This window comes from Melospiza melodia, chromosome 21 (genome assembly GCF_035770615.1).
Source record: "Melospiza melodia melodia isolate bMelMel2 chromosome 21, bMelMel2.pri, whole genome shotgun sequence".
In the NCBI taxonomy this organism is placed as follows: Eukaryota; Metazoa; Chordata; class Aves; order Passeriformes; family Passerellidae; genus Melospiza; species Melospiza melodia.
This window is the reverse complement of record NC_086214.1, coordinates 13,475,828-13,694,972: the sequence shown is the minus strand read 5'-3', so window position 1 is coordinate 13,694,972 and position 219,145 is coordinate 13,475,828. Positions and strand designations below refer to the sequence as shown.

At 49.8% G+C, this 219,145-nt stretch overlaps 1 protein-coding gene across 12 annotated transcripts; it reads left to right on the top strand.

The window, feature by feature from the left end:
- Positions 1-11,846: 11,846 nt before the first annotated feature.
- Positions 11,847-209,658, top strand: MSI2 (musashi RNA binding protein 2). Of its 12 annotated transcripts, none has more exons than XR_010030231.1 (16): positions 11,848-11,938; positions 12,110-12,150; positions 12,278-12,359; positions 12,724-12,808; positions 16,955-16,996; positions 81,835-81,927; positions 130,499-130,547; positions 159,778-159,860; positions 163,867-163,981; positions 170,621-170,695; positions 183,836-183,898; positions 185,232-185,258; positions 187,506-187,597; positions 200,635-200,789; positions 202,672-202,749; positions 204,804-209,658. XR_010030231.1 is itself a non-coding variant. In XM_063173862.1 (15 exons), exons 1-14 carry the CDS (start codon positions 11,877-11,879, stop codon positions 202,711-202,713), a joined length of 1,014 nt encoding a protein of 337 aa, XP_063029932.1. In that variant the 5' UTR covers positions 11,848-11,876; the 3' UTR covers positions 202,714-202,749; positions 204,804-209,658. The 12 variants fall into 12 exon arrangements, 10 of the variants coding, with proteins under 10 accessions (XP_063029926.1, XP_063029932.1, XP_063029928.1 ...); XR_010030230.1 differs by having other exon boundaries at positions 187,458-187,597; XM_063173862.1 differs by lacking the exon at positions 187,506-187,597.
- Positions 209,659-219,145: the final 9,487 nt, after the last annotated feature.

The window sequence follows — 219,145 nt, the reverse complement described above, 5'->3', positions numbered from 1 at the left end:
CCACCTGAGGTGGCACAAGCCCCCAGAGGTGCCTGTGTCAGGCTCTGTTTGCCCAGGTTTTGCCCTTGAACAGGGCAGGATGCTCAGGGTGGGTTTGCACAGGAACGGGGAGGAAGCGCTTCCCCCTGCATCTGCTGAGCACCCCAGCCCCAGGCTGAGTGTGCTGGACCCCCACTATTGAAAATGGGGGGGAAAAGCACTTGTGAGCCCCCAGCTCTCCCGTGTGTGAGGAGCCATACAAATCCAGGGGCTTTGTCAGCAGCTTGACCTCTCGGGCAGCGTTCTGGCTCTGCAGTGAAGAGGTGCCCTCGTTCTTCCCCTTGCCTGACTCCTCTGTAATGGAAGGGCTAAATGCTCATTACTTCTTCTGTAGCCTTTTCCACTTGCCAATCAAACGTGTCTGCTTGGGGTTTGTTTTGTTTCCATGTTGCTGGGGCTGTGCAGGACGCTCCATCTCGCTGTAATTATGGTTCCATCATTGTCTTGGCACAGAAACATCTGCTGTCTCCCTGCGATCTCCACTTCCCTGTTTCTTTGGAGAATTTCGCGGATCCCGATGACCTTCTATTTTCCACGGCATCTCAGTGTACGCAGCTGTTCCTCTTGCGTTCCCCTGTCTCCCCATCTACCTCTTTTTTTTCCTATCAGCATCTCCAATGCATTTGGAATTTCAGCTCATCTGCTTATCAAATCAATATCTCGCTGTCGCCTCTGCGCCACAGCCGCTGGGAATGCAGTGCTGGCCCCCCACTGCTGGGCTCCTTCCCTCTGAGCACAGACATGCCCAGCTCAATTCCCCTCATTTCCCCATTCCCCAGCTTAATGTCCATTTTCTCAGGCTTTTTATTTTGATTGTGTTGTGCCCTTTGACTGTCTGGGTCTGAGGCCCATCCATGCTGCAGCGACATGCTGTGGGATGGATGGATGGATGGATGGATGGATGGATGGATGGATGGATGGATGGATGGATGGATGGATGGATGGATGGTGTTGCCACTCAAGGTGATGTCACTGCTGGTTTCTAATGACAAACTGAGCAAAGCTGGAGTGTGTGAGGAGAGGAGCTGTGCTGGGGCAGTGAAGAGACTGGAAAATACAGGCTCAGCTGCTGATTTTGTGTGACCTTGTTGAAAGAGCGTGGGGTCCATGAGAGTGATGAACAGAGATACTTCAGTTTTTATTCTGTTCTAGCACCTTTTATTATTAGGACTTTATTCATATACCTATTCTCTTAAAAATATTAATTAAAAAATCAGTCCTATAGCTGCTGCAAAATGACTAATAAAACACTGGGATATGACAGGACCTTAAATCTCTGCTTTGCTCTCTGCCTGAAAAGTATGTATCCTAATTCTCCACCTTCCTCTTCTGTCTCACCTGCCTGCATGGCAGGACCCCAGCCTGGCACAGGGCACTCCATGAGACTGCAGCAAAATCAATCCTGAAAATATTAAAGGCACATGGATTTTTTTGTTATTTTAGTCCCCTTCAACCTATGGTCTGTGTACATCTGAGCTAAGAATATCCCATTCCTGAAAGGTTTTACAGAAGTTGGGCACCCGGGAGGTGTGACAGAGGAGTGGGGAGCAGGTAGGGAACTGGTGGAGGTAAGGAATAACCTCATAGATGGATGGAAATAACACCATGTTTGCATCACAGCTTTTCCTCTTTCAGGGCTGTGTTTATGCAGAGCTGGGTTTTATACAGATCTGCATTTCATGTGGGTGCTTGTACCTAAGTAGGGCTGTGAAATCATGGATTAAGGGTTCTAGTCATCCAAAAGGAGGGATGTGGCAGTTGGAGTGGATAATGACTCCCTGATTGGGGAGGAGAAATGCTCCCATGGAGATGGGAAGCAGCAGGTTTGGTGAGGACTCAGCTCTGTATCCTCACCCAGGCAGAGCTGTCGGAGCATCACCAACAGCAATTCCTGTTCCCTGGGGGCAAGGCCAGGGCACCTTTCCCTGGGCTTTTGCCCCTGTACAGGGACAGGTGCCCAGGAAGGCACAGCAGCAGCCTGGCTCCAACACAGGGCTCAGGTGTTGGGCCAAATGGGGATCTGGAATGGGCCAAATCAGAGCAAACAGAGTGGGAATTGCATAGGGAATAAGTGTTAGGGGGAATAATCTGCATCACTTAACGCTCCAACAACTTTGAAATAATTGGCTGTTTCCTGGGCATATCCAGAAGAGCTAAAGTGTTCTCCCTGTTGCCTTTTGCCTGGTGATCTTCCAGAGACCTGATTGTCTGCCTCTCCCTCACCCTCTACCTCCTGGGCCCCCCTCCCTCAAATTTCTCCCTGAGTTTGTATTTTTCCCCCAACAATGTCTCTAAAGAATCTCAAATGTGTAACGTGTGTCCCAATGCCTGGATTTTAATAACGTGCAGCAACCCCCATCAGCACAGGCAATTTCACATTCAACACATTATTGCTATTTAAAGCGCCGAGGTATAAAAATGATTGGCAATCCAGCTCTGCCAGCCTGCGCCGCCGCTGCCAGATTGTGATTTTTAATATTGGCTGCTCTGCGCAGTCGTTCCCTCACCTTTGACTTGCAGATTTCCCAGCGTCAAAATAGCAAAATCATTTTGGGTTGTACCAGGCACATTGCTTGCTGCTGAAAAGAAGCAATTATCATTAAATATCCCCCTGGCTGGATGTACACAGACACACCCACACGGGCTGGGGCTGCTCCGTGTTTCCAGCCGAGCCTTGCTCCAGCTTTGCAAATATCCCTTACCTGAGCTGCTGGATTTTGTAGGGTGGGCTGTGCGCTGTGACATTAAACAGGGGCCTTCCTCTCTTCTGAAAATACCTTTTCCCTCTTGCTCCCCACAGCAGTGGAGGAGATGTTATGCCAAATACATCTGCTCCAGGCAGCTTTTGGGACAGGAAAGAGGAGATCTTGGGGAAATCCTGATGCCCTGTGCAGATGTGGAGTGAGCAAAGCCCTGGGAAAAGGCGGCCCCTGGAGCCAGGGAGCAGTGGCAGCACTTTGTCACCATATTTACACTTCCACTTGCCCAACACGAGGCGTTTGGCTCTCCTCCACTGGCGGAAGGGATTAGCTACTTCATAACATCTAGACAAGATAATCTCTCCAATTTTGCTTGGAAGAAGTCCCTGACAAAGAGCAGCAAAGCAACAATAATGCCAGATGAAATAGTAATTGAGTTTGCCTTCTTATTACTTTCTCAGCTAAGTTTGTGTTGGTTTGAATTTTATTTTGTTGTTGTTGTTGGTACAGAACAGCAAAACACTGTCCCTGAGCTGATTCAGACCAGCAGAGTCCCATCTGTGGTGAGCTGCAGCCACACACGGAGGTGAGCAAAGAGGGGAGGGGGAATGACTGCAAGAAGTTCTGTGCACTGTAAGTAATGCTACACACTCCATCCTCACTGGACCAGGGCTGCTCTGATGGTGCATCACAGTAATGCCCCGTGAGAGCCACAGAGCTTTAGTGCTGCATCAATCCAAAATGGCCTCAGCCAGGAAGAACACATCCGGGAGCCTCTGCCCACTCCAGCTAGGTATTTTTCAGTTTCCCCAAGGTTTTCCTTCCCTTGAAAGAGCACCCTAGTATGAAATAGAAGGAAGAATAGCTGCTGGGCTCCTGAGGGCCTGCCGGCGTGGTTCCCCAATGATGCAGAGAGTTCCATTTGCAAAGGTGAAGCTGAGGTGCTCCCAAGTGCCCGCGAGGCAAATGTCACCTCCTGGAGCGCTGCTGGACCATGGGCTGGGCACGGCTGCTGGCTCAGCCCAGACAGCCCCAGCTCAGCACCTGCTCCTGCAAAATTGGGCAAGCAATGGTGCATGCAGGAGGCGTTTGCTGGCACTGTGTTATCCCACTAATATTTCAAGGATAATGTGAGAGGCTGCTGTCAATCCTGGCCTCAAAGCAAAACACATCATCCTTGTTTCCTGTCTCTGCTCACTAAATGATAGCCATGTATATTTTTAAGGGGGTTGTCCTTTGGATTCTTTTTATTTGTCACCCAGTATCAAAGCTCTAAAGGTCACATTTTTCAAGTTCTTTCCTTGGAGCTTCAAAGACTATACATTTACTTTAAACAAAAACTAAAAACCTGGCAATTTTAGAAAACCACTCCACACCCAGGGACTCGGGAAAGCTCTAAATATCACTGCCAAAGCCCAGGGCTCTCAGCTCAGCTTAAGAGCAGTTTGCTTTTGCTTCATTATAACCAGTCTGTAAGTGTATTTGCAATTAGAAATTGCACGTTTGTAATTGTGCCCATTTGTAAGCAAGCTATGAGTGCCCAGTTCTTATTTCAGGCAGTTAAATGTTTGGTCCTGCTCACCCCATCTCCAGGCTCTGACCGACTCTGGGAGCACAAAGGCTCCAGGTGGAACAGGGATGTCACTCAGGGCTGTGGCAGTCACACAGAGCACATACAGGCACCGGTGCCAGTCTGACCTGGCTGGGTGCCACCTCCAGGACAACATGTGGTGCCCAATCTGGCACTGAGCAGAGGGGAGGGAGTTGGTGCCTGACCCAGCTGAGAGCCTTCAGTGCAAAATTAACCCATCAATGTAATTTGGGTAAGTCTGAAGTGGCAGAGTGACTTCATTACAAGGCAGAGCTCCATGCGGGATCCCAGCCTTTCTTCCTTCCGTGTCTGGAGCCTGGAAGCCACTTCTGCTGGGCTGTCAGCTGGGCCTCACACAGGCTTTCATACAATTCTCAGTGTGAGCCTTAGGCAGATGGATGAGCCTGGAAGGGAAATGATGGACCTAAAGATCTGGGTCCAGCTCAGAAGGAAGGAGGGGAGCATTGTTACAGACCTGTCACCCAAAATCTCTTTTGGATCTTACTCTCCTGACAAAGCTTGTTCTAATTATTTGCATTGCTTGATCTTGACATCAATGGAAATTCCAGCTGAATTTTGGCCAAGAAAGGACGGGTATGTCAGGGCCAGTTGCTTAATTATGTTTGCAACTAAATTGCTGCAGTACATCTTCACTTCCTCGAAAGTCATTTTCCTCTGCTCTTTAATTTCATAGAACAATATGAAAGACATGAATCTTCATGAAACTCCTCTCCTAATGCAGCAGAGACTACACAGTGTTTGCAGGCTTTGCTTTTCATCACAAGAGGTCCCAGGGGAGGTTCAAGGTAGGATCCTTGCCATCCCGGCTCAGCAGTCACAGAAAGCCAAATAAATAAAGCAGGAAGTTGGCAAAGCCCTGATTCAGCAAAGGCAGATGCACAAGTTCAGCATTAACCTCTGCTTAAAATTATTTGGAACAGAAGAGTTAATCTCATGGCTGCCCAAAAGTCAGACCAGGGATCCAGGGCCTTGACAGTCAGTATATCAGTGCTTTAAATCTAGTGGGAGAGGGTGCTTAAAGCTGAGGAATCTCTTAAATATGGGAAAAGCACTTTCCCTGGTAGGAGGTTGTAACTCAAAGAATGGTTTCCAGTCCGTGGTGAGATGTAGTAGTTGGGTGTGACTGTGGCAAGGCACTGATGCCCTGAGCATGGTGATGTTGGATAGCAGGGGAGGCTGCCATGGCCCCAGCAGCTCCTCCTCACCCTCATCCCTCTCATGGGGAGGTCAGAGATCCCTGGGCAGTGGGGAAGGCTGGGGACTGGAGGGGTGTCAGGGCAGCAGCTCAGCCAGGGGCTGCAGTGCTCCCCCTGCTCACCAGCACCGCCCTGGTGAAGCCTCTTGGGTGCAGAAGGATGGTGTAGGATCGGGGTAAGGGCCCGTGTGGATCCGAACACCCTCCCGAAGAGGGATGCAGGCTCTGCCTCTGGGCTGCAGGGGTGCCACTGGGTCGGAGCAGAGGCAGGGAGTGCAGGACGCCGCCTGCACAGGTGAGTTTGCGGTATAAACGTGTGGGGCATCCCTGGAGGAGGGAGCGCGACGCTCGCCAAGCCCGCCCGAGCGGCGGGACGCTGCTCCCGCAGCCCGCACAGCCCGGCTCCCTCCTCTCCGTGCTTATCTGATCTGCACCTCCGTAATGATGTGGTTAGAATTGAATTATGGTGCTTTAATGTAGTTACAGCTACATTTCCCAGGCACATTTCTTCCTGACGTACAATGCTGGAATTTAGGATGTGGCCAGAGGCTGTGTGTGACTCCTTGTCTCCCGGGCTCGCTGCAGCCTTGCCACGGGCTGTGCCAGGCCCTGGCCGGAAAGGCAAACCCAGGAGCTCGAGCTGAAAATCAGCGAATGACATGGAAAGCCAGGGAATTGCATTAAAGGTGAGCCCAGGGTGAGAGCCCTGTGTGCAGGGAGTGAGGCTCCTGCCTGCACATGGCCGGGCACGGCTGGACAACAGCTCCTGACAAGGACAGCATCCCACAGCTGGGTCTGTTTTGTCCTTGTTTTCCAGCTGCAGGAAAATACCTTCAGATATCCATGGAGGAAGGGGTGATCTTTAGCCAATACACATGGTAGTGTGACTGTGCCCATTGAAGATCTGGGCCGAGATAGTCTAAAGACCCATGGAAACTTTCTTGCGCCATGTGTCCTTTGATGCAAACTTAATGGCCATGGAATTTGCTGTATCAGCAATAAGAATCATTTGATTAACTGGAAAGGAGCAAACAAAGTAGTTAACTCTAAAGTCAGACAGGAAATGATGGGTTTGCCATTTCCATCATGCCAGAGGTGCAGGAAAGCCCAAACTCCAAAATGTGAGGGATCCCCACAATCTCCAGAGTGGGAGCTTTGCTTATCAACCTCTCAGGGTGTTTTCATCAATTCTGATCTGCCTGTTGTTAATTTAGAGCGATGGTGTCCTCTGGGGAGTGACTTGTTTTTCCTACCCCTGATTCAGCTCCACACTTGTGAATTTTAAATGCATGTGCATATATAAATGAGTGTCTGTATTTATCCAGATCCTGCCAGCACGTGTTTTGCAATAATTCTCCTTGGATGCTCTTGCTTTCTCCCACAGTCGATTTTTTTGAATGACATGGAACTGATAATGGATGTGGTTTCAGTGTGATCGGGCTGACTCGTCTCATTCCACCTCTCCTGCTTTTGAGCAAGAATCTGAGGACTTGCTGTGTCTATTTTAGATTCCGTCATGAAAGGAATAATTGAGATTGAGATTCTTAGTCACTCAATGCGGAAGGTCAGGGAATTAATGCTGTGTTACACCAGACCATTCATTTACTGGGCCTCCTTTTTTTTTTCCCCTTAACTGTCTGTAGAGGAAAACAAATGTGGCTCAGAGAAGGTAACGCATCTTCAACACCGTACACAGCCCCAGCCTCTGATAATACACACTGTTTATCTTTATTTTGGGGGTGTTCCAGGGTAGTTTTATCATCGTAATTGATTAGTGGCGACAGGGAGAAAAAAATCCAAGAGTAGCAGGAAGAAATGATTCCAGTGAATCCATTGACTCAGTGGTAGCATTGATCTACTTCTGGGAATTATTTATAGGAGAAGATTCATAGTTAATAATATTAGTTTGGACTTTGGGAGCAGTTTATCAGAGGCTCTTAAAGGCCTTTGGTAAAAATTAATCAGGGAGAGAAATAAGGTAGACAGCCTGGTTTCAGGAGAGGGAAGGAAATGGGATTTCTGGCATAACTCAGTCCACCCCAGGATGAGAGACAACACAAGGGGTAACTTGGGGTGCTTGGATCTGTCCAAGCACAGGAGTGAGAGGCTGGGTTTCCAGCTGCTCTATCAGACAGCAGAGCTGGGGAAGTCTTTGGCAAATTCCCCACCAACACCCTCCTTCAGGTGAAGCCAAGGTGCCCACAGGACATGACCCCCCAGATCCAGCAGGGAGAGCTGCCCAGGGACAGCACAAACCCTGCTCTTCCCCTTTCTCTCCTCCCTGCTTTGTTTTTGGCTTTAACTTAATTGATCTGTATCCTGCAATCCTACCCGCAGGAGGAATGACACATCTGAAAAAAGCAGGAGGATTTGTTTAAAGATAGCTGCTTGGGTTTTTCGCTGTGTGTATATATAGAATTGCCTGGAAGTAGTAAATAGAATTAAACACTGTGGTTCTGAAAAACAGAATTCTCAGGGCTGTCTGTTGATTTCAAAGCTGACGAAAACAAAGCAGGCTTTGAAATCTTTCCTTGCAGAGCTTCCCCCTCCTCCCTTATCATATGAAAGATGGGCCTGATAATATTTGGGTTTTATTCTTCTTTTGAAACAGTTGAAAAAAAACGCTTTTTTTTCAGTTAAGATGAAAATCACGATGTTTTTAATAAGGTCAGTGTAATGTCTTCATTAGCAAATGCTGAAATAATTTGATGCAGATCTGGAACTTGACAGGGAAAAACTCCAGTGTCTACCCAAAATATAGAGCCACGTTTGCACCAGGTGTGAACCAGTAGTGCTTCTCTAAAATTACTAGTTCTGGGATAACCTATTCCTGTTTAGCGACTGGCTGCTGTGTTTTTAGGTCACTCCCTCCCGCGCAGCCAGGCTCAGTGGTTTTTGTTTGTTTTCCTGCCTGGCCCTGGGCTGCTGAGAGCCCCAGGGCTGGGCAGTGCTCATGGGCGTTGGGTTTGGTGGTTTCCTTTCAGCTGATGCAGCAGGTGGAAACAGAGGGGCAGGCAACATGGGAAGAGGAGTAGAGCTCACACGAGGAAACGCAGGTGACATTAATGGATGGGCAGCCTAAAATGAAATACAAAATATCCAACGCCCTAAGTCTGCACTCTGCTGAAATTCTGTCTACAGATATCACAACCAAAGCTGCTGAGTGCTGTGCAGCTAAAAGCCTGTCCTCTGTTGTGAATCCCAGGGTCACACAGGAAGTCTTTGCCCCGCTCTTTGGAGATGTGGATGGTAACCCAGACAGCCCTGACCAGTCTGACACCCCAGAGCCTGAAGACATCTCTTCCATGCCTTGTGCTGTGTCTCCTCCCTCCGAGGCAGGGCTGGCACAGCCCCTCACCTGGTGCGGCTCTGTGGGTAACACCCGAGGCAGAGATGCACCAAGAACACCAATTGCTTGCAATAACATATTCTGCATTTTAAACGATCTCTGACTTCCTGGCAGCTCCCCAGCATATCACCCCCTGGAATTCTGTCTAAATAATGTTTGTCAGGTGAAGGCACAGCTGGGCAGCAGGCAGGGCCCTGCTCCTCGCTGGGGACCTCGAAACCCACCGGCCGATCAATCTCCACAACCTGCTAAATGATAGATGGAATGTAATATAGGTCATTATTCCTTCCCTACGCGTGAAAATGAATTATTCAGTAAAGATTTAGATCCTTTTTATTATGACACTGAATTTATAGAGCATACAACACATAAATGCAGATTCCTGCAGCCCCAGATAGATGAACTCATTCCCCAGGCAGCATGAGGTGGATGCAGCCCCTTGGCATTGCACAGCAAAGACAGGATGTCCAAGGAACACACTGCAGCCTGGGAGATTGGCACCTGCCACCTTCCCTACCTGGAACAGCATTCCCAATCCATGCCCAGCTGGTTTAGGAGCCTAAGATCTCTTCGTTTCAGAAATCAGGCTCTCAGGGCCCATGTTACCTCCAAGGAGATTTGGGGTTTCATGTCACTTTGGCCTTATAAATGCTGATCTTAACAAACTCTGCATCTCAGTCTCTGATATGAAACAGGAGTTGTAAAAATTGAAAGGAAATTGTTGAGGCTAAAACCTGCTAATGAGAGTGGGGCTACGTGAGTATGTGGACAGGTGTGATTGTCCCAAATTCCTGTGTCCTGCAGAGCCACCATGGAGGATCTGGGCTGGTTTGAATCAATAGCAGTAACTTTCCTTGTTATTGGACTAAATGCTTCAACTTTTAATTGTGCAGCTAGGGAGAATGTTATCCCTGGCCGGCAGTTACAGATGTCAGCTTTGCAGTTCATTAGCTACTTCCCAAATTCCACTGGGACTTTGGAGTTTTAGCATGAACATTAGAGGCTGGAGAGGAGGAGAGCAGAGGGCAAGCCTGCAAACTCTCAGTGGGCTGGAGAAAAATCCGGGATTGGGGCTGGAACAGCACCTTTGGGGCTGGGTGCTGTCGATTGCTGCCAAAGGAGCAGGACAGCAGCTCCTGGTTTGTCACCCCTGGGCTTCAGGTGCCCAGCGTGTCCCCAGAGCACCCCTGGTGCCATGGGTTTGGCTTCTGCTGTGACAGCAGAGTGCTCAGAAAGAGCAAAACCAACTGAACAGATTGAAACCGGTCACATCCCTGAACCCAGCCTCAGCTCTGAGGGAGGTGGAGAGAGAATGTACTGATAAAGTCTTCCCAAAGCCGTTTGACCTGCAACGTTCACTGATGGAAGGGATAGCAGTGGAGATTTCCTTTTAATATATAGCAATCAAAATTTCTTTCTGAGCTATAAGCAGCTGCACTGAAGTTCCTTCTGTCCATCAGCACAATCTGTCTTGTGCTTGTTCATTCTGGAACCCCTTTAAAATTCTGCACCGCTGCCAGAGAGATTAAAGGGGTAATATAACCCCAGGAACCGCTCTCCTGACTAGTAATTTCCCGGTGATTATTACAAGAAATAGCTAAGATCTAAAGGAAGCTCAAAGCGGGAGAAAAAGACTGTTCTTTAATCCCCCCCATCCATTTCCTTTGCACCTTGGTGCTGCTCACCCTGCTGGGGCAGGGTCGGGTCAGCCCCTCTTCCCTGCCCACTCTGGAGGAGCAGAGCCTGCCCCACTGCTGGGCCAGAGTTCAGCACTTCATGGCAAAACAAACCAAATAAAGGGAATTATATCCTGTTTTACAGTGGTCAGCATCACAGCATGAAGAGAGGTGTTTCTCCAGTGGGCCTGACCTCCCAGCCCTGCACACATCCATTTATTCCCACCTTGTTCATTAGTCCCTGCTGGAAAGTACATCCACGTACTGCCCCCAGCCCTAGTGAAAATATTATAATCCCTGAGCTGGAAATAGTTGGCAATCCCAAAACAGCTCTTGCAGGCTTGGCTGCTGAGCTGGGAGGTCTTTGGGTGGAAGGCACTAGGTGCTGGACAGGTGGAGGAACTCAAAACCCACTGATGTCTCTGAAAATTTCCCGAGTCCCTAAAATTTAATTTTCCTCCCCTGTACATCCAGCAGGCACTTCCCAGCCCCTGGAATTGTCCCCTGACACCCGTCTGGGCTGTGTGGGGTGAGGATCAGAGCAGCGGGTCGGCAGGAACAGCCAGTTTCAGCCAAAGGCCTCCCCTCGTGAGGGTCGGGGGGCCCGGGCAGGGTGTAAGGGGCCCGGGGGTACAGTCCCATGAGGGGGGAACAGTCCCATGCGGACAGTCTCGGGGTACAGTCCCATGAGGGGGGAACAGTCCCATGAGGACAGTCCCGGGGGTACAGTCCCATGAGGACAGTCCCGGGGTACAATTCCGGGGTGCAGTCCCGTGAGGACAGTCCCGGGGTACAGTCCCGTGAGGACAGTCCCGTGAGGACAGTCCCGGGGTACAATTCCGGGCTACAGTCCCGTGAGGACAGTCCCGGGGTACAGTCCCGTGAGGACAGTCCCGGGTGTCGCGGACACGCGTGAGGGACGGACGCGCGCGGGGGGGGCGGGAGCTGCGCGGGGAGGGCGCGGTGACGTCACGGTGACGTCACAGAGGGCCACGCGCCGGCGGAGGCCCCGCCCCCGCGAGGGAGGGCGGGATGGAGGGAGGGGAGGATGGCGGCGGGGGGAGGGAGCGCCGGCGCGGCGCTGAGCTAAGCCGATCCCACGTGTGACGGATCTGGCTGCTGCCCCAGCGCCTCTCCAGTGAGATCCTCCGGTAGCGGAGGGAGGAGGAGGAGGAGGAGGAGGAGGAGGAGGGGGGAAGGGAAAAAGGGGCAAAGCAAGCGGAGCGAACCGAGCCGGAGCCGGGCCGGGGGGGGCGGGTTGGGCGGGCGGGGGGGGTTCTCTAAGGGGCTCTCGCTCGGCGCGGCCATGGAGGCGGACGGGAGCCAGGCTACCTCGGGGAGCCCCGGAGAGGCGCAGCACGACCCCGGGTAAGTCGGCGGGGCGGCGGGGGCGCGGAGCGCGGCGGCGAGGGGCGGTCAGGCGGGCCCGCCCCGCTCCGCGCCGCTCCGCTCCGCGCCCCTCCGCCCCGCCGGGAGCTGCCCCGTCAAAATGGCCGATCCCGCACCGGCGCTCAACTCCGCTCTGCTCTCTCCCTCCAGCAAGATGTTCATCGGCGGCCTCAGCTGGCAAACCTCACCAGGTAACCCCCGCCCGCCGCCCCCTCCCCACGCGTGTCCCGCCCCGCGTGGGCCGCGTCCCGCCGGCCGGGCCCTGCCCGCGCCCCCCCATCCCTGACCCTCCTCTCCCTCTCTGCTCTCTCTCCGCAGACAGCCTTAGAGACTATTTTAGCAAATTCGGAGAAATTAGGGAGTGTATGGTCATGCGGGACCCCACCACCAAGCGCTCCAGGTAAAACCGCCGCCCACCCCGCTCGGGCTGACAAACTTCGCGAGTTGCGGTCGGGGCGGGTGGACCCGCAGCCCCCGGTGCCGGCCCAGCAGCCCGGCCCGCATCCCCCCGCACGCGTGGGGCGCTGCGGGAGGGCTCTCCCCGCCCGCATCCCTCCAGCCCGGATCAGGAAACAAAGCGGCCGGCGGAGCCGGAGAGGGGCTGGGGGTCCGAGCCGGCCGCCCCTGCTCCCGGAGGCTTCGGGGGAGGGCGGAGGAAGGAGGGGGACCCAGCGGTTTATTTTTATGACTTCTCCCTTTGGCTCTAATTCTCATCACCACCCCCCCCACCCCCCCGCCATCCCCTCGCTCTTTGTCTCTCGCAGAGGCTTCGGGTTCGTTACGTTCGCGGATCCGGCGAGTGTAGACAAAGTCCTGGCCCAGCCGCACCACGAGCTGGACTCCAAGACGGTAGGTGCTGCTGCGGGGGCTGCCCGCCGCCCTTCCCGCACCCGCGGCCGCGACCCGGCCGCTCCGAGCCCCGCTCGGGCCGGTGCCGCGGGCGGTGCCAGGCTGTCATTGAACCGGGACCTTGCGTGCCTCGGCTTTGCCTTTATATTTTTTATAGACTCTGCCTTTTAACTTGCCAAAAGCGGTAACTTCTTTTTTTTTTTTTTGAAATCGGAATTCACCCATACCGACCGCTGGCTCCTCCCCCGGCCTTATATTTTATTGAGCGGTGACATTGAAAAAGCTGTGGAGTAAAATCCAACTTTTTTTGGTGTTGGGCTGCGGCATGCTTTCTGCAGGGAACTTTGCGATTCTTTTGACTGATTATTTATGTATTGTTGAGCGCGTTTCAAGGTGGGAGTGACTTACTGTCAAACCGAGAAAGCTGCTGCTCGTGTCATTTCCCAAAGTCATTTTTTGGAGAGGTCCCCTCACCTGTGATGGCAGGGCCCCGGCGAAACGCACGCGGTAATTTATGGGAAGCTCTGCCAGAGCTGGAGAGTGGATGTGGTAGAGAAACACAAGTCCTAATGTGTTGTTGTTTCTCCAGAGCTTTTTGCTGCGCTCGGTCTCCAGTGCATAATGTAAGGAAAAAAATGCTTGTGAGATACAGCTGATTTTTTTTTTTTTTTTTTTTAAATAAACATTACATTTTTGGGGTTTTTTTTAAACAAAAATTCCACACCCGAGTTTGCCCTCTGCCCCAATGTGGTGCTTTCAGTGTTGGGTCAAACAAAAGGTGTCGGGCAAGTGCAGCTCTGGGCCCTGTGTTCTCCCTGTGACCCAGGCCAAGCAAAAAGATGAAGTTTTGTGCCTCCTACTTGGTTGTAGTTTTGAGCCTGGGCAGAGCTGGGAGGGGAGGGGGGAAGGACACTGCTAGAGGTCATCAGTGCTCTGGTGCTGCTGGCTCGGAGGGGGCTGTGTTTGGGAAGGGAGCTGTCTGCAGAGACATGCTGCTGGGCACATCGAGCGTGCTCCTTGCTGTCACTGGGGTTTGCAGGCGGTGTTCTGGGGCTCAAGGGGTTTACTTTAACCTGAGCCTGGTGTTAGGAGCAAGCCTGTCTCGGTGCTGCAACATCTCACGGGTGCCTGTGTGTGCGAGATTATAGTTCAATGAAGAAAGGGAGAAGCAGGGAGCAAACGTGAGGATATGTTTTTTTTTAAATGTAATTTATACGGAAACAAAAAGCTTAAAGCTCTTGTAGAAGCAGGTGGAATCTAGTGTTTTAATTCGACCTACAGATTCTGCTGGGCTTGCCTGAACACGAAGCCCATGCTTTCACATGCCTTAATAATTTGATTTTAGGTTTAATCAGATATGGTAAGATAACTGATTCAACCGTGCTCCTGAAATTAAACTCACCAGACTTTTCATGTACAGCTATATTCTCTATGTGTTTTTAAAGATAAATTTAGATAAGAAGAACAAAGGCAAGCAGTATCTTGAACGAGAGTTTAAAAAAAAAAAAATCATGGGAGGACACCCTGTCATATTTCTGACTATAATTAGGTCCTCCCCCAGCTTTTTTCTTGTATCACAGTCTAGTCCCTGCAATGTATTAATTTGCTCTTCTCTGGGGGAGGGGTGAAGAGCTTCACCGGGGCAAATCTGCCTCGGTGTTGGTTGTGTGATAATGATTGAATCAATCCAAATACAAAACTGACCTTAGAATCAGTAATTCAGCCTAAAAGTGAAGCCCAGAGCCCGGCAGGTCCTTTCAGGCGTGTATTTGTAGAGTATTGTAGTAACTGTTGTGCAGTATAACAAGGCATTTGACTCTGTTTCAACGTTCAGCACAGGAGGCAGATCGGTTGGGTATTGGCATGGAAACGTCGCTCTTGTTTACAGTTACGTTAAAAGCTTTGTTTAGGTAATGGCCATTCATATCAGAAATAGTATTATAGTCATTTCCTAGAGGACTTGTAGATACAGTAAGTAGAATTGTACCTAACTAACTAATTTTTTTTTTTTGGTAGAACTTTGGTTTTTTTGTTTTTTTTTTTTTTTTTTTTTTTTTTTTGTTTCCTTTTTGGTTGTTGTTTAAATAGTTGACAGGGTTATGCAAAAGGTATGGATTTGCCACATTCGTTGCTAGTGTTTGTTTTCAAAGGCTGGTGATGTTTATGCAAAAGGTTGTGGGAAGGAAAATTCAGTTCTTTTAGAAAATCTGTTGCTGTGGTGCAAGGGACTCCATGCTCTTTGAACTGACCTTCAAAAATGAATGTGTTGCTTTGGAGTTTAATGGCTCTCCCAGCTTTTTACCAGCAGGACTTTGCAGTGATGTCCCTCTGGTGGGCCTGGTGTTCTTTGGTGGGAAAACCTGTAGTTTTGGAGCAAACATAGAAAAGTGCATATTTTTCCACCTTTGGGTATTGCTGTGGAAAATCCGTACCTGTTGTATTTCCCCAGTAGACAAATGCCTAGTCAGTGCTGAATATATTTGTAGATAATGTTAATCTCTATGAAAAGGTTAGCTCTCTAGATAAATAATTTTTATGCTTTTTGAACAATAAAATGGCATGTAATCGCTCATTTCTCAGGTGTGTCCTAAAAAAGGTACAATATTTGTATCTGATAGAGGCAAATCAGTTTATCAGTTGCGCATCAAATGTCTGCGGTATTTCCCATTTTGACAAATTAATTGAGTAAAACTGCTTTTTAGGAGAGACCCGTGGTTATTTAGCAGTGACAGGAATATTTATCACCGCAGGAATAACAATACCAAATGCAAACATCTCTTTTTCCTCAGGGTTTGCTTGAGGGGGGAGAAACACAACAAAAGCCAGTCCCAAAGTCTACAAAAGCCCGTCCTTCTGAATGTGCTTAATGCTGCCGGCGTCAGTGGCATCACTTGGTGGCACAGGCAAGGACAGCACTGAGAGCAGCTGCAGGTTGCACAGTCCAGGCAGGATCCAGTACTTCAGAACATCCTTTTCCAGGCCCTTTTTGTGGAAGATGTCTGCGTGCAGGTGCTGCTGAGAGCCAGCAGTGAGGGCAGCAGCGCACGGGCACTGTGTTGCGATTTAGGGGAGCTGCTGTTGGCAGGGCTGGTGGTTTTGTTTACATCCAGCCTCCAAACACCACCGGGTGCCATTCCTTTGTGCCTGCGGTGGCGCCTTTTTGGTTTCATGTAATTTTTGAATGGGAGAGAGGAGTCCCTTTTTAGAGATGACCCCGTGGAAGTTGTGTGAGGTTGCAGAATTAGCATTTTGGAATGCAGAGGGGACGTGCTAATTCATGCAGCGCAAGGGGAGCCAACGCTGCATCTTAAAACAGGCCAGGGGGGTAAAGCAAGGATTTTTTCCCCCCCTTTCTTTTTGTCTGTGGTGACGTGTATGAACATGGATAGTTTGAGTAAGTCCTTAATGGAAAACCTTGTTTAGGAAGTTGTTTACTTTTGAGTTCAGTGCGTGTATATTTCACACACATGAAACTCGTTTGTAACTTACTCCCCTCCCTTCCTGCCCCATCCCAGAAATGCCCCTTTGGAGTTTTGCATTGCTCACTTATTTTCTTTGAGAGTGAGTAAATCACATCAGTTGGGTATATTATTATGGAGGAGACTCTAGTCCTTCAAATGTTTCAGTTTTAATAATTGAAATGTGAATAATTTGACTTTGCTTTCCTTTTTTGTATGGTGTTGCTTGTCAGTTAGCAAAACAAAGCAGAAAAAAAGAAGTAACCCCAAACCCAAGTGCAGGAAGGGGCAGGTGTCAAAGCCACCAAGTTAAGACGTTGGTCAGGAGTGCTGGCCCTCTTTCTGTGCAACCTCTAGGGCATGTGGATAGTCCTCAACATGCAGTTTAGTGGTACAGGCAGCACCCAGAGATCGATCCAAAGCTCCCTGAGCACCCATGGGGGTTGCTTCCCAGAGGATGATGGAGGAGAAGTGCAGGAGAGATGTTTTCATCCTGTCTTCCCATCTCCCCACCCCTGCCAAACTCCCCAGACTGTGACCTATCATTTCCAGAGTAGCTCTGGATGACCCGGTGTGCTGAATTGCAAGCCTGAGAAATGAGGGATTAATAATTCAGTGATTTAAAATCAAAATAATGTGAAATGACAACCAAAGCTACCCTGTTGATTTCCCCTTTCTTTTTCCTCAGATTGACCCTAAAGTTGCGTTTCCCCGACGAGCACAGCCCAAGGTAAGTAGGAGGATCGATAATAGGATTTCAGGCACACAGAGAATCGTTGTTGCCAGGCAGTTCGAGTTTCAGCCGGGGAATTGGCAATGAAAGCTTTTAAAGCTGCTGCTGCTGGGGGGGTCAGCGTGTGCCTGGGGCCCAGGAGCTGCTCTGTGTCCGTGCAGGGCTGCTGGGCCGGGCTGGGCAGCGGGAGCGGGGCCGGCGCTGCCTCAGCCTCAGCCTCAGCCTCAGCCCCGCGCCCGGGCGGCTGCTCTGGGCTCCGGGCTGGCTTCATGGGCAGCGCTTGGATTGAGTGCAGCCTTCAGGCTTGGTTTGAGCTGAGCTTTCAGTTCTGTGCTTGTGATGGATGGGGATCTATCTCTGCCTTCATTGTTTGCAAATTTCCTTTTGTGTAACTCAAGAGATGTGTGCGGAGCTGTGTGTAAGGCTCGCGTGGGGAGTTCCTGGTGAGGCTCTGGGGGCTGCTGGCTCTTCTGTAGGAGCAGGGGAACACAGAGCTGGGAGTGTCCAGCTGGTCAGGCTGGCCGGAGCAGTGGCCTGGCCACCAGTCCTGGCCGTGGCACGGGGACCTGCAGGAACAGAGGCTCTTGTGCCCCTGCACTCTGTCCAAATGCCACTGGTGCCATTTCTCCTGCAGAAGCTGCCCGTGGAATACGAGTGATTGTTGCTCTTTAGGTTGCGCCTAATGAAAACAAATCAGTTTCAAAGCCAGACTTGCAGCGTGTGAATTTTGAAAGCCAGAGGCTGAAAGAAAACTTTTGCAATTGACTTTTTTTTTTTAATTTGTTTTTGAGAGTCTATTGGAAAAAACTTAATTTAACTGATGTATGGCACTTGTGTACACACTTGTCATGTTGGGTAACTTCAGTCTTCTGGTAAAAATGGGAGAAAAAGGCTGCAAAGTTGTACATGCAAGTCAATAAGGAAGAGAGGTTTAAAGTTGGTGGTGGGAAACTACCCGACCTGCAGCCTGAACTGTTATTGCATACAGCTCCTCACGAAAGCAAGCAGTGTAACTGGGTGTGTTGAACCATGATGTTAAGTATTGCACAAAATAGGCATCTAGGAAAAACCCTGTGTCATTTCAAACCCCCAGGCATGGCACAGGAGAGGTGCTGGGGAGCTCTTAAAAAAAAAAGAGAACAAACCCCAACAGCCTACTCGCAGAATTTTAAACCAGACTAATGTAGGCAAATGTTTAGAGGTTCTTCTCTTCCTAGGACATATCTAATTACTAATTGGTGAATAATAGTGTGCCTGGCTTGCTTCTGCACTGAGCAAAGAGTTTATACTGTGTGGGGCTTGTGGCTTCTGGATTATGTTGTTGGATTGATGCCATCTGTAATATACAATTTAAAGTTAACAGAATTTTGATCATGAGCTTGATGGGCCTATCCTCCTTCCCAATACCTTTTAAAGGTTAATTTACATTTTAAACTGTCTTCAGTGCCAGTTATCTGTTTCTACAGTGTTATTTGGAGAAGTTTGTAATGGGCACAACAGAGCTGTTAAGCTGTCCCATGTGATTTCTTCTCTAACAATTAAAAAAATGAGGACATGTTTTGTGTCGAGCATATTAGTGAGTTAAATTTTTGTGTTAAAGAATGCAAAATCAGGCTGTATTGACAAAGGGGATTTTGTTTTTCTACACGTAGGGGGTTTTTTCCCTTGGTTTTTGGTAACAGACATCTTTCAAGCGTGGGGCAAATGCTGGAATGGACATCAAATTCCACTCTTAGCAGGAGCTCGCTCTCTCTGGAGAGGTCAGCAGTGTCTGTTGCTGCTTTTTACACAGTTGTCCTTTCTAAAGTGTTGGGATTTCTACGGGGCACTTGAAAAAAATCTGAAGATTGAAAACAGCCTGATTTGGAGACTGGAGAAAATCAGAAATGCAATAAAGAGCAGATTTTACATCAATTATGATGTATTATTCTGGCAAGCATTTCATAATCTGAATATTTTGTTTTCTGTTTTTTTAATTAGATACTGAATTAAGGTTTTGGACTTTAGTTGTTCATTTATCCCAGTTGAATAGCGAATGCTCAGCGTTAAAATGTGACTGTACTTTAGTCTAATTAACTAGCTAATGCTTGGGTCTGTGGAGATTAATGGCATTTAATGAAATGTCTCTGTCTCTCTAGGTGCAAGGGGAGAATTTGTTTTTTGTTTTTGTTTTGTGGTTTTTTTTTTTTTCCCCTGAGTAATCTTGCTTCCTGGTACGTTTAGTAAAATGGGGATTTGTTTGGGGTTTTTTCCTTTTCCTGTGCTTTTCCTGGCAGTGATGGGGGCTGGGGTGAAGCAAGGCTGGGGGTGCATTCCCCCATCTCATCCATCCCTCCATGCCTGTCCTTACAGCTGATCTTCGCCCCTGCCTTTTCCAGCCCACGCTCACTTGTTCCTCCCCTCCCGATCCACTGGAGCTGCCCAGCCCTGAGGCCCTTTCCAACCCCAGCCCAGTGAAACGCTTTATTTTGGGTTTTTGAACCGCATCTCCGCGGTTTGACGCCTCTCTGGTGATGCAGATTGGCTCCGGAGCCGGCAGTGGCAGGTTGTAACAGCCCAGCGTGACCCTGCAGAAATCCTCCCGAGTGCCTCCCCTGGGTTACTGGATGTGGAATCCTGCCCTCCTTGGGAGGGCCAGCACCACTTGAAGCTGTTGTTTCAGGAATTCTGCTGCAGGGTTTAACTCCTTGGGCTGCTGGGGAATATATGTCTCCTTCCTCTGTTCCGTGATAAAAATCTGCCTTGCTCCCTGTGCTGGAAGGCACTGTGTAACAGGAGATCATTTGTAACTCTGCTGACTTAACAAGTCCTTCAAACGCAGCGCTGATGGGGTGCCAGTAGTTTTGTGCCCCCTTTTGAATATTGGAGACTACAATAATTGAGTTACTGTTACACACAGCCTGCCATTTCTGATGTTCCCTGCTCTGTTAGGTTGGAGAATATTTATCACAGGGGTTGGTGCAGGACTGTCCTGGCCCCTGTGCCCGTGGCCAGCTGGGTTTCCTGTCTGCCTGGGCACGGGGGCTCTGAGCACTTGGGCGCATCTGGTACCCCCTGGGCAGGGGGCAGTGCCAGCAGCTCTCCTTTGGCGTGGGGCTGTGGAGCTGCCTGCTCCAGAGCAGCCAGTGGAGGGCATGGCCTTTGGGGATAACACCCAGGCTAACCTGGGATTGTGTTTTAAAGCTAACCAGTGGATTTGGATGTCTGATTCCAATTAAGTTAGCTGTGGGTGGGGTGTCTGCGTCCCTTGGCTGTCTGATAAGCCTCAGCCAGAGTAGCAGGGAGAGATTTCATTCCAAAGCAAATGATGGACCTTGAAAATCAAGAGTTCTGTTTGTTTTCTCCCCTGCTTCTGCCTGTAAACTCCTTCAGGTTAGTCCTGCTACTTCACATCTGATTTTAGGTGTTTACTTTGAAGTTTCTTTTTTTTTTTTTTTCTCGAAAGAGTGACCTGGACACAGTAGCAGAACTCAGGATTCTTCCTTTCCTGCCCACCCTTCCTTCCCCACCAGGCTGTAAAGAGCAGCAAGGTCAGACCTTTACCCAATGATTTTTAAACATTCCTTTTAGATTCCCCTGCATTTGCAGGTCTGAGTGGAGTAAGGGAGGAAGTATTTCCTGATCTTGACATCAGGCATGGATGAGTAGCTCAGTGATAATCATGGTACCATCTGTGTGCAGAGTAGTGTGAAGTCCTTCCCAGATGGACTGGGGGGTTTCTTTGGGTGGTCCATGGCCACTGTTTGGGTGTCTTGTTCAGCCACCCTCGATGTGGATGCCTGGTCCAGGGTAAGCTCCTGGAACCTGCTTCCCTCTGGCAGTGGATGGGGCTGTGGAAAAGTTCCAGAGTCCGAGTGAGCCCAGCGGCAGGCAGTGGAGTATCAGGATTTAGGAGCCCTGTGGGTTTGTGCTCTGTGCCGTGGCTGAGGCAGAGGCTGAGCTCTCTCCTTGGGTGTCGCAGCCAGAGGAGGAGGGGCTGTGCAGGGCCTTCTATCAGGAACAGGAGCTGAGCTGGATTTCTGTGACTGCTGTATTTTGGAGATGTAAACATGTATTTCTTCTCCCCAATCACTCAGGTAGATTGTTCATGTTGTCCTGAATCCCCACAGACTGTCTTGTGCTTGTTAAAATGTCTGTATTTCCATTCTCATTGCCTAAGGATGTCTTTCATGTTAGGAATAGTCCTAATGTACTTTCCTTCCCTTTGACATGCTGCTAACTAAAAATTAAAATTGAACACTGTCTGACCTGGGATTTTTTTAAAAAGGAGGTTCTACATTGCCTGTGTTTTCCTGAATTGTTGGATTATTTTTAATGGCATCTACCAGGTGACTTCTGTGCACTTGTAACTGCCAGGAAAGGTTCTGAGGTAGGGAGGTCAGGGAAATGGAAGGAGAGCAGCATGCTAACACCCCTGTGCATCCCCTCTGCTTCCAGATTGAGTACATCTCCTCTGCAAAGTGCTGAGCCTTTATCAGCCCGGGGGTAGGTCTACTAATGACTGATCTAAAACCATCAAATTCATTTATTTGTCACTGCCAGTGACAGGCCAGTTAATGCTAATGGATTCTTTTTTTAGCCTGTTGACTCTGGTGATAGTCTCATAAATGTTGTGAAATCCAGAGCATTAAAGGCAACTTGGAACTTATTTTTAGAGGAGAGCCACTGAAGCAGAGCAAGGTGGGGTGTGTGCATCAAGATGTATGTTGTGCTGAGAAGGAGCCAAGAACAATTCTGGTTCATTAAGCTCTACCTTGGGTCTTGCTGTTCCTGATAGTTATTTGACTTTTCAGTTGTACTTAAGTGTTCTCTTCAAATGCATTTTGGGTCATGCTATAAAATGAGGAGAAGCTGTAAATAGTCAGTGATCTTAGGGAAAAACAGCTTGTTTCAGAAAATGGTTCATCTCAGGGCCTGAGTCTTCTCTGCCCCTATTGTGTGAAAGCACTTAAGCATATACTTAAGTTGGCATAAGCATGTGGGTAAGTGCTTTGCTGAATCAGCATGGGCTCAAAGCACATTATTAAATGCTTTGTTGAACTGTGAAGCCCGTAGCAGAAAAGATTAAAAGATTACTTTGTGTATTTGACAGTACTTTGTATATGGTCAGTTCCATCACTTCTCCTTCAGACAGGCAGTTCTATCTCTCTCATATTCCCCCCTCCACTGGAGGATCTCACTCACAAGAAAATACAATTCTGCTGTTTCCTCAAAAAACTGATTACAGGTCAGCGTGGCATCAGACTTAAAAAAAAAAAAAGGTCATTATTGAAGCTTAATTTAGGCTCTAGCCCTGAAATCACACGTTCTGTTTGCCTTAGTCACTGGAATAATTCTGTAAACTATGTGAGCAGTGTTCAACGTGGCCTATGATTTTTACGATTACTGCTGCAGAAATTGTGGTTTGCTGAGTAATTTGAAAGTTACTGTGAAACTTTGTAGCCAGATCAGCATGGGGTATTAATAAGTTACTTCTAAGCTTTGGCATTTTACTGCTCTCCTGTTGGAAGTATTTCTTCTCTTTTTTGAGTGCAGAGAAAATCTGAGGAATGTTGGGAAGTTGTTCTGCCCTGCTCAGTCATTCCCTGTGCTGGGACATCTGCAGCTGGGTGTATTGTTGTGACTGAGTAGGCTTAAATGAGGACTGGGAACTTTTATAAAGAAGGACCCTGCTAAGGCTTATGCAATTCTGCACGTGAGGAATGGTCCCAGAGACCTCAGTGAGCACAGTGAGATGCAGACAAGGCTCCTTAATATGTTGGTGAAGTGTAGGTGGCAGGAAGGGTGAAGGAAAAGAGGTATTGACAGCAGCAGAAAGTGCCTCTGCCCTGCCCTCCCCAGCAAAGACTTGCATTAATTTCCCATTGACTCTGATGTACAATAGGGAAGAGGTTTCAAGCTGACTGAAGGGGCAAAGGTCCAAGAAAACTGCTGTAGCAAGAACTGATGCAGAGTGACAGTAATGAGGTGGCCTGGCAGGTGGGAGGGAAAAATGGTGGGGTGGGGGAAAGAAACTAATATCTGGTGAATTAAGTAGTTCCCAGGGTTGGAAGTTAAGTCCCCCTGGTTTTGTTTTCCTTCGTGTGTGCCACACAACTGTGGGATGGGGCTGGGCAGGGCTCCTTGGGTCCTGGTGCAGCTCCAGCCCTCCTGGCTCAGGGCTGGGTCCCAGAGGGTACAGAATTCCTCTGCAGTGCTCCCAAACCTGTGCTGTGCTCTTTTAATCAGTGTTTTGGTATTCCTGACTCAGAGCTCATCTTTACGTTGTTCTGTGGGTCAGTTTTGCCTCAAAGAGAAGGTGAGGAGCACAGGGTAAAGAAGTGTTTTGAAGTTTGGATTTATTTAAAATAGGGACTGTGAAGTGCAGACAAGACTTTCAGCTTCTTGAATGCTGGTATAAAGAGAATGATTGCTGGATAGAGAGTCTGGGGAGGCTTTAACCAGTTGCTGGATGAAAACTGCTCAGGAATCTTCCCAAAGGGCAGCGTGGTGTGAAAGGAGCTTGCAAGGAGCTGGGTGTTTGTGCTAAGTCTCCGTGAATCCCACTGGACTGGGAGATGATGCTCAAGTCAGGGTTTATGGCAGAAGCTTGCCAGCTGCAAGGCCTCAGCACTGGCAGGTTTGGTGGTTGTTGCACTGCTGGGAGAAGGTGTTGATGAAGGGGATGTTGCCAGGGATTGCTCTGCAGTGCTTGCTGAACGAGTGAAGCTCTTGTTTTGTTATCCTTTTGGCTGTGTTATCAGTCAGGTCTGTTCAGAGCTGTGTTGGTGTGATTCCCTGCTCCAGCCCAAGCTGTGTGCAGGGCTCCATATGTACATGGAGCATTTATCCTTTTGCCAAAGGTTTGCAAAGTGCTGTGAATGAGTGTAAAGATGTTTCTTTGCTGGTGAAATTCTCCTACTTCTGCTGTTGTATTTGGCAGACCTGCAGAGCCTATAGAGCATCGTGTGTTCAGTGAATTGTGGGAGGGAACAGAAAACATTGAAAAGAAATCCAAAGGTGATGCTGAGATGGGAAATACGATAGGAGTTTTCTGAAGATGTGGGGTATTGCCTCACCTTTCGGGACTGCTCTCAGGCACTGTGTTGGGTGGTGTCAGGTCTTGTTCCCTGCCATGTCCTCAGGATCCTGAGAGATCTCTCGTGTGAGTACTGAGCGACCCCTGAGACCACTACAGCAAAAACTCGTGGCTTCTTGCAGGAGTTTCCTGTCCTCACAAAGTCTGTACTGTAAAGTGCTTGGGGTTGTTTTGATTGATTTGCACCATCTCATCTTCCTCCCCAGCCACCTTCTGTAGGTCAGCTCTGACACTCCAGCCCTGGACGGCTGGCCTGCTGAACACACACCAGACATTTAACTGTACCGTCTTCAAACACTGCCTGGTGAAAAAGCCCTCCTAAACCTGCTGTGGAAATGTCCCGGGCCCACTGTTGGCTGGGATTGTCCTGCTGTTGGCTGGGGCTGAGAGCTGAGGAAGCAGAGTCGCTGTTGTTCAGACTCTGGTGGTCCTGGCACAGCGTGTGGGACCCCAAGCAAGGCCCTGGTGGGCCTGGTACTGGTGCTGCCATTGAGCTGGAGATGAGGGGTCAGAGGAAGGAGGGCAGCAGGGGATTGTGCAGAGATGTCAGCGTGGCACAGAGCTTCCTGCCCCCGGTTTGGTGCGGCGCTGAACGGCTGCTCTGTCTGAGGGGATGTTGGCAGCATCCCTGGGCTGGGGAGGAAGTGTGGGAGGCACGGCAGCACTGTGCGCTGCCAGCTCTTTGTGCCACTGGTCTTGGAGGGGTTAACCTGGGCTTTTTGTTGTTTTTAACGGCTTTTGACTGTGACGTTGGTGAGGGAGGCCCTGCCTGGAGTGGCAGTGCTCTGCTTCAGGCAGGGGCTGTAACTGCTGAGGTTCCTGCCTGCGCCGGCACTTCCGAGCTGCAGAGAGGGGAAGCAAGATAAGGATGCACAGCCATGGCATGTGAGAGGGAGCTGTGAGTTATGGCTCATGCTGCTCTCGTGGCTGCAGAGCAGCCTGGGGGCCGGGGCACAGTGCTGGGGCCAGGGGGGAGCCTGCCAGAGGGCTGTGGTGGGCTCAGAGGGCTGCCCTCAGTGACAGAGGAGAGGGGGAGCGTGCTGAACTGCAGCTGTCCTGGGGGCCTCTGCCTCCTGGTAAGCCTTGGCTGCTCTTCCCCACAGCCATGCCAGAGGCTCCTCTGGGAGCTGCCCGGCTCCTTTGTGCCGCAGGCTGTGCCCGCTCCCCTCTGGGTGCCCGTGGGAGGGATGGTGCTGTGGTGTCCCAGTCCTGTGCAGATGGGGATCCTGGCCTGATGTGTTTGCAGAGCTCTGGGGACAGGCTGCCCCAGCATCCTGAGCCTCTGTCCCCCCCCTGCCTGCCTGGGGACATTTCCAGCCCACATGGGACCCCAGGGGTGGGTGGCAGTGGGGATCTCCTGCCACAGCGCCTTTTGTGCTCCAAACTCCTGCCTCACCTAATCCCAGGAACTGGGATAGAGCAGCAGGCTCTGTGTGACATGCCTGGCAATTTATGTATGAGAAGGGAGTTGTGATCATCCTGTGCTTTATTTTTTCCCCTCTCTTTTTCATCTGGTCACAGCCACTATGTCATTAATCTTCCCGATCAAATACAATGATTATTGAAAGTCTTCCACAGTTATGATTCCCCCAAAGTTTTGTGAGCGTGGCTTTGATTTTGTGGCAGTCATAAGAAGTCAGTTTAGATTTGTGGACCTCTTTTTGTAGGTATTTCCAGTGGATATTTTAATAGAGGCATTTGTCTTCTCTCTCGATTAAGCATGTGTATGCAGTAGGAAAAGAATAAAATAGGGAATAGAAAAAAATATTAAAACAATTCAGTTACCAGTCCAAAAGCCTTAGTGCTAAAGAGCCATGAAGAAGCTTTATTGGAACTATAATTGCAGACATAAGCAGTGATTATCTGTCTTGGTGCCTTTATAGTCCCCATCACTGTCATCTGAACGCATGAAGCTGAGGATAGTGTGAGCAGAGCATTATTCAGCTGGTGCTGTGTAATCCTGATCTCTTGCAGTGTGTGGAAAGTAACAGAAAGAGTCAATTCACTTGAAAGTGGTGGGGAAAGAAGCAGGTAGGAGAGGACAAGTATTGTTGCAGAGCACCTTACTCATGAATCTTATTTCAGCCTGGTTGCAGCTGAAGGAATGCAGGGGCAGGGTAAACTTCTTACATGGACATGGTCAGACAAATTTTGCTGCTTCTTAAATGTTCTTATAGGTCTTGGGCAGGTGCAGCCCTTGGTCCCTGAGGAGTGCCTTGGTGTGTTTCCTTGAAATGCTCTGAATTGGCTCCAGCTGAGAGAAGGGCAGCAGCACCTGCTTGTCTCTCATTCCTGAGAACTGGAGAGTGTTGGATCAAGGCAGACAAACGAAGCTGCCAAGCACTTCTTGAGGTGGAACAGAGATCAGAGAGCAAGTCCTGAATTTCTTGGCTGATTATTGGTGCTGGTTATGCAGGTGAAAATGTGCTCTGGGCTGTGGAGAGGTGATTGGGTGGCTGGGCAGCTGGAGCAGGGGCAGCAGCAGCAGCGTGTGCAGTCTGGGTTTCTTGGGTGAGCCCAGATGGGGCACAGGTGATTTGAGTTAACCTGTCCGTTGCTCCCCTGCTGTGCTGCTGATTAGGCAGGTGTGTCCCTCACCTGAAACCAATTATCAGCCCCAGGTTTGATTGCAGTCACGTGCTGTGGCGAGGGTATTTACTGGAGGAGGTGGTGGGAGCCAGAGCTGCTGTGGTCTCCTCGTGGACAGTCCACCGTGGTCTGGAGCTGCTTTGAGCCATAAGAAGGTAATGCTTTGGGGGGAATTTGTGGGGTGGGGGAGGCATTTGTTTCAATGGGAGACTGGTGTTATGCTTTTTTTCCTTTTTTCTTGAAGTTTTGAGGTAAAAGAGCTGTTTTAAAGGAGGACAGTAGATGCAGGGGAATCCAAAACTTGTAAGCCTGCTTTTTTATTTACTCTTGCACTGCATTAGGACCAGGTGAAAAACAGACCTGGTCATGCATGTTTTTGATGGACTTTTCTTCATTTCTTAGTGATGATTGTGTTTGTGTTGGAGTTAGCAGGACATATTCCCCTAACTTCTGTCAGAGCAGCTCAAAGCAAAGCTTCTAAGTTGCTTAGTATGCTCCAAGGGCATTTCAAAAACAAAACCAGAAATCTGCTAGCAAAGTGCCTAGGTAGACAGAGAATAGGGAGTGCAGGTTTTGGGAGTATGTGCCTGCCTGTCCACTATGTGAAAATAAAGTGAGATAGTGATGGTTTGAAAGTTTCTGGTCTTGAGCTGAGTGAGCTGTGAGTGAAAAACTGATTCTTGGAAAAGTTTTATTCAAAGGGTAGTTGATAGTCTGTGGTATGTACATTGCTGGAGACATCCCCATCCTACTTTCACGAAAGACTTGTGTGCTGAAATGACTTAAACTAGTTTAAGTGTGGCCCTTGTTCTTACCACACAGAGATGAGGTAAGTGATTGTGATTGTCATCACCCTTGTTTCATGGATGTGCTAAACAGAAGTGCTGCTCACGTGTTCTGCAGTACTCGAAACAGGGAATTGCTGGTGCCTTAGAGGAGGGTTATTCCAAACCTGAGCTGTGCTGGGGCTGCACCTGCTTGCTGTGTGTTCCCAGGTGCAGGGGAGGAGGGGACAGGCAGGGTTTGGGGGCTGAGGCGTCCTGGCTGTGCTGTGGGCAGTGCTGGGTGAGGAGCTGCAGTCCCCACGAGTGGATGAGGCCGTGTGTGGAAATGGACTGGGTGTTGCATCATTGGAGGTGGGAGTGAGTCAGTCATGAAACCTTCTGCAAAAGGCTTTTGTAACTGGTACTGACTGACTAGAAACAGGTGTTGGGGATGGGCCTGGCTTCACTGGGTAGGTGAAGCCTCTTAAGACTGGTGCAAGTGGTGCTCTGAGTGAATGGGGCACAGGCAGACACAGGGAAGGCTGTGAAGTCCTGGTTCCATCCCACAGTGCCCGGGCAGCAGGGACAGTCCTGGTTCCATCCCACAGTGCCCGGGCAGCAGGGACAGTCCTGGTTCCATCCATCCCCACAGTGCCAGGGCAGCAGGGACAGTCCTGGTTCCATCCATCCCCACAGTGCCCGGGCAGCAGGGACAGTCCTGGTTCCATCCATCCCCACAGTGCCAGGGCAGCAGGGACAGTCCTGGTTCCATCCATCCCCACAGTGCCCAGCAGCAGGGACAGTCCTGGTTCCATCCCCTCAGTGCCAGGGCATCAGGACAGTCCTGGTTCCATCCCCACAGTGCCCGGGCAGCAGGGACAGTCCTGGTTCCATCCCCACAGTGCCAGGGCAGCAGGGACAGTCCTGGTTCCATCCATCCCCACAGTGCCAGGGCAGCAGGGACAGTCCTGGTTCCATCCCACAGTGCCAGGGCAGCAGGGACAGACCTGGTTCCATCCCACAGTGCCCGGGCAGCAGGGACAGTCCTGGTTCCATCCCCACAGTGCCAGGGCAGCAGGGACAGTCCTGGTTCCATCCCACAGTGCCCGGGCAGCAGGGACAGTCCTGGTTCCATCCCACAGTGCCAGGGCAGCAGGGACAGTCCTGGTTCCATCCATCCCCACAGTGCCAGGGCAGCAGGGACAGACCTGGTTCCATCCATCCCCACAGTGCCCGGGCAGCAGGGACAGTCCTGGCTCCATCCCACAGTGCCCAGCAGCAGGGACAGTCCTGGTGCCATCCCACAGTGCCAGGGCAGCAGGGACAGTCCTGGTTCCATCCATCCCCACAGTGCCCGGGCAGCAGGGACAGTCCTGGTTCCATCCCACAGTGCCCGGGCAGCAGGGACAGTCCTGGTTCCATCCCCACAGTGCCCGGGCAGCAGGGACAGTCCCGGTTCCATCCCCGCAGGGACAGTCCTGGTTCCATCCATCCCCACAGTGCCCGGGCAGCAGGGACAGTCCCGGTTCCATCCCCACAGTGCCCGGGCAGCAGGGACAGTCCCGGTTCCATCCCCGCAGGGACAGTCCTGGTTCCATCCATCCCCACAGTGCCCGGGCAGCAGGGACAGTCCCAGTTCCATCCCCACAGTGCCAGGGCAGCAGGGACAGCCCCAGCCAGGCTCTGGTGCCCGCAGTGGCTCTGCTGGATGCTCCCAGGCTTTGGGCTCCTCTGACAGCAGCAATGCTGCAGAAATGAGGAGTATCATTGTGTTTTATTGTGGCTTCTAAGAAACGCAGCGTGTTTGTGCTTCGGGGAGCCCCAGGGGCTTTGTTTTTCACCAGGCCTGAGCTATTCTTCAGCAGAGCCTTCCTGGAGCGTGAGCCAGCTCTGCCCATTAGGACCGAGAGACGGGCCTGACTGATTTCTGCTCCCTGCTGCATAATAAATCTGATACTAAAATTAGTGTTGGTCTCCCTAGGCCATAATTCTTGCTGAGATTATAGGGAATCGTGTGTGCAGAGAGGAACTGTGGTTATGTGTGTTTGGGTTTTTTTTTATAACCTTGAGTGTCCAATTTCCAGGTTTTTTACTTAACCCCCCCATCTCTTTCCCCTTTTCCTCTCTTTTGGGAAGTGCTTAGCCTTTCTGTGTATTTTGGCTATTTAAGCCTCTGTCACTGCAGGCAGATGAGTTCCTTGGGAGCTCTTCTGAAGGTTTTGTAATTGAGTCTTTTACCACGGCGACAGGATATTATTAACCTTCAGTAAAGCAATTTATTTCATACTCCTTTGTGGGGATAAGCCTTTTTTCCCCCAGGAAAATATGTACGTGGAAAGGGTTTTGCGTACAGAGGTAGCTCGACTTGCAGCAGTGATTATGATTTTAGGAAAATTAATAATTTACGCGAAAAACAGGCAGTTCTGTTTGCATCAATTTAAAAAAGAACCTTTGGTCCTGAATGGTCACACTCCTGACCAGTGTTTTATTTTCAAGAACAGACTTTTTGCCTGTTGGTGCCTTTGAAAAGAGGTTGTATTTCATGTTAGAGCTCTTGATATTTAGCCTGTGTGAGCAGTAAACCATTTTGTTGAGGTCTTTCAGATGGCCTTAGGAACGACCTGAGAGCTGCAGGGAGGAGTTCCTCACGGGGGCTCCCTCTGGGCATGGCCTTTGCCCTGAAATCAAATGCAGACTAGTCCAGAAGTCGTTAAAGATTGGGTACTGCCAGAATAGCAATTTCCAGCCGGGGGGAATGCTGGATAAGTGGGCAGCCTGGCTGAATCCCTTATGCTCTCTGTTGAGCATGGTGACAAAGGCACTGCTCTGGGGTTTGTGGGATCCAGGCTTGGGTGTCACTGCAGCTCACTGCACCCCGGCTTTTATTTTAAATAGAGGATCAGAATATTTCTTTCTGCATGTCTAGTTGGACTTTTTACTTCAGTATTCTGTTAACTTTAAAAAATTAAATTTACAATGCACTTGGCCTGTTGTTCAAGATGCTTGAAAACTCTGTGCCGTTACAGCGCTGCTTTCGAGGGAGTTCAGCACACCTTGCAGGAAAGCAATGTGTTATTTTGGCAATTATATTGGATGAAGTAGGGGTATTATTCCCACATTACACAACGGAGCTTGGATGAGAGGCAGAGTGCTTTGTCCAGAGCTTTAGGTTTATTAACACACTCGAATCTCTTGGTGCCGTATGGAGGCTCTAATTGCAGAGTCATCATTTCCCCACTCTGCACTGGATGCTGCTGCCTTGGAGTGAGATGGGCATCCTGGGCAGGGATGTGGCCTTGGGTAGGGCTGCCCAGCCATCTATCTGCTGCTGCTCCTCCTGTGCTCAGCCAGGTGCTGCTTTTCTGCGTGTGCTCTGTGGTACACACTCCCCGTGCCTCCTTGGTGCTTCCAGTCCCTTCCCGTGAGATCAGCGTTTCCATCTGGGGCAGAGGGGTTCCTGTGGAGCTGGGCAGTGCAGGCTGCCCGTGGCGGGGGCTGCAGCTCTGCTGGGGGATGTCTGGGGCTCAGGGGAAAGGATGGGCTCACCTGGGCACTCTGGGGTGTCCTGGCTGGGAGCAGGTCCTGCTGGGGGTTCGTGGAATGGGCCTGTCCCTTCCTGGCAGCTCATGGATATTGCTGTGTTTTGTTGGTAGCAGTGAATGGAGACTTCTAAGACACAGATGAGCACCACGGCTTTGCTTTTGTCCTGCAGCTCCCCGTGCCTGGCTGTGCTGCAGGGGGACACGGGGGCTTCTCCAGAGCCCCGTGGGTGCCTGGCTGTGCTCAGCCCATGGGAAAGGACCCTTTGCTGGGTGGTCCTTCAGCCTCTCCTAAAATTCCAGAGACCCGTTACATGCAACAAAATGTTTTTGTTACAGAAAGACTTCCTGGCCCCTTCACACGCTGCTTTTGTAAAACTTTGCAGCTGGTAGATTTATTCTTAAATCTTCAACCAGAGAATCTTTCTATTTTAAAAATGCTTAAAACACACGTCCCCCCCTTTTTTGCTCTGTTGTTGTAAATGAGCCCCACAATCCGAATTTTTTTTTTTCCTTTAAATCTTCCCCACCAGAGATTTAATTAAAATATTGTGAAAGGCAGTCATTGAAAATGAGAAACCTTTTGAGTGGAAGGCACCCTGATTTCCCTCTGCAGAGCTTTTTGTCACCATAGAGATGAAAAGAGAAGCTCCAAATTGCACTTTCCCCTTGTGTGTTGCTACTGAGGGGCCGTGGCTGCAGGTAGCAGCTGCACTAAGATCAGCAGGGCTGGCTGGGGCTGAGGTTTAACTCTTTGCAGGGCACGAGCTCTGGGTCAGGATTTCCTTCCCTGCTGCAGGCGTTTTTCTTAGTCTATTATTCTGTTTTAATTTCCTGTGCTTCGGGGCTGGAGTTTATCTGGGTTCGTGGAGGGAAGGCACGCAGGGGCCCATCCCTTTGTCTCCAGAAAAGCAGAGCTCAGCACCTCTGAGCACAGCAGGGCCCAGTGGGTCTGCTCCGAGCACTGCCAGTGTCCTGAGGTGTTTGTGCACTGGGGAAATGTGTTGGAATCCCACTCGGCCTTTTTAATTTTCTTTCTTCAAATTTTTTAAATGTAAAAATCATAATTCTTCTATAGGCTTCAAGTCTATCTGATTCTCCCTTAAAATAGCTAAATGTTGGGCTTTTTTGTTGGTTTTCTTTTTAAAATCAACGGGTTAATGGTATCCTTTTTTCCTTCCAGTAACCCCTCTGGAAGTGTAGGGATTACTAAATGAAAAATACATGCTGTGAGTGGTAAAACTGCTCTGCTGCAGTTTCAAAGACAGTCCCACAAATTGAAGATTATTGGAGGGGACATGACACTGGGCAGTGTTATGCTTTTAATCATTTTAAAAACAAATTTTTCTCCCTAATCGAGTGAAGAGCAGGCTCAAGTGGATTCTTGGCACAAACATCTCAGACAAATGAAAGTAAAATGTATATTGAAGCTGTCTGCTGTTGTATATTTTATACCATACCTGTTGTGGTGACTGATCTCAAATGGGAACAGTGGTTTAATTTTAAGCTGTTTGAGGGAGACCTGTTGTGGTTAAACTTTCAGATGGAAAGTGAACATAACCCATGCAATGGCATTATTAACGGGGAGTGTTACTAAATTGTAAGTTGCAAATTAATGGTTTAACTCTGAGCCTAAATATACAGCTGTGCTCTTGTGTAATGTTACAGGACAAAATTAGATCAAGTATTTAAAAGCAGAAGGGCCTCATCCAAACCCCGTGGGTGTCTTCCCAAGGACTTCACTGGGCTTTTCCACCTGCACTCGGGGTGCAGACCTGTAACCCCAGCACAGTCACTGAAATGAGTGTGTGCCTCTACAGTGGGCTGCTAACATCTGATTACCCAAGGTACCCATGTATTTGGAGCAAAATAATGACATTGCTTGTTTCCTTGGTGGTGGGGACTTGGTTGGGTTCAGCATGTACCTCATGGAAGTGAGGCTGTTGTCTGTGTGTATCTTGAGTTCCTGCAGGATTATATATTAATTTTGAAATGAAACAATGTTTGGGAGCTAGGCTTGGCTCTGATGCAATTTGCCCTTGTGTTTCCTTGACTGTTGCTAATAAGAAGTGCTGGCCTAAATCAGCGTCTTGAAGAATCATCGATTTGCTAATTGCAGATAATCAAGTCCCTGCTCCCTGCTCACGCTGAGACCACTTTTGTTTGCTGCCATTCTGGCAGGATTCAGGCAGCATCTCCCGGCCTCTGACGTAACCAGCAGAGTGGGTTTGGAGCACCCACGTGGCTCATTCTCAGAGGTGACAAAGTTATTGGTGTTCAGGCTTGATGAATGAGGGGCTGTGCTAGCACTGACCTTTCTGGCCAGAATGAGCTGTGGAGGTCACAGCTGGGGAAGGGGATGTTCACGGAGCTGTGCTGGCCCAGCTTTGCAGTGCTCACCTTGGTTAGTGCAGCCCTGGGCGGTGTGTGTCGGCATCAGCCTCCTGAAATTGTTCTGAATGTCTGTGCTAATTGCTTATTTTATTTTTTTTGTAAATGTGCTTCCTCCTCCTCTGTGTTCAGCTAGGGGGTGTTCCTGTGAGCTGTAGACTTTGCAGAGTGTTAAAATGAGGCAGGGCTGATGAAAATTTGTGTCCCATGGTTAGCACTGTCAGGAGAGTTGAGGACAGGAGGTGATGCTCTGTGGCTTCTCCCAGGTGTCCTGGCCTGTGGGCACAGCAGGTTCTGTGGGTGCTCTGTGTTCTCTGCTGTCCCCCTGAGCCTGTCACCCTGTGCCCATCAGGCCAGGACTTGATCCTTCTGGCTGAATCAAGTCTCACTGAAGGCTGGTGAGCTTTTCTGATGACTTCATGTAGAGTAGCAGTTTGTCTCAGACCATGAGGAAACAGGAGGGAAGTGAGAGCCTTTCTGAGGAAGATGCTGTTAGCTGATGGGCATTGTCCTTCCATGGGTGTTGGTCCTCTGGAGAGCAGGGCAAACCCCCTGTTTGGCAGGTCAGGAGCTGCAGCATGTTGCCTTGGCTGAAGTGTTTTGATGCAGTAAGGAGGGTTTTTCCTGCAGTCCATCTGTCTGTGAGCTGCTGCTGTGTGTGAGTGTGTGCGGGGCAGTCTGTGCCCAGAGCTGGGCACACAGCTCTGCTGTGCCAGTGCTGGTGCAGGATGGGCAGCAGGGGTGTGCTCAGCTGGCAGAGCCCAGCTCCCGGGGCCTGCCCTGCTCTGGGCTGTGCTGGTGGCACTCGGGGTGGCAGTGCCCTGTCAGGGGTCACAGGGACAGCAGGGAGGGGTCCCTGGGGTGGCTGGCCGGCTGCTGGAGCCGGTGCCAGCCCCGCTGCCGCTTTAACGCCGCACCAGGGGAACAGATGAGCACTGGACAGCTTAGGTTACATAATCTCTTTTGGGTTTAATGTCAGGCCTCCCTGAGCCCCATCCAGTGCCAGCTCCCAATCTGGCTCGTAATACTCCTGAATGTCCTTTTAATTTTTATTAATAGTTCTCTTACTGTAGTGCTGCCTCTGCCTGGCTTTGTGTGCCGTGCATGCCTCGGGGTTCAGTGCTCTGCCCTCTGAGGCATCCGCTGCCTGGGCTTCCTGCTCCTGCACCAGCCTGGAGCCATTCCCACGGGCTTCTTTGCTGCTTCAGAGGCTTTTCCCAGAGCTGTTGTGGGGAGGGAGGCAGGAGGATTGTCCAGGGTCACAGCCTGTGTGGATTTGGCTCCTCTTCTTTGTGAGCAGAGCCTGGTCAGAGCACACCAGGGCAGTGGTGATGAAGGTGATGGGGAAGATGAGACAGCACAGACCACAAGCTCTGGCTCCACCTGGATGGGCTCTTACTCTTTGCAAGCACAGATTTGTCACCTGGACTAACTTTTTTTCAAGTTTAGTTTGCTCATGTCTAAATGAGCTGGTTTGTTTCTGTATTGAGTTTTTATCTTCTGTTAACAAAGTTGAAGCTCCTCACTGTTCTTGTCTCTGATCACTTGGATGTGGTAAAGATCAGCAGCGATTTTGAGTGCTGAAGAGTTGTGTGTTTCAGAATACCAGTCCTTTTTGCTCATCCCTAATTCCCTAAGTAAGTGCCTCTGTGGGTATTCTCCACTCCTGCTAGGATTGGTGCTAATTCTGTGTGCGTCCCCTGATGGCTGGTGGTTCTCTGAAAGCCACTGAGTGTTTGTTTAGTATTTAAAAGAATAACATAATTAAAATATAGGCAGAGGGGAGAAGGAACTGAGATGTTGTTTCAGACCTGAGTCTAGGAACAAAGTAGAAATCACAGAATAGGTGTGGTTCAAGAGGATATGGTTGAGCAGCCACATCAAGCCTTGGATTACTTCTGCATTCCCTGGGACAGTTTCCCTTGCATTAGCTCCTGCATGACTTTCTGTGCCAGTTAAATAGCTGAAAAACATTGCAGAGAGGATCTTCAATGCATTGTGAGCATCAGTGTGCTGTAGCAGCTGTTTGAAAAATGAATACTGAAGCCCCAAAGAGCAGAGTGCAGTGCCCAGCCTGCTCTGTGTGGCTGCTTTGGGAGCATGCTGGACCAAGGCAGGGCTCTGAGCTCCTGGGGTGTTTTACTCCCTCCTTTGGTTTTATTTTACCAATTTAAATGATTTCTTTGCTGGGAGGGAGACAGGGGTAGCTGAGGGAGGAAGGATGGATCTGTTTAATTTCTTTGGAAGCCTCACACACCAGTAGCTGGTGCTTCCTAAACTCTTCCTGTGAGTAAACCATGGAGCAGAGCTGATAATGCCATCATGGTCTTGACTGTGAGCCAAACTGTGCAAAATCCAGGAGTGTGTCTGAATGGCTAAAAAAGCCCAAAATAAATCACAAAGTGCTGGTAATACAGTCACTGCTGCTGCTTGCCACTGGGGTGGATTGCAGTCTGTGATCCCTGGGTGAGTAAGTCCCTAAATTGTATTCAGAGGTGGTGTGTGGCATAGCTGGAGTACCACAGCATCACTGCTCTAGCATCAAGGAGCAAGAATCCAGCACTATTGTTTTATTTTGTTTGTTTAATTTTATTTATTTATTTTTATTTATGTGCTTTTTGGGCTGTGTCATTTTGCTAGTAGATCTGTGCAAATGAAAGTCAAGACCAAGATGTGTGGGGAACATTAATTTTATTTTATCTATAAATATATGTATGAACACACACATAATGGCTGCCAGAATCTCTTACATATTTGTGTTTGTTCAAGTGTACAAGAAATGTGATTGACACCACTGAAAAGGGAGAGGGAAAATGAAATGAGTTATAGCTTTTGGTCCCTAAACTGCCATTTCTTAGTGTATCCTAGAAAAGCCTTCACCCTAATGGTGCTGAGCAATAAATAACACAGGGAAGAGTAATAGCTGCCTATGGTAGCAAATTATAGTTGATTTATTGCACATAATATATACAGGTGCAGCTAATTTAATTAAACACAAGACCTTTTAAATGCTGTAAAGCCATCCCTCTCTAAAGCCAATCAGCCCTGTGGTGCTGTAATAAGGCTTTAAGTGAAATAAGCAGCATTACAAGCGCAGTTCTATTGGTCTGATCAGCCTTGCATGTGTTTGAGGGGGGGGAGTATTTTTCCATAACCATTAAAGCCACTTTAAGTCAACTTATGCCATGACAAAGTCCAATTTAATGTACTGATGGAAGTTATCCCATTTGTGCCTCATCATGGAGCAGCAGCTCCCATGAACCAGCATGTGCAGCTTGTTATGTTCTTGGCCAGCTGAGGGGTGCTGTGCAGGGTGGAGGCTTGGATGGTGTGGGATCTCACCCTGGGGATGGGAGCAAACAGCAAACAGAAGTTGTGGCTCCCTGGAGCCTCTCTGCTTGCTAGGGGGTTGTCTCCTATTCATCTCCCATGTGAGGTGGGAAAAGGGGGCTGTGAGTACTCCTGTGCAAGAGCTTGTACATCACAGATCCTGAAAAGGCTTGGGGTGGAAGGGACGTTAATAAAGATGACCCACCCTTCTGCCTCCACTCCCTACATCGGGGTATCACAACCCTGTCCAGCCTGGCCTGGAGCGTTTCCAGGGATGGGGCAGCCGCAGCTTCTGTGGGCAGCCTGTGCCAGGGTGTCCCACCCTCACAGGGAGGAATTTCCTTCCAGTATCCCATCCAAGCCTGCCTTCTGCCCCACGTCTGTCACGTGTAAAACTCCCTCACACAGGTGAGCGCAGGCAGCGCTCTGGGATTGTTATCCCTCTACTCCTTTTCCCAAATCAGAAGTGGCAGTGGGTGTATGTGTGGGTGTGTTTGCATAGAAATACACCTCCAGCCTGGCTGGGAGCTGCTCCCCTGCTCCCTGCTGCTGGAATTTCCCCAGCAGGGCTGTGCCTGCCCTGCGGTGCCCTCAGCTCATCACCATGCTGAGGATAATGGGGGAGATGCTCCACGATACTTTGCCACCATCACTTGATTATTTGTGAAAGCCTAAAAGGCTCAAGTAGCTGATTGATTAATTTTTCTCTAAGTTTTTCTTCCCTCTGTTGCCTTCATTTGGAACATGTAATCAGGGAAGGAAGAGGCATTAAGAATAGATGGGTATGCATATGAATGCTTAATTTTTTCTAATTCAGGCATTCATGTGGGCACATGTATCCTGCTGCACGCTGTGCTAAACAAACCTCTGCCAGCAATGCTGGGGGCAGATGAGTGAGCTTGGTGTGGTTTTCTGAACCTGCAGTGCTGGAACTCTGTGCTCTGGAGCAGCTGCTGTTCCAGCACTTGGGGAGTGTGAGGACAATCCCTGGGCATGGCTGGGGTGGGTGAGTGCTGGGCCTGGTGTCTGGGAGCACAAATCAAACTTCTGCTTGGCCTTTTTATCCCTCACTGCTGGGAGGATGGCCAGCAGCTCTGCTGGAAATCTGTCTGGCCCCTTTGCTCTGGTCCAGCGCTCCTGTCCGTGGCGCTTGGGGCTTCCAGGTGTAGTTTGGAAAGGTGTTTGTTGTCAGGAGCTGCTGGAAGTGTGCAGCCAGGCAGGAGCATCCTGGGCTCAGGAAGGGAACAGGACCTGGGGCAGTAGCTGCAGGTAGAGGGTTTGGTGTGGAGGCAATTGCTGTGCTCAGTGTTGGTGGACAGTGAATTGTTTGTGAATTAAGGGGTAGTAGGAAGAAAAGCCCCAGATAGCTGCTTTGCAGTTTATAATAATTATTTTTCCAAAATAAGTAGAATTCCCAAGCATAAGAAAACTGAAATGAAAGCAGCTTCTCTGTTGGTTGATGTGGTGGCTCCATCAAAAGAAAATCTTGGGTTTCTTTTATTCCTTCTTCTAAAATTCTTTTTCTGAGTAGTCCTGGCTCTGTCTGTGGATACTTTCTGGACGAGGATCTCCATGCCTCAGTTTCTTATCTGGTTAATGGATAGAGTAACAATTAATCTCACTTCTCAAGGATTCTGTTGTGAAGTGCTTTTGAGAAATCTGGCCTGAAATGTCACATTTGATAAGGCTGCTTGAGAGCTTCCATAAAGACTGCTTTTAATCCCAATTATGTTTGATGATAAAATATTGTGAAATAGATTGCTCCTTCTCAGGGCTCACTTTCTGTGTTAGGATGTAGAAGGGAACTGAAACCTTGGAACCAAAACTGGAGCATTGTTTGAAACCTGTAGTTTATTTAATGGTTGGGGCAGAGAGGGGAAAATTGTCTGAACATTGCCCAGAGTGTGAGAATACTAACTTCATGTTTTAATTTCTCTTGGAAAAAAAAAAAAATAACGCTGTGTTCTAAGTAGGTCCAGTATTTGCCCTTCTGTGCTGTGCTAATTCTCTTCTTGTACTCGTAGTTCTGATTATGTTCCCTCAGCTGGTACTTGAGGAAACGTGTTTGTCTTTGAGCATGTCTGGTGACTCAGACACGTCTCCATAGCATCTGGTGAGCGTAATTGTCATTATTAATCTGCCCCATGCCAATCTGTCCTCAGCAGCAGCAGTGGGAGGAAGGAAGGTGCTGCATGGCTGGGAGTGCTCTGCAGAGAGAGGGCAGAGGGAGCTTGGCTCAGGTCCTTGTGCTTCCACCAGAACCATCAGAAATGGCAGCAGCTCCCATCCCATCAGGGCTCTGCCCAGCCGGGGCTGCCTCGGGTGGGCTCCTGCAAGGGGTGTCCTGCCTGTCCCAGCATCCTTGGCCCGTGTGCCCTGCTCCAGTTATGTAATGCTGCTATTTCCGAGGGCTGGGTGAGTGTGTGTAAGGCAATACCTGACTGTAGGGCTCAGAGATTCATTGGAACCAGATACAACTTGGCATTATCTCCGGAGCTTTGTCCATTTTCCATTTTAAACGCAGCTGAATGAAGTCTCCCACAGTAAGGTCCCTTCTTCCTTCTCTGGCTTGTGTCAGAGCCCTGCTGCCCTGTGGCCTAACCACAAGGTGAGCCATACATTAGTTTTAAAATGATTTTTTTCCCTGGCCCAGATGCTGTCTGTCCTTATGGGAAGGCTCTAAGTGCTGTCTTCACTACTGGACCTCTCTCTTCCCAATTCAGATAATCACAGGCTTTTCCTTCATTCCTGCTATTAATCAAACTTGACTGCCTGCTTAATGCCTGTCTTCCTTTTTTTTTTCCTGACACGGTGATTTTGGTTGTTGCTTCTATAACAGGATTTTGTTGTCTTTGGCTTCACAATAAATTGGGGAAATTAATAGTGTATGATTGAGAGCGCATACTTTAAAATAAGTTAAACAAGAAATAGATATTTTTATTACTATTAAAAATACCTTTTTAGTCAGTCCTTTTGTTTTGAGCAAAGGGCACATTCTGCTTTAACTATTTTATCATATGTGTGCTATTGTAATTTACATAAATGAATTTTAAATACAGTTATAAGCTGTGGGAAGATGTTATTGTCTCTGCACAATGAATGTGGAGATTTATGCTGTGCATACATCTTGTGTTAGATTAACATTTGTTCCCTCGTCTCTGTTGGATAGTGTCATGATGGAGCCTTGAAATCTTTACACAGGTACTTCTCATGCTTATTTAAAACAGCATTTGAATTCTGCTTTTTCCAGTCCATTCATTTCATGTAAATATGCCTTTGGATATTTGACTCAAATCTGATGACATTGACAGAAATAATAAAACTTCTGTTAGGAGTGAGATGGGAGCTGCTGTTATTATGCCCTCCCACCCCCTAAATACCAAACAATTCCCATTTTTCCAGGGTTTGTGTGTGCAGAATTCAAGCTCTCGAGCTGTTCCAGTGACGTTGGTCCAGCCGTGTGGTTAAAGCTGTCAGTGAGGAAGGTCCCAGCCCGCTTTCTGCAGGGTCTGTGTTGTGTCCAGGGCTGAGCTCCTGCCGGGATTATGGCAGCCCTGAGCTGCAGTGCTGTGACCCAGAGGGTGCTGGATGCTCATCCCTCTCTGGAGGAGACCCGTGGGTGTGCTCTGTGTGTCCTGGGCAGGTGATGGCAGGGCTGGGAGCACAATTACAGCATTTGGGCTTGAGGAGCTGCTCCCTTCCCACCCTTGCCACCTCTTGCTTTTCCTCCGTGGGGAAAACAACCTGAAAAAAGGCACTTGGTAAATTGTGCAAATCCTTTTCCAGGCGATGTGCTGGTGAAGTTAGGGTGGGGAAGGACACTGTGGAAGAGGGTTTTTTTCTGCTGGAGCTCTGGCTTGGGCAGGAGGGCTGTGTGTGCCAGGATGAGTAAGAGAACCTTTGGAACACGTCTGCAGAGTGAAGCTGTCGAGCTGGAGCAGGGCTGCTTGCTGCCTTGCCAAATGCAAGGCTCTGGTAAATGCTCTTGTGGGGGCACTTAGCCTGCGTGTTGTGGGGGAGGAGAATAACAATTTGACTTGGGGCTGGTGATTATGCTGTGGCTGTGGTTGAATTTCTCTCAGCTGTAGTGGTGTTTTGAGTTCTGGGGACAATTACCAGCTCTTCTAGATGTCTCTTTATTTCCACATCTTGAAAACGGCCGTTTGGGGCAGATCACCTCCATGAGAGGCTGCCTATTGAATCCTGTCTGTCAGGAGTCAGGGTTTGCTGCTTCCCTGTCAGGTGAGGGCCTGTGAAAAGCTATACAAATAATCTGCATATTTTTTTGTTCTTGCTGTTTTTCTGTTTAAAAAGGAGTTTGTTACAGGTCTGAGTAATGACTGGTTATCTGTAAAGCAGTAAGTTTTTAGGAGATTGTGGAAAATAGAAAATGTCTGGTTTCAATGGATAGATTGTTCTTTTTTTTAAATCTTGGCTGAATGAATTCTGCTTCTAAAATGTATGTCCATGTTCAATGAGGTTTGGTGCTTTTTGTAATATCCAGTTGCTACAGTGAGAGTTTTCGATGCTTTAAGCTTGCATCGTTGCTGTGTCTCTCTGCTATTGGGGTTGCCTCTGATGTCCAAGGAATGGTCCACTCTTAATTTCTTGCTTTTGGGCCGTTATTAGCTTCCATGGGAAAGGTATGAATAATGCTTATTGTTAGGTAAATACAGGTGCTGTGTTGTTTTCCATAGCAACACGCTCACCTGGAGGCGTTTCAGACCTCTGGGGACTCCCTGGAGGATTTGGTTAATTAACCCACTGGGAGATGTCCTGCTGGGCAGGTGTGGTCAGTCCTTGTGGTGTCCCTGTAGCCTGGCTGCTGTCACCTCAGCCATTGACAGTAGTTACCTGGTGCTGTGTGAGCTGCTGTGTTTCCCTTCAGGTGGCTGTGGCTCTGTAGAGGCTGGCTCTGTGTGGTGCAGGGTGTCTGTTCCAGCTGTTTCTCACATTGAGCCCCATGGAGGAGGGCAGCTCTGACAGGCAGTCTCCAGGCCACAGCTGCAGCCAGTTACATGTGCCAGTGATGATTAAACTGCTGCAGAGTGAGTGCCAGAGAGCAGAGCAATGCTGGTGCTCTCATGGTCCTGCCTCGACCTCCTGGAGCCATTACAGAACACAAGGAATTGAATGTTTGGAGTCAGAAGCTTTATCTTGGGAGACAAGGGCTGCTGAGCCTTGCCACAGAAGCACAGCACAGACAGGGAAGCCAGAGTTGGGATCACTCATGGAGCAGTCCCAATCCCTGCCATGGGAACGTGGATATTGCTGAGGTGGGCGCTGTGAGCACCAGGATAATCAGAAGCCAGAGTTGGGATCACTCATGGAGCAGTCCCAAACCCCGCCATGGGAACGTGGATATTGCTGAGGTGGGCACTGTGAGCACCAGGATAATCACAAGTCCCAATCCCTGCTATGGGCAGGTGGACATTGCTGAGGTGGGTGCTGGGAGCACACCAATAATTAGAGAGGTCAAATTAAGAGATGGAGCTGCACGTGTAGTGCCTTGAATTCCCAAAGCAGTGTGCAGCCACCGAGCCCTCCATGGGAAATGTCCCTGCCTGACCCATGGGTGGAGGAAAGCAAGGCACAGAGCTGGGCAGGTGGGTGGCACAGCCCGGCAGTTGATGCTGGAGCTGTGTTGAAAGGAGTGCCTGGTTCTGAAATCCAAGCTGAGTTAAATAGACTTCATCATGATGGCTTGGGCTAATCAAAGCTGTGGTGGGCCTGCTGCAAAGCATCCAGTGGTCTCTTGTTTCCTTTTCAGCTCTGTTACTGACTGTGACAGCAGCACAGTGCTGTGAAGTTCAGGAATAGTCAAATTGAAACCAAAAAGCTGCTTTCTGCTCTGAGAGGGACCAGCTGGAAGTCACTGCTGCTGAGGCTTGAGACCAGTGCTGTGGCTGGATTCAAACAAACCACCTTCTCTCCCTCCCCCTCACCTATAAATTCATGTTCCATAACATTATTCACTAAAATTCCAGCATGGATAGTTGAAGCTGAAATGTTCTAACACACAGCAGAATAGCTTGGGCATCCCCAGGCTGACCTTACTTCCCTGTCTGATAGCTGAGGGAATGGCTGAGCCTTGAAACTGATGCAGAAATCACATTTTGCAAGCTGTTTTGTCTTTGCTGTCTTTGAAGGATCCAGCTGGTGTTTCTGGCCAGCCTCACCCATCTCTTGGGAGAAAACACGAGGTCATTCAGCCTCCATTTGCAAGGGCACTGAGCAGGGCAGAAGGCTGGGGTTATTTTAGGCTTCTACTGACCAGTGCAGGATTTTAGACAATAAAAAATACTGGTGTCCTGCTGCTTCTACCTCCAGCTGCCCATATTCAGGAGTTTACATCGTCTGTGTGCAAGTTGCCGTGCAGGAGGAAGCAATTCAGCATGGGAGTAAGTTTGTGCAGCTCTGTATTTTTGGTAGGTGTTTTTATATCCTTGGGAAGGCTTGGCTGTGACAGCCGTGCAGGGTAGTGCAGTGCAGTGACAGCTTTGGGCTGTGCTGAGGAGCTGCAGCGTGCTCTCTCCTCACTCAGAGCGCTGCTCTGGGCTTTGGTGTGTGTTTGTTTGTGGAGCTGGCTCAGCCTGGAGATGAGGAATCGCTCCCCCAGAGCAGAGCGTGCTGGCACTGCCCAGGCTGCCCAGGGAACGGGCACAGCCCGAGGCTGCCTGAGCTCCAGAGCGTTTGGGTGGCACTCCAGGGGTGCCCAGGCTGGGGTTGGTGCTGCTTTGACCCAGCAGAGAGGGCTGCGGTAGCAGAGGTGGGCTGGGCACCGAAAGGCAGCTGGAGGCAGTGGTCAGCCTGCTGTGCTGGGCACTAAAAGGCAGTGGTCAGGTCAGCCTGGCTGTGCTGGGCACTAAAAGGCAGTGGTCAGGTCAGCCTGGCTGTGCTGGGCACTAAAGGCAGCTGGAGGCAGTGGTCAGCCTGGCTGTGCTGGGCACTAAAAGGCAGTGGTCAGGTCAGCCTGGCTGTGCTGGGCATTAAAGGCAGCTGGAGGCAGTGGTCATTCTGTGCTGGGCACTAAGGAGCAGTGGTCATTCTGTGCTGGGCACTAAGGAGCAGTGGTCGTTCTGTGCTGGGCACTAAGGAGCAGTGGTCGTTCTGTGCTTGGCACTAAGGAGCAGTGGTCATCCTGTGCTGGGCACTAAGGAGCAGTGGTCATCCTGTGCTGGGCACTAAGGAGCAGTGGTCATCCTGTGCTGGGCACTAAGGAGCAGTGGTCATTCTGTGCTGGGCACTAAGGAGCAGTGGTCATCCTGTGCTGGGCACTAAGGAGCAGTGGTCAATCTGTGCTGGGCACTAAGGAGCAGTGGTCATTCTGTGCTGGGCACTAAGGAGCAGTGGTCATCCTGTGCTGGGCACTCAGGAGCAGTGGTCATCCTGTGCTGGGCACCAGGCTGTGCTCAGCCCCTCCTCCTGCAGGAGCCGTGCTTGGCGTGTGTCCCCTGCGTGACTCCGGCGCTTTCCTGTCTCTGTTTATCTTGTCTGCCCTCCCCCGAGCCTCCCGAGCGGAGAGGAGGGACTCCTGCTCTGCCTCCCTGCCCCTCTCCGGGTGCTGCTCTGACTCAAGGGGAATCACACTGCTCATGGGAGTGTCCTCAGATGCCATTTGACACGCACACAGCTCACATCCCCTGTGCCCCAGAGGGAAATATTGTAGGCATTTTAATCCATAATGCAGGAAAATGGTGGGGAGTTCTAGAATATTGCAGTAAAGAGCTGCTGGTGTATGGACATGTTGGGATTGAGAGAAGTTGTGTGTCCTTTGATTCACATCTCTTTTGTTTGTTTGCTTCGGGGGGTTGTTTAGGACATCTCCTGATGTCATTTTGGGTTTTAGCAGAGCCTTGTTGATCCAGGAGTGGAAGTTAAGGGTAGAGAGGAGAATGTTTGCAATTAGCTACTTCCATGATAAACATATATATCATAGTGACTGATCTATCTATCATAATATGATTTCCATCACTTTGATGTATTTGGGTGATACTGAGGGGAGAGGGAAGCTTGCTTTCCCTGAAAAATGAATCTGAAGTGCATGTTGATGTTGTTTTCTGTCCTTCCAGTCTCCTCCCTGACAGAGTGTAAAGTTTGTGAGGCAATGTAGCTCTAATGCCATCACTGTCACTCCTTTGCCTCTTGAAACGTTTCTTGCAGCTGCCACCCCGCAGATAAAAACTTTCTTCCTAAGCCAGCAGGATTACTGCTGGAAAACATGATGCATTCCCTTTTCCAGGCATTGAGGAGTCCTCTTGCCCTGTGCCTGTGGGTCCCTTGGGGTGGTGCTTGTGGTTCCAAGTGCTTGTGGGTGCTTTTGGCACAAACAGATATTCTATTGAGAGAGTCCCTCTGTGAGTGGGATAATGGATTTTGGCTTCCTGGAGGAGTTCCATGGAGGAGCACTGGTGATGCAGGTGAGGGGCCCTGCCTGGATGTTGCTGGGGGTGATTGGGGACCCTCATTTCAGAGCTGCTGAGACTGGCAGCAGATGTAACCGAGAGCTGGATTGTGGAAGCCCAGAAAGCTGGGAAATGTCAGATGTGCCCTGATGTTGAGGAAGTTCAGAGACTGAGCTGCATCTCCTGGGGGAACGTGGCTGGGCAGCGCTGTGGCAGGCAGCCCTGCAGCGTCACAGAGCTGCTCCTTCTCTGGGTGATGTTAAGCAAATAACTTCTTCTCTGCTTGCTGTTTTTTATGGCTTTTCCCTTGTTTGAGAATGGATGCTTGAACTACATGTTTACTGAAATCCTGTTTTGCTGGGAGATCTGAATGTTTGCCAACATCTAAACATGAGTGACCTTGGGATTTTGGAGCCCTTATGCAAGGATCCAGGAAGGACAAGGTCTCTGCTGAGATGTTGCCAGAGCTCTGTGTCCCACGAGCTGTGGGATCCTGCTCAGCTCCTTAAGGATGTGCCTTGGTGCGTGAGCCCGTGTCGTCCAAAGCAGGGAAGTTTGCCTCCTGGATCAGGAGGGTAATATTGTTGAACAAGTTGCAGCCTAAAGGACGTCTCTTGTTAATGAAATTTGAAGGGAGGTTCTTACTGGAAGGAATCTCTTGATCTTGTTTTAATGAAAAGTGAGGAGCGATGGAGTGTGGTCCTCAGCAGGGAGAGCTGGGTGGCAGGCCCAGAGAGAACACACTGAGGCCTTGGTGCAGGGTCCTGCCTGGTGTTCCTGCCCGTCCCCAGCAGTGTGATTGCACTGTTACTGCTCCAGCACAGCTCCAGTCTCACCAGCTGCTCTGCCAGAGCAGGGCTCCTGTCTGTGAGACCCGGAGATCCAGCCCTGCCCAGCGGGAGGTGGAGGAGACTGAATCAAATCTTCCTCCCTGCCCCATAAAACGAGTGTTTTCCTTTCTGCCAGGAGAACCTGGGTGATGTTTCTCTTGTGTTGCCTTGTGTAAATCAGGTCTGCACAAGCAGTGCTCTCCTCCTCTGCCATAGAGGAGCCTTTGATCGTTGCCTTTGCCTCTCAGCAAAGTGCCTCCATGGCAGCAGGAGGGCGGCTGGCAGCGAGGGCTGATCGATACCGACTTTTTTAAAACATTTTCTACTTTCAAAGATTAAATATTGTACTAGACTGTATGATTTGAGGTCATTTTAACCTCCTACCTCTGGGCTAAGACAGCTCATCTGCCTCTCATTTTTCAGGCTTTGTTACATATGTATTTGAAGCCATATGTAGAATAGTAAAAGCTTGTAGCTCTCCTCTGGTAGCAGTTAAAAAAGGGAGGGAGAGTGTGAGAGGCACGGGCTGTGTGACAGCTAATACTCCCCCAGCTTCTGATTGGAATTCAAAGTGGGTTTGCACCATTTGCCTTCTGTCTTATTTCCCTGCATTAGTGGTTAACCTCAGCAGGACACTCCCATATTATTATTATTTTCTTGCAGGAAAATTGCTCAAAGAAAATGAAGTTCAAGTCATATCAGGCAGGTTTTTTTTCTAAGCCTGTAAGGGGAATTCCTTCTGAATGGGGCACTTGTGGGGAAGGAGACAGGCAGAAGCCTTATTTGAGAGAAGTCAGTCAGGAGATCTGTCTCCTCCCACAGCCTGCCAAGGCTGGGAGATGTGATGGGGAAAGAGGTTGGTACTTGTCCTCCTTTCCCTTTTGCACATCTCCTGGTGACATTAGCCAGAGGAGATAAGTGGGGAATATTAATTCTGGCGCCACTGAAGTGTGAGCCTAAGATGTGAGGGGACCCTGGCACTGCAAACTCAGGCTGCCTCTCTTCCTCTCTTTACTTTCTCAGTAGAATAATCTGCCTCCTTGAAATTCTTCCTCTGTGTCTTTTCTTTCTGGTTGTTTGGTTTCTCATTAAAGCAGTGCTGTGTTTTGCTTTGGGGGTGATTGTGTAGCTCTGATCATGCTGCCTCCGATACGTTTATTCACTTTGGAAAGCAAGTGGGATCCTTTAGGATTAAAAGCCTGCATGAATGAATGGGATTTTCTGGTTTTGTGCATGTGTGTATGCTTGTGTGTGTAATCTGGTCTATTTTTGTACTTGGGTTTTTTAGCACGCATGCAGGATGGTTTCAGGGTTTTTTGAGGGGTGTTTTGGAGAGCAAGGCTGATGCTGGGGGTGCCCTGCAGGTCTGTGCCCTGCTCCTTCCTTCCCCAGGGGTGTTTAGCATTCCAGCAGCAGGCTGTTGTGGCTGGGTGCTACCAGCCAAGCCTGGAATGCTGCTCAGAGGTGCAGGTGGTTTGTATTGATAGGTATTTCCATTACTCTTAAGCTGGATTCTGATTTCAGCAGTCGGGTTTCCATGTCCCGAATTGGTTTTGGTGATGGAAATGCTTACTAGAAAAAGTGATTTGCTGTGCACTTCTCTGCACCCTAAAGGAACATTGTCGAGAATTGCAGGGGAAGATTAAACACTTAGTCTTGCTCTCCTAATCTGAATTGTTCTGTGAAAGCTTAATTTAAAGAGTATGCTCCTGATCCAAATTTGCTGCTCCCCACTGGCACTGAGCTCTGAGAGCGTATCTATAACACACAGCATGGTGAGGGGGAGGCATCTTAACCTCTGCCAAGAGGAAAACACAACAGTTGGGAGAGGCACAATGTAATGGTAAATATTTTATTGACATGTTCCAAACATATTGGATGTAAATTTAAACACTCTCTGAGCTTTGCAAAGTTTCCTCGTTGGAGTTTTTTACGTTCCCGTAAATCCCGGTTCATTAATTGGCTGTAAAGTGACGAACATCTGAGCAGTGCTTTGGCAGCAGGGAGCTGAGGTGGGTGGTGGGAGCCCCTCGGGGCTGCTCTGCTGGGGCTCGGTCTCACCTTGGCATGGGCACCCCATGCTTGGAACCCTCTTGGCTCCATTGCTCTCCAAAGGGCAGGAGATAAACCCACACTGGTGTGAGGGATGGCTCAGGAGGTGTACAATGGGATTTTCTGGCTGCTAAAGAGGGTACTGGGTCTCCAGAGAAATGGCAAGTTCTGTGTAGTCCTAATAAAGATAATAAAACCTTTAAAACTGTAACCTTCAGGTGGTGGCACCATCTTGTTTCCCTCAGCAGTTAGCCCTGATGTGGCTGCTGGTCCATACCTTGTGAGGAATGACTGAATTTGGGGCTAGGCTCAGTTCTTCACTGTGAAGAAGAGGAGCAGGCATGGGTCCCTCTGCCCCTGTTCCCAGGCTTGTGGAATTATTCCCCCTGTGTTTCCTTGTGCAGGACAAGAGCAGAAAACCTGGGGGCAGGAGGAGATGAAAACCCCAATGTTCCCAGTTCCATGGGCTCTGCAGAGGGTGAGGAGACCTTGGCTGGTGGAACAGTTCCTGGGAAATCTTATCTTCCAACACCACACCCTTGATAAGGACAGGAGATGGAATTGTCCCTCTGTGGCTCTAGCACCTGAGTGTTTGTCCAAAAAGCAAAGAGTAGGAAAAATACGATCGGGTCTGCAGCTTGCTGTGAGTGTTGCACTGAAATGGGATTTTATAGAGATGCATCCCACTGACTTTACCAGCACCCTCATAAATTGAAGGTTCTTCATTAGATGTGCAGTAAAAGATTTTACTCTCATAACATTCTGAAAATGTTTCTGTTACCTACGCTTGGACATTGGCTTTCTAATGGGCGATCAGTAAAAAGGAAAATAAATCCGGTTTTGGATATGCAGTTTGGCTGCAAAAGGTTATAGAGCATTTATTTCAGTGCAGTTCTAAAATTCCTCTGCTGGATTATTTTGATTTTTTTTTATTTTTTTATTTTTAGTCTAGCTAATTAGATTTCTGGGGCTCAGAGGACTTGGCTGGCTCTTTGATGCTGTGAGGAGTCCAGAGACAATGATGATGTGTGTATTTCAGATGCTAGCTCAGTGCTTACAGGAACCAGTGACTCAGAAGCTTTGGCTTTCCATCCAGAGGTGGCCTGGTTGTAGCTGCTGCTCTCCTAAGTTCATTGTAATGTTGGGGTGGGATGTGTGTTTGCTCCTTTCATAGACTTTCCAGGAGTCAAACCTTCCCTTCAGAGCCAAGGTTGAGAAAGCAGCTTTTTGAGAATAAACAGAATGGGCTTATCTGCTGTAGTGGGTCTCCCTTTTTGGAGCCTTAAAACAACTGAATTACTGAATCTTTTTGAAAGATGTGTCCTCAGAAATGAGGGGCTTGGTCATGTGAATAAATTAGTGGCAGTGGAGGTGCAGCACATCCCCATTGTGGTGAGCACACAGGGCTGTGGTTGTTAAACCAACCCCTGCTGCAGCCACACCTTCCCCATAGCGAATCCACAGACTTGTCTGTCACCTCCAGAGCAAGACCTGAGGGATGAGGACTCGAGCAAGGCTTCTGAGAGGGTGTTTGCAGGCTGGAACACCTGTTCTGGTTCAGATTTGGGTGCTGGCTTGTGAAACATGAATTTTCTGATGTTTATTGAATTGTCAGGGAAGCAGGCAGGGAACGTGTGTGAACGTGTCTCTCACCCTTCATTTAGTAGCATCTCATGCATAGAGGTGCTTACTGCTACCCATTTGCTCAGAGTTTACTCTGGAGCTTCTTTTGAGCAAATGTTTTGGAGACTTGCCCTCCCCTGTGCTGTTGCTCTTTACCTGCCCTCCCCGGGTTCATTTTGCCCATTATCTCTCATTAGATGGCTGCTGGATTAGATGTTAATGATTACAGGCTCCAGCTCTGCCTGCTGCAAGGAGGACTTGTGGGTAATCCCAGGAGAACAAAGCTGTTAAACTTGCCAACAGCCATAGGAAACATTGCTTGAAGGAAGCAGGAAACAAGGCATCTATTATTATTATTCTTTTACCTACAACCTTGATGAGAAATCTGTGTATCCTACAGAGTCCTTCTCCTCTGTACCCACCTGGGATCTTACAGCGTCCTGTTGAGGGCACGGGTCCATGCGCTGACATCTAGGAATGTGGATCACAGCCAGGTCTGTGGCTCACCAAAGAAAAGCTACTTGCAAAATTCTGTTAGGAGGATGAAGGGAAGGATCAAAAGGAGCCAACCTTTTGTCATGTTCTAACGAGCAAAGCACTCTTGTCAGACGTTAGTTATGGAAATGTCCCTTTCACAGAGAGGAGAGTGGTCCTCCCAGCATTGTGTGTTCAATCTGTGCTTGACCTCAACGCAGCAAGTCTTCTTACATGTGGACTTTTTTCCACATGCATCTGCTTTTATCTTGCCTTAGCTCCCCTGGCTAAGTGGTGTGTGCAGATGTGCCAGTGCAGATGTGATGGGACTTGAAGAGAGTTGCCCGATTAGCTGAGCAATGCTTTTTTTTTTTTCATTTTGCCATTTTAATCTTGGTTAAACCTCTTAGTCAGAGGGTGATTTCCATTTCATCTTGAGTTATGTTGGGCTTCCATGCTCATTTCAAGCTATAGCTTGCCTCCTGAAGTTTCTGATGTAACCTCTGTTAGTGCATTGCCCATGGCTGCAAGGAGCCGTACCTACTCCTGGGTATATAAATATTTTCTATTTTTTGTCTTTGTTTGTCAGACATTTGGGTTTGGTATGAGCAGGAATGGAAAAGTTTATGCTTGTTTCAGGGGAAAGGCAACAAATGTTTATCTGAATGATCAAAGCAGAATTTATGAGGAAATACAATGGAAACTATTCCTGGCTGTTTAGAAGCTGATGTATAGGGGTAGCCAAGAGGAACAGAAATGAGAGGAAAAAGTGAACTGAGTACACTCAAGTCAGACTTTTCCTGGTCCTGAACTGCAGTGTGTTCTCATTAAGAATTAAGCATTAAAAATGTTTTTTCTTCACGTGCATTTAATACTCACTATGGATTTGTGATGTGTAACAAAGGACTGGGAAGAGCAATGGCTCTGCTCGTTGTGAAGCCACAGAAAACGGTATTTTTATTCTGAAATATTTCTGAAGCACCTAGTGTTGAGTGCTTTCCACCTCCCTCCTTAGCTGGCCTGGCCACTGACCAGCGTGGTGAGAGCAGCCCTGGCTCTGCTGGGCAGGCCAGGTCTGGTGCCATGGTTGCCCTGCTGCATTCCAGGCTAATGAGCCTCAACTCAGGCCTCCATTTTGTGTCTCATCCCAAGGCTGCTCTTCCTGGGATGAGGACAGCGTGCTGAGTGGCCACTGCAGCCCGGCTGCTGATCTCGTTAGGGTGACCCTGATGAGCTGTGACAGCCCGGCGGGTTCAGCAGCGGCTGCTGAAGGGAGCCGGGGCAGCGCCGAGCAGGGGCTCCGGCGTTTGTGTTACCTGGCCTTGGCAGGGGGATTCCAGCACTTCAGAGCACGACAGCCAGGCCAGGGAACTGCTGGGAGACACGCTGGACAGGAGGTTGGAGCAAGCCTGCTGATAGAGCAGTGACTAAGCCTGGTTCATTCAGGTGGGTGAGTTGTATCCTGTGTGCTGCTGCCCTGCTGGCATGCACAGGTGCCAGGGAGCTGCAGAGGTGCTCCTGTGCAGCCTCACACACAGTGGGCTGTGTCCCTTCCCCCACCACTCACTTTATAATGAATTTCCATCTGCAGAGGGTTATCTGTGCAGGTCCTGGTGGCCTCATTCCTTGGCTTTGGCAGTCCCTGGCCCCTCCTTCAGAGGATGGTGATGCCTCTTGAGTTATTCCTGAGAACTGGCTCTGTGTGTCTGTGGCTCACTGGTAACAAACCCTGTGACATCTCACTGCTGTTTGTTTCCCTGAGAATTACAGTCTGTCCCTTGAGGCAGCTTTCTGCTGTCTTCTTGCTGCTGTGCCTTTGGGGCCCGAGGTGGGACAGCTTGGGGGCTTTAATGTGCATTTCAGTACATTGTACCTGTCTCTGCTGTCTCTAATAGTCTTCCTGCAGGTTCTTAATTTTGTTCATTAATCCTGTGGATACAGATTCTCCCCTGCTTGCCCTAGGCAGGATCACTCAGGGAATAGTTTCTCTCTTGTTCCTTGCAATGGCAGCTCTAGGCTGCTGCTGAACCTTCATTCTTTAGATGGAAATCAATGCAGTTAATGTCATGTCAGCTAAAGCTATGCTGATACCAGAGGACTGTATGCTTGAAATTTGAAAGTCTTTTTGGAGTTCAAAGACTTCTGTTGCTTTCTTCAAATTCTGGCTTGGTTTAGGCACTTGGTGAACAAAATGGGTGGTGTTATCTATCCATATTGCTTGTGTCTCAGAAAAACCAGGTTCCAGCTGTTGCATCTGTGGTGAGGCTGCTCTGAGTTGGTGACTCTGGAGCAGTTGTCTGCCTTGTCTCTTTTCTGCTCTCAGAGGTGACAGGAGAGGATTGTCCTGATTTAGAAGTGCTTGCAGGAGCCTTGAGAAGGTGCTGGTTCAGCTCCTCAGATGGGTAAACTGAGCTGTGGCACTTGGGCAGAGCTGCTGGGGCCATCCAGGGATCTCCTCTGAGACTCAAATAGGCTGCTGTGTTTATATTAACATATATTTAGAATACCTCCCTTTAAGAGGGTTCTCCAGGCTGTCTGCTGTGGATTTTTACTGCAGGTCATGAATGTGAGCTGGGTGACTCCTCTTTGGAATTTTTTAGTTCCTTTTGGAGTTTTATGATGCATCTTGGTAACTAAGCCTGAAGTTCCTTCTTTGCTAGTAACCAAGTAGTAAACAACCATCTCTTGCTACAAGGGAATGAGCCTCATCTCTGCTGTGTGCCTTCTTTGGGGCTGGACTCTGTGTAACATTAAAGTCAGGTTGCACATGACATGGTGTTGAGTATTTAACAACTCTAGTTGCCACAGGTTGTGTTTTAAAAGGAACCCTCTGTTGCCTGCTCACAGCAGTAATATTAATTAAAGCCTTTTCCTTCCATTTCAAGCATGGGTTTAGGCAAGGCTGTGAAACTGGTGAGGCTTTGTCTTGTCTGCTTGTCATGCCAGTGTTGAGAGCATCTCCTGGAGCCCAGCTGTCCTTGTGCTCTTGGCAGCATGGGGGCAGAGCTCCCACCAAGGGGAACCAGTGAAACAGTGGCCACTGGGAGAGGGAAAAGGGATAAAACTTGCCAGCTGTGTTATGGTGCTGGTCTGCCCTCCACCTCCTCTGGAGGAGTTGTTTGTTAACAAAGGTACTCACAGCTTGGGGAGTGCACCATAATCCTTACAAGTCATTTAAAGCAGTGTAGGCAGTTAAAGATTAATTTTGCATGCAGTGACCTCTTTATTTTTAACTGCTTTGCCTCCTGCATCTTCAGAAATAACAAACAAACGCTCCAAACATACCAGCCCCCTTGGAAGACAATGATTTCATTGTGGCTGTGAACATGACATACATTACATAAATATTGGTGCTTACATGCCTGCTGATTCTTTGTCCTTGGACGTGAGGCTCCCAGCCCCGCTGGTCATGTTTCGTAAGAGCTTGGGAGGAAGCACAGCAGTGCAAGACACTGACGTTAGTGCTTATCCAGGCTGCTCTTGTAGCCCAGCTGCTCTGCAAGGTGGATGTTTTGCTGTTAATGTGGTGAGGCTGCTTTATCTGTCACTGCTGTCGAGCAGGCCGCAGCTGCCGTGGCACTCGTGTGCGTTTATCTCGAGCTTTGAGGTGTCTTTGTGCCGGTTATTGCGGGATGCAGAGGAGCTTTACGCGCACAGTTTGAGCCCTGCGCCGTCCCTGGAAGGGGAGCAGCAAGGCCTGACCCCTGTGAAGGCACAGCAGTGATGCACAGGGCTCTTGTCCTTGCAGCACCCTGTGAGGTGTGGTGGGTTCTGCCCTTCTCCCACGTTGGGGCTGCTCAGGGCAGCACCGTCCTCCCACAGCCACGCTGCTCTTTTAGCTCCATGGTGGGGATTTGTGCTAAGGAGCTGCGAGTCCCACTTTTCAAACCCTCCTGGTGACTGGTGCTAGAAGTGGTTTTAATTTCCTGAGGGCTACATATAACTCCAGTGGAGCTACGAGTTGCTCTCTGCTTGTTTCTGTAGCTACGCCACACGCGCTTGCAGAGAATGAAATCTAAATCTCTACATGATCTAACAGTAGTTTCCTAAAATATGAGCAAAATCAAAGAATGAAGAATGTGTGTTGTTCAGAGCAGCTTGAGAAGCTGAAATACCGACTGAAGTAGCTGAGAGAAAACAAAGTAGGGGGTTTATGGGGTTTTTCTCGACTGTTTAATGCGTTAAATGAATCTTTGTAGCAAAGCCTTTTAAATTAAGTCAAAGTAATTGTGTATATGTGCTCCTGTAATTGTGAGGTCACTGCCTGGGTGCAGGCGGCAGAGAGAGGATGATTCTGGTTCAGTATCTCAGTGCTTGGATCAAAGGTAGTTTATCAGGCTGAGGTGGTTCTGTGAGAGAGCCCTGCCGTGTAACCTGTGAGGAGCCTGGGTGGGAGCAGAGCGTGGTCAGCTTGTTTAACCTTTGAGTGCCTCTCGGCTCAATGGCCCTTGGATGCTGCTACTTCATGGAAAAAGTTCTAAATATAGTGCTCGTTTGTTGTTGAGTAATGGCTCTAGAGGGTGGATGCTGGGGTTTCCAGCTCCTTGCAGGGCCTGGGCTGTGCAAGAGGAGATACTGGAAATGAGACCATTAATGAGGACTTGCTCTGGTAGTGCTGCTGAGCACTGATGCAACTTGTTGATTTATTGTAGAATAGTCTGTTGATAGTCTGTTTGTCAAAAAAGGCTCCCTGAGATTAAACCCGAGGATTGCTTTTAACCCATTTTGTTGACTTTTCATGCCCTTCTTTACCTGGTGTGGTCAGCTGCCAGGCATAGGTTCTGTTCATAGGTCAGCTTGTAAGGGGGAAAAGATTTTGAAGGTGAATAGAATGGGCAGGAAATGTTTTGGGGATAGAGATCAGCAAGACCATCTTTCTTTGGAAGAGGGAGAGGAAATCCAGGGGAAGGTGAAGCAATTTGCCTGGGGACCCCCAGGAGGTCAGTGATGAAGCTGGGTTCTGAAACTTTATCAGTCTTTTAACTAAGACATCATCCTTTGCTGGATGTCCCGAAACCCTCTTGGTTTTAACCACCACTGAGTTAATCTGCTTCCTCTGTGGCTCTGTTTTCCCAGAGCTTTTACCTCAGAAGACCCTAACATCTTGAACAATTTCCCCGTGCAATGCTTGCTTCATTGCTGTTTCATTTCACTAACTTTCACTTGAAAATCAGATGCTTCCCTATCTTTTCTTTTTACTTCCTTGTACAGCTTTTCCCTGTTGCTGCAGCTCATTAAATCCTGCAGCTGTGTGTTATTTAACATCATAAAGTGGTTAGAGATATCATTCGTATAAAAGGATACAAAATGAATGTGCATTGTAATTCTAGTCTCGAGGTAGCAAACTTCTCTCTGGAGTTGTGACTTAACTTATGGCTTTGTAAGAGCTTTTACTTGCCTTTATTTAGCTCTTTTCTGATTCCTAATGATTGGTGTGCAGGTAAATATATCTATAATGCAGTTATTAAGTAATCTGTATAATTATGTACATTAGTCTAGGTGTGAAGGTTGCTGGAACCCGAGCTGGGCACGGGCAGGTGCTGCCCATGGCACCGTGCCACGTGTGCGCCCTGACCGGGGCACAGCACTCTGTTCTGCTGAGAGCCCATGCAAATACAGCCTGCACCAACCCCTCTGGGGAGGCAGGGCTGCCAGTGCCAGGGGCCAGCCTCCCAGGCACAGGAGAAGTGGCACAGCTTTGCTTTTCAGTTATTTGGTAATGAGAATCTGGCTGGCGTTTGGCACAGGGGTTTGTCGCGGCCGTGGCAGCTCTGATGGATTGGATTGGTGTTCATGGCTCGTGGGTGGAATGGAGCTGGCTCTCACCTCTGCTTTCTTCTTCTTTGTTTCTTCAAAGCAGTTTGCCTAGCATTTCTTTGCCTGCTTTTTTTAATTCTGGAGGTCATGTATTTCCTCTCCAGGAACATGGTGAGACTTGACCGGTGTCAATCACAGAGGAAGCCAGGGCTGATAGGATCTGCTCTGCCTCTATCTGATTTTCTGGAAGGTTTTTTGAGCGTGCGTGTGGTTTGTTGTTGTGTGGGCTTTTCTGTCTGTTTGTTGTTTTTAAATCCAAGTGCTCATTTTGGGGCCTAATTGCCATTGTTTCTGCGTGTGTTCTGGATCCGTGTCAGGGAGTTTGGTAGCTCTGCAGAGCCTCTCTGAGCAGCACGGGGGGCACAGGGATAGCAGTGTGCCCTGCTTGGGGAGCTGCAGCTTTGCTGGCTCCTGGCAGAGCCTGGCTGCCTCCTGCACTGCTTGCCCCAGGTGCTGGCCGTGCGTGTATGAGCGCATCTCGGGGCAGGGGAGCTGGGGATGCAGCATGAGTCCCACGGGGCACAGCTCTGCTCCCTGGCACTGCCATGGAACATAACGTGTGCCTGCCTGTGCCTCCACGAGGCTGCCTTGCAGCTCCTGGCCTGGCATCCTGAGCTGTGGGGTGTGGGACGAGGCTCTCCCTCCCCAGCTCCACCTGTGCCTTGCACAGGATGCCCTCAGCACTGTCCTTGTGCCTTGCACAACGTCTACCAGTGCCTTTTCACACACTCCTTGGATAATCATTAAAAGCATTTTCTCCTTTTTTTTTTTTTTTTCCCCTCTCTCTTTTTTTAATCATCCTGGCCAAAGCAAATGGGATAAGGAATTAGAGCAAGCTGAGGCTGGTGTAATATACTAAACTATGACTCTAACAGCAATTAACGCAAAGGAATGAACATTTACAGTGCCCTGCAGTTATCCTCAGTGGTAAACTGGAATCAACCTGGTGTCTATGGGCTCGCTAGCCTAACTGCCATTTTTATTGCATTGAATGGATTATTGCTCATTTTTCCTTCCATTTCCAGGCTTCTCTCAGTCTACCCTCCTTCCCCTCAGCAGTGACCCCGAAACACGAGTGCTGTACTTAGTGCAGCTGGTGTGTGACACAGCGAGGGTGTGGAGGCTCCCTCACTGGAGGCACTCCAGAGCTGGCTGGCTGCAATCCTGTGCTCTGGCGTGGCCCTGGCTGGGCAGGGAGGTGGCACCAGGTGAGCCCCTGTGCTCCCTGTTGTGGGATCCCGCAGCTCTGTCCCTTTGGAAAGGGGCTGTTGTACCCTGCTGCTCCCACACCTGTGCCCTGGGCTCCTGAACTTGTACAAGTCTGGGGCAGAAACTGGGCAAGGAAGAGCTTGCTGGGAGGTTGGTGTGGTGTGGACACAGGACACAGCCACGAGCTGTTAGTGCTTCCCAATGAGGTTACCATGGCCTCGCCACTTGGTGTGAGGAGAGGAGAGACCCTGAGCTACAGCAACTCACTGCACGTGTATAGTATTGGTGTATGAAGAACATCTGTGTGAAACACACGCTTTGGGCAAGGAAAAGAATGTGTAATGTAAGAAAATACTGTTACTTAATACAGTTTTTGCTTGGAGGCTGCAGTCAACACATGCTGTAATACTTCTCGCTCGTGTGATACAGTAGCAGCATGACACTTCAGATTTATTACTTTTGGTTTCTCTTTAAAGAAATCCTGAATCTGGAATCAGAAGAATGCTTTTTTCCCTCTTGAGCTGCAGAAGGGAAAATGTTTCAAAATGTCATAAATCAAAAATATATTAAAGGCCAACAAACCAGATGAAAACTTTTTTGGAAGATTGTATATAATGTTTGGCAGAAGAGACTAATGCGCTGTGGTTTTTGGCTGAATTTAGAAATGTGAAATACTCTAGGGTCCATCTCCTTGAAATGAGCTATTTTTATGTATTTTATCTGTCTATATATTAAAACAAGACCAGAGGTGTGTATAATGTAAGTATTAGCGTGTGTGTGATTTATGTTAAGTATAATTAATGCATTATATAAATTGAATTACACTTTGATATAGAACATTCAATTACAAAATGATTTCTGTAGTGCAAGCACTCAGATACCTTGATCATAGCCAACAATTGTGTGTACTTGTTGACTGCAGGGCTGGCAATATGTCATTTTTTATGTCGGCTCGTTTCTCACAGACCCATATATCTGCGGTTTCCCAACAGGTGTGTTCCTATGTGTGTGTGTGTGCTCTCTTTTCCTGGTAGCTCAGAGGTGCGCTGGGGACTCCAGGGAGGTTTTTCCTGTGTGTGTGTGTGCTCTGTTTTCCTGGTAGCTCAGAGGCGTTTCGGTGTCTTGTGGTGGAGAATTCCCTGTAAGCCCCGTGTGGGTACCAGCAGGCTGCTCTAAGGTCTCCCTGCAAATAGCAGAGGCTTCTCCTAAACCCCTTAGGGTCAGGTGCAGCCAGCGAGGGTGATACAGGGCTGAGCCCACACCTGAGCCCTCCCCAGGTGCTCAGGAGGTACAAAAAGCCACACAAACCCTCGAGCATCCCCTTCCTTCCTTCCCTTCCTGCTGAACCCTTCCCTCCGTGCAGTGATGCTCATAATGCTCCCGAGTTTTGCTGTTTGCAGTGGGGACGTAACAACTCAAAGCTACATGTAAACAGCTTTGTTGGCTACTTTTCCTTTCCTTGCTTATATTGTACACCTTAAATGTGCTATTTCTTTTGGCATAATGGCAAAATCACTGCTTATGGGAACCGCGGTAGATAATACAAAAAGCTCTTTGAAAAGAGCTTTATCAGAGTACAAAGTACTTGGAATTGAAAGCCCCTAGAGGGTTGCTTTATTTTCCCCCTTCATTCAAACTTGTAGTGGTGCAGGATCGAGATACATCATGCCCTATTTTCAGCTGATTTGCATGTTAGAGAGAACGGAGTAATTGGTGTTTAACCAGAACAAAAGAGGATCTGTTTGCTAAAAGAAAAAGAATTCTTGAAGTAGACCCTAATACATATACTGCCTTTGTCTCTCCTCTCATTAAGAATTGAATAGGATGGCCTAGTAATTAGAATGTGGAAGGCATTGCTTTGGTGTTGATGCTTTTTGAGCTAATTGGTTTGAAAATTATATTTGATGTTGCTCTAAGGGATGTTGGCACAACACCTTCTTGGGACAGGGACATCCTGTACTCCCATTTTGCTGCAGAAGTGGGTGCATTGAGGCAGGGTTTTGTCCTCTGTTTTGGTTTTTATAAATTTTATTTATTAAACCCATATTTGCCTTCCCAACTGAATACACAGGATGCACTGTCACATGTAAAGAATTCTTCTCTCGCTGGTATGAAAACCTTGAAGTGACCTTGGAAAGAGCTTAGTCCTCTTTTCCCAAATAAGTGCGTACTTCAGCCTTTGGTAAAGTAGAGTTTTGAGCTAAACTAGGTTTGGATTTCTGCCCTCGTGCATTCTTGGAACGGTTTTGTTGTTGTTGCTTGTTTGGTTGGCTTTTTGTTTCATTTTTGTTTTGACAAAAAGATTAAAACAAATGTTGTTCTTGAGCAGACGGAGAGAGGACAGGTCTGGAATTGTGCAGGAGGCTTTGGTCAGTGTTTGTGCTTGTCTTCAGCCCCATTCCTGGTGGGGAGGACATCGATTGTTGCCTCCACGGATCCTTCCTTGGATCCTGAAATTGAGTTGCTTTAATATGAAACTTGTTAACTTAGGAACAATTTTTGTATCTCTTGATTTGCAGGAGGGATTTTTGTATCTCTTCATTTGCTTTGGACCAGCCTTTGGGGCGGTGTCCCCTGTGCAGGCAGTGGGATTTAGGTGGGTTGGAGGTACCAGGGAATTCGGAGGGGGAAAGTGCATTTCCTAGGCTGAGAGATACATTTCACAGTAAAGATTCAGCCAAAGAGAACTTCAGGGTGTTTTATTTGCTAATGCTGTTGTTCTGTGGAACAAATTGGAGTCTCAAGCCTGTTGTTGGTTCTCTGCAGAGCCCTATGCAATCATCTTAATAAAGTATTGCACTGTGGAGGAGTCATTGTGTTACGAGGATGAAATGAGCTTCCAAAATTTCCCCCAAGGTTTCAGTGATAAAAAGAACAGTTTTAAAAACGACTTTAGGTTCTGTGGAGTTTGTATTTAGCAGAGTATTTGTAATTTAAATGGATTCAGTCTCTCAATGGCCTACAGCTTGTTTTCTTTGCTTTCCAGGGGTGTCTTTTCTCCCTTCTCGTGGTGGGTGGGCACGTGCCTGCCCTTCCTCGCTGGTTTGGTTTGGCTGCTCACCAGGGTGTGCGAATCAGAGTGGAGTTTGGTCCTGCTCTGACATCTGTGTGCTTGTTGTGCTGCAGCGTCAGCGCCCTTCTGAATGTCTCAGATCTCTTATCTGTGGATATCAGCAGTGGCGCTGAGCAGTGTAAAACCTGCTGGCCACGGTGTGCCCAGGGCTGGGGCTGAGCTCTTAGGATGGATTTCCTAACCCAGACTCAGAAATGCTGGGTGCTGCTGAGCACCCACCTCTGCTCCCTCCCACCTGTGCATTGAGATCCTCACCAAACTTCCTTTGTTTTCCCCTTCCTGCACTCTGTAAGTTTAAAAGTGGCCCTGAGAGGCAAAAGGTTTAAAAGGGGTTAAATAAACTGAAAAACCTGCAGTGTATTTCCGCTCAGAGTTGAAACAAGATGTGGACTGACTCAAAATGAAATTTTTCTTTTTTTTTTTCTTTCCCCTTTCCTTTTAAGTTTTGCCAAAATGAAAACATGTTTGTTTAATCATAGGCAAATTCGTCCTTCTGGTTTTTTGGTTCTGTTTTGTTTTCAGTTTAGCCAGCAAATTGAGAAATGAAACTGTTCTGCCAGCACTGCTTCCAGTTCAGATTGCTCTGAGGATGAATCTCCCCCTTGCACACTTTATCTAGGAACCATCAGAATTTCACTGATTAATACCTTGGAAATTATAAATTAACCATATGGAACTGCTTCGGTTTAAGTAACTTGTATGTTCTGGTGCAGGCTAATCCCCTTAAAGCGTGGTTTTAATGACCAGTTTGTTTTCACCTGAGGTCATTAATGCTCTAAAACCAGCTGTTAACTGCACCAGAGAGGTTTTCCCTGCCCAGGGAGGAGTGCTGCTGGGCACCCCGTTTAATGCTCTAATAATGCTTTATTTCTGCCCTACCTCCGGGACATGCTGGCTGTTTTTAATGGCTCTGTTGGAAAAAACCTGTCTATTTTCTGTCTGCCTGGACCTGATCTTGCAGGCAGCTGGGGGATGCAGGGCACTGGGGCAGGAGTGTGAGCACGTCAGAAATGCAAGGATGGGCCTGCACAGCCACTGCTTTGGGCATTGAGCAGGGCAGGGAAGGGTGCACAGCCCTCTGCCAGGCTGGGAACCAGAGCCATGAGGAATATTAAAATGTCAGACAATGTAATTCTCCCGCTCCTTCTGCTTAATTTTTGTGCTAATTTATTGTTCCTCTCTGTTCCTACTTCTGTCACCTAAATGCAAATGCCCTGGCAGCCTGCTTTATGGATAACACTTAAAAAATAATGGTGCAATAATGAGTGGTGAATTGCAGCAGAGATCTGCTGAAGTGCCTGCAATATTCGCATTAATTCCAAATGAATTAATTGCAGTTAATACTATTGTATTTAAAACCTGTCAGAAGCCATAACAATGATTAGGGTGTAAGAGTAAAATGCTGTTTCAGAGCAGCATCAACATGTTTTAAAATAGCAATAGCTGGTGTTAAAGTGTGTCTGACCTAATGGCCATCAGCAGCAGCAGCTTTTGTGTGAAGCCAGTCAGGACAGATGCATCAGAGGCATCTGAGGAATGAGGGGCCCTAAACCCATTCATTTTTCCCCTTGACTGGGAGCAAATGGGTTCTTTGCCCCAGTGCTGGAGGCAGGAGCAGAGGCAGGGTGAAGGAAGGGTTTTATCTGGCAGGGCTGAGGATCCCATTGATCTCTGCTGCTGAACCTCATCTGTCACCAGGGCTGCTTCCAGGGGAAGGTGTGAGAGAAACCTTGCTTTAATGTTTATTTCCAGTCCTTCAGAACAACTTGGTGATGTGGCAAATAGGTTTATTATTCAGGAGTTAATACTCATGAAGTGAAAGCATTCCAGGGCCTTTCACTTGAGTCCATGGTGAGGCAGGAACTTCTTTCAGTTTAAGCACTTGTATTTGTATTTTAGTTCTTAGTGTCTGGCCCTGAGGAGCTCTACACCTGCAGTTTGTGTGCTGATAGTGGAAAGCACAGAATATAATCTGGCAGATGAAGACAGCTGCATTCTGTTCATCTCAACCACGAGTTCTGCTTGATGCTTTCTCAGTACAGTTTCCATCTGACACAAAGGCAGGGACTAATTCTGGCATGTGTGGGACTGATAAGATTTCAGACCAGATCTTTCTTCAAAAAAACCAAAAAAAAAAAAAAAAAAAAAAAACCAAAAACAAAACAAAACAAAAAAAAAAACCAAAAAAAAAAAAAAAAAAACAAAAAAAAAACCAAAAAAAAACACAAAAAAAGGAAGAAAAACCCCTTGATGTGTTCCATAGTGCAGTAATCAGTTTCCAGGTTCTTTAATTAGATCTGTACTTTAGCTGATTTAGCTGCATGTCTCAATACACGAATGATTTATGGAGGGAAGAAAAAGTATGTGTTAATCCTGACTAAGTGATACTCTCTGCACTGTTTGTATTGCATATCCTACAGCATTCAATCTTTTCCTTCAACATGGAGTTGGACTTAATTTCTTAAAAGAAATTACAGAGCTTTACAGTTATATTGTTAACAGCTTTTTATTGATGTAGGTTTGTATGTGTGTTTACATTTATATGTAAATGTAATTATTTAGTGAGGATTAGCAGTCAGCGAGGCCCACTCTTTCCATTTCGTGTGTTACTAGTCATTTGCAAATTCATTTCACTGTAGGTCAGAAATTATGGTTACTATTACATTAAAGCATGAGGTATCCTGGATTCACCATTTCTTTGGACAGCCCTTCTGCTCCAAGTCTTACCTGAATTCTTGCAAAAGCAGAGGGGGTTCAGCAGAGTCTCTGCTGTTGTTGATTCCCCCTCCCTGGCATTTTGGGAGCCCACAGCTGTCTGTGTGTGTGTGTGATGGGTGAGCTGGTGGCTGCTGCCTGGCTCTGTGCTCTGAGCCCTCTCTGTGCAGTGTCCCCTGCCCTTGGGTCTCCAGGAACAGTTCTGCTTCCTGCCTTCTCCCTTCTCTGTAGTTAGAATAGAATCTGGGGCCTGAGGGTATCCTGGCTCTCTAGCAATTGCATCATTCCCACTATTAACTAAAGAGAGCAGATTCTTTTTTTAATAGAAGCTTCCTCACATATTCTCGAGTGTTGTTTTAGTTTGCAGCTACTCTCGTTGGAATGCATCCAGACACCAAGTCCTTATGTTTCCTGCACGTCCCCAAACTCTCTGCTGGGTAATTTGCATTTCAGCACTGCTCAGTTGTACTTTGCTCAGTTTGAGGGAGGGAAGGGCTGGGCGGTAGCATATGCTGATTTGCATATGCTAATTGTAACATGGACCCTTTGCTTCCTTCTGGCAACCAGAGCAGGATATTTTTTGTTGTAATATCCTGTTTGTTTAAGGTGAGGGGTAAATCAGAGCTTGTTCTGCTTGATTTACAGCTCGAATCTTGATTTGAGGTTTGGTGGTAAAGGCCTGAGATGCTTGGAGGGCGTGATCAAAAATCAGGGAGCTGAAGGGTGGGACTTGAGTTGTTGCAAAAAGTTGGGAAACAAACTTGGTGGTGGACTAACAGGGAGTGATAAAGGAAGGGGAGAAGCACTGCAGGGCTCTGCTGGGTAGCAGCATATGTCATTGATGCTTCAGCAAACACTGCATCTGCAGCACTGGTTTGGTTTGGTGAAGAGGTGCAAGTTCCCAGGTACCAGATCATGCTCTGTCATCTTCTGTGGTTTTTAACAAAATCAAGATGGGAGGGAAAAGGATTTTGGGAGGGGAGACGAATAAAGCCTCCCCTGAAATAGTGTTCCCTGATTAGCTTTGCATTTGGGGGTTCCTTTCCAGAGCTCATGGGGTGTCAGGGAGAGCTGGCAGTTGCCTCAGAACATAGCAGAAATACACACCAAAAATGGCAGAAAAGGCTGTGCATGTCACTGATAATTGCACTGTTACTCAACAAACAAACTGGCTGCAGTGCTGGCTGGATTTACGTTCAGGATCCTCAGAGCAGCAAAAAGGTTTTGTGCGCTCTGACTCACGAAGCTGATTTTAAAGAAAATGGGCATTTTTAAAATCCTATTTTCCTTCCATTTTCAACCTCCTTTGATGAAGACACTTGAAACACCTTTTTAACTCTACATTTTAAATGCTTTTTTATAGCCATGAAATACACCCTTGTGTGGTTTTCAGGTCTTTTTAATTTTTAAAAGCCCTCCTTATTGCTGCTGCATAAGGAGAAATTTTTAGATTATGGGGAGAAGCAAATGTGACATTCTGTTCCATATTAAAAGTTAATTTAGGGCAGAACTGCAGACCAAGAAGTGTCTTTTCTTCTGCTGTACCTCCTTGTAATGTAATTGACCCCTAATACCTCTGCAGGATCTGGCACTCAGACAGAGGGAGCCAGCTGCCCAGGGGCACGGTGTGAGCACAGCAGGAGGAATTTGCCTGGCTGGAATCAGACTTGCGATATTTGAGGGTTTTAAAGCCTGTTAGAGCGTGTTTCTGTCTAAAGCAGGGCTCTGGTGGCAGGTCTGGGCAGCGTGAGGTGATGTGGGGAGGGCAGAGCAGGAAGGTGTCAGCTCCAGAGGGGAGAGCTCGGCTCCAGCCCAGGGGAGATTCCAGGTCTGGACCAAGGGCAGAGCTCAGAGCCCAGAGTGAGCCCTGAGCTGATGTGTGTGCAGGAATGCCTCAGTCCCATGCTGACTCTGGGCGCGCCAGGTTATTAAAAGTGACGAGTTAATTCAGATTGTGGTCCTGGAAACAAGGTTTTCCTTTCCCCAGGTCAGCTCCTGTCATGGCTGTGATTGATAAAAGCTTTGATGCATTCTCCTCCTGAGAGAGCAGGTTTGTGTGAAGGTCCAGGTGGGGCCCAGCTTTGTGTGGAGCAGGAGCTCTGTCCAGGCTGGGGCAGGCACAGCACCCTCCATCCCTGTGGGCCTGGGGCTGCAGGGGCAGCACTGGAGGCTTGCTGCTGAGCCTTAATTGTGCAGCTGTAATTTTCTGTAAAATGCATCATAAAACCTGTTCATGCCTTATATCAGCATGGCAGAGTTGCTCCAGCCCCACAGTAGAATGCCCACTTTAGGAAATTGTCTGAATCTGTATTTTCCTTGGAGCAGTGCTGGTCAGCCCCACAGGTTGCTAATAAATATTTCATAACCTTCTATGAAGAATTATGAAAATAATTTGAATATCTAAATGACTGGGTCTCCTTGGCCTAGGTAGAGCCCAGAAGCAGGCTCTTGTTCATTTCTCTGACCCCTCTTGGCATGCCATCAGATTGCCCAAAATTGCAGCCCCTACATAAACACTCTTCTGTTCTTACTGCCTTTGAGTTTCTTTTGCCACGAAATCTGGTTTATTTTTTTTTTTACCTCTAGTGGGTAAAATACATTATTTTTATACTTTGACACCACTTAGAGTGAAGGATTTAAAAATACCTCACACACATTGATTTAGCACAAACTACTTAATCTGGGTTGAGGAACCTCTTTCTGCTATTTCACAGTCACAGGGGTGGGAGGAGAACCCGTTCCCACCTGCCTCAATCCTTGCAGCTTTTATCTGTCCCATACAACAGAAAAGAAGGGGAAGAGAGAGAGAGGCTGGCACAGCACTGTAGCTGAGATAGTGGCATACACAGCACAGGTTTGCTGCAATTTTGAATTCATTTTGGTGAACCTTCACCAAGCAAATCCGTGCAAATGCCATTTTAGTACTGAGGAGTGCCTGACCCTGCTGTGGCAGGGCAGGGCTGCCTGGAATGGCAGGAGTGTGGTGTGTGTCCCCGGGCTGGAGCAGAGGCTGGGAAGGAGGAGAGCATTTGAACATTTGGGATGGGCACGCCAGGGTCTCCTGGGAGCTCTGGCCCAACGTGGGTCGGGTACTCGGGGGGATCTGGCAGCCTGGCTCCTCTTCACACCGAGGTTACTCACAGCAGCAGCTTGGATGCTTGATGATATTTGTAGGCTTTTAGGGCTCTTCACTCTGCTAATTTGACATTATTGAAGTTCTATTTCCCCAACTGTGCTGTGGGCTAAAGCGAGAATGACAGCTTGCTTGTTATTTGCGTGTGCAATATTTATGTATGTAAATGAGTGGTGTGTTTGCCTTTATCCCTCCATATAAATACAAGAGATGTATACAAATATAATGAGGAGGTACAGGAAGCTCGTTTTGTTTAAGCAAAACGTGGAGCATTAAGCCATCATGGCCTGACACTTGTTCTGTGCTGGAAGACAAAAAGGGAAGCGTCTGGCTTTTGTTGGGAGACGTGAAAGTTGCTGCTGCTGCTTTCCACGTTGGGTATTACGGCTTCAGCACGCCAGAATCATTGGGGTTTTTATTACTATTATTTTTCCTTGTGGTGAAGACTGAGAAAAGACAAAGACTAAAAATAAAACCCATAATTTTTGATACAACTGTGGAAACATGGTTAGTTCTAACACAGCAGGTGGCTAAGGGACTCGATTGGCAGAAACCAGCAGTGCTTCAGTGCAATCAAAGTTAAGTGCAGAAATTTAATTAAATGGTAGCAAGGCTGGCAGAAACTTTGTAAAGCAGCAGTGCATTGTCAAATCTAACAATTATTCCAAGGAACACAATCCACAGATGGCGTCTAATTGATAAATTAAGGTTCTGGTGCCTGATTCCGCTTACACTTAAAGGTTCTCTTTTCTTAAACAAAACCTTAAAATTTTAAGGCTGCATCACTGTTCTGAAAACATAACAAGCTGGGCTGGGTTTTTTGACTTGAGAAATGCACGCTTTGTGTTAAAGGAGAAGGCATTTTCTATTTTCCGTGTCTGACTTTCATTCCAGGGAGGATGTGGGGTGTTGCTGGGAAGGTGCTTACCTGGAATCTCAGGTATTCAGACCTCCTGTAGCTGCTGGGGCAGGTCGTCACATAATCTCTCCCAGCTTTTACAAGCCTTTCCCCTTGCCTGTCTGCCCCCTGAAGCTGGCTGTGGATTTTTGGGCATCATTACCAGCAAATGCAAACCCTTCAGAGCTCTGTGCCCTGCGTGACAGATCCTTTCCAACACTGGGCTGGTGGCCCTGGATGGAAGTGGCTCACATCTCACAGCTAGGGTCACATCCTTTTGGAAGGAGTTCTACTGCTTTTCTGTTCCCTGTCACCTGGGTGTTGGTGTGAGGGGACCCAGAGTGTATTTGCATATAAAGAACAGCTCCAGGTGACATCCTGTATGCTTGTGGGGTTCAGTAAAACAAACAGGCAGGCTTTATTTTCCCTCCTTCTGAACTCCAGATATATCAGGGATATTTTGTCTGTGTGTGTTTTTGATTTCCATGTGTAAATACTGCTCACTTCCCAGGCTTCAGCACAGCACTTCAGAGAAGGGGCAGGAAAGATTGAATCCAGCTCTTCAAACACACTTGGCATGTTGTCCTCTAACGCTGGAGAGGGTCTTTTCCCCATAGCTAGTGGCACTTTCCCTCCCAGAGTAGTGTTTTGAACAAGGATGGGAGTTGAAAGGGCACGAGAGCACATAATAGCTGTGTGGAGTATGGAGATACACACGCACACCTGTGTGCACAATGAGTGTTTGTCCCTTGCTGGAAAAGGAAGAAAATTGTTTGCCTTGCAATTCAGTCTTTTCTTCTTTATTTAAGCAATTTTAGAAGATGGATGCAAAGGGAAATGATAGTTTCATTGTGTTTGTTGTAAACCCAGGGCACAGATGCCCTAATTGCTCTTGTGAGTTTTTTGTGTGTGTTTTTTGGCATTGCCCGTGCGGTAGTAAATTCTCCATTAGCTGGATTCCCTGTGATGGAGCTGAATCAGTGCTTGTTATTTTTGGTTACTAACAGTATACTTGGATTCAGGAACTCGCCTGCTCCCTCCCCCCTTTCCCCTCCTGTGCCTAAATATATCCCACCAGTCAATCAGCACTGGCAGGCATCAGTGCTATGGCTGTCAGATCGAGTTAGCTCTGGAGAGCCAGAGCACTGGCTTGGGTTTTTGGGCTTGGAAATGTATTCAAATAGTGGCATTGTCATTTGACTTGCAAATAAGTGTAGTCTGGTAATGGGGCCCTTGTATGGAAAGAATGATGCAGCACTTCAGACAAATCTATGTCGTCTTCTCATGGAGCAGATTAGAAATAATACAATCCACACTGGTGTTTATGGCTGCACGCTCAGTGAGCACAGACATTTCTGAATTTTCATTAATGGTGGATTTGTAGTTTTTAATGGAACAAAGAAGAAACACTGGAAATCAAAGAAATGCTAATGCCTTCCTGAGAAACTTAGACAACATTTGGTTTAGAGGCAAATCTGCTCTGGTTGGCATTTTCCCTCTTAATTCTTCTCCCCTTATCTGGGCTCGTTGGGTGGTTGGTTGCTGGAGAGCAGCACTTAAGTGAGCAGATTATCTTTGCTGCTGCTCCTTCCCAAAGGAAGGGACTGGCCTTTGGTGACGGCATAGCCATTGCCACAGCAACCAGGCAGGATGTCACAGATTCACAAGTGTGATTTTACATTCAGAGCAGCAGCAGGAGCAGATGGATATTGGAAACCAAGTCCCCACCCCCTCCCAAAGCAGTGGCAGCCCTTCCCAGCAGGGCTCTTTGTGCCTTCAGTGGGAGCAGGGAGTGCTGGGGCAGCTCTGCCCTGGCAGTGTCACTGTGCCCCTTCGTGACTTTGGGACTCATGGAGAGAGGAAGAGCTCACTCAGACCTTGGGCTCAGCCTAAGCTTGGATCTTTCATTAACTTTGCAGGGTGCTGGCGGCAGCTCTGCCCTGGCAGTGTCACTGTGCCCCTTTGTGACTTTGGGACTCATGGAGAGAGGAAAAGCTCACTCAGACCTTGGGCTCAGCCTAAGCTGGGATCTTTCATTAACTTTGCAGGGTGCTGGCGGCAGCTCTGTCCTGGCAGTGTCACTGTGCTCATCCCTAACTTTGGGACTCATGGAGAGAGAATGAGCTCACTCAGACCTTGTGCTCAGCCTTAGTTTGGGTGTTGTTTCATTAACTTTGGTGGTGGATTCATTCCTTTGCTCCTGAGCCGAGCAGGAGGGGCAGGCCAGCCCTGCCGTGGGTAGTCAGCCACGCTGGGAGCCTGGTGCACAGCAGTTGATTGTAACACCCACCCACCGTGTGGGCAGCAGCCTCGGGAACATATGCTCGGTCTGTTTGCCCAAAAGAGACAATATTGGAAGCAGATGCAGGAAGGGGGTTGCGCTCAGTAAAATGTGAGCTCAGGGGCTCTGGTTTGAAGCACAGGATCTTGCTCAGCATCCCAGCTGAGGGATGGGGAGGCCGCAGAGTCGCACAGGGGGAGCAGGAGAGCCCCCAGATCACTGTCACAGCCACAGTAAGCCTGTCCCTGCTCTGTGGGCCTGGTTGCTGTCCTGGTGCTGCAGCTGAGGTGCCTGGGTTGTGCCAGGGGTGCCCAGGGTGTGCCCTGAGCTGCCTCCTGTGCTCCCTGCAGAGCCCTGAGCAGAGCCTGCTGCCAGACCCTACTGATCAAACACTTGGGACTCCTGTGTGTTACGGCCACTTTGGTGCTGATCTGAGAAAAGAAACAAAACTTGAGAGCCCTGGAGCTCAGGTGACTTGCCCAGGTCTCCTCAGAGACTCTTTATTCTGCTGAAAATTGCAGGCTCCGGTCTAGTGGGCTGAGGCACTGTGAAATTATGCTCAAGTTTAAAGTTTCAAAGGAGTTAGGTATCAAATTTGCACTGACTTGGATTTCACTAAGAGCAAAGTGTCTATTTTTGTCTTGCAGCAGTAGGGTTGCAGACCAAGATCCCCTTGTATTTTTATTTTATTTGAATTTGAAAACACCAGCTGTGATCCTGTACACAGTTACTGGTATGAAGCACATGAAATTTTAATTAGCTTGGGTGAAGAGAAGGGAAGTTCTGGTAATTGATTTAATACATAAATACCCCTCTGCTTTCTTTAGTTTATGTGCTGGAATGATTGTATTAGAAATTTTCCTATAACAGGGGAGATTTAAATGCACTTTTAGGACTGCCTTGAAATCAAAAAGTGAAGTGCCTCTAAACTATTGAGATGAAAGGTACTATTGATATTTCACTATTTCAGATAAAAGTAGATTATATCATCATTATTATAATTTCTGTTATTTTTACTATTAGTATCTTAATGGAGCCAGTGAGTGAGTGCTGAAAAGTGAACAAAGGAGCATTAGTGCTGTATATCCAGACTGATCAGACTGTGGTGGTGGGACATCACAGGAATTTCCTTTGGTGGGGCTCCCACCTTTGCTTTCTCCTGACCTGCTGCCCATGTGCTCAGGTCCCACCTGTGTGCTCAGCTCTCACCTGTCTCTTCATCTCCCAAGAGCCTGCAGGCAGATTCCTGCTGCTTCAGAGGGAAGCCCCCAGGCACAGCTGTTGTGTGGCTGCAGGTGACTTTTCCCAAAGGCCAGACTCACTCCCTTGCTCACCTGTGCAGAGCTCTTTCCTTCTACCTCTGTCCCTGCACAGAGTTTCTGGTTCCCTTCTCTGCGTTCTTCTGCGCTCCTTAACGCAGCAGTGAAAGAGAGAATCCCTCTGAACTCTCCAGGTGGCTCTGTAAGGAATACAGTGACACTGGCATGAATACCTGCCCGGCCTGGGGGAGGCTCTTGGTGCTGGGAGTGATCTCGGCGCTCCCCAGGATTTTACAGACACGCACTGAAAGCCTCTTTATTCAGTTTGACTGTTGCTATTATGTGGCGAGGCATTCAATAAAAGTTGTGATTTATGAGATGTGTGTGGCCGTTGTTGTTTTTTGCTCTGTCATCTATCAGGGAGAGAAAAGCCAGGCCTGATAATTCTTGGCACTTGGTTTTTTCAGTTAAGAATGTCAGCTGTCAGGCTGTCAAGAGAAGTTATTTCTCTGGGTTTTTTTTTTTTTAATAGGCAGAGATCCTGCTTCATACTGTGCTGGGTTGATAAGGGAGTGCTTTCTGTGCTGCTGAAAAGTGTGTCCCATGGTAAGGCCCTTGGTGTGTGCCCACTTAAACTTCAGTGCTTTGTGTTTTCAGTGTGTGACAGCACTTGATTGCTTAATATACAAATGCATTCACTTTCTTTTTTTGCAGCTTTTATGTGGTTTTTTTTCCCCTCCTCTCCCTTTCTCTCCTCCTGAATGGAATGGGGTTTTTTTCCCCTTCTCTGTGACTAGGTATTTAAAAAGTGCTCTTTTGCAAAATATGTGCACATTAGATAATCTGGTGTTGCATAAAAGCTCTTTCATATTTTGGGGGCTTCATGCATGCATAAAACAGACCTAATTGAAGATGGAGGCTGTTTGTCACGAATGTGAAAATAAGGATAGGGGACAGAGGGGAAGAATTATGTTAAATACCAGGGTGATGCGGTTTTTTCTCTTTTCCTTATTAGTTATTTGCAAAAATGTATCAAAAAGTCATTTTGATGCAGTGCACAATAGTATCACAAACTTGTGCTCTGCATCCTAAGTGCCTGGTTAGAGCACAGTTAGAGGCTGAAATCATCCCTCGATTAGTCCCTGGGGTCCTGTAGAAGTCTTTAACTCCCAGCACGTGGTCTGTGATTTAACAGTGGATGAAGGATTGCTGAGCTGCAGCTGTGTGGAGAACCTCAAATTCCCCAATCTGCACAGGGCCCACCAGAGCCTCCCCAGAGCTGGCAGCAGCTTTGGGGCAGAGCTCTGGGGCTGCAGGCTCTGTTGGGTGGGTGCAGATCCCTGTCAGGAGGAGCCAGGGAAGGTCTCTGGTGGCCCTGCAGCTCCTGGGGACATGGGCCTGGCTTGCAGCTGTCATGGCGTGGCTGCAGGTACAGCCTGTGGAGCCCTTGTGTTGGTGAGTCAGCCTCCATGGAAAAGGCAAACGTCTCCTGTGTGTAACTCAGCCTGCACAGCTCACTTACACACTGTACAGCACATTGGAGGTGGGATGAAAGGTTGGGTTGTTAACCTCTGTGAGCTGCTCTGATGTACAGCAGCACTGTGTGTGTGGTTTATAGGTGGTTCACAGGTCCTTACAGATGTTTGAGTCCTGTGTCTGTCTGTCCAACTCAAGGCACAGGGCTGCTGCACTTAAATTAAAACTCCCAATGTAGGTACAGGTCCTGCAGCTCTCAGGAGGAACAAAAAGGAACAAAATCTCCAGGTGGGCAGCAGTGGAGTGCAGTGTGGGTGCAGTTGGGATTCAGGCTGGGCTGGGTGGGTTCCTGCAGTGCCCAGCACCCCTGGCCCTGGCAGGAGCCCTGCATTGGTTACACTGAGGGTCAGGCTGGGCTGGGTGGGTTCCCTTAGTGCCCCTGGCCCTGGCACAGCCCTGTTGGCAGAGGTGCCGCTGCCTGCAGCACCGCTCCGAGCTCAGCCCTGCAGCAGGCAGATGTTAACAGTGCTCGCTCTTGGCTGGAGTCACTCTGCACAAGTGCCTGTTCATGGGAAGTTGTCCCAGCTTTTCATGTCCTGCCAGACCTGGAAATCCAGTCATCTCAGTGCCTTGGCCTTTTTGTGTGACATTTTTGGCAGTGTTGTAATGATCTAGGTACTTGAAAGTGTGGGAGTGTATTGAGCTGTGATAGGCTTTGATACTGGCAGGGTTCTTGTGTTGGGGAAGATGGGGAAGGAGTGAACATCCAGCCAAGTGTTTATTCTCACTAACATCATTATTATTGGAGACCTGTTGGTATTGTAGATCAGGTAAGAGAGTCCCTCCACTGTAGCTGGTGTTGCTCTGTGAGCCAGCCCAGCGCCTGCAGGGCAGTTCTGAGCTGCTCCCTTGGACAGGGAGCTGTGCTGGGGCGTGCTGAGGATCAGCTGCTGGTGTTCACAGCTTGGTTGGTAGCACAGAGCTTGGCACTCTGTGCTGGGGCTGGGCTCCCAACGTGTGCCTCAGGCTGGCATGGGCTTATTCCCCCCTGTCTGGGGAAGTCCAAGCCTGTGGTGACAATGCTGGCTGTCCTGGCACAGTTTCCTATGGGAAAGGAGCAGAGAGGTGCCTGCTGAGGTGGGCAGGCAAACCTGCACCCATCCAGGTGCTGCTCGGAGCTGGTTTCCTTCCCCTGGCTGCTGAGCGTGTCCTGCCCCAAAAACCAGGCACAACCACATCCCTTCTGCTGAACCTCCTGCCAAGTGCTCGGGGTTACACTGTTAACAGCTTTAAATGAATTCTTCCTGGAGATAACTGATTTATTAGGCTCCTACCCTTCTGGGGGCAAAGCCAGTCACAATTAGCAAACAAAGCAGCGTGGGGCAGTTATCACTGTGGGCAATAAATCTTTTGATGTTGGGTATGACTGGCTGTGATGGGCTTGGGGAGCAGAACTGCAGACGGAGTGTGACTTCAGCACGGGCTGGTGGCAGGGGCTGACGTGACACAGGAGTGATTGTTTGTGTACCCGGGTGTGTGCTGGAGGGGGACCGTGGGTGGTGTTGGGCAGGAGGCACCTGTGCCAGTGGCCCTGCTGTGCCAGTGGCCCTGCTGTCCCTGCTGTGCCAGTGTCCCTCTGTGCCAGTGTCCTTGCTGTCCCTGCTGTCCCTGCTGTGCCAGTGTCCCTCTGTGCCAGTGTCCTTGCTGTCCCTGCTGTCCCTGCTGTGCCAGTGTCCTTGCTGTCCTTGCTGTCCCTGCTGTGCCAGTGTCCTGCTGTGGTGGCACCATGGGCAGCACCTTTGCTGCTGGTTTCCCAGTGTGCCTGCCCTCATCCCCAGCAGGGCATGCAGGGGCAGGAGCAGGGATGTGCCAGCTTTAGGCAGCAGCAGAAGGGCCCCTGTGTGGGGACCAGCTCCTCTTCCCATCCCTGCCTGGCTCCCCGTGCTGGTGGCACATGAGGAATGAGCCCTCCAAGCCCTGGTGGGGAAGATGCTGTTGCTCCCTGGTGGCATCTCTGTTTGAATAAACAATTGCTCCCAGACCTGTGGCGTGGTTTCCAGCGCTGGGGAGAGATTTCTTGCTGGGTTTGTAGAAATGATCTAAATGGATCCGACATTGTGGCCATAAAACATCTGTAACATTACACATTTAGTTATGTTACTAGAGACTTGAGTTCATTTTGATGGGCAGTATTTTATCTGCTACTTTTCCCCTTCTGAAAGCAAAGCTTTCTGTAGAGGAGGATTTATAGAAATATATTTCTAGTACAAAAAAAGTCATGCACATTAAGATGTTGGAGTAAAGGAGAAATAATGTCTTTTTTTGGAGACCTTGGCTGATTTATCTCTTGCTTGGTAGTTTGATATGGCCTTCCTAGCTAGGAACAATATTTTTTTATTCTTCCTTTAATAACAATAATGTCAGTAACAATGTCTTGCGCCATTCCAGCGTCTTCAAATCAGACTTTCAGCGGGTTAGGCATTTAATGAGTGAAACCTCACAGGCTCCATTGAGCTGTGGGGATATATTTCTGTTCTTTTTGTGGAAATCAAGGCACATAGCACTCGATTGTGCAACGCACTCGACCTAATGAGGCTTCCCCAAATGCTGTGAGTTCAAATGTGTGCTCAGATGCTGAGCCCTGCAGTCTCCAGCTGAGCTTCTCCCCAGACTCTTTGATAGTCAGTGCTGTGCAGGCTGAAATGACTCGCCCTGTGGTCACTGAGTGAGTAAACATCACACAGGGAGACAAGCTCTCGGAGCTGAGAGATGCTGCCTTCCTTTGGAAAAACTATGGATGTTTTCTCTTGCCTTGCTTCCCCTCTTGGCTTGTGGAGCAGCTCCTCAAGGGCCCTTTTATTCCCAGTCAAGGGTTGTTTGATCTGCTTTGGAGTGACAAGGATGTTGGTTCAGTAGAGGCTGGTGGGCTCCCTCCCTGGCGAGGGTAGCATCTCCCCTTGGGGAGCTGGATGTGGAGTGCTGCAGTTCCTGTAATTCACCATTTGTGTGTGTGTGTGGGGAAGGATAAAAGCAAACACAGCATTTCATAAAGCTGTGAAAGTATTTCAGCAGCAGTAACGGGCAAATCTGGGCATTGTGCAACCTTTAGTGGCCTCACCTCAGAGGGAAGGCTCAGCCTTGTGCAGAGCCTTGCAGCTCCCTGGGCTTGGCTCAGCAGATGAAGCCAAACCTGCTCATCAGTAACTGATTGCCATGTGCAGCTAGAGCATGTAGATGAAATTAATCAAGGCTAAGGGTTAAAGTTTCCATTTGTTCTTTTCAGAGAAATCATCTGGAGTGTGTTGGGAAGGAGGTAAATTGCTTCGCACATTTCTTATTCCTTCCTGCGAGTTTTTCTTGTTTTAGCAGATTATCTAGAATCTTGACAGAGAGCTCCCATCACTGATTTTAGAGGGTTATCATGAAAAATTAGTTGATACTAACTTAGAAGCATTTAAATTGTCATGCTCTCTGCACTGTAGAGGCAATAAATTTCTTTGGACTGGCCTCAGTGTTTGGAGCTGGAAGAATTTACCAACTCTGGCAGAATCCTTTTCCTCTGCAGTTCAGGCTGGGTTCTAGTTGGGTTTTGGTGAGCACTGGGTTACAGGGCTTGGCCTGAGCCTCCCAGGAGCCCTTTGTCCTTGACGCTGGGGATGTCAGCACGTCTGTGCTGGCCCAGGTTCCTGCCCCTCACACCCTCCTGGGTTTGTGAGAGCAGGGACAGCCAGGGCCCTGCTCCTTCCATTGATCCAGGGGAAAAGAGCAGGGCTGGGGCTGTGCTTTGGGAAGGTGAGCAGTTGGTTCCCTACCCAGTCCATCCTGCTCCACCCTTAGAGCTGTGCTGCAGATGGACCTTGGGCGTGCCCTTGGGAGCATTGTCCTCCAACAGGACACGAAACTGTGGCAGCCAGAGGTGTTGTGGTTGTGTTTTGGCCATGGCACAGGACATTTCCTTTGGGAAGGTGGTGTAACATGGGTGAGGAACTGGGAATGGTCAGTTAATCTGTGCTGCTGGCCCAGCTTCCAAAGGAGGTCCCTGGGCACAATGCCATCTGCCCCTCTATCCCCTCCCTCCCTCTGCCTGCACAAGGTGAAGCTTTGCCAGTAGCCTGTAGATTGAGGACCAGAGCCTTAATTGCTTCCCACTGGGGCCTTTGTCCCTCATTACGTGGGCATTGCAGAAATCCCCCTCCCAGTCACGTTGGGCAGCGCTCTCCATTTGTGGCCCCGAGATGTATTAATTTAAAAATAATTATCTTCATTTAAGGTTATTAATGCAGTTTTTAAGCACTGCTGAACAGTAATCAGGCAGGCAGGTTGGATGAGTTGTCTGCACTCAGTGAATATTTAGAGTTACCTTCCTACCATGCCATGCAGGAGGAGCTGAAGCAGCCAGGGGGATTTAAATAGGTTTGCTCTGCTCCCTGCTCTTGGTGTGCTTCTGTAACCTGTAAAAGAGTTAACTGGAGCACAGGAGGTGCGAGCAGCCCTCAGGGATGTGATATAACTGGTTATAGTAAGGCTGTGGGGCCAGGAGCTATTCCTGGGCTCTGGTGAATTTTACTGCATCTTTTGATATGGAGCTTGCAGGCAGATTTTGCTCCAAAGACCTGCTGAGCTCTCACAGCTGGGGCCAATTTTCAGGCTTGGATCTCCCATGCAGAGAGCTCTGTGTGGTGGTGCAGGTAAAGGTGTTCTGTGTGTATGGGACACCAAAGCTGCACAGCAAACCCTTCTTTTGGGAGCTGTGCCCAGGGCAGGCTGCCATCACCTGTGGGTGTGTGAGTGAGGGGCTGGGAGCTAACCCTGGCAGTTTAACCCTGCAGCAGCTGGGGAGATGGACCAGGAGGGGCTTTGCTTGGCCCCTGGCCAGGTTTGCTCGTGGAACTCCAAGGATGGTTTTGGCAATTGCTGCCAGTCCAATCTGTCTTGGAAAAATCGGTTTGTGTGTTCTGCCTCCTGCTGATGCCACAGCACCAAAACCCTCCCAGCAGGAACAGCAGAACCCGAGGCAGCCAAAATCCAGGAACAGAGCAGGGACCAGGTCTGGTTTCTGAATGGGTTGGGAGAATCAAGCCCATGTGTATTTTCCCAGAAATCAGGGGAGCTGATTTACCCCTGGGAATGTGTTTGGATTAAAGGGCTCTTTCATTCCCTGGTCCCTTCCATGGCCTGAGCAGTTCTCACAGGACGACAGGGCTTACACAGGGTCAGGCACAAGGTATTTGCTCCGTTTAAGTCTTGCAGAAATCCTATTTTGAGTCCTTGAGCGTGCTGTACGTGGCACCCAAAGCCAGCTGCCCTAGGGGATTGCTCTCCCTGCTCGATGCAGGGATGGAGCCCAGCCCAGCTCAGCTCCTCCGCTCTGTGCAGAGCACCTGGAGCAGGATGGTTCTGGCTGTTCCAGCTGCCCTGGGGGATTGCTGTCCCTGCTCGGTGCAGGGATGGAGCCCAGCCCAGCTCAGCTCCTCCGCTCTGTGCAGAGCACCTGGAGCAGGATGGTTCTGGCTGTTCCAGCTGCCCTGGGGGATTGCTGTCCCTGCTCAGTGCAGGGATGGAGCCCAGCCCAGCTCAGCTCCTCCACTCTGTGCAGAGCACCTGGAGCAGGATGGTTCTGGCTGTTCCCTGGGAGCACGCACAGCCTGGCAGCTCTCACTGAACGCCGCCTTTCTCCTCCTGTCTTTGCATCACATTTCAGTTGGGTTTTTAATAGCTTTTTGGAACTTCCTAGGGGGATCCCAGAGGCAAAAAACTAAAAAACAAAACTGGAGTATTCTTATGGTGTGTGCTCTGCCAAAGAAGCCTGGCAGTTCTGTTAACAAGATCACTTCCCCTGTTACATGAATTATTGTTGGTTTTAATTAGAAGTAATGCTGTAGTTTGAATGTACAGCACAATGGGGTATAAAATGCAGTTCAGCACAGATACCAAAGCTGTTTTTTCCAATTATAAACCTATTTAGAAGGTGGATACACTAGAAATGATGGAATGCCAAACTGCAGATGAGGTGAGCAGGCTGGGATACACGTGCACCCCTGCCCACGCTGTTGTAGGAGAGAGGAGAGTGCTCTGGAAAACAGTTACATATGCATAATTAGCTTAATCTGAAATTAATGCTAATTTCAGCTATTTGTGATGCAGATTCACTATTAGTGCCATAGTCCACTTCCACTACACTGAGAAGTTGAGGATGCAAAGCCTCAAAATGATGAACTCCACACTAAAGGTGCCAGAGCTGGGTTCAGCACAGGTTCCCAGGGTGTTCCTGAGCCCCATGTGCTGTGTGTGTGTCTCTGTGTCCTGCTTTGGGATTTTACCTGGATTTTACTGCCAGCGTGGCCTGCCAGTGGCACACTGGGGCTCCTGTCTGTGCCAGCTGGGTGTCAGCACACCTTTCCTCCTTCCCACCCTCACCATCCTGAGCCAGGAGCTCTGCACTGAAGCTGGAGGCAGGGCACAGCTGAGAGGCTCCGTAAGGAATGGTTGGGGAATGATGCTGAAAGCCATTGCCCTGAAGTTACATATTTAACCTCTTTGTTGAGTGTAGACAGGGCCTTGACTCATGTAGAAGGAATGGTGGGTGCTTACTGCTTGAGTTTTTGAAATTCTGGGAATCCTGCGAAATATTTAATGAGCTTAAAATCTTTGTTCATTTTTACTAGTCAGGATAATAAGAGAATTTTGGTGGGGAAGGAAGAGCCACAGAGGATGATGAGCAGTGTTACTGTGTGAGTGTGAGGGATGTTCAGGGGTTTGGAGCTGGAGCCCCCAGCTCTGCAAACCTCATTTCTTCATTTCATTGGCTAGGCTGGGTTTAGCTCACGTTTGTATTGACGTGTTTGAGTGGGACCAGACTTTCCTTCCCAGAGGCTGCACCTTCAGCCTGTTGTTCAGAGGAGATTTACCTGATACGCCCCAAACTGATCTAATTACAGCCACAGCCTTGCACCAAAAGGCACAAACTGAGCAGACTGGCCTGGCTGAAGCAGGGAAGGTTTCCTCCCTGCTCCTGCACCTCCTGAAGTGTTTGCTCAGTTTCAGAGCACAAAGGCGATTATATTTTTCAAAAGCCAAGGCAGTAAAGAGAATGTAACCTTGAATGCCTCCTGGCAGGAGGAGTCACATGTGTTTTGATTAACTCAGCACCAGCACCATACACAAACAGAGCAGTTCTGTGATGCTCACAGTTAAAGGGCTCAGCCCAGCTCGGATCTGCCTCTCCTGGGTCCTTCTGCAGCGGGAGAGAGACACCTTCAGTGCACACACCCTCCCGAGCCTCGGGTGCACGGAGCCTGCAGCAGCCAGGTGGATATGTTACACTGCACGTGGGATCCAGAGACACAGAGCTGCAAGTGTTGTGGTTTCAGAGTGACCCAGACCTCTTGGAGCCCTTAATAAAACATGGGCTTGTGATCGATTCACAGAAATCGCTTCCATTGCCCCCAGCCCACTGCTGCAGCCAGGAGAGGGCAGGTGGGGCTGCTGGCACAGGGTCCAAACCCACCAGGGCTCTGTGCCACCGTTGCTGTGGGGTGTCCCTGTTGCGAGCAACCTCCAGAAAGAGACTGTGAATTTACTCACAGGAGGAGGCAGAGATCCTCAGTGACTGTCACTGGAGGAATTCAGAGTGGCAGGGTGTGCCCAGGTGTGCCCGTGTGCTACCTGCTGCCCATGTCCCTCCTGCTCTATGTCCCTGCTGCCCGTGTCCCTGTGCCCATGTCCCACCTGCCCATATCCCACCTGCCCATGTCCCTCCGTGTCCCACCTGCCCATATCCCACCTGCCCACGTCCCCCCGCCCGTGCTCCTCACCTTGCCCAGGTGAGGCCGTGCTGCCTCGTGCCACACGTGGAGGGCAGGCAGCAGACCCTGCTGTAGGGGCCCGTCAGGGTGTGCATTCTCTGCTCTGGTGCCGGGGGGAAGGTGGGAACAAAGCAATTGAGGAGTCTCTTCAGGGAAATGTGGATTGTAAAAGCAGACTTAATTTTGTGCCTCGCTTTGGTACCACAGAGCTGATTTCTGAAACCATTTCCCAGCTCGCAACGCATCTCTAGGCATTAAAATGTTGTGAATTTGCTTGTCATTACCAATATTTTCTTTGACTGAAGCTATTGAAACAAAGTGGTCTTTTTTTTTTTTTTCCTATAACCTTCAATCTTGCTTCTAAAAGCAATAGCTCTCTTTTTCTTTCTTTCTTGGTCAAATATAAAAATGATGATAATTTCAAATACTGCTTTAGAATAATTGCTTTCCTCCCTCTTTTGTATGACAACAGAAGCTTGGCCTGATCTTAAATCAGATGCTGGCAGGCAGAGGGCTCTTGACAGCCCTGCAAAATCCTTTAGTTACAAGTTGGCTTTAGCCAATTCTTTATTTGTAAATGACAATTTTCTACAGAAAAATATATGCTTGGGCTTCAATTTTGGAGCCCTAGATTGCAGCCAGGAAAAAAATAATTGAATTTTTACACTTTTTTTTCCCCCTCCTCTCTTTTTCTTCCTAACTTTAAAAAAAAAACCCAAACAGAAAAAGTGAGGCTGTGCAAGGTGTGATTGGAGCTGATTGAGGGGAGTGTCTGCCCTGGTTGATGTGCAGGCTGTGGGAGAGGAGTGATGGTTAATTTGTTCTGGGAAGGGTTGGGGCTGCTCTGAGCTTTGTGTCCATGCCCCAGCCCCATGGAGGCTTTACCTGTGTGTGTGACAGGTGGGGAGCAGGTCTGGGCTGAGCTCAGGAGCCCCTCAGTGGGGCTGGGGGCACACACAGGTTCCTGGGGGGCTGGTCTGCCCTGGGCATGGTGACTGCACAGGTTTTAATCTTTCCTAATGGACACTCCTCTGTGGGGTTAACAAGATATTTAATACTGTGCTTGTTTGATTTGTTCGTATATTGGTGATTTCTTAACAATGTGTGGATGTAAGCTTGTGTCGTAGAGGGAGGACCCTGGTTACTCATTCTAGCATTAATTCTCCTATTTGAATCTAGGTTAGCCTGTTAATGGGGAGGGAGTCATAAAGTTCTTATATTTTTGTAGTGCAGAGCTTTAACGCACTCTTTGTTGGTGGCTGCTTGAGGGCCCACAATGTAATTGAGAAATCAGTATTTATCTGCTTGTAGAGATTATAATATTCTTTAAAGGAGCTGTACCCCCTTTAAATATCCCCTAATTCGCTTCATTAGGGTTTGTAGGTTTTCCTTGAAGAAGAATTAAGAGTGAACTTAGATTCATTTCATGGGCCACCAGCTATCACCCAGCTGATTCACCCAGTTCCTGGGGGGGCTGGTGTGCCCCAGGGATGGTGATTCCATGGGCACAGGGATGGTGATTCCATGGGCACAGGCTGGGGGCACACGCAGGTTCCTGTAGGGGCTGGTGATTCCGTGGGCACAGGCTGTGATGGCTGGAGGATGCAGCTCTGGCTGTCTTTCATCATTTGATTACTTTAAAAGTAACTGTGCAAGTTCCTTTTAAACTGACCCGTGGAAACTTAATAACACATCACTTGGGTTTGATGTAATTGCCTCTCCCTGCCAAGGAGCGTTCGTTCTGTGTGTAGGAAAAGGAGGGGCAGAGGCACCTCTGCTCTGAGACAGTACGAAGATACAGTGCTTGGGCTCCTTTTTCACTTTTATTTGCATTGAGAAGCACAATAAAAATCATTTATTAAAAAAAAATATCCGGGGGCTAGAGTTGTTATTGAGAGCCTTTACTCAGCCATCTCTCAAATAAAAACAAAACAAGACAGAGAAGTATCTAATCAAATCGAATTGAAATTGCTTTTGTAAAGAAGTATTCTCATTATCTGGGTTAGGGATGGGATCTGAAAAATATTTCTTTTTTCCACATATTGTTTGAAATAATCTGGTTAAACCATATGCTTGTCTTGTAATTTCTTACAGATGGTCACAAGAACAAAGAAAATATTTGTAGGTGGATTATCGGCTAATACAGTAGTGGAGGACGTGAAGCAATACTTTGAACAGTTTGGCAAGGTAAGTTCTGCCCAAGTGAGCACTACATAGTTGTTCTTTCTTCCCATTCTGTTTGAAGTATTTTGAAAAACAAAAGTGCATTGAGGACTGAGCTCAAAGGAGGGCCAAGTTTTTGCCTTTCCGTGTCATTTCTTGAAGCCTCTGGGATTCCTGTTCTGTTTGTTGCCTGTGTGTGTACAACATTGCCAGCACTGTTTACTTCCACTGAAGAAAAAAGCATCACTGGGAGGTGAATCTGTGTCTGTTCAGGAAGAATCTGACCCTTAGCTGAATGATTACACAGTTGTCTTCTCCATAAAATCAGCCTTCTGTTAGCCCCGATTCCAGTGGCAAAAAGGGCAGGGAGACGTATTGGAGAGCTCATTAATTTGTGAAAATGCCTGGAGGAACCACGTGAAAAGCAAGAGCAATGTGGAAGTCACTAGAATATCCACTTAATTTCTTACTAGAGAATCCTTCTGCAAGGATGTGTAGAATGCTGGCATCATTGAAAAATTTAAAAAAAAAAAAATTAAAAAAAAAAAACAAAAAAAAACACAACAAAAGAACCCCTTACCAAAACCCCAAACCAAACAAGTTTGTGCAAAGAAGGAGATCTGAACCTTGCCAGAGTAGCCTTTGCTGTGATGTAGCAGCTCCAGCCCCACTGTGCAGGCTGTGGCTGCTGCTTGGTGGCCCTGATTTCCATGGGGCTGCCTGGGTGCCCACGGCCTCTGGACAATTGTTCAGGAGGGCCGTGGGTGAGGAGCTGCCTGCTCTGAGAGCACTTTGTGGCACCACCTCGTGCCTCAGGGCTCCGTGGGTTCCAGCTCCAGGGATTCCAGCCCAGCAGCTCCGTTCCTGGTGCTTTAGATGCAGCATTGCCTGAGGACACAGCAGGGTACCCCAGAGCAGAGCAGCTCCCATTCCTTGCAGTTAGTTTGTGTTTCCTTTATCTGCCCTGGAAAGCCTGAGCCGGGCAGGATTTCGTGGAGGGCTGAGGAGGCGAGTTTATAAATGGTTCCTGTGCTGGATTGATAGTTGTTTTGCAAACCAGTCATTTTATTTTCAATAATAATCTTCGATTCCGGCAGGATGTTTACAGCCTGCTGAGCCTTTTATTAAAGGATTACATGAGCTTTTGGATGTTTCTTCTGTAGTTACTTCTAATTGCAGAACTCCACTAACCTGTATTTTTCAAGTTAATAATAGTTTCAATATAAGTGCTTTGCATATTGTCTGGATGTTGTCTTAATATAGTCTTTTTAATTTCACCATCTGGTGGTTTCATGCTTGCAGTTTTACAGTCCCTGGGAATGCAGCAGCCAGGCTGTGGCTGGGGAGTGACTGGGGACTCGGGACACTTTGGTTCTGCCTTCATGCTCTGCCATTCTTGAGACAGCTTAGCAGAGGTTTGCCTTCCCAAAGGCAGCACTTTGGGAAAATCAAGTGGGTTTTTCCTTCGAGTGTCTTAATTTTGCAGGATGAAAAATTTAAGGAGCTGGAAATTGCCCAAGTTGGGGTGAAGGTAGGAGCCCATTGCCAGGTCAGGGCTGTCCCTGTGAGGCTGAGCCCCTGCAGGAGCCAGGCTGGCAGGGCTTGGTCCCTGTCACTGCAGCTGACCTGGGTCACAGTCCCTGCTTGTTCAGGGTGAGTGAAACTGGGGCTGCTGGGAGCAGAGGCTGCTTGGCTGTGTGACTGTGACCTGACCTTGCTGCAGGTGTGGGCTTCTCCCCACGGTGCTGCTCCTTATCAGCTGGGACTGTTTGTTTTTGGGGTGTTTTGGGGTGATCCTCCTCAGGCCCTGGTTGCCAGCATGTGGTCAGTGACCCTTAGAAATGGGGAGTTTGCTTCAGCTGAGTTAGAAGACTTGTTAACCTGCTGTGGGCAATGGGATGGTGCATTCAGACACAGCACCCAGGGCTGGTGCTGCAGGACCCTGCAGGAGTCAATCCTTGTCCATTCCCCTTCCTCTCTGGGATCCAGCCCTGTGGGGCAGGGCTGTGCTCAGCACACAGCCTGGCTCTCCATCAGTGACCCACATCCACTGGCCAGCTTTGCCTTTGCTCAGGGCTTCCTTAAAATAAGGCAAATTGCATTAGACAATTAAAGTGTGAGGAGCCGCCCCTGTTTGATAAGAGCATCTCAGGTGATTTGCTCTTTGAAATGCTGAGCTTATTTATCAGCCTGGAAAAAATTGCAGTTCCTGCAATCCTGTCTGTGCTTGCTGTGCAGAGCAGCTCTGGGGCCAGGGGAGGTGTTCTGGGGACTGGAGGTGGCTGCAGTTCCTGCAGTCCTGTCTGTATTCACTATAGAGAGCAGCTTTGCAGCCAGGGGAGGTGTTCTGGGGGCTGGAGGTGGCTGCAGTTCCTGCAATCAGGATCAATCCTGTCTGTATTCACTATAGAGCAGCTCTGGGGCCAGGGGAGGTGTTCTGGGGGCTGGAGGTGGCTCTCAGCACACAGGATGTGGGGACAGCAGCCACCACCAGCTCTGGGGCCAGATGGGCTCGCTCGTGGAACTGGAGTTGGCAGGAAGGGGTAAAGTGTTGAATTTTAAACTGCAGCTTTTTGAAAAGTCAGTGCCAAACCTTTGTCTCAAAGAAAAGGAAAAGCTGTAGTAAACCCACCTGTTAATAGTAATAATATAATATTTAATTAGTAAACCCACCAGTGAAAGTGCCTGACGATACAGCACCAAAGTGTGTGGCAGTGATAATTCCTGAAATTTAGTTCATAAGATTTCTGATAGTGATTGTCCTGGCCCTGGGGGCTGCAGCAGTGCCCAGGTGTGCCCAGGTGCTGCTCCCTGCACAGAGCTCCTGCAGAGCAGCCCAGCCTGGCTTGTGCAATTCCACTTCACATGGCCAACTGTGTAATTAGTTTGGAAGACTTATGCCTAGTCATTGGTTTATCCTAATCGGCTTTGGCTTTTCCCAACAACAAAGTGAGCTTATTTTCCTAAGCTGAAACAACTCTGCTCCCTTTGTTCCTCTCTTTTATTGTCTCATTCCTTTCATTCTGTTTTACTGCCAAAGTTTTGTTTCATTAGGCCTACAAGTCATTTCCAATCCAGTGGGCTGCTACAATAAGGCCTTTATAACTCAGCTGCCCTGGTTCCCATGTCCCTTCTGGTCCAGAGCCAGGACTTGTGTTTGACATGGGATTTTAACCCTTTGGTTGCCCTTGGTGGGGCTGAGCCAGGCTCAGGGATCCCAGAGATTGCGTGCAGGCGTTAATTGATGGGGTAATGGGCTCCAGGTAACTGTTCAGGCCAGTCATGGGAACAGAGCTCTGAGTGAAAACCTTGTTGCTGTGATGGGTCATGGTGGGAACAGTGCTGGCAATGAAAAGGCCACTGTGTCCTTCCAGCAGGGTGGGAACAGTGCTGCTGAAGGTATGTTCCACTTGTCCTGAGCTGTTAGATTGCCCATCTTGGACTGTTCTTGCAGAAAAATTACATTTTCTTGGGTAGGAGAGAGGACAAATTTAAATTTATCCTTTTTGGAACCAGATTGGTGGTGTTTGAAGGAGATGTGTGAAGTAGTTTTGTGGACAAACAATATTTTCCATATTGCTGTTTCAGGCTGCTGGAGGAGCAGCCAGTGCTGGTGGTGGTGGCCCCAGATGTTTTACTTTCCATCTGAGAGCATTGGCTCTTCAATTTCCCTTTCACAGTAATCCTGAAGTGACTTTCAGGGAAGGGGCTCTGGCACTTGTTTTTTATTTTAAATTTCCAGATGAAATTGGACCAGACCAGCATGAATTTTGTGTTCTGCCCTGGCTTGCTACGAGGTCCCTCAGACCTATCATAGTCATGTTTCAGCTTCACTTGGAATATGTTGTTTCCTCAGGAATGGCTTTTAAGGCTTGGAAATTTTGAGACAAGACAGGATTTCTGAATTACCTCTGTGGATTTGAAATGTTTTGTACACTCACTTGTTATTTCCTGTGAGACGCAGAACGGACCAGTGGAATAATAATAATAATAATATCTGAATTCTGAGATGGGTTTTTTTTTCTGTTGAGCTTTTGAAAATGTGTAGTTTTCTCATCTCTTCCTTCTGTAGCCTTAGTGTCTATTGTCAGCTGAGGGAGAGGAGGTGCCACTCTCACCTGTCCTGCCCCAGGTGCTGCCTCACCAGGAGCTGAGACAATGAGAATTTCCTCCTTTGGTTGTACCCTGCCCTGCATTACAACACGGACCCTGGTGCAAATAACAACCGGTTTAACCTTTGGAACAACAACCTTGGCAGCGAAGTGCCTCTGCTTTCAGTGTCAGTGTGTCAGGAGGGAAGGAGGTGGGATCCACACTGAGGATTTCAGCCTAATCTCGTGGTTTACATAAATCACTCCGTGCTCTCCTCCCTGACAGCTGTGAAAATATAAATCGGGAAAAGAGGGGAGGAAACTCCTCCTCGTTTGGCCAGGCTGTCTGGGTGTGAATGGGTTAATGCACTGCCGTGGCATTAAGCACTCCAGTGGTTTACTTTTCCCTGGGACCTCGAGTACGGCCTCTGAAGATGTTTTTACAATGAAGTTGTTAGCATGAGAAAAGGTGGTTTTCTCGCCGTGGGTTCATTTTGGGGGGATTTGGAAGCCTGTGTGGAGCTGGGGCTGAGGCCAGAGTCAGGAGGTGCAAGGAATTGTGCTTGTGTGAAAGTGAAAGCTTAGTTAATTTGGCCTTGGCAGAGAGCTGGGATTGTATTGTCACCTCGGCTGGACATTGATATGTAGATTTAACGGTCAATAGGAGACATGGATGGGCTGTCCTTAAAGCATTTGCTTTGCAGAAAAGTCATCTTTCTGTGTGACACATTGCTAGCCTTTCACATTTCTCAGCACTGTATTTCCCAGTACTTGGGGATCGGTTATGTTTTATGAAATGAAGGGATAAATTTGGACTCTTATTTACATTGTGGTCTGTAATAGCCGGAGTTCCCTAAACATTTGTAATGTTTAGTAAAACAGAGAATGTGGTGGGGCTTTTACCAACTGCTGCCCTCAGTGTTCCCTTCCAGAGCCTCTCCAAGCTCTGGGCCTGTTGTGGGACAGCCCAGAGCTCATCCTGTTCTTGTTTCTGAGTTATCTGCAGGCACCTTGGCAGAAGCTGCTTGATTTGGATCCCTCATCTCCTTAAAGCAGAGCCAGCAATAAACAAGCACGTCGTTGTTTGCAGCTTTGATAGCTTTGGAGCAAGGAAAAGCAGAGTTTGAGGGCTGTTCTGTGGCAGGAGCAGCACTGCCTCCTCCACGCCTCTGCCCTGTGCTCGTGCTTTAACATTCCATATATCCCTGTTTCCGTGTTGTGTCCGTGATGTGCCACAGTGTAATGAATGTTCCTTTAAATTTTACCTTTGGCATGTGACGAGGGATCTGGGATATAGGGGTCCCTCATGGCCTAAAGCACTTCTTATTATTTCTTCTCCCTCCCACGCATGCTTTTCTTTTTTTCTTTTTTTAAACAAACTGAGAAACTTGCTCGTTGCTGAAAAAGCAGCCCCTGTTTTGTTTGCATGCTGCCAGTGAGGAGCTGCACGCAGGAAGTCGGTTTGGAGGTGGTCTGCAGTAAGCCACATGCTTTGTGGAAGTGGTTTTGTTATAAATTAGATGTTGGTTTCTCCCTGGGTTTTGTGAAAAGAGGAAATGTTAAGGCAGGATTTGTGGGCACGAGGGCAGTATCAGAGCCCAGCAGAAGTTTGAAGTTCAGTTTTATTTCCTTTCCTCCTCTGGTTGATGAAGTGCTGAGGAGGCTTTGTGCTGTAGCACCACAGCCTGTGGGAGATGAGTGAAATCAATCATTATTCAGGGGAGAGAAAAGTTACGTGAAAATACTCAGGTTTCCTCCTCCAACATCTGTGTGAATTTTTTGTGTGTGTGTCTTTGTCAGTTTTACAACTGAGCCAAACCCATGGAAATTATCTATATCCTTTCTGAGACCCCAAGGAAGTCAATTTTGTTTTCACCCCTGCTTGTATTTTGTACAAATGCAATAGGCTGTATAAAATCCCTGCCAAATTGAGTTAATCCTATTTGGTTTTTATCCCTGGAGCATTCCTGGGTTCAGCCTGGTCAGGGGGGTTGTAGATGTAGGAGTTCCCTGGAAGAGGGATGGTTTGGGTTTGCTGGGTGGCATCTCTGAGCCCCTTTGGGCCCATGGGTCTGGCTGGAGCTCTGGGCTGCAGGCAGGAGATGGTGGTGTTCATCCCCAGCACAGGCACCAGGTGAAATATCTGATGGACATTTTCAATATCTGCTGTGAAATTGCATCAGATTCCACTTTGGCACTTGTCTGGAAGCCTCCCAGGGTTATTCTGGTGCAGGTGCTGCTCCTGCCATCCCTGCAGGGCACTGCTGCGCTTTGAGGAGCTGCTCTGAGGGGCCCAGAGCTGGGCTGTGGGAAAAGAAAACCCTGTTTTAGCACTGTTCTCTGATGAGAAAACAGCAGCAGTTATTTAAACCTGGTGTGCTGTAATTGAAACCTGCACCCTCCTTCCTGCTCACAGGTTTGGGGAGCTCACAGCCCAGGTGAGCTGGTTAAATAAATCATAATTGATCATAACTGGGGAGTCAGCATTTGGTCAGTGCCATCATCCCCCACTGTGGACACCTGAGTGATGGGAGGGAAACCTGAGCGTGTTCCAAATGCAGCTGAGTCTGGGCCACAAAGAAAAGGGCTTTTAAAGTGCCCAGGAGGAACTTCACAGACACTGTTCCAAATGTGGAAAACAGCACTGGGAGCAGGTGTAATAATGCTTTTTCCACGTGGAAATGAATGGTCATATTTATCAGTCCTAGAGATTAAATACCTGAGTTTTGCTGACATGTGGAACATCAAGATGAAACCACTTTATTTAAAACTTAAGTTAATTCTGCAGGTGTAGAATATGAAATTCATTTGATGTCCATCATACACATGTCTCTTTCTGTTAGGAACACCTTATAATTATTTTGTTAGGGGGAAAAGAAGTGCCTGCTCATGTTTGGGTAGAAATGGGGTGGTGGCCAAGCATGAATCACATCAGTCCTATCAATAATTTCCAGTCCTGGTGATACCTGCCAGCCCAGAGAGGGAGACAGTGGTACAGTATATGCATTTATAAATATAACTGCAGAAACCAGGACAAGGGCAAAGTAGCTCAAATGAAGAGCCAATTAAGATAATCTAAGCAGAATGAGGATTAACTGCCTCTTAATCTGAAGGGCACCCAAAATGCATGTGGCCAGTTGAGATCAAACAAGTGCTGTCTGTGTTTGGGGCATGCACCAGGGGTTTGGGGTGAGCAGGAATGAGCACAGTGGTGTTGGAATGGTTCTGGATGGCACAGAATGAGCCTCTGGCTGTGGTGTCACCTCGGTGCCAGCCTGGAGAGTATTGGAGATGTCATAAAGAAGTGATTGCAGTATAAGGGGAGATAACATCTTGTAGTTTTTCTTTCCCAGAAAGAGGAAAGCACTCAGAACTATGTCAGGGAAGAAGCTGCTCTGTGTTTTCTTTTTAAAAAACACTTTAAAACCCATTTTATTTAACCATTTTAGGCTGCTTACTCTACTCCTGGCCTGACAGGGTGTGGTGGCTGTGTGCACCTGAACTGGGGGGGCTGGCAGCAGCTTATGGGGACCAGTGTGGGGACCAGGGGGTGCCCAGACCCTATGGTGGGTACAGGGGGTGCCCAGACCCCATGATGGGAACTGGGGGTGCCCAGACCCTGTGCTGGATGTTGGGGGTGCCCAGACCCCACTGGCTGGGTACAGGGGGTGCCCAGACCCCGTGCTGGGTACAGGGGGTGCCCAGACCCCGTTCTGGCGGTGCCCAGACCCCACTGGCTGGGTACAGGCGGTGCCCAGACCCTGTGGTGGGTACAGGGGGTGCCCAGACCCCGTGCTGGGTACAGGGGGTGCCCAGACCCCCCTGGCTGGGTACAGGGGGTGCGCAGACCGTGTGGTGGGTACAGGAGATGCCCAGACCCTGTGGTGGGTACAGGGGGTGCCCAGACCCCACTGGCTGGGTACAGGGGGTGCCCAGACCCCGTGGTGGGTACAGGGGGTGCCCAGACCCCCCCGGCTGTGCCCCTTTTGTGGGCAGTCAGTGTGAGCTCCGTGCTGGCTCTGCAGGTGAAGGTGCCTGTGCTGGATCTCTCACTCTGCTGAGTGCTTTAGCGAGTTCAGATCCGTGCCGTGTTAATTGTCAGGACTGGGAGGGTGGGAGCAGATTTCACCGGGGGCGATGGAAGGGATCCAATGAATTTCCACTCTGTTTCACCGCTTGGCAAACCGGCACTTACTGTCACTTTGCATAAATAGGTTTATTTCAGAGGGTCAGCCGGCACCGCTCCCCCCTTCCCCTGCCGGCCCACCCTCCCCTGGAGGAGAGGAGGCCGACGAGCATTTAATTTCCCCAGCAGCAGGTGCTTGTCATCCATCTGAAGAAAGCTGCCAACATCTGGTGCAATTGCCTCGGCAAACGCAGTAACAAGGCGCCTGCAGTTCAAACGCAGAGAGAGCATTGCCTCTTTAATGATAACAAGCTGTTGGCTTCCCCTCTGAGATGAATTCATCTCACAGATGTTTGTCTAGTTTTGGCAATCTTATCACTATAGCTTTGGTGATTATGCTCAACTGGAGACTATTACTATAAAAGAAGTTTGAACTTGTTCCATTTTTGCATTATTTATTTATTTAGCCATTTATTTCTCTGCTTTCTGGGTATAATTTGTATCAACAACTGTACTATTGGTCCCATTACCCGAGCACCCTCAGATTTTTATTGCATGTGCTGAACAGTAGCTCGCTACTTGACTCCCACCGCTGGCAAATGTCTTTCAGCCACGCTGACGTTTTTAACATTCCCCATCAGCAGCTTTGTGGTTTGAACCCTCTATTTAACACTACATTTTCTGGGATTACTTGGCGCTGGCTCTGTCTGTTCTCTCTAATAACTGCAATGTACTCCCTGGTTCTGCAAGGCGTGAGGGGCCAGGAATATTCTGGATATTCTGGTGACCTTGGCAGGGCTCTGTGATGACAGCCATGGCCATCTTCATTGGTGGATCCTGAACATTTCCAGCCTCAGCCTGATCCCAGGGAGCGTGGGGACCTGCAGGCTGAGGGCTCCAGTGCCTGTTTGCTCTTGTTTGCTTTTCTAACATGCCTGGCTTTTTCTTAAGGAGACAATTTCTCCCCGAACGTGTGGAATTTAATTCTGGTAAATAGGATTTATTTTTGGAAACGTGCTTGTGAATAGGTGACTCATGCCTGAATGAAGATGTGTCACTGTTGGTGGGGACACCACGTATATAATTTCTTGGGCTATAAATAGATGCCAGTCCAAGTGCTGGTGACATGGTGATGCTTCACACCGACTCGTTAGCTCAGCCTGGCTGCTGAGGAGAGTGTTTGGAGTGTCAGTCTCTCCTGCTGGAGCAACAATTTCTGCTGATGCTTATGGAATAACATCAATAGATTGGTGGAATCCTGGGAGCACTTTAATTGGCACAGGCAGGTTCCCGTGCTGCTGCCATGGGGTGTACTCGTGTTTCTTCTCTCGTTGCAGGGGTGGAGAAACTTGAGTTTTGGGGTGTTGGTGTGCTTGTCAGAAGCCAGGGGTGCTGCCTGCAGGGTCCTGAGACTCAGAAACTGGGTCTGCTTATTTGTTCCTGTTGCTGAGGAGCTTTGAGCTGAACACACAGGATCAGAGCTCGCTCCCGTTTTCAGCTCCTGCAAGGAGCAATCCCTTTTCCCCGTTGTTGATGCTAAACTGTGGCTCCATGTTGTTGTTTGCTCAACACCACTTACCCACCAACACAGCACATATGGTTTAATGGCTGTCCTTTTTTGTGCTTCTGCTGTAGTTACAGTATTATTAAAAATCCATTAAATTTTGATGTACATCATAAAGTATGTGCTCCTGTGAATGCGAGCGCAGATAATTATTTCTGATGAATAAACCAAAAGGACAAGTATGTAAGAAGTTCATCCTGCAGCTTTCAATTTTCATTATATACATCTCCTGCAGGGGCAATCGTTGGTGATGTTGCAGCTGGTTATTTCTGTGGCCTGGCTCTCCCTGGAGATGGATGATGACAGTGCAAACTTGAACTTGCACGAGTGCCAGTGTTTCTGTGGGCACATTTGTGGATACATGGTTAATCAGGAGAGGTAACCCTTGGGAAGGCAGAGGGTGTGAAGAGGCTGCCACACAGCAGCGCACCCTCTGTGTGTGCTGGGCCTTGTGGAATCTGGGAAAGTAACCCAATTATTTCTCATTAAAGTAACCCAGAAATGCAGCAACAAGCAAGGTGTCATTGCTAACACAACACCAGGAGGCCAGGCAAGCTCTTCTTGGTGTCCAGGGCCTGAAGCAGGCAGGGGAATCATTAAAAATAATGCATTATAGTGTCCATAAAGTTTCCTGCAGTATATAATGGCCCACAGGGGCCTCACCTAGTTTTCCATCTATGATATGGTTACAGCATCTCATTAACTTTCCCATAACACCAAATACACTTCTCTTGAACACCCCCTTCAGGCTTCACAGGTTTTGCCAAGTATTTCCTAATAAGCAGGAACTTCAATATTTATCATGCTTGCCTTTTATCCCCACTGGGCTGAGGGAGTGGTTGGCCTCTCTCCTGCCCCTCTAATTTCCTATTCCTGAATGCCCTGGGCAAACCCAGCTCTGGCAGGGCCTGCTCCTCTCACTGAGAAGATTTCCCTCATTTCCCAACTCTAGTTTTAAGAGTTCCCTCTGCTATTTCTTCTGCTTAAGAGCATGCCTGCACCCAGGATTAGTCCTGGTATAGCACATAAACTCTCACAGAGACCTTGGTCTTGGAAGCAGTGCACAGCCCAAATGAGAAAGCCAGATAAGTCCTAGGGAGATCCCACCAAACGCTCTGTACCTGTGGTTTCTTTGCACCTGGATGTTGGTGCTAGGGCTGCCCTGATGGGCTGTGTGGCTCCTTCAGGGCTGGGCCCTGCTGCAGGTTCAGGCAGGTGGGTCCTGGGGGAAGGGGATATTTGGGTTCAGGTGGGCTGCTCCTAGGGGAAGGTGATGTTTTGGGTTCAGGTGGGCTGCTCCTAGGGGAAGGTGATGTTTTGGGTTCAGGTGGGCTGCTCCTAGGGGAAGGTGATGTTTTGGGTGATGTTTTGGGTTCAGGTGGGCTGCTCCTAGGGGAAGGTGATGTTTTGGGTGATGTTTTGGGTTCAGGTGGGCTGGTCCTAGGGGAAGGTGATGTTTTGGGTGATGTTTTGGGTTCAGGTGGGCTGCTCCTGGGGGAAGGTGATGTTTTAGCTGGCGTGGCTGTGATGAGCTCAGGGATAGAGGGAAGGATGGAGTTGTGCCTGTGCTGGGCTGAGGAGCTCAGCTCTGCAGACGTGGCACTGATTTGCTGTGTTATTTTGGTCTTATTCAGGTCTCTGTCCAAAATCTGGGACTGGCAGTGTGGCTTTCCCCTTGCTGCTGTGACTGCAGGCTGCGTGCAGCACCTTGCTGCGACCTTGATCAAAGTCACAGTGCTGCTGTGAGAGCAAATGATGACAAATAAATTCACCTTCACACAGTTTAGTCTAGCTGGCTTTGTTCCTCCATCCCTGATCCTCCCTGCAAAGGGCTCTGTTTACTTTCCCTGAAATGGAAGAGGCCCTGCTACACAGTCCTCTTTCAAAAATAAACCTCTGAGAAGGAAAACAAAAGAGAGGGAACAAAAATCAGACATTGTCCGATTATACAGAGCAGATCCTGATCCTGAGTTCCAGGCAGCTGGAGCCAGGTTTGTTTAAGTGTAACACAAATTCTACCATTTTTGGATGGTTTGGAACTCTCTGCCTCTCCCTCCCGTACTTTCAGAAAACAATCAAAAGAGAGAACTGCCCATCCTGTCAGAAAGAAGAGCTGCAGAGCTTCAATACCCAGGATGGTAAAAGCAAATGAAGGGACAAAACCACATCCCACCTTTGTGCTCTGTGGGGTCTTTGTGCCAGCCAGGCTTGAACTCCTTGCTGGCATCAGCAGATGCATCTTTAGCAGTTTGCAGTCATGTTTCTGAGGTAAATGAGCACTAAATGTTGGTGATTGGCACCCTCAGAAGGGCTGAGAGGGATAACTGGGAACCTCTGTAATGGCAGAGCTGCACTGTGTTCATCAATAATTAGGATGCAGGTTCCTGGTGGGATGTAAGTTTTGGTTGACTCGCAGGTCGTGTTTTCCATTTCCTTGCAGTTTAAGTGCAGAGGTTTATATACTTACTATTCCTTGACCTAAAAACTTGCTGTGTAAAAGGTACAGAAGGTGCAGGCTGAGATAATGCATCCTTTGGGGCTGGAGCTTGCTCTGACCTGTGTGTACATGGTGTAAATCAAACTGGGCTAGAGCTGTGCAAACAGGCCAGGGCAGCTCGTGCATCAGGGGCTGTTCAGCCCTGTCAGGGTGCTAATGCTGGCTGAAAATGCTGCTGCCCAGGGCAGTTGTGGAGCCTTTTGGGGGTCAGGGAAGGGCTCTAGAAATAAAGAATTGGAGGTAACTGGAGTTGGTTTGCACACAGAGCTTGTGAGTGAATGTGGTGCAGGTGTCAGCAGCACTGGGGCTGGGCTTATCTACACAAGCTGTGAGTTGGACTCCTGGTTTTGAACAGTGTGGGCTGGGAGAAGCATTTTTAGGAAGAAATTCTTCCCTGGCAGAGTGGGCAGGCCCTGGCACTGGTGCCCAGAGCAGCTGTGGCTGCCCCTGGATCCCTGGCAGTGCCCAGGGCTGGGTTGGACAGAGCTTGGAGCAGCCTGGGACAGTGGAAGGTGTCCCTGCCATGGCAGGGAGTGGAACAGGATCTTCAGGGTCCTTCCAGCCCGAAGCATTCCCTGGTTCTGCCAGAGCTGGGTGAAGGGGCTGTGTGTGCTCCTGGGCTGTTGGTGCTGGCAGCCCCCGTTTCACCAGTGTGTGCAGCTGCTGTGAGCCACAGCCCGGGCAGGATCCCTTCCCTTGCTCAGAGTGCTGCTGAAATATTCATGCAGAACAAATCATCCCGTTTGAACCCAGCAGCAGGCGGAGGAGGGAGCAGTGGGGTATGATGCTGAGGTTTGTGCAGGGAAATGTGCCTGCTCTGCTGCTGGATCCCCTGGCACTGGGCACGAGCAGGATCTGTGCTGACCTGGTCCTGTTAACTGCTGGAATTTGGGGTCCCAAATCCTCCCCAGCTCCTGGGAACTGAGATGAAATGAGAAAAGGAGCGTTGCTGTTTTGCATCATCTCTGCCTGATGGGGAGGGTGCTTGGAAAAACTTAACTGCTCCTGGGATTTTCCCACACTGACTGCTTAAATCAGTTATTTTTCCCAGATGGTAAATTCAGGAGACTTCCTCAGCAGCCTGGTGGTAATAATAATACTTATATAGCACTTTACATATTCCAAGTGCTGTCCAAAAAGCTGATCTGTCTTGTCTTCTGCAGAAATGTGTAGTAAAACTTGAAGGATATTGGCCTGAATTTGTAGTCGTTTATCAGCCATCTATCTGTGGGCGAATTTACTTTTCTGATGGCTTGTACCATGTGAGTAAACTCATTTCTCCTGTGGATCTTGACATTAATTCCAGTCTTTCATCTTGGTAGTGGAGATGATCTTTAAGCAGAGCGGAGAAGAAAGATGTCTTTGTGGCTATTGCACTGCAAAAAGGATGAGCACAGCTTTGGAGAAATGTTTCAGCCTGTATAATGTATAAATGAGTGAAAAGTGGTTTCCCTGGGAGTGACCTGGCTGCCACGTGGCACGGGAATGGCCATTGCCTCTCTGCCCTGCGAGGCTTTGCTGTTCTTTAAAGGTGTTTCAGGGAGTGTTAGTTACGGGCAGAGGGAACAGCTTTGCACACCCGCCTGCAATTAAGGAGTTTGTTTTCATTGCCCCTGGTGGTTTATGGCAGTGCCAGGGACAGTGAGTGCTGCACACCCAGCCCTGTGTCCCCTCCTGGTGTCACCTGGGCACGGGAAGCAGCAGAGCCCAGGGCAGGGTGTGGGGTGTGAGGCTCAGGGGCTGGCGAGGGCTCTGGGAGACTGCAGGAAGCAAAACAGGCTCAGTGAAAGGGGCCAGGGAGAGAGCCAAGTTCCTCGAAAGAGGACCTTGCAAGGAAGGCGCAGATGACATGAAAAAGTAATTAAAAGGAAAGCCCTAATGGGACGTTAGGGGGAGATGCAGCTGGAACTTGAATAAGCAAATGTAAAGAGGGAATTAAGTTTGTAAGCTTTCCTCCCAGGAACTGCTGGGGAAAACAGGGCAGCAGCTTCTGGTGATGTAAATCAGCACCGAGCCTGCCGCCGAAGGGAGTGCGGCTCATTTGATATTTGCTGCTCCTAAACCTGGAAACACACAGGGAAAAGAGGCTGTGGCGTTCTGCAGAGGTGACATGAAGGACATTTGATTCCAAAGTGAAGGATATTGACTGCAAAAACAAAGGGAAACTGTCGGTAATGTAGTTTGCCTGGGGCAAATTGGTAGTTTGCGATAAGTAATAATAATTTAAGTGTATAATACTTTAAATTATCTGGGTAATTTAATCTATGTGATTTTTAAAAAGTGATTTATCAGCTTTGATCTTGAATAAAAATAAAACAAACCAAATGAAACAAAACCCTTCAATTAATATTAGCACTTTCACTCTGGAGAGTAATACACAGCAGAGACGTTTATTTTTAGCTGTGAAGAATTTGCATGTGTGTTTCCAGATGTGTTCTCAGACTTGGTGCTGCTTAAAATTCAGCTACCACAGTACGTAGATGCCAATTTTCTTTTCCATAGCATTTTGTCTCTGCCACCGTGGATGTAATTTTTTTTTTCTTTTTTTTTCTTCTTTCTTTTTTTCTCTTTTTTCTCTTTTCTCCCAGCAGAGGTGGTGGAGGGGGGTGTGATGATTAAGGCAGCCGGTAAGTCTCTTAGTCCCTCTGAACTTTACTCCCTGTGCCAGGAGTGACCTATTTAGAGGAGGCCCTTTGATGCGGTTTGGGGAGGTCGGGCGAGGTCGGGGCTGTGGCCGTGCCAGCAGTGCCAGGGCTGCAGGGAGCCAGGGGCTGTGGAGGATGAGGGCTGAGCAGGCAGTTGTTTCAGCGCCTCCCCTCCCTGCCTGCGCGTTTGTTCTCCCTCGGCATCCCTGGCACAGGGAGGGACAGGATGCAGAGCAGCGAGAGGCTGGAACGCCCCTGGGCTGGGCTGGATTCCCCCTGCCCTGCTCAGGGATCTCTCAGCAGATGCAGATGGCAGCCCTGCCTCCCCTGCTCCTCCTTCCCAGCATCCCGGCAGCCTCCCGACACGGGGCTGCACAGATGGGTGAGCTCCTCCAGCCTCTCTAATTCCTCTAATTGCCCTGTGCGAGAAAGGGAAGGAGGAAGGCCGCTCCTCTCACTCAGCTCGGCTGTCCCAAAGTGCAATCCCAGCTGAGCAGCTTAAAATAGACGATGGTCAGCTGGTTGTGAGGCCGGAACTAGCCCGGGGAGCATGGCATCTGTCTCCCAGGAATGCTGCCTGCTCATCAGGCTGGGTAAATCAGGACTGGGAGTGTTTCTGTGTGAGACAGGCTGCAGTGGGCATGGGGAGCAGCCTGGGGTGTCAGCAGTGCTGCTGTCCTGTGGTGTGTGCCAGGCAAGGATAACACAGACACCACAGCATAGTGCTGCTGTCCTGTGGCACATGCCAGGCAAGGATAACACAGACACCACAGCATAGTGCTGCTGTCCTGTGGCACATGCCAGGCAAGGATAACCCAGTGCTCATGGGCACCACAGCATAGTGCTGCTGTCCTGTGGCACATGCCAGGCAAGGATAACCCAGTGCTCATGGATGTCACGGGTCACTGTGCTGCTGCTCCTGCCCAGGGCTGCCCTGCCAGGCCACTCACAGTGCCACATCCAATAACTGATCCAGCTTAAAAAGAGAAGGAGAAAAAGATTATCCCAGTGATAGCAGCACGATGACCAAGTCTGTTTTACCTGTGTGCTTCCCTCAGCGCTGCTGCCTCCCTCCCGTGGCCAGGCTGGCTCCAGTGGCAGTGCTGCTCCTCCTCGGGTGCAGCACAAAACAGATTTTTCTAGTGGCTGAATTTAATCACTTAGATGCAGAACACTGATAGACTGAATCAATTTAATTCCTATTGCTCATGACTGGGAGGGGAGAGAGAGGAGGAGGAAGGTCATAACAATTTAGCAAACAACTTGGCTTTAAAACATAACCAATAGGTCGTCAGTGTTGGTTTTCTTTGGGTTGGGGTGGTTTTGGGTTTTTCCTAAACCTGCCCAGGCCAAGACACATGGCAGCTTGGGATGGGCTGTGCAAGGTGGGAGAGGTCATTTTTATTGGTGTGTGGGGTCTGGAGTGCTGGGGCTGCCACAGAGCTGTGGGACCAGCTCCATCAGGGAGGAATTTGATGCTCCCCCCTCTTTTTTTCTTGAGGGAGCTGCTGGAAAAGGCATCTCGTAGTTGGGCTGTGAATGTCTGGAATGGCACGTGGTGTCTGAGCATTTGTTTGCTTCAGAGCATCTCAGTGCTGAGCTGCAGGGTGCCTGGGTGCTGCCAGAGCTCCTTGGGAGGCTCCAGTTACCTGCTGAGGCACAGTCCTGCTCCAGAGCAGGAGGATTTAATTGGAAACGAGTCTCCTTGCACTGCAGGGCCCTGCTGCTCCTCGGGTCTGTTGCACTTAGGGCTGTAGCCTTTCCATGTGAAGCCCGAGGGGTTGGCAGTGCTCTTGTAGTGCCTTTTCCAAGGGGCAGAGCACAGGCTGTGCAGGTTCTGTATTGCCCCTCCCTGGTGCTTTGGGGCTCTGTTGCAATTTCAGTGGTCCCAGGAGATAGATAAAGGTGAAGAGGTCTCCAGCACTGGCCTGGGTAAGCTGTCGATGTCACATCGATCTTTAGCGAGCATCCAGCATCCCAAGAGGAGTCAATCCCAGGCCCATCAGGCCCTTTTCTCTGGCAGCTCTTGCCCTGCTGGGCGCTGCAGGACGTGGGTGACACTGTCACTCCTGGGGGACCTCGTGCCATCCTTTTTAGGCTCCACCTCAGTGCCAGGGCCTCCCGAGGTGCCCTCCAGCTGGACAGCAGAGCAGCACAGCCCTCAGCCATGCTGAGCAGACACAGCAGGTCTGCAGGCGTGAGAGCAGACTTGGCCAGCCTGACAGCAAACTTGGTTGCCTGCCACAGCCATTGGCCCATATGCACAGTGGTAAATAAAAGCTGGAGTTGAATTCCTTTCAAGTTTTATATAATATTCGCTACAATATGGAGCGGAGGGGGGAGTCCCTCTTAGGAGCAGTTTTACCAAAATGCAAACCTGACCTTCTCTTGTGTCAGGGGTTGTGCAGCAGCGTTGTTCCAGAGGAGGGAATTCTGGAGTTGATCACAGCTGTGTGAGGCTGTGGGACCTCAGCAAGAGCCCCAGCCCTGCCCCGAGCTGTGCTGGGCTGTGCTGGTGATGAGTGGGGCTGGTGGCAGCAGCAGGAGGCTCCCGAGGGGGAGAGCAGCCCTGGTACCCGGGCAGCTGCAGGAGGTGTTTGCTGCCTGCTCTGCTCTGCTCTGCTCTGTCTGGAGCCTGGCACTGCTGTGCAGCTGGGCAAGGACGTGAACCACAGCAATGGCAGAGGGAGCACAAGGGGAGGAAGTTCAGCTGTGCTGAGCGATGGTCAACTTAAAAATAGACCCATCTATTTATAGTGCTGGCAGCCCAGTGCCCCCCCGAGTGCTCCAGCCTGTCTGCATCTCATCTCATCTCAGACAGATGCAGATGTATTTATACACACTCACACACACACGGTGGGCAGAGACCCTGCCCTGGGGCTGGCACTGTGGACCCTCAGGCTGTCAAGGAGCCTGGCACCAGTTTGCTGCCTTCTCCCTTCCTGCCTCTGCTGGGAAATGCCCAGCTCGTGGGTGGGTGGCCTTGTGCCACCACTTCCCTTCCTAGCTGAAACTTAATCAAATTAAATCTTAATTATATGGGGCCCCAGGACAAAGTTACGATCTTTTCATATATATTTAAAAACAAAAGGGAAGGAAGTGTGTCTAGGGACTGTTTCCTGTGAGCTTGTCTGTCCAGCACTGAGGACTGTTCTGGTTGTTATCTGCATGCCTATATTCAGTTTAATTCCATGACCTATCAGGCAGGGTTGATATTTCTGGTTTTTTCTTGTACAGTCCCTTGCATGTTCAAGCCTGACCTATAGCTGGTGCTTCTGCAGTGGAAATAATCAGCAGAATAGATAAGGTTTGATGGATGGCACTGCCGGCCAGCAGAGCCAGCACCCCTGGGAACAGCAGTGGCTTTAGAAGGCTCCTGTGGCTGTTGTGGGGCTGGGATGTCAGAGAGGCACAGCTCCAGCCTTCCAGCAGATCCTGACTCCTCCTCAATGCATTTGTACCTTAGGGCCCCTTTGCCTGAATTAGACATGAAGTTCAGCAAGACTTTGTGAGGGAGTTTCTTGTACTTGAAATGAAACCAGCTGGTTTTATTCCAGGGAGCACACTGAGGGGAGATTAATGTCTCACATACAATGCCTGTAAGGGCAGTTGTGGGTTCTTTTCAGGCTTGCTTTTACTTTAGTGGAAGACTGATTCTATTTTAATGTTTCAACTTTGGGCTTCCAGTTCAGACTTGAAAGCCAAAGCTGCTCTTCCCCTCAGTAGTACACACTTAAGGGTGGAATTTCTCCTTTAGTTTTCAATCTCTTGTGCTTTTGTAATTTTTTTTTTTTATCACAACCTTATGTGTTCTTTAAACAGTTTTTTATTTAATGATTTATTCTTTTAAGTGGGTTTAATTGTATAAAGATTATCATGCATAGAGAGACGTCTATAATTAGAAGGGGGGATTGGTGCTGTTAGACAGTGTTTTAGTGAAGAAAATTACAGTGTTCATAAACTGTTTGGAGAATGGAGGTAGCATATATTAACACTCAACAGGTTTTATGTAATCCTAAGAGAGGATTGACTCTTGCTCACTTGGATGAGTTTTAAGCTCTTCTCCAAGCTTAGTGTTCCCCTCTCTTCCTCCTCTTTCTCCTGGTGCAGAAGTGGAAACAGCCCTGTAATCTGCTTTTCCTTTTTCCTTGAGAGCAGGAATTACTGATAATAATTGTCAGTTTTGTGTTGGTTGGGCTGTAAAGAGGTTTGCCTTTGGTGCTGCACTGCCCTGCCTCTCCTGCCCCTCACTTGTGCCTGCTGGGGCCCTGGCACCGTTGGGATGGACGTGCCCCTGGGACAGTCCAGGGGATCTCCAGCTGTGGGATCCAGCTGTGGGATGCCCTCAGGGTGGTTTAGAGCATCCTGGGGCTCCTCCACACTGAGTTCTGGCCAGCTCTCCTGGAAAGAGCACATCACCACTGCTCCTCTTCTTCCTGCCTGCTGGTGCAGTGTGTGTGCGTGGAACCACGGATAAACACACAGGGCTGTTTGGTGCTCCATTCCAGGTAGGGATTGATTGGGAAGAATTCCTCTGCACATCATTTGGGAGCTGGAACAAGCAGGAGAGGCTGGTGTGCCATGGCTTGGCAGCCTGCCTGCAGTCCCTGGACTGTCAGAATTTCTTTTCCCTTCATCTCCTCCCCTTCCCCATTGAAATGACACGGCCACAGGGGACCATTGATTTCTGCTCTCCACGTTGCTAATGAAAAATTCCTTGTTGGCTCCTCATTCTCTAAATCCTTCGAGACAGCTGCACAGTTCAGATACTTGAGGAGCAAACATGCCAGGCTGGGTGATGTATGACTTGGTGAACTTTAAAGGGACAAAAGGGTCTGCTTTGGTTGGCCATAAACCCGAGCGGGGCTCTTATCCAGGGATTATTGCATTTTCTGTAGGCAGTTTGCTGAGCATATTCTGCAAACTCAGTACACAGTTTCCATCTCTGATGGCACACGAGATTTATCGTGGTTTTTAATGCTTAATAATTGTATTTTGAAGTTCAGTGTCAGCCAAACAAGAGCCATGAGTCTCAGGGATGCTAAATAAAGCCTCTCCCGCTTTCCCAGGACTCCACATGCGGTCTCGTTTGCTTTGCTTTGCCAAGTCCAGGCCATTCATTTTGAGGGAAGGGAAGTATTGCTTTTAGATCACCTTGTGATGCTTTGTTGCCACATTTTATGTTCCTGGACAGCACGGTAGTGGAACGCTGTCCCTTTATGAAGTGCAGGGTGCAGATGGCAACTCATTAAAACTTTAGTGATAATCACCCTTCCTATGGAATTACCACTTAAATCTGGTTAGTCGAGGAGGAGGAGCAGTGTCACAGAAACCTGCTGCTTCTGGGTGATTTAAAAGCATATGGGATTGAGTGTTTTATGTGTGCCCCTTGTCAGGAGCCCTCAGAGCAGATTGCCAGAATTGTTGAGCAGTTACAGTTTAATGGAGGTACAGGAGCTTTTGCTCTTGATCCCTTTGACAGTTAAGCTGTCGTCTCCAAGTGCATTTGGAAAAAAAAAGTCTTTTGAATACAGCTTTTTTTGCAGAATAAATGGAGGCAAGAACAAGTGTGTGAGGCAGCTGGTGAGGAGCTTTTTGGTCATTTCAAGGTTGGGAAGCATTCTTTGGGGAGCGATGCATCATTGTTACACGGCCTCAAAGCAAAAAAGGTACTTGCTTGTTTGTCCTCACTTGTGCAGATGGTAAGAGGAATGGTCCCAGGGGCCAGCTGAAAGCTTGGAAGTGCCTGGCAGCTAGAAAAAATATTTGGATTCAAGTCTCAACACTGTCACAGGTTTTACTTTGGGACTTGGAGCAAGTCACTTGTCTTTGTCTCGGTTTCCCACCTGTGGAATCTGACTGGAGTGTCACTGCCTCCACTGGAGGAAAGCATTGGAAATCATGGAGTATTTGAGTGTGAGCAGGACTGAATATTAGCTGTGAGTGCACAGAGGGTCTTGGTGTGTGTTTTGAGACACAGAGCTGTTGAGTGTGACTGGGGAGGTCCTGATTTCCAGAGGCAGGTACTGATGCCTCCTTTTCCAGGGAGCTGCATCCAGGTAAAGGGTGCCAACATGTTTAGAGGGGTCTAAAAAGCTCCCCAGATAAATCACCTTGCCTGGGTAGCTCAGGTGCAGGAAAGGGTTGTTTTTCATGTTCCAAGGGCTCATGCTGCAGTGTCCCCATGTCCCCTGTCTGTGCCTGCCTTTCCATGAATTTCCCTGGAGGGCAGCCAGTGCCTGGGCTGTGTTCAGCACTCCTGGCTGCAGGTCTGCTGGCTCTGTGAGCCACCAGCCAGATTTGGCCACTCTTTGCTCTGAGTCACATCTGTCTGGCCTTCCTAAAGCAAACAGAAAGCTTTCCTGCTCTGTCAGTGCTGCCGAGCCCAGCCCTGTGCCCGGGTCTGTGCCAAGCCCTGTGCCCAGGTCTGTGCCCTGCTTGGCTCCCAGCACGCTGGCCTGGCTGTCCTCGGGCTGGCCAAAGGCTCACACCTCCTGTGCCAGGAAGGTGGGATGCTTGGGAGAGAAACCCAAAATACACCCAACATCTCCTGCCCTCAGTCAGCTGTCAGTGGGAAAACCTTGATGTGGGCTGGGACACAGCAAGATGGCCTAAAAATGGGCCTTCCTCCTCATTGCAGCTGTATTTGAGTTGATAATTGTCTGTTCAGTGCATTTAAATGAATTCCTGATGCTGTCCTTGCATCCAGGAGAGCCTGGCTGTGGCTCAGTCCCTGCCTGGCACTCAGCCCCTTGCTGGGGAGTGGATTTTGGTGCCTTTAGGTGATTTTTGCTTGTCCCTGGTTCATGTTTGCCTCCTTGTCAGCAGTCACACCCTGGCAGCCTGAGCTGTGGGGACAGCAGAGGTGACCAGGGCAGCCACCCTGGAGTCACCCTCCCATCACTGGCAGCAGTGATGCTCCTTCTGGCATCACTGCAGGGATGTACTGAGGGTCTGAGAGCAGCTTTGGCCTGCCCAGACCTCTCCTGGCCATGGGATGGAGCCGGGGCTGGGTGCTGCCCACGAGGGACGGGCTCCCCTTGCTCTGGGATCAGCCTCTTTTGCTCTGCGCTCTGCCTTCCTCCTTTAATTCTACAGCTGCCTTTTCAAAAGCAGACCAAGGCCTTTTTTCCTCTCTCATGTCCTCTCTAACAGCCACTTGAGCTGTGGGGGACACTGGGCACATGTTTAGTGGTAAAGTGTTTCCCACTGCAAATTGCAGGAGAGTTACTTGGAAGTACTTGAAAATAACTGACTGTAGCTTCATCTCATCTCCCCTCTGCCCCTCATCCCTCACACAGTGTTGCAAATTTTACATTCAGCACCCTAAAATTCAAATGCACATCCTATATCTGTGAGTTCTTGAGGGAGCCCTGATGGATGTTGAGTGCTCAGCACCGTACAAACCTGGGCAAACCAAATGGGCACAAGGGGTTTCTGATCTGTGTATTCATATGCAGGACAGTGAAGAAGTGAAGAACCCACCCTCCTGGAAGGGTTTCACCTTTTGATCAAGGCATGTTAGCAAAAAAAAAAACCCACCCAAATGTTTGTGTGCATTTGTTCCAGTACAAACACAGGAGCTGTGCTGGGCTGCTGTGTGCATGCTGGAAGTACTTAATTCTGCTTTATTACTGCCCATACCCCAAAAAACAGCAACAGGAAAAAAATAGAGAAAGGAACATCTGCTAATGCATAGCTCAGAAGCAAAGCTGCAGAGGAAGGGCCCCTGGCTTGGCTGCTGAACTGGGTGAGGAGTTCAGGGCAGGCACGACTCACTCACCACAGTGTGCTCGGGCAGTGTTTGTTGGGGGTTATACCTGGGGATGGTTTCTGTGCAGTAATAGCATATGCAGATTAATTTTTAATAGAAGTCTGCAACAGCTCGTGGTGCTCTGTTGACAATTGCTATTTTTGGTGGAAGCAGACCCTGAGGCCTTTGCTGTGTGTTTAGCCACTGCTGTCTGCACAGGGCAAATGGGGTTTGCAGCTTTCCATGGGGAAAGGGATTCTTCTCTCTGATGTAAAGGAAAATCTCAAAGGGGTTTGGACCAGTGATTGCAGTACTTGGCTATTAACTTCCTTTTGGGCTCCTCATCTCTTTAAGTGCATTTAGCTCCCAATGCACAGATGGGTGGAGTGGGAATGATTTAAACAGAGACCCCTCTGCTTTTGGGTGCTTGCTCCAGCGAAGGTTTCACTGTGAAATGCTGGTCTCAGAATGTGTCCAGGAATGCACTGGGGATTGTAAGCACAGCGTTTTGTTTGGTTTTGCAAAGGAAGCTCGGTTTACCTTTAATTGTTTTGTGCATATTTCCAGCAGATGCAGTTTATTTTCTTGTCAGTGGCTGCCTGTGCTGGGAATGCAGGAAGCTGGGAATGTGGCAGGCTGGGTGCTTCCATGTCCTGGGCCAGAGCAAGACCTTCCTCCTCTGCCTCCCCCCAACACCTTGCACATGGCTGTTCAATGCCTGCCTGCTAATTGCTTTAGAAATCATCACTTTCAAGCTCTTGGTGGGAGACTTTTGATTTTTATGAGGCTTTTTTGTGGAGAGCAAGAAACTTTGATGTAATTTGAGTGTGGTGGTGCCAGGTGCTGGGCAGTGCCTTGTGCTCCTGTTTGCTCCCAGGTGCCCAGAGCTGCCTTTTTAAGGTTCCCATTGCCCGGTTGTGTTTGTAGCATTTTTCTCAGTGGTCTTTGTGGATTCAGCTGGCCAGGGGTGGGTGGGAGCAGGCTCCATGGAGGGCTCCCACATTGCTGTTCTTGTCCCCAGGTGACCAGGGTAAATAGACACACAACATGTTATTTATGCATTCAGTAATTGCCTGTTCCTTTGCATTCCCATGTTCCAGCTCTTGCTGTGTTTCAGGGATTTGTTCTCTTTGCCTGGAAATGAAAATTCCTCTTAGCTGTTTTTCTAGGAATTGTTTTCTCCCTGTTCCTGATGACAGAGCAGGAGCTGCTGGAGGCTGATACCTCTAGAGAATGTGTGGCTGTTTCCAGATGCTTCAGCCCCTGTGGCAGTGGCTGCAGGGAGCTCTTTGGTTTCTGTGGGGCTGTGCAGGCCCAGCTTTTGTTTTTGCCCTGACACAATTCTGCGGGACCCTTCCCAAGTGCTGGGAGCCGGTGCCAGCAGCCACAGCTCTGCTGCCTTTCTGTGTGGAAGGGTTTGGATCTGAGTTCCACTGACTCCTTGCTCCTGCTCAGCACTGCTGGAGAGGAGGGCTGGCACAGGAATAATGGATATTGTGAAGGTGAAGTTTGCAAGTACCCCGTGTGCGTGTAGCTGCGGCTGTCATTTATTTGTCTATCAAGAGGGTTTGTTTTCCCAAATAACCCTCTGAATTATTCTGTGTAATTAACTCATGAACTTATTTGAAATGATAAGGGGGTAGGCAGGAGGAGAGGAAGCGTTTGGAGCTTAGCAGGCCGATAGGATTGCATCACTTTTCCCCACTGATGGCAAGGTCGTCTCCAACAGCTGTTCCAGCGTAATTACCCAGCCCGGGCTCCATGCTCGGAACAATTGAAAAATTACAGGGGTCACTGGCTCAGTGTCTTAAATTTTAATAAGTACATAAAAACAAAGTGCTGAGTTATTAAAAATTAATCCTGCTAAGCGGTTGTTTAGGCTTTTTGGGGATGGGAAGCCTTGAGGGTGTCCATTTGTCCACGGGGGCCGGAGCGCTGCGGGCGGTTATCTCTGCGGCAGCGCTTTAGCGGGAATGCTGAGTTTGATTATTAATTTAATCAAGGTCATATTTTGTTTCTGCAGAAGCAGAATGAACTGTGGCCCTGAGTAATCCTTTCTCTCCTCGCTAGCTCAGCCTTTGTAATGCCTGTAAGCTGCTCAGGGCTGGGATATTCACACAGCCCAGTGGATCCTGTGCTGCGGGTGTTGATTATCGCGGCTGCGGCTCCTCCTGAGCACAGACATGTTCTGGTAGCACGCAGCCTAAAGCTGCCTGCATTAACATCATAAGCCTAATTTTCCCCCCGCTTTTGGGGCTTTGAGTCGTGGTTATAGAACTTGGATGAGAGCTGAGAGCAGGGTGAGTGCATTCTCCAAAGAGCACTTGGCCATGGCGCTGCTATGAGTGCATTCAGGAGCTCCTGCTCGGGCTCTGCAGCTCCGTGTGGGTGCACAGCCATCAGAAATTGCCACAAAAGAAAGCTGAAACCCTTCCCTGGCCCACCTGGCATTGTTTTCCGAGGCAGTCCAATATAAAGGGCATGCCAAGCAGGGAGGATAGGCTGAGCCTGGGGGTGGGCTTTGGAATGAGACGTTTATTTCCTTAAGTTGTGTGCAGGAATTTGTTATGGAATCCAGGAGGAATATTTAGTTTATTTAAACATAAATAAAGAAGATGCAGGCTATCTGGTGCCCCAGGGATAGCTGGAGAAAATCATGAGGGGCATTAGACATATAATCTGAATTTTCAGATAGTTGTAGAATAGGATATTAGGTCTTTTTCCTCCATCCTGAGCACAGGCCTTTGAGTTAGCCAAGGTTATTGCTGGCCAGCTTTCCAGCCTGCATAATGGGACATTTTTTATATAGCAGGTCTAAAACTTTCCTGAAAAACAGAGAAAACTTTGGGGACCTTTTGGCCAAGCTGCCCCTTGGAGGAGGAGAGCTCTGGAGAGAGGGGCATCCTCAGGCTGGAGCTGACTTCCCAGCCCCACTCTGCTCCCTCCCAGCGTGACCTTGAGCTGCCGAAATCCACAGCCAGGAATATTAAGATTAAACTGATGCTGGTTTTGGTTTTCACTGTAATTCACTGGGCTGTAATTGATGGCTGTAACTCGCAGCTGGGCAGTGGCCATGTGAGTCTGCTGGGAGCCCACAGGCAGCCCCTGTGCCCCAAGAAGCAGTGGTGAGGTTTTTCCCCTCCTTGGGCAGGGCTGTGCAGGGAAGGCTGTGGATTTCTCCATGCTCTGGCTGCTGTCCTTGGGGTGATGGAGAGGTGATTGCATCCCCTGGAGCTGCATGGGTCACCCACAGCAGTGCTGCTCCCCTCAGAGCTGCCTTTCACTGCCTCCCCTTTGTGAAAGAATAGCAGGAGCCTTATTAAGATGTTTTTAGGTAACGTTTGCTCAGCTGCGAGATGGCAAAAGATTTTTTCAGAGTCTATTAGGCAGCCACTGCTATGGAATCTTAAGGCTGATTTGAAAAATTGGCACCTAATGGTTTACAACTGGAATAAATTTCCAGAAATTGGACCGGGGAGAGAGACTTGTGCCTGTGCGTGTGTGGGGAGCCCCTGCAGCAGCGAGGGGCCGCCGCTCCCTCCCAGCTCTGCCCGGGAATTTTCCCCTCTAATTAGGGGATGTGAGGAGTTCAGATCAGCTTCTGTTCGTTTCTCTGCTGTGACAGAGTTGTTTGATGAGGAGAGGGCTGCTGGGCAGAGCCTCTCCTCCTGCCTGGAGTCTCTTTCTCCTCTTTCCTCCTCCTGCCGCGTTTTGTAAAGGCCAAAGCCCGAGAATCCCTGAAAAATTAATGGGGCCTCAATAGGTGCTGCTCCCCCCTCTGGCACCCACTGCTGGTCCCTGCTGAACAATCTGCAGGAAATAAAAAATCTTCTGTGTGCAGAGCTGCCCCGGAGCAGTGAGGGGTGCCCGGGTCACCCCGACCGCGCTGTGCGCTCGGAGCCGCTGCACGGGGATGCTGCAAATGTCAGGGCAGCTGTGTCCCCACCCTGGGTGCCACCATCCGCCTCCAAACCCCATCAGCCAGCTGCTGAATAATTGAGAGAGCTGCCTCACAGGAGCTGGGCACAGGGGAAAGGTCTCTGCCTTTAGAAAACATGAAAAAGTCTCTCATTTTGGTCTTTGAAATATTCAGAAGGATCCTGGAGGGTTCTGAACCCATAAGCACCTGCTTTTTTGTCATTATTGAAAAGCCCTCTGCGTGTTTCATCATTGTTATGCAATTTCCAGTTAGCTGGGGCTTGTTTTCCAGCCTGGATTTAGAAAGAGAGGTATTGGAAGGGTTAATTTTTCGGTATAAGTCATCTCTTCCCCTTCTGTCTCCTGAGGTGTCAGGCTCTGCCTCTTGCACCAGCACAGAGGGACGCTTGCTGCCCTGTCCAGGTTAGGTGCCTGGCTGGGGGTGGTTAAATCTTTTCCACGGAAACTCCAGGCACTCCTGGTTTGCTGTGGCAGTGATTCGTCTGCAGCAGGAGCCAAGGCTGAGTGCTGGGCCGTGTTCATTCACCTTCCCGTGCTGTGCTCCTGCATCTCCCGGGTTTCCCTGCCCTCCAGGGTTCCCAGAGAAGGTCAGAGGCCTCCCTTTTTCCCTAAGTAGGTTGGGGTTGTTTTTATTCCCTTTGTTAATGGAACACTCCCCCCTCAAAGAAAAAACACAATAAAGTGAGAAGTCTTCTCCATTTGGCGGTGTGTAAAGGCTTTTTAAAGCTAAACAAGAAAACCAATTATTTTTCTAACTGCTTTACTCCTTCAAATCTTTCACTGTAATGGAGATTTAGAATCCATCACTGTTTAGCTATTATTTCTGTGTAAAGAGTCATGCCCTATTGCACCAAGCAAACAGTCAATTTTTTCCATTATACTTTGCTGCAAATAACAAGGGTATGGAATAAGTGACCCATTTTGGAGCAGATCTCTCTCGGTGAGGTGCCTGTGTCCCTGGAGGAGGGCAGGGAAGGGTTAAGGCATCCCTGGGAGCACAGGCAGGGCAAGGCCAGCACTAAGCCATGTCCCCAGTGCCGCATGCACACGTTGTGCCAATGCCGGAGAGCCCTCTTGGTGAGAAGCTTTTGCTGAAACCCAAACCCAGCCCTGCCCTGGCACTGCCAGGCTCAGAACCTTCCCTGGAGGCAGCAGGGTCCCTTGGGAGCACCAGGGACCAGGAGGGTGATCCCTCCATCTCCTGCTGCTTGTCTGACTCTTATTTAAATGCAGGGGACTCGCAGAGGCGGGTGTGTGTTGTGTGAAAGTGTGCTGCACAAATATGTAGCCAGCAGCTGTTTTTTTTTTTTTAATTAAACAGACACTTGAGGTTAAAAATCCCCAAGTTCAATGTAAACTTCCTTCTGTGCTATTAAGTTTGGATCCCATCCAAAAACTCGATAATTTTATTTTATGTCATTGAGCGTGTTTGTTTACATTTTGCATTTCATTCACATTTCGCTGTTGGGTTTTGCTTCCCAGCTCAGAGCCAGGGAGCAGATCCTGCCTTGGAGCTTTCCCAGGGGGAGGGCACGGTGTGAGCACAAACCCTGGGGTTTATTTAGTGCCTTTTGCTGTGTTTGGGGGCGTTGCAGTGGCAGCAGTGCCGGGGCAGCTCTGCAGGGCTGGGCAGTGGCTCCTGTGCCAGCGGCTCTGGGGATGCTGAGCAGAGGAGGATCCAGCTGTCTCCCAGGAGCAGCTGGAAATGACAGCGAAGGCTGAAACAGGAAAGTGTGATAAATTAATGGACTAAAACACCGTGAGGGACTCGTTAAAGGAAATAGCTTTAGGAGAAGCTGCGAGGAGGATTGGAGTGTGAAGGGGAGCAGGCTCTGCCAAGGGCCCCCGTGTTTCTGGGAGAGAAGGGAAGGGCTGGTGCCTCTACACCATCTGATCATTAGCAGAAATTGATCCTAATGGGGAAGTTACAGCTTCTAATGTGGTTGAGGGAGAAGGGAGGAAGCTGGAAGAGTTAATTTAGGCTGGCAGGAGAGGGGTGATGCCTCCCCAAGTGTCTTGGGGTTCAGCACCTGCAGAGGATTATTTGACTGAGGAGCAGAATCAACAAGGGAACCAGAGGAAGTAAGATTAATAGATTTAGCCTGGAGGTTGAAATTAAGTTTAAGACTATCAGTAAGTGAAAGGAATAGCAGAGACTGTTGCTTAAGACATTGAAGGTCTGTGAGACAGAGAATGTCCCTTCGTGTGCCGTGTTCCCAGGATTTTCACACTCATATTTCATTCTTCTTCCGCAGTGTTTGACTTGCATGACTAAGTAAAGACTTTTTTTCTTTCTCCTTTCCCCCTTCCTTTCTTTTTAAACTATTTTTTATATAGCCTGTTCCCAATTGAGGCTTTTATTGAGAAACAAATGCTTTTGGTTAGCTTCTGTGTGGAATCTGTCCAGCTTTAAACCGTTGCCACGAGCAAAATTCATTGACAGGAAAAAAAAAAAACAAAACAAACACTCACCAAGATGGGGCACTTCTTGAAAGGGAAGGAATTTTTATATCTTTGGGGCTGTGTATAACAGCGTGGCACACAGAGACATTCCCTGGGGGATGTGGGGAGGTTGCATAAAGCCCAGCTGGCTGCAGGGAGATGGGCACAGGTGTGTTGGGTCAGGGGGATTTGCAGTTCAGCAGGGGCAGGGCTGGATGGGGCTGGTTTGCTCAGGGGCTCAGAGGGGCTGGGAAGAGCTTTGGGGCTTTTTGGGGATGTGGGGTTGGTTTGTTTATTTGTTTGTTTGTTGTTTGTGTGTCTGTTCCTCAGCTGCCTCCGCTCAAGGGAGCACAGTTTGAGTCTCCTGGGCAGTTGTGTCCCTCTCATGCAAGCCTGTGTTTGTTTCTCTCTTTCCCCTTCCCTTTGGGCAGGAGCTGTTCCAGCTTCCCTTCCACGCTGAGCCTGCACCCTCTGCTCACAGCATCCTGTCCCAGAGAGATCTCTGTTTCACCTGCCAGATGTTGTTCTGTGCTCTCACTGACCTTGGCCAAGGTGCTCTGGAGGCAGAGCCCAGCCCAGCTCTGTCCCCTGCAGTGCTGTGGGCTCTGCCCCACCTGGCCCTGCAGCTCTGCCCCTGTGGCTGCCCAGGGGTGCCAGGAGCTGAGGGAAGGCTGAGGAGAATCTCCTGTGCTTTGTGGGCTCCACATCTGGCACAGCTCAGTGCTGGACAGCTGCTTGCTGCCTCTGCTCTCCTCTCTCCCACCTTTTATAAATTCCAGAGCAACATATTGAGGGGCTTGATTTCTTCTTGTTCCTGCCTTTTGTTTTTCCAAGGCACTGAACGTGTTTTAGACAAACATAATGAAACAATTTAGAAAAATAAAAGGAATGGAAATAACCCTGTATAAAATGGCAGAGGAAAACCATTCCTGGCATCATCAGCTGTGCTCACGGTGAGGCACAGACCATCTCAGCGTGTCAAAGACACTTAAATCTGCTCCATGTGAGAAGCCTTTGTGGAGGCAGTGCCTCTGCTGCTGGTGGGGTGCGGAGGGGCTCTGGTGGCTCCTGCCTTTGCTTTGCTTTGGTTTCTCACAGCATTGCTCTGGCCAGAATTTTATTGTTGTTTCAGATCTGTCGGACTTTCTGATCCATCCTCTTAAACAGTGCAGCGTGTAAAGGAGCAACAATTAAAACTCAAAGCCCACACCAAGCTGCACCTCACTGTTGAGTCCCTCCACTGAACAGTTTGAAGAACCGGGCTCTGTGGGTGGCTCTGTCTTGCTTTGGTTTCAGAGCAGTGGCACCTCCAGACCTTGTTTGCTTGCAGTGTGGGTGTGGGGGCTTTGGAAGGAGGATCCTTTTCTCATCTGCCTAGAGAAACAACTGTCTTTTATCATGGTTATTGCTGGGGAGTCCTAATGAACAAAAAGTCCTCCTGTCACAAGAGTCCTTAGCAAGATGTTTGTATTTTTTTTTAAAGGGAAGAAAATTGTTTCTCCCCCTTTTTATTAAACAGTAATGCGGGTTCAGACTGTGTTCTGGTGAGTCTTTAATTGGCACAAAAGGGCAGTTTAGCTTCATCTTAAGGAAGAGTTGTCAAACAAGCTGGAATTGTTTGGCACTCAGAAACATGCTGAGCAATAGGCCGTGATTTGCATCTTCTTCTCAAACATCACATAGTGCTGGAAGTGACTTCATTGGCATGAAATGAGCTTCTAATGAAGACACTTCCCCAGCGATGATGCTGCCCCTGCAAGCAATAGATTTCTTGTCAGAAATGGAATTTCTGGCTGGAGAGGGCAGGTTTAACCCCCTGTGTGCTGTGGCAGTGTGAGGGGCCGCTGAAGGAGTTCCTGGAGCAGGGCCAGACTGGAAATGTGCTCTGTGCTAAGGCAGCCCAGGCTGTGGCATGTCCCTCCTTTCCCCGTGCCCTGCATCTCTGGAGATTACAAACCCCAGATCTTGTTTTGATCAGCCTGCGGATGTTCTGGAGCATCTTGAATTGAATCAAAGCAGCAAGAAATTGGTTTTTGCAAAGAAGCTTCTTAAATGAAAGAATTCCATTATGTAATTTATTTTTTTTTTTAAATCCATGTAGTAATTCCTTTAAATTCTGCTGTGTGTCTCTTGTATAACATAGTGGTTTGGGCCATTACTGGAGCATATTTCGTTAACAATGTTTTTTACTTCCTGAGTGTTTTCTGGGGTTCCAGGCCGGGAGCCTGTGCTGTGCTGCAGAGCCTGGTGTGGGTCAGTGATGCTCAGGAGGGCCAGGTGTGCCGTGGGATGGTGAAGGATGCACACAGTTGTGCTGCAGGTGTGGTCAGTGTCAGTGATGCTCAGGAGGGCCAGGTGTGCCGTGGGATGGTGAAGGATGCACACAGTTGTGCTGCAGGTGTGGTCAGTGTCAGTGATGCTCAGGAGGGCCAGGTGTGCCGTGGGATGGTGAAGGATGCACACAGATGTGCTGCAGGTGTGGTCAGTGATGCTCAGGAGGGCCAGGTGTGCTGTGGGATGGTGAAGGATGCACACAGATGTGCTGCAGGTGTGGTCAGTGATGCTCAGGAGGGCCAGGTGTGCCGTGGGATGTGAAGGGTGAGGGCAGAGCCTGGCAGGGCCACGGTCAAGTGACACTGGGTGGCATCCAGCTCTCCTTCTTCCCTCATGGCAGCCAGCTCTCCTGCATTCATGGCAGCCACTCTCTTTCACACTGCTGTGCCCACGAGGCCTCTCTGCAGTAATTGCAGAGGCTGCTCCATGTTCCTGGGGATTCCTTTTCCCCGTGCTGAGGGAGCTCATTAGAGCAGCCCTGCCAGCATGGGCCCTGGGTAATTGGCACCAGAGAGCTTGGGCAGCCCCTGCTGCAGCCCCCAGCCCTGCCCAGCCCGGCCTTGGGCTCTGCCAGGGATGCAGGGGCAGCCCCAGCCCCTCTGGGCACCCTGTGCCAGCCTGCCCACCCTGCCAGGGAGGGATTCCTGCTCCGTGCTGGCTCTGCCCTGCCCTGCTGGTTGTGCTGTGCTCACAGGTGTCTGTGGTGTTTGCCCTGCTGCCATCATGCCAGGCAGTGCTGAGGCTGGCTCTGGGCTGGCACTGGGGTGTCTCACCACCTGAGCCCTGCCTCCCATGCCAGGATTGCCTGGTGCCCGCCCTGTGATCCCGGGGGATTGCAGCTTTAGTGTGATGGAGACAGCTTTTAGGTCTCAGGTTTCATTGTGTTGTTGTTATTGTTGTTTTCCAAATTCCCTTCCAATCCATCTGCTCTCCTGACATCCTTTTTATGTTGTTCAGAAGACGGGGAAGGAGCTGCATTGTGAGCACGGTCAGGTCAAACTCCTCACTTTTATCTCTGCTCTCTGGTAGGTGATGGGCATTTGGGGAATAAAACACTAAGAACAGGGTTTAACCAGCCTTTGTTTGCTATTGTCCAGCTGGGCTTGAGACAGCAACAGAGATGGGAACAATAAACAGGGAGAGGAAGGAGAGATTTTAAACAGAACTGTTCTTTTTCCTCCTGTTCCGGTGTTCCTGGAATCTGACACATTTTGGTTTTTAGTCCCAACTGTATTAGTAAAAATAACACACAAGCGAGGTATGTTCAGTGCAGCTCAGCACAGTTCTGGTTTTTTGCTTTTTTATGCATTTAACTCATAACATTTTTATGCAAATGCCAAAGTCTCCCCTTTTTTCTCCTTGCCCCTGGTTACATCTGTGTTCACCACGGTGTGAGAGGTGTGCAGCTTGGCTTAATGGTTTCATGTTATTTGTAGGGATGTTTGCAGAGGGCTTTGCTGTCTCAGGTCACCATTGGGAGTTTTTCCTACTTGGCTGTTTCCATTTGGCCATCTGTGTTTTTGGGGGGCTGGTTTCTCAGTCCCTGCTCCTGTTCTTTCCTTACAGCAGGTCACTGATTTCCACAGCCGATCAAAAATGAGGGAGTCTGGCAGAGAGCAGTTGTTGGGCCAGTTTTGTTATGCTAAACAGCCTTTAGTCTTTGACATATTGCATTCTCCTGTTTTGGTGCTCTGGAGCATCCCTGGGGATCACAGTGTGACTGGCCCGGGATTGGGTCCTGCCCCCCTGGCTCACCTTATAAATCCTGTGCAATGAAAGAGAATTTCCTCCCTGGCTTTGTTCAGATCATAAGTACCAAGTACCAAATAACTAATACTGTGCCATCCCCTTCTTTCATCTTTTTATTTTTAAATCCAATCTCCGAGTGATTTGCCTGTTGGATGCCTGGGACGTTGTTTGTGCTGGTACCGCACCGCGTGCCCTGCAGTGCTGCCAGGCACCTGGGAGGAGGTTGGGAGGTGCAGGTGAGGCCAGGGAGGAGTTTGGGAGGTGCAGGTGAGGCCAGGCTCCCAGGCAGGGTTTGCCTCCCCCTCCTCTCCTCTCCTCTCTGGGTTTCATACCCACCCGCCCCATGGGAAGTTATCTTTGAAAATCTCCACCTCCTTCCAAAGGCTGGTTTAATAGCTGCACTGCTCTTAATTTCTAAACCTCAGGAGTAGCTCTCCAGTAGGAATAGAGGCTGGAAAACAAAGCAATCAAAGGAAAGCTGTGCTGCTCTCTGGGCATGTTTGCTTAGCAGGGTCTCAGGGGACGCTCAGTGGAGCTCTCTCAGCAGTGTGGAGGGTGGGGAGCTGCACCCACAGCATCTCCAGCTCCTGGGCTGTGTGAGGTGTCCCCAGAGGAGAGACCCATCCTGCTGCACGTCACAGCAGCAGCCCAGCCTGTCCCACCCTAGTAAATAACTCTGGGAGTACATCTCTTGTCATGCTGCCTTTATAAATACCTTTTAAATGAGAGGCAAGACACACTGGAGTCACTGGAAGGGCATCTCTGAGAGGTGGGGGAGCCTTTCAGATCTGCTTTGCACCTGGTTGTCATTGCAGCCAGAGGAACTGAGCTGCCCTTCACTGGCTGCTGGTCTTGAAAATCCCAGCTGGGAGAGTGAGGATGGAGATTGAGGATGCGGATTGAGAATTGAGATTGGGGATGGGGATTGAGGGTGGGGATTGGGGATTGAGGATTGAGGATGGGGATACTTCTGCATCTCCTTGGAGCTCCCTCAATGGGCCTGGATCCCTGGGAAGGAGGAGAGGAAAGGGATGCTGGCACTGCCCAGTGCAGGGACCAGGGCACAGCCCACAGGGAACACAGGGGCTGGCACACCAGGGCACACGAGGCTGCACACCCTCGCCCCAGAGCACGGAATCTGGATGTGCTTATTAGATTTTCAAATGTTATTTAGCTTGATTGCAGCCTTTTTACAAAAGGAGTTAAGACATGGATATGAAAGATAATAGAAGTATAAATTGCAAGTCAGGTTCTTATGAAATCAGTAAATTATTCATTTAGCAGTTGTGTGTGTGCTAATTTCGTGTTGCTATGGCAGCTCGGGGTGCAGCAGGGAGGTCAGCCTGCTTTGGGGGGACAGTGTGGCACACAGCCTTCAGCTGGATGATGAATTGCCTCTTTATCTGCTGCTGTCCAGGGAGAGCCAGAACAAGCCACTGAAAGAGGTGTTTCACACCAGGTAGCGGGTTTTGGAATTAGACCAAAAATCACACATTTCAGTCTTGGAATTAGTTTAAGTGTGCTTTGTCTTTGTGACATCTCTGCTCGGCCTCTCCCTGGAGACAGACACATCCCAGCATCCCAGCCCAGCTGCAGGGGAAGGTGGAAGTAAGGTGATCTTCCACCCCAAACCACTCTGTGGTTCCATGATCCCATGATCCCTGCTTTGGTGCTCCTGCCTCTGCCATTGCAGAGGCTGCCTGTGGAAAATGGGTTTTTATCCACCTCCTGCTTTCAAGGAGGGGACATTGCTTTCTCTTGGCACCTGCAGTGATGGCTGGCCAGGCAGGTACTGACCAGTCTGTGAAGGACAAAGTGAAATACTTTAAAGTGTGGCCAAGACTCTTTGATTCCAGACCCAATATTTTTGGGAAATGTGAGTCTCGTGAGCTATCTCAGGTACAGCAGTTGAAGACAGGATTTGTAAAGTGTGTCTTAACTGAGTGTTTCCCAGAGAGATGGGAGGAAGGAGAGCAGAGCCCCCAGAGCCATCCAACCCAGTGTGTCCAGGCAGGGAGTGAGGGCTCCAGGCTGCCACTGTCCCCTGCCTGCTCCAGATGAGCTCCAGGCGTCCCTGCCCCACTGAAACTCACCTGGCACACTTGGCACAAACTCACCTGGCACGCTTGGTACAAACTCACCTGGCACACTTGGCACAAACTCACCTGGCACACTTGGTACAAACTCACCTGGCACACTTGGCACAAACTCACCTGGCACACTTGGCACAAACTCATCTGGCACACTTGGCACAAACTCACCTGGCACACTTTGGTACAAACTCACCTGGCACACTTCGGTACAAACTCATCTGGCACACTTGGTGCAAACTCACCTGGCACACTTGGTACAAACTCATCTGGCACACTTGGTGCAAACTCATCTGGCACACTTGGTACAAACTCACCTGGCACACTTCGGTACAAACTCATCTGGCACACTTGGCACAAACTTATCTGGCACACTTGGTACAAATGCCCTGTGAGGCTGCATTTCCCAGAGGGAGCAGCAGCTCTTCCTCAGCAGCAGTGCCTGTTCTGCTGTGCCTGCTTAATTGAGCCCACTGTGGATGCTCAGGAGCGTGGGTAGATAATTTTAATTTTTTTTTTCCTGGGGACACCAGCTGCACAGAATGTGCATATGGGGCAGTGTTTGTGCTCCTTTGCACTGGGCAGTCCTCAGCCTTCCCACGTGCCAAGTGCTGCTGCACTCAGGTAAGCAGATAATGATCACATCATTAAGACACTACTAAGGCTGGCATTACTTGTTAGGTCAACATATCGATCTTGACATTACGCTGCAAGATTTTTGTTAGATAATGCCTGTCTGTCCTGCCTCTTGCTCCAGGAGGAGGGGAGAAGAGGGGGAGAGGAAATGCACAACTCCAAGTGTCTTGACACAGATCTTTTTCCCCAGAATAAAAGCGCCTTGCTCCTTAAAAGATTTGTTGTGCTGTGGAGACTGCAGCCTTGTTGCTGCTGATGGGATTACTGGCAGATTTCCTCTAAGTCCATAGAAATCCCGAGGTGGTTGCTGGGCTCTGGGCAGGGGAGTTGGTCATTCTAAAATAAGAACCTGCTTTGGCCTCGTGTGTTTGGGTGCCCAGAGCCTTGGAGGGAGGCTGGGCTGCCCTGGGCCTGGCCCCAGTTCCCATTTCCAATAAATGCCCCCCCGATTCACTCTGCAGGTTTCCTCCCTGTGATGGTACAGCTCTCCTTTCCAGCTCAGCAGATATTTGCATTGTACCCATCCTAGGAGCATATTAGAAATCTTGGAAATGCCTTTCCTGTCTCCCTGCAGGATAAAACACCTCTCACTTTTTAATAAATTCTTGTCTCGTTATCTTTTCTGTATTGAAGCTGTCCAAGCCAGCTTTTCTCATTTCATTGGGCTCTTTATATTGTGCTACTTAAAGGCAATTTGTAAAAATAGCAGCAATTTTACTTTATATATGTATGCGTGTGTGTGTTTGCTATCACTAAAGCTTTATTTGGTATTTTAATCTGGGCTTACTGACTGCACTTTTAAGGACTTATAAATCAAAAGTGATAGTTCCAAAAACACATGATGTTTTTTAGTCCCTGACTTGCAGAGAGGCAGCACTTACACCAGTGCTGAGCTGGTTCACTATCCCTCTAAATATATTTCATTAAGAACAGTCCATATGGTGTGTTAGGGAGAAGGGGAGTACAGAGCAGAACCTGTGTCTGCCAAAGAAAACTGTTTTGATCTAATGTTGAGCATAGTACAACTTTGGGGGGAAAAAAAATAAACATTGTCAGATGGGTCCTGCCAAATTTCATGATTTATCAAGAGTTTCAGGCTGTTCTGTGGGTATTTTTTTTTTCTTCTGAATACTCCAGTTTGTGGAGTCTTGTGATTTACACAAGACTGTTCATTTTCATTTTTTAAACATGTTGTAGGAAACACCTTCAAAACACGGAGCCTGGAAGCTGCAGGGTCAGCAGGTTAATGAATACTTTGCTGTATTATATTGAAGATTTGGTGGGGTTTTAGTGCCTCTTGTGATGTGGCAGTGGTGAGCTGTGGAGCTTCAGGGTTTGAGTGGAAGAGGAGCTGGGAGAAGGTGACATATTAGGGTGTTTGGTGTATGGTATTTTTCGAGGTAAATCCATCAGACTTGTTCTCCCATTCCCCTGGAGCTTCACTGCTGTCACATGCTGCTTCTGTTCACTGGGTGAACACTGCACTGAAGTAAATTTTACAGGAATAAGGTGGGAGGATTGCAGTAGGAAAGAGCAGAGGATGAGGAGGAGTCCACAGGGCTGTGTCCTCCAGCCGAACAGCAAGGTTGAGATCTGGCTGCTCCAGCCTGCCGTGGATCTGGGTGTGAGATCAGCGCTGTGCCTTTACTTATGGGAGGGGATAAATCTAATTTCTAGTGCACTTAAAACTGGGTTAGCAAAAGCACAAGCAAAATACTGTGGAGAACATTTGCCTCAGCCTTGTCGGGTGCGCCAGAGCCTTCCACTTTTCCTTAAATCCATTTCCCACCTTGCAGCCACCACTTGGAAATGCCCAATTATAAATTTGTGAGTCTTTTCATTGCTTGTTTCCAGGTTATTTTTCTTTCTTTCCTTTTCTTTCCCCCCTTTCTTTTCCCTTTGCCTATTTTAAGCCTTGGCTCCAGAACGAACGCTCCGCTTCCCACAGTCCTTCATCACGCAATGTTTTCAGCAGACACTCAAGAATTAAACATGTACAATTTCCATAATACTGATTATCCCTGTTTAAGTGCTATTTTAGAGGGTATTAATTTCTGTTGCAGTAGCAGCAGCACTTAGCACCACCAGCCCAGCTTTCCCTCAGTGCCTTAGGCTGAGCTTGGCGTGAGCTGGGATTTGGCTGGAATTGCTCCCCGCTGCTTTGAGCCCCTGTTTGAGTGGGAAGGGAGGGAGGCAGAGCTGCTGCTGGACTGGAGGAAGGCTGCCTCTGCCACTTGTGATATTTTCTGATTTTTGTATGCAGAAACACAAAGCACAATTAGAATAACAGTTATATATCCTCGTCGTTATTAAAGCTTGGATTAACATGACATAAAGTTTTGTCTAGGGAGCCTTTTGCTATGGCTCAGGGAGCATTTTTGTGTGACAGTAATAGGCTACAGTTAATATACTTGAATGATACCAGAATCTGTGTAATAAGACAGAACAAAGGGGGTTTATTTGAAGCTGAATTACAAAGGTGGAATTATCATTGTGAACAATCCACCAAGATCGCAGCTTAATTATTGTATCTGGCGTTATTTCTGTGAAATAATGTGGAGTCAGGGAAGCAGAGTTAAAAAATATCCCTCGATCTTGGAAGGACATCTTGTCAGTCAGGAGGGATTGATGTGTGGACCTGTCACCTCGTTCTTAACACCCAAATCCTCTCTTTGCCCGTTTCTGCCGTTTGTTTGATTTACCGAGCCTGTTTGCCGTGATTCAAGAGGCTCTTGTCACGTTTCTAGGAGAGATTCATCACTGGGACATAATCCATTCAAATAGCTTTTGGGCAAGAAATAAAAAGTGTTTGAAGCCAAGAGGTTTCAAACAAACCCTTCAAAGGCAGCTGTTGGGCCCTGCGGAGAGGGAGGGCAGGCAGAAAAAGGAGTGGAAAGGTGGGAGCAGTTTGGGGAGTCTGCAGCAGACAGGAGAAAAGACACATGTCCCCTGCATGTGGCACCAGAGGTTCAGCACGCATGGAAATGGCACCTTTGGAAAACTCTGGGCCATTTTCACGTGCAAAGCGTTATTCAACCTTCTTGTGTTTGTGTGGACAGTGCCGTGAGTCCTCGTTACACAGATAATAAGAGTGGGAGAGGAGGATTCTTTTTTGAATTTTCATTTATAAACTAAAGAAAATTGCTTTTTTCTCACAGAAAGCACTTTGGTGATGCTGGGAGCAGGAGGCTGAATTGACTTCAACAACAAAAAAGCCCTCTCAGAGCAGCAGCCCTTGTTTTTCCTTCAGCAGGCTTTAAGAGAGGAGTGCTGTGGTTCCAGGATCCCAGCTCTGGTGATTACCCTGTAATCCCCATGCCGTGCAGGGGTAATTAAACATTGCAGCTGAACCTTGCTTTCAGATGCCTGGGTGAGGCTGTCAGGCTGATGAGATTTGGCGTTGCTGACACGTGTGAAAACTCAATTTAGCCAGTGTTAGCCGTGGTTCCTGGGCACTGAGCCCCTCTCCAAGCAGGCTGACCTGGGCAGAGCAGGATGCACACAGCTCCGAGGGCAGGGGGACAGGAGCTGTGCCCAGCACTGCAGCGCCACTAATTGCTTTCCTTTCAATATTATATTCAGCCTTAATAGCCTGCTCTCCTGGAGGATGGCATTTCCCAGCATTTGCTGTGGCTTGCTCTGGAGTGGGAAGGGGAGGAGCTGCAGGGAAGGGAATCAAGGTGGCACCTGAAAATCCCAGCCCAGACTGGTGTTTCTGAGTGCCCTGATTGAGCTGGGCTGGAAGGGCCAGGCTGCAGTGTGTCCCCAGGTGCTGAGTGGTGGCAATGCCATTTCATGTCCCCCGCTCCCCGTTCTGTGCAGCCACACAGTGCTGATTTAACATAATGGTGATTTCTGCCCTGAGCAGGCTTAAGAGAATCGTTCCCTCAAGTGCTTTGGGCCCTTGCCCTCTCATCAAGACTAACTGGGGTATTTTAAGAGGTACGGCAGGGTCCAAAGCCCTGAGCAGCAGAAATCAGAGCAAGTGCTTCGTGTTGGTTATTTCTGCTCTCCAACTTGAGGTGTGGGTGGTGCAGGGATGTGCTGGGGCTCTGAGCTCAGGAAAATCCACCTCCCAGGCTCTGGTCTGTCCGAGCAGGTTCTGAAGGCAAAGCCAGGGACTTGTCTTCTCCTGTTCTTGTCATTAATTTGTGGCAGTGGAGAATCACTTGTGCTTCCTGTGCGTGGGCGCTGCCCGAGCAGCCTGTCTGCGTGGGGGGACTGCTCCTGCAGCCTCAAAGTCATTTCTAAAAGGTGTTGTGTCATCAGGGTGATGAGTTTGGTCAGAGTACAGTTCTCTGACCCCTCGCCCTGTCTGCAGCTGCACAGGGGGAGGATTTGGAGAGTTCTGCACAGGCAGAGCTGCTGCAGCCCCACCATCCTCCCTGCACCTGCTGCAAAGCCAGGCTTGGAGGGTGGGCTTGGACCCCAGGCCAAAAAATGGCACCTTCTTGAGTGCCTCAACATTTATCACAGCAAAGGTCTGGTTTGCAAATGGTTTTTCCATAAATTAAAAAAATCCCTAAATGTAGAGAGATAAGCTGTGTTTGATTTGGGGTGGAAAAACAAGGGAGGACAGTTCTGTTTAGAACAAACAGCCCTGGAAAAATATTCCTTAATATGCAAGTCAGTATATGAAAAGAACAATAAAAGGGAAAAGGATCCAGCAGGAAATAAAATGAAACTTTTTTTCATTACAGTCAAAGAGAACTTAGATGAGTTTTCCTTTGCTAATAAACTGAAGTTTGATTCTGCAGCTGAGCCTTTAGCTGGAGCCGGCTGTGGCAATTGTTCATCCTCTTTTTTTTCAAATCTGGGCAATAAAAAAGCCCTTCATGCATCAGGAAGCCTCGTAATGCAATCCTTGTCTTATCTTCACACTTATTCAGCAGGTATTTACGGAAGGGCAGCAGGAAGCTCTTTAAACCCGATCCTGTTACTTTGCTCAGGATGTCTCTTAATCAGATCTGTGTCCCTGAGCCCGGCCTGCCCTGGGACTGCTGCAAAGGCATCTGTGAAAACACCCTGGCTTTGCTGGGAATGGAGATTTTCTCGGTGTTCTCAGCAGCAGGGAAGGCTCCGCGCTGGGTTCTGTGTGGCTTCAGGGTGCTCAGGGAAAGCCACAGGTTATTCGTGGAATCCAGGATGGTGTGAGTGGGGAGGGACATTGCAGCCCACCCAGTGCCACCCCTGCCATGGCAGGGACAGCTCCCACTGTCCTGCGTGCTCCCAGCCCTGCCCAGCCTGGCCTGGGCACTGCCAGGGATCAGGGGCACCACAGCATCTCTGGGCACCTGTGCCAGGGCCTGCCCACCCTCAGGGAGGAACTTCTGCCTGACGTCCCTTCTAAACCTGCTCTGGTCACCCTGGTGGCTCGAGTGCTGTGGCTGCAGCCCACCCAGGACAGTGGCTGGTGCTGAGCTGGTGCTGTGTTAGTGAAATGGCAATGTCCCTGTTGCTGCACCAGGAGGGAGGGCCCGTGTTTAAGTCTGGCTTTGCAGGCAGTGGTGCTGGCAAAGCCCATCAGGAGAGGAGGCTGCCCCTGCTCTGGCACCTCCATGACCAGCTCCAGCCAGGCCTGGTGGGCAGCACCTCTGAGCAGCGTTTGGAAAAGCAAACAGATTGCAACTTCCCAGCGCTGATATGCAGAGGAGCCCTGTGAAGGGAGGAAGAATTATTCCTGCTGACGGTGCCTAATGTTCCGTGAAAGTAAAATCACCAACGCCTCGCACCTGGCTGGCTGGAATGCTGAGGGAGCAATGTTCCAGCATGGCATTGCTGGGCTGCCAGCCCAGGGGGGAGGAGAGGGTCCTGCCCTGCCCCACGGCACCCTGGCACTGCCCTGGACGTGCCCGCCTGGCCTGAGGGCACCTGAGCGAGGGAAGGAGCTCCTTGGAGCCTTGGTGCTGGCGACTCTTGTGGTGTTTGGTCTGTTCAAGCTTCAGCTGAGGGATGGGTTTGCATGGAGCTCTCAGCCTTTCAGCATCAGAAGTTAAACCTGTAAACCTAACAGCTCCAGCGTGAGCCCCAAAAGAATAGTTAAAATTATTGTGTGTGCGTTTAGAAAGTCGCCCTTGTGTGGGTTTGCCTCGGGTTTTTGTTTGGAGATGGCTCCCTCAGGCAGGTGGGGAGGGCACAGGGAGCAGGATGATGAGCTTGGGTTTTTCATTCAGTTCTGAATCCCACAGAAAACACTTGCCAGAAGTTGTTCTGTTGTTGGGGAAGTTTGCAGGAAACAATGCAGGGTCTGTGCACGTGTGCAGGGAGAGGGGGCTCAGCACAGAGCTGCAGAAGGGTGAGTGTGGGAGGGGATCCCCAGTGCCAGCAGGGAATGAAGGCAGAGCTCCAGCATGGTGCTTGGCCCTGGGGCCACGTGCAGGTCACAAAGCGTCTGTAGCTCAATTTCCCTTCCAGTCCCACCCTCTTCCTTGTCTGTTCGGTGGGTAAAACACAAGGATGTTTTGAGGCAGGGTGAATTCAGTGTTTGTGAGGGAGGCTGGATGCTCTCCAGCAGATGTTTGGAACAGGATTCTGTTCCTGCCTCTCTGGGGACGGGCGGCAGCAGCAGCTCCATGGTTTAACCCCAGTTTCAACCATCCTGCTGCTGGGGAGGCGATTGCCTGATGCCACTGCCTTCTCTCCCTTGCTCTTGTCACCACCCTCCTTTTCTGCTGCAGCCCCAGAGGCTGAGGAAAGGGCTGTTTTGTTCATTCTGGGGTTTTCTGCCAGAGCCTGTGTACCCTGTGGGTGTTGTTAGCTAACAGAGAGATCTGGAGAGAGATCTGGGGGCACAAGGGAAGCTTCTCAGTCAAGACAGCAGGTAAAGGAGCACTCCAAGAGTCCTCAATAGTTTATGACTTGATGGGAGCTTTGCTTTCATCAATACTCCCCGTTATTAATGCCAGAGAAGGAATTAATGAGAAATAGTCCATGAAGTCATGTTTAATTTGTCCTGCTGTGGAAAGCTGTTTTTTCTGGAGAGCATTAGTCATTCTTACATCCCCCTTGGTAGAGTGAGCGTTGAGTAACGCGTTCGTGTTTTGCAGGAGCATTTTGAAGCCCACCAGTAGCCCCAGTGCATTTTGGCAAGCACTGGGGATGCTCTTTGCCATGGCACGGCTGGTGAGCAAGCCCTGAGATTAACGTGATTGAATGACTGTTTTAATTTCAGCCCTGATGGAGCAAAATTAGTTACAATGATATGTGTGTGTTGAATAAAATTGTAGTTTTATTAGCTATAATTGCTGAAGAAGACTTTTTAAAGCCTTGACTGCTGGGGGGAAAAATTGCCAGCGCTGGATTTTGTGCTTGCACAGTATGGCACTGATTGTTAGCGTGGTGCACAATCCATCACCAGGGCACTCTGGGGAGCCCACCCTGTGCCCCAGCAGCCCAGGGAGCACAGGGGAGGCGAATCCCTCCCCAGGGAGCTGGGAACCAGCGCTGCCTTGGGAAGATGGAGCAGAAATCCCAGCCTGGAGGTGCCCGGAGCACTGGGCAGGATGGGGTCAGCATGGAGGGGTGGTGGCAGAGGGACCAGCCACGCTCAGGGCTGGGTCTGGTGGGGTCACCCATGCTGGGACAGTGCTGAAGGAACCTGGGGGTGATGGGTGTGATGGTCAGGGGGCCTGGGGAGCCCCTGGGCAGGAGACAGAGCTGTGCTGGGAGGAAAGGACGCGTGTGACAGAAAGAAGGGGGATAATTTGTTTCTTTGTTTAATTCTGTTGTAATCAAGCCCAGAGGCCTGGTGTGGGGGAGCCATTTCAAATTGTCTGCCGTGCAATAGGCATTTGTCTTAATTTATGTGAGGGGAGGTTGTAAATCTGCAGGAGCTCAGATTCCACATGCGCATTTCAAATAACAGCACCTGACAGTTCGCTGGCAGCTCAGAGCTTTTTCTGCTTCAGAAAACAAAATATTGGAGGAGTTGTGCGGTGTGGGTAAATAATTTGAGGAATTAGGCCAGAATATCCAGCACACTTTTCTTGGAGGAGCAGAGGAGGTAAAAGAGCTGTAAAGTTCAGGAGTCGGGGATGGAGGGAGGAGAGGCACAGCTGAATTGTGTGAAAGTTTTCCTTCAGTGATTCCTTCCCTCCCCAGCTGGAATTGCCACCATGATCCATTCCAGGTGTAAATCCATTGGTCTGCCCTAATTCTTGTTTACCTTGAAGGGATGGAGAGCACAGTGCCAGCTCTGCTGGGCAATGTGGCAAACACCCCCTGCACCCAGGGGAGCACAGGAACAGCTCAGCCTGCTCTGGATGTGCTGGGAACTCGGGGTTTGCATCAGGAAAAGATCAGGAAAAGCCTTCCTGGGCTGGGTGGGGAGGCACAGAGGCTGCTGTGTGCCCTCCAGTGTAGCTGTGGTGGTTTCATTGTGGGAGTTTTACTCAGTGAGTAAACTCGACCCAAATGGAAGAAGCAGAACACGGAGGTGTGGAGGGGTGGTGGGAGATGCTCCTGTGCACACAGGCACCCTGTACAGGAAGGTTGGCTTCACAGGGAGGCTCCATGGGCACCTCTCGGGTCTGTGTCCTGCTGGCATCATGCACTTGGACAGATACAGGATGAGGCTTAAAGTTTCCCAGAAAAAAAAAAATTAGGTTTGGTCCTTGTGCTTTCATGGCAGCACAGTGCTCCAGTTTCTGCAGCACCACCCTGGAGATTTTCTGGAACCATTGCTGGCTCTTGCAGGGCACTCAGCCTGTTGGTGACACTGTGAGTGACCAGGGGCTGTGCTGGATCTGAGCAGCTCCTCCTGGAAAAGAGGAGCTGAAAATCCCAAAGAGGAAAGTAGGAGGAATGACTGGAGAATACTGAATGTTCTTGTGCTGGATCACTTGCATTAAATTCAGAGACTTTCTGAGTACAATTAATAGTCATTTTATTTAGGTCACCCTGGTTTTGTTGCTTTAAATGTATGCCTCCATTAAAGTGGAAGAAAATCAAATACATTTATCTCCGTGGAGCCTTTTGTGAACTGGCTGGGCATATTTTAAATAACCCTGGGAACTGTTAGGATTATTAAAGCCTTTGGCTCCTCCAGGTTTTTTTTCTTTCCTCCTATTCTCCCCTATTCCTCCTTCCAGGCAGTGAGTAATGAAGTGGTAGAGCCCTTCCTTTTCTCAGAGCCCCAAGTGGATTGGAAAAAAAAAAAGAAGTTAAATAAACTGAAGCCCATTAGTTAGGCTTTATGTAAGAAACTGGGTCTACATTGGCTGTATGGATGGGCTGTGCTGGGACAGAGGAGTCTGGGGGCCTGAAGTGTCCATTTGTAACCAGTGTTCACTGGCAAGCCTTTGTTTTCTTCTTTTTATTAGTTACCCCGAGTCCTGAGGCTGTTCATTTTGTACCTCTGGCTCGGTGCTGGGAATGAGTCTGCATTAATCAGCTCCTTTGGGCTCCACGTGAGGAGGCTGGGGTCTGGGTGCCCTGGGTGGGATGGCTCAGCCTCCCCTCCGTGCGGGGGCATCCAGGGCCTCGCTGGGGCTGGGGTCCAGCTGGCACCGTGTGATGGGTGACGGCCAGGCCTTGCAGGCGGCAATCCACCTTCCAGTGCTGCTGCTAGCCCAGGAGAAGCCTTCCTTGCCTCTTGTGTGCAGAGCGAGAGCTGCCAGGAAAAGCCTTCCTTGCCTCTTGTGTGCAGAGCGAGAGCTGCGTGTTCCGAGCTGCGACCTGGGGAAGCTGCAGCTGAGCGTCTCTGGGGCTGGCGGAGGGGTTAATGGGGCGCTCACAGCCCTGGCTGTGCTCGAGTTTCGGCCGCGGGCTGGTTTCCTTCCCCTCCCCTGACACGGGGATGGGTTTGCTCAGAGCGGGGTTTACTGGCGGTTACCTTGGCCGTGTCCCTTCTCTCTCCTTGCTGAGAGCTCGAACAAGCCGCTTGTGTTTGCCTCGCAGAGCACCGTGAGAAACGGGCTGTGTGTGTGAGGCGCTGTGGTTTGCTCATTCTATTCAGCCCTTTGTATATTCAAATTCTTCTAGTTTGAGTTCTTGCTGTTCTGCCAGATTTCCATACCATTGATGGGTTTTCTGCATTAATAAGTTTCTCTCCTCCCTCCCTCCCATACCCTCGCCACCTTTTTGCGACTGGTGAAAAGTTTTTCTGCCCTCTCCACATTGATTTTCCTCTCCCGCTTGTCTCACCAGCTCTCAGATGTTTTATTTTGCAAAGCGTTAATAGAATTTTCCTTTTGCCACCGCACTTTATCTATTCAGGGGGTTTCAAGAAGTCTCATTGTGTCACTGGGCTATGGAGGAGAGAGGCTATTCTTCTGCCACAATGGCTGCCCTAAAAAATAACGCAGGGTGGGGTAAGCACAGAAAGGGCAGAGACGGAGATAAAATGTTCTGACCTTAGGAAAGAGAAAAGATAACCAATTAGACATTGTTGAAAGGGCACCAGCTGGCTCAAAGAACATCCCACTGATCATTTTTTCTTCCAGGCATACTTGGGCCACGACTGAACTCAGCTGCAGAGGCGCTGCCCCTGTGCAGGTTTCATGTGTGCAGTGTCGGGGCTGAGCCTTTTGCAGGGGCTGCTGCCCAGCCCTGGTGCCAGCAGTTGGTGCTGCTGGAGGGGGCAGTGCCCGCTGCAGGGTGCCTGTGCCCCCGGGGGCCCAGGAACCTCCCTCCAGGATTAGCCCTGCAGCCCCTGCTTGGTACGGCTAATAGGGATTTATTTGCATGAAAATGCGCCTGCCAAGATCATCATTGCAGCTTGGCACACGTGGCACAGAGCCCTGCTTGCCCAGGGGATGGCGGTGTGTTGGGCAGGTGGGAGAAGGGGAGGGAGCTGCAGAGCCCAGGGGAGGTGTCATTTATCAGGACAGCCTGCACTCAGGCTGGGGGACAGGGCACATCCCTGTGCTCCTGCACATCCAAGGAGCTGGATGTGCATCCTGCCATCTCTGGCATGGGGATGGAGAGGGAAAATCCCACATTGAACCTTTTGCAGCAGGGGCTGGGTGGGGACAGAGGGTGGCACTGGGTGCTGTGATGCCCCAGGAAGCAGCAGCAGGTGCAATCTGTAATTTTTGGTTCCAGTGAGGCCAAGACCTGCGAGAATGAAAAATAAAGATTGCTGAGCAAACATAACCCTAGGGCAGAGATAAGCAGGGTGAAGGGCAGCCTGGTCCTTATCTGCCTCCTGGTGTTGCTCATCCTGGTGAGTTTTCCCCCTTGGAGGGCAGACAGACAGCAGGACACAGGGCTCTGTGCTTAATGCACTTTGGGTTTTTCAGTGCATCAGCATCTTTGGATATCAGGAGAGCTGCATTTCTGCACCCTCTCAGGCCACTGCTGGCACTTTCTGCAAACCACTTGGACTAAAAAAGTTAAGAAGAACTTAAGCAGAGACAGATTTTCAGATGAATTTGAGGCACCATGTAAGGTTTTGCTGCACTGTATTTTTGTACAATCTCCTGGAACTTATTACAGCCCTTCAGAACCTCAGGGAGGTTCACCTTGTGTTTTCAGCACCTTCCCAAGCCCTTTCTCCCCAGCCAAGGCTGGGAAATTTTTCAGAGACAGAGGCTGCATGTCTGTCTGTTGCCTGAGAGGACACTTGGAGGGACAGGTGGACCCTTCAGTGGCACTGTGTGGGATGAGGAGAGCATGGAACTGCATTGTAAATCACTTAGCTGAGATAAATGATTTATAGAAAGCCAGAGTACAAGCCCCAAGGAAATACAGAAAAATTACTGGTGGGAAAAAACCCCAAAAACCTCAAACAAACAAAAAATCTCAAAGCCATACCGCAGACAAGCAGTGGAGTCCTTTAGAGGATGAAACCTTGTCTTTAAAGTTCTTCTTCCTTCCTGCAACACCTCGTGTAATTCAGTGTTAGAGGTTTCATCATCCCTGAGTTTGCAGCAGAGGATTGCAAGTGTAATTTCATCTCAGAGCTTGCCCAGGCCATGTCCAGGGGTACATGGGCCCACCTGCCCCAGCCCTGCAGCCTCAGAGCAGCAGCTCGGGGTGTGATAATCAACCCCAGCACCACAGCCTTGTGCCATAAGTGCAGAATTTTAGGTGTGGCTGCACAGATTAAATGGAGGTGGAATAAATCATGCAAATCCTAATGAAAGTTGAAAGCAATTTGGTTGCACTTCAATACGTTTCATCAGTCATCTCTCTGTGAAGTGGAAATGCCGAGCCTGATGCGAATTAAAGTTTCTCCCTCCTCCCTCTCCCCTCTCTCCTGCAGCTTTTCAAAAGCCCTTTTGAAAACCTCTGAATACCTTTCTTGGCTGACCAGATTTTACCCTGCTCATACCTCTTTTAACCCAATTCTCAACCAAGACAGTGACTCTAAATTTGGAGGAGTCATGGGCTCGATTTGCATGCACACTTCCTCCCTGCTTGGTCTCCCTGCAGAAGGGAGATGAGGCACAGCCGGGGATTGATGTGCACTGGGAAAGCTGATGAGATATTGGGCTGTTCAGGGCCAACATTTCAGTGGTCACTGCTTTGCTTCAGGATCAACAGGATCAACATTTCAGTGGTCACTGCTGTGCTTCAGGATCAGCATTTCAGTGGTCACTGCTCTGCTGCAGGATCAGCTGCCAGCCAGGGCAGGGAGGGGAAAGCAGCAGGTTTCCAGCAGGAGGAGCTGCCCCTGGCCAGAACCAAGGAGTTGTGCTCCTGCCTGTGCCCTCCCTGGTGTGTGTGTGCTGTGTCTGAGTCGGTGCCAGCTGTGTTAAAGCACAACTCTCCCTCTTTGTCTTGCAGGTAGAGGATGCCATGCTAATGTTTGACAAGACGACCAACAGGCATAGAGGTAAGAGGGGCTGGGGGCTCTGAGCTCACAGTGTGTGGCAGCTTCTGCATGGGGGAGCAAAAACCAGATCCAGTGAGATCTGAATTTAGCCAGTGGCTAAATCATGGCACTGAAGCCTCTGTCCTGCAGGTAGCACAGGAGTGGTGTTGGCATGGAATGCCCCAGGCACGTGGATTTTCTTGTTAGGAGTGGCTTTCCTGCTCAGTCTAATGGCCAAAGTCAGGGATTGTAGTGGAAAGTTCAGCAGCACTGAGCAAAAGCCTTGCTCAGGAAGATGAGCCCCCCCAGCCAGGGAGGCTCTGTGAGCAGCCAGTGCCCTTCCATTTGTAGCAGGGACCTCTTCAGAGCTCTTGCTCAGGTTGAAAAGTTCAACCCGTGGCAACTTCCTTTTATATCCAGGGAATTTTCCACCCTTCCCCATGAAATCCCCCTTAAATGGGCCATAAATACTGCTCTCCATTCAGGGTCTCAGCAATATGTTTGTGGCATTTAGAAGCTGCTTTGGTGCCGGGACAGGGGCCCCATGGTCTGGGGACAGCTGGGGGCCTCTGACACAGGCGCAGGTGTCTCCGTTTGCTGAAATGTCCCCAACCCGGGGCTGGGTTCCTCCCTGGCTGTGAGCTCTGCTCAGATCCCAGGCTGGGCTCCCCCTGTCTCTCTGTGAGCTCTCTGTGCCCACCCTGGAGGCTCTGCAGGGACAGGGCAGCAGGGCAGGGCTGTGTGAGCCCTCCTGTGCAGGATCCTGCCGCTGTGCCCAAGGTGACCCTGCCCTGTCCCTGGCTCTGTGCTGCTGTAAGCACTTCCAGGCAGGAGGGCACGGTGAGTGTTGGTGTCTGAGCTCTGGGATGCTGAGCTCTGCTCCAGCAGCCCTGCCTCAGCCCTGCTTCAGCATTTCTGGGCTCTTTGGGGAGCCTGCAGGCTGCAGCCTGGGTAATGAGCCCCGCAGGATGCATTCCTTGTCCACAAACATCTTTGCACTGACTTTCCAGCAGCAGAGGCCTGCTGAAGATCAGGGCTGCACGTCTGGGGGGCGCCTTAGGTGCTGTGAAACCTTTTGGGTTTTCCACAAAGGGCTTTTATCCTACTACGTGTGTTGAAGATGAGAGGCAACAGGTCATCCTTTCTTATTTCCCCTGAGAATTCTGTGAATTGATTTCATTGACTAATTTTTTTATAGCTTGTTTTTCCTACATGCAAGCCATGACATTTTGCTCTGCATTAGCATCCCTGTGTGAGCTCCTGGATGAGGTCTAAGTGGGGAGGAACTAGAAGCCCCCGAGGACCAAGAGCAGGCTCCAGATGCCCCTGGGTGCAGGTGATGTTACCCCACAAGCTCCTGTGCCCCAGAGGCAGACTGAGCACCCAGGTCTGTCCCTCTGGGGCAGGTTGGGCTGGAGTCCCTCTCCTGGTGAAGGAAGGATTCTCTGGCACTCAGGAGAATCAGCTCTGCTCGGGAGGTGCATCCCAGGGAGCAGCCTTACTCACCCACTGCTGGGAGAGGGGCAGTGCTGCCTGTTTGTGGGGTTAGCCAGAGTTCTGTGAGCAGGGAAGAGGAGCTGCACAGCTCCCAGGGACAGAGAGGGCTGAGCTCTGAGCCCTTACCCTGCCAGCCGCAGGTGGGAGGAAAACTCAAGTACAAAAGGCAGAGTAAGAGTCCTCTTCATCTTCACACTTGAATCTCTCCAGCCTTTTGTGGCATTTCTGCCTGCTCTGCACAGGTAGCTGGTGCTAATCAGCCTAATGAACTGGCCCGGGGCTGTGGTGATGAATGAAGTGAGTTCTGCCTCTTCCACCGCCGATAAAATCACCACAGACTTTACAAATTGTGGCACTCTGATTGTGGTGGGAGCGTGTTTAAAATGCACTAGTGTGCAGCAACAGTGTTAATGGCAATTCTCAAAACCACTTGTGGGCTGCAATCTGTATCTTCAAATTAGCCAGGGGAAGGAGGAATGGCAGATAAAATATCCGCTGTGGTTTGCTGCCCTGGTCTCTGCCTGCAGTAATCACCGTGGGCACGGGAAGGGAGAAGGATTAAAATTCACTCCCACTGCTAGAAGGTGAGATAAATTCCCTCGCAAAAAAACGGAGAGGGTTTGTTGGCATAATGCTGGCACGTGTGGGTTTGGGGAGTGTGGGACTCACCTGCCCCAGCATTGTTCCGTGGAAATGCAGGATTGAACCAGGCAGAGGAGAAGGGGCTTTCAAAACTGCTCACCCTGCCTGGAAAACCCCACACAGGATAAAACTTCATGCCTGGCATGGAGCACTTTGTGTCTGCACTTGGTCTTGGAGGTCTTTTCCAGCCTTAATGATTCTCTGATTCTATAACCTTAGAAATGCCATCAGGCCAGTCCTGCTGTGTCTCTGCCAGGGGTATTTTAATGTCCAGCTATTCCTGGATGTTCTCGAAGGAAAATAAGACTCAGCTCCTGCATTTCATGCTGATCTGTTTAGCCATATTGAAGGCAGGCTGCAAAATCTGTGTTTAATTGGAGTGGTTATGTTTTGGTGTATTGTAGGCAAGACAATCCCTAGAATCACTGGGATGCCTCCTTCCAGGGGTTCTTCTGGCTGTGGGCACACAAAAAAAACAGCATTTGATAAGTAAATATCCCTGGGTCAGCTTGTTTAGGTGCCTTTTTTTTGGAAAGAAAGTGTTGGTGATCCTCCATTTCTGAACTACTGTATTCCTGCAGTCTTCTAAAAACCACACACAAAAGTTCTCCCAGCATTCTGGCAGATCACTTCTGTCACTTTTCTTCACTGCTTAAAATTTCATAGAGCTGAAAATTACTGGGTCAATCTTGAAAGGATTCAGTAATTGGAAAGAAAGGGGAAAAAAAGAGGGTGGTGTTATTTTGTTACCCTTGCAAAGTGCAGATAAAATCTGGAGTTCAGCATTAGTTATTGATCTCTGGGGGTGGAGGGAGCCTGGCAGGATGATGATGTCCTTCTAACTTCATTATGGAGAGGAGCTCCAGGAAGCATTTCAATGTGCTGGGCCGTGCCCTTGGGCTGCGTGAGGGTTTGTGTTCCCAGCAAAGCTGAGCAGGAGCTGCAGCCCCAGCAGAGGAGGAGCAGGGAGGGAGGAAGGCACGGTCAGATCAGTGCAGGTGCCAGAGTGGCTGTCCTGAGCTGATCCCAGCCTGAGGGCAGCCAGGACAGGGGCTTCAGTGGTTCCTCACCTTGGTCCCAGCCCTGTGATCCCTGCCCAGCCTGTGCCCATTCCCTGGGTGCCCACAGCCTTGAGCCACCCCAGGAGCTGCCCAGGACCCTCAGCACAGCAGCCCCGTGTCCTGGGCTCACAGAAAGCCCCAGATTTTGAGTGAGTGACCCCCCCAAGCTGTAATTGCAGCACTGAGTGTAATACTATATGTTTTTCAAAGCCGTCCAGCCCCCAGAGTTGTTTTCACATCAATTAACCCTCTTGCACAGTTAAGGGTGGCAGTGGAGAGAGGAGGGAAGTGACAACGTGTGATTTGGACTCCTTTAATCTTGAAACTAAACAAAATTAATGCCAGGCAGGCTGTCTGCAGGGTACAGACAGCATCATGTGTTTTGGGGGCTCAGACGTGCCCAGGGGTGGGCGCTGAGCTCTGTGCTCACTCACTGGGGCCTTTGCAGGGTTCTTTTGTTCCCTGGGCTTGTGAGGACTGCCCAGGCAGGGCTGGAGGGTGGCTGGGCATCCCTTGGGCTGCCAGGCCCTTGCAGGGGGCACCAGGACATTGCTGGTACCCTCGTGTGGCATCATGGTGTGCCCAGGTGAGGTTTATGTGAACCCACAGAGCTCAGGCTGAAAGGTTGGTGCCCCCATCCCACCAAAACCACAGCACAGGGGCTCTCTCAGGGAGGAAGGGGAGGGCTGAGCTCCATGGCTGTGCTGTGCCCATCCAGCAGATTTCAGGCATGGCTGTAATTGTGCAGGTGGGAGCAGTTGGCACAGTGGTTGTGATTCTTGGGAGAGTCAGGAGCGATGCTGTTAGGGAGATATTGGCTGTGCCTTGGCCAAGGAGGAGGCTTTTCTGAGGAGAAAAATAGCCTTTTGTGTTCTGTCCAGCTGCCAAAATCTCAGTTCTGGAGCTGATCTCTGAAGTTGTAATTGACATTTTTATAGATGAGATATAAATATAATTAAGTCACTGCAATTATTTGTTTATCGCCATCTCCCTCAAGTCAAGCAAGGTCATGTGCATTTAAAAACTCATCCCCAGGCAGTTTTGAGAAAAGAGTAGTTAAAATATATAGAAATAATTGCCTAATTTGGTCATTTAGAGTGTAGCTTTTCTTGGCAGCAGCCTGGCTGTAGCACTGAGCATCCTTAGAAGTGCTTGGAGGGCGATTGTGCTTTTGGGAGGACAGGGCTGAGGCAGAGCTGCTCCAGCAGGTTTGACCCACAGCTCTGGGGAGAGCATCCACAGTGATGCTTTTTTAAAATACCAGTGCTTTAAGGGCTCTGGATGAGGAGTGTGCCACGAGCTCTAAATGGAGGCAGTCTTGTTGTTATTGTTATTGCTTCCCGAGGTGAGCTGGGCTGATATTCCCCTGCCAGCTGCATCACCTCTCAAATGGGGCTCCAGAGAGTGCCAGGGCTGTGCTGGGCTCCCTCCCTGAAACCCATCCCAGGGACTGGGGCTGGAATAGAGAGTTTAACCCTTGGTGATCTCCTCCAGGGGATCAGGGGAGCAGCAGCTGCCCACAGGGCGTTTGGAGAGATTTTTAAGCAAATATTTGCTTCTGAACTTCACGTGAGGGCTGCAGAGATTCATTAGTTAATATTATTTACCATTTACACACCTATCAGTGAGCACCATCAGTCACACCTGTCTGTTTGGATTGCAGCAGTGACATGTGCCATGTTAATATTTTATATGTGTGTGTTTTTAATATTACATCCAGCTTATAAATATTCATTTCTTAAACACATTAACGGCTGCAAGGCTGCAGAGCAGCAATGACACCTCTGCTCCGTGTCACCAGTTCTCCTCTAGCTGGGGATCCAGACTGGGAGCTGGGGTGGCAGCAGCACGAGGGAGCTGCTCTGCTTTCGGCGATGGGGGACACTTCCCAGTATTCCCATTTGGCACCAGTTTGTCCCCCTTGGGCTCTCACCAGGTGTGGGGGCTGTGAGTGTCTCACATTGCCTGTGTCTCACCCAGCTCTTGTGCTAGTAAACACAAAACAAAAAGGAAAAGCTGCCAATTCTTGGATCCTTCTCCTCTGTCATTTAATTTCCTGGCCGTGCTTGTGGCTGCTGCTGGGGGCACCTGACATGAGGTGTAAAAATAACCAGAGCCAGGCCAGTGTGAGCCCCCATCCCAGCTCAGAAGGGCGCACCAGGCTCCGGCCACGCTCCTCCAGGAGCTGATGGAACCTCTCAGGTGGTTACAGCCATCCCAGCCCTGGCCTCACGCTGCATAATGCCACCTGAGGCTGGCAGTAATTGCCCACTCTGTGCTGTCTGTCAGCCCTTATTGCTTCATTTTGTGCCCATAATGAAAATTCCATCCAGGGGAGGAGATGAGCGAGCAGCTGCCCCAAGGAGGAGATGTCTGAAGGAGGGGAGAGGCTCCACCTGAGCAGCACTCAGGAGGGTCTGATCTCTTCAGGAAACGTAAAGTGAGGGCTGTGCCAGTATTTCTCAAGTTTCCTAGATGATGCTCATGGTTCTGTCACACTTGCAGGGGGTGAGCCTGTGTTAGAGACACCACGTCGTGTGCCCAGCTGAGGCTGCCTTGAGCAGTGAGGTCATTCAGTACGAGCTCAGTTTGCCTTCTCACTGTCTCTGTCACTGCCAGCTTGAGTGACAGGGAAATTAGCACAAATCCTGGAGATCTCTGAGCAGAAAGAAATCCTGAAAGCCACGGATGAGTTCTTGCTTGTGAATCTACCCAGCCCCTTTTGCTTCCCGAATGCAGGAGCCAAGTGATTAGCAGGGAGCACTCTGAGCCTTGTGGGACTGTTTGGAAATGTTAATTGAGGAAAGGCCAGAAACAGGAGGAGAACAAAATGCAGCATTTCCATAGACGGGCAGTGTGCATACAACAGGCAGAATTAAAATCAGCCTGGTGACCTTGAGGAGAGAGACAGCTCTCACAGCGTGCCCAAAAATGTGATATGGAAACAGGGAGAGACTCTGCCTCTCTCCCTCCCTGGTGTGTTGGCTCCTTCTCCCGTGGATCACAGACTGGGCAGGGGGAGCTTTTGTTCTTCACACCCCTGTGCTTTCTGTCGGTGGGTTTGGTAATGAGTCTTTGGGGTTTTTGTAGGGAAGGTGAGGAGGGTGCTGCAGAAAGGGGCTGCTTTGTCACCCCACAGTTTGTGTTCTCTGCCAGCTGCGCCCAGTGCTGCTGGAGCCTTCAATTGTACAAGGTCATTGCCATGTGTAAAAGCCTCCTGGTGATCTGTTCAAACAGATAACACATCCCCTATCCCAAAATCTTGAGATTCAGCAGAAACAGAGGTTACACAGATAATGCTGGCAACGAAGCTTTGCCCCTGAGCCTCTGTCAGAGCAGGCTCCACCTCTTGCTCTCCCCATCCTCACATCCCTGGTGTGGTTTCAGTGTTGGGAGTGTGGGGAGATGCTGATCCAAGCTGTGGGTGCACCTGGGCAGGTACCTGAGCTCAGGTGGGTGCTATTGCTCCCAGGGTTGTCTGTGCAAGGCAGAAGCTCCAAGTGACTCTGCTGCCAAAGAGGACTTGTCAGGGGGTGGAAGTGGAAGATTTCTTTAATTAGTTTGATTAAATGTCCTGGCACGGAGTGATTTTTGCTTATCCTGTATGTTTTTTGTATATATAAGCTAAGTAAGAACATCTGGCACTTTTTTCACTGGAATAAGTTGAAAAACTGCTTCTTTCAGAAAACTGCAGGTCGGCACATTTGGGCTGTGGGTTTTATCTTTTTAATTTATTGAGTGTTTTCTGGACCAGAAAACCACCTTCAGCCAGGGTGGTAATTCACAGATTGCTCCCCATTTTCAAACACCTTCCCAGGTCTGAGAGCTTGCTGAGTTCTGTGCTGTGGGAGGAATCAGGAGTGAGCAGATCCAGGGCCATCAACCCCCCTCAGCCCTCCTGGGTGACTCCAGACCCCTGTGGGAACGGAGCCCTGTGTTATCCCAGTGAATCCCAGGTCAGATGTGGAGTGGGAACGCTGGCTGTGGATCCAGGCTGTGTCTGTGGCTCACACTGTGACCACAGAACCGTCTCTCCATGTTCACTCTCACTGGGACCAGTGCCAGCCCCAGTCATCAGGTGGGGTTGAGAGGTGGCTTCGGTCACAGCAGTGCCCTGGTGGGGAAATGTCCCTCCCTGCCCCTTGCAGGAGTCACACATGAACACACGTGTGCTCCACACGTGTCCACAGAGCCCTGGAAATCAGGGCAGGAGAATTCGCTTCCTTGTGGCGACAGATATTCCCCTGCCAGCTCACGGGGAGCTCAGATGGGCTAAAATCACTTTAAGTCTTGGTGGGGGCTTGGCTTTTGCCATTTCTGTTCCTGTTCTAGCAGCTCTGTTCCTCCTCACCCTAAACCCAAACTGGTAAAGAGGTAAAGGTATTTGCTTTTGTGCTGCCTGCATGCAATCATGGGAAAAGGAAAAAGTCAGATTACGGAAGTGTGGGGTTTGTTTGCCATTCCCCCACTCCTGGTGGTGTTCCACAGGATTTCCCTGGCCCCTTGTCCCATGCAGGGCAGGAGCCAGAGGGTGATCCAGAGCTGCCCCTGTGGCTCAGCAGGTTTGGGAGCAGCAGGAGGCTGTGGGAGCTGGGGATGGGCTGCAAACCTGCCCGGGGAAGGAGCAGCTGCAGAGGGAAGATGGGAGCAGCTGTGGGCATGAAATTAGTCATTCTATGAAGAAATGGATTTGATAAATAATAAAACAGTGGTATTAACAACAGATGCTTTCCAGGTCAGATGACTTTGATAAAAGCACCCAACAGCCGTGGGTAATGGTATGAAAAATATGTATCTATATTTATAGATCTATTTATATGAAAAGGCATATAAATAAGTGTGTGTGTATATGCTCTCTGTAAATGTACCTGACATTTTATTTCTGGTTTAAAATGACAGTGGAAGTGTTGCTGCTCCCGTTCTTCACAGGCTTTTGAGACTTGTCAAGAAAACCTGAAATTTGATCAATTCCCCAAACCCAGAGCTCCCTCCCCTCCTCTCCACAGCACAGGCTCCATTTGTTTTTATATTCATACCTTTTCATTTTGATAACTGTTTTGATTTGTAAAATACTATGCCTTATACAATGTTTCCTCTATGATGATGTAGTGTGCTCTTCTTATCTTTCACCTTAAATCTTTGATAAGAGCATTTTAAAAATGAAATTGCTACCTGGCACCATTACACACTCCTGGCTGCCTGCCAGCAAAGAGGGAGCTGCTGGAGGGGAGAGGAGAGGAGAGGAGAGAGGCTCGGGAGAGGCTTCCGAGGGTGCAGGAGCTGGGTTGGGATGGGGGAGGATGAGGAGGGGGAGGAAGCAGGGCAGGAGTGACCCTGCCCAGCGCAGGTTTGCGGGGTGCAGGTGCTGCCAGGGTCGGTGCCAGCATCTCTGGCCTTCCCCTCTCATCCCCTCCGGGTTCTGCATTGCTCCGGGGGCTGCGCTCACAGGGAGCCTGCAGGGTCACTTCATTTTCCCCCGGAGCTCTCAGGCTGAGCTTTGGCCATGGGATGTTGGGGTAGGGCAGCCCAGCACTGCTGGAGCTTCCTGCACGTCCAGGCAGTTGAAATGGTTTTGGATAACTGCTGGAATGTGATTTATCAGGGGGGACATCAGCAGTGGGAATGTCAGTAAATAGAGGTGTCTGACGTGGCAGGTCATTTTTATTTTAATGTGCTGGATTTAATGAACTCTGGTTGTTGTAATTCATGCAGTGGTGGAATGCATCCATCCCCCTCCTGATGACGCTGGTTGCAGCTCTGTCCTTAGTTAGTGCTGTTCTCATGGCAGGAGAACTCTCCCCCTTGCACTCCCAAAGTGCCAGGGCTTGGCTGATAAATTGTTAACATTTAACATTCAATACTATTAGCCATAAACGCAGCTCAACACTTCCCCAGGTCGTTCAGGCATTATAAATTATTATTATTGTTATTTATGGGATCTCTTGGGAGGGTGTTTGCAGAGGCTGGAGGTGTCCCCAGGTGCTGGGGACGTGGCTGTGGCCATTCCTGCCCTGGCACCTTTGTGGGGTTGGAGAGCAGCGAGGTCAGAGCCCCACATCTGCTGCCAGGTGATTTAACAGCATTTGTGTCCAGCCTAACCCAATCTATCTCACCTCACTGAGAAGAAAAAAAAAAAAATAATCCTGCATCAAAATTACTGCTTTTGGAACTGTCTTGTCTCTTTTGAGTGGGAACTGGAGACAACTAGACAAGCTTCAATGGAAGCGAATAAAGAAACGTTACTTTGTGAACACAATCTGCTGGTACCAGTCACTTCTCAACAGCCATTCAATCAAAATGCTAATGGCAAAGGCAACAAGGGAGCGAGGTTATTGTAATCCTAATTGATAGGCTGCAGGGATGGGGTTTGATAAGTGCTGTTGAAGAGATGTTTTTGAAATATGATTCCCTTTAATTACAATGATACTAATAAAAACTGAACAAATGATTTAATGATAGTTTTCTAGGTAGCAGCCCAAAGATTTTTGTTCCAGTTATTTTGGGAGTTGTTTTTTTCTTTTTTGAACCAGAAATTATGGAAATCACCTTAAAAATAAAGCCGTAGTGGCAGGTAGTGACTTTATCTCGACTTGCGTGGCTACTTTGCATCAGAATTAATACTGTCACATCTGAAGCTCTTGAATAAGAAATCCAGTCATTTATTTATACAATAGACTTTGCTGAAAGCCCACAGTTGAAGCCACATTGCATGTAGGAATGCATTTAATATCCAATGCTTATAATAATTAGGATCAATTATGCCAGCCAGGATTTGAAAGTACATTTTGAGGGAGGGGCTGCAGGGCATTCAGGGGTTTTACAGCAGGGCTTGGGTGGTGTGAGTGGAGATCACTGGCACTCAGCAGCAGAAAGCTCCAAACTCTGCCAGGGCAGCAGCATGTCCCGTGGCCCTGCAGGGTGGGAGAGCTGTGCCAGTGCTCCCTGTCCTGTGGCTTGCCTTTGCCTCTGCCAACAGGAGCACAAGCAGGAAGGGCAGGTCTGTCACTGACAGGCAGCCTCTGCCTCAGCTCATTTTTGATGATTTAATTGATAGCAAAACAAATAATTTTTTTGGGGGGGTGTGTGTTTTGCTGTTGTTGGCGTGGGCAGGGGCTCCTGGGACGGGGAGGATGCTCTCTGCTGCCTTTCAATTTGTCAAGCTCTCTCTCAAAGATCTGCCAGAGAAGAAAGGGTAATTAATAGGCTTGAAGTCATTTCCGATGTGTCAGTATTTCTGCCTTGCTTCCAAGTGATAATGTTGGCTGGCTCCAGGCCCCCGGGGAGCCTTCCATCTTATTAACTTGTCTAGGAGAAACAGAGAGTGGGGACAGCTTGGGCCACTGGGTGACATGAAATAAGGATTTGTGCTGCAGCGAGCTGTAAACACGGGGGCCAGCTGAGTAAAAAGTGGAAAGGAAAAAAAATAAAGGAAGAAAAAGATATTAAAAAGGCCACTGGTCACAAGTGCAGCTGATGGAGGGGGGATGTGCTTTATTTAGGGCAGCCTGTCCTCAGTGCATAGAGCTGGAGCTGATATTGTGCTGTGTCACCCATGGCCAACTTCAGCGGGACCTAAGCTGGGTCCGGGCTCTGTCTGGGTCCCTCTGAGTCCCCTGTGGTGCAGCATGGGGCTCTGCTGCTGGAAAAGCTCGTGTCAGACGGGCTGTGGGCGTTTGTGTGAACCAGAGGTGAAGATGGGAACCTGGGGCTGTCCCGTGCCTTGGGTCCCATCCTGCTGGAAAACCTCGTGTCAGATGGGCTGTGGGTGTAGTAGCGTTGTGTGCTTTATACAGGTTTTGCTGTAAAGTTGGTTATACGAGGCTACACGTGGGGGTGTTTGTTTGAACCAGAGGTGAAGATGGGAACTGTCCCGTGCCTTGGTCCCATCCTGCCCTGCATGCCCAGGGCACACAGAGCCAGCACCCCGAGCAGCTCAGAGCACCAGGGGCTGTGGGGGCCCAGGCTGGGGCGCTGGAAGGGGGCCGGAGCCACGGGCGGGTGCGTGTGCTCGTGGCTCTGCTCCTTGCCAAGGCTCCTTTGGCAGCTCCGTGGCGTTTCCCAATCGCGTTTGGGAACTTCGGTGTCAGCCTGGGGACGCTGGGGGTGCGGGTGCCTTTGTGGTCAGGAGAGCCTCAGGGACGGGGCAGTCCTGATCGCCTGCAGAGCCTGGGGCACTCTGGCACTTGCACAACGCCCCAGTGGAGCTGGGCAGCAGTGATGAGGTCCCTGGTAGGGAGCAGTGCTGTGCCATGGGGTCAGAGAGCAGGGAAAGCTCCCCCGGATGTTGGTGGAGTTCAAAACCTGCTCTTGGAGCCCCTCGAGTTGTCCCTGACCTGGGGAGCTGTGCTTGTGTCTGGGGAGGGGGCTGCAGGAGGGGCTCAGAGCCCTCAGGGGGGCACTGCCCCAGCAGGGTCCCTCAGGCTGCACACTCTGTCATGGGGAAAGCAGCTCTGCTGGGGTGTGGTTGGAGGTGCTGGGCTCCAGCTGCCTTTGGTGTTGGTAACAGCTGGCACACAGGCTGGAAAGGGGCACAGGGGCGAGGGCAGAGTGAGGAGGGGCTGTCTGGGGGCTCTGGGAGCAGCTGAGCCCAGCCCAGCCGAGCACTGCAGCCACCAGAGCTCCGACCTTCATGGTATGTGTGCCCTCCATCAGGGCTGTGCACCCACCTGTGCCCTCACACCAGGGCAGTGCATCCTCAGTTGCTCCTTCTGTGCCTTTCCTGGCTCAGGTTTATTTTCTCCCCCACTGCACCAGAGTGAGAGTGGCTTCAGGAGCCGTCCAGGGGGACCCAGTGGGGACAGTGCTGGCCCCCGTGGACAAACTGTTCCTTTGAGATGGTTTGAAGTGGCAAACCTTGGTGTTTTGGGTCACTGGGAAAGAACAGGATGTCTTTCACGTATTGACAGGTTTTTTGTTCCTTCTCTGTTCTCTGCTGATCTCTCTGCTGTTTGTCAAGCTCACCTCTCCTGTTCCAGAGGAGTTTTTATTGCTGAGCATCCCTGACTGCCTCTTGGCCAGGTGTGAGGTGGCCACGGTGAGGAAAGCAAGGAAGGCCCCTCAAAGCTCTTCAGGGATTGAGCCACTTCACTGGCAGGTTCTTCTCTTCCACTGCAGAGCATGTCTCTGCCCAGTGGAGTTCCCCTTGCAAGCACTTATTAGGGAAGCTCTGGTATAATCTAATTAAAATTTGGTTTAATATTCTGTGAAAATGAAAACTGAATCCTCCCTGCTTGAAAGAATGACCGTGCATGTATTAGTCCTCTGTTTTGTTGTTGTTGTTGGCTTATTCAAATATTAACACTGCCTGCACGCTCAAAATGATGGTTTGTGTCCATTAGCGGGGCTTAATTCCCAAATTTAATGATGAGTGATACACAGGAGTTGGTGAAAGCTGCTTGCTGGGTATTTTTTATTATGTTTTTTATGCTGATGTTCCTTCCTGGAGGTAAATAAGAGGAGGGATTGCTGGGCAATATTATTACTGTGAAATTAAAATAAAGTCTCATTATTTGAGGATGGAATTTAGTGGCTGAAGGTTTACTCTTCATCTGCAGCTTCATTCTGAGTTCTTCCAGCTAATTACCTGCTGATTAGTTGAGGACAGGCATTGCTCACCTTGGCCTTGAGCATCACATTATCTCCTGGGCAGGGTGTTGGGGTGGATGTATTTGGTGCATATGGAGGTACTGACCTCCTAAAATAGGCAACAGCAACTTCCCTGCATTTTCTGGAGAGAGTTAACTCTTCTTTAGGGAAAAGCTTTCTTGAGAGGAAAAAAAATATTTAAAGCTGGATTTTAGTTAAAAAACACCCATTGAAGATGGGAGAATTACCAGAAAGTCAGAAAACCTCCAGCTATCTGAATGATTTCTTCCCTTTCCCCACCTGTCTTTCTGAACTTGATTTTAAATGTGGAAATATCTCAGCTGCTGATCTGCTGAAGGTTCCCTTCAGTGCCCGGCAGAGAGGCTGCTCTCTGTGTGTCTCCTGTGGGCAGAAGATAACTTTAAACAGCACAATGTTTATCTGGAGAGAGCAATGGGATGGATCACCCAAAGCTTCCTCTGCACGGGGAGCAGGGATGGGAGGATCTGCCAGGAAAATGTGTTGGGAACCCCCCTGGGAGCAGATGTGGGGATTGCAGAGTCTCTGGGCGGTGTCCAGGCGCTCTCCCAGGCTGGGCAGAGCCAGCACACCCTGCTCCCTCCTCCTTTGGGGGGGACAGGGCACCGTGGGGCTGTGCCCGGTGCTCTCTTGGGGTGGCAGCTCCAACAGGGCTGTGTGCAGGGTCTGGAAGGAGAGCCTTGTTCTGGAGAGTTCAAAGGGAATGCTGAAATAATCAAAACAGCCAACAGCTGTTCCGTACCAGTTTCCAGCTCACACAGCTGACCACAGATGGTTTTGGCACTTGCCACGAGCGTGCCCAGCCAGAGCAGTGGCCATGCAGGCACCTCTGGGGCTGTGTTATTTCCCAGTCCCTTTGCACTCCAGGGATGGGAAATACTGCAGCCCCCAGAGCTGCAAATCTCCCAGCCTAGGATGGATGGGTGGGTGGTGCCAGCCCCACCAGGCTGAAAGCACAATCCCATCATGAAGCAGATCAGGACGTGAAGCCTTTAAAGGCCTGTGCTGGATGTGTCATATCACAAGGGCTTGCTGTGCCTGCTGATAAGGATCAGCCACACGTTATCTGTGCTTCCTCCTGTACATTTCTTACAAGCTGATAAACTTTGAGCTGGATGGAAACCAAGTGTGCCACGTCTGGAGCAGGGCTGGAATGGCTGCCCGGGGGCTGATAATGGGGTGATAACAGCACCTGCTGTTCCAGAGCATCCTCAGCCCCTCTGTCCAGGGCTGGTGGGCTCCAGGTGCGGCAGTGACCTGCCAGCCCAGCCCTGCTCCACAGCCAGGTAGCCACAGTGAGCAGCAGAACAGGTAAATCCCAGAGAGGGTCAGTGTTTCAGCAGGGGGATGCCTCGCTTCACTTGGCATTTCAATCTCCTCCAGCACCAGCTTGGAATAAGCACTTTTTTAGTGTGTGGTGATTTATTTTGTTAAAAACCAAAGCATTATTCATAATTATGGAGTTTTATGAGAGTATCCATAGCAGTGTTCTCCCTGTGGTTGGCTGTGGGAGCTGGGATAATATTTGAGCAAGGGCCCTGGGGAAAGGACGCGCTCACATTCGGCGCGGGCTCAGCCTATTGAGCTGGGGTATAATTACCTCTATTCAGCACCACTGCTCCAGTTATCAGCCAGCGTCAGGGGCAAGGCCAGAGCCTCAGAGTGACACAGATTGTTAGAGAACATCAAACTTTTTTAATGCAGTTAATGATCCTCAGCTATAAATAGCCTGTTCCTGGTGACTGGCACTCAGGGTTTGTGCTGAGCTGCACGGTGCTGTGGTTTGTGGGGGTTTCTTTTCTCCTTCCACTCATACTGCAGGTCCTTCCACCCAAATGCTTTACAAACAGGGTAAATAGACCTTTTCTGGGTCAAGAGGCGAAGTCCTGCCAGGCAGGAATGTGAGGTGGGAGGCTGGCAGCTTCATCCTCTGGTCCTTTTGATTTTGTCCCCCCAGAATGGGGATGCTTCCTCTGGGGCTCCCCACCTCTGCCATGCCACTGAGTAATCCTCTGGGAATGGTGAGACAGGCAGCTTTCTTGTATGCTGTGCCCCAAAATTTCCTTTGCCCTCTCTCCAGTTAGATAGGACTGCAGCTTCATGGAGGAGAGTTTGGAGATGGGACTCTCTGCCTTCGAAACAAGGAGGGCTTGGTCCAGATGAGCCCTTGTGCTCGCAGTGCCCTGCTCTGACCCAGTAAATCCTGAGCAAGTGTCAATCTGCTGGGGGAGTTGTCTGCAGGAGGCCTGGCCAGAGCATTTCTCTGTGCTCAGGCTGCATCACGAGCAGTTGCTGCTCCCTGGGAGTGCACAGATCCCTGTGGTTGCTTTACCCTTTCCAGAACGGGATTTGAACAGCCAGGCAGTCTGAGAGCGGCACTTGAGAGCTCGGAGTGCACAGACACGCTGAGCCTGTGGCTGGAGGCAGGGTGTGGGGCTGGGATGGGGCATCAGGCCCAGCTCTAGAGGGTTCCTAGCCAGCAGCACTGCTCACTGTCCCAGCAGAACAAAGCCAAAGCCCCAAACCCTGCCCTGGCTCCCGAGCCGGAGCGCAGCGAAGGAGCGGCCGCGTTTCGCGCTGCCCGGAGCCGCGGTGAGATCTGCCACAGCTTTGTTCTGCACAGCCTGCAGGGACCAGGGAAAGGTCATCTCACACACACTGCTCCTCCACAGAGAGCTCTTTGTCTGCTCTGAAAGCAGCCAGCAAGGGGGATTCTCATGGAATGCCTCCCCCTGCCCCCCGTGTTCCCAGCCCAGGTCAGGATCCATGCTGGATCCGCAAGCTTTGGCTGCTCTTTGGGGTCTGGCTTTGCTCTGGCACCTGGGGACGAGCCCAGGCATGGAGCTGGAGGGCTGGGCACTGTGAGAACACCCCGGGGAAGGCTCAGGGTGTGTAATTAGTTCCCTGTTTCCCCTGCTGTGGCTGCTGCTCCCGGCGCTTTTGTTTTTAAGGATAAAGATTTCAGCGTTTTCCCCGATGGTTTGAACAAAGGTTGAGCGCGGGGGGAAATCCATAAAACAATGTCACCAAAACACAGGGAGGAGAGGGAAGCTTTAATAAAGCTTTGCTGGGCCTGTGCACCTGGGACTGGAGCGGGAAGGAGGCGCTGCAGAAGGTCACCTCTGAAGGTGGAGGATGACAGAGCAGCGTGGCTGCGCTCCGGGGAGCTTGGGCAGGAGCCCGTCCATCCCTGGGGTTTGCTCAGCCCATCCTGCAGCTCTGATCCCCTGGCATCCTGGGCTGGGCACAGCTGGGGAAGGTGCTTGTGCCTTGGTGGGACAGGGATGGATGGATGGATGGATGGATGGATGGATGGATGGATGGATGGATGGATGGATGGATGGATGGATGGATGGATGGATGGATGGATGGATGGATGGATGGATGGATGGATGGATGGATGGATGGATGGATGGATGGGAGACAATTCCAAAGGAGCCCTTCACAGCAGGGAGGGCTGTGGCTGTCACAGGGAGTCAGAAGAGAAGGGTGAGGCACTCAGTGATGGCACATCATGGATTTTGGATGGCTCAGCAGAGAAAATCCCTCTCTTCTTATCTCATCTGTCTGTGCATGGTCTTGAAAAGTGGCTGCAGAGGAAGGGAAGCACCTGCTGTACCTGAGGGTCATTGGGAAGCCTATTTTAGATGTCATACTTTAAAATTTAGATATCATTATTAGCAAAGGGCTCTGGGTTTTGTGCTTGTCTTAGCCTTGTTTTGCTTCTCCTTTCCTAGCAGATCCCTTTTACAGAGCTGCTCTGCTCTGTGTGGTCCCTATTAAAAGTTTCCTTTCCCAGGGTGATTCTGCTCCTTTGTTGCATCTGGTTCTTGAACACTTTATACTATCAAACAGCAAAACTGCTTTTATTGATGCAGCAAAGAACAATGGGATTTCTCCAGCAGTGCTCCCAAAATACACTTGTGGCTTTTTTTTTTCCTTTTTTTTTTTTTTTTTTATTGCTGGCTTCCAACAGTGGAAAAAATGATGAAGATCTGTTAGGTTTACTCTGGTCACTTCAATGGGAGGTTGGTAATATCCACAGAGGGCTCCATAAATGGATTCTGTCCCGTGCTGTGGCAGGGCTGTCCAGACAGGCACTGGGAGAGCACAAACATCCTCAGTTTTGTGGAGAGCTGTGTGTGCTGGGCTCGTGGGGGTCACAGGAGGGTGGTGGGCAGGTTGGACAAGGACTGATGGGCAGCTTGGGCAGGGGCTGCTCACAGAGGGGCTGTGCCTGCCTGGCCCCAAGCCCTGCACAGCTCCTTGGGGTCCCCTCCTCAGCACTGCACACACAGGGACACGCTCCCCAGAATGACTGGATTCAGGTTTTCCATGAGAACAGGTGTCAGGCTAAGTGTGTCTGCCGTATAAAACAAAATCATGCACGTTTAAAATGTGATGTGTGCGTTTTAATGGCCGCTGTCAGCCTTTGCCCCTGGACATGTGTAAAATGTGATCACTCCTGACTGTCTGGAGCGGTTACTGTGAGGCAGGTCTGTTTGCCCTGTTTCAGGGGAGGAGTGTGGAGCTGGGGGTGGCTGCTGGGGCCAGGAGCACCTCTGGAGGTGATGAGGAGCCCCCGTGACAGCTGCAGGCAGTGCCCAGGGCTCTGAGCAGCCTGCTCTGGCGAGGGTGTCCTGCCCTTGGCTGCAGCTTGGATGGGACGAGCTTCAAGGTCCCTGCCAACCCAGCCCAATCACAAATCTGTGAGTCTGTGTCACCTCGCTTCACCTGTGCTCCTGGACTAAAATCAGGCTTACATTAAAAGGTGTTTTCCCCCACCTCATGTACTTCTGCCAGAGCTTTCCTGGGAACACACACCCGAGCAGTTTGAACTTTTTTCTTGTTCTCAGCCCCTGCTCGGGGGAGAGCTGGGTCAGCATTTGCAGGGGTGTTTGAAGCTGTATCCCACACCGTCCATGGTGCTGGGAGCTGGTGTCCTGGAATAGCTGAGCAAATGCTTTGCTCTTTACATGTGTGTCCAGAGGAACGAGCAGTGTGTGCATTCAGAGCATCTGTCCTGGCCAGGCTCTCTCCCTGCCAGCAGTGTGCATTGTTTGCTCAGGCAAATGCTGATGTGGTGTGTGAGCAGCAGGGATATTAATAATGCCCAGGAATGCTGTGTGCTGCTGAAGTTCCAGCCCAGAGGGTCATACTGCACAGCTCAGAGGGATTAGCTTAACCTGAGGCTAAGCTGCTCATTTTTGCTGGTATTTCCCTTGACCCCAGTCAATTATTTCAATTCCTTGAATAGTTTTTTGTTGTTTGGAGCCTGGTTTGCTGTTCCTTTGCACTGTGATGTATGGAGTGAGCAGGGCAATGGGGCGTCCGTGCTCTCCTACCCAGGCAGGGCTGGCAGAGCCTGGGGATGCACCCAGGGAGGGTGGGATCCATGCAGAGCTGCAGGACAGCGTGTCAGGGGGTGTGGGGACTGCAGCTGCAGCATTTCACCTGGGCAGGGATGCAAACCAGCAGTAAAGCACAGAGAGGAGAAGCACTGGTGAGGATGGGGGGCTTGCTGCACGCCGTGGGGGTACAGCTGCAGGATGGGCCCCCCTGGTTCACCGAGTGGATTTGAGCTGATGCCTCCCCAGAGTGATGGCAGGGGGTGTCCCTGCTGGCTGGGGGCTGTGCCTGGGGACTCAGTGACAGCTCCAGCAGCCCGTGCAGGAGCCCCTGCTCACCTGCCCGTTCATCTCGTGGCGCTGTGTGCTGCTGAGGGAAGGACACCTGGCTGCTCCCAGCACGGTGCCCTTCACTGTGCAGCGTGCAGGAGGGCTCTGTCAGCCCTGCTGGCAGCCCAGGGCTCTCTCTGGGTGTGTGTGAGTGTTCTGGGGGCTCTGTGCCCAGCCCTGAGCTGCTTCTGCAGGAGCCAGGTGGGCAGGAGTCACCTTGAGCCAGCGGCTGGAACATTCCCCTGCAGAGTCACTCTGGAGATGCCTCATTTCTCTGGGGCACCCCAGAATCCACCATGGCAGGGTAAATTCCAGCAGCACAGGCACGGGGAGGGTTCTGGGCTTGGCAGGTGCCTGGAGAGGAGCAGCAGCAGTGGCAGGTTTTAGCCTTGTTCCTCCATCATTTAGCTGCCTTGTGCTTCTCATCCACTTGCTGAAATCAAGCAGAATTTTTTAAAAATTATTTTTAATTGAAATATGAATTTTTATAATAATGTTATTTTTTATAATTAAATATTATTTAATAATTTTATAATAATTCTAATTAACGTTTCAGTTTGGGGAGAGTGGTCAGCTCCAGGGACACAGAGGCTCAGGAGGTGAAGCATGGCCCTGTCACCAACCAGGGGACACACTGATTGCTGGTGCCTTTTGATGCCTTTGAGTCTGAAACTGGAGCACTGCTGGGATGTGGCACAGATGGGCATAGATGGGGGCAGGCTGGGGGTCTGTCCCTCCCAGCCTCCCCATATCTGGCACCCACAAATGCCCCTTGCAGCTGGGCACATACTGTCCCCCCTCTTTGTCACAGAAAAGGCAGCTCTGGGCTCTTGATTGCAGAACAGACAACTCTGGGAAAGAATGCTTGCACTTTTTTAATAACCTATTTCTATAATTGAAGGATTTCAGATTTCTTTTGTAAGAGCAAGCGCCTGCTTAAACATGGAGAAAAATACAACCAATAATATGTACTTGAAATTTAATGCAGGCTAATTCATTTTGGCACAGTCCCAGATATGCTGATTAAATGGCCTGTGAAGTGCTACAATATCTTGATAATGTACATTCCACATTTGATTATATAATCAATTATGTTGCACCTAATAACATTTAAAATTAGTGGAAAAGCTGTGAGCAGATTGTATCAGGTGCAGAGTGGGTCTTGGGCAGCTTTAAAAAAACTTCTGCCAGGAGGAGCAGGCGTAGATGGATCTTCAAATACTGTTCTTCAGGAAGCCAGAGACTTGATAAAACTCCTAAATTTTATCAAGTTAATTTAGTGACTTTAAATTTTGTTAATTTAGTGACTTGATTTAGAATAAAATAAGCTGTCTGCTGCTCCCCTGGTTTGCTGCTGGCAAAGGGACTCATATTTTCTATCTAGAGCTGACCTTGCACCCCGTGTTCAGAGCAGCCCTGGTGGTGTTGGCAGTAATTCTGTGGTCAGACCCAGGGCTCAGCTCTGCCTGTGGGGCTTTTCCTGCAGAAAAGGGGAACCAGAGCTCCCCTTCCCTGGCTCTTCCCTGCCTGGGGATCCTCAGTGTTTGCCCATTGTTGGGGACAGCCAGTTCGTCCATCACGTGTGACGTTTTGCTGATTCCAGCTGTGGCACTCCTGCTCCAGAGGACCCTCAGCTGGGTGATCACTGTCATGGGCAGCCTGAGCTGGAGCCTGGAGCAGCCAGGATCATTGGCAAATGATTGTCATTCCTTTGGGGGAGAGTGAGTGCTTTTTGGGTGACTGGCAATGGCAGGTTAGGGGAATTTGGCCTGGCTTTTATGGCCCTCCAGTAGGAGAGCGTTGATGGGAAACAAATGTGTTATGGCCCCAGACAAGCTGTTGCTCCATTTTTTGTTCTGTTTAAAGCAGCACTATCAACCAGTTGGAATATAGGCTTGGAGTATCGCAGGGAGTAATCTAATTAGTATGAAGTCAATTCACTAGTTCCTTTTGTATCTCGTGATTAAATAAGTGGGAAAATGGCTTGAAAATTAGGTGCTAGAACAACCCAATTACATTTCTGTAGCTTTTTGTATTCAATTTCATAAACAATTTTGCTCTTCGCTGGTTAATCAGTGAATGCCTTTTTCCAGTTTGAAAAGCACTTTTGAAATTATAATGCAATTAAATTGTGTGTGGATGTTCTGGCATAGCGAGCGCGGGGCTGGGGGCCTGGCAGCCAGCCACGCTCTACCTTGACAGTAATGAGTTCCTGAGCTGGCAGCTTGCTGGTGTCATTCATGACATTGTCCATCCATAATATTGGGATGTGAGAGGCTCTGCTGCCTGCCCTGCCTCTCCTGGGCAGGGCTGGTGTGCTGGCAGGGGCTCAGAGAGCTCATCCCCTGTGCCAGCAGCACCCACAGGGGTTCCTCACTGGGCTCCAGAGCAGCTGCCTCTGTGCTTTTGCCTCTTTTTACCCTCTTTTTTATTCTCTTCATTCTATGAGCCTTTGCAGGACTGGGGGTTGGAGAGGGATGTGGGGGATCAAGTGTTGTTTTCCTAGGGATGAGAAGGAGAACACCTCAGTGTGCTGTTAGCAGAGAATCACAGGATGGTTTGGGGTGGAAGGACCTTAAAGCTCACCCAGTGAGAGTTTCAGTGCTTGCTGTTTGTGCTGTTATTTGTCTCGTGCCCAGTTCAGGCCCTGGGGAAGGGTGACCAAGCCTGCCTGATCCCAGGATTTACAGCCCAGCAGCACAAGGGGAGAGGCAGAGAGCTGTGTTAAGAGAAAAAGAAATAGTGCTGGAAATAATGACTTGCTTGGCAGGTTTTAACAAGTTCAGTAATGGTATTAGGTGCCCTTGGCTCAAGATAGTAACCTCCTCTTAAATGATCATTACCTGGCTAATAAAGAGCTCGGAGCGGGTCATTACAGCTTAATTTAGACGTAGCATCCTGTTTGCTTTGCACAGCGTGCCCATCGCTCAGGCTGTTGGATCTATTGCCTGGGTACGTGGGATTGCTTGGGTTTCACACGTGGGGGTCTCCCCAGCCATCCCAGGTGTGCCCTGCCACCCTCACCTGGGGAACAGGAGCAGGTCTGAGCTCTGAGTGAGCACAGCCAGGCAGGAGGGGGCTCCAGCCTGTGCCCCCCACACTGTCCCAGCCCCTGCTCCCCCCAATGAGCCCTTGTGCTTCTCTCACCCCATTAGCAGCAAGTTTCATGTGCAAATAATTGCAATAACCAACCCCCACGCGTTATTAATATTTTGAAGGCATCTCTTTGATAAGCCCATCTTTTCAGCCAATTTCCTATTTCTTGGGAAAGCAAAGCATCTTTCCTCCCAGTTTTGTAAATCTGTTGTTAAAAGGAAGAAAAGGAAATGGAAAAAAGGATTCCCCCCCTCCAAACCCTGACACCAGGCTGGGTTCTGTGCTGCCTTTGTCAGCCCTGGATGGAATTATGCATCATGAATAAAAACTGCTGTCAACATGCATTGGGTTTGAAACATTAGAGCATATGGTATGTGATTATCTGTATTGTCATATGCAATAAAGTGAATTTGGATATAATAAAAAATGTAATATTTTAGAAATTTGGTAATAAACTGTGGAGGAATTGACAGGCAGGGAATATCTGATGCCTGTGGGCAAACAGATAAAGATGGCAGGACGTGGCCCTCGGTGGCTGAGGCAGCACCAGGGGCTGGGTTTCCTGATGGGAGCCTGGCTGGGCTGGCTGGCACCCAGGGTGGTGCCCTTTGTCCCTGCTAGCTGCCAGAACCTGCAGGTCTCACTAATGAATAGACAGAAGCACAAGGTTCCCATTCTGATTGTAGATGGACTAATCGGATTTTACAAATACTTGGGTTTTCTTCTCTGATAGCAGAAGGAAACCTGTTGGAGTCTGCTGTATTCTCCCACCCAGCAGCATTTCCATACTATTGGCTCCTTATGAGGCTGGGAAATCTGTACCTGAGTAACTGGGAGCAGTGAAAGGCTGTGAGGGTGGGGCTGCTCCCAGACAGTGAGGAAAAAGGGAAGGTGGAGATAATTTTCTCCTGCAGGAGCTCCCAGTCCAGCCTGAGCTTTAATCCCCGGGCTGCTGACAAATCTGTGACACGGATGTCCCAGCAGAGAGAAGCTGAACTGGGAGCAAACTTCAGGGCCTGCTGTGTAGAGAATTCTGATGGAAAAGTGCAGATGTATCACACGTACCTGCAATTTTTCTTAGGTCACTGCTAATGCTTCTAAATGATCTGCGAGCGCATTAATCGTTTCTGTTAATTAACAATATGATAAAAGTGGCATTTAGTAAGCTCGGCGTAGTGTGCGTCTCAGTCATTATGTACTCAGCGCTTAGGTTTGATTTCAGAACGTTAATAAAATAAAATTTTAATGAAGGTTTGTTGTTATGAAAGATTTATCACCAGGAGTTGAGGTGCTGCTGCCCGAGCGGGGTCTGTGACAGGCACGGGGTCCCTGGCTGCTCCTGCACTGAGAGGGGCTGGGACCCCAGCCCATCCCATCCCAGCCCTGCCTGGTGCCCCTTGCACCTGGGAACCTTTGCTGAGAATGGCTCACTGGGGACAGGGACAGGTCACTGTGTCCTTCATCACGCCATCCCATCCCATCCCATCCCATCCCATCCCATCCCATCCCATCCCATCCCATCCCATCCCATCCCATCCCATCCCATCCCATCCCATCCCTGCCTGTGCCCCTTGCACCTGGGAACCTTTGCTTAGAATGGCTCATTGGGGAGGGGGACAGGTCCCTGTGTCCTTCATCCTCCCCTGGGGAAAATCCCTCCCCAGAGCTGCTTTGGGTGGCTTGTGCCCCGTTTCACCCCAAGGTGCTTTCTCCTGTTTCTGAGCAGTTCTCACTTTATTAAATGCCACACAGCCATGGGAGGAAGGGCTAAGGAGCCTGAGCCTTGCAGCTTTGCAGGCAGAAACAGAGGAGGATGCTGGTGCTGCCCTTTGTCCAGCCGTGCTCTGACCGCCGTGGCTGGCCTCACTGAGCTGCTCATTTCATTCTGAGAATTCACTCTCCTGTTAGGGAGAATTTACTGACCCTTTAAACAGGTGTGTGTGTCTGCCAGGAGAGCCTGCCTGTGCCCCATACCCGAGGTGTGCATTAACACCAGTGGATGTACAGGCAGATCATGTCCTGGGGGGTGCCAGCCCCACCACATGCTACAGGTAAGTGAGGATATTTTCCATCCTAGAGCACAGATTTTAACATCATATTCCCCTTCCATCTGCTGTTGTGGTTATCACAAGGGTGAGGTGAGATCCTGGTGGTGCCTTCAGGTGTGCTCACCTGTCTCCCCAGCAAACCCTCCTTGGAGATGAGCTGAAATCTGAGGTGTGTGTCTCAGGTGATGGCTGTGTTCCCTGCGTGTGCAGAATTGCTCCTTTGGAAACCAGAACCTCTCCTTCCTTCCTTCCGTGTGTTTGCAGCACAGGAAATTGGGATAGTAGGAAATAACAGCTTTTGTCAGCTTCTGTCCTAGGCAGACAAGGAAGTGAGGGGGATGCAGAGCACAGGGAATATTTAAGTAATTCTCCAAAGGCACCACAAAGGGAGGTGGCAAAGTCAGCGCTGAGTTTTCAAGTCCTGGCTGTTGGGTTCTGGGGCTGAGCAATGAGTGGCTTCTCCCTGACACAGGATTGAACCCCCAGCTCCCCATTCCCAGACTCTGGTAATGATAGTAGTTAAAAACATCCATGGTTCACTGTCTTCTGGGTAATCAAAATGTCCTGTCCCCTCTGCTCATCTGTGTGTTCTGTTCATCTACAAAGACAAGATTTGGTGATCACAGGACTTGGTGTCACACCCCCCACCTGCCAGTTTTTTATTATTATTATTATTATTATTATTATTATTATTATTATTATTATTATTATTATTATTATTATTATTATTATTATTATAATAAGACAGCCTGGCAGGCTGGGAGCTTACTAAGGAACTTTTTCCTCTCTGATTACAAGGGATGTGTGAATAAAGTAGAATGGTATTGATTCACACCAATCTATGCATCGACTGTGTGGGAGCCACTTGCAATTCCCAGCAGCACCAGAAAGCTTTGCAACAGGGAGAAATATGACCAGGCAAGTTGAGAAAATAAATTAAACTAGTGTCAACTTTTCTTGTTTCTTCCCTCATTATTAATGGATAGAATGGGGCTCGTTTATCAAGAAGAGGAAAAATTAATTGACACGGGCTTTAATGTTATTATGCCTGGCTTGTCTGGTCACATTTCTTCATTTTTAATTTTTTTTTTACTTTTGAAAGGCATTTTATTACCTTTCACAGGACCAGCTGCCAAAACTATGGGTATAAACAAGGAAGCAGGTGCATAAATAATACCACAGCAGGACTGGACTGTTGTGCGTTTCAGTAGCTGAGATGTGGGTGAGCAGGGCAGCCCCAGAGCCCTGGCACGAAGGGGAGCACAGCCTGGGCTGCTGTTTGCTGATGAAATCAGGCTGGGTGTCCCCGTCCCCGTGCCCAGAGGGTGGGGGTCAGGAGCAGGGGGTCCTGTGGGGCACTCTGTGTGGCAGGGGGGCCGGCCCTGCACCCACGAGTGACTCTGGGGTGATTCTTGCTGAGCAGCAGGAGCCAGGTTTGGGCAGAGCCCTGCTGGTGTGAGAGGGATGTGCAGATCTCTTCCCCTGTCCTCTCCCTGCTCCCATCTCCTGCCCTTGTAGGGACACTTTCCACTGCCCCAAGTTGCTCCAGGCCCTCTGCACCCTCCCAGGGAGGAATTTCAGTGATCAGTGTCTGCAGGTGGAAGCTGGTGTGATAGGGGTGTGCAGATCTCCTCCTCTGTCCTCTCCCTGCTCCTGTCTCCTGCCCTGTTCTTTGGGATTGCTGTGCAGGACAAGAGAGCCCTGTGATCCCCTGGTTCCCAGGATATTTCCAGGAGCTCTGTGGTTGCTGTAGGTGCAGGAGGAGGATGTCCCAGCTGCAGGCTCACAGCAGTGTGGGCACAGCTCGGGCACAGGCAGCACAGCAGAGACTGAGTGACTTGCTCCACATCACCAAGTGGCCTCCAGGCAGCCTGGGACCTAAAGCAGGCTCTGGTTGCAGTGTGTTCACCCACCAGGGCATGTTCCAGGTGGCTGGAGAGCCCCTGGGGCTGTGCCTGCCTGGTGAGCTGGGTTTGGGTGCTGGTGGTGATGGAGGTGCTGTACCTGTGGCATTGCTGTGCCCATCAGAGCCCCCCAGGGTTAACCCAGCATTAGCCTGGGTTTAAGCTCTGTGGCCTGGGGTGCAGTCACCTTGTTTTGCTCGTGGAAAGGCCAGCAGGGTTTGACAGTGAGACCTTTGCTGGGTGAGCTGCTCTGGTGTCACTGTGCAGGCAGGGAGTGCTTGGTGTGTGCAGCCACAGCTGTGACACTGTGAGCAGACCTGGGCTCTGGGAATGGTGCTGCCAGCCAGGGAAGGGAGATGCATTTCACAGCCCTGGTGTCGTCATCTCAGCTATATTTTACCAAGTTTGGCGTAAAAACTCTCAAGTGATGACAAAAGTGTGAAGTGGGGTTGATTAGAGTGTGAAAAAATCCAAAATACAGAGCATGGGAGTCCTGACATTTGGTATCTTCACTCTGGCTTCTTAATAGTATTTATGGCTTCTGACTGTTCCTTTACAGTGTTTTAATCTGTTTGTGGTTTCAGTCCCTTTCTCTGAGCAGTGTTTGTGTTATTTCTGGAATACCATGGCAGAACCTGCTGAGCTGGCTGTGGGGCCACCTTCCCACAGGGCAGCTCTGGGGGCTGAACAGGGCTTGGCATCAAAGGAGGCTTTCACAGAATCCCAGAATTGCTGGGGCTGGAAAGGACCTGCAGCATCACTGAGTCCCTCCTGTGCCTGATGCCCACCTTGTCCCCAGAGCACTCAGTGCCACCTGCAGCCTTTCCTCGGGCACCTCCAGGGATGGGCACTCCAAACCTCCCTGGGCAGCCCCTTCCAGCCCTTTCCATGAATAAATTCCTCCTGAATTCTTCTCTTTTCTGCTGTCAGGGTGTGCTGGAGGACGTGTCCTGCACCACTGGGTGTCTGGTGTCTGGGCTGGCATCACTTGGGTGCCTGTTGGTGCCCATGAACAGCAGTGAATGGAGTGGGCTGACTCCTTTGGCAGCAGATGAATGGAGTGGAATAACTCCTCATTCCCAGGAGATTCCAGAGGAGGGTTTTTCACCTGAAGGTCATGGATACATGTCTCAGCTTCCTTTAGTGCTGGTGCTTGGCTCAGAGCCTCTCGTTTGGGGCATCTGTTTGCCTCTTACTTTATTTTTCTCCCTCTTCTTTGTCTTTTCTTTTACAGAAAAGATTATTCAAATGAATATTCAGTTTTATTCATTTGAATAAAAAACCCAACCGTTTGACTCTGTTAAATGCTTATCTCTTAAATAGAGCTTGTTAGCTTCCAATAATAGCTTCATTCAGAAGGATGCAGTATAATTTCATTTTAAAACGTGTGCTCCTTGACAACCAGAATCCTATTTCTGTCACCGTTTTCAACAGCCGCCTTTGTTTTGGGTTAATCTTTTCCTTGCACTTTCTGAGAACCAGCTTTTTGTTGACTCTTAGTACCTCTCAGAAGAAATAATTGTCTATTTAGCCCAGGAAGGTTTCTGACAGTTTTGGTAATTTAAATATGAGTTTGTATTCATTATGGGAACTAATAAGACCGAGCGTGCGGGGGGATCTTTGTGTGGGTGCAGTTATTAAAAGTTGGATTTGATACCCACAAAGTGGAACAAGGAAAGAATCACAGAATGGGTGGGTTGGAAGGAACCCCAAGGTGCTCATCCCACCCCCTGCCGTGGCAGGGACACCTTCCACTGTCCCAGGCTGCTCCAGGGAGGAATTTCAGTGATCTGCGCCTGCAGGTGGAAACCCTCTGCTTGCTCCCGCTGAGTGTGAGCTGTTGGGCACTGTAGAGGTCACCTCTGCTTTTCCTCTCCTTTTCCTCTCCAGGCCAGTCTGACCAAGTGCCTCAGATCTCTCAGAAACCCACAAATGCCTGCTAACACCTACAGATTGTTATTTTGTTGTTGTAAAATCTGGAAATGCAGAAAGCCGGGTGGCCATCTGATGTAATCACACAAATAATTTCCTGATAAACCTGTGCTTAAGCCATATGGAGTGGGATGAGGGTGGGAGTTTTGTTTCAGTCCAGACACGTCCTGAGTGCAGCGGCTTCCTTGGTGTTCACATATTAGGGCTAATCTCCTAAATTCCCTCTGCCCTCCGTGTTGGCACCGACGCCTAACACAAGCTGAAAGAGGAATCCTCAGCTGCAGCACTCGCTAATGAGCTGCTAATGATGAAGATGTTGCTGGTGCTGGAGCAATTAATGACTTGTGGCCCCAGCCCGGCCATCTCATCCCTGGTCCAGGCTGTGCTCCCGGCTCTGGGATTGCTGGGATGCCGCATTCGGGCAGCCAACCACAAAAATCCCGGGTTTAACTGCGCGTCTGTTCGAGGTACATTTAAATGGAGTCATTTAGAAGGCAAATGAAAGACGTGAGGTATGTAAAAAATGCGAGCTGCTGGCAGCTGGAGGTGCAGAGCAGAGCAGGGTGTGAGCCCGGTGTGCTGTGGATGCCTTGGAGGGAGGCTGGAACCGTTCCTGGGGATCCTTCGGGTCTGGAGGGGAATGGGAGCATTCCCCAGGGCTGCGGGTGCTGTGCAGTGCCAGAGGAGCCCCCAGGGCTCACCTGGAAATGTCCTTTGCTCCCCATCCAGAGACTGCACTGTCCCTGTCCCTGCGCTGTGCTTCACCGGGGCACAGTCCTGCAGCTCCCAGTTTGGGATGCACTTCATCCTCTCATCAAAGCCTTTAGGTTTCGTTGGCATAATTAGTGTCGATGTTAACTCGTGGAGCCCTCTCCAGCGCACGAACGGGGGTTTTTCATCAGCCTGAGGTGTTTGTTAAGGCAGGAGCAGGGGGGCTGCCAGAGCCCTCCAGTGCACAGCCACAGGCAGGCAGCAGGCATCAAAGAGCCCAAGCCAGCCCAAATCCTGGGCTCTTTGAAGCAGCGCTGAGCAGAGAGGAGCGATTAGATCAGAGCCTGAAGTGTAATGGGTTCCTGGAGGCCTCAGGATGTCCTGATGAGGTATTAGAGGAAGTAATTCAGGAAGAAAGGGACAAATAACCACCTCCGGAGCGGGGCTGACCCGGCAGCCAGAGCACACACGGCACACAGAGCTGCTCTGTGTTTGGGAGGCGCTGGGGTTCTTCTCCTTGCCAGGGGTAAATGAGGAATCATCCTCTGTCTTCCCGGATTTTTATGGTTTTTGGGTCGTGTAATGAGTCAGCTCTAATGGAGAAGTCCCGTGGAATTAAACAAGAGATGAAATCAATATGGTTCCATAGAAATATAATTGGGTTTTGTAGAGATTGCTCTTAAAAACCTATAAGGTGTAAAGGAAAATACAGCCTTATTGTAGCTTCCGAGCCATCGTGTAACTGGGGTGTAACTATCCATTAAATTCTGCAGGATGGATCAAAAAATCCATGAGGAGGTTTTAATTCTCCATTAAATCCTATGGAAGAGCTGGAACAGAGCAGTATTAATTTTCTCTGAGACAATGCTTCTTCCCTCCATTAGGCTGCAATGAGCTCAGGAACAGCTCCATAGGCAGCAGGTGTAGCCACACATGTGTGCTGTTATGGAAGTTTTCCAAAGTCCCAGTGGCTAAATAATGCTTTATTAAAACAAAATTGTTAGATTTAACTAATGTTTTCCTCACCTCCTCCCCTTTTTTGTATCTTTATCAAACAGGATTTGGCTTCGTAACTTTCGAAAACGAAGACGTGGTGGAAAAAGTCTGTGAAATTCATTTCCACGAAATCAATAATAAAATGGTGAGTGTTGGTGCTGATGCTGTGGGGGTGCCAGGGGGCTCTGAGCCGCCCTCCCTGACGTGTGCCATGCCCGGGGATGGTGGGACACCCCTCTGGGAGGGTGCTGGGGTCGGGGTGCTGAGCTGGGGCATTGCCCAGCCCCTGCTGGTCCCCACAGCTCCCCAGAGCAGCGTTTGCTGTCAGAGCCCTTGGGCAGGGTGTGAGTGGAGCTCCAGCCCAGCTGAAGTTGCTCCTCAGTGGCAGGCAGGTCCCAGGTTGTGGGTTGCCCTGAGCCAGATGAAAAGGGGCATTTGTATTTCAATTGCCGCGGTAACTTTGATATTTTCGGCTAAAATATTCTTTTTCCCTTTGTCAAAACATCCTTTGCTTCTCAAATGTGTATTCAGATATGCATTGTATATCGGTCTGATATGTGTTCACAGACTTTAAATTTAATAATAGAGCTTTTAGTGTGGATAAGATCAAAGCAATCTCCTTGGCATATGCTGGAGGCCTGATTCAATATTTGACTTGCTAATTTTTCCCAGGGCACTGAAATAATATTCCTCATATTGTTGCTCCCTGCAATATGCATCTGAAATAAAAGTGAGGGTCCCCTTGGCCAAGTGTGGGGTGGGTGTGGGCAGGGCTGGGGCAGTGCCCCTGCTCCTGTGGGGAGTCTCTGGCTCCACTTCCCATGGATGCTGTGGATGTGCCTGTCCCATTGCCCCTCCTGCACTGGGCTCTCCTGCCTGTCTTTGGGCTGGGGGAGCCTCATTCCCTTTGTATGGATCCTAAATGCTGCTAATCTGCCTTAAAACAAAGGAGCAGAACAAACCCCAGCCGCCCTCACCCAACAGAGCCAGTGACAAGTTAGAAACAAATGAGGAACAATCCCTAAATGTGAATTTAGGGATTGTAAATTGGGAGGGAAGAGCTCCCCTCCAGGATTTTCCTGTCCAAGCAGGAGGGCACACTCCATAGGGTTGGTTACTCTGAGGAGAGGCTTTTCTGTGGAGCAGAAGGGGCCTGGGGAGGTGCAGGGGGAGCAGCAGGTGCTGTGAGCCCCAGGCAGGCTCAGTGTTTGGTGCTTCATCCCTGTATCTGCACCCGTGGGCTGGGAAAGCCTCACCTGGCCCTGGGCATCTCCTGGGAGGGAGGAACAGCACGAGCTCTGGGGAGGATTCCTGCCCAGGCTGCCCAGGAAGGGAGCAGGGAGCATGGGACAGGCTGAAACCACTCCAGGAACGTCAGGAAGAGCAAGAGAGGCAGTTTGGAGTGTTGGTGTTTGTTGCTGGGTAATTAAAATGTCCCCTTCCCACTCCCGTGCCCGCTCAGTGCCCCCTCCAGGTGCCACCATCTCTGAGTGTTCCCTTCATGTCCCTCCCTCAGCCCTGACTGTGAAAGCAGCCCACGGGCAGGGGATGAGACACGATCCTGTCTGGGGACTGAGTCATGGCCCTGAGCTGTGGCTGCAGCTGGATGCAGGGCCAGGGAGCTGTGTGTGTGTGTGTGACAGGAGCTGGGGCTGGCACACAGCTGGCTGGTGTGACACACAGCTGCCCTGTCACACTGGGATTGTGTCCCCCTGTGTCCCTGAGCCGTGGAGGGGAGCAGCTCTCACAGGCCCAGCCCGAGGCCATGGGGTTTGGTGAGCTGGGACTGGGACACCCTGTCCTCATCCCCATCCCTGCCTGTGTCCCTGTCCCCATCCCTGCCCGTGTCTCTGTCCCATCCCTGTCCCCTCCCTGCCCGTGTCCCTGTCCCATCCCTGCCCGTGTCCCTGTCCCATCCCTGTCCCCTCCCTGCCCGTGTCCCTGTCCCATCCCTGTCCCCTCCCTGTCCCCATGCCCAGCTGGCTCCATGGGCTGGGGCTGTTGTTCCCCCAGCTCCCTCCTGCTGCTGCTCCTGTCCTGGCCGTGTCCCCAAGGCAGGGCAGGCAGAGGGCAGCAGGGCCGCTGCTCCCCAGCCTATTTCCAGCTCCAGCCTCCCTGGCAGGCTATTTTTAGCTCATCCATTCTGCTCCTGTTGCCATCCATAAAGCTTAGAATGTCAAATGTAATATTAAACGAGCAGTGGGACAGTGAAAAGAAAATGCCAGCGAGGTATTTAATAAATGGAAGTTGGAATTTACGTGGGAGGCCAGAGATGCTCCAAACATTGCAGGGGGACAATAAACCCAAACGAGCTGTCCTCAGGCTGTTGTTCCCTTGACAGGAGCAGGTGCTTTGCAAAGAGACACCTGTTTCTCTAAGGAAGAGTAAAAGTAGCTGGAAGAGAAATGTGGTGGAGTAATTACTTAGATCCCACTGTGTGGAGTCATGCACACCCTGGGTACCGTGCTGGTGAGAGGGGTGATGAGCTGGGGTCAAGCTCTCATGTCAGGCTCTCGAGCAGCTGACTGAAACGTTGGCTATTCTAGAGCAGGCTGTGGCACTCCCAGCACCTGTGGCTCTTCTTCCCTCTCAGGGTGGGATTTTGCAGGTTTTGTGGGCCTTGGGCACTTCCAGGGATCCAGGGGCAGCCACAGCTTCTCTGGGCACCCTGTGCCAGGGCCTGTCCCAGACCCTTTAATTCCAAGCCCCAGCCACTGGTCAGTAATGTGGTAGATAACAGACCCACAACTCAGTGCACTTTTTGAATTTAGCTGAAAGCCCTGTGCTGCTGCCTGGTGTGGCTGGCCTGGTGTGAGTGACACGTTGTCCCCAAGGTGATTGCAGCCCCTCACACGTGGCTGGCACAACAAAGTCTCCTTGTCTTTGGGTGGCTCAATGGGGGTTTGTGCATTGTGGATATTCACATTCTGCTTTCCCTGGAAAGCTGTTAGCCAGGGGTTTGTGAGACATCCTGGGCTGAGGGCTGACAGCCTGTTTTGTTGTGCTGGGTATAAGAGGCTTTTCACTCCCCAGCTCAGCCCTCCTGGCTTCCCATGGCTGAGACTGCTCTGCCTGACCCAGGAGTACCCCAGTGCAAGGTTAATTCTCCAAACTAGACTAAACAAAAATAGTGAATTTTAGTTTCCCTGCCTTTTTTTTTTCTTTTCTTTTTTTATTTTTTTAGCCTTAGAATTAAACCTTTCTTTGTTGGGCTGCTGAAAGTGTAGCACATCCTCCTATGAGGAGGTGGAAAAAATCTGGAAATTATTAAGGTGCCCAGAAACTCTGAATTGAAAGTTTGAGTGAGGTCCAGATGTGTGTACAAAGACCCTTATCAGGCACTCTCAGGGGCAATTCAGTATGGAGCTGAATCCTGACTCATAAATCCATGTACATTTCCTCTTGGAGAAGCCCCATTGCCTGTCCTGCCCCATGTGGGACATCCCTCCAGGGCTTTGCCCTAAAGGTATCTGTGGCTTTGGAATGTCCTGGCCATCTCCATCCCCTTCCCTGCAAGGACAGGGCTGGATTCTGGCACAAGAGCAGCCAGGCCCCTTTTCTTTCTGCTTTTGCTGTTGATGAAGAGGCACCATCCAGGTCCCCAGGATATATCCATGCTGTGGTGCTCCACTCCTGTGCCCACATTGTCCCAGTTTGCTGATGGGATGGTGCATGGGCAGCTTGAGCAGCTTCCCAAGGCAGCAGGAGTAACTGAAAGTGAAAGAATGCAGATCCTTTATTAATAGGGTTTGCAGAAATTTTCTGCTGGGTAGAAATATCGATTCTTTATTCCTATTTTAAAAGGAGCTTTTTGTAATGATCACTGGGAGCCGTCGTGCGTTATCGATTGCAGTGGAGCCGCGCTGGAGCCCTCCCTCCATTCATCCCGCTCCCACTAGTGCTGGGCTCCCTTTCAGGAGCACAGAACTCCTTAAATCAGCACTTGTGTCATCTTTGGGGGCTGCAGTGGGTGGTTAAGGAGACACACACGTTTGCTCTTCCAGACGTGGTTCCGCTGTGCTGGAAGTTCACCTTTGAGCGGGGAGGCAGGTGCTAAAAATAAACCTCCCCCCCTTAAGTGGATCAGTTCTGCATTTGACATTTACATGGAATTCATTTGCATCTCATTTGTACGTGTTTCTGCTCAATAGGTAGAATGTAAGAAAGCACAACCTAAAGAAGTGATGTTTCCACCAGGGACGAGAGGAAGGGCACGTGGATTGCCGTACACCATGGACGCGTTCATGCTAGGGATGGGAATGTTGGGTAAGTGCAGATCCCCACACCTGTGTGGGTGCCAGCCTGCAACTTTAGCAGGGGTGGAGTGAAGAAAATAATCCTGTCTGTGCTAAATGATTAACTCTCAAACCCCCCCCCCCAGCCTGGAATATAAAAAATTTGCATTTAAATGGATGTTTTAAATAGCCTGTTTTACTCTTACTCGCAAAAATAGAATGATGAAAGATGCAGTGTGTTCATTCTGACTAAAAATGATCTCTCCCCTTTTTTAGAGGAATTGAGTCACACATTATTCCCCTTCTTTTAAAGGTAGCTTTGACAGTTCAGCACAGATAATTGAAAATCTTGCTGCTTCTTAAATGGCATGGATGGAGGAAGTGGGGGGGATGCGGAACAGGACAGGTCGCAACAATAATTACAAGTTTCAAGGAGATGGAATGGTATTTTAGTCCTGAGTATTGTGTCCAGAAAATACTAATTAAATGGGATAAATGATACTTAATGGCAAATTCCTATTTGTGCAGGAGGTCTATTTAGTTATAATTGGTTCTCATTTGTTTCTGCCTAGATAATTCTTTCTAAATAATGTGACAACCCCAGTTACTCTGTTCTCGGCCAAAATGCTGCTAATCCATTGCCAATGTTTTTTTTTTTTTTTGTAAAACACTGTATATTTTAAACTTTCTGCTCCCTTTGTATCCCTGGAGTTCCCCTCAGTTGCCACCTCCTGTGCCCATGAAGCACATGGGAATGGGAGGGCAGTCTGGAGGTGTCTCCAGGCAGCAGTGAGCCTTTCCCAGGCCAGTGTCCCCCTTCAGGATGCTTTGACTTTCCTGTCCTGGGTTTAGATGATCCCAGAAGCCGAGCACAAAGCCCAGCCTTGGGATCTGGGTCTCCTGAGCTCTGCTGAGCAGATTCAGGGTCTGGCTGAGATGCTGCAGGACCCGCAGAGCCCCTGGGGTGGGTGTGAGGCCTGAGGACCCAGTTCCTGCAAAGGATCAGGCTGCTACACTGAGGTGTCTGACACCAGGCACTGCTTGATTTGATAGGAAGAACTTGCTGCCATGTTTGCTTTATCTCAGAATTAATAGTGCTTCTGTTGGTGTGGCTGGGGTGATCCATTTCTGGATGTGTAATCAGGTTATTGCAGCTCATCATCTGTTTTGCTGTCCCCACGCTCCACCGCCACCCTGCCCCACAGTGTTTGGAAATCACATTTTATGCTTTAAATATTTATCTTGCTCTAGTCAGCCTGTGATTTCGTTACCTGTGTGTTCCCATTCCCTGAGCCACTGTACTTGAATTGTGCTGTTCCTCTCCCACCTGGGCTGCCCGAGGTGGGGTGTGGAGGGATGGCATCATCCTCCACCGTGTGCCCTCAGCCCTTTTCCTTGCACTGGGCACAGAGGGGATGGAGCTGGATCCACCCCACTGTCCTGAAGGGAAAATTCAGCCCAGGGGTGCAGCGTGAATCCATTCCCACTGGGGTTTCTCTCTGGAAAAGGATTATCTCGAGCTGTGAGCATTAAGGGAAGCAGCCATCAGTGAGTGGAGCTGCCCAGAGGGAGAGCTGGGGCACCTGTTGGTGCTGCTGCAGTGGGGTCACCCTGGCCAGGGCACCTCCAGCCAGTCCCACACTGCTCTCCCCGCATTTCAGACTGGGGGGACTGGCTGAGCATTGCTGATTGATCCACAGTGAAGGCCAGATGCTTCATTATCCACTCGAGCTGCTTTTTCATCTTCCAAGTTGCCGCTTGCTACCGTGGCACCGTGTTAAATAATTAAGTGCTAAACAAGGAGATTGCAGCACGGGAGAGCAGAGCTGCTGGATGGCCCTCAGAAAGCCCCTGTTTCAAAGGCTGCAGAGCCCATCCCTGCAGGAAGAGGGGCATAATTAACCCATCAAATGATCAGACACAGAGTTCCATCACTGCTGCTGCTGATTGTTCTGTGGGGACTCACGAGGCCAGGTCAGGTCTGCCCCATTCTGTTCCTTGCCCAGCTGGACTGAGCCAGAGCGTCTGGGGCTGCTCTGGAAGGGATTTTGTACCTGTTTGCAGAAATCCTTGCTCAAGGTCACCTTCTGCAGCTGCTGTTCCTGGGCAGAGGAGGGAATCAGAGGAACGAAGGCACGAGACAACCCCAAGGAAGGAGCGGGGAGCGGCTCCCTCCAAAGCTATTAAGGAAGTTGGTCTTTTTCATTAATCACAGCCTCCCCAAGGAGCCTGCAGCAGCCAGGGTCTAAAGGTGCGCAGGCAGCCGCTTCTGTGATGATTTGGTTGATTGGAGCAAAATTAAAGTGTTCTGAAAGGATTTTTTGACTGGGAGAGCGGGGGCAGGCTGAGCCTTCTGCTGGGCTGGCCGGGGCTGGGACTGCTGCTCTCAGGGAGAGCAGGGCTTTAATCAGCCTCTCTGCACAAGGAGTGGAGCAGAGTCAGCCCCACTCGTCTCGCTGTGAGCCCAGCCAGCAGTCAGAGCTGCTCCCCAGCCCCTTGGGTGCTCACAGACAGGCTCTGTGTGCCTCCTGTGTGCCTCCTGAGTGGGAGCAGTTTGGTGACCAAGAACTCTCTCTGTGCCTGGAGCCTCACGCTGGCACCTGGCCCTGGTGTGCTCTGTCACCCAAGGGTGTGTGGGTGTCACAGCACTGCCCCAAAGCTTTCTGTGCTCAGTTCAGGTCTGTGCCTGCAAACTTGTAGAGAAGAGAGCAGCAGAGGAGCAGCATTAAGGGGAGATGGTTTTTGTGTCCCCTCTCATCTGGAGCTGCTCTCTGTGTCTGGGATACTGCAGTCACCACAGTGGTGGCACACAGCTCTGGAGGTGACCCTGTGCTGCCTGCCTCGAGCTGGGGCTGGCAGCACTCATTTCTCCTGGTGCTGGGCATCATGCTGGTGTTTAATGTTAGAATTGGGCTCCCTTTAGCTTGCACACCCCTCCAGGGCTGGAAGCACTCAGCCCCCAGGCTCACAGCCCATAGTGCTGGAGGGATGTGAGATGGGAACAGATTTGGGAAGGTCCTGGCAGGGCTCTGTGTTCCTGCTCACGCTCAGTCTAGGTGGGCTGAGCTCATGCATTAGGGAAGCTTGTGCCCTTCAAAGAAAGTCATTCCTTTTCCACCAGACACTGTTCAGTGGAGTAGCAGCTGCAACTCAGAGCAACATTTGGAGACAACAGCTTCCTTGCATTTTCTGGAGCATTTGAACTAATTTTGCATGGGTCCCCTGGCTCCTGTGTGCTCAGCATTCCCACATATTGACCATGAGCTTTTGTCCACCCCATTAGCAAATTTTAAAATGAAAAGACATTTCCAGAGCCTGGACAGGAGCTGGGTAGAAGCAGTGGTGTGAAAGTGGTTTGGCTGCTGGTCTGAGTTCTGCTTCTGTGCACAGGACAGTCTTGCTTGGAAGGAGGCAATGCAGTCAAAACTTGGATTTTTGGTTTACTTACCAGGAATTGGTCACTCCTCAGGACTACCAAGGCAAATCAGCTTCTCAGTGCAGGATGAAGATGGCACCTAATGGGAGTGTTGGGCAGGTCAGCAGGGCCATCCTTTGGCCTGATGAAGCATCCGTGTAGGCATGGTGTTAAACACCATTGATATTCAGCCAGGCAATGTCCCCACGAGGTTCAGGCTTCGAGTCGTTAGAGCAGAGCTGGGCACTGCAGCAGTAAATGAAGAGGAAAATTGAAGTAATGTTGTATTATAAATTTATGATTTCATCTGCCTGACTTTGAGAGTGCTGAGTGCTGGCGGTGCCAGCCGAGCCCCCGGGCAGCTTGGCTGCTGCTGGGGCTGTCGGGCACTGCCAGGGCTGGCCAGGGACAGCAGGGGTTAGAGCCAGGGCCGTGCCAGGGCAGGCAGCAGCAGAGGGGGCATCCAAAGCACCTGGGCAGTGCCATGCCCCACCGTGCTGGTCCGGCTGGGGACACGGGTGCCACACCTGCAGAGCTCAGGTGCTGCCCAGCACCGTGCCCTGGCAGTTGTGAGCTGGCAGATGTGCTTCACAACTGTCTGAGACAGAGCAAAGTGAGTTCCTGCTCTTGGCAAGGAGAGAGGGGCTGCAGTGGACACTGCAGAGCGATTTTTCAGGGGTGTTAATGGCGCTACTTACTTAGCAAACAATCCATTTATCAATAGTGTTGCTTAAAAAAAAAAAAAAAAGGAAAAAAGGTTTGTAAAGCTTAACTCTGAAAGATCTGACTTAATGACAGAGGTGATTAATTTCAGAGGGAATCCAGCTGTTGGGCTGTGCAAGGAGGGCTCAGCAGTGTGTGCATACCCTGGGCGTCGTGGGGCTGCCTTCCCTGGCACTGCCTAATCCCACATCAGAATTCACCCAGGCATTTTTATCTCCCACTTCTAGATTATGATTGATAGTGTGCTGCACGTATGTGTGAATCTGATCGGAAATGGAGGGGCTTGCTGCAGCAGGAGAGCAGCTGAGTGATGGATGGGTGTGTTACAGGATGGATCCAGGCAGGGCAGGAGCCCCCACAAGAGCTGCTGAGCCTGCTCTGGGCTCCAGCCCAGCTGCTGCCAACATTCCCACTGGCTTCAGACAGCAGGACAGAACTTGTCCTGATGGAAAAGTTGGAGAGGCCTGGGCTGATGCTGAGGCTCGTTCTGTGCCCTGGAATTGTGCGGGGTGGTGCCTCCTTTTAGGAAAACTGAGTGAGGAAATGTTGAGGATCAGTGGGAGGTTAGAATTTTACGAAACCCCCTGAGTGCACAGGACACCTTGGGACATTGAACATCCAGGTCAGAGCAAGTGGCCCCTGTGGGACCAGAGGGAATGGCTTGGGGAAGTTAAAATGGGGTGGCAGTGTGTGTGACCCCAGGGCCCAGTGTGTGACCAGGGCCCGGTGTGTGACCAGGGCCCGGTGTGTGACACCAGGGCACCGTGTGTGACCCCAGGGCACCGTGTGTGACCCCAGGGCACCGTGTGTGACCAGGGCACCGTGTGTGACCCCAGGGCACAGTGTGTGACCAGGGCACGGTGTGTGACCAGGGCACAGTGTGTGACCAGGGCCCGGTGTGTGACACCAGGGCACCGTGTGTGACCCCAGGGCACTGTGTGTGACCCCAGGGCCCAGTGTGTGACCAGGGCCCGGTGTGTGACACCAGGGCACCGTGTGTGACCCCAGGGCACCGTGTGTGACCAGGGCACCGTGTGTGACCAGGGCACCGTGTGTGACCCCAGGGCCCAGTGTGTGACACCAGGGCACCGTGTGTGACCCCAGGGCCCAGTGTGTGACCCCAGGGCCCAGTGTGTGACCCCAGGGCACCGTGTGTGACCAGGGCCCGGTGTGTGACCAGGGCACGGTGTGTGACCCCAGGGCACCGTGTGTGACCCCAGGGCCCAGTGTGTGACCAGGGCACCGTGTGTGACCCCAGGGCCCAGTGTGTGACACCAGGGCACCGTGTGTGACCCCAGGGCCCAGTGTGTCACCCCAGGGCACAGTGTGTGACCAGGGCACCGTGTGTGACCAGGGCCCGGTGTGTGACACCAGGGCACGGTGTGTGACCCCAGGGCCCAGTGTGTCACCCCAGGGCACAGTGTGTGACCCCAGGGCCCAGTGTGTGACCCCAGGGCCCAGTGTGTGACCCCAGGGCCCAGTGTGTGACCCCAGGGCCCAGTGTGTGACCCCAGGGCACCGTGTGTGACCCCAGGGCACAGTGTGTGACCAGGGCACCGTGTGTGACCAGGGCCCGGTGTGTGACACCAGGGCACGGTGTGTGACCCCAGGGCCCAGTGTGTCACCCCAGGGCACAGTGTGTGACCAGGGCACCGTGTGTGACCAGGGCCCGGTGTGTGACACCAGGGCACGGTGTGTGACCCCAGGGCCCAGTGTGTGACCAGGGCACCGTGTGTGACCAGGGCTGCTGCCAGCCCGCTCATGGCCAGGGCTCTGTGGGACATCCAGCACTTTCCTTCACAGGCAGGAGAGTGAAGCCAGCAGAGTTGCCACTTTGTGCCTTCGCTGTTTTATTCACGAAATGCTCTCCAGTGAGCTTTTCCCCTAATAAACCTCCCAGAGCTGCCCGAGGTCGGTGCTGTGCCTCGGAAGGGGCCTTCAGAGGCACCTCAGGCAGCTTCCTTTTACTTTCCTGAAAAATTAAAAGCTCTTTGACTCCCCGGCTCGTTTCTGCTGCCTCCAAGTCTTTGATGTGTTAACTGTTGTCCTTCACACTCCCGGGATAAAGAATTACTACTACCTTAATCTCCAACTGTCAATAGCTCTGAAGCAAAGTACATTCATTGTAAGCTCTCCAAATGTCAGAGCAAACCCGTGTTATGTGTTTAGCCTTAGCATTTGGCATTTACTCTTGCAGCTAACAAGTATGCACAGTCCTTGGGCTGCAGACACCAAAGTGCATGTTAATTACCAGAGTGACAGGGCTCCTGCTCGGAGCTGGGCCAGCTCGAGATGTTTCTATTCAGGATAATGATGAAACCTCTCTGCAGTTTGGCATGAGCAGAATAAATCGGATTTTTTAATACTCTCCGTAAAATTGGGTCTCACCCATCCTCCCTGTCATTGTGCATTGTGTTAAAAAACAAACAAAAAAAAAAAAAAAAAAACCTTCAAAAAAACCCCTTCATTAATCCTCAAACTTTTCTCTCTTTTTTTTTTTTGTTTTTTTTTTTTTACGTGTCTGTGATCAAGGTTACCCGAATTTTGTTGCAACATATGGCCGAGGATATCCTGGATTTGCCCCAAGTTACAGTTATCAGTTCCCAGGTATGTACATTTCATTTGCAGATATGCTTTATTTCCCCTCTTTCCTTCCTTTTTTTTGTTTTTTTTTGGGTTTTTTCCTTTTTTTTTTTTTAAGTCTGTAGCTGCAAGCTGAGACAGGCAAGTCTGCAGGGAGCATCTCACACAACAGCAATTTTTTTTTTTTTTTTACTATTTTAAAATAGACTTTTATAGCGACATATTTTCAACACATTTTTTTTTTCCTGATGTATAAATTGGTACTGGTTATTTGAAAACAAACTTCTTAAATTAAAAGCATAAAAGCAAGAGAGATCACTGGAGAGAGCTGTCCCCCTCCCTTTGCTGGGTTTTTCCTTCCTAGAGCTGCACACAGACATGCACACGCACACAGGGACCTGCACAGTGCTGGCTGGGGTAAGTGAACGTGCACTGCTGAGGGCACAGCCCACCCTGCTGGGGCTGGGGGTCTCTCCCTCCCAGTGTGTGTGGGGCTGGCCCTGGGGTCGGGTCAGACCCCCCTGCCCTCGGCTTGGGGGAATTGAGGTGATGGAAGCACAGGCAGGATGGTTTGGGCTGGAAGGGACCCCCAAAGGCCCAACCCTGCCGTGAGCAGGGGCAGCTTCCACTGGGTCAGGCTGCTGGGAGCCCTGTCCAGCCTGGCCTCGAGCACTTCAGGGATGGGGCATCCCACAAAGCCATCCAGGATCCAGACGTGCCCTTCCAGCACATCCTGCAGTGGGATGGCTCCACACAGGGCTCGGGGTTTCTTCCACCCCAGGGCTCTCCCGGGCAGCTGGGACGAGTGGAACAGCTTTGGTGCTTGTGGCTGAGCAGGGAGGGAATGCAGCAGCTCGCAGGGAGGGTCTCTAGGGTGGCTCAGGATGTGGACAGTGCTTGGCTGCACCTGCAGCACGCTGGGGCAAGCGTGTGTGCAGCCCTAGGTCATCAGGATGGGACCCTGCTGTGGAAAAATGCAGATTGTTGTCATCTGTAGGGTGAGCAGGGTCCTTGGGATGGGGTTATGGTGCGGCTGTTTCTTGCAGGACTGCTAACACCGAGGGGAACAGCCCTGTGAGGGTTTGTTTACTCCAATTCACAAATGCCAGGGCTCTTCTGGAAGCTGAGCCACCTCTTCCCACCTGTGGTGCATCTTCCCACCGGGACTGAAACAGCTGGGGAGTCAGGCATTCAGCAGAGCTGCTGGGGTGGCACAGGGCTGGTGGGGACATGGCAGCTGTCCCCAGGTGCAGGTGACAGCACCTCTGGTTCCTCTGGAACCAGCAGGACAGTCTGGTCTGGCAGGAGCTGGGGGTGAGAGGAGGCTTCAGCAGGTGTTTGTGTGTTGTGTCAGGCTCTGACTGCTCACAGTTCCATGGACCAGCTGATTCATACAAAGGCACTGAAGGAGAGACTCCTTTGATAGGTTTAATGTCAGAAATCTGCAGAGGTTAGATGAGTTTAATTACAAACATGTCTAAAGCGACCGTGTTTGCTCACTGACAGCAAAGCCTTTGGCTCGACCCCTCCTTAGATGTATTTTTATTCAGGGCCTGTTTTTACCAAAGCAGGAGTTCAGTTACTGCTGGTTATTTTCAGTCTCCTGCAGAGATTGAATATGGAAGATAGATCCAGGTGTGTTGTCCCCACAGAAAGCTGTGGGTCAGTGCAGGAGAGCAGGAGAGCAGGAGATGCTCAGGGCCCTGTCTCACCTTGCGGAGCTCCTCTGCTCCCCTCCCACTCACATCAGTTCCTCCTTAGCAGCAGGGAGAAGCTTTCCAGAGTTGTTGGGAGTTTCTCAGGTGGTTTGGGCTCAGGTCTCCACAACAATCACAGCCCGTTGGAGTGTCCTGGCTGGAGGTGTGGGGTGGGGAGTGGTGCAGCAGCAGGATGGGCTGTCCCCACTGCTGCAGTGTTTGGGGCAGAGAGCCCAGGGCCACAGGGCACAGCTTGGCACCAGGGAGCCTCTCAGGAGCAGGGCAGGAGGGAGGTGCCAGGTTTAAACCTCAGTGTTGTGTTTTGGGGGGAGATCTTGGCTTTTCTGCAGGAGCATCCTGGGTGCGAGAGCTTCCCCTGCCTCCTGCCCTGGTGGTGCAGCCTCGGTACAAATACACAGAAAAATGTTCAGCCGCACTCTGGGCTGCTCCCAGGAGTTCTGCCATGACCCACCCGTTTGCATTCCCATTGCCTTGTCCCTGTCCCTCAGGGGCTGCCCCTTGTCCTCTCCCATGGCATGGGACAGCCCCTGGCCCCAGGGACAAGGCACACACCCCTTTGGCAACTCTCTATCTCCTCCTATCCCATTGTTCCTCCCAGCCCTTCCTCGTGCAGTACATTGCCTCTTTTATTTTTTATTTTAATTGCAATCATTCCCTTTCTGTGTATCTTCTTTTTTTTTTTTTTTTTTATTTCTGGGACTTATCTTTTCAGTTTAATCTATTAATTTCTGTTCTTATTTCACTTTGCAGACTATTTGCCGATTTCACAAGACATAATTTTTATCAACTAGTTCTTAAAGATGCATAACAAATTAATCGGGGTTTACTACAGTGCTAATGAGAGAGAGACAGAGAAAGCCTGGGTGGTCCATGTTTAATATCAATGTCCACTGAAAAATTGCTGCTCTTACTGGCTGGTTTGATTGACTGGACTTTTTATTTTATTTTTATTTTTTTAAAGGCTCCATATCCTCACTGCTTTGAGTTTGCTTTTTTTTTTTTTTTTAATTTTTTTTTCCTCTGCTTTGTTATGAGTTTTTAATGCCCACTTGGAATGTAACTCACAAGGACGGGGTCAGGGGCGTTCCGAAGGCATGACTTCTCACAAACTTCGTAGAAATCATTTTATTGACGCAGCAAGGAGGATGATTGGGTTGATTTGGTCTCACAGAGAGAGTGGCTGGTGCTCTTTAACGTGGTGACATCCAGCAGTGGCACAAACCCCACGCCGAGGGGTGTCCCCTGTCCCTGGCAGGGCTGTGGTACCCAGCTGTGCCCCCCCTCTGTGTGTCACAGCCCCACGCCTGCCCCATTGGCCTGGGGCTCCTTGGGAGCTGCCACACCCCACCAGGGCCATGGTGAGAGGGGCTCAGGGCTGCTGCTGCCCCCACAGCAATTCCTGCCCCAGAGCAGGGCCCGGAGCAGCCTGGGGCAGTGGGAGCTGTCCCTGCCGTGGCAGGGCTGGCACTGGGTGAGCTTTGAGGTCCCTTCCAACCCAAACCAGTCTGGGTTTCTCTGATTCTTTGATCTAAGTCTGACCAGCGATGGTCCTTCACACTCCCTGCAGCTGCTTCTCCTTCCAAACTTTGCTTGCAAATCATGGGCAAAATTTCCTAAATTGTGGCCAAGCTTTCCCTGCTTCAGCTGCATCGCCCTGCGCCTCTTCATCCCCATGCACGTGGCAGGAGAGCTGCACGCCTCCATCCATTGGCTTTATTTAACACGACCAGATTCTGGACTTTTGGGTAGAAAACACCATTCTCTTTAAATTCTGCTCTTCCTGAAGTGTTGCTACCCATTGGATAAGTTTGTGAGAAGTATGGTGCATGCTTACAGTAGAACTGTAATGCATTTCAATGTTTGTTAATCCACTTGTTTAAAATGTCAGTGTCAAAGGCTCTACAATCCATGGCTGTGCTGTTCATTTCATTAAAGATGCTTGATGTAATACTTGGGTAGTTTTCTTTTGACTTTTCTGCAGGCAATAGCTTTTTTTAATCTGTATGGCTTCTTATTATTTTGTTTGGGGTTTTTTGCTATGAATTGCTTTGCTTTTGTGAACTTGTCTTAGTGTGCATGATTTGCAAACATTTCGGCTATTGTGAATTTTCTCATTTTTTGTAAATAGTCCATCTGTGCTTTTCTTTTTTTTTTTTTCTTTTTTTTTCCTTTTTTTTTTCTTTTTTATGACTTTTTTTCCTGTAAGTAACTGAGGTAGAAAATAATAATAAATTGTTTACAAAGGATCTACTGTGTTGCTGCTCTCTTAGCTTGCAATTTTAATATTTCGGTTTGGACACCCCAAATAACCAGTACCAATGACAGTTGAATAAAAGAATAAAATCATCACTCAAAACGTGTGACCCACTGTTTGAAGAACCTGCAGAGGAACAGTTACATGCAAGGTGTGTTTACAGCAAAAATTATACCCAAAGAAAAGACAAAATGTACTCCTAACTGGGGAGAGAGGAAATTGCAGCATCCCCCTGGTCCTTCACACTGTGGTGGGATGTTCTGCACTGTCCTTTATCCCAGTTATATTTTCTCCCATCATCACCTGAGTGCTTGGGGATTGTCAAAGTTTCATAGAAGCCTTCAGGTTAGAAATTTAATTTATTTATTTTAATTAAGGGTTTGTTTGCTTGTATGTTTGTTAAAGCTTATTAAAACCTTTGTATATGGTGAGAGGTGAGGAAAACAAATATTTTCACAAACTTTGCAGAGCTGAGGGAAATATATTTGCTTATTAATACTGGTGCTGCAAAGGCCATGGGCTCAGCCTTGGGTCACGCTCCTGCAGTGCCTGGGGCAGTGGAAATGCAGCACAGGATGGTTCAAAGTCTCAAACTGATGGGGTTTGTTACTGTGAGAGCATTTAAACCAACTTTCTGTTGAGTTTAATTGACTTTCATTCCCGATGACAGTCCCACAGTGTTCAGCCATCAGTGCGGGCAGGGAGGTATCGTGTGTACAGTTATGTGTGGTGCTCCCCTAGGAGGGAAGAACTAGAAAATAGGAATTTTCCAGGTGAGGAGAAGGAACTGGTGCCAAAGATAAGGGGAATTGTTATGTTGTGCTCAAGGCTTCTTTGTCATGGTGTCGTGAGAGGAGGAGGAGGAGAGGGCAGGAGGTTCCTGTGTCTGGGTTTAGGACACCCCGATGCAAGTTCTGCTGCACTGGTTCCCCTTGGTTAATCACCTCAAAGGGGAGTGCAGTGGGGATGGAAAAGGATGTGGCTGCAGCATCCCAGAAGCCAGCCATTCCCCCTGTCCCACTGCAGTGCTGTAGAACACCAGCCTGGGGCATGGGGTGCTTCATGTCCCCAGGACACGCTGCCCTGTGCTGGGGCGCCCAGCCTCCTGCTCTGGTGGGTAAAGGGATTTTAAAGTGCAGCCTGCCCATGGCTTCTGTACCCACAGGGAGCGAGGACGCGTGTATTAATAGGGGTCAGCTCTGTAAAGCACTCTTCAAGCACTGTCACACAAGTGTGAGGCTTGTAGAACATTTACTGATGGGAGCAAAGTTTGTCTGCTCGTGGTACTGGAATGATCAAACGTAACGCTCAGAAGAGGAGGACCTGGTGGCAGCTGCAAAATGGGAGGAGGAAATGTAAAACCTATTTCAAATTGTTCAGTTAGTTAAGCCTTGTACCAGCAAGAGACGTGGAACAGAGCTGGAGATTTTTCTCACTCCTTTGTCTAACCCTTTCTTAACTGCTTAAGCCTGCTCTGCTGTCCCCTGCCCTGCATGCCTTGTTTGAACACATCACTGCATCTGCATGGCATCACTGCTTTACAGAGTGCATTTGGAGTCTGTTGGAACCACCTGAGTTACCTCTTCCCACCTCTCCATTTCAGCCTCCAGCCTGAAAACAAAGCCTTTAGACTGGACCTGGTTTAAAATTAAGCTTTTGGGTGTTGTGCTGAGGAGGGGCCGTTCCCATTGCAGGCGCATCCCTGGAGGGAGGAGCAGCTGGAGCTGCAGACAGCATACTGAGAAATTAATATAGCAGAGCCCATAAATCTCCAGACAGAAGGTTCTCCTTCAAGTTCTGCTTAGATTATTGTTTTTTCTTGCAGGAAGAAATGGTCTCTAGAGCTGTTCTCTGATTCTGAGCAGAGCTGAAGCACCTTTGCCTTTAAGGCACAGTTTTTCTGAGGAAAGCTGTGGATTTTGATGTTGCAGAGAATTGTGTAAAAGGCTTTTTTCATCTTCTATTTCCCCCTACCCCTGAAAGTAACCTTATTGTGAGATTTGGGGTGAGATTTTCCAGAGAGAAGCTGTTGGTCTGTGCTGATGGTCTGGCTCTCAGCACTGTCAGTGGCAGCAGAGCGTGGCTGGTGACAGTGGAGCCTGTCCCCTTTTCCTGCCCCATCCTCTCACTGTGAGTGAGGCTGCTCTGGAGGTTTGGCTGTATATCATGTCTGGCTGAGGCCCAAAACTGTCCAGGTCCTTCATTAGACTTTTCTCCACTTATAACTTGAATAACTGAGAAATAAGAACATCTCAAATGTTGAACTTGAACACTGATTGTCCTGTTCTTGGCTGCTCACTGATCTGTGCCTGGTGTCAGAGGCTTTAAAACTTGAGGTTCAATTGCCCTGAAAATGAGTGATCCTGAAGGTGCAGAGAGGAGAGGAAAGGAAAAGAACCAAAGCTGCTGGTGTCTGTAGAGCTCTGTGTGTTTTGGGGCGATGGATTCAGCTGAGGACAGGCCACAGCTGCAGTGACCAGGAGGGTTAATGAGAGCAATTACTCACAGGAGTAAAGAGGCGTAACACAAACACTGAACACTGGTGTGTGGAGGAAAACATGGATAACCCTGCAGAGGGAGGAGTGTGCTCTGGTAGTGCCCATCCTGCCCTAGGGAATTCTGTGTCCGAGCACCATGGCTCCCCTGCCTTGTGCCTCTGCAGAAACAATTGTTGACTAAAGCTGTTCAAAACTGGGGCGGGGGTTACAAAGAACTGGACAAGATGTGTCTCCTTACAGCACAGAAACAATCAAATGTGAATGTTTTAGCAGTAGGTTTCCAGCTGGCCACTGAGGAGCGTCCAGGTCCTGCCTTGCCCAGGAGCAGTGCTGGTAGCTGCTGCAGCAATGCCTTGAGGATCTCTGGGCTCAGCATCCCAATCTCTCCTGTGACCTCCCTCATAACATGGATTATGGAATGCGAGTGGCAGCTCTGCAGTGGGGCACTGGGAGTGTCCCTGTCTGCCAGTGATGGCTGTGCTGGGTGAGCTGCATGTGAGTAGTGAAGAGTTCCCCACCCTCTGCTAACCTTGTCCTGTGATTTACTGCCTTCTCTTTTATGAAGTTGCCTCTTTGTGTTGAATTTTTTTCAGCTTCAGCCTCCAGACACGAGTTCTTTTTATGCCTTTGTTCATCATCAAGGACCTGTCTTTAAATAATACTTACCCAGATAGTTTGGGTCATTCATAAAAATTGAGACAAGCAGCTTAACCAAACAGCTCATTTTCTTTACCATCAGAGCAGCGGAAATGAGGCTTGAAGCAAATCAGTGCCACGTTGCTGAACTCCAGATAGGTGCCTTAATGTGCTTCCATCTACCCTGCCCTTGTTCATCCAGCAGCAGGTGACTGAAATGCAGAAATTCAGAGCTGCTTACCTGGGGCCAGTGAGCTCCTGCCCCTGCAGCCTTCCTTGCCTTTGCGCTTAACTTGTTGATTAAAAATCTCTGATCAGTGTTTGGCTTTGGCCTTTAAAATCAGTGGTAGTGAGTCCAAAGGAAGCCACCAGGATATGAAAGGGATGGAGCACCTCTCCTACAGGGAAAGGCTGGGAGGATTGGAATTATTCATCCTGGGGTAGAGAAGGCTTCAGGGCAGCCTACAGGAAAGATGGAGACAGACTATTAACAAGGCCTGGAGGGACAGGACAGGGAGGAATGGCTTCAAACTGCCAGTGGGCAGGGTTAGGTTGGGTATTGGATGTTGTTAACCTAAACCAGCTACCAGCTTTTGCTTCTTGGTTTGTGGTTTTATGAATAAGTGGCTTTTTTTAAAACAAACTGTTTGCCTTTGAGAAGTTTCCCAGTTTTCAGTATAGTGAAATAACTGCAAAAGGGTTATTGCACTTGAAATGCCACAGAATGATAATTTGGGGACAAACAAAGCTTTGTCTCACTGATGCATGAAGTAATTACTGGGCAGAAATGCACCATTCTCCTCCTAAAAGGATCACGGCCTGAGAGTCCCAACAGCTGAAAAATGGGTCATTTACTGTACATAAAGTGGAAGTGCCAAATTCTGAATGAACTATATTTGGGATTTATTGTTTTGTTGAAGTTCCAGAATGGGAATATTTGCTCAGCATAAGATCCATCTGCAAACAGACATGGAGGGTATCAGACCTGGTCCAGGCTGTGCCCTGGGTGGTGCAGAGGCTCTGGGATGAGGGTCCATGATGCACGTGGATGTGTGTTCTGGATTAAATTCCCTGGTTTTTTTAACAAGGTTGATGTAACCCAGTGGAAAAAGACAAAGGGAAGCACTTCAGGTCTGTTTCAATGCAGGAGTCAGAGCCGGTTTGGACATACTGGAAGTGTTAATAGAATTGATCAGACCCTTAGGAAAGCACCGTCCTGTTTCCCTGGAGCTCTGCCCTGCTCTGCTGGGTGCTGTTCCTCAGCTGTGCTGGGATGGAGGAGCCTCGTAGACTCTGCAAACTTTGAGAAAGCTTCATAGAGTCTGCAATCAAATCCCAAGGAGTTAATTGCTACTAAACCGTGGTAATGAGTTGTGAATGATGTGGTAGAACCCCGATCTTTGATCAGTTCTAGGGAACATTTGATTTCTCTGGGTGTATGTTCTTCTCAAAATATTCAGCACTGAGTTCTTCATCTCAACCTTGGAGTAGTAGCAGTTTTTTTTTTCTTTCTCATTTGTGTTTCCTTATAGAAAGGGAGGGGGAGTGTGAGACAGAGAGCCTGGAAGATGAAGGGTTTAAACATAAAGGGATTGTTTTGGGATGGAGCTTTCGCTTGTGTGTGTTCACCATTAAAGACGACATTTTTGCCCGGTAAATTGGACCCACGCCTGCCAGCCTTCAAAAAAAACCTACCAGGCTCTTCTGCTTCATGGTTTTGAGTCTCTGATACTTTTGAAATGAAGCCTAAAGATTCTCCAAAGAGGATAACACAGCCTAATGGAAAGAATAATGCAAGTGAGAACCCATCTGAAATGACAGCTGTGAGCCTGGTGCAGCTTCTCGGGCTGATCAAAGCTGCTGGGAACTCTGTGTGAAAAGGGGGGATCAGCCCCTGGGAACTGGGCTTGAAAAGGGGGGATCAGCCCCTGGGAACTCTGTGTGAAAAGGGGGGATCAGCCCCCCAGCTCCTCTCCCCACTCAGCCTACACAGGAATTCATGTTCCAGCCTTTGCACTTCTCTCCATGGAGATCCAGTGCCCCTCCTGCAGGGCTGGGGTTCAGGTCAGCCACTGGGGAGCACCAGGGGTGTAAGGAGTGAAGTGCTGGGGGGTGAAGGAACCTCTGGGCTCGATGCCCTCAGCACAGGGACCCCCAAAAGACCCAGCACAGACCAGACTGGTGCTCGTGTGTGAGCACTTCAAACTCCCCATGAGCACAGAGCAATGGGGTTGCTGCTTAGGTGCAGCTTCATGGTGGCTTTTATTTAATTCTCTGTGTCTGTTCCATGTTTTGGGCTATTTTCTGAAGCCAGGTGGTGATTTCGGCATCTCAGCTTCCATTTCCTTGTTTTAAATCCCTTTGCTCATTGCTGAAGTCTGAACATGCAACCTCAGGTGCCCAAGTGCTTTGGCCATTTTAGAAGAAATTCTTTGCATTACATTTTTTGATGTAAGGACTAATTTTGTGATGTGTCCTTTTTTTGGGGTTGATTCCTGTTGTCTGACTGGTTGTCAAGGATAGGGTTGTGTGTGCTTTGAGGATGTAAGCTATTTGGGGTCTGCAAAGGCTGGTGAGGGCAGGAGTCAGTGATTTCCCTTAGAGCCAGAGCTGCAGGAAGGGGTGCAGATGGTTCTTGGGTTATTCCTTTGTGGCCAAGCCCAGGCTGGAGGGCAGGAGAACTCAGTGATTGAAGAAGGAATGGTCCCACCAGAGCGGGAGATGGAGCAGGGCAGAGATCTGTGAGTCCCTAAAGCCTGTGTGAACACTGCCCTGCTCAGGCAGCATTGTGCTTGCCAGATTTGTTCACAAAGCCCCTGGAAATCTGCTAAATCCTGGGCTCCCACTGCAGTGCCCAGAGCAGGGCACTGTGTGTGTGCTCCAGCCCCAAGTGCTGCTCAGGGCTGTGCCATCCTGGGATCCTCCTTCTCCCAAACTCACCTTGGAGAGACAACAGAAGCCATGGACTGAGTCTGGGAGCTCAGGGCAAAGAACTTAACCCAGATCTGTCCATCTTCCCTCACTGCTTCACTGTTTAAAGTGAAACTATTGATGCAGGAAGCAGGAAAATTTATCTGTGAAGAATTGCACTTGGAACGCTGGTTTTGGCTCATTCTGAGCAATGAGAGAGCATGAAATTGCTGTGAATCCTCAGGGCTTTCCTGGACAGTGTGTGAGCCCAGAGCAAAGCGTTTATTGTAAAATACCTTCTAATTGCAGTGCTTAAAGTGGACACTGCTGGCTTTGCAATGGCTCTGGGCTTTGTTTCCTCTGGGCAGCTGTGGGCACACAAAGCATAGGGGTCATTTGAGCAGGAATCGGGGCTTTAAACAAACACTGGGAATGAGCTGAGCTCTCCCTCCACCCTTGTGATTTTCCAGGTGACTTGAGAAGGCTCAGAGGGAGTGGGGCTGGTGCTGGCCATGCTCCTGATTGTCCAGGCTGGGACCCAGGGGTGCTGCCATCCGTGCTCCCCTTGGCTTCGAGGCACTCTGGTCCAGGCACCCATTGCTGGCACCCAGTCAGCTCCGAGCTGCTGGTTAAAATGAACTGGGAGCAAAGGGGCTGCTGGCACCCCAGAAACCTCTGTGCTCCTGGGGGTGCCCCACAGCAGCATCCCCAATGCCATTGCTGTCTCCTGGAGATGTCTGCCCTTCCCAGGCATTGCTGAGGGCCACTGGGGCTGTTCTCTCTCTCTGCTGGCCACAAATTCTCCTTGCTGGGATCCCTGTCGGGCAGAGCAGGGTGGTGTCAGCTGCCCATCTCTGCTGAGGTGGCACAGAGAGGGCACAGTGAGCTGGCACAGTGCTGGCACAGTGGTGGAGGTCACACAGCATTAGTGGCTCAGCAGCAGGGACAGGGGAGCTGCTCCCAGCTGAGCCAGCCCGTGGACATGGTGCCTGGCAAAGGGCATTTTAGCAGGGCATCGATTGCTTTCAGAGGGCTGGATTGATGGGGGATCCTCCAGAGCTGGAGCCATCCTGTGAGTGTGTCGGTGAGGGTTTGGCCAATCCTGACAATCAATCCCAGTTTCCATCCCCTGCTCGCCTGCCTGCGGCGCTCCCGCACGGAGAGCAGCGCTCACACTGCAGCTGTTTGGAGTGCCGTGTCTCAGGGATGCTTTTATCTCAGAACTGGGATAAAAGCTTTCTGCAGGGGCGCAGGGATTTATTTTTCACACATCTGTCCACTGGAATGCAATAAGGGAGCCTTTGTTCGGGCTCTTTCCGTGGAGCGCCTCCTCCACCCTTGTTATTTCACTCTTCTTTTGCATGGCAAAACTTTTTGTCCTGCATTTCAAATAGATCCTGAGTGTCCCTGGCAGCTGAACAAAAGAAACAAACTTTCCAGCCCTGTTTTTTGTGCTGTTCTCAGGGGATGCTTGGTGATTTGAAGGGTATTTGATTGGTTTTGGCAGAGGCATTTTATTCCATGGAAAATCCACAGCTCCTATGGATGGTTTAGGGAGCCCCTGGAGCCTCCAAATGAGAGATCTGTGGGTGGCCAGCTGGTGGTGGAGGTGCCATGGGAACGCTGAGGGCACTGCTCTTGGGCCATGGTGGGCAGGGAGGGACAGGGGACAGTGCCAGCTCTGAGCGCAGTGGGAGGGCCAGAGCTTGGCCCAGACATGGCTCTGCATGGAAATGAAGCCCCAGAGCCTCAGCCCTTGTCCTGCACACGCTTTCCTTGCTCTTTGGAGGGTGGTTTTACTCCTAACACCAAAGTCCTCCCACTCCAGCCCTAGTCATGTGTGGGGGGACCCAGCCAGGGCTGATGGCTCCATCCAGTGAGAGGGAGTTTAGCACTCAGGTTCAGCCCTGGTTACAGCATCCCCCAGCATGGATGTGCTTCCCCCACATCCCACTCCACACAGGCTGTAGCAGTTTCCAGCTTCACCAGAGGGCCAGGCTGGCTGTGCAGTGCTGCTCTCTGAGGAGCACCACCCTGGGGATGCTCTGCATACATTTACCTGTGCTATGTTTTTTTCCCCCCAGCAGCCCTATTACCATATTTAAATGCAAGTATGTCTTTTTTTGATTGATGTTTTAAGTAGCTTCAAGTTATTCTAGCCTAGTGCTCTGCTCCTTGGCCTGGTAGCTGAGCTGTAGCTGAGCCATAGTGCTGGAGGTAGTGGGCTGTAGTGTGCTGGGCTCTCTCTCTTCTCTTTCTCAGTGCCTCAGTTGCTCTCCTGTGGTTCCTCAGCCTTGCAAAGCAGCTGTGATCATGGTCCTGGTGCCCACCCAAGGACCAGGTTCCATTGTGGTGCCCACCCCAGGCTTGTCCTGTCGGTTGGCAGGGGCAGTTGGAGCCCCCAGGGACCAGGAACCTCCCTGGCATCACTGACCTTGGGGTTTAGGGTTCTTGCTCATTGCCTGGACTTTGCCATTGCCCTCTTAAAATACATATATTGAAAGTTACAATCTCTGGCGGATCTTTTGAATGTTAATTAAGTAAATCTTGCTGGCAGCATTCCATTCCTCTGCGAGGGCTCAGTTCCCTGGAGCAGGGGGGATGTCATAGAGCTCCTTGATCTGCGGCTGGTTTGCTCTCAAGAGCTTTTTCCTTCCTTTCCTTCTTTACTTCTTCTTTCCTTCTTTCTTTCTTTACTTCTTTCCTTCTTTTCTTCTTTCTTTCTTTCTTAAACTACATTCCATTGAATTTTTTCTGCTTAATCCCAGCAAATTTGTGATCTTGACATGAGGACCTCCTCATCTGTCCCATTCCTGCTTTGTCTGTAGACCAGCACGTTATCACCTGCAAATAAGCCTGGAGGAGAATTCCCTGGTTGTGTGTGGAGCGGGCTGACCCTGTTCCTGCAGGAGCATGGAGGCACGAGCTGAGAGCTGCAGGCTGTGCCTCCAGCCTGTCCTCCTTGGCTCCAGGCTGTGCCATGGCCATTGCTCCTGTGCCCAGGGGATTTGTGCAGCAGCGGGCACTGGCCAGGGCTGGGCTGTGCCCAGGTGGCACGGAGAGCCAGGCTGGCAGCTCCAGGTGCCCTCAGGGACTCGTGGTGCCCACTGGCCTGTGTCTTTACCCTTCTCCTTTTCTCCACGGCCAGGTTTCCCAGCAGCGGCTTACGGACCAGTAGCAGCGGCAGCCGTGGCAGCAGCAAGAGGATCAGGTAGGGGGGCCCGTGGAAGAGCAAACCCTCAGAGTGCAGGGTCAGGTAAAAGCTCTGTCGGTATTCTGTGTGGCTGCAGCTCTCCATCATTTCTCTGATTTTCCTCACACTTATCCTGGGGACCTGAAAACAATCAATCAAAATGAAAAAAAATTAGAGAAAAAATAAGTAATCAATCCCAATCCAAAGCCAAACTACAAGCAGAGGCCATGGGGGCTGAAGCACCTGCAGGAGATGGGCATGAGAACTGCCAAAACCAGGGTAGATATTCCAATTTGTTTCTTTCTTTATTCCTTTATTGCGTTGGTTTCTTTATTTGTTGGGTTTAAATTCAAGGCTCTAAAAGACACCCCAAAAAAGATCAATTTGTCTTTTCAGAAAAAAAGTTTTGGTTTCTCACAGGAAGCTGGTGTTGGGTTGAAGTGGTGGCAGCAGCTCTGGGTGCTCCCGCCGTGCCCAGGGCCGCTGTCACCTCCTCCACCATGGCCAGCACGGGGCATCTCGGGCTGGCATCATTGGTGCCATTGTCACCAGCACACAGCTGACAGGTCACCATCCCTGCCTGCTCCCACCCCACTGCTTCCATGAGGAACCACAAAGCTTTTCTTCTGTCCTTCTGAAAACTCTACTTTTTTTTTCCCCTTAAGGGAAACAAAGAAATAAATGGTTGCCAATTGCCGTTGCTGCCTTAGGTTTAAATTTTGTAAAGAAGTGAATCAGCGCTTGGCTCAGGTGGCAGAGTTCAGAGCAGCCCTCAGTGAGCCGCGGGCTCCCGCAGCAGGCCGCGATGGAGCCGCTGTGGGACAGAGCCGCTGCCAGCCCCGTGTCCCCTGTGCCAGCGTGTCCCCAGGGAACACGGGGCTGGCAGCGCCTCCCAGCTCACTCGGGGCTGAGCTGGGCGCTCGTGGCTCTTCGGGCAGTGCCAGGTTAAGGAGGCAGGCGCTCCCGAAAAGCCCCGAGTGCGTGAGGGCGCAGAGGTGGGCGCAGGCCCAGGCCTGGCTCGGCGAGAGCCTGGGGCCGTGAGGGCAGAGAAAGACACCAGGAGAACTCCGTTCCATGCAAACTGGCACTGCTTGCAGGCTACAAAGGACTCTCTGTACCAGTTCCATCCTGTGGCATGTAGAGAGCGCCTAAGGGGTGACTTGCCAGCCTGGTTGTGGGGATCCCCCATTCCCAGCTTCTCCTACTGCCCCGGCACGGAGCGGCAAAAACAAACCCAAAGAGGGAAAAAAAAATGCCCCAAACCCAAACAAATCCCAAGATTGCTTTTGCATATGCTTCCAGGAAAACAGACCTCATTGTTTCTGCCTCTTCCTCATGTTTTGCCCTTCAGGTTTTGTTTTACGTGCAAACAGACCTGGTGAGTTGCCCCTTAGCAAGGCACAGAGGGTTTGGCTGGATTAACGTTGCTTCCCTGATTATTATTATTTTTTTTTTTTTTTTTAATCGGAGTGCTTTTGGTGCCCATTTACAACTGAACTGAGCATTGATCAATTCTGTGCCTGAAAATCATTTGTCTTTAATTTGAGTGTTTTTTGGTTTCTCTTTTGTTGGGTTTCCTGATTTGTTTTTTCAGTTTTTTTGTTTTTTGATTTGAACTTGCAATACGAAACTAAATCTAACCCTAAATTAACAACACCCTTTCTGGCAAGTTTAAAGAGCAGTATGGTGTTTGGAAATGTCTTTTCAAGCCTCAAAATTGCCTGCATGCACAAAACTGGCAAAACCCCCAAAACTGAATCCAAAGAGCCCCCGTCCCGCCCCAGCCCTGAGGTCTCAAGGAGGAAGGTGGGTTTGTCACCGGCCCCGCTCACATCTGCACCAAGCCTGGTCTGGGAACGGGGGGTTTCTGTAGAGTCATCTCCATCCAGAGCTGGTTTTGGAAGGGACATCCTGGGTTTGCCACTCCATCAGCAATGGTAGTGAATTGTATCCAGGAGCAGTGGAGTCCGATCGATCTTGCGCTGCAGTGTACGGGCCCGATTCATTACAAGAAAAATGGCTGGGGTTTTTTCCTTCTTTCCTTTTCGGTTGGGTTTTTATTTTCCCTTCACAAATTCGCACAGCCCTCCTTCACGTGTGCCTGGTCCAAAGCACAGAGCACAGCACGGCTGGCCCTAACTGACCCCTTTCTGCCAGGAAATGGGAAAGAGCTGGCAAACACCCGGGCAGGCACGTCCCACCACCCCCAGCTCACTGGGAGAGCTCTGCCCAGCGCTGCTGGAGCACAGCACAGAGCAAGCACTGGCCAGGAGGTTCCTGGAAGGTATTGATGACAGTCCATGCCATCAATGTCCCCATCCCTGCTGCCTCTTCAGCAGCTCTCTGGCCCCGTCCCACCGGCTCTTCCCCGCCTTCCTGGCATCAGTGCCAGCACGGAGACTGAGCACCCTCAGAGAGCATCCACCTTCAGTGCGTGTCTTGTTCTCCCCAGGAAGCTGCAGCCCTCTCACTCCAAGCCGCTGGGCACTGACCACCTTGCTTTGTCCCTGGGGTGACATTCCTCCTCTTGGGACACCTGCATGTTTGCTGAGTCAGCAGGGAGCCTGCTCGGGGCCTCCTCCCTGCCCTCACCCCTTCTTTTTCTATGGCAGCGTGTCACCAGCTGGCCTTGCTAGATAAACAGGTTCTTCTGTGCCACGGCAGGTCTGTCCTAGAGCCAGCAGAAGGGGCCGTGTCCCTGTGCCCGTGCTCAGTGCCACCATAAATTCCCGTCCCTCGTGGCTGCTCGCGTGCCGGCAGGTGAGCGCGGCCGTGCTGCTCGGCATCAATCACGTCCCCGTTTGACATCCCAGTGATGAGGGGACAGCTGAGGTCCTTCCAGCAGACACAGCTCTGGCCACATCCATTCGCTCCGGGTGGGGCTGTGCTGCCGAATCCCTCCGCTGGTTTTGACAACCTCACCCATTCTTGTATTTTTTTAATGAATTGGGACCTGAGCCACGGAAAACGAGCAAAGTTAAAAGTCTGAATGCTGCAAACTCCTCCTAGACAACTTCACTATCAGTGTCACGTTTCTTTTGAATCCACCTGACATTTTACGTGTAAAACATTTTTGTCGTGTAAATGCTTTTTTTGAAATACAGTCATGGGGGGGGCACATTTTCCTCTTGCATTTGACATGGGAGGGGTTCATCTGGCAGGAGAGCGAGACGAGGAAAATTTGGCAGGAGAGGGTTTTCGTTCCTTCCTCTTTGGTTCATTGACAAGCCTGAGATTTTTCCAGTTCCCAACCTGTTGCCACCAGCTGTTCCTCCCTGAGGACTGGAGACAAAACCCCTAAGGCCACAGGAGTGCAGCCCTGTCCCAGCTCCCTCGGGCAGGCTGTGGCACCGAGCCAGCTGGTGGCACTCGGCGCAGCGGGACAGCGCAGTGCCACGGCACCCGGGGCTGCTTCCCACCCCTACCCCTGGCACATCTGGATTTTGGGCCCCAGTCCCGGCTTGCCAGTGCTGCCTTTGAGCCCTGCGCCCCAACAACCCCTTACTGGACTTTATACTTGCCAGCTATAACAAATCTCATAACGTGAGCTACTGACCTTGATGGTGAGTGTGAGCAGTTATGTTTTGTTGTTTTCTCTCTTGCTTGGTTGGGGCTGCTGTGAGAGAGGGTGTCTCTGAGGCAAACTTTCCGGCCTCTCTTACACTCGGACGTGCACACCTCCTCTCAAACACTCTTCTGAGCGCTCTCAGCGGGAAGGTTTGTCCACACCTATTAATCCTCTCTCAGTGTCCAGCTTCTTGTTAGTAGCAGCTGGTTGCATGTTTTTTGCTTGTTCGGACGAAACGGTTCAAGAAACGACTCATATCAACTCTTGAGAAATGTCTCTATTTTTTTGTACACTTTCTTTCTTTTGATGTTTTTTATTAATTTCCCTTACTTAAAAAACAAAACACCTGTTGTCCCGTAAAACATTTCACATCTCCCCTTGCCTGTTCTTAGAGTGTATGTATCTGTGGGACTGAACTAAATGCATGCACTGTAGTAGTCGTACTGGTAGCAGTAGATGTAGTTGTAGAACATGCATTGTCGAGTTGATATTATAGGCACCATCAACGCGAACGAGCGTGGCAGATAAAAGCAGAGCCTTGGTCTGATTGAAAGCGTAGGGATAACACAGCAGAGAGCTGCTGATGGCTTGGATCCATAGAGCCCTATTCGTTAAATCCCATTATCTGGAAGTTTAAATTGAAGCCGGCTGTAGGCAACCTATACCCTCTGTACAAGAACCCGCACATGCTCTTATGCTGATAGTAAAACTGACCTTTTTTTTAAATTCAAATTAACTCCCCTAGGAGCTGAAACACTGACTATAACTGTATTCTCTTATTTTTATTTTGTATCCAAAAGAACCCGAGATATTTTTCAAATCATTTTACAATCATGGTTTCTCCATCAGCCTGTTACTCGTCCATATTAGCCCATAGACTCATTCGTTGGCGGTCGTAGACCAGATGTGCCACACGCAAATCACTCCATTTGGGAATCCAATAATTCCGTGTGTGAGGCGGCTCCCTGCAGCCTGTCCTGAGCCACCAAGCGATTGTTTGTAGGTCATAAACCTTAAATCTTATTATGCAACAGAGATGCCGAGCTAGTGATGGGTCGTACTCATTGCCATGTCACCCAGCTTAAGGGAACATTTTTAAATGAAGATTTAACATTTCATAAATATCAGCATGAGGAGTTCGAGGCAAGTTCATCCTCTGTGCCACGAGCCAGCAGTGGCTTTGCTTCTCCTGCCTGGGTTTCTGTGCTAAACTTGGAAAACGCAGAGACGGCGCTGCAGTCAGTAAATCCAACAGATGGTAATTGAGATCCCGAATTAGGCTTTGCTTTATTTGTTGTTTAGTTTGCTGCTTGTCAGAAAACACCCTGATGGGAGCAGAAAAGCTCCTCTCTGGTGTGGTCACCCCTCTCCTCCGCCCCACGCCCTGGCCATCCCCAAAGCCAGCTGTGCTGGGTGGGAGCCTCTCCCTGCTCTGCTGGGCAGAGCCACACACTCATTAATGCCCTTTAGGCAGCAAGGGCTTTCAAAGGAAATAAAATATCCAGAATGGGCTTTCCAGTGTAATTAAGGATTTGTATCTGCTCCTTACCTCTAATAGAACATGGAGTAAATCAAGCAAACAAGTGCTGGGGCTGACACGGTGCAAGGTGAGCTGAGCTGGCCCTGGTGCTGCCAGGGAGCTGAACACCCGTGTGCCAAGGCAGGGATGAGGTTCCCTTTGTATCTCAGTTTTCCAGGGAAATGGGGAGCCCATTGTTCATTGCACCCCAGCACCTGATGAAGTCAGGAGTGTGCCTAAAACTCAGCAGAGCGATAAATTTCATGGGGTCGAGGAAACCTTGTCTGACACCTAAGGAAGGTGCTCCAAAATCTGATCTACTCATAATTTATCAAATTATGGCCATAAAATGGGGACAGTGGTTGGGCTGTGTGTGCAGGGGGAGAGGAGCTGCCATGGGCTCATGGAGATGTCAGGAGGAGCATTTCAAAGATCCAGCCATGAACCAGTTTGGGATTTCTGCTGCCTGCTGGGAGGACTCCCTTGTGGCACGGTGGCTCTGGTGGAATTGTTCTCCCTTCTTTATTTTCCTCTATTAAAGTACATAAAGTTTAATCCAGGCTATGTAATCTCAAAAGCCACAACCTAACAAGTGGACCACTTGGGAGCAGCAGGGGCTGGAATTTCTCACTCCACTGGAACGCCAGTAATTGTCTGACAGAGCCTGGCGGGTGATGCTCTGGGAAATTAATGGCTGCATTGGATTTTATCCTTTGCTTATCTCCCTGGCAGAGCAGCCCCTGCTGGGGAGCACGGCGGGTGGCCAGGCAGGGCCCCCACACTGGGGGCTTTGGGGAGAGGTGGGAGCAAGGGAAATCATCCTGGTTTGAACGGAAATCCCATCAGCAGGCTCGGCACGCAGCAGCCCCAGGTGGTGAATGTGCTCTGGAGGAGCCACTCCACGTTCCCATGGGTGGTTCTGGCCTTGTTTCTGACATACTGGGAGCCCTACAGTTACTTGTCTGTCTGCTACCCCAATTTAAAAAATAATAATAATGAAAGAGGCATCTTTTCTGTTTGGCTCAGAAGTGTTGTGCTGCTCCAGCATGGGAATCCCACAGGTCCTTTTCAGAGCAGGCTCCAGGCAGAAGAAACCCTGGGTCTTGTTTTACTGTAGGATGCTGCTTTTGGATCTTTTTTAATCCATGGGGGACTGAGCTTCTTGCTGCAGTGCCAGGGAGAAAATTCAGTAGATACAAAACAATTTGGTGCTGCTGCTGCTCGACCTTGGCCACAGCAGCCAGTGTTTGACAGGGCACTGGGCTGAAGTCTATTGAGGTTAAAATACATCAGCTTTAATCAATAATTTTGTAATAGAAAGTCTTGTGCGCTTGATAAATCATCTCCAGTGCAATTAGTGACCACCTCTGAAGTGCAGTTGAAGTTAATCTGTAGCAAATTTAGCCAGTAACTTTTTAATAGTCTTTTCCATCAGGAGAATTATTTTCCACGGGAAAATGCTCCTCAGAATGCTCATCATGCTGTTTTATTTAGAGAGAAATTCTTCTCTGCGAGGGTGGGGAGGCACAGGTTGTTCAGAGAGGCTGTGGCTGCCCCATCCCTGGAAGTGACCAGGAGCTGGAGCAGCCTGGATGGTAGAAGGCATCCCTGCACATGCAGGGGGTTGGAACCACTTTGGTACCCTCCAAAGCCCTGCCACAGCCAATTATCCATGTCTGATTCCCTTTCTCCCAGCGGAAGCTGGGGGACAGAGCTGTTGGCAGTTGTAATTAGACTTTGTTCCCTGCAAGATGCAGACAAGTTGTTGCAGAGCTTGAAGTGGGGTTTCAGCACGTGCTCTCCAGGGCATGAGATCTTCCAGCACAGGATGGTGTCCCGTGCATTTTAATCCCTGAACAGGTAAAATGCTGCCAGGGCTGAGGGTAACTTGCCTCTCCAGCAGCACTTGCAGGCTGTTACCCATTAGTGGAACAACTGCTAACTGTGAGGCAGCGCGCGTTGGACTGACACACTACTGTCAGTATTTTCATGCTGATTCTCTCCCCAAATGCTTTAAAAGTAAATACGTAATTACAGTGGTGTCTTTTCTCCCTCTCTCCTATCTGAAATACAAGGCTGCCAGAGGAGCAGAGTAGTTTTTCCTTGCAGCAGATGTTGGTGTGCATCTGGCTCTGTGCGAGCTCGAGAAGCGCGGTGGGTTAGGAGTTGCCAGACAGTGCAAAATGGATCTGCAGGTATATAAACCTGAGCTGCTTAAAAATAGTAAACTCACGCAGCTTGGGCCTTTGTGAGCATTTCCTGATGGTTAAAAGAGCTCAGAACTCTGTGCCCTGACCCTGACTGGGTGTCAGCTGCCCGCAGTGAGGCTGGTGCCACCAGCTCTCCCCCAGGCACCGTGTGCTGGGCAGCAGCTTGCCTGGTGCAGACCCTCCCTCAGGAGGGATGGCTGCACAGGACTGGGGGTCTGCAGGCTGGATGCCTCTTCTGTTACCTGAATAACCCCCCTGTGATCCTGAGCATCCCCTCAGCCCGTGGGATCAGCAGTGGAAAGGTGCCCCCAGGCAAGGCCCTCCTGCTACTATGACTTGAATTATGCAGCAAAACAAAGACCCGTTTTTGGTTTAATTTTCCTCCTGTATTGTCTGTTATTGTACAAAAGGCTTCAATTTCAAATTACAGGAGTGATAGCCAGTTAATGTGGTACAGTGGGAGGCCGGAGTTGCTGTTGCTATGGCAATGGAGTTCGGCTCATTTGTTTTGTAGATGAGTAATTACTACGCAATTAGAGTAGGCTAAAAATAAAGGGGCCTTTTGTTCCCTCTTACTCATTAATATTAATAAAAGACCTGTCCGGGCTGTGGTAAACAATTAATGCAGACGTGGTTGCCCATGGTAGAATTAACAGCAGCTCTCCTGCTCCTCCTCGGCGCGAGGTGAAGGCGCCGGCATCACCTGGCTCAGCTCTTCCTTCATTTTAAATGGAAAAGTGGTTACAGAGGGGTCTGTGATATCCCAGCATTGAGCTTTAGCTCTTATTTGCCAGTTGGATGGGTGGTAATAAGTGTTAAGGCTTGGTGTGCAGGCACAGGCAGCGGGAGCAGCGCTGGGGTCGGCGCCTGTGACACAGCGAGCGCCCGCAGCCGCCAAGGAACCCGGCAGGAACCCAGCAGCAGCTCCTGGTGCTGACAGATCCTCATTCATCCCCCTGGACAAATGCCAGGGCTGGAGCAAGAAACTTGCCCAGAAACCTGAGCACAGGCAAGGACAGGCGGGGTGCTGCTGAAATGACTCTGGCGCGGCATGTGACAAACACAGATCGACAGAAAAGAGTGCAAAGAGCAGTCCCAGGCGTTTGATGTGAAGTAAAAAGATGGCAGTGCCCTTAGCCTGGATATTTGGATGAAATTCTTCTCTAGGAGGGTGGGGAGGCCCTTCTAGGAGCGCAGGGCAGCCAGAGAGGCTGTGGCTGCCCCTGGATCCCTGGCAGTGCCCAGGCCAGGCTGGACAGGGCTTGGAGCACCCTGGGACAGTGGAAGGTGTCCCTGCCCATGGTACTGGATGGGCTTTAAGGTCTCATCCAAACCATTCTGTCATTCTGTGAGGTATGTAAACATTAATTACATCACATTTTAAATTAGCTGTAAAACCAGTTAAATTGGCAGGAACCAGTTGGGATATTGACTTGACAGGACAGCATTTATCTGCCTCCTTGGTTTATTTGCGAGGTCCGGCTGAGCTGGTGAGCATCCCGTGCCTGCAGGGAGGGACAGTGGAGCAGCACGGAGCTGGGACCAGGGCAGGGGCTGATGAGTGGTCACCTGCTCCCTGCATCATCCCTGGAAAACACCGTCAGGAAGGCAGGACCTCTCCAAAGGGCCAATACCCCGGCCCAGAGCCCTGAATCCTCTGCTGGGGGGGCTGTGGGTGCACAGAGCCGCATCCCTCCCAAACTGTTTAACTAATGGAGGGAATCGTAGCAGAGCCTTTGTAAGGTCGACATTTGTTTGTTGTTAAGGATCTAATTAGAAACATGAGAGGAAGCTGAATGGCTGCTTGCTCGGCTAATTAGCGACATGCACGAAGACCACTTTGAACTTCAAGGACACAAAGCTATTAGCGCTTACATCAAAAATGGATTAAACTTCTGTGCTTTTATAATGATTAAAGATGAGCCGCTGGAGAGGAAATCCTTTTGTGAGGCTGTGACAAGAGCTGGCTCCCTGGCTGCAGCTCCTACAAGCCAAGCTTTGTGTGGCCTCGTGTCGCACTCGGCCCCGCGCGAGTGACACCACTCACACGCGCTATGGAAAATGGGATTAGGCAATAAATATTGACCGTTGGCAAAAAGTTACAGCTGAGCTGCAAAGTGCAGCTATTTGTCCTGCAGGAATTGGAGCAGCTGGGCTCGAACACGCTGAATTTTGTGCCTTCTGCAGGTTGGTGCACATCAGCAGCTTCCAGATGTGGTGGATGCCTTGGATGTGTTAAGTGCAGTACTTAGGAGAAGCAGGAGCTCACTTGCTGCAGTGGGTTTGTGGAACACCTGCACAAAACAGGTGGATTTTTATCTTGCCCAAGCTTGTGGAAGCTGCCCAGCTCTTGCTCGGGGCTCATCTCAGGTAGTTGAGCAGTTGGTTTGTGTCGTGCTGGGCTGGAGGAGCAGCGTGGTGGGAGGACACTGAGGCTGCAGCAGGAGCAGTTTCCTCAAGATCCCAGGTGCCATTATCACCCCATTGTGCCCAGCTCAGGAAGGTGGGCAGCACTCAGCCCTCCCTCCTGGTTCCCACTCACTTCCAGCCGTAATTGCCAGCTCACCACCCACTGCTTGCTGTCATTACCCTGCGATATTTTGATGTGTGAAGCCATTTCCGAAGGGGCTGCAGCCGCAGAACAACCTTTGAAAGTGTGACTGCAGCTAGAAAATAACGTACAAATAGTACCTTGTTAGGGCAGATCTCGGTGTGTCTCAGCCTCATCACCACTTATTTTGCTGATGAGCCCGACAGTTGTTGTATTTTCCCTTTTCCCTGCAGGGCAGGGATAACCCGGGACAGCCTGGCTGCTCCGCATTACGGAGCGTGCCGGGGTGACAGGGGAGGCACAGCTCTCGCCTTTGATTTTCCGGGCAGGACTGAGCCAGCTGTCATCTGCAGCTCTTCCCACTTGCACAGGAGCCGTGTCTGCCACGGGGTTCTTAGAGAGAGAGTTTGCTTTTCAAGTGTGCTTGGGAGAGCAGGAGCAGAGGGATGCAGGTCCCCATGAGAGATGTACAACATGGCAGCTCTCGTGGTGACGCCGCCCTTATTTGTTTTTCTGGTTTGTCTCCCACTTTGGCTTCCAGCGAGTTGGGAGCTGTTTGTACCTTGTTATTCTCCAGAATATCTGTGTGTTTCCAGCTCATTATTTCTGAGACGTCTGTGAGCTGGAGCATTGATCCGAGTTCGAGGTGTGCCACACGCTGCCCCCACAGAACCCACGCTCTGCAAAAGCTCAGGCACAAGGAAGAGATGCTTCCATGGCTCAACCTGACCACAAAGGAAGGGGTTTGGAGCTCTCTGAGGTGATTGGTATAGAAAAAAAGAGCCTGAATATCAGCTTTTATTTCTCAGTGCTGTGCCAGTGCACTCCTGCAGCCTGAATAGGCCACTGAGAACCAGGAGCACCAATGTCTTATTTCAGACTGGCGTTAATTTGTACATCCAGTCCCGGGTAAATGACATTCTGGTTGTTAGCAGCTCTGAAAAGCAAGGTACAAACTCCCATTAACTTCAGCCCTGACTGCACAAAGAATTAGCTTTGGCCAAGCGATCTGTAACATGGGTGCAGCGCTGCTAATTATATTTATAAGGCTGTGAGCACTAATGATGTAAGATGTGCATGCGGTGCTGAGTTGTGCTGGTTATTTAAGGTATCAGCGTCACGCGGGGAGTGCTGCTCTGTTAGTCATGCGTGCCACAGCGTGGCCAGCAGTGCTCTCCCCAGGGACACTCGGGTCCCCAGGGAAGGGGGACTGTCCCCTGCCACTGGCTGTGGTTCTGCTCTGTGTCCTCTGTGCCTGGGTGCCTGCAGGGGCAGCACAGCAGGCTGGAATGCTTGGGGACAGGTGATGCTCCTTCTGTGGCACTCTTCTCTAAAAATCCAGCAGTAAATGGACCCCAGTGACTCAAATTCATAAATTTATAGAATCCTAGAGCGGGGTGGTAAAGGTGCCTCTGGCTCCAGGTGAGCTCACCTGAGCTCCTGGAGGAAGACAAACACTTAGCAACTAACCATGGCTGAGCAAATCATTTAAATGCAGCTTTCTGAGCCTCCTGCTAATTATGGGAGCTTTCTGTTTCATTTGGAGGGGCTGGAGCAAAGGGACCTTAAAGACCAGCCCCGTGTCGTGGGCAGGAACACCTTCCACTACGCCAGGCTGCTCAAACTTTGTCATGAAATGCCACCAGGCTGTGGGGCAGCCCCCTGTCCCCGTGCCCCTGTGCCCTGCCTGCTCCCATCCCTGCCAGCAGCATCCAGTGTCATTATATCATTTACTCCTTCGAGCTGGAAGATGATGTTTGCAGCATGTTCTATGAATTTTTCATAAAGATAGAAAAACAGACTAATCTTGTGAGCTTTGAGTCTTGGTGGTGGGTAATGGCTTTGATTTAAAGCATTTTGTCTTAATGATAGTTATATTGAAAATTTCCTGCTGCTTTCAAGCACGTTTAGTTATTATCATAAACATTGATGGTGGAAATGCCTGCCAAATTGTGCGTGGCTGTTTATGGCAGATGAGAGAGTCATCCAGAAATTATAGCTCTGGATCAACAAGTTGTGAAGAAACCTGTTTGTGCAGGAATGCACCCTGAGGGCAGTGGGACAAGGCAGGAACAAGGAGGGTCTTGGAGGAGAAAAGGGCTGGAGATGTCCAACTCTGGTTGTAGGGTATGCTTGACAGGAGGTGAAAAATGAATTTCTGATGAGAATCATAGAATCTTTTATGTTGGAAAATATTTCTAAAATCAGTGAATGTTAACCCCACACTGCCAAGCTCCCCCATCCCTGCAGAGCTGCTCACCCCCGTGCATGGCTGCCCAGGGACAAGGAATATCCTGCCTCAGGGAATTGTAGTGGTTTCTTTCCATCATGAGGATTTCCTCACCTGACCATTGTGGCAGGGAAGGCAGACACACATTCTGCACTGTTCCTCACCTGGATTTTTTTTTTTTAATTTAAAATACTCATATTTGTTATGAGTCCCTGCAGAGGTGTTTAAGCCTCTGGGTTTTGGTGCTGTAGGAGAGGGAAGGGTGTCACCAAGGCTCCATGTGGGCTGTGTGCAGGGCACAGTGATCCCCATGCAGTGTCTGTCTCAGTGCCCTGTCCAGACTGCCCCTGCTTTGTTTCCTTTGCAATACAGCATATTTCAGTGGTGCCTAGGAGGGATTTTTGTCATCAGGTGCCATTTACTGGTCCCTAAAGGCCTGACTGTCATCCCAGTACCGTGTGAGTTCCCCTTGTAGGACAGTGATGTCTAAATCCTCACGTCTCTTCTCCTTTTCCTTTCCTCTTCCCCTTCATCTCTATGGTTCAGTTGGGTTTATTTTGGTGGGATTCCATCATGGCTGGGTTTATTTGGGGGGGGTTCCAGCATCCAGCTTGTCGTGCTTTGCCCAGGCCCAGCAGCCTTGGGGTCCTTGTTAGCAAATTCCAGCAGGAATCCAGACTTAGAGATGTCTCAGGAGTTCCTGGAGGGAGAGTTTATCTCCCAGCAGTGACCTCTGTGGCTGAGCCCAGCTGAAGGTGTGAGCATGTCGGTGTGAGCGTGGCAGTGTGCAGGAACAGGCTCCAGACACCATCCCTGCCTCCTGCCCTGCCTCAGCCCAGTGCCAGGCTGCTCTGGCTCCCAGCTCCTGGCTCCCTGTCACAAAGCACTTGGCTGGAGGTGGAGGAGCATCCCACGTGCATGTTAAATGGGGATAAAGGCTCTGCTGAAGGATGGGCTGAGATAAAGCCTCACTGCCTGAACAGGTCCAGCTCTTGCTGTGCCAGCCCTGCACAGCAGCTCCCAACTCCACCAGCACCAATATTGCCATTGGAAACACCTGCTGGGGCTGCTTTATGAACCCACATGTTTCATATCAATCTGTGTCCCATCCCACATTCCCTCAGTGCTTTTCAGTGCTGTGACACTGGGCAGAGTGGGCCTGAGGCTCCCTGTCCCTCAGGCTTCAGCTGCTGATCAAAATTCACAGGCTCGGAATCTTCTCTGCAAGAGAAGCCACAGCAGATTCAAAGTGGAGCAAGCAAGGCATTATCCTGCCCTGTTCCATCCCTGCCAGAGCTGCTGGCTGCTGGCCCTTGATCTCCATCAGCACAGGAAGGAGCTTCTGTAGTCCAGGGGATGGAGGATGGCTGGGGCTGGAGATAAAAGGTGGTTGGCTGTGACTTACAAGCACATCTAATCTTTTCCACGTCTCTGCTGACCTTGATCTATCACAGGGCTTCCTGGGGACGCCTGGGATTGTGAGTTTTGCATAGAGGAAGCCTTTGAGCTGCAGGTGCTCAGGCACAGTCTCAGAGCTGTGAGGTTGCGTGCTGCAGGATGGCTTTCTGTGCCCTCGGTTGGGAAATGGCACCTGGGATGAGTCCCTTGATGCCAGGATATGCTGAGTGCTGGCAATTGATGGCCCTGGCAGCCCCCAGTCACTGCTGAGTGAGTCTGGGGGATCCAGAGTCAGGGGAGTCCTGGTCAGCTCAGCCACGGCTCTGGGGACCAGGCTTTGCTCTGCTCCTGGCATCAGGTCACAGTCAGCGTTCCCTCCCTGCGTGGACAGCACAGTCCCCTGGCAGCTCTGCAGCAGCAGCCTCCCAAACATCTGCCCCAGTTCCTGTTCTCCCCATGGGCTGTTAGGGGCCGAGGGAAAGGCTCCAATTCCTCCCAGCCTGCAAGGAGTTAATGTCAGTGCTCTGCAGTTCCCACAGTTCACAGCAGCCTTGGACAACTCCCGACAACCTCCAGCCTCAGGAGCTTTGTCATAGGTTTCCAAACAGCGTTAACTTTTCTTAGTGGTGCAGTATCTGGAGTGAGGAGGATTGCAGGCATTTTTCCTTCTTCCTGTCAGTGTCAGGGTGCTCCAGGTTTGTGTAAAACAAACTTGTTTCCAGGTGGTTCTTGCCAGAACACATCAGGATCTGCCTGCTGGGGAGGTGCTTCAGGTCCCTTTGCTGCAGTGATGGTGAAGGTGCCTCTGGCTCCAGGTGAGCTCACCTGAGCTCCTGGAGGAAGACAAACACTTAGCAACTAACCATGGTTGAGAAATCATTTAAATGCAGCTCTCTGAGCCTCCTGCTAATTATGGGAGCTTTCTGTTTCATTTGTAGGGGCTGGAGTGAAGTGTTGGCTCTGGAAAAGCCTCCAGCTTTTTCTGTGGAGTTTTTCAGGCACCACATGGAGAGGTGCCAGGGCATCCCAGCCTCCACACAGCCCTTCCCAGGCTGGAGCAGCCTTTGGTGTGCCCCTTCTCCCTCCTGTGAGCAGTGTGCAGTGCTGAACCCCTGGTCAGCAGATGAAAAATTGCCGTTTCATTCCCCACCTGAGTAACCAACCCAGTGCCAGCTCTCCCTGCAGGTGTGAAAGCCTTGCCTCCAGTCTTGAGGGATGCACATGAGAGTGGCCAGGGTGGGATGTGGGCTGTGGGGGCACAGAGAGAGTCTCTGGTTCCTCAGGTGGTTGTTCTGGAGGTTGCTGTGGCATTTGCAGGAGTATTTTACTAACAGGATGCCCCTGGCCGTGCCAGGTCCTGCTGTCACTCGGAGCAGCCAACTGGGTTTTCTGTGTGACTTGGCAGGAAAATTCACATCCATTTTATTGAACCAAAGGGAAGAAAAGGGGGGAAAAGTGCTGGCTTGTAGTAATAAAGGGCTTTGGAACATCTCAGCTGGATATTTTTCTTCACGAGTGAGAAGGCCAAATGTTATCTTGACATTTAATCTTTAATAATAAAAAAAGGCTCTTTGTTTGCCAGCAAAGTCCAAAATCTGTTTACTCTCTCATGCCTTATTTCTTTGAACTTGCTAGCTTAGATGTCCTACTTACCCTCCCCTGTTACCAGTGCAGAGCTGTGGTGAATCATTTCTGGTGCAGAGCTGCCTTCCCTGTCCCCACAGAGCCGCCAGGTGTGCTGCTCCTGCCCAGCTCAGCCATTCGGGGTCCCTGGTGCAGGGGAGGGGGCCAGGGCAGCCGAGGTGCAGCCTGTGCCCACCGCAGCCCTTGGTGAGAGCCCTGTGGTCAGTGCTGCAGCTCTGAGCTGGGCACAGGCACTGCAGGCCAGCGGGCTCCATAACCCACCCTGGTGCTGAGCGGGCATCCTGGCAAGGTGCAGCCAGAGGAAGAGGCTGAAGTGGCCTCGGGGCAGCCTGGAAGGTGGGATGGAGGGGATGGGGTCGGTGCCCAGGGGGTTTGGGCAGGCTGTGCTGTTGGGCCACATCCAGCCCCGCTGGCCATCGTGTCCTGGCACTGCCCATGGTGGGGACACACTGGGGACACACTGGGGACACGGTGGGGTGGGCAGAGCAGGCTCCCTGTGCCCCAGGGACCTTGCAGGAACCACCCAGGTGTAGCTCCAGCTTCCCATCTCCATCCAGCTCCTCCCAGTCCGCTGACTTTTCTTTCCCATTGAAACTTCTTCCTCATAAATTCTACATCCAAGAGCAGCCGTGAGAAATGCCAGAAGCCTGATCATCTAACATGCTTTAATATCTAAATTTCTTCTTCAGTATCATTCTTATTTACATTGTTTTTCTTTCTCAAAAAAAAAAAAAAAATAAGGGAGGAAAAAAATTAAATTTTCTTTTACTTCCACATTAGGAGGTGAGTTGTCATCCACCCTCTGGAATTCTTTTTTTGCTTTTGATCTTTATTTATTTGTTTAATTTTGGTTGATGTCCCTAGCATGGTTTTGGAGACGAAGGTAGGTCTTCGCTCTCCAAATCAAAAGGAAAAAAGAAAAAAACCTAAATAAAACAACACTCTCCTTGGTCATATCTAAAAGAGAAAAATCCAAACTGTTCCATTCCATATCATTTAAAGAAAAAAAAAAATTAACTACTGAACTATTTCTACAGCTTACTGATCTAAAAGGGCGGGTTTTTTCCAAAAGTATTGAATGGATCCAAAAAACGATTTACCTAGACGTGATTCAAGTTATTTGCTGTCAACATTTTAATATCAATATTACCACAATGTGTAGTCTCAAACTAGTTCCTTTGTAGTTTGCATGGGATGTGAATGCTGTCTCGGCGTGCCCAGACCTAGAGAACTTGTTACTACTGCATGAGCATCAAGTCAGATGTTGAAAAATACCTATTATATTTTGTGATAATTTGGTGAAAATGAGCACCTCCAGTCTCTGGTTGCAGTAGTGTGTTGAATGATCGTTCTTTTTTTTTTTTTTTTTTTTTTTTTATATATATCCATATATATATTTTTGGAGCTCTAAGCTTCGTAGTAGTCCGGGCTGACTCTTCTCCAGTACTCGCTCTCCTCTCGCATGGCCTTGGTTAAGTGTTAGAATTGGGCCTAGGCTGTTTATTCTGGTGTTTGGCTTTGTAATTCCGGTGCATGCCCGGCGTCTGGCCTCATACCCAGCTTTATTCTCTGCACACCAGTCTTGAATAGCTACAGTGCTCAACCGAATTTTGGCGCACCCGCTTCCCCGGCAGGCTCCACCCCGGCGCGGCCCGGCGGCTTCCCCGGCGCCAACAGCCCCGGGCCCGTGGCGGATCTCTACGGCACGGCCAGCCAGGACTCCGCCGTGGGCAACTACATAAGCGCCGCCAGCCCGCAGCCAGGCTCGGGCTTCGGCCACGGCATCGCCGTAAGTACCCCGGGAGCGGGGCCTGGGGGGCGTCTGGGGGGGCTGCGTGGGGATGGGGGTTTGGGGGTGCTGGGGACCCCGTGGCCAGGGGGCTCCTCGCTGCCGCAACCTGCGAGCCGTGCCCGACCGTGGGGCATTCCAGCTGGAGGAATCGCTGATTGTCTGTCAGGGCGTTCCAGCTGGGACTGGCAAGGGGGAAACCTCCGGGTCCAATCAGCCCTTGAGACCCAATTGCCATTGTATCACCAATTTATCGTTATTATCACTAATTGCCATTTTAAGGAGAATATCCTTCCATGGGGGCGCTGGCATTGCGCCAGTGACAGCCGAATGTTTTGCAGAGATAAAACAAAACTCCACAACTTTGTGAAAGTTGTAATGTTTCCAGGGATGGGGGCTCCTCCACCACCCTGGGCAGCCCATTCCAGTGATTAATCACTCTTACACTGAAGAAATTTTAAGATTAATCACTCTTGCACTGAAGAAATTTTGTCCTAATATCCAACCTGAACATCTCCTGGTGCAAACACTCCTTTGGAGCCGTCTGCAGCCAGACATGACCTGTCTCAGAGAGAAATATTTAATAAATACGGGATTTAAATCCCTGCTTGTCCCCACGGGCTTTACATCAGCCCAGCTACCCCTCCTGGCTGCTGCACCCTTTGGCAGGCACAGCAACAGTCCCTGCTCCCACTAATGAGCAAAATCAGCTCGTTAATTTGGCTGGTGGGACAGGGCATGTCCTGCTCCTCTTCCCCTGTTTGCTGATGTTTGGGGTCACTCCCAGCCATTCCTGGGGTCACTGCAGCCCCTGAGAGCCGCAGGTTGGCAGCGAGGGGCTGGGCTGGGCCGGGGGGTCCCGGGAGGTGCCTCCTAACGTGGGGCTGTGATTGCACTAATGAGGGCAGAGATTGGCTTAACAAGGCTGCACGTGGCTGTGTCACCTGTGTGTGAGCATGAATGGGGCTGGGCTGCCCCGTGGCACCCCGGCACGGGCTGCAGGGGAGGCTCCTGCCCTTGGGAGCACGGCCAGGAGCTGGTTTGTCTCCTGCACAGGGAGGAGGTGCAGAGGCTCCCCCGAAGGGCCCTCAAACCCAGAGGAGAGCTTCCCTCCCTGATGGAATTGGATGGGGGAGCAGGAGTGTGGTGCAGACAAAGCTCCTGGAACTGCTATTTTTATTGCCAAAAGGACAAACAAACCTTCTGCCTGGCTTTGTGCCCGTGTGCTCAATTCCCATCCCCGGCCTGCCCCTCCCGTGGTCACACCACAGGCCTGACAATCCCTGTGGATCAATTCTAGCACAAACATGGAATATTACTGCTCTGCAAGGAGCTACATCAGTTCAAAGTGCCACCTCTCACCACTTACAACACCTCTTATTTCCATTTTTCACCTAAAAACCTGTTTGTGCTTGAAAATTTGGGCACTTTTGTCTCTGCAACATCTCGATTTTTCAAGTGAAAAGACGCCAGGTCCAAGCCTGGGTATCCAGATTTGTCTGCACTAACACTTCCCAAAGAACCATTTTATAATTGACTTGCAGATTGGTAGCCTTTTAATTCCCCCAATAACTGCAAAGAATCCCCTAGCTTTTATTACGTATATATTTATTTAACACTCTCCATTTACTAACCCTGGTTTAAAAATAAAGAAGGGAGAACCCCAAAGCTTATTTTTGCACCTGGGGGAATGAGAAGATGATGGTCTTGGAAAGGTGACCATAGGACTGAGCACACCTGGTGACCAGAACAGCTCTTGGAAATCCCTATTCATGCTGGCAACACAGTCTTTCAAGTCCTTTGATAATTTCTTGGCAAAAATTAATAATCAGCTGTTCCTGTGTATAGAGCACTGATGAACTTAACAATTGTACAATTTTAGGGACCTTTGATTGCAACGGCTTTTACAAATGGATACCATTGAAACGTTACACATGGTTGGTTGCCATCTCACTTGGAGGTATTACAGTATATCCCATTTGTACTTTGTGCTGAACTACCATCTCCCCTATATTTACTTTAAGTGAACAATTTTTTATCTTCATTTCGTCTTTCCTTGGCCTTTAATCATTCCTTTCTGTGATTTGTGTTACTCAAATCAACCTCACGGGCTGGAAACTGGAAGACAGATCCAAAGCTAAACCAAAAGTCACTTTTTCATCTTTGTGATGCTTCGTGCAATAATTTGAAGAGGCAGAAAACCCAGGAGGCTGTGGGGAATCACCCCCCGTGCCAGCAGCCAGAATCCCAGTGGGATCAGAGATCTGCTCCCAGCCCACTGCTTTAAAAATAGCTGAGCCCCACTGCTTTATTACTGAGAAACCATCATTCTTAATTAAGTGCTGTACCAAATATTACAGCTAAAAGATAACATTGTAACTTGTAACCATAGAGCAATTATCAAGATTAAAAAAAAATTAAACCTGAGCAAATTAAATTAAAGGCATTACCTGAGCACCGCAGCCCTGGATCGCTGCCAGTTTCCTACCCTTTGAACTAAGCTCCAGTTAATTAAATGTTTAATTTTTATTTTTTATTATTATTTGGCCTTTGGCATATTCATCTTTGCAAACAAATATTCTTAACACTCGGAATGGAATAGATTAGAAAATGCAATGAGAAGCAGAAGTTATCCCAATTAAATGGCATGGGTCTGCCCCCAGAGCTCTGAGCCCAGGCAGGCAGATGGAGTGGATGTGTCACATTTTATTTCCCTGCCTCTTGCCCGGTGTTACATGATCAATGTCACATCATTTACGTTCAAAAATCAGTCTATGAAATTAGAATTAAAGTTAGTCAGGGGGCTGGGAACTGTGGAAAACATTCGGAGACTTTAAATTACATAAAAATAGATTTATACCTAAATACTAGTGGATAAAGGGGGTTTCTATTTACTCTCCATCTCCACACACACCCCCAAGATTACCTGAAATTGTTCTGTCAATTGATTTGCTCCACCAAGGAGTGTTTTTTATGGGAAAGAAAAAAGTGCCATAAGCACTCTTGCTTAATCCCAGCTATTACTTGCACGTAGCAGGGCCCGTTCTCAGATCAATTTGTCAGAATCCTTCACGTCAGCCCCTGGAATAGTGAGGTGGTACCCGAGGCCAGCTGGAGCCTGGGCAGAACATCATCACTCAGGCTAATAACGCACAGCCCTGCCAGCCTGATGGGCTGTAATCACTCCTCGCTCACACAGCCCATCACTGCAGCCATCACTCACTGGCCAGGCCGGGACTCAAACCATTAACGACTTTAAAAACAAAGTGCTTTTAATGTTGCTCATTACTAATTAAAACAGATTTGGAGAGGAGGAAATGAGCCTTATTATTAATTCCTCGAGGAGCCCTGGGTTTGAAGCGCTTGTGGCAGTGGCTGCTCCTGCGTCCCCGGGGCAGGATTTGGGGATTTGGCTGAGCTGCCGGGGCAGGGAGCAGCCCCACATCCCTGCAGGATGTGCTGGGAGCTCACCCAGCACAGCTCTGGGGGTCCCCAGAGACCATCCTGTCCTGGCCCTCATCCCGTGAGCAGCTGCCTGCAGAGCCAGGGCCCCAAATATTTATATTTCTTTACACGTGATATATCTCAGCTCTAAGCACTGGCAGGGACACAGCGTTGGAGGCTGAAGCTCCTGTATAAAATAAATCCTGGCTGCCACAGCGTGCCCAGGTAACACTTGTCACCTTCCAGGTACTTCAGAGAAAACCCATTTTACCAAAGCTGTGTGAATTCATGGCAGTACAGATGCCCGAGGAGCCGTTTTTGTCCTGGCCGTACATCAACTCCCATTTTACTGGGAACATAATTTAGCAGGGAACACATGAGACCCCCTCTCCTGCGGGGGCTGTCCTGGGAGCACCTCAGCGTTCCAGCCCCCTGCATCCTCCCTCGGGCTGGATGGGGCAGGCTGTGGCTGCAGTGTTTGCAGACACTTTGGGCTTTTTTGGTTAAAAATCCTAATTTACCTCAATTAACTGTCGCTCTCCGTGTCCTGTGCACCTTCTCCCCACGCAGAGTCTCTCTGGATGTCCGGGCAAGACAGGGCGAAGTTTCTGAAGGGGCCCATGGTTGGGTGATCTCATCAGACTTTGAGCACTACATCATCATCACCATCACCATCATCATCATCACTGCCAACGCAAACTGGAGGTGGCACTCGAAGGACTTGGGTGGTTTAAAATCTCTCTCATCATCTCATGAATCTGCTGTACTATAAAAACAACAGCTTTTAAAAGTATGTATATAAAACCCATTTATTGTTGGTTTTATTTTCTCGGTGGGTTCCCCCCCTCTTTTTAAGCCTCTCCAAACCCACATCTTTTGGTAGCCTTTTGGACATAGTCTCGTAGCCAGGTAGTCGCAATTCTTTGTGTATGTAGCGAGAGCCTAACCATAGTGTAACTGTTATATTAAAGGGTTTCTTTTGCTTTTTCTTTCCCACCTCCCCTCCTCCTCCTCCTCCTCCTCCTCCTCCTCGTCCTTCTCCTCCTCCTCCTCCCTTCTGTTTTCCGTAGTTGTTGTTGCTTAAAGGATGCTGAGATGGTGACAGGAGCCTGGGCAGCGGCGGGCAGGGCACGGGGAGGGGGGAGCAGCAGGTTCTCTGGCCCTTCTTTTCCTTTGTGGCGTCTTGGTTACTCTAATTCTCTCTATTTTCGGCAATAAGGCGAGGGCGACAAACTTTTTGCGCGTCCTTTTTCTATATAAGTGCTTTTTTTTGTTGAAAGAGGTGATATAAGGTTTTTTGAAATTGTGAATTCTGAAAAAAAAAAAAAGAGAAAAAATAATAAAAGTGCTGTAAATACAATTCCATTAACTACATAGAAACTATTAAGAAAGAGAAATACAAACCTATTTTTGTGACGGAGTCAGCCTAAGGCAGTTTCTCTATGGAAATGGAGGAGAGAAGAGAAGAGAAGGGAGTTGTGGCCGTGGTGGGGGGCTGTGGTGGGGGGCTGTGGTGCTGTGGGACCCTCCCAGCCCACCCAGCTCACACCAGCAGCTTGCTCTCACATGTGCACAGCTTGCAAAGGAACAGTCTCGTGGGATTTTTATTTTAATTTAAAACCTGCTTTTCCCAAAACTGATCAAGAAGCTACGATTTTTTCCTACTTAGCGCATTTACGGTTCAAAGCACACCTTTGTTTTGGTTTTTTTATTTTGGATTTTGGTTTTTTTGTTTTAGTCATTGTTTTAAACTAGATCAACTTGCTGTCCAGTCATTTCAGCTGCTCTGGGCACCCCGTGTGGGCAGAGCAGCGTCCAGCTTGCATGGTTTCCTTTATTATCCATCACTTTCTGTAATGTCAAATTAGAAAGCAACTTTGGTTGGTTGTTTTTTTTTTTTGTTGGTTTTTTTTTTTTTTTTTTTTTTGGGAATACCTCAGTGCTACAAGTTTCACCCTAGAAGCAACGGAAGATTTTAATTTATTGTAGTTGTAAACAGAATTTAAAAGAAATAAAGTATAAAACATCATTGCACTGTGACTGGTAGGGGAAAAACTGACAGTTTCCTATTTGCACATGTTTAATATTTGGCTGTTATATATATGGTCCTCTGTTGGGGGAGGAAACTTATGAAGGATATTTTTTAATTTAATTTTTTTAATATTGGTAAATAGGCCTGCAACAGCAAACTAGAAGTACAACATGGTAGGTGGCATTAAGAACATACTGTAGTGTGGATATATTTCTTCTTTTTTTAACGTAATATTGACAAGTTTTATTAATATTTTTTTAAATTGTTACGTTTATAAATTTGGTACTTTAGGTACAGCCAGTATAAGACACTGAATGCGACATTTGTTAAAAAGAGCTGCTGCACTCCTATTTTTGTAAATTTTACTAACAAGTAGAACTAATGTAGACATTCAATAGACAAGGTAGAGCAAGGCATCTTTAACAAAACAAGGCACCATACTGCTAACCGAAAGGAGAAACCTTGTTTTTCTTGTTTTTAAAAAAAAAATCATGCTTTTTATGTAATATTTTAGGTTTTTTTCTTATTTCAGAACAACCAGGTTTAAGCAAAATGCTGGACGCTTTTTAAATATTGAGACTTGATCAAGTAATAAAAGAAATAAAACCGAATTCTTTAAAAAATAAAAAGGTAAAAAAAAAAATACTACGAACCAAATTCCCTGCGATTCAGTGTGCCGTCAGGGAATTTTTTATTGCTATTTTGTCAATGTTGATGATGTACTGTACTACCAGTTGGTTTTCCTCTCCATTCCCTGTCACCTCATAGAATATTCTTTGTTGATCATTGTTGTATGTTAATAGTGTATAAAATGGCTTATCTTGTAAGAGTGCTGTCCTGATGGTAGTGTAGTGAATTTTTCCCCCCCTCTTTCTCTCTTCCTCTTCTAGTACATATTGGTAGGTGTATCGTAATTAAGGTTAAAAATTTAGATGTAGTTATTCAGATTTAGGACCAGTAAGGATAGAACTTTCTCTTATTTAAGAAAAAAAAAATGCTAATAATTTTGGGAAGGTTTTCCTTTTTTGTTTCTTTCTTCTCTTTTTTCTTTCTGTGCTTTTTTTTCTCTTGTTTATTATTTTTCTTTTGTTGATCTGATGCGGTTTCAACTAACCAAAGGTCTCACAATGTTAAAAATGCTGGCAAACTCTTAAGGCATTTGTAGATCCCCACCCATGACTTTGGAAAGGGGATGTGCCATACTACCTTAAATGCTAATGCTAGATATGCAAAACTGGATTTTTTTAATTTATTTTTTAAAAGAGGGAGGCACGGTATATTAAAACGATTTTACTAAGAGAAAAAAAAAAAACATATTTTTTTAAGAATGCTCAGAAGAAATTGCTAATCTGTGTGAATATGTTTTAGATGTTTATATACCTTTTGAGAAGTCCCAGTGGCCCATAGCACAAATGTCGTGGAATCCAAGATGTTTTGATGTGGCTACCTAGACTAAGGTTCACGTTAGTCCCCCACTCATCTAGAAATCAATTTTGAAGGATTTTTTTTTTTTCCTTTTCCTTCGTTCGTTTGGGGGTTTTTTGTAAATTTTTCAGCACAAAGGTTCAGCTCCACCTTTGTTTTACTCAAGCCCAGGAGGGAGCGAAGGATGGTGGAGCCACGGGCTGGGTTGGGCTGGAAGGACCCTGAGCCCGTCCAGTGCCACCCGTGCCATGGCAGGGTCACCTCTGCTGTCCCCAGCGTCCAGCCTGGCCTGGGACCTGCAGGGACACAGCCAGGACACCTCCCTGAGGGACAGAGCCCTGCAGGTCTGCACTGGGGTGACCAACAGGAGCCATCTCCACCACCTGGGTGACCCAAAGGGCCAGGGGGCCACGTCCCCACCACCAGGGACAGCCCCAGGAGCCACAAGTGCTTGGGACCCTCCCCTCGAACAACCCGAGTCCTTCTTGGGATCGGCTTGGTTAAGGCAAAGCCTGACCTGTCCTTTGGGGTTTTTATTTTTTCTTACACTTCATAAATGTTCATTTTGAGTTGAATTTGTAGCTTGGACTTTAAGGTAGCATGGCTCTCTTTGCTGTAAGTTGATTTTCTTTTTTCCATTGTACAGCAGCGTCTGCTGGTGAATGTCACACATCTTGCTAGGCTTAGTTAAATCATTGGGTAATTGTGGGTGATAACGACCTGAAAGGTGTTGGGATTTCTTTTCTTCCCTGCTTTCATCTGTAGTGTGAATGAGGGCTAGCGACTCCAGCCACACGTCCCTTCCTGTTTCGTTTCTGCCATTCACTCAATGCAACATAATCAATAATAAAGCAATATAGTTTACTACATTTTTACTGAAGGCCAGCCATGGTTCTGTATGATATTGCATATGAAACTGTTTACAAAAACAAAAAAAAAAAACAAAAAAAAAAATAGAAAAACAACACTAACTCATAGCTGTCTTTTACGCTATGGTGATGTCTCTTGGGTGGAATCTTCTGAATTCTTTTTTTTAGTGGTTTGGTTTGTTTTTTTCAAAGCGACATAGTTGAGAGAGAGGGAGAAAAGTGAGGTTAGTGTTAGAAGAGACAGGGAGAAGTGAGGTTAGTGTCAGAAGAGCCAGGATGCCTCGCAGACACACGGGCACAGACACTGTAGAGTTTCCTACGTACAGAATCCAGCCGGCCCCGCGCGAACACTACGTGAGGAGATTCTGTAAGCTAAGCAATACTTTAATACTGTAATAAAATTACCAAAAAACCACAATAATAATAATAATAAATAATAATTTTTAAAAAGGAAAAAAAAAAATACCTTAGTCTGAGAAAGCAAATCCTCGTGGTGGGTTGTCGGCCCCCCCAGCAGTCCGACCGTGTTGTGTGGAGAGCTCGGTGTCCGAGCAGGGCCCGGTGGCCAGAGGGGTCACCCCGGGCCCAGAGGGGTCCCCCTGTCCCATCAGGGTCCCCCCGGCCCAGCAGGGCCCCCCAGCCCCGGGCTCCTCTGTCCCGTGTCCTCGTAGGTAGCACCCCCGTCATTCTCTGTCGTACGAGGTCTGAACTCCCATCAGTACTAGGATGCAAGTGAGCATTTCAGGTGGTCATAAATGTACCTAAATAAACTATGGCACAGTGGCAGGCCTAGCCCTTCCTTTTATACTTTAGTATGAACTGATGAGAACTTTGGTAGTGACTTTTTTTTTATATATATACATATATATATGTATCTATATATATCAAGCATCTTTCAGGTCTCTGTGTATGGCTTTCTGAAGCCCTGTTGTAAAATACTATGTGGATGGGGGTCTCTCACATCACAGATGTGGAAAGTATAATTTTATATTTGTATTTTCAAATAAATAAGTTTGTGAAAGGTTTCCATCCTCTACTGTGGTCCAGAAATCAATGTGTTTGTCTGACGAAAAAATACAATAAACTGTTTTGAACAGAACCATGGAGTCCATTTCATTGGGGGGGGGGGGTATTTATTTCTGGGGGGGTGAGATCAGCCCCATCACCCTGAAAATCATCACCTTGTTGGCCATCCTGCACATCCCTGCCCCGTCCCCGTGCCCCAAGGCTGGTCCCTCATCCTGTGCCCTGCCGGGCGCACCCTTGGCACCATCAGCACTAATAACCCTATTTCCAGGAGGGGCAGGGGGTCCTGCTGGGTAAACCCCAGTCCCCCACACCCTCGCTGTGCATTTTCCTCACTGGAGTGACCCCCTCTCCCAGCTCAGTTCCACCAGAGGCTGTTTCCCTTTGGCCCTTGGCCTGGGCAGAGCCAACGCTCCCCTCTGCTCCTGCAGGCAGCAAACGCTCATCACTCATTAGTGCTCATTCCAGGATCTCACCGGCTCCTTTCCTGGGAGAGCAGGATGGGGATGGGGCAGGGATGGAGGGATGCTGCAGCCCCTCCGAGGAGGGATCCATCCCCTCCATCCCCTCCATGGTCCCGGGGGGCTCAGCCTGCGAAGGTCAGCGCTGCAGGATGCAGGACGGGCTCTCTGCAAAGCAGTCAGCACATCAAGCCCTTAATGGGATTGATGATTAGTGGAGCACCGAGGGGAAAATTAGATTAGAAAAACAAATGAAAATAATTTCGGAAGTCGTGTTTGTTCGGGGTGGAAGGAGCTTCCACTGCGAGGGCTGCAGGAAACGATTTGACTGCAATCCAGAAGAAAAGGAGCGCGGGTCTGGAGTACATTAGTGTGGTGGGAGGCCGGGAATAGCAGCCACTTAACCCTGTCATTCAGCAAACATTAGTGAATTATGAGTGTATTATATGTGGGTGATGTGTTCTGTGCAGAGCCCGCGGGCCCGCTGGAGCAGCGCTGAAATGGGAGTGGGGGTCGGTGTCAGAATGTAAATTTTTATACCAGCTCTGGAACAAAAATAACATTTTGTGTTCGCCTCCCAGCTACTGAAATCAAATTGCTGCCGAAATCAGAGTTGTAAAATAAGCAAGAATTTCCCTTCCCTGTCAAATTAGTGCCCCGATAAAGAAAACAAGGGAGATAAATGTGATTTACTTCCTCTCCCTCCTGTCATAAACATTTATGGCCGAGCTGTAAGGATGAGCTGCAGGAGGCAGCTGGGGCCACTGGGGTTGTGCAGTGTCACCCCCGTGGGGTCTTTGGGCACTGAAGGTGAGCTCCTGCACCCTGTGCCACGTCCCAGTCTGTGTCCCCACATCCCACCCTGTGCCACATCCCTGCCTGTGCCCCCACATCCCACCCTGTGCCCCCACATCCCTGCCTGTGCCACATCCCACCCTGTGCCACATCCCACCCTGTGCCACATCCCACCCTGTGTCCCCACATCCCACCCTGTGCCCCCACATCCCTGCCTGTGCCCCCACATCCCACCCTGTGCCCCCACATCCCAGCCTGTGCCACATCCCACCCTGTGCCCCCACATCCCACCCTGTGCCTCCACATCCCAGCCTGTGTCCCCACATCCCACCCTGTGCCCCCAGCCCGGCCCCACAGGCTCTGCCGTTCCCCAAGCCACAGCTGGCTGTCCTGGCTGTCCCAAAATCTCACAGTGAATCCCGGATTTATTAACTTGGAGGACTTGAGCACCCTGTGCTCTTGTGCATCCCCCATCACGCGTCTCGAGGCTGCAGCAGAACCCAAGGCAGCATTTATTAATTATGAGCTTAAGCGCTCCCTTTCACGGCTATTTACAAGGGCCGCCTCATTATTAATACAGAATAATAAAACAGAGGGGTTTAAAACTCATTTGTTCCACTGGGTACCAGTCCCTGTGGTGGCACAGGCCCCGATGCCACCCAGCCTGAGAGCACCGAAAAACCCTGATGGTGATGGAACCCACCCCAAAACACCCTCCCCTCTTTGCTATCCTGCATTAAATTATATCAGATACCGTCAGAAATGAGCGATTCCAGCAGCTCCCCGAGTCGAGGGCTGCAGTTTTCAGCCGGTCACGAGGTGGTGGCAGCGCCTGGGTAAGGAGAGACTCTTGTAATTCATTAGCGCTTTGCAAAGGGCAGCGGTACTTGACTCTGTTTGTGCATTAGCAGAGGCTCATTCCTGCTCTTTACCTCCACGGCAACGGCTGCGCTGGCACGGAGCAGCTCCCGGGGGCCGGGCTGGCAAACACAGCCAGCAGAGAGCCTGCAGTGGGGCTGGAAATAACGCTGAACCCACCCAGTGCCACCGCAGCCATGGTGGGACACCTTCATCTGCAGTGGGGCTGGAAATAACCCTGAAACCACCCAGTGCCACCCCTGCCATGGTGGGACACCTTCATCTGCAATGGGGCTGGAAATAACCCTGAACCCACCCAGTGCCACCGCAGCCATGGTGGGACACCTTCATCTGCAGTGGGGCTGGAAATAACGCTGAACCCACCCAGTGCCACCGCAGCCATGGTGGGACACCTTCACCTGCAGTGGGGCTGGAAATAACCCTGAACCCACCCAGTGCCACCCCTGCCATGGTGGGACACCTTCATCTGCAGTGGGGCTGGAAATAACGCTGAACCCACCCAGTGCCACCCCTACCATGGTGGGACACCTTCACCTGCAGTGGGGCTGGAAATAACCCTGAACCCACCCAGTGCCACCCCTGCCATGGTGGGACACCTTCATCGGCAATGGGGCTGGAAATAACCCTGAACCCACCCAGTGCCACCCCTGCCATGGTGGGACACCTTCATCTGCAGTGGGGCTGGAAATAACGCTGAACCCACCCAGTGCCACCCCTGCCATGGTGGGACACCTTCACCTGCAGTGGGGCTGGAAATAACCCTGAACCCACCCAGTGCCACCCCTGCCATGGTGGGGACACCTTCCACTGTCCCAGGCTGCTCCAAACCAATCCAACCTGGCCTTGAGCACCTCCAGCTTCTCTGGAACCGGTGCCACGACCTCCCCACCCTCTCAGAGAGGAATTTCTTCCCCATATCCAAACTGAATCTGCCTTCCTTCAGCTTGAAGCCATTCATTCCCCTCGGAGTGGCACTGGCCCTGGAGCGGGTGAGAGGAGCCCATGTGCTGCTCCTGCTCGCTAATAATTACTGATTAAAACTGGTTACAAAGGCAGGGAGGGCTGAAATGTGCATTAATGGGCGACCCTGCCTCGTGCCAACCGTGGGGAGATGGGAATGGGCACAGAACGAGCGCTGGCAGTGTCCCCATGGCCTGGTGACACCCAGCAGGGACCTGTCACCTCCTGCAGCCGCAGAGCACGGGCTCTGATGTGACACAAATAAACAGCCACAATAAAAAACAGGAGAAAGTTCCTGCTTTTGCCTTTTCTAAGCCCACAATGCAGTTTGGCCACCAATAAAACCACTCAGGATTCGCACAGGGCTTTACCTCTTCAAAGCAGCAGCTCGTTCCTCTCAGCCCCTTTCATGCAGACATCCAAAGTGCTTCCTTATCCTTTCGCTGCCTTTTGATGGGTGGGGAATTCCTCTTTTTTGATACTGAAAAAGTGAGCCAGGCTGGGCTGTGGGCTCCAAACCCTGAGTGGAGATGGAGCCCAGGCCGGGTCCCATCCCTGTCCCTGTCCCTGTCCCCATCTCTGTCCTGCTTTGCCCCAGCACAGGAGTTACCCAGGGCATCACAGCCCGCACATCCCGCACATCGCATATCCCGCACATCCCGCACAAACAGAGCCCCGCACACCCCGCACATCCCTCACATCCCGCACAAACAGAGCCCCGCACACCCCGCACATCCCTCACATCCCGCACAGAGCCCCGCACACCCCGCACATCCCTCACATCCCGCACAAACAGAGCCCCGCACATCCCTCACACCCCGCACACCCCGCACAAACAGAGCCCCGCACACCCCGCACATCCCGCACAAACAGAGCCCCACCGGAGCCAGGCGAAGCTTCGGGCCCGGCCCCAGCCCCACAATGCTCCCCCATCAGCAATCAGAATTTCCTCGCCGGCCGCTCATACAAAATCAAGAGGCAAAATAATTGAGTCAATAGCGCTGCGAAAGGATTGCTCCTTCAGCCCCATTCTTGTGCTAACAATCCTCCAGCAGGGCCGAGGATTCAAAAGCTCGGGGAATCAAAAAGGAATTGATTTGATTCAGAGCTTTAGCCCGGGCTGTATTTAACACATCATTTCTGCTTGCTCTACATAGAGTAGAAACTGTTTGAAGGCAGAGACGGGGAAGCGCAGGAGCAGGAGAATATTCTGGATTTGCTGCTTTTCCGAGGGGGTTGGACACACACTGTCCCCCCAGAGAGACCCTGGGGACCCACACAGGGACCCCCGGGCTCCAAATCCCCTGAGCACCCACCGAGCCCGCACTAAAACGGGAGCAGAGGCAAGGAAGGGAAGGGAAGGAAGGGAAGGAACACCCAGACACACGTTCGTGACATCTGTGATCACTCCTGAGAGCCCTTCTCCGCCTGGTTTGTATCTGTGAAAGGGGCAGAGAACTCCTCACCCAGCTCCGGCATCCCGCCAATGAAGACAAACTGAAAACGCAGAATTTCCCCAGATTCCATTAAACGTGAGGGCAACGATCACTGGGAGAGGATCAGCCACAAGAACAACCCCCCAGCCCCTCCAGGGCTGCTCTGCAAACCACACATTAAAACATCAGCAACCCTGGGGCGCTCAGCACACCCAGCCTGAAACACTGAAAACCTGAACGAAGTGCAGAGCAGCACCCGGGCAGCGCCAAGAACATTCCAGAAGTTTCTCTGCTCACCGAGGGGCACATGGAGCTCCGTTAAACCCTTCTGGGTCGTTTCACCCCTGGCAGAGCCCAGCTGGGGGCTGGCACGGCGGGGACCCCCAGACCCCCACCCAGGCAGCTGATGGGGTGTGCTGATGAGCCAGCCGTGTCGCTGTAATAAGGAGTGTTTATTTGAATAATAAGGTCAGGGAGTTAAGTAGTTGGTATTCCACTCGTAGGAAGCAGTTTGCACAGTGTCACTAATAATTAAAGGGGTTTTTTGACTAATCTAGTTGCTCTTCCTAAATATACTCCACTCTGTTCAAGAAACTCATCAAAGCAGCGAAGTGATCTTCGAGGTTATTAATCTCCTTTGCTCCACAGCTGGAGCAAATTTATTTGCTTGAATTAGCATGTAATAAACTTATAATAAAGCTGCCATATCCCTCGCTTTAGAGCTATAGTTTGTGTAATGGGTAGTTAAATGCAGGTGATGCAGCCCTGGGCTTTGGGCTGGGGGAGAAGGGGAAAGGGAAATCTCACCAGAGGGCTCGGCTATGCCCAGCACTGGGACTCGTGGGATCCCTGCCAGAACAGGACAATCAAACTGTCTGGAGGCCAGAGGGGCAGATATGGAGCAGAAATTGTTCCCTGTGAGGGTGGGGAGGCTGGCACAGGGCGCCCAGAGAAGGCTGGACAGGGCTTGGTGGAAGTGGAAGGTGACCCTGCCCATGGCAGAGGGGTGGAAATGGAATCTCCAAGGTCCCATCCAAACCATTCCATGATTCTGTGACTCTGCCAACCCCATCAGCAGCCCCTTTGCCATCTCCAGAGCCCCAGGAACAGCTGAGACCTGTTCATCAAACCTCACAATACAGCAAAGGAGGGATCTCCATGAACAGTGGGCACCTTCCCTGGCCGCCAAGGGGGAATCAGCCCCAAAAGCACCCTCAGGCTGCCCAGGAGGGGTGAACCCCAGCCCTGTGCGGAGCCAGGAGCCGCAGGGCATGCCCAGGGGGCACCAACACCAGCAGCACCCACGGATCGGGAATATTTCAAACGGGGCTGAGCTCGGCACAGGGTGTCCAAGTGAGAGGAATTAATGCGCCTCAGTTCACAAAGCTGAGCCTTTCTGGGCTGCAGTTTCCCATGGACAATAAATGCCCCGGGTTCCCCTTCCTGCAGAGCCCTCCCAGCTCTCACCGTGGCTGGAGGGGAGGTGGACACGGATGGGGCGCGCAGCAGAGTTCAGCTGCACACAGCCGGCCCCTCCTGCTCCTCGCGGGCTGTTATTCACACAGCCCGGGCAGTAAATAATTTTTCCCTCTCTCCATTTCAGCTCTTTTCTGCTCCTGCTCGGCGCTGGAGCAGGGCCTGAGCATTAGCCAGAGGTGTCAGAGGTGTTAGACAAGGTATTAAGGAGGTGTCAATGGTGAAATAGCTGGGATTACAGTAAAGTCTAAATAAGGTGTAAAATAAAACCAAAGGTGATAAAGTCGTTGATAAGAAAAGCTGGAGAAAAAATAGGAGCGCAATTATTTTTCATCCTGCTTGTTCACTCTCACAGTGCATTATCTATGGCTTTGCAAAGACTTAAGTGAGATTTTTTTTCTCCCAGTCTATGGTATTTTCTCCAGGCAGCACCGCGGCAAGGGAGCACCAGCAGCTGCACAGAAACCCTCCGCTGCCCAGGGATGCAGGAGCAGCAGGCAGCATCCCTGGGCACACCCAGCAGCTGCACACAGACCCTCCGCTGCCCAGGGATGCTCCCTGCTGCTCTGCATCCCTGTCAGGGGACAGAAGGGGGGACAGGGTCTTTGTCACCTTGGATCCAGGGCTCACCTTTTCCAACAGGAGCACTTCCACCATGCCCACTGCTCCAGGCAGGCTCAGCCGAGCTCTGCTCCCCTCCCCGAGCCAGCCGTGCACGGGGAACAAAATAACGCACGAAATTACTCCGGATGGCAAATGCACAAATTAGCCTTGATTGCCATCCGGGTCCCACAGCCTCCTCTTCCTCATCAGCCCTGCGTGTGTGCAGAGCTGCTCTGTTCCTGCAGGGCTCAGGGCCAGGGCAGCACCCCAAAATGGGAACCCCAGGGACCCTCCAGGGGACACCCAAAGGGAGGGAGGTGCCCTTGTGCCTTTTCAGCAATGGCAGAGCTGTGCTGAGAGCCCCTGGTCTGGCCCTGAACCCAGGGGCCCTTTCTGCTAGGCACAAACCAAAATTACTTTTTTTTTTTTTTTTTTTTTTTTCAGAGAAAAACACAGGGGAATAATTCTGGTGAGGAGGAAAGGAAAAAAAAAAAGTTATTTGAAAGCACATTCATCTGCAATTCTCAAACCAGTGCTGTGAAGGGTTATTAACTGATTGGATTTCATCACATCCCACTTTGGTGCTGCAGAGGCTGATTGTCCCAGATTTGCATTTCTCCTGGACAGGCAGCACTCCTGGCCCCACGGTGGGCACAAGGCTGTGCCCTGGGCCCTGGGATGGCAGAGGGAGCTCAGCTCCCTCCCATGGTGGTCCAGGCACAGGAACAGCCACAGGAACAGCTCTCCTGGATCCCTGAGGTCACCCAGGAGCTCCTTCCCAACAAAGCACCACTGCAATTCCATCTGGGAGTGCACAGCAGCCCAGCCTGGCCTGGGGGATGAGATCACAGCCAGAATTTGGGCAGGGAGGACAGAGCCAGCCTGGCCCCGGGCGTGGGGGTGGCAGCAAGGGGCACAGCCTGGGGGTCTGCCCTGGAAACCCACCCAGTCTGAATGCCACAGACTCACAGAAGGCTTTGGGTTGGGAGGGACCTGAAAGATCATCCCATTCCCCAGCCATGGCAGGGACACTTCAGGCTGCTCAGAGCTCCATCCAGCCTGGCCTGGAACATTTCCAGCCCCAATTTCAATGTCCCCAAACAGTTCTGCATCCCTGCCTGGGGGACACGCACGGAGCAGGGACAGCCAGGGTGCCCTGGGCAATCTCCCTTTCCAAAACCCTTCACTCCTGCCCACAATAAAGCCCCAAGGAGCTGCAGCCCAGCACCAGCAGCTCCCCGAGCCCCTCGGCCCAGCCCAGCCAGCACCAGGGTGATCAATATTGAACATCAACAAACAAAACAACTGCAAAGTCAACAGTTTAGGGGAGGAGGGGCTGCCACAGCCCCACGGTCCCGGGGATTATTTTAAATGTGCAAAACGCCATCTCTCTAAATAATCAAACTGCACTGCTGCGACTCGGAAATTGCCACCCACGGCTACAGCTCCAATTTTAAACGCATCCTCGAGTCAATCTTGGTAAATTCCACATTAAACATTGATCAGCCCCAGAGAGGGCTGGGGCTGCGTGTGCAGCGTGGATGTGCCAAATTCAAACAGCAGCGGCTGGCAAGGACAGACTGCCCAAATCACAGCACAGGGCACAGCACAGGGCACGGTGACATCTCCAGGGGCAGGGACACCACCATGGCCCCATCCCATCAGGAACCACATCCCAGGAACCTGCCTGGATGAGCAGCACATGGAAACACACAGAGGAGACGAGGAAGGGTCCCCACTGATGGACACGGCCCAAAGCACCATGAGGAATATTTAAACCACCATGAGGAATATTTAAACACGGACACAGGAAGGAAGGAGACGAGCACCAGTGCTTCCCTTCTAAAACCCCTGCTCCAGCCATATTCCATGGGAGTGCATGTCCAAAATATTCAAGCCTCAGGGCTGTTCTGCTTCCCAAATTCACACCATCACTGGAGGGCTCCAAGGGGGAAGTCTGAACCACCAACACTCCCACTGATCCCATTCTTTGTTCCCACTGATCCCATTGATTGTTGGGAAAAGATCCCTTCTATTTCCAAATTCCCAAACATTGTGCATGTGTATATGTGTGTATATATATATATATATATATATATATATATATATATATATATATATATATATATATATATATATATATGCCTGGAGTATTATGAAATCACACTTGAAACCCAGATTCCAACTCCATTTCCCAACCACTTGTATAAATTTTTCATTACAGATTGCTGCCCTGCAGTGGAACCAGAGGGCAGCTTTATTAGAGGCTGCCTGGCAGCAGGAGAATGAGCCAGTCAACAGCTCCAGATATTCCTCTGCCAGACATGGCAGAGTGCTGGAAATGGAACAGATTATATAAAAAAAAGTAATTCAGAGCAATTTCTAGTAAAGAGTCAAAGAACCATATAATTCAACATTTATATAGACAAGGCTTCAAGGGAACTCTTCAAAAAAAGAAAAGGAGGACGAGGTAACGGTGAAAAACTCTGGTTTGATTTTTCCTCTTTTTCCAATTTCTTTTTTCACCTGCCCTGTTGTTTTGTGCCACCCTTGGCCTGGCAGCCCCTGCAGGGACAATTCCAGCTCCCAGTGCCTGTCCAAGGGCAGCTCCAGCTTTTCCTCCCAAACCCGCAGCCAAGCAGGGCTGCCCTGCTGCGCCTGCCTGCATGGGGGCGAGCATTCCCAAACGTGCCCACGTGCAATTTTCCTGTTCCCCCTCTGCCCTGGCCCGGAGATGGTGCTGTGAGAGGAGCAGAGGAGCAGAGAGCCCCTGCTCTCCCTTTTCTCCGTGGTTAACCGGGGTGGGAGCTGCTGGCACCCGCAGATCCCTCGGTGCGCGGCTGCAGGAGCCCCGCGCCTTCCCCGCCTCCTTTGTCATCTCCTGACACTGATGAAGAGCTGCTCCAGGAGGGAATGTCTCCACTTCAAAGCTGCTTGGATCATCCTTTTG

Bases quoted from the DNA above. Each gene is read 5' to 3' on its own strand.
- MSI2 (XM_063173856.1), top strand. From the start codon at position 11,877: ATGGAGGCGGACGGGAGCCAGGCTACCTCGGGGAGCCCCGGAGAGGCG. The intron at 16,997-81,834 runs GTAAGTAGGAGG...AATTTCTTACAG, and splicing joins CCCGACGAGCACAGCCCAAG to ATGGTCACAAGAACAAAGAA. The intron at 170,696-183,835 runs GTATGTACATTT...CTCCACGGCCAG, and splicing joins TTACAGTTATCAGTTCCCAG to GTTTCCCAGCAGCGGCTTAC.